We start from the raw sequence: 288,358 nt of genomic DNA, 5'->3' as shown, positions 1-288,358 counted from the left end.
CCCCAGAGTGTGAGCCCCCCCTCCTCCTCCCCCCCAGAGTGTGAGCCCCCCCTCCCTCCTCCCCCCCAGAGTGTGAGCCCCCCCTCCTCCTCCCCCCCTGTAGCGGAGAGCCGATCTTGCACAGCTATTCTCCACTAGAGATCCCAGTGAGGCTCAGGAACAAGGTGATGTTAAGTCCACAGGCAAGGTTTCCAGCAGGTAAAGTAATACAGCAGTATCCCCATCGCAATCCCAATAACTGGACGACACACAGTTTCAGGAGTAGTCTGACAAGCTTTATTCCACAGTTCCTTATAAAGCCCTCTCCCATGCAAGGGAGGAGGTTCTAACACTTAAGACATTATCCAATCTCTAAGTAGTAACCTCCCACAGATCTCCTCCCCTCCTCTAGCATCATAATCCCCTTATTGTGTACACAGTTTTCCCCGAGTTTTGGATGTACCCTAAATACTTGGGGTACATCCACAAATCCAACATCCCCAGATAGCTCTATTCTGGGGGACCAACATACTTAAAAATTAGCCCATTCGGATGAATGGTTCGTGAGATATGGGGTTCCAAAGATTTGACCGACCGCATGGGTAAAGTATCCGAAAACAGTTCCATGCATTTTGGCCCTGCGGTCGGTCACAAACAAGGGAATGAAAACAGGCGAATTGCCTGTGTTATAGAGCCTGGAGAGGGTTTGAATGAATTCCCTTGTTTATGGGGCTCTTTCTACCGAACGGCGGGTCATTCGGTAGTTTCCATACGAATTTCTGGAAGTATGGAGGTCTCAGCGGTGTTTGCCTAGTCAAGTGTCCGATTTTAGTTCCAGACACTCGACGGCAAAACACCGCTGTTCGGTAGTTTAAGATGGCCGCCGCCACGTGTTTGTTTCCCGAATGGCGGCCACCCAGAGGACAAAGACCACACTGCACTGATTGCCAATTACCTGTTTGCAACATTGTTGCAAACGGTAATTGGAGGCACACTCATTCCTGGGTGGTCTGGTTGTTCGGTAGTTTCATTCCCTTGTTTTATTTTGAATGATTCTACCGAACAACTAGAGGAATACAATTCTTTACATACATTTAACTGTCATTATACCCGGATACCATGCTTTCTATACATGTACATACACATTAAACCAGCCATATGACCAAATACACTTATTCTCATACATGTCGTGGGACAGCCCGGTACCAATCCGCTACACTGCTCCCCCTTGCCCACAAGCCGGCATACACAGTCTGATCCAACACGGATCGGCTTGGGGATGTCCGGGGGCTCACGGATCATTTCTCTAAGTCAGTTTGTCTTGACAACCCGTCAGCATTTCCATTCTGCTTACCCGGCCGGTACTGGATATTAAAGTCAAAAGGCTGTAGCGCCAAACTCCAGCGCAGCAGCCTGGCGTTGTCTCCAGCCACCCGGTTCAGCCAGACTAACGGGTTGTGATCCGTGAGCAAGGAAAAGGGCTGTCCATATAAATAGGGTTGTAGCTTCTTTAGGGCCCACACCACAGCCAGGCATTCCTTTTCGATGGCGGCGTAGCTTACTTCTCGAGGTAACAGTTTGCGACTGATGTAAGCCACTGGATGTTCCCCGCCATCGGCCCCGACTTGACTCAGTACTGCCCCCAATCCAAACATAGAAGCGTCTGTGTGAACAAGAAAACGTTTAGTTGGATTGGGAGCTGCCAAGACAGGGGCATTTATCAGTGCATTTTTCAATTGTTGGAATGCCTGCTCACACTCCGGGGTCCAGTTTACTTGGCGGGGAAGGTTCTTACGGGTCAGGTCAGTGAGGGGTTTGGCCAGGGCGCTATAATTGGGAACAAACTTCCGGTAATACCCTGCTGTCCCTAGAAACGCTAAAACCTGGGTCTTAGTCCTAGGGGTGGGCCACTGGGCTACAGCCTCTACTTTGGCGGGTTCGGGTTTTTGTTTACCGCACCCTACTCTATGTCCCAGGTATTGTACCTCAGCCATGCCGATACTACACTTGGCCGGCTTCAAGGTCAGACCTGCTTCCCTTATCCTATCTAGTACAGCTCCGATGTGAGCTAAGTGTTCCTGCCACGTATTGCTAAAAATAGCAATATCGTCCAGATAGGCACATGTATAGTCCTGGAATCCCTCTAGGAGTCGATCCACCATCCTTTGGAAGGTGGCTGGGGCGTTTTTCATCCCAAATGGCATGACCTTAAACTGGTACAAGCCAAATGGGGTGACAAAGGCCGACTTCGGGATGGCGTCTGGGGCCAGGGGGATTTGCCAATACCCTTTACACAAGTCAATAGTGGTGAGGTATTGGCCCCTGGCCATTCTGTCCAGTAACTCGTCTATCCGGGGCATCGGATAGGCGTCAGATACAGTCTTCTCGTTCAATCTCCTATAGTCCACGCAGAAGCGGGTCGTACCGTCTCGCTTTGGTACGAGGACTACAGGAGATGCCCAAGGACTGTCTGAGGGTTCAATCACCCCCAGTTGGAGCATTTCGTCGATCTCCTTACGCATGTTTGCCCGTACCGCTTCTGGAATGCGGTATGGCGTCTGGCGCATGGGTAGTTGCCCTGGGGTCTCGACCCGGTGAGTTGCCAGAGGCGTGTATCCAGGTACATTAGAGAACGTGTCGCGTTTCTCTTCCAATAGTTGCTGTACCTCGATCCGCTCCTGTGGGCTCAGCCGATCTCCCAGCGTAACCTCCCCTAAATCTCCGGACAGCTGCCCATCCCCCAGCAAATCGGGGAGGGGTAAGCTGTCAAACTCTTCCGTGTTAGGGGCACAGATGGCGGTTACCTCCTCAGTACGCTCGTGGTAGGGCTTCAGCATGTTCACATGGAGCATGCGTCGCCCCCCAGTCCCTGTGCAGGGGCCGATAATATAGGTGGTATCGCATCTTTGCTCCACCACCTTATATGGGCCCTGCCAGGCGGCCTGTAACTTATCATGTCGGACAGGTTTTAAAATTAGTACCTTCTGCCCGACCTGAAAGCTACGGTCCCTGGCTCCCCGATCATACCATGTACGCTGGCGGGTCTGGGCCTCCTGAAGGTTTTCCCGTACCGTCTTGGTCAACGCTTCTAGGCGGTCCCGAAAGGCCAACACATATGGTAGGATGGGAGTGCCATCTGTGCTCCGGTCTCCCTCCCAATGCTCTCTAATAAGATCCAATGGGCCTCGGACCCTCCTTCCAAACAATAATTCAAACGGGGAGAACCCTGTGGATTCCTGCGGCACCTCCCGGTATGCAAATAGGAGGTGCGGCAGGAATCGTTCCCAGTCCTTGTGGGTCTCTGCGAAGGTTCGGAGCATCTGCTTCAAGGTACCATTGAATCGTTCGCAGAGCCCGTTCGTCTGGGGGTGGTAAGGGGCGCTGATAATAGGCTTAATGCCACAGATCCTCCAGAGGTGTTGGGTGAATTCTGCGGTAAACTGGGTACCCTGATCCGAGATAATCTCCCTGGGTAATCCCATCCGGGAGAATATCCGCATGAGGGCATCCGCGACCGTCTCAGCGTGGATGTTGGTCAGAGCCACTGCTTCTGGATACCTGGTGGCATAATCTACGACCGTTAAAATATACCGTTTTCCTGACGGGCTAACTTTATTGAGGGGGCCTATCAGATCCACCGCTATTCGGCTAAAAGGTTCCTCTATTATGGGTAAGGGGTGAAGTTTAGCCTTCCTGCGATCCCCCCTTTTTCCCACTCTCTGGCAGGTATCGCAAGTCGTGCAATATCTGCGTACTTCCTGGCTAATCCCTGGCCAGAAGAAACTCTGGGTTAGTCTGTACCTGGTGCGACTAACCCCTAGATGTCCGGATAGCGGAATATCATGCGCTATCCGGAGTAATTCAGCCCGGTACCGCTGTGGTACCACTAATTGTCTCCTCGCTATCGGGTCTAACCCCGTAATCTGTTTGGTTGTTTCCCTGTATAAAAGTTGTTTATCCCAGATAAACTTCTCTCCCTCCGCCCCGGGGGAACCCGTGCCAACCTTGTCCCTATACACCTGAAGCGTGGGGTCTGTTGCGACTTCAGCTACAAATTCATTAGGTGGAGCCCAGGGGACACATTCTAGAGGGGGGGTAGGGTTGCTTACCTGGACCTCCGGCAGTGTGTTGTGGTCCTGGGTGCGGGCCTGTTGTCGGGTGACTACAGGGTTGACCTCTCCTGTGGTGGGTGACTGGGGCTCAAAAGCAGAAGTGAGCCTCCCCAGATCGTTCCCCAATAAAACCTCCGCCGGTAAATGTGGCATCAACCCCACCTCCACTTCCCCTGCCCCCGCTCCCCAATGTAAATGTACCCTTGCTGTAGGTAGCCGGTACACTGCTCCCCCAGCTACCCGGACGGCAACAGTTTTGTTCAGTTTTGCCTGATCTGAAATCAGGTGGCTCTGTACCAAAGTGATGGTGGCTCCCGAATCTCGTAATCCCCGGACTGCTGTACCATTCAGATATACCGTCTGTCGATGGTGCCGTAGATTATCCACATTGGCCTGGACCGGATCTGCCTCGTGCAGTACCTCCCATTGTTCCACAGTAGTAATGGGGACTGCGGAACCATATGGGGTGGTGACTAGGTCCTGGTAGTGGTGGGCTGCGGCCGCCCTGGGTGGAGGTGGGCCTGGACGAATCCAGGTGGAACGGTCCCGTAGCTGTGGGCATTCCCTTTTATAATGTCCCCACTTCTGGCAGTGATGACAGGGGCCAGCGGTGGGTTGTCGGAACCGGGGCTGTGCAGCGGGTGGTGGAGGTGGTGGTAGCGGTCTCGGTGGAGCTGGGGTGTAGTTGTTTCCCCCGAATGTTTTAAAGGTTGCTTTTGGAGCTGCAGGTTTTTGTGACCTGCGTGCATCCAGGTAGTCATCCGCTTTCCTAGCCGCCTCGGTAAGGGAAGTAGGGTTTCTGTCCCTTACCCATTCCTGGACCTCATTGGTTACTCCCTCATAGAACTGCTCCATCAGCAACATTTGTATTACATCCTCCATAGAACGTGCCTTGCTAGCTTGCACCCACCCGAGCGCTGCCCCCTGTAATCGGCATGCCCACTCTGCGTGCGAGTCCTTCTCTGTTTTCTTTAGATCCCGGAACCTCCGCCGGTATGCCTCGGGTGTTATAGCATACCTGGCGAGTATAATTTCTTTCACTTTACTGTAATTCCTTATTTCGTCATTAGGTACAGTCCGATATGCCTCTGCTGCCCTCCCGGTTAACCTTCCGGCCAAAATAGGTACCCAGTCCTCTGCGTTAATTTTATGCAGTGCGCACAGTCTTTCAAAGTCTTGCAGGAAAGCGTCTATATCTTCCTCTGCCTCCACATATGTTTTAAAAGCCTGGTATGGTATTTTAGGCTTACCTTCCTGTGGCACATTAATTGCAGAGCTTTGTTCTGGTGCCTGTGTCCTTAGGATGAATTCTTGTACCTCGGCCATTGTCCTGGTAACAATTTCTGTTGGGGGGTTTTCCCCATAAAAGGATAGCCTGAACTGAACCTGCCTCTGGAATTCCGATCCTTGTGGTGTTCCTCCCGGCTCCCTCTGTGCCGGAACTGAATCGCCCTCCATTCTGTACTCTGCCATGAGTTCTGTAACAAGTACTGCTTTCTTCTTATTGCTGGCTTGTATACCCCTTGCCTCTAGGAGGTCCTTTAGCGTGGAGCGTTTTAGCGCAGAAAAATCAATCTCCATCCGTACTCCATTTACGCTTGTTCCTCTGTGAGTTTGGATCCCAGCGCTGCCAACCAATGTAGCGGAGAGCCGATCTTGCACAGCTATTCTCCACTAGAGATCCCAGTGAGGCTCAGGAACAAGGTGATGTTAAGTCCACAGGCAAGGTTTCCAGCAGGTAAAGTAATACAGCAGTATCCCCATCGCAATCCCAATAACTGGACGACACACAGTTTCAGGAGTAGTCTGACAAGCTTTATTCCACAGTTCCTTATAAAGCCCTCTCCCATGCAAGGGAGGAGGTTCTAACACTTAAGACATTATCCAATCTCTAAGTAGTAACCTCCCACAGATCTCCTCCCCTCCTCTAGCATCATAATCCCCTTATTGTGTACACAGTTTTCCCCGAGTTTTGGATGTACCCTAAATACTTGGGGTACATCCACAAATCCAACATCCCCAGATAGCTCTATTCTGGGGGACCAACATACTTAAAAATTAGCCCATTCGGATGAATGGTTCGTGAGATATGGGGTTCCAAAGATTTGACCGACCGCATGGGTAAAGTATCCGAAAACAGTTCCATGCATTTTGGCCCTGCGGTCGGTCACAAACAAGGGAATGAAAACAGGCGAATTGCCTGTGTTATAGAGCCTGGAGAGGGTTTGAATGAATTCCCTTGTTTATGGGGCTCTTTCTACCGAACGGCGGGTCATTCGGTAGTTTCCATACGAATTTCTGGAAGTATGGAGGTCTCAGCGGTGTTTGCCTAGTCAAGTGTCCGATTTTAGTTCCAGACACTCGACGGCAAAACACCGCTGTTCGGTAGTTTAAGATGGCCGCCGCCACGTGTTTGTTTCCCGAATGGCGGCCACCCAGAGGACAAAGACCACACTGCACTGATTGCCAATTACCTGTTTGCAACATTGTTGCAAACGGTAATTGGAGGCACACTCATTCCTGGGTGGTCTGGTTGTTCGGTAGTTTCATTCCCTTGTTTTATTTTGAATGATTCTACCGAACAACTAGAGGAATACAATTCTTTACATACATTTAACTGTCATTATACCCGGATACCATGCTTTCTATACATGTACATACACATTAAACCAGCCATATGACCAAATACACTTATTCTCATACATGTCGTGGGACAGCCCGGTACCAATCCGCTACACCCCCAGAGTGTGAGCCCCCCCTCCTCCTCCCCCCCAGAGTGTGAGCCCCCCCTCCTCCTCCTCCCCAGAGTGTGAGCCCCCCCTCCTCCTCCTCCCCAGAGTGTGAGCCCCCCCTCCTCCTCCTCCCCAGAGTGTGAGCCCCCCCTCCTCCTCCTCCCCAGAGTGTGAGCCCCCCCTCCTCCTCCTCCCCAGAGTGTGAGCCCCCCCTCCTCCTCCTCCCCAGAGTGTGAGCCCCCCCTCCTCCTCCTCCCCAGAGTGTGAGCCCCCCCTCCTCCCCCTCCCCAGAGTGTGAGCCCCCCCTCCTCCTCCCCCTCCCCAGAGTGTGAGCCCCCTCCTCCTCCCCCTCCCCAGAGTGTGAGCCCCCTCCTCCTCCCCCTCCCCAGAGTGTGAGCCCCCTCCTCCTCCCCCTCCCCAGAGTGTGAGCCCCCTCCTCCTCCCCCTCCCCAGAGTGTGAGCCCCCTCCCTCCTCCCCCTCCCCAGAGTGTGAGCCCCCTCCCTCCTCCCCCTCCCCAGAGTGTGAGCCCCCTCCCTCCTCCCCCTCCCCAGAGTGTGAGCCCCCTCCCTCCTCCCCCTCCCCAGAGTGTGAGCCCCCTCCCTCCTCCCCCTCCCCAGAGTGTGAGCCCCCTCCCTCCTCCCCCTCCCCAGAGTGTGAGCCCCCTCCCTCCTCCCCCTCCCCAGAGTGTGAGCCCCCCCCTCCTCCCCCTCCCCAGAGTGTGAGCCCCCCCCCCTCCTCCCCCTCCCCAGAGTGTGAGCGCCCCCCCCCTCCTCCCCCTCCCCAGAGTGTGAGCCTCCCTCTCCTCCCCCTCCTCCCCCTCCTCCCCCTCCTCCCCCTCCTCCCCCTCCTCCCCCTCCTCCTCCCCCTCCCCCTCAGAGTGTGGGGCCCCCCTCCCCCTCCTCCTCCTCCTCCCCAGAGTGTGAGCCCCCCCCCTCCTCCTGCTCCTCCCCAGAGTGTGAGCCCCCCCTCCTCCTCCTCCTCCCCAGAGTGTGAGCCCCCCCTCCTCCTCCTCCCCAGAGTGTGGGCCCCCCCTTCTCCTCCCCCTCCTCCTCCCCCTCCCCCTCAGAGTGTGGGCCCCCCTTATCCTCCCCCTCCTCCTCCCCCTCAGAGTGTGGGCCCCCCCTCCTCCTCCCCCTCCCCCTCAGAGTGTGGGCCCCCCCTCCTCCTCCCCCTCCCCCTCAGAGTGTGGGCCCCCCCTCCTCCTCCCCCTCCCCCTCAGAGTGTGGGCCCCCCCTCCTCCTCCCCCTCCCCCTCCCCCTCAGAGTGTGGGCCCCCCCTCCTCCTCCCCCTCCCCCTCAGAGTGTGGGCTCCTCCTCCCCCTCCCCCTCAGAGTGTGGGCCCCCCCTCCTCCTCCCCCTCCCCCTCAGAGTGTGGGCCCCCCCTCCTCCTCCCCCTCCCCCTCAGAGTGTGGGCCCCCCCTCCTCCTCCCCCTCCCCCTCAGAGTGTGGGCCCTACCCTCCTCCTCCCCCTCAGAGTGTGGGCCCCCCCTCCTCCTCCCCCTCCCCCTCAGAGTGTGGGCCCCACCCTCCTCCTCCCCCTCCCCCTCAGAGTGTGGGCCCCACCCTCCCCCTCCCCCTCAGAGTGTGGGGCCCCCCTCCCCCTCCTCCTCCTCCTCCCCAGAGTGTGAGCCCCCCCCTCCTCCTCCTCCTCCCCAGAGTGTGAGCCCCCCCCTCCTCCTCCTCCTCCCCAGAGTGTGAGCCCCCCCTCCTCCTCCTCCTCCCCAGAGTGTGAGCCCCCCCTCCTCCTCCTCCTCCCCAGAGTGTGAGCCCCCCCTCCTCCTCCTCCTCCCCAGAGTGTGAGCCCCCCCTCCTCCTCCTCCTCCCCAGAGTGTGAGCCCCCCCTCCTCCTCCCCAGAGTGTGAGCCCCCCTCCTCCTCCTCCTCCCCAGAGTGTGAGCCCCCCCTCCTCCTCCTCCTCCCCAGAGTGTGAGCCCCCCCTCCTCCTCCTCCTCCCCAGAGTGTGAGCCCCCCCTCCTCCTCCTCCTCCCCAGAGTGTGAGCCCCCCCTCCTCCTCCTCCTCCCCAGAGTGTGAGCCCCCCCTCCTCCTCCTCCTCCTCAGAGTGTGAGCCCCCCTCCTCCTCCTCCTCCTCCTCCTCAGAGTGTGAGCCCCCCTCCCTCCTCCTCCCCCCCAGAGTGTGAGCCCCCCTCCCTCCCTGCACCCAGAGTGTGAGCCTCCTCCTCCCCCCCCTCCTCCTCGCTCCTCCCAGAGTGTGAGCCCATGATGTAGCTGTATAGCGGCGCTGTGTGTGCAGGTGATGGTAGCTGTATAGCGGCGCTGTGTGTGCAGGTGATGGTAGCTGTATAGCGGCGCTGTGTGTGCAGGTGATGGTAGCTGTATAGCGGTGCTGTGCGTTGTGTTTCCAAGCTGTGTACGTTACTAGCTATTAGCTCTGGATAAGCCTCTTACTGGATTCACAGAGTGTGTTTAGCCGTGTCCTGATTAACTCACTTTTTATCCTGCTCTACGCTGAGTAGAAACTTTCTTATTAAGGGTGGGATTATTACCGCTGTCTTAGGGGTGAGCGAGGTAAGTTGTAGAGCAATCATTTTATTATTTTTTGCCATGTTAGTATTGGTTTTGAGAACCATGTTCCCCTCTGTGTTAAATTACTCCTCCACTGTCTCCCCCCGAGTTAAATTAGCCCTGCACTGTTCCCAGTCTGTGATAAATTAGCCCTGCGCTGTCGTCCCCGTGATAATTTAGCCCTGCGCTGTCGTCCCCATAAAAAAATTAGCCCTGCGCTGTTCCCCGTCTGTGATAACTTAGCCCTGCGCTGTCCCACTCTGTGATAAATTAGCCCTGCGCTGTCCCACTCTGTGATAAATTAGCCCTGCGCTGTCCCACTCTGTGATAAATTAGCCCTGCGCTGTTCCCACTCTGTGATAAATTAGCCCTGCGCTGTCCCACTCTGTGATAAATTAGCCCTGCGCTGTTCCCCGTCTGTGATAAATTAGCCCTGCGCTGTTCCCCGTCTGTGATGAATTAGCCCTGCGCTGTCGCCAGTCTGTGATAAATTAGCCCTTCGCTGTCCCACTCAGTGATAAATTAGCCCTGCGCTGTTCCCACTCTGTGATAAATTAGCCCTGCGCTGTTCCCCGTCTGTGATAAATTAGCCCTGCGCTGTCCCACTCTGTGATAAATTAGCCCTGCGCTGTCCCACTCTGTGATAAATTAGCCCTGCGCTGTCCCACTCTGTGATAATTTAGCCCTGCGCTGTTCCCACTCTGTGATAAATTAGCCCTGCGCTGTTCCCCGTCTGTGATAAATTAGCCCTGCGCTGTTCCCACTCTGTGATAAATTAGCCCTGCGCTGTTCCCCGTCTGTGATAAATTAGCCCTGCGCGGTTCCCCGTCTGTGATAAATTAGCCCTTCGCTGTCCCACTCTGTGATAAATTAGCCCTGCGCTGTTCCCACTCCGTGGTAAATTAGCCCTGCGCTGTCCCCCGTCTGTGATAAATTAGCCCTGCGCTGTTTCCCGTCTGTGATAAATTAGCCCTGCACTGTTCCCCGTGTGTGATAAATTAGCCCTGCGCTGTCCCACTCTGTGATAAATTAGCCCTGCGCTGTTCCCACTCTGTGATAAATTAGCCCTGCGCTGTTCCCACTCTGTGATAAATTAGCCCTTCGCTGTCCCACTCTGTGATAAATTAGCCCTTCGCTGTCCCACTCTGTGATAAATTAGCCCTTCGCTGTCCCACTCTGTGATAAATTAGCCCTTCGCTGTTCCCACTCTGTGATAAATTAGCCCTTCGCTGTTCCCACTCTGTGATAAATTAGCCCTTCGCTGTCCCACTCTGTGATAAATTAGCCCTTCGCTGTCCCACTCTGTGATAAATTAGCCCTGCGCTGTCCCCCGTCTGTGATAAATTAGCCCTGCGCTGTCCCACTCTGTGATAAATTAGCCCTGCGCTGTCCCCGTCTGTGATAAATTAGCCCTGCGCTGTTCCCCGTCTGTGATAAATTAGCCCTGCGCTGTCCCACTCTGTGATAAATTAGCCCTGCGCTGTCCCACTCTGTGATAAATTAGCCCTGTGCTGTTCCCACTCTGTGATAAATTAGCCCTGCGCTGTTCCCACTCTGTGATAAATTAGCCCTGCGCTGTCCCACTCTGTGATAAATTAGCCCTGCGCTGTCCCACTCTGTGATAAATTAGCCCTGCGCTGTTCCCACTCTGTGATAAATTAGCCCTGCGCTGTTCCCACTCTGTGATAAATTAACCCTGTGCTGTCCCACTCTGTGATAAATTAGCCCTGCGCTGTTCCCACTCTGTGATAAATTAGCCCAGCGCTGTTCCCCGTCTGTGATAAATTAGCCCTGCGCTGTTCCCCGTCTGTGATAAATTAGCCCTGCGCTGTTCCCCGTCTGTGATAAATTAGCCCTGCGCTGTTCCCACTCTGTGATAAATTAGCCCTCTGCTGTTCCCCGTCTGTGATAAATTAGCCCTGCGCTGTTCCCCGTCTGTGATAAATTAGCCCTGCGCTGTCCCACTCTGTGATAAATTAGCCCTGCGCTGTTCCACTCTGTGATAAATTAGCCCTGCGCTGTTCCCCGTCTGTGATAAATTAGCCCTTCGCTGTTCCCCGTGTGTGATAAATTAGCCCTGCGCTGTCCCACTCTGTGATAAATTAGCCCTGCGCTGTTCCCACTCTGTGATAAATTAGCCCTGCGCTGTTCCCACTCTGTGATAAATTAGCCCTTCGCTGTCCCACTCTGTGATAAATTAGCCCTTCGCTGTCCCACTCTGTGATAAATTAGCCCTTCGCTGTCCCACTCTGTGATAAATTAGCCCTTCGCTGTTCCCACTCTGTGATAAATTAGCCCTTCGCTGTTCCCACTCTGTGATAAATTAGCCCTTCGCTGTCCCACTCTGTGATAAATTAGCCCTTCGCTGTCCCACTCTGTGATAAATTAGCCCTGCGCTGTCCCCCGTCTGTGATAAATTAGCCCTGCGCTGTCCCACTCTGTGATAAATTAGCCCTGCGCTGTCCCCCGTCTGTGATAAATTAGCCCTGCGCTGTTCCCCGTCTGTGATAAATTAGCCCTGCGCTGTCCCACTCTGTGATAAATTAGCCCTGCGCTGTTCCCACTCTGTGATAAATTAGCCCTGCGCTGTCCCACTCTGTGATAAATTAGCCCTGTGCTGTTCCCACTCTGTGATAAATTAGCCCTGCGCTGTTCCCACTCTGTGATAAATTAGCCCTGCGCTGTCCCACTCTGTGATAAATTAGCCCTGCGCTGTCCCACTCTGTGATAAATTAGCCCTGCGCTGTTCCCACTCTGTGATAAATTAGCCCTGCGCTGTTCCCACTCTGTGATAAATTAACCCTGTGCTGTCCCACTCTGTGATAAATTAGCCCTGCGCTGTTCCCACTCTGTGATAAATTAGCCCAGCGCTGTTCCCCGTCTGTGATAAATTAGCCCTGCGCTGTTCCCCGTCTGTGATAAATTAGCCCTGCGCTGTTCCCCGTCTGTGATAAATTAGCCCTGCGCTGTTCCCACTCTGTGATAAATTAGCCCTCTGCTGTTCCCCGTCTGTGATAAATTAGCCCTGCGCTGTTCCCCGTCTGTGATAAATTAGCCCTGCGCTGTCCCACTCTGTGATAAATTAGCCCTGCGCTGTTCCACTCTGTGATAAATTAGCCCTGCGCTGTTCCCCGTCTGTGATAAATTAGCCCTTCGCTGTTCCCCGTCTGTGATTTTTTAGCCCTGCGCTGTCCCACTCTGTGATAAATTAGCCCTGCGCTGTTCCACTCTGTGATAAATTAGCCCTGCGCTGTTCCACTCTGTGATAAATTAGCCCTGCGCTGTTCCACTCTGTGATAAATTAGCCCTGCGCTGTTCCACTCTGTGATAAATTAGCCCTGCGCTGTTCCCACTCTGTGATAAATTAGCCCTGCGCTGTTCCCCGTCTGTGATAAATTAGCCCTGTGCTGTTCCCCGTCTGTGATAAATTAGCCCTGCGCTGTTCCCACTCTGTGATAAATTAGCCCTGCGCTGTTCCCACTCTGTGATAAATTAGCCCTGCGCTGTTCCCCGTCTGTGATAAATTAGCCCTGCGCTGTTCCCCGTCTGTGATAAATTAGCCCTGCGCTGTCCCACTCTGTGATAAATTAGCCCTTCGCTGTTCCCACTCTGTGATAAATTAGCCCTTCGCTGTCCCACTCTGTGATAAATTAGCCCTTCGCTGTCCCACTCTGTGATAAATTAGCCCTGCGCTGTCCCCCGTCTGTGATAAATTAGCCCTGCGCTGTCCCACTCTGTGATAAATTAGCCCTGCGCTGTCCCCCGTCTGTGATAAATTAGCCCTGCGCTGTTCCCCGTCTGTGATAAATTAGCCCTGCGCTGTCCCACTCTGTGATAAATTAGCCCTGCGCTGTTCCCACTCTGTGATAAATTAGCCCTGCGCTGTCCCACTCTGTGATAAATTAGCCCTGTGCTGTTCCCACTCTGTGATAAATTAGCCCTGCGCTGTTCCCACTCTGTGATAAATTAGCCCTGCGCTGTCCCACTCTGTGATAAATTAGCCCTGCGCTGTCCCACTCTGTGATAAATTAGCCCTGCGCTGTTCCCACTCTGTGATAAATTAGCCCTGCGCTGTTCCCACTCTGTGATAAATTAACCCTGTGCTGTCCCACTCTGTGATAAATTAGCCCTGCGCTGTTCCCACTCTGTGATAAATTAGCCCAGCGCTGTTCCCCGTCTGTGATAAATTAGCCCTGCGCTGTTCCCCGTCTGTGATAAATTAGCCCTGCGCTGTTCCCCGTCTGTGATAAATTAGCCCTGCGCTGTTCCCACTCTGTGATAAATTAGCCCTCTGCTGTTCCCCGTCTGTGATAAATTAGCCCTGCGCTGTTCCCCGTCTGTGATAAATTAGCCCTGCGCTGTCCCACTCTGTGATAAATTAGCCCTGCGCTGTTCCACTCTGTGATAAATTAGCCCTGCGCTGTTCCCCGTCTGTGATAAATTAGCCCTTCGCTGTTCCCCGTCTGTGATAAATTAGCCCTGCGCTGTCCCACTCTGTGATAAATTAGCCCTGCGCTGTTCCACTCTGTGATAAATTAGCCCTGCGCTGTTCCACTCTGTGATAAATTAGCCCTGCGCTGTTCCACTCTGTGATAAATTAGCCCTGCGCTGTTCCACTCTGTGATAAATTAGCCCTGCGCTGTTCCCACTCTGTGATAAATTAGCCCTGCGCTGTTCCCCGTCTGTGATAAATTAGCCCTGTGCTGTTCCCCGTCTGTGATAAATTAGCCCTGCGCTGTTCCCACTATGTGATAAATTAGCCCTGCGCTGTTCCCACTCTGTGATAAATTAGCCCTGCGCTGTTCCCCGTCTGTGATAAATTAGCCCTCCGCTGTTCCCCGTCTGTGATAAATTAGCCCTGCGCTGTTCCCCGTCTTCGATAAATTAGCCCTGCGCTGTTCCCTGTCTGTGATAAATTAGCCCAGCGCTGTTCCACGTCTGTGATAAATTAGCCCTGCGCTGTTCCCCGTCTGTGATAAATTAGCCCTGCGCTGTCCCACTCTGTGATAAATTAGCCCTGCGCTGTCCCACTCTGTGATAAATTAGCCCTGCGCTGTTCCCACTCTGTGATAAATTAGCCCTGCGCTGTTCCCACTCTGTGATAAATTAGCCCTGCGCTGTTCCCACTCTGTGATAAATTAGCCCTGCGCTGTTCCCACTCTGTTATAAATTAGCCCTGCGCTGTTCCCACTCTGTTATAAATTAGCCCTGCGCTGTTCCCACTCTGTGATAAATTAGCCCTGCGCTGTTCCCCGTCTGTGATAAATTAGCCCTGCGCTGTTCCCACTATGTGATAAATTAGCCCTGTGCTGTTCCCCGTCTGTGATAAATTAGCCCTGCGCTGTCCCACTCTGTGATAAATTAGCCCTGCGCTGTTCCCCGTCTGTGATAAATTAGCCCTTTGCTGTCCCACTCTGTGATAAATTAGCCCTGCGCTGTTCCCACTCTGTGATAAATTAGCCCTGCGCTGTTCCCCGTCTGTGATAAATAAGCCCTGCGCTGTTCCCTGTCTGTGATAAATTAGCCCTGTGCTGTTCCCCGTCTGTGATAAATTAGCCCTGCGCTGTCCCACTCTGTGATAAATTAGCCCTGCGCTGTCCCACTCTGTGATAAATTAGCCCTGCGCTGTTCCCACTCTGTGATAAATTAGCCCTTCGCTGTCCCACTCTGTGATAAATTAGCCCTGCGCTGTTCCCACTCTGTGATAAATTAGCCCTGCGCTGTTCCCACTCTGTGATAAATTAGCCCTGCGCTGTTCCCACTCTGTGATAAATTAGTCCTGCGCTGTACCCCCGTGATAAATTAGCCCTGTGCTATCCCCCCGTGATTAATTAGCCCTGTGCTGTCCCCCCGTGATAAATTGGCCCTGTGCTGTCCCCCCGTGTTAAATTAGCCCTGTGCTGTCCCCTTGTGATAAATTAGCCCCGTGCTGTCTCCTTGTGATAAATTAGCCTTGCGCTGCCCCCCTCCTATGATAAATTAGCCTTGTGCTGTCCCCCCCTCCTATGATAAATTAGCCTTGCGCTGTCCCCCCTATAATTAGCCTTGCGCTGTCCCCCCCTCCTATGATAAATTAGCCTTGCGCTGTCCCACCCCCCTCCTATGATAAATTAGCCTTGCGCTGTCCCCCCTATAATAAATTAGCCTTGCGCTGTCCCACCCCCTCCTATGATAAAATAGCCTTGCGCTGCCAACCCTCCTATGATAAATTAGCCTTGCGCTGCCAACCCTCCTATGATAAATTAGCCTTGCGCTGCCCACCCTCCTATGATAAATTAGCCTTGCACTGCCCCCCCTCCTATGATAAATTAGCCTTGCGCTGCACCCCCTCCTATGATAAATTAGCCTTGCGCTGCCCCCCCCTCCTATGATAAATTAGCCTTGCGCTGCCTCCCCTCCTATGATAAATTAGCCTTGCGCTGTCCCCCTATAATTAGCCTTGCGCTGTCCCCCCTCCTATGATAAATTAGCCTTGCGCTGTCCCACCCCCCCTATGATAAATTGGCCTTGCGCTGTCCCCCCTATAATTAGCCTTGCGCTGTCCCCCTATAATTAATTAGCCTTGCGCTGTCCCCCCGTAATAAATTAGCTTTGCGCTGTCCCCCCCTCCTATGAAAAATTAGCCTTGCTTTGTCCCCCCTCCTATGATAAATTAGCCTTGCGCTGCCCCCTATAATAAATTAGCCTTGCGCTGCCCCCCTCCTATGATAAATTAGCCTTGCGCTGCCCCCCTCCTATGATAAATTAGCCTTACGCTGCCCCCCTACCTATGATAAATTAGCCTTGCGCTGCCCCTATGATAAATTAGCCTTGCGCTGCCCCCCCTCCTATGATAAATTAGCCTTGCGCTGTCCCCCCTCCTATGATAAATTAGCCTTGCGCTGTCCCCCCCCTCTCCTATGATAAATTAGCCTTGCGCTGTCCCCCCCCTCTCCTATGATAAATTAGCCTTGCGCTGTCCCCCCTCCTATGATAAATTAGCCTTGCACTGTCCCCCCCTCCTATGATAAATTAGCATTGCGCTTTAAAGCTCATCCAGTTAATCTTTATGCTAGACGTGGTAAACGCAGGTGTGGCTCTTAGTAATAAGATACCCCTTGCTTTATTAAACCTGTCCCCAGTCCTTGTATGCTACATTCCTGGCCTCTACTGCCACCTGCTGCAAGCAGTCATTTCCTGGATTACAGGCGGCCTTCCTGTCATTGTAAAACTCTGTGGCAGGTAAGGGGGGAAGTGGGGGTGCAGGGTGTAAATAGGGATCTGCTCTACTTACATTAATCTTTGGGTACACTGACAGCATTTATAGCGATCACTGACAGCCACTCACATTATTAAACCATGTATAGGGTACACTGACAGCCACTCACATTATTTAACCATTTATCGGGTACACTGACAGCCACTCACATTATTAAACCATGTATAGGGTACACTGAAAGCCATTCACATTATTTAACCATGTATAGGGTACACTGACAGCCACTCACATTATTAAACCATGTATAGGGTACACTGACAGCCACTCACATTATTAAACCATGTATAGGGTACACTGACAGCCATTCACATTATTAAACCATGTATAGGGTACACTGACAGCCATTCACATTATTAAACCATGTATAGGGTACACTGACAGCCATTCACATTATTTAACCATGTATAGGGTACACTGACAGCCATTCACATTATTAAACCATGTATAGGGTACACTGACAGCCATTCACATTATTAAACCATGTATAGGGTACACTGACAGCCATTCACATTTTTAAACCATGTATAGGGTACACTGACAGCCACTCACATTATTAAACCATTTATCGGGTACACTGACAGCCACTCACATTATTAAACCATGTATAGGGTACACTGACAGCCACTCACATTATTAAACCATGTATAGGGTACACTGACAGCCACTCACATTATTAAACCATGTATAGGGTACACTGACAGCCACTCACATTATTAAATCATGTATAGGGTACACTGACAGCCATTCACATTATTAAACCATTTATAGGGTACACTGACAGCCATTCACATTATTAAACCATGTATAGGGTACACTGACAGCCATTCACATTATTAAACCATTTATCGGGTACACTGACAGCCACTCACATTATTAAACCATTTATAGGGTACACTGACAGCCATTCACATTATTAAACCATTTATAGGGTACACTGACAGCCATTCACATTATTAAACCATGTATAGGGTACACTGACAGCCACTCACATTATTAAACCATGTATAGGGTACACTGACAGCCACTCACATTATTAAACCATGTATAGGGTACACTGACAGCCACTCACATTATTAAACCATGTATAGGGTACACTGACAGCCACTCACATTATTAAACCATGTATAGGGTACACTGACAGCCACTCACATTATTAAACCATGTATAGGGTACACTGACAGCCACTCACATTATTAAACCATGTATAGGGTACACTGACAGCCATTCACATTATTAAACCATGTATAGGGTACACTGACAGCCATTCACATTATTAAACCATGTATAGGGTACACTGACAGCCACTCACATTATTAAACCATGTATAGGGTACACTGACAGCCATTCACATTATTAAACCATGTATAAGGTACACTGACAGCCATTCACATTATTAAACCATGTATAGGGTACACTGACAGCCATTCACATTATTAAACCATGTATAGGGTACACTGACAGCCACTCACATTATTAAACCATGTATAGGGTACACTGACAGCCACTCACATTATTAAACCATGTATAGGGTACACTGACAGCCATTCACATTATTAAACCATGTATAGGGTACACTGACAGCCACTCACATTATTAAACCATGTATAGGGTACACTGACAGCCATTCACATTATTAAACCATGTATATGGTACACTGACAGCCATTCACATTATTAAACCATGTATAGGGTACACTGACAGCCATTCACATTATTAAACCATGTATAGGGTACACTGACAGTCATTCACATTATTAAACCATGTATAGGGTACACTGACAGCCACTCACATTATTAAACCATGTATAGGGTACACTGACAGCCATTCACATTATTAAACCATTTATCGGGTACACTGACAGCCACTTACATTATTAAACCATGTATAGGGTACACTGACAGCCATTCACATTATTAAACCATGTATAGGGTACACTGACAGCCATTCACATTATTAAACCATGTATAGGGTACACTGACAGCCATTCACATTATTAAACCATGTATAGGGTACACTGACAGTCATTCACATTATTAAACCATGTATATGGTACACTGACAGCCACTCACATTATTAAACCATGTATAGGGTACACTGACAGCCATTCACATTATTAAACCATGTATAGGGTACACTGACAGCCATTCACATTATTAAACCATGTATAGGGTACACTGACAGCCATTCACATTGTTAAACCATGTATAGGGTACACTGACAGCCATTCACATTATTAAACCATGTATAGGCTACACTGACAGCCATTCACATTATTAAACCATGTATAGGGTACACTGACAGCCACTCACATTATTAAACCATGTATAGGGTACACTGACAGCCATTCACATTATTAAACCATGTATAGGGTACACTGACAGCCACTCACATTATTAAAACATTTATAGGGTACACTGACAGCCATTCATATTATTAAACCATGTATAGGGTACACTGACAGCCACTCACATTATTAAACCATGTATAGGGTACACTGACAGCCATTCACATTATTAAACCATGTATAGGGTACACTGACAGCCATTCACATTATTAAACCATGTATAGGGTACACTGACAGCCATTCACATTATTAAACCATTTATAGGGTACACTGACAGCCATTCACATTATTAAACCATGTATAGGGTACACTGACAGCCACTCACATTATTAAACCATGTATAGGGTACACTGACAGCCATTCACATTATTAAACCATTTATAGGGTACACTGACAGCCACTCACATTATTAAACCATGTATAGGGTACACTGACAGCCATTCACATTATTAAACCATGTATAGGGTACACTGACAGCCATTCACATTATTAAACCATGTATAGGGTACACTGACAGCCATTCACATTATTAAACCATGTATAGGGTACGCTGACAGCCACTCACATTATTAAAACATTTATAGGGTACACTGACAGCCATTCATATTATTAAACCATGTATAGGGTACACTGACAGCCACTCACATTATTAAACCATGTATAGGGTACACTGACAGCCATTCACATTATTAAACCATGTATAGGGTACACTGACAGCCACTCACATTATTAAACCATGTATAGGGTACACTGACAGCCATTCACATTATTAAACCATTTATAGGGTACACTGACAGCCACTCACATTATTAAACCATGTATAGGGTACACTGACAGCCATTCACATTATTAAACCATGTATAGGGTACACTGACAGCCACTCACATTATTAAACCATGTATAGGGTACACTGACAGCCACTCACATTATTAAACCATTTATAGGGTACACTGACAGCCACTCACATTATTAAACCATGTATAGGGTACACTGACAGCCATTCACATTATTAAACCATGTATAGGGTACACTGACAGCCACTCACATTATTAAACCATGTATAGGGTACACTGACAGCCACTCACATTATTAAACCATGTATAGGGTACACTGACAGCCACTCACATTATTAAACCATGTATAGGGTACACTGACAGCCATTCACATTATTAAACCATGTATAGGGTACACTGACAGCCATTCAATTATTAAACCATTTATCGGGTACACTGACAGCCACTCACATTATTAAACCATTTATAGGGTACACTGACAGCCACTCACATTATTAAACCGTGTATAGGGTACACTGACAGCCATTCACATTATTTAACCATGTATAGGGTACGCTGACATAATTCTATCCCGGCCTCTGATTTACTGTGTGATCATTTTGTATGATGATGTTGTGCTCACAGTGAGCAGCTTTTAGTTCTCTTTAAATAAGGAATGACAAGTTACTGAGAATCCCAAGAGTGTAAATTCGATTAGAGCTGTAGGATAGGGCTAACAGGTTGCATAGTGTGGCTACCTTCTCCCACTGACTCTCTGTAAAGGCTATTGACCTTACTCTGGGTGGGTGGTTATTCCATAGGTGTAGCGCCTGTCGGTGGTGGGGCTGGCTTAGAGTGTTTTGTCTGAGTATGAGATCACATTCCAAATTCACTGTTTGTCATTCTTTCTCAGTTTTTCTTCATTTCCCTTCAGAGAACACAATGGCAGAGCCCAACAGACCTCAGAGGAAGATGTCCCGTACGGGACACTCTCTGTATCTTGTCCTCGGTCTGCAGAAAGGAGCCTCCCAGGACGACATTAAGAAAGCGTACAGGTACCATCTTGCTTTCCCGGCAATTCAGACAATCTGCTGCTTACGAAATAGAGCAAAAAACAAAAGAAAGGGTGCGCCTTTAATGCAAAAAAAATATATAAAATGTATACACAAAATAGTTAAATAACTAAAAACAAAGTCCAGGATAATAGTCCACAATAAATAAGGTAAATTCCTGTAGAGCAGCGGTGATTCGGCAAAGATGTAGACTTGTATTTTCAGTGAGCCATATGGGGATAGAAGCAGAGAAAAGGCAATCCAATGGTACAGCCGGTAAGTCTATATGGAAATATATAAAAAAGTAGGTAAAAGTATTACTCACAATTTCCAGAGCTAAAATCCAGCTCTGGTATGGAATGCGTCAAGTGGAATGATCCCTACTCAAGGAACTTGAAATTCAGTCGTCCAATCTGCTGCTTACGGCCTATAGAGCTACACCAAACAAAATCCTGGTATCATTTCAAATGTCAGTATAACTGTGATGGCAATGGCAAACTAGACAGGCATTCACGGGTCCAATCCCAATGCCAGGGCTTAAAATGCTGCGCCACCAGCTAGACCCCTAAATCATTTTATCTTGCTGAAAAGCTTTATGTGTGAAGAGTGTGTCCGATTTTTTTTTTCATTTAGCAAAAAGTGCAAATTTTATTAGAAATGTTCACTTTTGTAAATTAACCTGCCCCCCCCCCCCCCCCCACACACCCCCCCACACTTTGGCTTTTTAATCCTCTTACTTCTTGGTTTGGTTAGCTTATTTGTACTGAACTCAAGAGGCAGCAATTGCCCAGAGCACCTGCCTTGCAAAGACTTCTCATTGAACTGCATTGAGAAGGCTGTGATTGGACAGCCACAGAAAGTCTGGGCGGGGTTAGAAGGGGAGGGCTTGCAATGACTGCAGGCAAGAGAGCTGCAGTTGCAAGCTGTTTTTAGATATATAACAATAAAAAGGTATAAACAATATACCAGCAAGTGGAGCGCTATAATGAATATTAATATAAATAATGAGGGGGTATACTCACCCCTCCAACATAGTGATACAATGTGTCCAAATGTACATACAAAGTAAAACAACAAAAAGAGAGAATATAGTGCAGATGGTTTACAAAAATAAAAAATGAATAATAGTAGCAATTGGTTGAAACCACTCACGTGGGTTGGAGCCTATAAGCTATTGGCTCCGTAAGTGACTCCTTTTTGCTCTTGAGGCAGCAACACACCCCTTTATCCCAAACGATGTTCTCCCGAAGATATGGAACAAGCAGAGAGAGAGAACCTCATAGGTGGTATTGTACAGATAGTGTATACAAAATAGTGAGATAGTAATAGTTATGCTCACCTTAGACAGAGCCTTGAATTCCTGGCTCTGAGGTTTGTTGGCAATATGCAAATTTATTGGGATAGCATTCACCACATAGTGTTCCTGGAGGCTAGAAAGGACTATATGGACTGATATAAAAAAATATCGATTTATTGTAGAGATAAAAAATAATAAAAACAATATTAAGACTTCTCAAAAGCATATAAGCTAAATGGTAGAAAGTCCAAGTATAAAAGTCCAAAACTCCAGCTAAACGCGTTTCACTCTTGTATGAGCTTCCTCAGTACAATAAATCAATATTTTTTTATATCAGTCCATATAGTCCTTTCTAGCCTCCAGGAACACTATGTGGGGAATGCTACCCCAATAAATTAGCATATTGCCAACAAACCTCAGAGCCAGGAATTCAAGGCTCTGTCTAAGGTGAGCATAACAATTACTATCTCACTATTTTGTATACACTATCTGTACAATACCACCTATGAGGTTCTCTCTCTCTGCTTGTTCCATATCTTCGGGAGAACATCGTTTGGGATAAAGGGGTGTGTTGCTGCCTCAAGAGCAAAAAGGAGTCACTTACGGAGCCAATAGCTTATAGGCTCCAACCCACGTGAGTGGTTTCAACCAATTGCTACTATTATTCATTTTTTATTTTTGTAAACCATCTGCACTATATTCTCTCTTTTTGTTGTTTTACTTTGTATGTACATTTGGACACATTGTATCACTATGTTGGAGGGGTGAGTATACCCCCTCATTATTTATATTAATATTCATTATAGCGCTCCACTCGCTGGTATATTGTTTATACCTTTTTATTCTTATATTTTGCACTTTATTGTGGATTAAGGTATTCCACTTTTTGTGTTGAGCTGCTTTTATTCAGGCACTTTAGTATATCACTCACTATCTCAGTAAGGGATAGTTATTGTTTTCTCTGTGTGTTTTTAGATATACCCTCATTGAAAAAATACATAAACAAATGCATGTTTTCATTGAGGTTTATTGACTAAACCATGATTTTCATTTATTTTGTATTTGGACTGTGGAGGGTCCGTTAGGACTAGCTTCTTCTTAGCTAGTGGTGAATGGCATTTTTTGAGCCCTGCCATTCTATAACTTCGGAAGAGACGCTCGCATTTCAAGTGAAAGCATTTTTTTGTTAATAATCAAGTTGTTTGAGGCCCTGATGATTTTTAACCGTCCCATATGCGCGCACTGTTTATTGAATATTAATTCAGGTGTTCTCACATCACTAATTCAGACACCCAGAGAGTTGTGCCCAGGCTATCTTGATTTAGTTTTTAACCTCCAGATTCCAAACTGCGTCCTTTTCTTTTACCCTCTTTTAGAAAGCTGGCCTTGCGCTATCACCCAGACAAAAACCCGGACAATCCTGAGGCTGCAGAGAAATTCAAGGAGATAAACAGCGCTAATTCTACTCTGAGTGATGAGAACAAGCGCAGGATTTATGATGAATATGGCTCCATGGGCTTGTATGTGGCCGAGCAGTTTGGGGAAGAAAGTGTCAAGTACTATTTCCTGATGTCAAAGTGCTGGTTCAAGGTACGAGTAGCGATTTAAAAAATAAATAAAAAAATTGGTGTGTGTGTGTGTGTGTGTGTATATATATATATATATATATATATATATATATATATATATATATATATATATATATATATATATATATATATATATATATATACACACACACACACGTGATACTCGAAAAATTAGAATATTGTGCAAAAGTTCATTTATTTCAGTAATACAACGTAAAAGGGGAAACTAATATGAGATAGACGCATTACATGCAAAGCAAGATAGTTCAAGCCGTGATTTGTCATAAGTGCGATGATTATGGCTTACAGCTCATGAAAACCCCAAATCCACAATCTCAGTAAATTAGAATATTGTGAAAAGGTGCAATATTCTAGGCTCACAGTGTCCCACTCTAATCAGCTAAGTAAGCCATAACACCTGCAAAGGGTGTCTGAGCCTTTAAATGGTCTCTCAGTCTGGTTCAATAGGAATCATAATCATGGGGAAGACTGCTGACCTGACAGTTGTGCAGAAAACCATCATTGACACCCTCCAAAAGGAGGGAAAGCCTCAAAAGGAAAGTTGGATGTTCCCAATGTCCTGTATCGAAGCACATTAATAGAAAGTTATGTGTAAGGGAAAGTGTGGAAGAAAAATGTGCACAAGCAGCAGGGATGACCACAGCCTGGAGAGGATTGTCAGGAAAAGGCCATTCAAAAGTGTTGGGGACTTTCACAAGGAGTGGACTGAGGCTGGAGTCAGTGCATCAAGAGCCCCCACACCAGACGGATCCTGGACATGGGCTTCAGATGTCGTATTCCTCTTGTCAAGCCGCTCGTGAACAACAAACAACGTTAGAAGAGTCTTACCTGGGCTAAAGAAAAACAGACCTGGTCTGTTGCTCAGTGGTCCAAAGTCCTTTCTTTCTGATGAGAGCAACTTTTGCATCTCATTTGGAAACCAAGGACGCCGAGTCTGGAGGAAGAATGGAGAGGCACACACTGCAAGATGCTTGAAGTCCACTGTGAAGTTTCCACAGTCTGTGTTGATTTGGGGAGCCATGTTATCTGCTGTTGTTGGTCCACTGTGCTTCATTAAGTCCAGGGTCAACTAAGCCATATACCAGGAGATTTTGGAGCACATCATGCTTCTTTCCGCAGACGAACTTTATGGGGACGCTGACTTCATTTTCCAGCAGGACTCCCCCTGCCCACTCCCAAAAGCACCAAAGCCTGGTTCAATGACCGTGGGATTACTGTGCTTAATTGGCCAGCAAACTCGCCTGACCTGAACCCCATAGAGAATCTATGGGGCATTGCCAAGAGAAAGATGAGACATGAGAACGAACAATGCAGAAGAGCTATAGGCCGCTATTGAAGCATCCTCGTCTTCCATAACACCTCAGCAGTACCACAGGCTGATAGCTTCCATGCCATGCCACATTGAGGCAGTAATTGCTGCAAAAGGGGCCCAAACCAAGTACTGAGTCCATATGCATGCTTATACTTTTCAGAGGTCCGATATTGTTCTATGTACACTCCTTGTTTTATTGATTGCATGGAATATTCTAACTTACTGAGATTGTGGATTTGGGGTTTTCATGAGCTGTAAGCCGTAATCATCGCACGTATGACAAATCACGGCTTGAACTATCTTGCTTTGCATGTAATGCGTCTATCTAATAAATTAGTTTCCCCTTTTACAATGCATTACTGAAATAAATAAACTTTTGCACGGTATTCAAATTTTTCGAGTATCACCTGTGTGTGTATATATGTGTATGTATGTGTATATATATGTATATATGTGTGTATGTGTGTGTATATGTATGTATATATATATATATATATATATATATAATTGTGTTTTTTTTATTTAATTATTTTTATTTCTTCCAATGTGAGCTGTAGGTTTAGTGTGCCGGACCAGCTGTAGGTTAGGTGTGCCACGGTTGGACGAACTGTAGGTTGGATGTCCTGGAGCCTGGCAAACTGTAGGTTAGGTTTGCTGGCGCTGGGCGAGCTGTAGGCTAGGTTTGCCGGCGTCGGGCGAGCTGTAGGTTGGGTGTCCTGGAGGCTGGCGGGCTGTAAGTGAGATGTGGCGGGCAAGCTGTAGGTTAGGTGCGCCGCGGTCAGGCGAGCTGTAGGTTAGGTGTGCTGCAGTCAGACAAGCTGTAGGTTAGGTTGTTAGAGATGGCTGAGCTGTAGGTTAGGTTGTTAGAGATGGCTGAGCTTTAGGTTAGGTGCGACAGGCAAGCTGTAGGTTGAGTGTCCCGTGAGCCGGGCGAGCTGTAGGTTTGGTGTCCCGTGGGCCGGACGAGCTGTAGGTTGGGAGTCACGTGGGCCGGGCGAGCTGTAGGTTTGGTGTCCCGTGGGCCGGGCGAGCTGTAGGTTTGGTGTCCCGTGGGCCGGACGAGATGTAGGTTGGGTGTCCCGTGGGCCGGACGAGATGTAGGTTGGGTGTCCCGTGGGCCGGACGAGATGTAGGTTGGGTGTCACGTGGGCCGGACGAGATGTAGGTTGGGTGTCACGTGGGCCGGACGAGATGTAGGTTGGGTGTCACGTGGGCCGGGCGAGCTGTAGGTTGGGTGTTCCGTGGGCCGGACGAGATGTAGGTTGGGTGTGGCGAAGCCAACCTCGCCACCATGAACTGGAGAAGCCTGGTTGCCCGCCTGCTGCCTTTAGATTATGGACAGGCAGCTAAAGGGTTAATTTTGCTGTGCAGAAGGATTTATTTCTCCCTTTCTGCACAGCAGTTCGGTAGATTCCATCTACCGAACAAACAGCCGTTTACCAACCTCCCCAGAGCCATGGGAAGCCGGCCGGCGCCGTTAATTGGCCACCCAGAAGCTGGAGTGTGCCTCCAATTTAGCTCCCTGAAGCTGCGGTTAACCGCAGCTTAATTGCTTGTTAACTGGGTGGCCGCGGTTACACTTAGCGGCCGCTAGGTGGCGGTGTTCTGGAGCTCCCCGGGCAGCCAGCGCTTTTCTGCACGGCTTTCATGCACCAAAATCGGACACTTTTACGTGCAGGCACCGCTGAACCTCCAGCCCCTGGTTCTCATTCGTATGGATTTGGTGAATGCAGGGAAATTCGGTATTTTATGTTTTATGTGAATGTTTTAACCCAGATAGCTATGCCATGGAGCCTGTTCGTATAATTAAAGACTTTAGCTCCATGGCACTTAAACTGTATTCGGGTGGTCTGGGTGCCATTCACCTAATAATGTGCACCCAGACCTGAGCTATCTGGGGATATGTTACATGTCTGTGTTTTATGTATAAAATGAGTCTGTATGTATTTTAAAGTGATAGTCTGTTTCTGTGTCACCACGTGTATAATGTCTTGTGTATAAGAGTCTTGCCTCTGTCCTGGGAGATAATTTAATTACTTCATTAATTATCTCCAGGACAGAGAGGAGGAAACCAGGATGCACTGTGGGAAAGTATTGTGGCTGTGTGTACGAAAGGGATACATGTCTGTCTGCTGTTTCAGTCTTCCATGTGGTCCCTTAGGGGAGTGTCCACCAGGTGGGAGACCTGCATAAATACTGGGCAGGTAGCCCTCAGTTAAAACTGATTCCGCTTGACCCTCAAACCGATGTGTCGTCTCGTTTTTGGGGGAATTGGATTGTATGCTGACTGCCAGGCGTGTAAGCGGATTGTATGCTTTTCCTGTTCGGCTGATTCCAGGGTTCGTGTGTTTCCAGTTCGGGAGTTTCCAGACTTCGTACCGTTTGCAATTCGGGAGATTGGTGCTTGCAGTAGCTGCTGGTCTAGGAAAAAGGGGATTATCGCCTAAACGATTTTTATCCCCTTTTGAGCAAAACGGTCCGTTACATTGGGTGTCACGTGGGCCAGGCGAGCTGTAGGTTGGGTGTCATGTGGGCCGGGCGAGCTGTAGGTTGGGTGTCACGTGGGCCGGGCGAGCTGTAGGTTGGGTGTCACGTGGGCCGGGCGAGCTGTAGGTTGGGTGTCACGTGGGCCGGGCGAGCTGTAGGTTGGGTGTCACGTGGGCCGGGCGAGCTGTAGGTTGGGTGTCACGTGGGCCGGGCGAGCTGTAGGTTGGGTGTCACGTGGGCCGGGCGAGCTGTAGGTTGGGTGTCACGTGGGCCGGGCGAGCTGTAGGTTGGGTGTCACGTGGGATGGGCGAGCTGTAGGTTGGGTGTCACGTGGGCCGGGCGAGCCGTAGGTTGGGTGTTTAGAGATGGCTGAGGTGTTGGCATGCAGTGATGGTGCCGGAGTAATATAAACTGATCTCCGTTGTGTATTGCAGGCACTGTTGATTTGCTGCAGTCTCGTGACCTGCTGCTGTTGCTGCTGTTGCTGTGGGTTTTGCTGTGGCCGGTGTAAACCTCCCGAGGAGGACGATTCCTATAAGTCTGTGAATCCTGAAGACCTGGAAGCTCAGATCAGAGCAGAAGATGGTAAGTTTTTCATTATTTAAACATTCTGTTAATTCTGTAACTTGTGGCCTGTGGCTCTGAAAAGGATTACAGTGGATTCTGTATTTCTTAGTGGTTAGCGGACACTAACAGGATCAGGGCTGTTTTACTGACTCTGGTTTGTGTCCTCTCGTGGTTAGCGGCCACTAACTGGATTAGGGCTGTTTTACTGACTCTGATTTGTGTCATCTCGTGGTTAGCGGCCACTAACAGGATTAGGGCATTTTTACTGACTCTGGTTTGTGTCCTCTCGTGGTTAGTGGCCACTAACAGGATTAGGGCTGTTTTACTGACTCTGGTTTGTGTCCTCTCGTGGTTAGTGGCCACTAACAGGATTAGGGCTGTTTTACTGACTCTGGTTTGTGTTTTTTCGTGGTTAGCAGCCACTAACAGGATTAGGGCTGTTTTACTGACTCTGGTTTGTGTTTTTTCGTGGTTAGCGTCCACTAACAGGATTAGGGCTGTTTTGCTGACTCTGGTTTGTGTCCTCTCGTGGTTAGTGGCCACTAACAGGATTAGGGCTGTTTTGCTGACTCTGGTTTGTGTCCTCTCGTGGTTAGCAGCCACTAACAGGATTAGGAATGTTTTACTGACTCTGGTTTGTGTCCTCTCGTGGTTAGCGGACACTAACAGGATTAGGGCTGTTTTACTGACTCTGATTTGTGTCCTCTCGTGGTTAGCGGCCACTAACAGGATCAGGGCTTTTTTTTTTTTCCATATGTAATTTTTATTTTGAGAATGCATAAAGAAAGAATGGTGGGTGGTGGTAGGGGTACAGAAAGGAAAAAAAGGGTGGGGGGGTAGGAAGGGGAGGGGGAAATACGGTGTTACAAAGTGGGCTGTGCCCTCCGAACATGACATGTATATATTCTTAACATATGATTAACTATAGCATTTCAATATTCATCGTTGCATCGATAAGACTTATGACATAGTGTATGAGTGGTATGCGTCATGTCAGGGTCTTCTGCGTCTTGTCAGGGTCACTCCCTTATTAGGTAGTCATACGGATTTAGCATTCTGGTCATGTATAATCCTACAATAGTCTGCAGAGGTAGGTGCTCTGTGTACGGCTAAATGGTGTATGGTTAAGTAGTCGTGTGGTAGCCTCTAACCAAAAGGGTGCGTCAAAACATGGGGAAGTATGGGGAATCCCCCGACTCTGCTATGTGTGGTAGAGAACATATCTCTCTATTCTCTTGTATGTTATCTAGTTACGTTGACCTCTCCAGTTCTTATGGGGTCTGTCTTGTGTCTCCCGTTATGCCTATCTCCAGTCTTGTCATACCCCTTCGCGGTCTACCTCAACAATCAGTATGAGGAAGGGCCTAGGAGATGGGCATGTGCGCCACTAGGTGGAAAGTATAATTAATCATGAGTGGGTGTGTAAGTGGCCCATTCTCTAAGATCTGTCAGTGGGACGTGTTTTCAAAATCCCTGATTGGGTGGTTTACAGTCTAGTAGTCACTGTCGGCAAAGAGGAGTCATGGAGGTGTTTAGTGTGAGATTGTTTAAACCATAATGTCCAATGTGCCTCCATTTCTTTCCTTTTTTCCGATGAGTCCGAGGAGAAAACTTCGTACCGGTAGTATTGGTACGTTTTGTCAATCAAGTCTTTGCGGGTAGGGCAATATGTACTCTTCCAATGGAGAGCTAAAAGATTTCTGGCTGCTAATATGATGATTGTGGCCATCTGTTTGTTGGCTTTTGTCCATGTATCCGGGAAAAGCAGCATAAGGCCAATTAGCGGTGTGAAATCATGGGTCATCCCTGTTCCCTCCTTTATCTGTTCTCCTACTAGAGTCCATAGTGGTTTGACCCTTCTGCAGTTCCACCAAATGTGAGTCATATTTGATCAGGGCTTTTTTACTGACTCTAGTTTGTGCCCTCTCGTGGTTAGCGGCCACTAACAGGATCAGGGCTGTTTTACTGACTCTGGTTTGTGTCCTCTCGTGGTTAGCGGCCACTAACAGGATTAGGGCTGTTTTACTGACTCTGGTTTGTGTCCTCTCGTGGTTAGCGGCCACTAACTGGATTAGGGCTGTTTTGCTGACTCTGGTTTGTGTCCTCTCGTGGTTAGCGGCCACTAACAGGATTAGGGCTGTTTTACTGACTCTGGTTTGTGTTTTTTCGTGGTTAGCAGCCACTAACAGGATTAGGGCATTTTTACTGACTCTGGTTTGTGTTTTTTCGTGGTTAGCGTCCACTAACAGGATTAGGGCTGTTTTGCTGACTCTGGTTTGTGTCCTCTCGTGGTTAGCGGCCACTAACAGGATCAGGGCTATTTTACTGACTCTGGTTTGTGTCCTCTCGTGGTTAGCGGCCACTAACAGGATTAGGGCTGTTTTACTGACTCTGGTTTTGTGTCCTCTCGTGGTTAGCGGCCACTAACAGGATTAGGGCTGTTTTGCTGACTCTGGTTTGTGTCCTCTCGTGGTTAGCGGCCACTAACAGGATTAGGGCTGTTTTACTGACTCTGGTTTGTGTCCTCTCGTGGTTAGCGGCCACTAACAGGATTAGGGCTGTTTTACTGACTCTGGTTTGTGTCCTCTTGTGGTTAGCGGCCACGTGATTAGGGCTGTTTTACTGACTCTGGTTTGTGTCCTCTCGTGGTTAGCGTCCACTAACTGGATTAGGGCTGTTTTGCTGACTCTGGTTTGTGTCCTCTCGTGGTTAGTGGCCACTAACAGGATTAGGGCTGTTTTACTGACTCTGGTTTGTGTCCTCTCGTGGTTAGCGGCCACTAACAGGATTAGGGCTGTTTTACTGACTCTGGTTTGTGTTTTTTCGTGGTTAGCAGCCACTAACAGGATTAGGGCATTTTTACTGACTCTGGTTTGTGTTTTTTCGTGGTTAGCGTCCACTAACAGGATTAGGGCTGTTTTGCTGACTCTGGTTTGTGTCCTCTCGTGGTTAGCGGCTACTAACTGGATTAGGGCTGTTTTGCTTACTCTGGTTTGTGTCCTCTCGTGGTTACTGGCCACTAACAGGATTAGGGCTGTTTTGCTGACTCTGGTTTGTGTCCTCTCGTGGTTAGCGGCCACGAACAGGATTAGGGCTGTTTTGCTGACTCTGGTTTGTGTCCTCTCGTGGTTAGCAGCCACTAACAGGATTAGGGCTGTTTTACTGACTCTGGTTTGTGTCCTCTCGTGGTTAGCGGCCACTAACAGGATTAGGGCTGTTTTGCTGACTCTGGTTTGTGTCCTCTCGTGGTTAGCAGCCACTAACGGGATTAGGGCTGTTTTACTGACTCTGGTTTGTGTCCTCTCGTGGTTAGCAGCCACTAACAGGATTAGGGCTGTTTTACTGACTCTGGTTTGTGTCCTCTCGTGGTTAGCGGCCACTAACAGGATTAGGGCTGTTTTGCTGACTCTGATTTGTGTCCTCTCGTGGTTAGCGGCCACTAACAAGATTAGGGCTGTTTTACTGACTCTGATTTGTGTCATCTCGTGGTTAGCGGCCACTAACAGGATTAGGGCTGTTTTACTGACTCTGGTTTGTGTCCTCTCGTGGTTAGCGGCCACTAACAGGATTAGGGCTGTTTTACTGACTCTGGTTTTGTGTCCTCTCGTGGTTAGCGGCCACTAACAGGATTAGGGCTGTTTTACTGACTCTGGTTTGTGTCCTCTCGTGGTTAGCGGCCACTAACAGGATTAGGGCTGTTTTACTGACTCTGGTTTGTGTCCTCTCGTGGTTAGCGGCCACTAACAGGATTAGGGCTGTTTTACTAACTCTGGTTTGTGTCCTCTCGTGGTTAGCGGCCACTAACAGGATTAGGGCTGTTTTACTGACTCTGGTTTGTGTCCTCTCGTGGTTAGCGGCCACTAACAGGATCAGGGCTGTTTTACTGACTCTGGTTTGTGTCCTCTCGTGGTTAGCGGCCACTAACAGGATTAGATCTGATTTTTCTTTTTTGTTTATTCTCGGTACTCTTGTTGTCTGTGACTGATTGCAGGTTTAGAGCTGTTTGTATCATGTTTGGCTGTGGCTATTACTGCTGCTGTTTTGCTCTGTGTGTAAGCTGTTTGCTGGGGGTTATATTTTGTTTTTTCTGTGGCGTGAACTTTTTTTTTTTTTTTTTCTTCTTGGCAGATAATCCAATCAATGTCCAGCCTTCCCCGGGACCCCCGATTCATCCTGAGCCCCCACAGCAGAAATCCTAACCAGGTAAGTTCACTTCCCACTCGGGACTGGAATATAACAATGGATGATGTCTTTGGAAATGCGTCAATGGCGGCTTGCGTGAAACATATACTTTTTATAGGCTGTAATATATTTTATGTCCGTATCCCTTTAGTGTAAAAGATATTGGGGGGTTTGGTTAATTACCCCCCTCCAGTGTGAGCTGCTGGGTTCCCTGAGTATTCTACAGACAGCAGTTACATTGTAATGTCCGTATCCCTTTAGTGTAAAAGATATTGGGGGGTTTGGTTAATTGCCCCCTCCAGTGTGAGCTGCTGTGTTCCCTGAGTATTCTACAGACAGCAGTTACATTGTAATGTCCGTATCCCTTTAGTGTAAAAGATATTGGGGGTTTGGTTAATCGCCCCCTCCAGTGTGAGCTGCTGTGTTCCCTGAGTATTCTACAGACAGCAGTTACATTGTAATGTCCGTATCCCTTTAGTGTAAAAGATATTGGGGGGTTTGGTTAATTGCCCCCTCCAGTGTGAGCTGCTGTGTTCCCTGAGTATTCTACAGACAGCAGTTACATTGTAATGTCCGTATCCCTTTAGTGTAAAAGATATTGGGGGTTTGGTTAATCGCCCCCTCCAGTGTGAGCTGCTGTGTTCCCTGAGTATTCTACAGACAGCAGTTACATTGTAATGTCCGTATCCCTTTAGTGTAAAAGATATTGGGGGTTTGGTTAATCGCCCCCTCCAGTGTGAGCTGCTGTGTTCCCTGAGTATTATACAGACAGCAGTTACATTGTAATGTCCGTATCCCTTTAGTGTAAAAGATATTGGGGGGTTTGGTTAATTGCCCCCTCCAGTGTGAGCTGCTGGGATCCCCGAGTATTCTACAGACAGCAGTTACATTGTAATGTCCGTATCCCTTTAGTGTAAAAGATATTGGGGGGGTTTAGGTTAATCAGGGTGGTGCAGTAGACATTGCTTACCTAGATTTCAGTAAGGCTTTTGACACTGTTGCACATAGAAGGCTTATCAATAAACTGCAATCTTTGAGTTTGGATTCCAATATTGTTGAATGGGTAAGGCAGTGGCTGAGTGACAGGCAACAGAGGGTTGTAGTCAATGGAGTATATTCGAAGCTTGGGTTTGTCACCAGTGGGGTACCTCAGGGATCTGTACTTGGACCCATTCTCTTTAATATTTTTATTAGTGATATTGCAGAAGGTCTTGATGGTAAGGTGTGTCGTTTTGCTGATGATACTAAGATATGTAACAGGGTTGATGTTCCAGGAGGGATAAGCCAAATGGCTAATGATTTAGGTAAACCAGAAAAATGGTCAGAGTTGTGGCAACTGACATTTTTTTTTTTTAAATCTTTATTTGTTCACTGACAGGTGTTTCAGTAATATATTAACATTTTGGTAAATGACTTTCGCAGAAGCCTGATGTTCGTTGCCTGTCAGTTGTTTTTTGAAGTGTAACAAAAACAGGTAATCTTACATAGGTGTACAAGAATATATTCTAACAAGAAGCAAACCAGAAAATGTACAAGTGAGGTGTATTGCGAATGGCAGCTCTTTTGGCTGTAGGTATTGCGATCTAATTGTGGTAATCACACTCATTGTCTACGTGGCAAATTAGGAGCGTGACCTGTCGACTCCCCTATAGGTGAAGGAACCCGTCAGTTGCTTGGTACCGGAGGTAAGTATTTGCTCCCCGACTCCCCTCCCGCCCCTCCCTGTTTCTGGGTGGTGAGTCATTCTTCAAATTGTTCCCATAATGCCCATACCCGTTGGAAGGTAGCCATAGTGTTGCGGACCTGGGTTGTCATTTTATCCATCAAATAATTTTCTCTGATTTTGGACAACACCAGGGACAGTCGGGGCGTCTCTGGCTTTAACCATTGTTGGGCTAACGCTTGGCGAGCTGCCAGACAGAGCATATTTAGGAGCCTTTGTTCATATCTGTCTAGTCCGTCTGTGGGTCAGTAAGCAGACCCAGGGGTCAAGTGTGAGTTTTCTTTGTAGGAGTCGGGAGCCCATGTCTACCACTTCCCTCCAGTAGGTGTTCACTTTTGTGCATTGCCACCACATATGAATGTATGTGCCTTTTTCACCGTACAAACGCCAACAGGTGTCCATGGGGCTAATTTGCATGTGGCATTGTTTGACTGGGGTTGTGTACCACCTAAACAATGTTTTGTAGGCTTGTTCCTATAGGGAGGTGCAAATGGATGTTTTTGTGCATGATTCCCATATGTCCTGCCAGTCTGTCCCCTCTAATGTGTCTCCCAGGTCTGCCTCCCACCTGTCTGTGTACGTTATCGCTCCCCATGCTCCGGACTCAGTGCAAATGTGACTGTAGAGCAGTGATATTAATTTCGCCGGCATGGATTCTTTTAAGCAAATGTGTTCAAAAAAGGTTAATCTTTTGGCTGTCGCTGTCTTGACCGCAGCGGTTTGTGCGAAGTCCCTGAGCTGTATGTAACAGAAAAAGTCACTGGTTTTCAATGGGGCGAGGGATTTTAGGTGGTCATATGTTACTAACTGATTGTCAATGTAGAGGTGTAGTCCTGTGGCCTCTAGGCCTTTTAAATCTCTAGCTGATTGTCAATGTAGAGGCCTGTGGCCTCTAGGCCTTTTAAATCTCTAGCCCTTATTCCCGGCGGGAACGTTCTGTTCCGAAGTACCGGGGTCATTGGGGATAGGGCGTCCGTGAGTTTGTATTTCTGTGCTACTTGGTCCCATAGGCTGATGGAGTTGAGGACGGCCGGGCATGTGGTCCTGAGGATCACCCTGTGTTCCCTGGGAGTCCAGATAAAGAATTGTGGCAGGTCGGCTCCAGTCATTAGGGATTCTATGTCCACCCATCTGCGTTGGTCAATGGGGCAGTGCCAGTGTGCTATTTGTGCTGCAATAGAGGTGGGGTAGTCCAAGGCCTCCCCTCCATTTAGGGTTGTATAGTAAAGCTGGGGCTATTCGGGGTCGTTTTCTCTGCCATATGAACGCGTCTATGACCTTCTGTATGTCAGCTAGGTCTCCTCTAGTGACCCTTATTGGTAGTGCTTGGAATAGGAATAATAGTCTGGGCATTTTCACATTGAATGTTTACATTTTGAATGTAAACGGCCCAGCCATGCGATGGGCTTGTTTGTCCATTTGTCTAGGTTGTTTTTGAGTGTATTTAGCAGGGGTGTGTAGTTGTGTCTGAACAGTGCATTGGGGTCAGCTGTTAGTCGCACCCCCAGATACGTGAATTACTCATTGTTAGTTCTGATTTGGTGTGTCCGCCTAATGAGTGCTACATCTTGCTCCCTTAAGTGAAAAGGCATGGCTGTCGACTTGGTGAGATTGACTTTGTACCCGGAGATATCTCCATATTTCTGTAGAAGCGTTTCTAGTCAGGCCATGGACCGGATCGGGTCTGTGAGTGTTAGCAGTACGTCATTGGCATATGCCGCTACTTTGAATTGTTTAGTCCCTATTTGTATCCCATGTATATGTGGGTCCGTCCTAATGGATTGTAGCAGAGGTTCTAGAACGATTGTGAAGAGCAGTGGAGACAGGGGGCATCCCTGTCGTGTCCCGAATGGTTCTTATCTGCCGTCATGGGGGCTGAATGGTTCTTTAATAAACTGTAATGTAGTTTAAAAAAGACTCAAGTCAAGCTCATTGAACATTTAAAACTTATTTTTATGCTGCTGATCCAAAAGAAGGCAAAAACATGTCAATTATTCAACAAAAAGAACAAAGACAATCAGATTTCAACCAGTTTACATACATCTCAGTTATCCTTGAATATTCAAATTTTCTAAAAACATTAAATAATCGTGTATCCCAACTATCAGTGCCTTCCATGAAGACACATACAACTGTCAGTCCATTGGTTGTCACTGGATTTATTCTGGGAGTGACTTTCCTTTGGAGTCTGACAGTAGTGCTTATAATAATGTGTTGCCATGTTTGTATTGGAGTCACTATATTTTATATTACATTGAAGTTTGCGCCTTTTTAAAAATATACCTGTAGAATTTAATAAAACAATCTCTTCAGACAGAGAATTCCACATCTTTATTGTTCTTACTGTAAATAACCCTCTCCTCTGCTGTAAGTGAAAACTCATTTCTTCCACTCTCAATGGGTGATCTTCTGTGTGTTGTATATTCCTGCTAAGGAACAGGTTAAAGTTTTGACCCTGGTACTGCATATTGACAATATTTGCCAAAAAAATGAGCTGGAGACAGTACTTGTCCCATTGGTTTTAGTTCAATGCTTGTAATTTAATTCTGTCCATGTGTAGTTCTGTTTTTAAGTGTTCACTCAGTTCCTTCCAAATTTAAACAGCATCAGCAATAAAACAGCAATTTTTCTGTATTTTGTTTAAAGCTTCAGAGATGGGTTTCAGGATGCTCAGCATATGTTCAACATTTCTCTTAAGCCCAATGTTGAGGATTTTGGCTGTGACAGTGCCATCTATTTTATCTCGATTTTGTTCACAAACTGTCATCAGAATAGGCCAGTTCTTGATATACTGCTCCAAACAGCCCACCACAGAGTTCCATCTAACACCTTGTAGCGGAGTAGAGGTATTATCCAAGGTATCTCCGCTGGTAGACAGGAAAAGCAATCCAAACAGGTACAAGACAGGTAGCGTAGTTACAATCCCTTCCCTCCAAGAACTAGACGACACATAGCTTGGAGGTCAACTGAGGTTTTAATCACACACATCCAGTATTTATGGGATTTCCCATGCAAGGGGTTTCCCTACAGACAATTCAGGGGTTATACAATAGGGGACTACATAGGAAACTGAACAATCTGGATATTTCTCCCATAGTACACTGCTGCATGAGAGGGACACTCCCACTAGAATATACAGTTAAGTGGATTATCCCCTCGTGCAGCAGAACCAATATTTCACATAAAAATGCATAACTCTGATATTATTCGTCTAATTTAAACGAATGGACGTTCGGTAGATAGCTGGGGTCTGAGCGCACATTTCGTGAAAGTGCCGCTCAGATCCCAGCTTAAATAACCGAACGCCGCACGAAATACACATATTTTCTAAGTTCCCTTCAAACTACCGAATGACTCCATAGAAACACATTACCGAAGGACCGGTGCTCCCGAACGGCTTGGAAGTCCAGCGGTATTCGTGCCGTCGAGTAGCCGATTTTAGTTCCAGACGCTCGACGGCCAAATACCGCTGGGCTAACAAAGGATCCAAGATGGCCGACCGCGGCGTGGTCGGTAGCCGAACGACGGCCATCATGAATCCTCTTAATTTACCGATTGCAACAAAGTTGCAATCCTTAATGAGAGCCACACGACCTCCTAAGGGTGGTCTCCATTCGGCAGTTTTCACTGTTCGTGGAACGATTACATGAATGCCGACGGGTTTTTATGCCGCCCGCATGCGAACGCCATAGACCTGTAATACATTTTACACACGCATACCCTTGGTTCTTAAAGTGGTACATACATATTAACGAAAATACAGTTTTAAAGTGGCTGCTGCTGCCACACACCTTGTGGGAGCGTTAGCTTGGGTCCATCCATGCTTTCAGAGCTGCTGCAGCAAAATGATTGTTACGGACGTATTTAGCAATTTCAACAACTTTAGTCTTTATTTCTGGAACACTTAAGTCTTTGGCTAAGAGGTGCAGCAAATGAGCACTGCAACCATATGTTATAACCTTTGGATGGTAATATGTTTTCCTCAAAAAGCATTTTATTTAACAAAATCTGATTTAAATAAAAAAAAAATTGAATCAAATCCTATTTTTTTTTATTTTTTTTTAAATCATTGATTTTTATCCACCCTGGTTCCTTTAATAGTAACAGTGACTTCTAATGTCAAGTGTTGTGTTTTTTTTTTTTTATCGGTTTAGAGTCCCCACTGTGTCCTGAAAATAAAAGTTGCTTACCTCTGATCAGGAGACAACATAGTTTTCGTGCTGCAGTTCCTCTCCACCGCGGGAGATCATCCATGGTGACAATCTTGCCAATTCAATGCTTCTCTTATGACGTATTGAGACACAGGGTACATGCTCAAAATGCTGAAGTATTTTAGGGGTTTGAATTAAATGTTTCATGTTGCTTCCTCTTTTAATGGTGTTGACTTGCTATGTTAAGGTATGTTTTCATGCTTATGATAAATGATAAATGATTTGAGCATTTCCATGAAACGTGTTTTGTATGTTCACAGGTGGCACGCTGTGTGATCCGCTGCTCTGCAGCTCTGTTGGATGGGAGGCCTCTCTCATCGATCTGGAGACCCAAATTAGTGCTGAGAAGGAGAAGGAGAAGGAGAGTGCGACTCATCCCACCTCTCTGCCGATCCTCCGTCAGCTTCAGTGGCAGAAGACAATAAACTCATCCTCCAGTATGCCAGCGGTGCATCCCGCCGTTAGCATTTAATCAAGGAGCGGTTTATAACAGCTAATGACTTGAACTGAATGGGAGGCTAACCACTGTGTGGAGCTGAGATACAGCCCCTGCTTTCTGTATGACCAAAAACAACCCGATTGCCAAGTTTTTCCATAACCTCTGCCTATGTTCTCCCTGACTGATGCCCTCTGCCAATGTTCTCCCTGACTGATGCCCTCTGCCAATGTTCTCCGTGATTAATTCCATCTCCAAAGTTCTCCCTGACTGATGCCCTCAGCCAATGTTCTCCCTGACTGATGCCCTCTGCCAATGTTCTCCCTGACTGTTCCCCCTATGCCAGGTTTTCCTTGCCCTCTGTTGTTCTGTCTAATGCCCTCTGTCATGGTTCTCCCTGCTGTCCACAGCCTTTTTCCCTCTGCCAATGTTCTCCCTGACTGATGCCCTCTGCCAATGTTCTCCTTGACTGTTCCCCCTATGCCAGCTTTTCCTTGCCCTCTGTTTTTCTGTCTAATGCCCTCTGTCATGGTTCTCCCTCCCTTTTTCCCTCTGCTAAGGTTCCTCCTTTACTTTGCCATTGCCATCACTGTCCGTCTCCCTTTGCCAAGGTCCTCCCTCCCATTGCCATCTGTTATATTTACCAATACCTTTTGTTAACAAAGGTTTTAAAGTTCCCTTTTACTCCATTGGGCTAACGCCATCCGTTGCGTTAACAGACTCAGCTGTATATTGGTTGATAAAGAAATGTGTCTACGGAGGGCTCAGTGACGAATAACGGTTTCTATTTTCACACAAGACTTTATTATGCTGTCCAGTTTAAGATAATGTCATGTAATGCAAGCGACTGTGACTGGATGCAAGCGCTCCCTTCTCTCATGATGGATTGCATGCTGTGACTACATGGCTCCCGCAGACCTCATGGACTCTCTGTCTGATATCAACCAGCATCGTTCCGTGACTGAAAGCAATCCAATCTGAATGTGCGAAGATTTTTCTTTTTTTTATTTGGTAAAATGAGGACAGAAAGCACATACATATATCGCACCTTCTGAACTGATTTAATGAATTTATATTGAATGTTGCCCATGTGTTAATATAAGTTTTTGGGAAGAGGATACTTTTTTAGAATCATTTTTACTTCTCTTGTCCTGAAGATGTGTCCTCACTCTGATACTACTGCCACCCGTCCATTCCCCAACCCTAGGTAATAATCTATCTGTACCACTGCAGCACCCAAACACTTCAATATACCACCAAAGGGTAATAAACAGACCCAAATGGAGGGTGGGAAATACCCCCTGCCTCTAAGTTGGGTGTAATTTAATTTCTGTAATGTATAGTGTCTGTAGTCTATTGGTTTCTTTAAAAATATTTGGGAAGGTTTAAGCTGTTTTTTATTTTATCTCACAGTTGAATATAGGGATAGTTTTCTGAGCTGTGATTTGTGGTGTGATATACACGTTTGTATCGAAAATGTCAATCTTCCTGAGACATCGCCCGCTGACCTGATGTTTTTTTACCAGTTTTTATTAGCTGAGCATTGTCAATTCCCCTGAGATGACGCATGGCTCCCTGTCATCTACCCCAGCCCTTCTAGTGGTTCTTCGTATCGTGTACAAGGAGCAGCAAGTCTCATCCCCAGAACCAAGCCTTCGTTGAGCTACATTAAGGGTGGACTTCCCCTTTCCTGCTGATACCATTCTATTTCTGATTGGTAGTACACTCAGATACAGCCATAGAGTGAGTTTGGATTTTGCTGAATTGATGGCTTTAAGAATAACAATGTGCTCCTTGTTTAATAGAGACTGACCGGCACCTGACCATTGTTGCAAACGTAGTGAATTGTGACAATCTAAAATCTGAAAATCTGGGCCAAAATAACCGATTTGTATGAATTCTCCAATTTGGCTAATTTAGCGTTGTCTGAGCAGTTTGATTTTCAGTTTTGTACATACCACTGTTTAGTCAGTTTTTGGCACTGCAGCGCCCCATGCCTCTCCGGAGTGCCCGAAGAAGCACTTCCATTGTGTTGCCATTCTGGTTCTCTTACTAAGTGACCCCGTGTCTCGGTGACCCCTAGTCCTGGTGTCTGCGTAGGCTCACGTTATTCTGTTTAGTACTTGCTGTTATTGATGGCCTATTCTGGCACCTTGATCCCCTGCTTACAAATGGATTTCTCTGTGACCTCTCCTACTGAATGCATGACCATGAGGTTAAACACTATGTCTATTCCCTGGGTAACGTGGGGTTAAACACTATACCTAGTCTTCGTGTTACGGGGTCAGTCCCTGGGTAACGTGAGGTTAAACACTTTATACCTAGTCTTCGTGTTACGGGGTCAGTCCCTGGGTAACGTGAGGTTAAACACTTTATACCTAGTCTTTATGTTACGAGGTCAGTCCCTGGGTAAAGTGGGGTTAAACACTATACCTAGTCTTCATGTTACGGGGTCAGTCCCTGGGTAAAGTGGGGTTAAACACTATACCTAGTCTTCATGTTACGGGGTCAGTCCCTGGGTAACGTGGGGTTAAACACTATACCTAGTCTTCATGTTACGGGTCAGTCCCTGGGTAAAGTGGGTTTAAACACTATACCTAGTCTTCATGTTACGGGGTCAGTCCCTGGGTAACGTGGGGTTAAACACTATACCTAGTCTTTATGTTACGAGGTCAGTCCCTGGGTAAAGTGGGGTTAAACACTATACCTAGTCTTCATGTTACGGGCCAGTCCCTGGGTAAAGTGGGGTTAAACACTATACCTAGTCTTCATGTTACGGGGTCAGTCCCTGGGTAACGTGGGGTTAAACACTATACCTAGTCTTTATGTTACGAGGTCAGTCCCTGGGTAAAGTGGGGTTAAACACTATACCTAGTCTTCATGTTACGGGTCAGTCCCTGGGTAAAGTGGGGTTAAACACTATACCTAGTCTTCATGTTACGGGTCAGTCCCTGGGTAAAGTGGGGTTAAACACTATACCTAGTCTTCATGTTACGGGGTCAGTCCCTGGGGAACGTGGGGTTAAACTCTCTATACCTAGTCTTTATGTTACGTTAGTCTTCTCATACTGCTAGCCCAGCAATTGCAATCTCCCGGCCAGTTTAAGCCAGGCTATCTCAGCGGCCAGTTTAGGCCAGGCTATCATACTGTCTAGGACTGGCGATAATACTGCTAGCCCAGGGATTGCTGTCTCCCAGTATCTCAGCGGCCAGTCTGTGCCTGGCTATCATACTGCTAGCCCAGGGATTGCCGTCTCCCAGTAACTATCTCAGCGGCTAGTCTGTGCCTGGCTATCACACTGCTAGCCCAGGGATTGCCGTCTCCCAGTAACTATCTCAGCGGCCAGTCTATGCCTGGCTATCACTCTGCTAGCCCAGGAATTGCCGTCTCCCAGTAACTATCTCAGCGGCCAGTCTGTGCCTGGCTATCACACTGCTAGCCCAGGGATTGCCGTCTCCCAGTAACTATCTCAGCGGCCAGTCTGTGCCTGGCTATCATACTGCTAGCCCAGGGATTGCCGTCTCCCAGTAACTATCTCAGCTGCCAGTCTGTGCCTGGCTATCACACTGCCAGCCCAGGGATTGCAGTCTCCCAGTAACTATCTCAGCGGCGAGTCTGTGCCTGGCTATCACACTGCTAGCCCAGGGATTGCTGTCTCCCAGTAACTATCTCAGCGGCCAGTCTGTGCCTGGCTATCACACTGCCAGCCCAGGGATTGCCTGGCTATCACACTGCTAGCCCAGGGATTGCCGTCTCCCAGTAACTATCTCAGCGGCCAGTCTGTGCCTGGCTATCACACTGCCAGCCCAGGGATTGCCGTCTCCCAGTAACTATCTCAGCGGCGAGTCTGTGCCTGGCTATCACACTGCTAGCCCAGGGATTGCTGTCTCCCAATAACTATCTCAGCGGCCAGTCTGTGCCTGGCTATCACACTGCCAGCCCATGGATTGCCTGGCTATCACACTGCTAGCCCAGGGATTGCCGTCTCCCAGTAACTATCTCAGCGGCCAGTCTGTGCCTGGCTATCACACTGCCAGCCCAGGGATTGCCGTCTCCCAGGAACTATCTCAGCGGCCAGTCTGTGCCTGGCTATCACACTGCTAGCCCAGGGATTGCCGTCTCTCAGTAACTATCTCAGCGGCCAGTCTGTGCCTGGCTATCACACTGCCAGCCCAGGGATTGCCGTCTCCCAGTAACTATCTCAGCGGCCAGTCTGTGCCTGGCTATCATACTGCTAGCCCAGGGATTGCCGTCTCCCAGTAACTATCTCAGCGGCCAGTCTGTGCCTGGCTATCACACTGCCAGCCCAGGGATTGCCGTCTCCCAGTAACTATCTCAGCGGCCAGTCTGTGCCTGGCTATCACACTGCCAGCCCAGGGATTGTCGTCTCCCAGTCACTATCTCAGCGGCCAGTCTGTGTCTGGCTATCATACTGCCAGCCCAGGGATTGCCGTCTCCCAGTAACTATCTCAGCGGCCAGTCTGTGCCTGGCTATCATACTGCCAGCCCAGGGATTGCCGTCTCCCAGTAACTATCTCAGCGGCCAGTCTGTGCCTGGCTATCACACTGCTAGCCCAGGGATTGCCGTCTCCCAGTAACTATCTCAGCAGCCAGTCTGTGCCTGGCTATCACACTGCTAGCCCAGGGATTGCCGTCTCCCAGTAACTATCTCAGCGGCCAGTCTGAGCCTGGCTATCATACTGCTAGCCCAGGGATTGCCGTCTCCCATTAACTATCTCAGCGGCCAGTATGTGCCTGGCTATCACACTGCTAGCCCAGGGATTGCCGTCTCCCAGTAACTATCTCAGCGGCCAGTCTGTGCCTGGCTATCACACTGCCAGCCCAGGGATTGCCGTCTCCCAGTAACTATCTCAGCAGCCAGTCTGTGCCTGGCTATCACACTGCCAGCCCAGGCATTGCTGTCTCCCAGTAACTATCTCAGCAGCCAGTCTGTGCCTGGCTATCACACTGCCAGCCCAGGGATTGCCGTCTCCCAGTAACTATCTCAGCAGCCAGTCTGTGCCTGGCTATCACACTGCCAGCCCAGGGATTGCTGTCTCCCAGTAACTATCTCAGCGGCCAGTCTGTGCCTGGCTATCACACTGCTAGCCCAGGGATTGCCGTCTCCCAGTAACTATCTCAGCGGCCAGTCTGTGCCTGGCTATCACACTGCTAGCCCAGGGATTTCCGTCTCCCAGTAACTAGCTCAGCGGCCAGTCTGTGCCTGGCTATCACACTGCCAGCCCAGGGATTGCCGTCTCCCAGTAACTATCTCAGCGGCCAGTCTGTGCCTGGCTATCATACTGCTAGCCCAGGGATTGCCGTCTCCCAGTAACTATCTCAGCGGCCAGTCTGTGCCTGGCTATCACACTGCCAGCCCAGGGATTGCCGTCTCCCAGTAACTATCTCAGCGGCCAGTCTGTGTCTGGCTATCATACTGCCAGCCCAGGGATTGCCGTCTCCCAGTAACTATCTCAGCGGCCAGTCTGTGTCTGGCTATCATACTGCTAGCCCAGGGATTGCCGTCTCCCAGTATCTATCTCAGCGGCCAGTCTGTGCCTGGCTATCACACTGCCAGCCCAGGGATTGCTGTCTCCCAGTAACTATCTCAGCGGCCAGTCTGTGCCTGGGTATCATACTGCCTGCCCAGGGATTGCTGTCTCCCAGTATCTCAGCGGCCAGTCTGTGCCTGGCTATCATACTGCTAGCCCAGGGATTGCCGTCTCCCAGTAACTATCTCAGCGGCCAGTCTGTGCCTGGCTATCACACTGCTAGCCCAGGTATTGCTGTCTCCCAGTAACTATCTCAGCGGCCAGTCTGTGCCTGGCTATCATACTGCCAGCCCAGGGATTGCCGTCTCCCAGTAACTATCTCAGCGGCCAGTCTGTGCCTGGCTATCACACTGCTAGCCCAGGGATTGCCGTCTCCCAGTAACTATCTCAGCGGCCAGTCTGTGCCTGGCTATCACACTGCCAGCCCAGGGATTGCCGTCTCCCAGTAACTATCTCAGCGGCCAGTCTGTGCCTGGCTATCACACTGCTAGCCCAGGGATTGCCGTCTCCCAGTAACTATCTCAGCGGCCAGTCTGTGCCTGGCTATCATACTGCCAGCCCAGGGATTGCCGTCTCCCAGTAACTATCTCAGCGGCCAGTCTGTGCCTGGCTATCATACTGCCAGCCCAGGGATTGCCGTCTCCCAGTAACTATCTCAGCGGCCAGTCTGTGCCTGGCTATCACACTGCTAGCCCAGGGATTGCCGTCTCCCAGTAACTATCTCAGCAGCCAGTCTGTGCCTGGCTATCACACTGCTAGCCCAGGGATTGCCGTCTCCCAGTAACTATCTCAGCGGCCAGTCTGTGCCTGGCTATCACACTGCCAGCCCAGGGATTGCCGTCTCCCAGTAACTATCTCAGCGGCCAGTCTGTGCCTGGCTATCACACTGCTAGCCCAGGGATTGCCGTCTCCCAGTAACTATCTCAGCGGCCAGTCTGTGCCTGGCTATCACACTGCTAGCCCAGGGATTGCCGTCTCCCAGTAACTATCTCAGCGGCCAGTCTGTGCCTGGCTATCATACTGCTAGCCCAGGGATTGCCGTCTCCCAGTAACTAGCTCAGCGGCCAGTCTGTGCCTGGCTATCACACTGCTAGCCCAGGGATTGCCGTCTCCCAGTAACTATCTCAGCGGCCAGTCTGTGCCTGGAGAGCACTGGGATTGCAGGCATCACTCCATACACAACCTACACAGTCCCAGGCCAGCACAGTCCTCCCTACTGCCTCACATCCCAATGCACCTCTTGTTATTGTGAGCCCACAAGCCCTCTGTGTTGGTAATGCTGGGGAAAATGTCCTTTTGCCCTCCCTGCCTGTACTCTCCTACACTGAATGCTGCAGAAATGTTGCCATGTTTACCCATGTATTGCTGCCCTCTCCCTGTATAAGGAATGGGCCAGGACTGCAATCCCTGGGTACTTTCTATCTCCGTCAGCCATAGTGCAGTAGATAATCCCATTCCTGTAAAAGCCATATTCCTGTCTTACTTAAGGTGATTAGAATCGTGGGAAATGTAGTTCCTGGCAGTGATGGTTAAACACGGCCACTAGTGATGTCGCGAACATAAAATTTTCGGTTCGCGAATGCGAACTTCCGCAAATGTTCGCGAATGGGCGAAACGGGCGAACCACCATAGACTTCAATGGGCAGGCGAATTTTAAAACCCACAGGGACTCTTTCTGGCCACAATAGTGCTGGAAAAGTTGTTTCAAGGGGATTAACACCTGGACTGTGGCATGCCGGAGGGGGATCTATGGCAAAACTCCCATGGAAAATTACACAGTTGATGCAGAGTCTGGGTTTAATCCATAAAGGGCATAAATCACCTAACATTCCTAAATTGTTTGGAATAACGTGCTTTAAAACATCAGGTATGATGTTGTTTCGATCAGGTAGTGTAAGGGTTACGCCTGCTTCACTGTGACAGACCAAACTCCCCCTTTACACACCGCAAACAACCGCAAACAGTCCATTTGCACAACCGCAAACTCCCCATTTGCACAAGGTTGGATACCAAGCTAGCCATGTCCCGTTCCTTGTCCTCACCGATGTCATTGAAGGGCTCTTCCTCCACCCAGCCACGTACAACACCAAGGGTCCCCGAAAGGTGACAACAAGCCCCCTGGGACGCCTGCTGTGTTTGGTCTTCCACCTCCTCAAAGCCACCTTCCTCCTCTGACTCCTCTTCTTCAGACTCCTCTCTCTGCATTGCCTCTCTCTGCGTTATTATAAGGTGTGTTAAGTAGTACTATTCTTATCAGTTTAATCCCTGTCAGGGGCGGACTGACAGGTCGGGCAGATCGGACACTGACCGAGGGCCCGAGTCAGTCAGGGGCCCGGCAGCACAGCCATGCTCTGGCTGAGGAGATCAAAGATCAGAGATCTCCACAGCAGAAGGAAGTTAAAGAAAGTGCTGTAAGAAGGTTGCAGGGGCCCATAATGAGTCAAAGGGCCCCCCTGCAACCCATCAATCTGCTAATACCTCCCCCCCCCCCATCATTCAGTGAGAGACCTGGCAGCTTACCTCTCACTGTCACTCTGCCAGGTCTCCTCTATCTCTGCCTGCTCAGTGCTCCGTGTGAGGATGGGAGGGGGGCAGGACGTGACATCACCCGCTGCTTCCCTCTCACACGGAGCACTCACAGCATGGATGGAGGGTGAGAAGAGGAGCCTGGCCTGACAAGTGCTGCTTCAGGAGATGGAGGGAGAAAACATCAGATTGTACAGGTAAGCAGGCCCACACTGCCCCCCCATACACACACTGCCCCCCCCCCAATACACACAGCCCCCTCATACACACACTGCCCCCCCCCCATACACACACTGCCCCCCCCCATACACACACTGCCCCCCCATACACACACTGCCCCCCCATACACACACTGCCTCCCCATACACACACTGCCCCCCCATACACACACTGCCCCCCTATACACACACTGCCCCCCCCATACACACACTGCCCCCCCGCATACACACACTGCCCCCCCATACACACACTGCCCCCCCATACACACACTGCCCCCCATACACACACTGCCCCCCCCCCCCATACACACACTGCCCCCTCATACACACACTGCCCCCCCCCCATACACACACTGCCCCCCCATACACACACTGCCCCCCCCATACACACACTGCCCACCCATATACATACACTGCCCCCCCATACACACACTGCCCCCCCCCCATACACACACTGCCCCCTCATACACACACTGCCCCCCCCATACACACACTGCCCCCCCCATACACACACTGCCCCCCCATACACACACTGCCCCCCCCCATACACACACTGCCCCCCCCATACACACACTGCCCCCCCCATACACACACTGCCCACCCATATACATACACTGCCCACCCATATACATATATATATATATATACACACACACACACTGCCCACCCATATACACGCACACACTGCCCACCAATATATATATACACACACACACTGCAGACACTGCCCACCCATTGATATACACACACTACATACACTGCCCACCAATATATACACACACACACACACACTACATACACTGCCCACCGTTATATACACACCGACTGCATACGCTGCCCACACATATACACACCGACTGCATACACTACCCACCCATATATGCACACACACTGCATACACTGCCCACCCATATATACACACACATTGCCCACCCATATATACACACACACTGCCCACCCATATATACACATACACTGCCCACCCATATATACACACACACTGCCCACCCATATACATACACTGCCCACCCATATACATATATATATATATACACACTGCCCACCTATATATACATATATACACTGCCCACCCATATATATATATATATATATATATATACACACACACACACTGCCCACCCATATACACGCACACACTGCCCACCCATATATATACACACACACACACTGCAGACACTGCCCACCCATTGATATACACACACTACATACACTGCCCACCAATATATACACACACACACACACACTACATACACTGCCCACCGTTATATACACACCGACTGCATACGCTGCCCACACATATACACACCGACTGCATACACTACCCACCCATATATGCACACACACTGCATACACTGCCCACCCATATATACACACACATTGCCCACCCATATATACACATACACTGCCCACCCATATATACACATACACTGCCCACCCATATATACACATACACTGCCCACCCATATACACACACACACACTGCCCAAACATATATATACACACACACACACACACACACACACACTGCCCAACCATATACACACACACACCTATATATACACCATACACACACTGCCCCCACACACACACACTGCCCCCACACACACCATACACATACATACATTGCCCCCACACCATACACATTCACACACTGCCAAAACACACACACACCCTACACATTCACTCACTACACCCCCCCCCCCACACACACACACTGAACCTTTCACACACACTGCACCACTCACACACACCACTGCTCCTATGCCCTACTACAGCCTCATATCCCAGCAGACCCCAGGTAAGTTGTCAAACTGTTCTCAAACGGTTTGACTACTTACTTTAAAATTATTTTTAACATTTACTTAGTCCTTAAAGGACCACTATAGGCACCCAGACCACTTCAGCTCAATGAAGTGGTCTGGGTGCCAGGTTCCTCTAGTTTTAACCCTGCAGCTGAAAACATAGCAGTTTCAGAGAAACTGCTATGTTTCACCAAGGGTTAATCCAGCTTCTAGTGGCGGTCTCACTGACAGTTCGTTAGAGGCGCTTCCGCGATTCTCACTGTGAAAATCACAGCGAGAAGACAAGCTGGACGTCCATAGGAAAGCATTTAGTAATGCTTTCCTATGGGCGGTTTGAATGCGTGTGTGGCTCTTGCCGCGAATGCGCATTCAAATCTGACGTCGGCAGAGGAAGGAGAATTCCCCAGAGCCGAGGGAGCCCGGCTCTACTCTAATATTATAGTGCTACTTTAATATTTTGTCTTCGAAGGGCCCTGGACCTAATTTTGTCCGGGGGCCCAGAAGGCTGTCAGTCCACCCCTGATCCCTGTTACGTCCCCTATCAGGGGACGTGTATGTAAGGCATCGATTTTAGGAAGCGGGAGATGGAAAAACATGCTTGGTCAGTCCTCCTACTTTAAATTTGGGGCACTGCGCGTGCAATCTAATGTGCCACCAGATAGGAGTGGTGTGTTAAGTAGTCCCCCTCATCAGGCCTTTTTTAGTTTAATGTATCGCCCACTGTCAGTCCCTTCGGGATCCATCCCTCATTCATCTTAATAAAGGTGAGGTAATCTAGACTTTTTTGACCTAGGCGACTTCTCTTCTCAGTGACAATACCTCCTGCTGCACTGAAGGTCCTTTCTGACAGGACACTTGAAGCGGGGCAGGCCAGAAGTTCTATTGCAAATTGGGAAAACTCAGGCCACAGGTCAAGCCTGCACACCCAGTAGTCAAGGGGTTCATCGCTCCTCAGAGTGTCGATATCTGCAGTTAAGGCGAGGTAGTCTGCTACCTGTCGGTCGAGTCGCTCTCTGAGGGTGGATCCCGCAGGGCTGTGGCGATGCGTAGGACTTAAAAAGCTCCGCATGTCCTCCATCAACAACACGTCTGTAAAGCGTCCTGTCCTTGCCGGCGTGGTCATGGGAGGAGGAGGATTACTTTCACCTCTTCCCCTGTTAGATTCCCGTTGTGCTGTGACATCACCCTTATACGCTGTGTAAAGCATACTTTTTAATTGATTTTGGAACTGCTGCATCCTTTCCGACTTGCGGTAATTCGGTAACATTTCAGGCGCTTTCTGCTTATACCGGGGGTCTAGTAGCGTGGACACCCAGTACAGGTCGTTCTCCTTCAGCCTTTATATAGGAGTGTCCCTCAACAGGCACGACAGCATGAAAGACCCCATTTGAACAAGGTTGGATGCCGAGCTACTTATGTCCTGTTCCTCGTCCTCAGTGATCTCTCTGAAGGTATGTTCTTCCCCCCAGCCACGTACAACACCACGGGTACCAGATAGGTGACAACGAGCACCCTGGATTGCCTGTTGTGGTTGGTCTTCCTCCTCCTCCTCAAAGCCACATTCCTCCTCTGACTCCTCTTCCTCACAGTCCTCTTCCAGCGTTGCCGCAGGTCCAGCAAGCGATGCTGATAAGGCTGTTTCTGGTGGTGATGGTGACCACAACTCTTCCTCTTCACGCTCATCTATGGCCTGATCCAGCACTCTTCGCAGGGCACGCTCCAGGAAGAAAACATATGGTATGATGTCGCTGATGGTGCCTTCGGTGCGACTGACTAGGTTTGTCACCTCCTCAAAAGGACGCATGAGCCTACAGGCATTGCGCATGAGCGTCCAGTAACGTGGCAAAAAAATTCCCAGCTCCGCAGAGGCTGTCCTAGCACCCCGGTCATATACTCGTTAACGGCTTTTTCTTGTTGGAGCAGGCGGTCGAACATTAGGAGTGTTGAATTCCAACGTGTCGGGCTGTCGCAAATCAAGCGCCTCACTGGCATTGTTTCGCCGCTGGATATCGGAAAAGTGCGCCATGGCCGTGTAGGAACGCCTGAAATGGCCACACACCTTCCTGGCCTGCTTAAGGACGTCCTGTAAGCCTGGGTACTTATGCAAAAAGCGTTGTACGATCAGATTACACACATGTGCCATGCACGGCACATGTGTCAACTTGCCCAAATGCAATGCCGCCAACAAATTTCTTCCGTTGTCACAAACCACTTTGCCGATCTCCAGTTGGCGCGGAGTCAGCCACTGATCCACCTGTGCGTTCAGGGCGGACAGGAGTGCTGGTCCGGTGTGACTCTCTGCTTTCAGGCAAGTCAATCCCAAGACGGCGTGACACTGCCGTATCCGGGATGTGGAACAGTACCTGGGGAGCTGGGGGGGTGCCGTTGATGTGGAGCAAGACGCAGCAGCAGAAGAGGACTCAGCCGAGGAGGTTATGGAAGAGGATGGAGTAGGAGGAGTAGAGGAGGTGGCAGCAGGCCTGCCTGCAAGTCGTGGCGGTGTCACCAACTCCTCTGTAGAGCCACGCATTCCATGCTTGCCAGCCGTCAGCAGGTTTACCCAATGCGCAGTGTAGGTAATATACCTGCCCTGACCATGCTTTGCAGACCAGGTATCAGTGGTCAGATGGACCCTTGCCCCAACACTGTGTGCCAGACATGCTATTACTTCCTTTTGCACAATCGAGTACAGGTTGGGGATTGCCTTTTGTGCAAAGAAATTTCGTCCGGGTACCTTCCACTGCGGTGTCCCAATAGCTACAAATTTTTTGAATGCCTCAGACTCCACCAGCTTGTATGGTAAAAGCTGGCGGGCTAAGAGTTCAGTCAAGCCAGCTGTCAAACGCCGGGCAAGGGGGTGACTTTGTGACATTGGCTTCTTACGCTCAAACATGTCCTTGACAGACACCTGACTGTGGGCAGATGAGCAGGAACTGCTCAAGGCGAGAGACGGATGGGCGGATGGTTGAGAGGGGGCGGGGGCAAGGAGGACAGCAGTGGTTAACGTGGCTGAAGATGCTGGACCAGGAGGAGGATGGCGGCTTTGAGTTTGTGTGCTGCTTGTACTCATGTGTTGATCCCATAGGCGTTTGTGATGTGCGATCATGTGCCTTCGCAAAGCAGTTGTACCTAGGTGGGTGTTGGACTTCCCACGACTCAGTTTCTTTTGGCAAAGGTTGCAAATGGCATCGCTGTTGTCAGAGGCAGACACACAAAAAAATGCCACACTGCTGAGCTCTGCAATGACGGCATTCTGGTGGTGGCAACAGCATGCGTTGATTGGCGTGCTGTCTGACTGTGCCACTAGCTCCTTGCGACGACCTCCCCCTGCTTCCAACTCGTCTCCTCCTCCTCCTCTCTGTCTCCCCATCTGAACTTTCCCCCTGTTCTTCTTCTCTTCTAGCGGGTACCCACGTGACATCCACGGACGCATCGGCATCATCAACCGCTTCACTTGTATCTGACAACTCAGCAAAGAAAGCAGCAGTGGGTACAACATCATCATCATCACACCGTACGTGTGTAATGCTGCCTGACTAAGACATATCCCTGTTATCTACATCCTCTGGCAATAATGGTTGCGCATCACTCATTTCTTCCAACTGATGTGTAAATACCTCCTCTGACATACCAAGTGAAGCGGCTGTGGTGCTAGTGTTGGTGGTGGCGGCAGGCGGGCGAGTGGTAACTTGAGAGGTGCCCGAAGCTAAGCTGGAGGAGGATGGTGCGTCGAGGTTCCGAGCGGAAGCTGTAGAAGATTGGGTGTCCTGTGTTAGCCTTTTCAAGTTCAGGGTACGTGGCCTCTGAACACTGGGCATTATTCTAGGGCCAAAGGGAATCACCGCACCACGACCACGACGGCCCCTGCGGGGTGGCCTGCCTGTCTTAGTGGTACTATTCGTGCAAGCTACTGTGACAACAGATAGGAGTGGCACTGGTGTGACACTGTGCCCTGGCAGGCCCTGAACGCACACTCGTGAAGGAAACTGACTGCTATTATATTACAGTCCAAAAGTTTTTTTTTGTTAAATGCAAGCTATTGTGACACCAGATATGAGTGGTGGCACTGGGCAAGTGGGCACAGTATACGCTGCGAGCCTGACACACACGCTGGCAGACAACTAACTGCTATTCAATATATTAGTCAACATTTAATTTTTTTTTTTTTTTTAAATGTACACTACTGTTACACCAGATATGAGTTGCACTGGTGTTACACTGTGCCCTGGCAGACCCTGAAACGCACACTAGTGAAGGAAACTGACTGCTATTATATTACAGTCCAAAAAGTTTTTTTTTTGTTTAAATGCAAGCTATTGTGACACCAGTGAGTGAGTGGTGGCACTGGGCAGGCCCTGAAACGCACACTAGTGAAGGAAACTGACTGCTATTATATTATATTCCAAAAAGTTTTTTTTTGTTTAAATGCAAGCTATTGTGACACCAGTGAGTGAGTGGTGGCACTGGGCAAGTGGGCACAGTATATGCTGTGAGCCTGACACACAGGCTGGCTGGCAGGCAGCCAGTCAACTGCAATTACATTACACAGAAAAAAAGAAAAAAAAAAGCAGACTGATGTTCTGTCCTTACAGCAGAGATCAGATGAGACCTTCAGGACTGTAGTGGACACTGAATACACTAGCCTAGCTATCAATTTCCCTATCAAATAAGCAGCAGCTACCCTGTCTCTACTCTCACTAAGAATGCAGCTTCACAATGAATGTAAAATGGATGCTGTCCAGGAGGTGGGAGAGTCTGGGAGGGTCTGCTGCTGAATGGCTGGAATGTGTCTGCTGACTGTGAGGTAGAGGCCAGGGTCAAAGTTTACTCAATGATGACGAATAGGGGGCGGACCGAACAGCGCATGTGTTCACCGTCCGTGGCGAACGCGAACAAGCGATGTTCGCCGGGAACTATTCGCCAGCGAACAGTTCGGGACATCACTAGTGGCCACTAATTCCACGCAGGGGGTCTGGAAGGACTTACCCTCCACAATCTGTGGTTGTTCGATATTATACCACACTGCAGCCCTGAATTAATATTGTGGGAAGTTTACAATCAAAAGACAATAGACAAAGCCCATGGGAAGCTTCCAGTAAATATTATGTGGATACGTGGCATGATACCATATCTCTTCAGGTAGAATATATAGCTTTTCCGAGCTTTAGAACTCGATACACTCACAATTTTTTGAGCCCATTAAAGTTGGCTCTGGAATTATAGCGCATATATGTCTCCTTTATGGACATAAACAGCTTTTCTCCATAAGATGGGTCCCACAGTTGGTAGAAAGTTGAGATCAGGAGCATACAAATTAAAAAATGCTTGTTTTAAGTAATTTATTATTACTATATATATAAAAACCAAACACAAATGCACAACGAGTTTCAACCACAAAATATGGAAGACCATTTAAGTCCAGAGCCAACTTTAATGGTCTCAAAAAATTGGGTGTCTCTCAAGTTCTAAATCTCTTCTTACCTAATACTTATACAGATTACACTATGTTGTGTTTTGTTTGTATTTTTAAATAGGAAAATCATGATACCCTTTACCAAGTGTATTTAAGGTAATATTTATTTCATTTTGTGTGCACTCTCACCTTATATCCTTGGATTGTATCTTTTTATTAAGTATATAAAATGACAATATACTTGGGTGATTTAGCAGCACCATGCCTATATATTCCTAAGCGCCACCTATATCTTTTTTTCCTTACTATCTTTCCCTCTTCCAGTAGCCAGATATTAACAGAAATAATGAATCGCATCAAACGTCTCCCCGTTCCTATCTTCTTGTGGTGTTAGTAAGTTAGGCTAATAGTCACGTGGCTGTGAGTTGAGTGTGGCTTTTGTGATTATCAGTTACACAGTAATGTACAGTCTGCGTGGATGTTTATTGATATCCATGCGGGATGTCCTCCACAGAGACGTTACTCTGCTATTATTATTATTATTATTATTCTGTCACCCAATCTGTCTCCTCCATACTGCTCCATCATATATCTGGTGGCCGTGTGGTGGTCCGTCATGTCCCGGAGACTGCGTGGCAGTGTATTTGTGTCTGTTTTTGTGCGTTTCATTGTGTGACTCTGTGTCACCTGCTGTGAGCGTGACAGCTGCTTTCTCCCCCTCTTCCTCTCCTATGACTGTCCTTATCCCATAGCTAAAAATACAAGGTGGAATTCCTCAACCCCCCCTTCCAGTGACACAGTTTAACTCCCTGTAGGACGCGGGCCGGAGTAACCTTACCCAGCTGGGTTAGTGACGGGCAGTGCCTGGCACAGAAAGGGTGAGTGAGATCTCATCATCTCGGGGGCATGTGATAAGAAAACACCAAACATAGACAGAGGACTCATGGAGTGTGTCTGAGTGTGTACAGACATGATTGTGAATACACCAGGTGCCCTTCGTGTGTGTAGAGAGAGTTGTGTCGCTGTCACTCTTACCTCCCACTCCCTCAGCAAGATTGTATCGAGTTCAGTACAGTGAGTGTGAGTGCTGTGTATACAGAGTGAATTCAGGTCAGTGAGTGCTGTACATAGGGTCCAGCTCAGGGCTGTGCGTGTAGTGTTTACAGGGTTACATAGTGTTTAGCTCAGGGCAGTGAGTGTATAGTGCTTTCTTTCTGCTGCTCCGTTCCCATACTGTGAGGTGATGAATTTTGCTGTGGGATTTAAATCTTTGGCGGGTGATACACAGACCATGGACAACCTGGAGAAGCAGCTGATTTGCCCCATCTGCCTGGAGATGTTTACCAAGCCAGTGGTGATCCTCCCATGCCAGCATAACCTGTGCCGCAAGTGTGCCAACGACATCTTCCAGGTATGACCAGTATTGACGCATGAGTTTAGTTAGTTCATTGCATGTTCTAATTATTGTATGTACCATCTCCCGTACTGTAGATGTACATGAGTTATGATATCTGGTATTGTCTCCTGTACTGTTGGTGTACATGGGTTCTCATATCTATTGTCTCTCGTATTGTAGGTGTACATGTGTTATTATATCTACTGTCTCCCTTACTGTAGGTTAGCATGGGGTTTCATATCTACAGTCTCCCGTACTGTACGTGTAAATGGGTTTTCATATCTACCCTCTACCGTACTGTGGGTGTACGTGGGTTATTATATCTACCCTCTACCGTATTGTAGGTGTAAATGGGTTTTCATATCTACCGTCTCCCGTACTGTAGGTGCACATGGGTTTTCATGTTTACCGTCTCCCGTATTGCACGTATGCAGGAGTTATTATATCTACTGTCTCTCGTATTGAACGTGTACGTAGGTTATCATATCGGGTATTGTCTCCTGTGCTGTAGGTGTATATGGGTTATCATATTTGACACTGGCTTCTTTACCGTTACAATAAATGTCTTCTCATATGATCTACTGTCGCTAATACCTTATGTTACATGGGTTATTACATCTGCTACCGACTCCTTTACCGAGCCATCCCTATGGATGGTTGGAGGAATAATGAATTGTGTAACTCAGCTCGAGAAAATAACTACTACTGCAGTTTTGCAGAATCCTCTATAGACCTCAGTACTGTGCTCTTGGGCTTGCACCAGGAGCTGAAGAGGACTAACATGAAGACCATGGAGACCACCTCAAGGAGTGCATGGGTTTTCATATCTACCGTCTCCCGTACTGAACGTGTACATAGGTTTTCATTTCTACCGTCTCCCGTACTGAACATGTACATGGGTTTTCATATCTACTCTACCGTACTGTAGGTGTACATGGGTTTTCATATCTACTCTCTACCGTACTGTAGGTGTACATGGGTTTTCATATCTACCATCTCCCGTGCTGTAGGTGCACATGGGTTTTCATAACTTACCTTACATTGAACCCCGCAGCCACAGGACGAGCAGTGAAGTCACCATCAGGGGTCAGTTCAAACTATGAAAATACCCCAGAAAGTGATAGAGACGCTTAAATGTAAACTCTAAACCATTTTGACTTCCTTAAGATTTTTTGGTACTAGAGATCAAGGCGATGTCAAGTTATTATTTCTGGACTCTGTATGGAACACAGAACCTGTTCTAGAATCAGAGATTGCAGATAATCACTTAATATTGCAAATAGTTATATACTTGTTATTAGTACTGCACTATTCTGGGGATGGAGAGATTATTTTATGATTAGCTCCAGTTACTGGTTCTGTACGATGTATCTGCCGCCAGAGATTGATTAGATTAATTTACTAAACATTATATATTCCAGTGCCCAGGGCTCCGAAAGATTTAATATATTATTCTTCACCGTGGATGCTTCCTACAACATGTTCTGGTGTCAGAGAACGAAGAAATTGTTTTATTATTAGTGCTAGACCTATTCTTAGTCCTATGAGATATCCTGGTAATGATGATCAGAGAGAATCCTTTATGATTAGTCCTGGACCCACAATTGGAACCTGAGATGTTTTGGAGAAACACAAACAATCTAGAAAGTAAAAATAAAGTGAGCCGCATGCAAGATCAAGTAAAAAAATAAAAATACATATAAATATTAAAATGATAAGAAATAAAAGACATATGGTGAATATAGATTTCTAATATGCCGTAAAAGATTTTCCAAAAGATGTTTGGGAGAGCACATGATGTTTACAGACGTAAACATTTGGTTATTCTGGAAAAATATGTTTTGAGCGATTTGGGATTCATACACATGTTTTGGGAAATCAATACGGATGAAATAAAAGGTTGGGAAATGGGTCACTCCATCTAAATATTATGTGTGTGAATATATATGAGGGACTTTTTGGGAATTTTATATTTTGTATATATTTTCCTGTAACTGAGAGATAATTGATACAAAAAACACACTAATCACCCGTTAAAAATACAGAACAAGCACACAAACAGGTATAGAAAATACCTAACAGGTTCTAAACTGTAGAAAACAGGACTCCTCCCAGTCCTCGCAATACAATGTAAATAGAGAAGATCTACAGAACAGAAAAAATAAGACTCATAGAGTAGTATAGCCAGTATACATTGAATCACCAATTTTTAAGTTACACTCACAGACATAAATTGATAGTAGGCGTATCTCAATAGTGGGGAGATGATGTGAGATCCTCAGCATGGATTTATGGACATGTAGGAGAGAAATAAACCACAAATAAGTGTAGATGGTATATGCAATATAACCTGCACTACAATAGATTGCACTTACGAATTTGTAGTGATATATAAACATATCATCAGATATTGTCCACGGCCATCCTTCTCCAGTCGATGTAAAATAAGAAGGATACCGTATCTAAGTTATAGAAACTATTTATTGATGCAAAAAAATAAATACAAACAAAATTCTACAATAAAAGCCTCTTTACAACAGTCCAACCCTACGCGTTTCGTCCGTAACAAATCGGACTTCCTCAGGGGTAATTGTTTACAGGATCTCCTGTGCAGCGTCATCCTTCTCCTTTCGGCGTGGTTTTAAGTCACCCGGTAAGGCTCCCGCCATAATCCGCCTCCAACTCCGCAAACGTCTTGAAGGCGTTGTATGGGATTTTTGGCTCAGATTCAGGAGCTACTGAAACAACTGGGGATACGTCCAGTGCTCATCGTTGAGTAAGTTGTAGTTGGTTCTCCCAATCACCTTTCGCCAAAAGATATGTTTGTACCACAGATAGTGTTCAGGCCACGATCGCCTCCGACGGATTTCCTCCATAGTAGGCGAGATGAACCTGCATCTCATTTTGCTATTCCGTTTCGATGGCCATCAGCATTACAAGGTTTTTTCATCCAAAGGGTCCCTGCATCTGAGAAATAATTGAGTGAGAAAACTATAACTCAATTACCTCTCAGTTACAGGAAAATATATACAAAATATACAATCCCCCAAAAGTCCCCCATATAACCAGGAACCCCACGAAAGTTACATCCCCGGATAGCTCTGGTCTGAGGGTCCAACTTCACTCATATCCATTTGGCAGAATTGGATCTCCACCAGGGTAAAGATTTGACTGGCTGGCCACGAGGTGATGGCCCAAAACTGTTTCAGGGAAATAGTTGCCTCAGCTGGTCTCTGTTCGGGGGTTCCTGTGCGAACACCGTACAAGGGATTCTCCTGATTTCAGGGAGCGGATGCTTCCCCCAGTCGGTAGTTCCCATCTTCCGAACGTCATTTATATAGCTGGTTGGGAAGTAGGACGGGCAGCGGTATAATCTTTACCGGGGTTCGTGCGAGTGCCTAGCCAGAAAGAGTTCCAGGCACTCTACTAAGTAAAACTGCCCATGTTCGGGAGACAAAATGGCCATCATTCTTTTGTTGACCACGTGTATTTGGTTATGCAAAATGGCAGCCACCCAGGGGAAGCATTTATTAATTACTTCTCTTGCAGTTTCGCACTTAAGTTTCTGGTGTGAACATCCTAATAGGGTACAGGGGTGGTCCTCATTCAGGAGTCGAATGCAGCGTGTTCAGATACCATTACTCCTGAACGGATGCAAAATAAAAAACAACGAAATGAACGGTACGTTCCGCCACATACCATCCATCAGAGCTGCATGTGTCTTGCTGAGAACTGGCCAATCAGAGCATTGCCACGGGTTACCACAGCAATGCTCTGATTGGATCTTGTGCGATTTATGGTCCCGGAAGTAATGCCCAGCGTACCACCAGGGAGCCCACACTGGACCACCAGGGAATAAATCAAGGTATGTAGTCTCCCCATCAGAACCCCCTCCCTCACCATCAACATCCCCCCACTCACCATCAACCCCCCTCAGCATTACCCCCTCCCTCAACATCACCCCCCACTCCATCACCATCACCCCCCTCCCTCTCATCATCACCCAACTCTCCCACACACATCCTCCCCAGACACACTGTTAGCATCCCCACACTGTCACCCCTTCCTATACAGCCATCACCCCCCACACTGTCACCCCTTCCTATACAGCCATCACCCCCCACACTGTCACCCCTTCCTATACAGCCATCACCCCCCACACTGTCAGCCTCTAAATGCATCCACACTCACATTAACCACTCCTAATCCTGTTACTCACCTGCCCTCACTCTGCCACACTCCCCCTGTCACATTAACACCCCTTAATCCTGTCACAATCGTCCCTCCTACCATGCCACAATTGCCCTGACACACTTACCTCCACTCGCCCTGTCACACTTCCTCATCAAACCATGTCATACTCCCCGTCCCTCATTCTCTCTCACAATCCCCCCCACCCAACCCTCTCCCTTTAACCCTTTTCGCCATGTCACACTCTCCCTGACAGGGCGCCATGGAGCAGGGGGCGCCGTGCGGCCGCACAGCCGGCGGGATTAAAAAAATATATATATATATTTTTTTGTTTTTTTACATTTGCAGCGGGGGCGGAGCTTACCGTGCGGCGGGGGCGGAGCTAAAAGCGCCGGAAAACTGATGCAGGGGAAGCAGGAAGGAGTCCCTGCTTCCCCACCAAACAGTCACCAGGAGCTGCACTGCCTCCACAATGAGTGATTGTCAGGTGAGTGTGACTCTCTGCCTGTGTGTATTACTGTCTCTGTGTGTGTGTGTGTGTGTGTGTGTGTATATATATGACTGTCTGCCTTTGTGTGTGTGTGTGTGTGTATGACTGTCTGCCTGTGTGTGTGTGTGTGTGTGTATGGCCGTCTGACTCTGTGTGTGTGTGTGTGTGTGTCACATACAACCAATACACGCATATCACACACTGTTAATACACCCATTACAAATATCACACATAGCATACATATCACACACAGTCATCACACCTACTATCACATACACAGACAACACAAACATTACAGCATACATGGATGACGGGGGGGGGGGGGGGGGGCGCTGTGAAGATTTTTCGCACAGGGCGTCTAAATGCCTAAGGCCGGCCCTGCTCCCTGCCACTGGTACCCCTTTACTCACCTTGTCACAGTCATCAGCTGAAGACCTTCATCATACACACACAGTCAGGAAACATAGCTTTGCCATAAACACAATGCACAAAGGCTACAGGCAGACCCCCATATACACACAGTCAGGAAACATACACACAACACACATACACACAACACACATACACACAACACACTTCAAGCAGCTACCCCATACACATACGGTCCCAGATAAAAACGAAAACATGCTCACAGAGATATACATTCACACACACAAGGATACTCTCTGTCAGACACACTCTCAGGCACATACAAAGGTAAACAGTGCATCAACGTGACAGTGTGCATGTATTGCAACTCTATTTTTTTCACTTTTTTGTTAGTGGGGCCTCATGTTTGAGTTTCGCCTAAGGCCTCATAAAGTCTAGAGCCACCTCTGCTCTCCGCATTGGGGACCGGGATGACCCCCACCCCCCGGCCCAGAGGGGGGTAAACGGGACCGGCAAGCTTTTCAATAAGCCAGCGTGTTCTAGCCGGGAAAGGAGGCAGGGCGGCAGCCAGGGGAGGGCTGGCAGCCTTAGGCCTGGGGGGCAAAACCAGTCAAGTGGCCCATTGCGCCACCAAATCAGTTCACCATCCATGCCCACCTTTTTCTGGTTTTATAACGGATATTGATGTTATGCTAATCAGTAGCTCTTTGCCATACCCGCTCCTTCACGGCTCTGACTTTCAATGTTGTCAGAGCACAGGCTGAGAATCTCTGAGCCTGTGCTCTGACTCACTAACTGAGCGCCGGAACCACGAGGGAGAGGATATGATCTGACTGCACCTACTGCTGGTGCGCACCAGTGGACCACCAGCGAATCGTTTAAATTAAATATGCTGATGTACCCAACTTGTGAGCTGTGTTGGCCGCCGGGCGCCTCTGTTGTCATGGCACCCTGCGTGACCGCACAGCTTGCCCACCCCAACGGCTGGCCCTGCTGACACACACTGATGTTACTACTTAGACATCCCTCAATATTAATACAGAGATGAGAGTAAACACCAATAAACTGTGGAAACAGAGCTGATCCCCCCCAAATTTATAAAGGTTCGCTTAGAGGATTTATTCAAGATTAAATCATGCCTCCTCCTCTCTCCCCCATGCGCTGCTCTGTAGGCTGGGAGGAAGTGAAGAGTAATCACAGTCTCCCAGCACAACGCCACCTGTGGCTGCATGGGGAACAGCTGTTTAATGTAATGCTTGCAGGACGGCCAGCTGCTGCAGAACCTCTTTGTTTCCGTCTCTGCAAAGGGCTCCAGGCACTGCTTGTTGTGAGTGTGAGCCACTGTAAATTAGGGGCAGAGGGCACTTGCACTGCGGTCAAGACCGGTCTGGGCAGGAGGAGAGTGCAGTGCAATCAGTGCACTCCCCTCCTGTGGGTCACCAGTAGACTGGTGCACCTGCCCAGGATCAGAGCCGGTGCAAGGATTTTTGCCGCCCTAGACAAAATATAAATTTGCCGCCCCCCCCCCCATGTGACATCACAATGCCCCACCCATATGATCTGCCATATGAACTAACGCCAGTGCTGCACACAGTGTGTGTTTACATTAAAAAGCCTGCAAGGACCAGCTATAGACACCAAAACCACTTCATTAAGCTATAGTGTCCCTTTAATGTGAGGTAAATAATAGATTAGTGTCACTAATAATATACTAGATTGCCTACTTACAATTAGATGAGGATGATGATGGGCTGCAGTTTGGCTCCACTGGTCTGGTGTAGAACAGAACCTCTGGAGGCTGTTTGCAACTGTGGTCACAAAATTCAACGTTCTGGGAGAATTGGAAGCAGCTCCATTTTTGGGGGGCCTCTTACACAGCTCAAGGTCTGGGCCCCAGTGCCTGACGGTGAGTATGCCCATAAGGCCCACTCATAAGTCCACTTATATGTTCCACCCACCCATGAGCTCGCTCACAGGGAGTGGAGTGTGTAGGGGATGTGTTATGTGTTATCTAATATGTGTGCTTATGGTATGTAGTGTATAGGGATACCAGTTTGTGCAGGTGATGCAGTGTGTTTGTGTGTAGTGGAAGCAGTGTGTATTTGTGTATAAGGGATGTATTATGTGTTTCTGGTTGTGTGTGAGGGATGCATTGTGTGAATCTGTGTTTGTATGCATAAGGGATGCAAGGTGTGTGTCTGTATGTGTGTGCATTGAGTGTAAGAGATGCATTGTTTTTCTGTGTGTATGTAAGAAAAACAGTGTGTGTGTTTGCATGTGTGTGTAAGTGTTTGCATTGTATGTTTCTGTGTATGTGTGCAAATGATGCATTGTCTTTGTGTGTAAGGGTTGCATTGTGTGTTTGTGTAATGGATGCATTGTGTGTTTCTCTGTGTGTAAGGGAAGCATGTTCAGTTTCTGTGTATGTATAGGGATGCATTGTGTGTTTCTGTGTATGTATAGGGATGCATTGTGTGTTTCTGTGTATGTATAGGGATGCATTGTGTGTTTCTGTGTATGTATAGGGATGCATTGTGTGTTTCTGTGTATGTATAGGGATGCATTGTGTGTTTCTGTGTATGTATAGGGGTGCATTGTGTGTTTCTGTGTATGTATAGGGGTGCATTGTGTGTTTCTGTGTATGTATAGGGATGCATTGTGTGTGTGTGTGTGTGTGTGCGCGTAGTGTTAAAGAGCTCCCTGTCTTGCCCCCTGTCCTATAGAGCTGTCCCTTCTGTCCCTTAGAGCTCTCCCCTGCCCCTTAGTGCTCTCTCCTCTCCCCCACCCTCCCCTAGCGGTCTCTTCTCATCCCCCCTCCACCCTCCCTGTGTTCTTCTCACTCCTCCCTCTGTGTTCTCACCCTCCCTGTGTTCTTCTTACCCCCCCCTCCCTGTGTTCTTCTTACTCCCTTCTTCTTATTACCCCCTCCTTCTTCTTCTTCTTGCCCCCTCCTTCTTCTTGCCCCCTCCTTCTTCTTACCCCCTTCTTCTTACCCCCCTTCTTCTTACCCCCCTTCTTCTTACCCCCTTCTAATTACTCCCCACTCTTGTTCTTACTCTCCCCTCTTCTTACTCTCCCCTCTTCTTACTCTCCCCCCTCCCCTCTTCTTACTCTCCCCCCCTCCCCTCTTCTTACTCCCCCCTCCCCTCTTTTTACTCTCCCCCTCCCCCTCCACTCTTTTTACTCTCCCCCCTTCCCTCCACTCTTTTTACTCTCCCCCCTTCCCCTCTTTTTACTCTCCCCCCCTTCCCCTCTTTTTACTCTCCCCCCCTTTTTTTACTCTCCCCCCTTCCCCCCTCTTTTTACTCTCCCCCCTTCCCCTCTTTTTACTCTCCCCCCCCTTCCCCTCTTTTTACTCTCCCCCCCTTCCCCTCTTCTTACTCTCCCCCCCTTCCCCTCTTCTTACTCCCCCCCTTCCCCTCTTCTTACTCTCCCCCCCTCCCCTCTTCTTACTCCCCCCTCCCCTCTTTTTACTCCCCCCCTCCCCCCTCCACTCTTTTTACTCTCCCCCCCTTCCCTCCACTCTTTTTACTCTCCCCCCTTCCCCTCTTCTTACTCTCCCCCCCTTCCCCTCTTCTTACTCTCCCCCCCTTCCCCTCTTCTTACTCTCCCCCCCTTCCCCTCTTCTTACTCCCCCCCCTTCCCCTCTTCTTACTCTCCCCCCCCTTCCCCTCTTCTTACTCTCCCCCCCTTCCCCTCTTCTTACTCCCCCCCTTCCCCTCTTCTTACTCTCCCCCCCCTTCCCCTCTTCTTACTCTCCCCCCCCCTTCTTCTTACCCCCTCCCCCCCCTTCTTCTTACCCCCCCCCCTTCTTCTTACCTCCCCCTTCTTCTTACCCCCTCCCCCCCCCCTTCTGGCCGAGCTGCACTCCAGTCCGCGGTCCCGGCCGGAGTGATAGGAAGGTGCTCAGTGTGCACTTCCTGTCAGTCCGGCCGGGTACAGGAAACAGGAACTCCTGTTCCGCGCGGAACAGGAGTTTCTGTTTCCTGTACCCGGCCGGACTGACAGGAAGTGCACACTCAGTGTGCACCTTCCCATCACTCCGGCCGGGACCGCGGACCGGAGTGCAGCTCGGCCACCTACAGGGGAGGGGAGGGAAAAGTAGCTGCAGCCGTCTGAGCGCTCTATAAAGAGCGCTCGGCGGCTGCAGCATTTAAAGGGCCGGCCCGCCGCGGCCGGTCCTAAAATAATTTCGGGCGGCCTGGGGGGCAATTGCCTCCCTGCCCCCCGGCCCAGCCCGCCCCTGGCGGCAGCCGTCTATCCCTCCCGAGTAGGCTGCAGCCTCCGATGCTTTGTGCTTCCCACAGGGGGTCCAAAACTCCCAATCTCGGGGTCTGCCACCTCTTCCACAGTCGTGTGGGTATCTCGTGGGCACATTTTGAGTGCAAAACCTGATAATTGTAGCCTAAGAGGCCAGATTCCTCTGGAGCCTCTCCTGCATGCGACCGATCAGCATGGCGGTCCGGCCCAGCCCCCTGCAGTTTTTATTCTTCTATTTTCTATATTTCTCAGGTTTTTTTTCTTATATTTTTACTGACTTTTTATGTGTATTTTGTTATATATTTTGAATAAACTTACTTCACCATAGAAGCCCCCCTTTTCTGTTTTGTGCTTTTTAGGCTCATAAACGAAGCAGTGAACACACAAATTCTATCAGGACATTTCTTCTTTAAAGCGGTCACAGATTCTCTTTTGGGCTATACGTGTTTATGAAGATCCTTCATAGAATTCTATTCCCATTTGTTATTGGATTTTATTTGCTATACGCCTAGTAGTGCGGTCTTGGAGAGAGCATACTGGTGTTTATGGTGCCTTGGATAGCATCATTGTGCCAGTCTGTTCTCTATTTACATTCTGTGTTTCTCCTGGAATCAATTAGCTTTTTTTCATAAATCAACTTTTTGGCGCCACAGATGGAATTTGAATCAAACGAGACCGTCTCATACATTGTCCACTTAGTTTGTTTGTGATTTGTACATAGAGCTCTTCAGTGTTTGGGCATTCGGACGAAGGATCACATACAGAACTCTTCAGACAATTGCTAAACCAGCACCCCTCATCTCCAGAGTAATAAACGCTCGTATTTTATGGACGAATAGACCCTAGTCGCTCGCTCTAGAATGTACCTCCTCCCCTATACGTGGATGTTGAAGTCTATCCAGACCAAGAGAATGACTCCCCCAACAGTGACACCGAAATCTAGAGCTTCCTTCCAATAGCAAAGCCTCGACTGCTTCTTTAAAGATACAATATAGCTTTAAAGGGACATCATAGTCACCAGAACACCTACAGCTTATTGAATTTGTTCTGGTGAGTAGAATCATTACCGTCAGGCTTTTTGCTGTAAACACTGTCTTTTCAGAGAAAATGCAGTGTTTACATCACAGCCTAGTGATAACGTCACTGGCCACTCCTCAGATGGCTGTTAGAGATCCTTCCTGGGTCATGGCTGCCTAAAATGCATCCAAACATTCAGTATCTCCTCCCTCTGCATGCAGACACTGAACTTTCCTCATAGAGATTCATTGATTCAATTCCTCTCTATGAGGAGATGCTGATTGGCCAGGGCTGTGTTTGAATTGTGCTGGCTCTGCCCCTGATCTGCCTCTTTGTCAGTCTGTCAATCCTATGGGGAAGCACTGTGATTGGATCAGACCACCACTTCTGATGATGTCAGCCAAGCATACAAACTAGGACAAATGACACACAAGCCAACAGACAAGCCAACTTTCTGCCAAGCAACCCAAGAGCTTTGTCACAAATGTCCCTTAGCTACAGAGGTTTCTTGAAGGTTTGGTGTAATTTTCCCTCAGATGACACTCTGTTAATAATCTTAAAATAAAACTCTCCTCCTGTTTTTTTTTTAAATTACATAAAGAATAGACACCCTATTGTAAGTGCATTAAGCCCATTGAATTAAGGGGCATTGCACTGCTTGGTTCGGCTCTTTTTCCTGAAGAACTGAATAAATACCATTTGAGAAACTTCCACCCATGACATAAAGTTTGCTTACTTTCTATTTGCTGATGGTTCCTCTGGCTGCCGGCATTGAAAAACATAGAAACATAGAATGTGACGGCAGATAAGAACCATTCGGCCCATCTAGTCTGCCCAATTTTCTAAATACTTTCATTAGTCCCTGGCCTTATCTTATTGTTAGGATAGCCTTATGCCTATCCCACGCATGCTTAAACTCCTTTACTGTGTTAACCTCTACCACTTCAGCTGGAAGGCTATTCCATGAGTCCACTACCCTCTCAGTAAAGTAATACTTCCTGATATTATTTTTAAACCTTTGCCCCTCTAATTTAAGACTATGTCCTCTTGTTGTGGTAGTTTTTCTTCTTTTAAATATAGTCTCCTCCTTTACTGTGTTGATTCCCTTTATGTATTTAAATGTTTCTATCATATCCCCCCTGTCTCGTCTTTCCTCCAAGCTATACATGTTAAGATCCTTTAACCTTTCCTGGTAAGTTTTATCCTGCAATCCATGAACCAGTTTAGTAGCCCTTCTCTGAACTCTCTCTAAGGTATCAATATCCTTCTGAAGATAGGGTCTCCAGTACTGCGTACAATACTCCAAGTGAGGTCTTACCAGTGTTCAGTGTTCTGTGTTCATGGCATGAGCACTTCCCTCTTTCTACTGCTAATACCTCTCCCTATACAAACAAGCATTCTGCTAGCATTTCCTGCTGCTCTATTACATTGTCTGCCTACCTTTAAGATACAGGTTGGTTTGGTTCCACATCCTTACTGCCTGATCAGGGGCTTATTCCAATGTTGATGTCTTTTTTTTATTCTTAGATTATTTATTCATTAAACCACATGTTTTGCTGTCCGAAGTCAAATGTCTTCATTACAGGTTCAATCAATCTCTGGTTGCATCGTGTAAAACTCAATATCTTGTCAAATAAATCATAACTCGTAATGAAATCTGATCTTGTAAGACTTATGGCTGTACCTCCCACCACCATCCCGGGACGGATGCCAGTGAGGGCGATCAAATTACATTTACACGTCATCTTCACAATGTGCTGTATCATCCAGCCACATTTAAATAACCGGATCTCTTCTAGTGGCACCCCAATGGTCATTAGATTGTAAGCTCCCCTGCCACGTTAGGGGAGTCCCACACTAACAATTCACCTTGCTACCTTGAGCTAAATGAGTGAGCTCTGCAATAAGACATGTTTCGGTTTGTTTTATTTACACGTTGATTATTATAGCTACTATTACAGCTCTGGATTTCTGTCTGTCTATGAATTCCAGGGGTGGCCATATACTGTCTTAGATTTGTGGTGATTACTGTACAGTTAGTGCTACAGACCGCACAGGAGCCGCTCTGGTCAGCTTTGTAGAATATGATAGATCTCCTGTCGTATTGCATTCTCACAGATCAATATATTAACATCTTTACTGACAGGTTGCGCTGTAGCCTTGATTGTCTGTGACGGGGACATTTGTAAAGTTTTCTGTCTGCCATGGGCCGAACAAGTATAGCAATCACGGGGTTAAAATATTAAATATTAAAAGGTGAGCTTTGGGTACGCAGGGGCAGTGATTGTGCTTCCTCCCAGAGAGTCTCGGTGAGTGTGAGTGAGGGACATGGTGTACTGACTGCAGCTCATAGCCAGTCTCAGTGAGTGTGAGTGAGGGACACGGTGTACTGACTGCAGCTCATAGCCAGTCTCAGTGAGTGTGAGTGAGATACATGGTGTACTGACTGCAGCACATAGCCAGTCTCAGTGAGTGTGAGTGAGGGACATGGTGTACTGACTGCAGCACATAGCCAGTCTCAGTGAGTGTGAGTGAGGGACATGGTGTACTGACTGCAGCTCATAGCCAGTCTCAGTGAGTGTGAGTGAGGGACATGGTGTACTGACTGCAGCACATAGCCAGTCTCAGTGAGTGTGAGTGAGGGACATGGTGTACTGACTGCAGCTCATAGCCAGTCTCAGTGAGTGTGAGTGAGGGACATGGTGTACTGACTGCAGCACATAGCCAGTCTCAGTGAGTGTGAGTGAGGGACATGGTGTACTGACTGCAGCACATAGCCAGTCTCAGTGAGTGTGAGTGAGGGACATGGTGTACTGACTGCAGCTCATAGCCAGTCTCAGTGAGTGTGAGTGAGGGACATGGTGTACTGACTGCAGCACATAGCCAGTCTCAGTGAGTGTGAGTGAGGGACATGGTGTACTGACTGCAGCACATAGCCAGTCTCAGTGAGTGTGAGTGAGGGACACGGTGTACTGACTGCAGCACATAGCCAGTCTCAGTGAGTGTGAGTGAGGGACATGGTGTACTGACTGCAGCACATAGCCAGTCTCAGTGAGTGTGAGTGAGGGACATGGTGTACTGACTGCAGCTCATAGCCAGTCTCAGTGAGTGTGAGTGAGGGACATGGTGTACTGACTGCAGCACATAGCCAGTCTCAGTGAGTGTGAGTGAGGGACATGGTGTACTGACTGCAGCTCATAGCCAGTCTCAGTGAGTGTGAGTGAGGGACATGGTGTACTGACTGCAGCACATAGCCAGTCTCAGTGAGTGTGAGTGAGGGACATGGTGTACTGACTGCAGCACATAGCCAGTCTCAGTGAGTGTGAGTGAGGGACATGGTGTACTGACTGCAGCACATAGCCAGTCTCAGTGAGTGTGAGTGAGGGACATGGTGTACTGACTGCAGCACATAGCCAGTCTCAGTGAGTGTGAGTGAGGGACACGGTGTACTGACTGCAGCACATAGCCAGTCTCAGTGAGTGTGAGTGAGGGACATGGTGTACTGACTGCAGCACATAGCCAGTCTCAGTGAGTGTGAGTGAGGGACATGGTGTACTGACTGCAGCACATAGCCAGTCTCAGTGAGTGTGAGTGAGGGACATGGTGTACTGACTGCAGCTCATAGCCAGTCTCAGTGAGTGTGAGTGAGGGACATGGTGTACTGACTGCAGCTCATAGCCAGTCTCAGTGAGTGTGAGTGAGGGACATGGTGTACTGACTGCAGCTCATAGCCAGTCTCAGTGAGTGTGAGTGAGGGACATGGTGTACTGACTGCAGCTCATAGCCAGTCTCAGTGAGTGTGAGTGAGGGACATGGTGTACTGACTGCAGCTCATAGCCAGTCTCAGTGAGTGTGAGTGAGGGACATGGTGTACTGACTGCAGCACATAGCCAGTCTCAGTGAGTGTGAGTGAGGGACATGGTGTACTGACTGCAGCACATAGCCAGTCTCAGTGAGTGTGAGTGAGGGACATGGTGTACTGACTGCAGCACATAGCCAGTCTCAGTGAGTGTGAGTGAGGGACACGGTGTACTGACTGCAGCACATAGCCAGTCTCAGTGAGTGTGAGTGAGGGACATGGTGTACTGACTGCAGCACATAGCCAGTCTCAGTGAGTGTGAGTGAGGGACATGGTGTACTGACTGCAGCACATAGCCAGTCTCAGTGAGTGTGAGTGAGGGACATGGTGTACTGACTGCAGCACATAGCCAGTCTCAGTGAGTGTGAGTGAGGGACATGGTGTACTGACTGCAGCTCATAGCCAGTCTCAGTGAGTGTGAGTGAGGGACATGGTGTACTGACTGCAGCTCATAGCCAGTCTCAGTGAGTGTGAGTGAGGGACATGGTGTACTGACTGCAGCTCATAGCCAGTCTCAGTGAGTGTGAGTGAGGGACATGGTGTACTGACTGCAGCTCATAGCCAGTCTCAGTGAGTGTGAGTGAGGGACATGGTGTACTGACTGCAGCACATAGCCAGTCTCAGTGAGTGTGAGTGAGGGACATGGTGTACTGACTGCAGCTCATAGCCAGTCTCAGTGAGTGTGAGTGAGGGACATGGTGTACTGACTGCAGCTCATAGCCAGTCTCAGTGAGTGTGAGTGAGGGACATGGTGTACTGAATGCAGCTCATAGCCAGTCTCAGTGAGTGTGAGTGAGGGACATGGTGCACTGACTGCAGCTCATAGCCAGTCTCAGTGAGTGTGAGTGAGGGACACGGTGTACTGACTGCAGCTCATAGCCAGTCTCAGTGAGTGTGAGTGAGGGACACGGTGTACTGACTGCAGCTCATAGCCAGTCTCAGTGAGTGTGAGTGAGGGACATGGTGTACTGACTGCAGCTCATAGCCAGTCTCAGTGAGTGTGAGTGAGGGACACGGTGCACTGACTGCAGCTCATAGCCAGTCTCAGTGAGTGTGAGTGAGGGACATGGTGTACTGACTGCAGCTCATAGCCAGTCTCAGTGAGTGTGAGTGAGGGACACGGTGTACTGACTGCAGCTCATATCCAGTCTCAGTGAGTGTGAGTGAGGGACATGGTGTACTGACTGCAGCTCATAGCCAGTCTCAGTGAGTGTGAGTGAGGGACATGGTGTACTGACTGCAGCTCATAGCCAGTCTCAGTGAGTGTGAGTGAGGGACATGGTGTACTGAATGCAGCTCATAGCCAGTCTCAGTGAGTGTGAGTGAGGGACATGGTGCACTGACTGCAGCTCATAGCCAGTCTCAGTGAGTGTGAGTGAGGGACATGGTGCACTGACTGCAGCTCATAGCCAGTCTCAGTGAGTGTGAGTGAGGGACATGGTGTACTGAATGCAGCTCATAGCCAGTCTCAGTGAGTGTGAGTGAGGGACATGGTGCACTGACTGCAGCTCATAGCCAGTCTCAGTGAGTGTGAGTGAGGGACATGGTGTACTGACTGCAGCTCATAGCCAGTCTCAGTGAGTGTGAGTGAGGGACACGGTGTACTGACTGCAGCTCATAGCCAGTCTCAGTGAGTGTGAGTGAGGGACATGGTGTACTGAATGCAGCTCATAGCCAGTCTCAGTGAGTGTGAGTGAGGGACATGGTGTACTGACTGCAGCTCATAGCCAGTCTCAGTGAGTGTGAGTGAGGGACACGGTGTCCTGACTGCAGCTCATAGCCAGTCTCAGTGAGTGTGAGTGAGGGACATGGTGTACTGAATGCAGCTCATAGCCAGTCTCAGTGAGTGTGAGTGAGGGACATGGTGTACTGACTGCAGCTCATAGCCAGTCTCAGTGAGTGTGAGTGAGGGACATGGTGTACTGACTGCAGCTCATAGCCAGTCTCAGTGAGTGTGAGTGAGGGACATGGTGCACTGACTGCAGCTCATAGCCAGTCTCAGTGAGTGTGAGTGAGGGACATGGTGTACTGACTGCAGCTCATAGCCAGTCTCAGTGAGTGAGGGACATGGTGCACTGACTGCAGCTCATAGCCAGTCTCAGTGAGTGTGAGTGAGGGACACTGTGTACTGACTGCAGCTCACAGCCAGTCTCAGTGAGTGTGAGTGAGGGACATGGTGTACTGAATGCAGCTCATAGCCAGTCTCAGTGAGTGTGAGTGAGGGACACGGTGTACTGACTGCAGCTCATAGCCAGTCTCAGTGAGTGTGAGTGAGGGACATGGTGTACTGATTGCAGCTCATAGCCAGTCTCAGTGAGTGTGAGTGAGGGACACTGTGTACTGACTGCAGCTCATAGCCAGTCTCAGTGAGTGTGAGTGAGGGACATGGTGCACTGACTGCAGCTCATAGCCAGTCTCAGTGAGTGTGAGTGAGGGACACGGTGTACTGACTGCAGCTCATAGCCAGTCTCAGTGAGTGTGAGTGAGGGACATGGTGTACTGACTGCAGCTCATAGCCAGTCTCAGTGAGTGTGAGTGAGGGACACGGTGTACTGATGCAGCTCATAGCCAGTCTCAGTGAGTGTGATTGAGGGACATGGTGTACTGACTGCAGCTCATAGCCAGTCTCAGTGAGTGTGAGTGAGGGACATGGTGTACTGACTGCAGCTCATAGCCAGTCTCAGTGAGTGTGATTGAGGGACATGGTGTACTGACTGCAGCTCATAGCCAGTCTCAGTGAGTGTGAGTGAGGGACACGGTGTACTGATGCAGCTCATAGCCAGTCTCAGTGAGTGTGATTGAGGGACATGGTGTACTGACTGCAGCTCATAGCCAGTCTCAGTGAGTGTGAGTGAGGGACATGGTGTACTGACTGCAGCTCATAGCCAGTCTCAGTGAGTGTGATTGAGGGACATGGTGTACTGACTGCAGCTCATAGCCAGTCTCAGTGAGTGTGAGTGAGGGACACGGTGTACTGACTGCAGCTCATAGCCAGTCTCAGTGAGTGTGAGTGAGGGACATGGTGCACTGACTGCAGCTCATAGCCAGTCTCAGTGAGTGTGAGTGAGGGACACGGTGTACTGACTGCAGCTCATAGCCAGTCTCAGTGAGTGTGAGTGAGGGACATGGTGTACTGACTGCAGCTCATAGCCAGTCTCAGTGAGTGTGAGTGAGGGACACGGTGTACTGACTGCAGCTCATAGCCAGTCTCAGTGAGTGTGATTGAGGGACATGGTGTACTGACTGCAGCTCATAGCCAGTCTCAGTGAGTGTGAGTGAGGGACATGGTGTACTGACTGCAGCTCATAGCCAGTCTCAGTGAGTGTGAGTGAGGGACATGGTGTACTGACTGCAGCCAAGCCTCCAACACCAAACAATTCATAGTTAGTCAATGTTTATTGGACAAAATGTAAAGAAACGTCTTCATAGTAAGGCAGATATATTGTATGTCCCGCCGCCATATTATCTTATAACAAGACTAGAATGTGTTATCTTCTTATTTCTAAAAGATAAACAAGTGACTAAATAAAAATATAAATTAAATATAAACAAAATATAAACACCAAATGTAGGAAACATTAATAACGCTAATAGCAGGAGCATAGAACATTCTCGAGCGGCAGTGAAATTCTAGACTAGGATCACGCAATGCCATCCGAGTACCATTCTTAGTAAATACATGGAAACGAGGTATTCAACCATCTTTACCAAAAATGGTGTTTCTGACTCTGTGCTAGTTACTACCTCAAACTGCTAAAAATGCTTTATCCACGATTATTTCTCTCACAGGTCAACAAATTAATGAAAATTTACATATTAGCAGGCACCCCAACCGGGTGCCTCTGCCAATCGATGCTCACCGAGTACTCCAAGCACTCCACCAGGCACCATCAGCACTGTAGTCCCCACTTCCAGCGTTACAGCTTGGTTGGGGTCTCGCTGTCCTCCACCCACCCTGGACCCAAGACCAGGATTGATCTTACAGTGGGTAGACCCCTCCTCCAAGAGAGTGTAACAGGCTGCTCTTAAAAGAGCAAGTGATTATAATCCCAGGGGAGTATAGTGATATAGCAATCCCCAGAGCAGATACAGCCGTTTCCCCCACACATGAGATGTTGAGGGTAAGTAGGAACTTGTTTATTGGTAGCCACAACTGGCCTATTATGCAAGTCCCCATGCAAGGGGCACTTCCACTTGGAGCTGAGAGTAAACTACAGCAGAAAAAAAGACACGATTGCATTGGCTCTCAGATCCAGGACCCTCCCATACAAACTAGGTCAATCCCTCCTCTGTACCTGGGAGATAATTGAGTCAAGTACTGTATTAACTCAATTATCTCCAGACACAAACACACATTTTTTATAAAACCCCAAAAATACCTTTAAAACATACAAACCCCCCACAAAATTTACATCCCCTGATAGCCCTGATCGCCCTGATCTGGGTGACCAACATATCTAAAAATCACCCAATAAGTCATTTATTTGATCGGCCACCCACATGATCCCATGCCCAAAACAGTTCCATTGAATCAGGGCTTGCGGTCAGTCTAGTTTGGTAGAGTGAACAAACTACCGAACGGAATCCATAGTTCTACCCTGGAGCTTGTTCACCTTATTCAGACAAACGATTCCACCAAACAATGTCTTCCTAAGTGTTATAAAACCGAACACAGGCGATCATGGAAGTCTAGCGGTGTTCGGGAGTTTGTGTCCGAAAATAGTTCCATGAACTCGACCAAACACCGCTGCTTGCGTTCATGTGAACAAGATGGCCGCCACCTCATGGTCGTCCATAAGAATTGCGGCCTGTAAGAAAACCCAGCATTTCCCAGACTTTGTTCAAACAATGTGTCACGTTTTCCCAGTTTCGTTTATTTGTTCGATAGTTTCAAAACTACCAAACCACCCACCACCCCCTGGCTCATTATCACCAAAGGACACCATCAATTAAGCGCTCTCCCTGTGTGGCAGCCGTTTGTATAGTCGAACGCCACGTGCAATAGAAAACGGCGGCCATCTTGTTTGCACGAAAGGAGGCAGCGGGACTTGGTCTTTGAGTGTCTGGAACTAAAATCGGACACACTTACTTCCCGAACACCGGTCAAATTAGATGAACGCCTTCTTCCTTTTCCTGAACAGCTAGGAGAGCGCTGTTCAGTAGTTTGATTCCCACGAACCAGGGGAACAATCGCTACTATGAGCCAGGGGATTCCGTTCATACATTTTTACGGTTATGTAACTTGTCGAAATAGACCGACCACACAGCCTAAACTCATGGAACAGTTTCTGGGCAGGAGCCTTGTGTGCGGTTGGTCCAAATGGGACTTCCATAAAATTCAAAAACCCCTGAACTGATCTGGGTGATTTTTGGATATGTTGGTCACCCAGATCAGGGCTATCAGGGGATGCCATTTATTTTGGGGAATTTTCCAAGTTTTGTGAAAATAATGTTTTTTCTGCCTGGAGATAATTAATATACTACTTCTGACTCAATTATCTCCAGCCAGAGAGGAGGGAATTGCCTGTTTGTATTGGGAGTGTCACAGTTTGTTACTGCTTTATTATTGGCTGTACCTTTTGTGTCCCTGTCCCCCACAAGGTCCACAGGGGAGTGCACCTTGCATGGGGAATTGTATAAAAGCCAGTGTGGCACCAATAAAGCTTCAGTCTTGTTACACCCTTCATCAATTTTTGGGTGATGTTTGGGTACCTGTTTACTGCATTGGTTGAATTTTCTGAGATAGCTGTATCTGATCTGGAGAAAGAGACAAATGGATACCCGAAATCACTCATGCTCATAGCAGTTCGGGTGGAAACAGACGAACCGATAGCTACCACATCAAGGTTTGTTACATAGCCACCCAGACGAATACTTAGAACACTGAGGTGGAAATGTTATAAAGTAGCAATTAGGCTTAACAAGCTCCTGGGTGGTCTCCGGTTCATGTGGTTGTTCGGTTACCGAACCATATAATCCCAATTGCACGAATAGAGTCTTTGTATAGTATTTTAGCCAGGTCTGTTACAGGGGCCATAGTCCTGGGGCAGGAGGCTGGCAAGAAGGCCTCTTCAAAAGCCCGTGCCAAGGTTCTGTTCACCACATTAACATTTAATAATTTTTTTGTTAAATCTCAGCAGAAGCCTGGTCTTCCTACATTTCATTCAATTTAGGTATTCAGCAGCAAAACAACAAATTGTGTATAAGCCCACACTGCTAGAAAGAAATTATACAAAATAAATAACTTATCACGCTGATATGACAGCTACCTCTCGGGATGTTCCAGACCTTATCCTGGATAAATAGAATGTATATATAGATAGCAGAGCAGTATAGCCGATAATCTACAGAAAGAAAAATTACACAATAGTATAATACTGTAACTGAGCAATAAGACTGCGCCAATATCAATATAACTCACAAGATGTAGATGGTAAGACCACTTAGTTTGCCTCCCCTTAGATGTATCGGGGGGTATATCCAGAACTCCCTCCCAGCTGGTTGGTGTAGTAGCCACAAAATGGAAGTCCGGACTCAGGAAACTATTAAAAAAAATCTGCTTTATTGTATTTATTGTATGAGAATTAAGAATAAAAAACAGGGACTCAGCAATAAAAAACAAATTTGTAAATATAAAATATCCTAACAAGAGGACAAAATAGCAGTTTAACCCTGCCCTCTCCAGTCCTTCCTTATATGTGACAGTCATCTCTGTCCATTGGTGGTCCAAGGGCAGTCTTCCACGCTGTTCAGCTGTTTCAGAGGAGTTTTCAGTTGATTTTCGCGGGTACTATGCCCGGATGACGCCACTTCCTGGTTTGTACTTCCGGGTGACGTGTGCGTTCCAACTGGCGGCCATTATGCGTTCCACCTTTGGTGGTATATATTGTCATTCTTATGTGGTTGAATCTTTTTTTTTTTTTTTTTTTTTTTTTTTTATTAGAGAATTTTTTTCTTTACATATACAGCAATATACTGGTCTCATATTTTGTTTAGCAGACAAATACAGAATCACATAGCATTCTATTAAATTATATATCATCGAGATTTGTCTTGAGTTCAATTATAGGTCAGTATATATCACATACAAACATAGTCTACAATCACAAAAAAGGAACAAAAACAGAAACAATAAAAGCCCCACACCAAGTCTAGAGCACATGATCAATTAGTTTCAATACTCGCTTATATGTATTATATTATCACTTATCTATATTCATCGCTTTCCATATATCAACTGCTAAATTTCGAATAGTGGTATAATCAAGAAGGACTATTGGAGGAGCAAAATAATATCTTATATTTATACAGCCAATCCCCATACCATTGTTTTTTCTTCGAATTCTCATTGTTGATCATCTCGTGTTCCATAGATATTTGGAACAGGACCTGATCAATCAATAACCGTTTGGTATACGGCTTAGATGATTTCCATTGTCTCGCTATAATAATTTTAACAGCAACTAAACAATGAATAGCAAAACAAATGTCTTTTTTTGAATCAAATGACAAGTTTAGATGTAAAAGAGCAGAAGCAGCATTTTCCATAATTCTATTAGTAGTCACAGTTGTAAAAATATTAAAGGCCCAAGACCATAGATATTTGACAGCTGGGAAGGCCCACCAAATATGTATGTAAGTACCTGGATGAGTACCGCATCTCCAGCAAGTTGGATCGGAATTATGGAACATTCTCGCCAATCTTGCCGGAGTATAGTACCATCTATAGAGGACTTTAAAGTGGCATTCAGACAGGTTCAAACAGTGAATATATTTGTTCACCAGGCTCAAAGAGACATTCCAATCATCCAGAGAAATTTGCAGTTCTAGTTCTTGTTCCCACGTCTTAATCAAGCTGTGGGGAGACTCCTTAAGAGCTTCCAACATTGATGCTGCAGCAGACATAATCTTATTAATAGATTGGGAATTAAATATGACCTCTAACTTTTTAGCAAAAATGGAAGATGATTTAATCACGTTTTTGTGAATAAAGTTTTTTATGCGGAGATAAGTAAAAATTTCTCTGCGCGGAATATGCAGAGTGTCAATAATATTCTGGAAGGGTAGGATATTGTCTCCCTGCATAATTTCTGCAATTCTTATCCTATCCGCGCAGACCCAATTCTTTAACGAAAAGTCTTGTATAAGTAGTTGCAATATATCCAAGGGACATGTCTTAGGTATCATATTTATTAGGCCTAATTTTTTTTAATTAGTATCCACTCTTCTAATATTTGGGATAGTATCGCTGAATTATTTATAGGCGAATTTATTAAGTTTTTACTTGTAACTGTCCACATCAAATATTGTAATTTGTCTACATGGGCCACTTCAGCCTCCATAATGTACCATGGTTCCAAGACCTGTTTAGGGTCCTGAAGGAAATATATATGCCTAATAATGCTAACGTGATAACTATAAAGAATACTAGGGAAATGTAGACCTCCATTTGTCAATTTTTTGGTTAAGATCTTTTGGGCAATTCTTGTTTTTTTGTTATTCCAGATAAAATTGTTGAAGTATGTTTGGATCATCGCCAACCAAGGTCTGGAAACCCCAAGCGGAATCATGGAAAACAGATATAGCCATTTAGGCAAAATGTATGAATTAATGATGTTTATTTTTCCTTGCCAGGAGTTTTCTAAATTTCTCCATTTTCTAAGTTTGAGGTTCATATTTCTCATAAGAATCGAGATATTCCGCTCCATTATTTCTGACACTTTAGACGTTATAACTAATCCCAGATAGTTTATTTGTGAATCGGTCCATATAAATTTATAGCTTAGGGCTAAACTATTTACTATCTCATTATTCAAGTTCATAAACATTGCCGTAGATTTATTTATATTTAGCTTGAAATTTGAGATAGCAGAGTATCTGTCGATCTCAAACATTAAAAATTTTAAAGACGACTCAGGGGTAGACAACGTAATTAACGCGTCATCCGCATAGAGAGATATTTTAGCATTCAACGAATTGGTTTGTACACCTTTTATTAATGCATTGTTCCTAATGTTAATAGCCAATGGCTCAATAGACAAAATATACAACAGAGGAGAAAGAGGGCATCCCTGTCGCGTACCATTTTTAAGTGCAAACCACCCTGCTGTGATGTTCGGACCCACAGTTCTGGCGGAGGGAGAAGAGTAGAGAGCCATAATGGCATTGTGTATCCAGCCCATGAGTCCAAAAGCCTTAAGGGCTTCGCTAAGATAGCCCCACCCGACCCTGTCAAATGCTTTCTCAGCATCTAATGACAGGGTCAGGAGGGGAAACTCATTTCTGTTGGCCCAATCTATAATGTCGATTATTCTCCTGGTATTGTTGGATGCTAACCTGCCTGGGACAAATCCAATTTGATCAGGGTGAATCAGTGACGAAATAATTTTCTTAATTCTATCGGCAATTATTGCCGCGTATAGCTTCATGTCTGTATTGATTAACGCTATGGGTCTATAATTACCGGGATCAGAGCTTAATTTATTTTGTTTCAGTATTGGAATAATATTCGCCTGCAACAATTCAGATGGAAAAGATTTATTTAGGGCTATTTGATTGAACATTTCTGTTAAAGGATTACTTAATAGAGGCTGCATCTGTCTATAATACATATTCGTAAAGCCATCTGGTCCCGGAGTTTTGTTAATAGGAAGTCTATTTATTTGCAATTTGACTTCATCCACCGAAATGGGCCTATTTAAAATTATTAGATCTTGCGATGTAACTTTAGGAATCTGGGTACCAGCTAGATAATTTTGAATATCGTTTAAATTAGGAGACAGTTTGAGATTCTATAGATCCTCATAAAATTGATTAAATCTCTCCCCAATTGCAGAAGGTGTCGAATAGATCTTTTGTCCGTCTGTCAATTGTTCAACTCTATTTTTGGCATAATGATTTTGCAGTCTTTTTGTCAAGTTTTTATTTGCCCTGTTTCCCGTATAATAATTGTTTAATTTTAGTTTGTGAATATTTAATTTGATTTTTTGCTCAACCTTCAAATTGATCTGTTTTTTTAAAGTGTTTAGCTTGGTTTTTAATTCTATAGATGGCTTCTGTTTATTAAGTTTAGATATATTATAAAACTCGATGTATAAATCGGTCAGGGTCTTACCATTGAGGATCCTCATTTTATGGGCTAATTTAATTAAGTAACCACGCATAACGGCTTTGTGTGTACACCAATTATTTGCCGGTGTTGTATCAGAGGAACTATTTTCTAGCCAAAAATTATTTAATAATTGAATTAATTCCTTTTTATTGTCTGCATCATTAAGAAGAGCATCGTTTAGTCTCCATGTAGTACGGGCCATAGGGGGTTTATTTCCAAGATCCATTAATATGAGGCTATGGTCTGACCATAGACTCTCTCTGATTTCAATTGAATTGCACAGAGATATCGAATTTGCGTCAAGGAGACAGAAATCAATGCGTGCATACGTTCCATGCACACATGATTGATGAGAGTAATCTTTATCAGTGGGATGTAATAGTCTCCATATATCATGGATATTATATTGTTTAGAAATATTGTAAAGTCTTTTAGCCTGCTTAATAGTTTTTTTATCACAACATTTTTTAGAAATATGCGTCTTGTCCATTTTAGGATCCCATACGCAATTAAAATCCCCCGCTATAATTAAATGTCCCTTGGATACTTTATCGACTCGGTCCATTATGGTCGCAAATTTAGTCATAGGATCAACATTCGGAAGATAGACATTAACAAGAGTGTAGGTCACTTTATCAATAATGCAAACAATAATTATGGATCTAGCTTCTGGATCCAATTCAATATATTTAATTTCCAACTCTATATTACAATTAAACACAACTGCAACTCCTCTTTTTTTGTTATCTCTTAGTGAGGCGTGGACAATATTAGAGTATTTATGCCCTCCCCATCTTTGTTTGATATCTTTGAGCCAATGAGTTTCTTGTAAGAATGCCACCTGCACATTATGCTCATTAAGAGTATTAAATAGTCTTCTCCTTTTTTTATTAGTATTCATGCCCTGAACATTCAGTGATAAAAACCTAAGCATCTGGAGTTATCAAAAATTGCACATCTATTATACTATTCGAAGCCCCGATGTCTGGAGGCAAAAAAGCTTTAGTATCATTAGATAAAATATCTTTGTCAAGGGTATCGTATGCTCTAAAAAAAAAAGACAAGAAAAGAACACCCATAGAAAAACACAACAACAAACATATTGCGCCTAATCTCGCCGAATAAATTCGTAGTAGATTCAGCGTCAATACACAACATAAAACAAACTTAAAAAGAACGTAGTTCTTTTTTCTCTTTTTTAACCCGTAGATTTCTGATTGCAATAGAAATCAACGGAAACAGTGTAGTAGCACTACACCAAGAGGGGCAACCCATCGAGAGGCAAGGGGAAGGAAAAAAGGAAAAAAGCAGCCTCGTAGGATCATGCTATTTCTAATAGATAGAGAATAAAACAGTAACCTCTTCTAGTAACGAATAGACAAGATTCCAATTATTTCAATTAATTTCAAACGAAACAAACGCAATACGTTTCAGCCTTTATTGTATACCGCTATACATCCGGGTGGCATAGCATACGGACACCTGGTGCAGGATTGTCCGTTTGCCCCTGCCACTCGGAAGTGGTTAGGCCAAGCCTTACACTACTTAAACATAGTGAGTAGTGATGATAATAATAGTACAAGAAGGGGAAAAAAAAAAAAAAATTTTTATATCAAACCCCTATGTCCTTATATTGGATGATGTTATCTATGGATAGGCCAGATATCCTTAAATGGTTTATTCCCAAATTTAAGCCATAACCATAGATCAGATTATTCTATAATAGTGCTGTTAGATACACTATGTTATGATCATCACCACGGAACAGTATCCATTGATATAGATCTATAGGATCATAACATCTCATTGTGTAGTTATATTCTATTATATCAAAATATTTGTGGATAAGCCACATATCCTCGTCGAAAGCACAATCTATACATTGTGCGCCACCATCAATAAGTCGACCATAATAATTAAATTGTTCTATGGTGACACCATTACGCACAGTATATGATATTTAGCACCTTACAAAAATATAAACAATATACGTCCACAAAAAAAAAAAAAAAAAACAATTTTATCAAACCCGTGTGTCATTATATTACATTATGTTATCTGTGGATAAACCTAATATCCTCATCAAAACACAATATATACATTGTGTACCACCCTCGGTAAATCCCGCTTAATAATTAATTTGTTCTTTGGTAAAACCATTGCACATACTACATCATATTTAGGACCCTACAGAAATATCAAGCAATATACATAAAAAAAAAAAAAAAAAAAAAAAAAAAAAAAGTGGCATTTGTGTTACTTCGTGTCCGGATATATCCACACAAACCAGACCCAAATTCTTTATAATAGTGTTAAATTGACGTTATAGTCATTATATAGTGTCTCTCAGTTAACATCTATCTACCCTGCATCAAACCTATTACATACATTATTTATCACCTCATTTAAGTCATCCAAATTAGCTAAATTGTTCTGTATAAGTGCTATTACATATATTATCCAATACTCAACCCCATAGAAAAATATTGATTACAATACCTATAGTAATGAATCGTGCTATTATATTATTTCGACATATCTGTGCATAGACCTCAAAAAATATTTTTCCATATCATCTATAATAGTGTTATAGTGGTACAATTAAGCTAGTAGACATTATACAATGTCTAGCAATTAGTGTACAAAATTCCAAAACGTTGCAGCAAACAACCAATTTACTTTATATCTATTATTTACACCCTTACTTAGGCCGCAATAGTTGGTTAAATTATTCTGTAGTAGTGCTATTACTTTTTACGCTTATTATACCATTATCATCCCCGCATATCAGGAGACTGCGCATCCACCACCCCAAAAATCCTGTTGTCTAATCATATTAATAAACCTAACAAACCTAAGCCATGTGTAAAAAAAAAAAAAAAAACAGAACTAAGTCAGATGATTAAACGACTGCCCTATCTATTCATCATGCTGATTCACCCTCCCCCCCCCCCCCCTGACCCCACACAGCGTTCTGGGTCCGCTATAGTAATTTCTTGCCCCTCAACCATTCAAGTAAATCAGAATTTGAATCAAAAGTCTCTCTTTTTTGTTCATGTGTCAGAGACAGCTTTAGGGGATATAACCACCTATATCTTATGTTATGGGCTCTGAGAATTTGGGTTGCTGAGCTGAATAATTTCCTGTTTTGACGAGTTTCATACGATAGATCCCGAAAGACCTGAATGTTTTGGAAACGTCCAGAATTGCTTTGCCCAGTTATGACAGAGTTTAGAATTGATTCTTTGAATTCATAAGAAAAAAAACACGCAATAATGTCCCTTGGTAGATCTTTCTGCATAGATTGGGGTTTGAATATCCTGTGACACCTTTCTATTATTTGGTCATGTGGGTCGAACTGAATTCCCAATGTTGCAACAAAGTCCAGCAGAATTTGTTTGGTGTCTTCTTGTCTATCCTTCTCCGGTATATTCCTAAAACGTAAGTTCTTACGACGACTGCGATCTTCTAAATCAATTAATTTATTTTCAAGAGCCAAGATCTTGCTTTGGGCCTTCTTATTCTCGTCTGTAAGAGATTTAACTTGGAAGTCAATTGCTTTAAATTGGTCCTCCATCCTTTGGATATTGACCGAAAGGAGATTTATCTCTTGTTTAAATTCTGTTTTTATTTCTGCCGCAGTCACCGCCAATTCATTCTTTATTTCTTCCAAATGTGATCTTAAAGTAGTGCGTAATAAAGTAGGCGTAATTAGATCTGTTTCAATAGTAGTTAACCCCTCGGATTCACATGCCTCAAGAGTAGAGTCATTAACATTATCTTTCAACTTTGGATTTTTGTGATGTTGAGGGGAGAAATAGGTTGTGACGAAGTGCCCTTCGCCACTTTGTCCTGGAGAGGCCTGCTTGCCTGCCTCCTCCCCTGCGACTATGGTCCTGGACTATATTGCACTGTAAACCCTGTATTCAGGCATATGGACTTGTACTAGACTGTCTTTTTCCCTTTATCTATGCTGTAGGTTTGGACTGCTAATATAACCTAACAGCCAGGGGATTTAGGCGAATATATTGCATGAGAATGCCATTACTGGAGAATACAGCCGTTCGTATGATTTCATGCGAATTCTTTGTGCTCTGAATAGGTGGCCGCCATTTCGGGACTTTTCCACGTGTTCGCGGCCATCTTGCGTGCGAACAGCGGTGTTTGCCTGTGAACGCATGGAACTGAAATCGGAAGCGCAAACAGGCGAATACCGCTAAGACCTCCAGACATCCAGAACTACGCACGGAAACTACCGAACGACCGGCCGTTCGGTAGTTATACTTAACTTAGTATGGGGATTCTAGCGACCACAAAGATGCGAATGGATGGCAAGAATTTCGTCTATTTTACCGTGCGAACGGAGACCGACCGCAAGGCCAAAACTCATGGAACTATTTTCGGCTAGTTGGTCTGTGCGGTCGGTCAAAACTTTGGAGCCCTGTATCTCCCGAACCATCCATCCGAATGGGCTGATTTTTGGACAGACTGTTCCCCTGAACAAGGGCTATTTGGGGATACCAGATTTAAAGCTGTACCCCCTGTTTTTGGGGTACATCCAGAACTTGGGTAAAATAATGTATGTTTTAATTGGGTTATGTGTTTATCTGAGGGGAGGAGACGTGGGGGTGTTACCATGCATGTGATTGGTCAATTTCATCCTCCCCCTGGGAGTGTCCTGTATGTACCTGATCCTAATAAAAAGCAGGCTGGGTGTTCCAGTCCTCAGACCTCTTCTGACCCTCAATACGTAGCCGTGTCTCGTTATTGGAGGGAACTGCTATATCACACTGGGGATTGCTATGCGATGCATATTCCCCTGAGCTCTTAATCACTTAGCTCTTTTAAGAGCTTGTTCCGGATACGCTCTCCTGGAGGAGAGGTCTTCCCCACACGTTCCTGAATGCTGAAGGTTCATTCCAGGGTGGACGGAAGACGGCGCGGCTCCAGTTAAGCTACGGCGGTTGTGGAGCCTGCGGTGGTTGTGGTGTCGTCTGCAGTGCTTGGAGTCCTCTGAGAGCGCTAGGAGCATCCATCAACGGAGGGTACTCGGTCGGGGTACACGGAGCTCCGTTACATTGGTGGCAGCGGTGGGATGGCGTCCTAGTGCGAGGAGAAGCAGCTCAGAGACACTGGTAACGTTTGGAGTTACAATTGAGGGCAACGCTAGCCATTGGGCAGCGCCCCTGGCTACAACAGGATGGCTTCCCTAGTGCGAGGAACAGCATCCTGGGAACACCAAGCAAAACTGGACTATTGGTATAGTCACGTACAGTTTGACGCTATGCTGAAGCGGCGGTTGGCTATCTACGGGCCCCTTCTAACCGAGGAAATTGTACCAATAGTGAGGAGAGAACTGGCGGAGTATCTGCAGATGGAAGCAGAATATCGGGCAGTGAGGGCAAAGTATTCCGTCCCTGCGCCCCAACAACAGCGTGAGTTACAGGGGGCCGAAGGTGCCGTCCTTCCCCCCCAGCAGCAGTATGTCCTGCAGAGAGCAGAGACAGTTGGTCCCTCTCTACAGCAACAGGACCATGGTAAGGGAGTGGAGACAGGCGGTCTCCCTCTCCAGCGGCAGTGTGTACCCCAGGGGGCCGAAGGTGCCGTCCTTTCCCCCCAGCAGCAGTGTGTCCTACAGAGAGCAGAGACAGTTGGTCCCTCTCTACAGCAACAGGACAATGGTAAGGGAGCGGAGACAGGCGGTCTCCCTCCCCAGCGACAGTGTGTACCCCAGGGGGCCGAAGGTGCCGTCCTTCCCCCCCAGCAGCAGTGTGTCCTGCAGAGAGCCGAGACAGTTGGTCCCTCTCTACAGCAACAGGACAATGTTACGGGAGTGGAGACAGGCGGTCTCCCTCTCCAGCGGCAGCCTGTGTGTCCGGGAAAGGAGCACAGCACCCCCTCTCCCCAGCGGCAGCTTACCCTAACAAGGGGAGACACCAATCCTCCAGACGGCGCAGATGGGACCGTGGTCTCTGTGCCTGACCTACAGGGATGCTGGACAGCCTTTCCAGATCCCCAACTACCCTCACCGGGACACCCAGAGGAGGGGGTAAGTACAAATTCCCCTCCCCAGCTAACTCCTAGCGTGGCACCAGGGTTAACGGAGGCGATGCTAACCCCTCCTGACGTCCATGTTCCCTTGACTACTGAGCCGGACTATGGTCTCAGTACCCCAGCGGAAGAGCTGGCAGCTGGACAGAGCGCAGTCGGCCTCTGCCCTACCTTTGTCCCTGGTCCAGAGCCTGATGTCCTGCAGGCTACCCCAGCAGAAGAGCTGGCATCTGGGCAGAGTGCAGCTGGCCTCTGCCCTTCAAGTACCCTCGGCATGTGGCCTCATTACCACAGCCAACTACCCAGGTGCAGTGACTGTGTGTTGTGGGTGGGCTGTTCCTGTACTTTGATGTTGTGGGGGGGCTACTCGGACATCTGTTTATTGTGGGTTGGTGGATCGACTAACGGAGGCACTGACCGACAGAAGGTCAGATGCCTGGTTAGTCTTCCCCCCAAAGGGGAGATGTGTGACGAAGTGCCCTTCGCCACTTTGTCCTGGAGAGGCCTGCTTGCCTGCCTCCTCCCCTGCGACTATGGTCCTGGACTATATTGCACTGTAAACCCTGTATTCAGGCATATGGACTTGTACTAGACTGTCTTTTTCCCTTTATCTATGCTGTAGGTTTGGACTGCTAATATAACCTAACAGCCAGGGGATTTAGGCGAATATATTGCATGAGAATGCCATTACTGGAGAATACAGCCGTTCGTATGATTTCATGCGAATTCTTTGTGCTCTGAATAGGTGGCCGCCATTTCGGGACTTTTCCACGTGTTCGCGGCCATCTTGCGTGCGAACAGCGGTGTTTGCCTGTGAACGCATGGAACTGAAATCGGAAGCGCAAACAGGCGAATACCGCTAAGACCTCCAGACATCCAGAACTACGCACGGAAACTACCGAACGACCGGCCGTTCGGTAGTTATACTTAACTTAGTATGGGGATTCTAGCGACCACAAAGATGCGAATGGATGGCAAGAATTTCGTCTATTTTACCGTGCGAACGGAGACCGACCGCAAGGCCAAAACTCATGGAACTATTTTCGGCTAGTTGGTCTGTGCGGTCGGTCAAAACTTTGGAGCCCTGTATCTCCCGAACCATCCATCCGAATGGGCTGATTTTTGGACAGACTGTTCCCCTGAACAAGGGCTATTTGGGGATACCAGATTTAAAGCTGTACCCCCTGTTTTTGGGGTACATCCAGAACTTGGGTAAAATAATGTATGTTTTAATTGGGTTATGTGTTTATCTGAGGGGAGGAGACGTGGGGGTGTTACCATGCATGTGATTGGTCAATTTCATCCTCCCCCTGGGAGTGTCCTGTATGTACCTGATCCTAATAAAAAGCAGGCTGGGTGTTCCAGTCCTCAGATCTCTTCTGACCCTCAATACGTAGCCGTGTCTCGTTATTGGAGGGAACTGCTATATCACATTGGGGATTGCTATGCGCTGCATATTCCCCTGAGCTCTTAATCACTTAGCTCTTTTAAGAGCTTGTTCCGGATACGCTCTCCTGGAGGAGAGGTCTTCCCCGCACGGTCCTGGAGGACAGAAGCCGATCCAGGGTGGAAGGAAGACGGCGCGGCTCCAGTTAAGCTACGGCGGTTGTGGAGCCTGCGGTGGTTGTGGTGTCGTCTGCAGTGCTTGGAGTCCTCTGAGAGCGCTAGGAGCATCCATCAACGGAGGGTACTCGGTCGGGGTACACGGAGCTCCGTTACATAGGTATTTAATGACTTGTCCTGTGAGACCTCTCTCTTATCCTTTCTTGATGAGGATTTATTATCAGTGGATTTCTTTGAAGCCATATTCAGTTGTATTGTATTGCCACTTATATTATGTGATATATAGGCAGAGGATATATAGAATTGCAAAGTATAAAATTATAATGTGCGCCTCGAGGGTTTGACAGTGTTGAGAGCCCCAGCTGCGTTATTCAAAAAAGAAACATAAGTTCTCCCACCTGGTTAATATGAATGCTTGCAACCTTAAACAGCAATGATAAGCTGAAGACGTTTAGGAGAGCTCTCAACTTCTCGTTTGGACAAATTCTTAGGGTTAAGAAACCACAATCCCTGTCACTCTAAGAAGTAAACCAGGTCCTTGACAGAAAAAAAAAAAAAAAAAAACCTCATAAAACACAGGTGAGGAAGGTTAGATTAGGAAGGTTAAATTAGTTTAAACTGATTCTGCCAAATGTTCCAAACATCCAAAAAAAAAAAAAAAAAAGAGACTGGAATAAGAAAATCACAGTTAAAGTGATATATATCCAAATTTCTGTCTCAGGAAATGAGCAGGGTAATACCCATGTTGGTCCTTGGGGGCTAAACAACCCAGTTCATTCCAATAGTCTTTTTGTTATATCAGATTTGTGGCAAATTTATGGCAAAAAAAAAAGAAAGCGACCACGTAGGAAATCAAAAGTACCTTCACTTGAGAAGAGAGAAGTCTCACCCGAGGCAGAGCCACAGCAAAAGCGAACTGCCGTTATTATATGCTGAGTTATGGGCTAAGTTGAGGGGAGGGGGAGCGGTGTGTATGCCTCCTAGGATGAACCATCGAAGCTGACGCGAGGATGCCGGCAGGAGTGCAGACGCCTCATCCGAGAGCGGCCGCATCAAAGCCCGCCATCGCCCGCCATCCCCCTCGCCAGCGGATGCCCCTCCTCTTCCGTCACGACGATACCGCACGTGGGGACGTCAGCACGTCATAACGCTAGCTCCCTTATGTGGTTGAATCTTTAATGAGATTTAAGGAAGCTTGAAAGGCTCAACATTGATACATATAAACATACATCCAACGCACTTGCTAATTGAGATAATGGTATATTGTGAAAGATATAAACCAGAGACCAGAACGAAAAACAAAACAACAAAAGGCACAAAACCAGCAACCACGTGGTAGCACCTATCATGTGCACAAAGGGGGAAGAAAGCATTACAGAAAAACGTTAATGAAAAAATTTAATTAATAATCTCTTCTTTAAGAGGTAAAAAAATAAAAATGATTAAAAATATGGGAACTAATGAGAATCCCAATATATATACTTAAATGGTGTGTTTTGTTCTGATTTAATATTTTATTACACTAGGAGTGTAACAGATCACCTGGCACCCCGACTCGGCACCTCCACCAACAGATGCTTCCTAGCTTACACTGAGGACCATTAGCACCGCACCGGACACCACAAGCACCGCAAACTCCACAACCGCCGTAGCTTAGCTGGGATCTCTCGGTCTTCCTCCCACCCTGGACCAACCTCTGATATCCAGGACCGTGTGGGAAAGACCTCTCCTCCAGGAGAGTATAGCTCTTATAAGAGCTAGTGATATAGCAGTATAGCAGTTCCCCTCCAATCACGAGACGAGGCTACGTGTTGAGGGTTAAGCAGGACTCACTTTTAATGGTGCTATAGCTGGCCTTATATGTAAGTCCCCATGCAAGGGAACACCCACTGGACCTTGTGGGGAACAGGATGACAATTGTTACAAGCCAATGATAATGCAGTACACTCCTACACATTACACACAATCCCTCCCCTCAGTCTGAGAGATAATTGAGTCAAGTCCTGTATGTAACTCAATTATCTCCAGGCATAAAAACAAACATATTTTATAAAGTCCCATAAGTACCCCAAAACACAACATATCCCCATATCTAACATCCCCTGATAGCCCTGATCTGGGTGAACAACATATCCAAAAATCACCCCGATCAGAGCAGGGGTTCAGGAAATTCCTGAAAGTCTCTATTTGACTGACCACATGCATGGTTTCATGCCCAAAACAGTTCCAGAGAATCAGGCTGTGCGGTCGGTCTATTTTAAACAGTTGAAATACCATTCGAGTTACCGAACGTAGCCGTTCGTGAATGTAGTCAGTATAAATCCCTTGTTCGTGGGCTTCTGCCAACCGAGCGCCATTCGAATAGCCGAAGTTCCATGGAAGGTAACTGTTCAGGAGCGTTCTTGCCGTTGTGTGTTTGATTTGAGTTCCATGAACTCGATGACCAAACACCGCTGAACACGTTCGACTAAACAAGATGGCCACCGCCACGTGTTCGACTATACGAACTGCGACCACCCAGCCGTTCATCAATTTGGCTGCGGTTCACTACCAACCTGGGAGGTAAATAGGCTGCACACTCCACTTGCGTGTGGTCCGGCTGTTTGGTGGTTCGAAGTGGAACTTTGAACCACTTTAAAAGTTCAAAGAACCATTGTCCAAAGTCCCAATAGGCACAAATAGGGTCTCTCAACCACAATAAATTAAAGGGGCCATAGTCACAGGGTAAAAGGCTTGCAAGTAGTCCCCTCCAAAGTCAAGTGGCGAAGTGGCTTTCGTCAAGGAGGTATCACCACATGATTATCCTAATCAATATAAAGTATACAGATAAAGCATGTATGTCCTCAAAAATGAAACCCCTTAATATAAATAATATTTTTAAAGGAAACACACTATATCTATCCAGGGAGCCCAATTGATGGATCCAGAAGGTCTCCAGCCGTGTGAGTCTGTCCTCTCCAATGTGGTTGAATGTGTCCTATTCCAAAGAAGGAGAATTCATTACAACTAAACTGTGAATGTGAATTATAGTGCACAGGGACTGTGGTTAGTGCTCTTCTTCCAAGATGTTTTAGTTTTGCCCACGTATTGTTTGCCACACGGATTATGTGATATATTTATTGCAGTGTCTGTGTGGCAATCTATTTGGTGTTTATTTGTGTATTGTTTCCCTGTTACTGTGCTATTGATTTACACGTTTTATTACATGCTTTGCAGTGTCCTCAATATCTGAATCCTTTATCTAAAATATGATTATTTGTTTTGGCAATATGCTGAATAATATAACTTGGAGCTAATTTATTTTTAAGATTTTGATTCCTTTTAAAAATAATTGGAGGTTGTTCTGGCAACGAGGGACCGTGTATATTATCCTCTCGGATACTAGGCCAGTACTTCGATATTGCTCTTTTAATTCCAAAATTATCGGTGTTATACCTAGTGGTAAAGGCATGTTCACATTTCAGTGTCTGGTTTTTATTACTATATGCGTTGGTCTGTCTATCATTAATTTGGTTCTATCTATCTCTGCAATTCTTTTTCGATATGATGTTTTTTGTAACCTTTCATTACGAATTTATTTTTTATAACGGCAGCTGGTTGATAATAATCGTCTAGAGTGGTGCAGTTGTGTTTAACCCTTGTGAGCTGACTCTTGGCTATGCCTCTGATCCATGGCTCATAATGGCAACTTTGCCTATGAACATAACTGTTCCCGTCTGTTTTTTTTAAAATAACATTTGGAAACTGTCCATATCTACATTTGATAGTGTCACATCCAGGAAATTGATTTCACTGCAATGCCATTCAGAAGTAAATTTTAAATTATATTTGTTGGTGTTCATAAACTCAACTAAATTATAAAAAAGAGTGTTCTGATCCTCGCCAAATAATAAGAATGTCATCTATATACCTCTACCATAGGACCAGGTCTCGACCTCAGCCATGCCAGGTCCACACCGTTAGTTCCTCCCATCTTCTCATGTAGATATTGGTATAGCTGTGGGTGAACCTGGTTCCTATGCCGTTGTGGCAAAAGTGACCTCGCCACTGGTTTTTGGAGGGGCCTGTTTGCCAGCTTCCTGCCCTGTGTCTATGGCCCCTGTGGTGAACTTTGGGTTAAAGACTCTGGTTGTGCCTCTTGGACTTCTAACTAGAACAAATTCAAACTTTCAAAGGGGCACTTCAAACTCCTGAACAGTCGAAGTGAGTCAAAGTGGCCACACTGCATTCATACAAACACACACTGCATTCGTTATATACACCCACTACACAAACACACACTCTGCATTCATTATATACACACACTATACAAACACACACACACTGCATTCATTATATACACACACACTGCACAAACACACACACACACACACACACTCTGCATTAATTATATACACACACTGCACAAACACACACTCTGCATTACTTATATACACACTACACAAACACACATTGCATTCATTATATACACTCACTATCAGGGCCGGACTGGGAAAAAAATTAGGCCCGGGCATTTTTTCGAACAGAGCGGCCCCCTAAGAAGGGTGTGTTTTGTCATCACTAATGACAAGCACGCCCCCTCTCAAAGTGAGCAAGTTGGTTCAATGCGCAGAGCCCCGCTGAAGAGCTCTGGCATTAGAAAAAGGCCCTGTATTTGTTCTGCGCAGCGCAAGCAAATTTAATAACATGCTTGCGCTGTGTTTGCTTTTAAATTGTCTCTGGTGTCTCCACAAGTGGGATACCAGAGGACAAAAGGTCCTGGAAAGTGTATGGTGCATGTGTTTGGAGCCTGCTTGTGGGATTGCGTGTGTGTAGAGTGTGGTGTGGTATTGTGTAAATAGGTCAATTTAATTTGTGTTTGTGATGTAATATGTGTGGTATGGGGCTGTAGAGAGTGTGTGTGTAGCGGAACGCAGTAAGCCTGTCCTGCAAAATGCCTGTGTGACTATATTCGTTATAATTTTGCCTGTGTTGAATTGCTATTCGTCTATTTAAAGTGTGAATTGTGTGTTATTCGGTAGTTTCCATCCGTACTATATGCTTATGGAAACTACCGAATGGAGGGACCACCCCGGAGAGAAGTGTGCCAGCAATTAAGGTTCACATTCTTTCCAAACCGCAAGTTAACCGGCTCATTAACATTGTATCTGGGTGGCCGCCATTCGGCATGCGTACACGTGGCGGCGGCCATCTTACGCATGAAAATCTCAGCAGTGTTTGGTCGTCGAGTGTCTGGAACTCAAATCGGACACTCAAACAAAGAAACAACGCTGAGACCTCCAGAGCGCCGTAACTGCCGAACGGAGAGACCTAACGAATCCCCATTCGGTAGTAACAAAGTACCGAATGAGGGAATCACTATCTAGGTGAATTAAAGTATGGATGGCAATTATAAATGTCTGTTTTAACTGCCGAACGGAGACCGACCGCAGGGCCCATTCTCATGGAACCCTTTTCGGATACCAACTCGTGTGCGGTCGGTCAAACTTCACCTTCCTGTAACTACCGAACCACTGGTCCGATCTGGGTGAATTTTGGATATTATATTCACCCAGATCAGGGCTACCTAGCGGTACCCTAATATTAAGGATATGTGATGGTTTAGGGGTACATCCAAGTTTGGGGTAAAGTACTGTACAAGTTAAGGGGATTATGACTCACTCTGAGGGGAGGAGATGTGTGGGAGGTAACAAGCACTGTATTGGTTACTGTCATAATTACTGTAGTTCCCTCCCTTGCATGGGAGCAGGCTTTATAAGAAACCTTGGAATAAACGATTGTCAGTTCTACTCCTGAAACTGTGTGTCGTCCAGTTATTGGGAGTGCTGTGGGGATTTTGCTGTACCTTTTTACCTGCTGGAAACTCTGCTGTGGATTTACTAATGACTTGTTCCTGAGCCTTCCTTGGATCTAAAGTGGAGAATAGCTGCGAGAAATCAGCTCTCCGCTACATTGGTTGGCAGCGCTGGGATCCAGACTCACAGAGGAACAAGGATTAATGGAGATTGACCTTTCTACGCTAAAGAGAACCACATTGAAAGACCTTTTGGAAGCGAAAGGTGTTTCTGCCAGCAGCAAATCCAAAGCAACGCTTATCACCGAAGTAATGGCAGAGTACAGAGCAGAAGAGGTCCAGGCCACGGAACAAAGACCTGAAACAGAACAGGAGGAGTTCCAAAGGCATTTACAATTCAGACTGGCCTTTTATGGGGAAAACCCACCAACAGAGATCATCTCTAAAACAATGACAGAGGTGCAGGAGTTTGTGATGAGAAACAGGAGACCACAAACACCGGAAAGAAGTGCAGCAGGAGCTGTGACACAAGAGGGTAAGCCCAAAATTCCCTATCAAGCGTTTAAAATGTATGTAGAAGCAGAGGAGGATATAGATGCCTTCCTCCAAGACTTTGAGAGACTGTGTACGCTGCATAACATACCAAGGGAAGAGTGGGTACCCATATTAGCAGGACGGTTGTCAGGAAGGGCAGCTGAAGCCTACCGCACTGTACCAGATGTTGAAATTAGGAACTATAGCCGGGTAAAAGAGATTATCCTGGCCCGGTATGCAATAACACCAGAGGCATACCGGAGGCGCTTCAGGGAATTGAAAAAGGCGGACAAAGATTCGCACGCAGAGTGGGCTTGCCGACTTGAAAGGGCAGCTCTTGGGTGGATGCAGTCGAGTAAAGCGCGGTCCATGGAGGACTTGTTACAAATGCTGCTGTTGGAGCAGTTTTATGAGGGGATATCCTCAGAACTACAGGAATGGGTGAGGGATCGTAACCCCACCACCCTCACCGAGGCTGCCAAAAAGGCAGATGACTTTATGGATGCTCGCAGACAAACCAAGGCAGTGAGTACCAAACCGGCCATGCGGCCACTAGGGGGAAATTCCTTCTCTCCTAACCCTCAACCCCCACCAAGACAACTTCCTCCACCAGCACCAGCAGCAGCGCAGCAGAGATACCACACACCTGCTTCTGTGAAATGCCACCGATGCCAGAAGTGGGGACATTTCCAGCGAGAGTGTCCGCAGTCTAGAGACCGCAACACCTGGATCCGACCAGGACCTCCACCACCACCACCGAGAGCAGCAGCGCATCACTACCAGGACGAGGTACCACTTCCCTACAGCTCTGCCGTTCCAGTCACAACTGTGGAACAGTTGGAAGTGCTGCATGAGGCCAACCCCTTACAAGCACAGGCGGATAATCGACAGCACCATAGGCAGACCGTGTATCTGGAAGGGAAGCCTATGCAGGGGCTCAGAGACTCGGGAGCCACCATCACCCTGGTGCAAAGTCATTTGGTTTCTGACAAGGCCAAACTGAATAAGACTGTGGCTGTCAGGGTTGCAGGGGGAGCCGTGTATCGGCTAGACACAGCCAGGGTACACTTGCATTGGGGTGCGGGGTTCAGGAATGTGGAAGTGGGACTAATGCCGCAATTACCTGCTGAGGTGGTCCTGGGGAATGATCTGGGCAAACTCACCTCCGCATTTGAACCCCAAACTACTGAGGAAGCGCACCTAGTAGTCACCAGGCAACAGGCCCGCACCCAACACAACAACGCACTGCCGGAGGTCCAGGTAAGAGATTCCTCCCCTTCCCTAGACTGTATCCCTTGGGCCCCTCCTGACGAGTTTGTAGCCGAGGTGATCACTGACCCTACCTTACAAGTATACCGAGACAAGGTCACCTCTATCCAACCGGGGGCGGAGGGGGAAAGATTTGTATGGGACCGACAGTTATTATACCGGGAAACGAGTAAACAGATAGCTGGGTCAGACCCCATTGCTACAAGACAGCTGGTGGTACCTCAGAGGTACCGAACCGAATTACTCGCACGATATTCCGCTATCCAGACATTTGGGGGTCAGCCGTACCAGATATCGGCTGACCCAAAGTTTCTTCTGGCCAGGGATTAGCCAGGAGGTGCGCAGGTATTGTAATACCTGCGATACGTGCCAGAGGGTGGGAAAGAGGGGGGATAAGCGTAAGGCGAAGCTGCACCCCCTACCCATAATTGAGGAACCCTTTCATAGGGTTGCCGTAGATATTGTAGGCCCCTTCCGGAAGCCTAGCCCATCGGGCAAACGGTACATTTTGACCGTAGTGGACTACGCCACTCGCTACCCCGAGGCGGTAGCCTTAACTAATATACATGCAGAGACGGTGGCTGAGGCGCTGATGCAGATTTTCTCCCGGATGGGGTTACCCAGGGAGATCATCTCGGATCAGGGCACTCAGTTCACGGCAGAGGTCACCCAACAGCTCTGGAAGTTCTGTAAAATTAAGCCCATAATTAGTGCTCCGTACCACCCCCAGACTAATGGGCTCTGCGAACGGTTCAATGGCACCTTAAAACAGATGCTCCGAACCTTCGCAGAGACTCACCGAGACTGGGAAAAATTCCTGCCGCACTTACTGTTTGCTTACAGGGAGGTGCCGCAGGAATCTACGGGATTTTCCCCCTTTGAACTGCTATTCGGGAGGAGAGTAAGGGGACCCCTGGACTTGATTAGAGAACACTGGGAGGGAGACCGTAGCGCTGACGGCACCCCTATTGTACCCTATGTGTTGGCCCTCCGAGATCGCCTGGAAGCACTCACAAAGACGGTAAAGGAAAACCTACAGGCAGCTCAGACGCGTCAGCGCACCTGGTACGATAGAGGCGCCAGGGACCGCAGCTTTCAGGTCGGACAGAAAGTTTTAATTTTAAAACCTGTCCGACACGATAAGCTACAGGCCGCCTGGCAAGGCCCTTATAAAGTGGTAGAACAACGATGTGACACCACTTATATAATTGGCCACTGCGCAGGGAATGGGGGGCGACGCATGATCCATGTGAACATGCTGAAGCCTTACCAGGAACGTTCAGAGGAGGTGACAGCTATCTGCGCCCCCACCTCTGAAGAAGGCGACAGCCTACCCCTCCCCGATCTGTTAGAGGACGGACAGCTGGCTGGGGATTTAGGAGCAGTTGTATTGGGGGATCGGTTGAGCCCACAGGAGCGTATCGAGGTACAACAACTACTGCAAGAAAAGCAGGAGACCTTTTCTAATGTACCTGGATACACCCCTCTGGCTACCCACCGAGTAGAAACCCCTGGTCAACTTCCCATGCGCCAGACCCCGTACCGCATCCCTGAAGCGGTACGGGAGAATATGCGCAAAGAGATTGAGGAGATGATACAGTTAGGAGTAATTGAGCCCTCAGATAGCCCCTGGGCCTCTCCAGTGGTCCTCGTACCAAAGCGGGACGGCACGACCCGCTTTTGCGTGGACTACAGGAGATTGAATGAGAAGACCGTATCCGACGCATACCCGATGCCTAGGATAGATGAGTTACTGGACCGGATGGCCAGGGGTCAATACCTTACCACTATTGATTTGTGTAAAGGGTATTGGCAGATTCCCTTGGCCCCGGACGCCATCCCTAAGTCCGCCTTTGTCACCCCATTCGGCCTGTACCAATTTAAGGTCATGCCGTTTGGGATGAAAAACGCGCCGCCTACCTTCCAGCGGATGGTGGACCGCCTCCTAGATGGGTTCCAAGACTATACCTGCGCATATCTCGATGATATTGCCATATTTAGCGATACCTGGCAGGAACACTTGGCCCATGTAGGAGCGGTTCTAGACAGGATCAGGGAGGCTGGTTTGACCCTAAAACCAGCGAAATGTAGCATTGGGATGGCCGAGGTACAGTACCTGGGCCACAGAGTGGGCTGTGGTAAGCAAAAGCCGGAACCAGCCAAAGTAGAGGCGGTATCACAGTGGCCTACCCCGAAAACTAAAACCCAGGTGTTAGCCTTCCTAGGGACAGCAGGGTATTACCGGAAGTTTGTGCCCAATTATAGTGCCCTGGCCAAACCCCTCACTGACCTGACACGTAAAAACCTTCCCCGCCAAGTAACCTGGACCCCGGAGTGTGAGCAGGCATTCCAACACTTGAAAGATGCACTTGTTAATGCCCCTGTCTTGGCCGCTCCCAATCCAACTAAACGTTTTCTTGTTCACACAGACGCTTCTATGTTTGGATTGGGGGCAGTACTAAGCCAAGTCGGGGCCGATGGCGGAGAACATCCAGTGGCTTACATCAGTCGCAAACTTTTACCCCGGGAACTAAGCTACGCCGCCATCGAGAAGGAATGCCTGGCTGTGGTGTGGGCCTTGAAGAAATTGCAACCCTATTTGTATGGACAGGCTTTTTCTTTGCTCACGGATCACAACCTGTTAGTCTGGCTGAACCGGGTGGCTGGGGACAATGCCAGGCTGCTGCGCTGGAGTTTGGCGCTGCAGCCCTTTGACTTTAACATTCAATACCGCCCGGGTAAGCAAAATGGAAACGCCGACGGGTTGTCACGACAAACTGATCTGGAGAAATGATCCGTGAGCACCCCGGTCATCCCCAAGCCGATCCGTGTGGGATCAGACTGTGTATGCCGGCTTGTGGGCAAGGGGGAGCAGTGTAGCGGAACGCAGTAAGCCTGTCCTGCAAAATGCCTGTGTGACTATATTCGTTATAATTTTGCCTGTGTTGAATTGCTATTCGTCTATTTAAAGTGTGAATTGTGTGTTATTCGGTAGTTTCCATCCGTACTATATGCTTATGGAAACTACCGAATGGAGGGACCACCCCGGAGAGAAGTGTGCCAGCAATTAAGGTTCACATTCTTTCCAAACCGCAAGTTAACCGGCTCATTAACATTGTATCTGGGTGGCCGCCATTCGGCATGCGTACACGTGGCGGCGGCCATCTTACGCATGAAAATCTCAGCAGTGTTTGGTCGTCGAGTGTCTGGAACTCAAATCGGACACTCAAACAACCAAACACCGCTGAGACCTCCAGAGCTCCGTAACTGCCGAACGGAGAGACCTAACAAATCCCCATTCGGTAGTAACAAAGTACCGAATGAGGGAATCACTATCTAGGTGAATTAAAGTATGGATGGCAATTATAAATGTCTGTTTTAACTGCCGAACGGAGACCGACCGCAGGGCCCATTCTCATGGAACCCTTTTCGGATACCAACTCGTGTGCGGTCGGTCAAACTTCACCTTCCTGTAACTACCGAACCACTGGTCCGATCTGGGTGAATTTTGGATATTATATTCACCCAGATCAGGGCTACCTAGCGGTACCCTAATATTAAGGATATGTGATGGTTTAGGGGTACATCCAAGTTTGGGGTAAAGTACTGTACAAGTTAAGGGGATTATGACTCACTCTGAGGGGAGGAGATGTGTGGGAGGTAACAAGCACTGTATTGGTTACTGTCATAATTACTGTAGTTCCCTCCCTTGCATGGGAGCAGGCTTTATAAGAAACCTTGGAATAAACGATTGTCAGTTCTACTCCTGAAACTGTGTGTCGTCCAGTTATTGGGAGTGCTGTGGGGATTTTGCTGTACCTTTTTACCTGCTGGAAACTCTGCTGTGGATTTACTAATGACTTGTTCCTGAGCCTTCCTTGGATCTAAAGTGGAGAATAGCTGCGAGAAATCAGCTCTCCGCTACAGTGTGTATAGGGGGCATAGTGTTATAGGGGATGTAGCGAGTGTGTGCCTACGGGCTGTAGTGTGTGTGTGTATAGGTGACGTAGTGTGTGTAGGGGTTGTAGAGAGGGTGTGTAGGAGATCTAGTGTGTAAAGGACCCAGAGTGTGTATAGGAGATTGTGTGTGTGTGTGTGTGTGTGTGTATAGAGGATTAAGAGTGCATATAGGGTAAGGGATCTAGCGTGTATCTGGAGCGTAATGTGTGTAGTGGTGCAGTGTGAGGGGTGCTGTAGTGTGTGTGTGTGTATATATATATATATATATATATATTTGGACGTATTGTATGTGTGAGGGGCGCAGTGTGTGTGTATGTAAGAGGGGTGCTGTGTGTGAGGGTGTTTTTATCTGCCGTCACATTCTAGGTTTCTAATTTTCTTTGTCTGTTAACTCACTGAGGGTTATTTTATATATATATATATATATATATATATATATGTGTGTGTGTGTGTGTATATATATATATGTGTGTGTGTGTGTGTGTGAGCGAGGGTGCTGTCTGTCTGAGGGTGCTGTGTGTGAGTGAGGGTGCTGTGTGTGTCTGAAGGTGATGTGTGTCTGAGGGTGCTGTGTGTGTCTGGGTGCGTTGTGTGTCTGGGTGCGCTGTGAGTGTTTGGGTGCTGTGTGTGTCTGGGTGCGCTGTGTGTGTCTGGGTGCGCTGTGTGTGTCTGGGTGCGCTGTGTGTGTCTGGGTGCGCTGTGTGTGTCTGGGTGCGCTGTGAGTGTCTGGGTGCGCTGTGAGTGTCTGGGTGCGCTGTGAGTGTCTGGGTGCGCTGTGAGTGTCTGGGTGCGCTGTGAGTGTCTGGGTGCGCTGTGAGTGTCTGGGTGCGCTGTGAGTGTTTGGGTGCGCTGTGAGTGTTTGGGTGCGCTGTGAGTGTTTGGGGGCGCTGTGAGTGTCTGGGGGCGCTGTGTGTGCCTGGGGGCGCTGTGTGTGCTTGGGGGTGCTGTGTGTGCCTGGGGGCGCTGTGTGTGCCTGGGGGCGCTGTGTGTGTCTGGGGGCGCTGTGTGTGTCTGGGGGCGCTGTGTGTGTCTGAGGGCGCTGTGTGTGTCTGGGGGCGCTGTGTGTGTCTGGGGGCGCTGTGTGTGTCTGGGGGCGCTGTGTGTGTCTGGGGGCGCTGTGTGTGTCTGAGGGCGCTGTGTGTGTCTGGGTGTGCTGTGTGTGTCTGAGGGTGCTGTGTGTGTCTGAGGGTGCTGTGTGTGTCTGAGGGTGCTGTGTGTGTCTGAGGGTGCTGTGTGTGTCTGTGGGTGCTGTGTGTGTCTGGGTGCTGTGTGTGTCTTGGGGTGCTGTGTGTGTCTGGGTGCTGTGTGTGTCTGGGTGCTGTGTGTGACTGGGTGCTGTGTGTGACTGGGTGCTGTGTGTGACTGGATGCTATGTGTGTCTTGGGGTGCTGTGTGTGTGTGAGTGGGCTGTTAGTGTGATTCTTTATTTAAATTAAACATTTTTTTTATTAATAATTTAAAAAAAAAGTTATATCCCCCCCTCCCTTCTTACCTTTATCCTGGGAGGGGGGGGGGGCTGATCCGATCTATCTGTGCATGTGGGGTGCCATGCTGCCATGTAGGGTGCTGCCATCCTTCCCTGGTGGTCCAGTGGCGAGAGTGAACTCTAGCCCCTGCAGGCTAGAGTTCACTCTCGCGAGATCTGAGCGTTGCCGTGTGTGACGAGGTGCCCTTCGCCACTTTGTCCTGGAGAGGCCTGCTTGCCCGCCTCCTCCCCTGCGACTATGGTCCTGGACTATATTGCACTGCAAACCCTGTATTCAGGCATATGGACTTGTATTAGACTGTCTTTTTCCCTTTATCTATGCTGTAGGTTTGGACTGCTAATATAACCTAACAGCCAGGGGATTTAGGCGAATATAGTGCATGAGAATGCCATTACTGGAGAATACAGCCGTTCGTATGATTTCATGCGAATTCTTTGTGCTCTGAATAGGTGGCCGCCATTTCGGGACTTTTCCACGTGTTCGCGGCCATCTTGCGTGCGAACAGCGGTGTTTGCCTGTGAACGCATGGAACTGAAATCGGAAGCACAAACAGGCGAATACCGCTAAGACCTCCAGACATCCAGAATTACGCACGGAAACTACCGAACGACCGGCCGTTCGGTAGTTATACTTAACTTAGTATGGGGATTCTAGCGACCACAAAGATGCGAATGGATGGCAAGAATTTCGTCTATTTTACCGTGCGAACGGAGACCGACCGCAAGGCCAAAACTCATGGAACTATTTTCGGCTAGTTGGTCTGTGCGGTCGGTCAAAACTTTGGAGCCCTGTATCTCCCGAACCATCCATCCGAATGGGCTGATTTTTGGACAGACTGTTCCCCTGAACAAGGGCTATTTGGGGATACCAGATTTAAAGCTGTACCCCCTGTTTTTGGGGTACATCCAGAACTTGGGTAAAATAATGTATGTTTTAATTGGGTTATGTGTTTATCTGAGGGGAGGAGACGTGGGGGTGTTACCATGCATGTGATTGGTCAATTTCATCCTCCCCCTGGGAGTGTCCTGTATGTACCTGATCCTAATAAAAAGCAGGCTGGGTGTTCCAGTCCTCAGACCTCTTCTGACCCTCAATACGTAGCCTTGTCTCGTTATTGGAGGGAACTGCTATATCACACTGGGGATTGCTATGCTCTGCATATTCCCCTGAGCTCTTAATCACTTAGCTCTTTTAAGAGCTTGTTCCGGATACGCTCTCCAGGAGGAGAGATCTTCCCCACACGGTCCTGAATGCTGAAGGTTCATTCAAGGGTGGAAGGAAGACGGCGCGGCTCCAGTTAAGCTACGGCGGTTGTGGAGCCTGCGGTGGTTGTGGTGTCGTCTGCAGTGCTTGGAGTCCTCTGAGAGCGCTAGGAGCATCCATCAACGGAGGGTACTCGGTCGGGGTACACGGAGCTCCGTTACAGTGGTGGCAGCGGTGGGATGGCATCCTAGTGCGAGGAGAAGCAGCTCAGAGACACGGGTAACGTTTGGAGTTACAATTGAGGGCAACGCTAGCCATTGGGCAGCGCCCCTGGCTACAACAGGATGGCTTCCCTAGGGCGAGGAACAGCATCCTGGGAACACCCAGCCAAACTGGACTATTGGTATAGTCACGTACAGTTTGACGCTATGCTGAAGCGGCGGTTGGATATCTACGGGTCCCTTCTAACCGAGGAAATGGTACCAAGAATAAGGAGAGAACTGGCGGAGTATCTGCAGATGGAAGCCGAATATCGGGCAGTGAGGGCAAAGTATTCCGTCCCTGCGCCCCAACAACAGCGTGAGTTACAGGGGGCCGAAGGTGCCGTCCTTCCCCCCCAGCAGCAGTATGTCCTACAGAGAGCAGAGACAGTTGGTCCCTCTCTACAGCAACAGGACCATGGTAAGGGAGCGGAGACAGGCGGTCTCCCTCTCCAGCGGCAGTGTGTACCCCAGGGGGCCGAAGGTGCCGTTCTTCCCCCCCAGCAGCAGTGTGTCCTACAGAGAGCAGAGACAGTTGGTCCCTCTCTACAGCAACAGGACCATGGTAAGGGAGTGGAGACAGGCGGTCTCCCTCTCCAGCGGCAGCCTGTGTTTCCAGGAGAGGAGCACAGCACCCCCTCTCCCCAGCGGCAGCTTCCCCCAACAAGGGGAGACACCAATCCTCCAGACGGCGCAGATGGGACCGTGGTCTCTGTGCCTGACCTACAGGGATGCTGGACAGCCCTTCCAGATCCCCAACTACCCTCACCGGGACACCCAGAGGAGGGGGTAAGTACAAATTCCCCTCCCCAGCTAACCCCTAGCGTGGCACCAGGGTTAACGGAGGCGATGCTAACCCCTCCTGACGTCCATGTTCCCTCGACTACTGAGCCGGACTATGGTCTCAGTACCCCAGCGGAAGAGCTGGCAGCTGGACAGAGCGCAGTCGGCCTCTGCCCTACCCTTGTCCCTGGTCCAGAGCCTGATGTCCTGCAGGCTACCCCAGCGGAAGAGCTGGCAGCTGGACAGAGCGCAGTCGGCCTCTGCCCTACCTTTGTCCCTGATCCAGAGCCTGATGTCCTGCAGGCTACCCCAGTGGAAGAGCTGGCATCTGGGCAGAGTACAGTCGGCCTCTGCCCTACCTTTTTCCCTGGTCCAGAGCCTGATGTCTTGCAGGCTACCCCAGCAGAAGAGCTGGCAGCTGGGCAGAGTGCAGTCGGCCTCTGCCCTACCTTTGTCCCTGGTCCAGAGCCTGATGTCCTGCAGGCTACCCCAGCAGAAGAGCTGGCATCTGGGCAGAGTGCAGTTGGCCTCTGCCCTTCAAGTACCCTCGGCATGTGGCCTCATTACCACAGCCAAATACCCAGGTGCAGTAACTGTGTGTTGTGGGTAGGCTGTTCCTGTACTTTGATGTTGTGGGGGGGCCACTCGGACATCTGTTTATTGTGGGTTGGTGGATCGACTAACGGAGGCACTGACCGACAGAAGGTCAGGTGCCTGGTTAGTCTTACCCCCAAAGGGGAGATGTGTGACGAGGTGCCCTTCGCCACTTTGTCCTGGAGAGGCCTGCTTGCCCGCCTCCTCCCCTGCGACTATGGTCCTGGACTATATTGCACTGCAAACCCTGTATTCAGGCATATGGACTTGTATTAGACTGTCTTTTTCCCTTTATCTATGCTGTAGGTTTGGACTGCTAATATAACCTAACAGCCAGGGGATTTAGGCGAATATAGTGCATGAGAATGCCATTACTGGAGAATACAGCCGTTCGCATGATTTCATGCGAATTCTTTGTGCTCTGAATAGGTGGCCGCCATTTCGGGACTTTTCCACGTGTTCGCGGCCATCTTGCGTGCGAACAGCGGTGTTTGCCTGTGAACGCATGGAACTGAAATCGGAAGCACAAACAGGCGAATACCGCTAAGACCTCCAGACATCCAGAATTACGCACGGAAACTACCGAACGACCGGCCGTTCGGTAGTTATACTTAACTTAGTATGGGGATTCTAGCGACCACAAAGATGCGAATGGATGGCAAGAATTTCGTCTATTTTACCGTGCGAACGGAGACCGACCGCAAGGCCAAAACTCATGGAACTATTTTCGGCTAGTTGGTCTGTGCGGTCGGTCAAAACTTTGGAGCCCTGTATCTCCCGAACCATCCATCCGAATGGGCTGATTTTTGGACAGACTGTTCCCCTGAACAAGGGCTATTTGGGGATACCAGATTTAAAGCTGTACCCCCTGTTTTTGGGGTACATCCAGAACTTGGGTAAAATAATGTATGTTTTAATTGGGTTATGTGTTTATCTGAGGGGAGGAGACGTGGGGGTGTTACCATGCATGTGATTGGTCAATTTCATCCTCCCCCTGGGAGTGTCCTGTATGTACCTGATCCTAATAAAAAGCAGGCTGGGTGTTCCAGTCCTCAGACCTCTTCTGACCCTCAATACGTAGCCTTGTCTCGTTATTGGAGGGAACTGCTATATCACACTGGGGATTGCTATGCTCTGCATATTCCCCTGAGCTCTTAATCACTTAGCTCTTTTAAGAGCTTGTTCCGGATACGCTCTCCAGGAGGAGAGATCTTCCCCACACGGTCCTGAATGCTGAAGGTTCATTCCAGGGTGGAAGGAAGACGGCGCGGCTCCAGTTAAGCTACGGCGGTTGTGGAGCCTGCGGTGGTTGTGGTGTCGTCTGCAGTGCTTGGAGTCCTCTGAGAGCGCTAGGAGCATCCATCAACGGAGGGTACTCGGTCGGGGTACACGGAGCTCCGTTACACCGTGGTAACCGCGGCAACGCTCAGACCTCGCGAGAGGACCCGGCGGAGCTGCTGGATAGAACTCCGACGGTCCTCTCCTCCCTCCCTCACACCCTCTCCAGCTGGCGGCCGCCTGGAAGTGTCTCTGGGTCGGTAAAGGGAGATCTTTGATCTCCCCACCGGCCCATGGAGACACACAGCAGGGCTGGCGCTCGGGATCCTATGATCTCCCCTGCCGGTCTCGGCCCAACGGCCATCGCGGCCCACCGGGCATTTGCCCGGTGTGCCCGATGGCCAGTCCGGGCCTGCTCACTATACAAACACACACACACACACACACATTCTGCATTCATTATATACACACACTGCACAAACACTCTGCATTCATTATATACACACATTCTGCATTCATTATATATACACACTGCACAAACACTCTGCATTCATTATATACACACATTCTGCATTCATTATATACACACTGCACAAACTCACACACTGCATCCATTATATACACACACTGCACAATCACACACTGCATCCATTATATACACACACTGCACAAACACACACTGCATCCATTATATACACACACTGCACAAACACACACTGCATTCATTATATACACACACTACACAAACACACACTCTGCATTCATTATATACACACCCTGCATTCATTATATACACACACTGCACAAACACACACACTGCATCCATTATATACACACACTGCACAAACACACCCTGCATTCATTAAATACACACACACTGCACAAACACACACACTGCATTCATTATATACACACACTGCACAAACACACACAAACACACACACTCTGCATTAATTATATACACACACTGCACAAACACACACTATGCATTAATTATATACACACACTGCACAAACACACACACTGCATTCATTATATACACACACTATACAAACACACACACACACTGCATTCATTATATGCACACTGCACAAACACACACACACACACTCTGCATTAATTATATACACACTGCACAACCACACACTCTGCATTCATTATATACACACACTACACATACACACACAAACACACACTCTGCATTAATTATATACACACACTGCACAAACACACACTCTGCATTAATTATATACACACTACACAAACACACACACTGCATTCATTATATACACACACTGCACAAACACACACAAACACACACACTCTGCATTAATTATATACACACACTGCACAAACACACACTATGCATTAATTATATACACACACTGCACAAACACACACATTGCATTCATTATATACACACACTATACAAACACACACACACACTGCATTCATTATATGCACACTGCACAAACACACATACACAGACTCTGCATTAATTATATACACACTGCACAAACACACACTCTGCATTCATTATATACACTCACTACACATACACACACTCTGCATTCATTATATCCACACACTGCACAAACACACACACTGCATTCATTATATACACACACACACTCTGCATTAATTATTGTAACGGAACCTTCTGTTAATGGACGCTTCCTAGCTTGCGCCGAGGACCACAAGCACTGCACCGGACACCACAACCACCGCAAGCACCGTAGCTTGACTGAAGTCTCGCCGTCTTCCTTCCACTCTGGATCAGCTTCTGTGTGGGGAAGACCTCTCCTCCAAGGAGAGCACATCAGGAACAAGCTCTTAAAGCGGCACTGTCATGCCGAATTCCGTTTTTTTTTTAACCCCCGTCCCGCCTCAACTACATCCAATCGACCCCCTAGGCATCCCCAAATGCCCCTATGCCCCCCACATTACCTATTTTTTATTCTTTATTTTCTGCCCCGATCTATATTTAGGGCGCCGCCATCTTTGTGTGGGTAGGTGAAGTCCCTGTGGGACACGTCATCTGCCCACACTAGATAGCCCTGAGATTCCCGCACATGCCCAGTGAAACATCTGGACATGCGAACGGGAATTTCATCTATTCAGTCATTCATCAGACAGACGAATGAATGAATAGAAAAAATCAGACGAACAAACTAACACTGTGTATCAGTGTTCGTTTGTTTGTTTGGTTTATTACAAGGAGGGAGCTACCGGCGTGCAGCTCCCTCCTTGTAATATGTAACTATAGAAGCGGCAGGGAGCAGTGCTCCCCACCACTTCATAAGCCCCCCAGGTCCCCTCCTCACTCTATGGGGGTCAATATGACCCCCATAATAGCACAAGGGAGATTAAAATCTCCCCAATGCCCCTACTCGCTATATCGCGAGTAGGGGCATGTCCACTAAACAGTGAGCAGCTCACTGTAGAAAAAAAAAAAAGGGTCCTCCCCCGCCGGCCCCCACCCCTGGACGGCGGGTGGGGGCCATAATGGGAATGAGGGGGGACCTACTGTCCTCCCCTCAGGCCCCCACCCCTGGGCGGCGGGTGGGGGCCATAATAGTAATAAGGGGGGGGGGGACCTACTGTCCTCCACCCCCCGGCCCCCACCCCTGGGCGGCGGGTGGGGGCCATAATAGTAATAAGGGGGGGGGGGGACCTACTGTCCTCCACCCCCCGGCCCCCACCCCTGGGCGGCGGGTGGGGGCCATAATAGTAATAGGGGGGGGGACCTACTGTCCCCCCCCCCGGCCCCCACCCCTGGGCGGCGGGTGGGGGCCATAATAGTAATAGGGGGGGACCTACTGTCCTCCCCCCCCCGGCCCCCACCCCTGGGCGGCGGGTGGGGGCCATAATAGTAATAAGGGGGGGGACCTACTGTCCTCCAGCCCCCGGCCCCCACCCCTGGGCGGCGGGTGGGGGCCCTAATGGAAAAAAGGGGGGGGGACCTACTGTCCTCCCCCCCGGCCCCCACCCCTGGGCGGCGGGTGGGGGCCATAACGATAATGGGGGGGGACCTACTGTCCTCCCCCCGCCCCCACCCCTGGGCGGCGGGTGGGGGCACTAAGTAAATTCCCCCCCCCCCATCAAGGTGACTAGGGGTGCCCAAGCCCCTAGTCACCCACCCCCCACCCAAATAAAAAATGCCCCTACCTACCCCCCTCACCCTAAAAAATAGTGAGGGGGGAATAAAATTGCTAACCTGTAAAGTAAAATTAAACTTACCATTCAACGTCTTCTTTTTTCTAAAATCTTCATTTTTCAGCCCCAAAAAAGGCCAAATAAAAAACCATCATAGCCGTCGAACTAAAAATAAAATAAAAAACCCGAGCGCAAAAAAAAAAAACCTGACGAAAAAGAAAAAACCCGAGCGCACAAAAAAATAATCCATCTTCACCCATGGAGGGCTCCGCGCAGACTGAGCTCCGCAGGGCGGGGCAAGGCTTATAAAGCCTTGCCCCGCCCTGCAATTAGCCTAAGAACACTCTGATTGGTGGGTTTAAGCCAATCAGAGTGCTCTTTGTCATTTTACAAGCGTGGGGAAGTTCTTTGGAATTTTCCCACGCTTGTAAAATGACACAGAGCACTGTGATTGGATGGCTTGAAATCCATCCAATCACAGTGCTCTGTGTCATTTTACAAGTGTGGGAAAGTTCTTTGGAACTTTCCCACGCTTGTAAAATGACACAGAGCACTGTGATTGGATGGCTTGAAATCCATCCAATCACAGTGCTCTGTGTCATTTTACAAGCGTGGGAAAATTCCAAAGAACTTTCCCACGCTTGTAAAATGACACAGAGCACTGTGATTGGATGGATTTCAAGCCATCCAATCACAGTGCTCTGTGTCATTTTACAAGCGTGGGAAAATTCCAAAGAACTTTCCCACGCTTGTAAAATGACACAGAGCACTGTGATTGGATGGATTTCAAGCCATCCAATCACAGTGCTCTGTGACATTTTACAAGCGTGGGAAAATTCCAAAGAACTTTCCCACGCTTGTAAAATGACAAAGAGCACTCTGATTGGCTTAAACCCACCAATCAGAGTGTTCTTAGGCTAATTGCAGGGCGGGGCAAGGCTTTATAAGCCTTGCCCCGCCCTGCGGAGCTCAGTCTGCGCGGAGCCCTCCATGGGTGAAGATGGATTATTTTTTTGTGCGTTCGGGTTTTTTCTTTTTCGTCAGGTTTTTTTTTTTTGCGCTCGGGTTTTTTATTTTATTTTTAGTTCGACGGCTATGATGGTTTTTTATTTGGCCTTTTTTGGGGCTGAAAAATGAAGATTTTAGAAAAAAGAAGACGTCGAATGGTAAGTTTAATTTTACTTTACAGGTTAGCAATTTTATTCCCCCCTCACTATTTTTTAGGGTGAGGGGGGTAGGTAGGGGCATTTTTTATTTGGGTGGGGGTGGGTGACTAGGGGCTTGGGCACCCCTAGTCACCTTGATGGGGGGGGGGGGGATTTACTTAGTGCCCCCACCCGCCGCCCAGGGGTGGGGGCGGGGGGAGGACAGTAGGTCCCCCCCATTATCGTTATGGCCCCCACCCGCCGCCCAGGGGTGGGGGCCGGGGGGGAGGACAGTAGGTCCCCCCCCTTTTTTCCATTAGGGCCCCCACCCGCCGCCCAGGGGTGGGGGCCGGGGGCTGGAGGACAGTAGGTCCCCCCCCCTTATTACTATTATGGCCCCCACCCGCCGCCCAGGGGTGGGGGCCGGGGGGGGGAGGACAGTAGGTCCCCCCCCTACTACTATTATGGCCCCCACCCGCTGCCCAGGGGTGGGGGCCGGGGGGGAGGACAGTAGGTCCCCCCCCCTCATTATCTTTATGGCCCCCACCCACCGCTCAGGGCCGGGGGGGGGGGCAATAGGTCTCCCTCCCTTATTTTACTTTACGGCCCCCACCCGTCATTTAGGGGTGGGGGGCAATATTTTTTTTCTTTTTTTTCTACAGTGAGCAGCCACAGGCTGCTCACTGCTTACTAGACATGCCCCGACTCGCGGTATAGCGAGTAGGGGCATATTATTTACTAATACCAAGTCATTTTTACTTGGTGTTAGTAAATTTGGCTGAAAGACCAATTTAGGTCTTTCAGCCTTTTAGTAGATAGCTCCCTGATACCGTGGGAATTAGGGAGTTATCTACTTAGCGGCTGCAAGATGCAGCCACAGCAATGAATAGGATCGGAGTTTCATTCATTTGAATGAAATTCCGATCCGAACAAAGTACCGAATTGCATCCTAACACCAATGGAGAAACGGTGCTCATTCTGTTAGGATGCAATTCGGCAGTTTTGCCGGCGTTCTGTCTAAGTGACAGGACTTTCGGCAATACTGACAGGAAGCATTGTGGGAACAGGGAGGAAAGCTAGGGATCATGGGAAAATTGCTCTGACCAGCGGAAATGAAGCACACTTTGCTCCTCCGCTGGTCAGAGCTGGTCAAGCGGAGGAATCCTCCATAAGACAGAGTCCCTACTTTGTCTTATGATTTTAAAGAAAACTAAAAAAGACAGGAAGAAAAGAATAACAGATCCTGAGAGAGGGGGAGAAGAGGAAGAGATTAGGGAAAGGTAAGTTCGGCATGACAGTGCCGCTTTAAAAGAGCTAAGTGATTCAAGCTCAGGGGAGTATGCAGAGCATAGCAATCCCCAGTGTGATTATAACAGCTCCTTCCAATAACGAGACAAGGCTACATTTTGAGGGATCAAGAAAAACTGTCTAAAACTTTATTTTACTTGGGACTAGCCCATATGGTCATAACATTAACATTGCTGTGAAAACTCAATAAAATTACAAACAGTCAAATCATAGCAGGCAACATACAGTGACTTATTATAACATAATTACATATTTATAAATGGGTGGGGAAGACTATAATTAACACAAAATGTCTCTCCTGCATGCAGAATTAGCGATATGCAAATCTACCCAAATATGCAAATTACACGTTTTGCTATTCAGAAAGTGCATATTACTGTTGCTACCAACAGACGGCACTACACAAGCTCCATAGCCAAATCCACCTAGTTGGTAGCAAAGCTCAGCAGTACAGGAGAGCAGGCAATACATTTCACAGTACCCACACACACACTATAAACAATGACATTACACACACCCTGCACCTATAATGGGTACAGGGTGACTAAAACATAAGAGAAATAAAGCAACCTACATAAATAGTCTGTCTGAAGGTAGAATAGGGGCTTTAAAGCCAAATACATCAAACAATCATAGTCACAGGGGAGGAGGCTGGCAAGCAGGCCTCTCCAGGACCAAGTGGCGAAGGGCACTTCGTCACAATTATATACACACACTGCACAAACACACACTCTGCATTCATTATATACACACACTGCATTCATACAAACACACTGCATTCATTATATACACTCACTATACAAACACACACACACACACACACTGCATTCATTATATACACCAACTATACAAACACACACTGCATTCATTATATACACACACTGCACAAACACACACACACACTCATTATATACACACTACACAAACACACACTGCATTAATTATATACACACACTACACAAACACACACTCTGCATTAATTATACACACACTGCACAAACACACACACTGCATTCATTATATACACTCACTATACAGACACACACACACTGCATTCATTATATACAAACACTGCACAAACACACACTCTGCATTAATTATATACACACACTACACAAACACACACACACTCATTATATACACACTACACAAACACACTGCATTAATTATATACACACACTACACAAACACACACTCTGCATTAATTATATACACACACTACACAAACACACACACACACACATTATATACACACAGTACACAAACACACACTCTGCATTAATTAAATACACACACTACACAAACACACACACACACACTCATTATATACACACACTACACAAACACGCACACACTCATTATATATACACACTATACACAAACACACACTCTGCATTAATTAAATACACACACTACACAAACACACACACACTCATTATATACACACACTGTAAATAAATATTCAATTAATGTAATTTTATTGCAATCTAATTTTACCAGTAGCTGCTGCATTTCCCACCCTTGGCTTATACCTAAGTCAATAAGTTTTCGCAATTTTCTGTGGCAAAATTAGGGGCTTATATTCGGGTCGACTTATATTCGAGTATATACGGTATGTCTTTTAGACTGATTTTTTATATATACATATTATTCTTTATCATTTTCAATCTGCACTATACCACTTTATTTTTGTGGACCAGTGGCCATCAAATCATTATGAGTACTCTCCATCAATTTGATAATAATGGATCAGTTGAGGTTAATATAAATGTGTTTGAATCTTTGTCTGCACAATTCTATCTTAATGTCTAGAATCTGTATTAACTATTGCACATTGTCACTTTTTTCTTTCAACGCTCTAAAATTGAGCATAACACTTTAGTGTCCAGTAAATGAAAGACTACCGGCATTATGGACATATTACTGCCAATACTTTGCCCATAAGTAAAACGGAGAATTCAACTCCAATAGAGCAACTAACGGAACAGTCATTGAATATTCCACTACAAGAACATAAGACGAGAATCCCAGGCGGTTGAAGTGACGACAGGAGAGCCCGATCTACTGTGGAAAATTGAAAAGGACGAGAAGATAGTGGGACGAATATCGTCTCCCAGGTTCCCGAAGCGAAGTGACGTCACACGCACGATCATGCGTGTGCGTGTGCACGCGATGACGTCGCGGATATGGGATAGATTACCAGCAGCTGGGAAAGCACACTCCCCTCTACAGAAGCGCTCGTGATTGGCTATATCACGATCTCCTGTAACCTATCCAGACTAAAGTAGGCAAATATAATTGTAATGAAGCGGGATTGAAATTACCAATTGAGAAAGCCGAACGGAATCGGCGAAATGCGTTTTGGACGACCACACCAGCATTTTGTATGTATCAATTGATTTTAAATTTGTTACTGTAATAAATACAATTTTTTTATCGGATTACATCATCTGATGCATCATCTATCCTGCTTAAAGAGGGAGAGAGTCACCCCCAAAAGGACTCATACACCTATACACTCGGAGCCAGGTTACAGGCTCTTACCAAGGTGAGAAGCAACCCTTATTCTTAACACTATACTTCATTGTATTAAGGATTTCAACACCAGGGCGAGTTTCCCTGTCTCCCCTTTCTTTTTCTTTTTATCTCTGAGGAATATATTGAATTTGGATCCATAGGGTGTACACAACAGTGAAAGTGGATCCATAGGGTGTACACAACAGTCAAAGTGATTAGAGCCAATCCGTGTTAGGCTCTAAACCATGTGAGTGCTTCTAATTAAAGGGTTTATATCCCCATTTGGATATTGTAATACACTATATATTTCTCCATTTTTCCCACAGTTATCTACGTAGCCCCTAAATAGTCTTGGGGAGTAAGTGATTATTTCTTAGCGCTGCACACTCTCACTATTGGCATTTGGTTGTGTAATAGTGTTTTTTTTCTGAATTGTAATATAATAGGATTGGGGAGTTCCTATTTTTTGTGTGAGAGCTGCTATATTTAAGAGCACCCTTATTTTCACCTAAGCGCCTAAAAACACAGAATATCTTGTTGATTTGCCTAACTTTTTTTAGCTGGCTCCTAGATTCCAAACAAATTTGTCAAGCCCTGACTTAGACACACCCAGGTAATCCCTAAATCCTGGACAGTTAGGTGTGCCTTGAGGAGAGGGTTGAGGAGCAGTTTAAGAGAGAGCAAGAGACAGGTTTGTTCTATAAAATTTACTCTGGGAGACCATAAGCATTCCTAAAAAGATGGGTTTTGGGGGACTTCTAAAATGATTGAAGACTAGGGGATAGTCTGATGGGGGTAGGAAGGCTGTTCCAAAGGAAAGAAGACACCCATGAGGAGTTCTGCAATAGCAAATTAGCTGCAAGGGTGCAAGGTGCGGACAGAAGAAAGTCACCGGCAGAGCGGCGAAACCGAGAAGGATCAGTGGAGAAATGTAACTGGCTAATTTAGTGCTTTATCGAGAAAGGTTAGTATATTGAATAGACTCCTATAGGATTGACAGAGGGACGAGGTATGGGAGGAGCGACTAGAGAGGAAAATCAGTCTGGCGGCAGTATTAATTACAGACTGTAACGGGGCATCACGGCTTCTGGGAAGACCAATCAGGAGAGAGTTATAGCAATCCATGCGAGAGATTAAAGGGACTCTCCAGTGCCAGGAAAAAAATCTGTTTTCCTGGCACTGCAGGCCCCCTCTCCCATCCCAGGTTGCTGAGGGGGTTAAAACCTGGTCTATAGCGGGATCTGTCTATAAGAGCTGACAGTCTATAGCGGGATCTGTCTATAAGAGCTGACAGTCTATAGCGGGATCTGTCTATAAGAGCTGACAGTCTATAGCGGAATATGTCTATAAGAGCTGACAGTCTATAGTGATACCGGAGAAACTGACGGAAGCCAAGCACAGAGAGATGGACACAGGTTTCTTCAGGAAGGAAGAGATTCTTTATTCGGTTCACCGATCGGGACTCAGAGGGACTAATGTCACCAAAATACAACAAGTTCTGAGCCCCGGATAATAGTGCAGGCTCCTTAAATAGGCACATAACTCCTCCCATATTAAGCTCCACCCGCACATTCTCTTAACCAATCAAAACTAACAAGAATTAACTTCCTGCTTGACCGCATGGCTTGTCCAGCACAATGGAGGAGGGGAATACTATATCCGGTATTCTTGCACATGCTCCGTACACTACTGATCGTATCTTTGCCACGTGCAACCAACCGACCGATACGTCAGCATATGCACGTACACATGCCACGTGGTAATCTCGGCCTACTAAATTTATTTTTACCAAGATTCCACCACATTCCCCCCTTTCATGCCTCTGATATTTCACAATTACGGAGGCATCACTTAACCTTGGTTAAGTGATGCCTCAGGTTACCATGAACCAGACCAGACTTTTCTATGATGTGAATCCCTCAACACTCCTCTTCCTGCATTGGTTCTCCCTGATCTAGAGCCTTATATTTATAAATTGCCATTATCTGTGCAGCAGCCTTCCTCTCTGCTATATTTTCTATCAGGCTTTGCACAGACCTAACTACTAAAGGAATAAGACATGGCAGGAGTAGACACAACATTAAAATCAGTATGACTCCGCCTACCAATGCCTTAAGCCCTCCAAACTGCTCATACCAGTTACCAAACCAACTACTTGGATTATACCCTTTCCATACCTGAGTAGGCACATGCGCTAGTTTAACCATATGGCTAGTAAGCTCAGCTATTGCTTGCCCTTCGTCATCTATTTGAAGACAGCAATTGCTCAGGTTAAACTTCCCACATACACCTCCCTCTACTGCCAATAGGTAATCCAAAGCTAATCTATTTTGGTAAACTGCTGTCCTCATCCTGGTATTATGCTTCGCTAGAAGATTGAGCGCTTGTGAGGTCTCATTAGTAATTATCTCAACCACCGCCTGTAACCTTATAAAGCGGTTGAGCATATATATTGGGGTTCTATACCCGAAAGTACCATCCTCTGCCCAAGTGGCTGGCCCATAATAGTCTATAATACGCTGGGGAGGCCATTCATCATCTTCCCAGGCGCCTATCTCTATGGGTCCTCTTTTCTTCCTATGATTCACATCATACACTTTAACTCCCAAAGTCTCACCTGTTTCAATAGGCAACAAGAAGAAGGATGGTTTGAGCATACCTAACACACATGCCCCTTCCCAGTCCTGTGGTAACTCCGAATAGGCCTTCTTACCACAGATCCAGTACAAATTTGTTGGGGCTTTCCAACTAGATGTGATGGATAAGTCAAACCATACGTCCTTTAAATTGGCATATCTTGCAAACGGATTAGATGGTTCTGAGACATTTGAAGCCGACCACCAAGTTGTATTCTTTGTATCATCATCTTAAGCTTTTTGCCCTAGACAAGTTAATTCTCCTACAGAAGTATTAAACATCATTCATTTCCTTGCTATGCAAACATAACCTATGATGGAGGTTTTTAATCTCCACTCAGATTTACCTCTAACACTCATCTGATAATCGGCTTGTGTAGATATTAATTGTTCAACTGCCTCAGAACCGGACATTACCTCCTTTGCTTCCCAAGACCATTGGTCTCCCATGTTAGTACCTCCACACACATAGCAGTTGGTTACATTAAGACTACCAGCAATACTCTCAGCTAAATCTATAAACAGGTTTTTAGCGTTATGGGGAATCTTATTATTTACACTCATCTCTTCATAAAAAGAATGGAATACCTGATGAGTTTGGGATGATACAGTATCGGTCTCTATCCCTATAAACAATATTGTCCCAGGGTCTAAACCCGTCCCATATATTTGAAACCCAAATAAGTTACCATATCTGTCTAGGAATTGGTCAGGATTATTTATAAGAATATGGACTGGGTTGCATTCCATAGACTTACAATATGGGTTGGTAGGCAACTTAGTAACAATCATATCCTTGTCTGCTGTCTGTCCCCAAGTTGCCCACCCCACACAAGACCAATATGGGCAGAAATTATATTCCCTATCTGGGCATCTTGGACTTACATACTTGTTTTTACTACTGGGACAAATATATTTATCGTTAGACCCATACGTTCTCTCCCACTTAAGATCCCCACATACATTCCACGGCTTTCTACCACTTGATATCGCTTTACATGCATCAAATAGCAGAACACCCGAAGAATGTACGGTTTCTAACTCAGTTTTATTTATTAGGGTCCCCTGAGGATCTCCATTCCTGAGGGTCAACCAAATTGTACGGGGTTGATACTCTGGATTGAAGCACTTAGGTTCTCCTACTCCTAAATGGCATACACTATATTCTATACCTAGATATATACACCTAGACACATCACCTTTACACTCATATTGTGAATGCCAAATTAGGGTCTGGGAAATATGATTACCTGTCTTAGTAGTCTTAATGCAAACCTCACAGCTAGGAGTGTCGGTACCTCTACCTTCCTGAATATAAAAAGACATATAAATAAACATTATCATTAACACTTCTTTCGTCGGCTGCATCCTCAGTCTTCGTCCGTGCGATGGCACCTCAGCTTCCAGGAGGTAAGGGCTGCAGGGAATGGAGTTCTGCTCGTCTTCACAGGGGTCCCTTCGAGACTTCCCTGGCTTTTAATAATACGTTGGTGAGCGGACAGGTGTTATTATGGCCGTCTAAACACTCACTTACCAATCTCTGTAACAACAATAATTGTAATCCACAAGGTTTCCTCGTCACTCCGACTGAGTCGTGCGCTTTAACCGGATCTTGCAGGGATTCTCTGGATCTGTTGTAGCTTGCCAAGAATCTACTGCTGCTGGTTTAACCCTGGAGTGATGAATCCACGGAGTCACTTCGTCCACTTTTATTGCTGTAGGGGTAGACAAAAGAACAACATAAGGACCCCTCCACTTAGGCCCTAACGGTATATTATTCCACTCTTTAATCCACACTTGGTCTCCTGGATGGTAACTATGAACAGGGGGATAAATATTCACAGGTAATCTATCTTGTACCCATTTCTGTACCTCCTCCATAGTTTTACCCAACTCTACAACCTGCTGCCGGGTAATTCCTTCTCCCAACTGACTCAAATCCCCCCTTAAGTTACCAAGTACGGGAGGTGGTCGCCCATACATGATTTCAAAAGGAGAGAGACCCATCCTTCTGGTAGGTGTACTTCGAATACGCAACAGAGCTATAGGCAAAAGAACATTCCACTTGAGTTGGGTTTCCTGACACATTTTTGCCAACTGATTCATAATAGTTCTATTCATTCTTTCTACTTTACCAGAACTCTGAGGTCTATATGCTGTATGAAGTCTCCACTTAATACCAAGCATATGAGTCAGTTGTTGTAGGCACTGGTGAACAAAGGCTGGACCATTATCCGATCCTATAGAGCAGGGTAGTCCATATCGGGGTATTATTTCTCGTAGCAGGAATCGCACAACTTCTCCTGCTTTCTCTGTACGTGTAGGACATGCTTCTACCCAGCCTGAATAGGTACACACAACTACTAATAGGTAGCGATGTCCACCAGATTTAGGCATAACTGTATAGTCAATTTGTAGATCGGACATAGGGAGTCCCCCCATATACTGAACTCCTGGTGGCTTTACTGGTCCTTGCCTTGCATTATTTTTAGCACATATTACACATCTTCGTACAATGGCTTGAGTTAAGTTGGACAATCTTGGTATGTAGAAATGTTTTCTGAGAGATTCTTCTGTACTATCTCTCCCAGAATGTGTCCCATTGTGATAATTCTGGACAATTTCTACCGCTAGTGATGCTGGAATAACTATTCTCCCATCTTCTAACTGATACCATTTGTTCTCCAGGTACTTTCCAGGTTCAGTCTTTAACCACTCTTCTTCTTGAGCTGTATAAACTGGAGTCCATTGAGACAGTGGAGTCGGTATAAGAGCAGCTATATGTTCCACATATTCCTGTCTTCCTGATTCAGCAGCACGCTTAGCTGCATTATCTGCCATCCGATTTCCTTTGGTTACATCACCATCGCCTCTCAGATGCGCTCGACAATGTATAATACCAACTTCTTTTGGTTCCCATACTGCTTCCAATAGTTGTAGTATTTCAGCTGCGTACTTGATTTCTTTACCCTCTGAATTCAATAGTCCTCTTTCTTTATACAAAGCTCCGTGGGCATGAGTGGTTAAAAACGCATACTTGGAGTCCGTATAGATGTTCACTCTCAAACCTTCAGCCAATTGTAACGCTCGTGTTAGTGCTATCAATTCTGCCTTTTGTGCTGATGTTCCTTTTGACAGTGGCCGAGCTTCTATCACCTTGTCTATCGTTGTTACTGCATATCCTGCATAGCGAATCCCTTCTTTCACATAACTACTGCCGTCTGTATAATATTGGACATCAGGGTTCTGGATGGGAAAGTCACGAAGATCTGGTCTACTTGAAAATACTTCATCCATCACCTCCAAACATTCGTGTTGACTTTCAGTAGGTTGCGGCAAAAGGGTAGCTGGATTTAAGGTATTGACAGTCTCTAAATGCACTCTTGGGTTTTCACACAACATTGCTTGATACTTAGTCATACGGCTGTTACTGAACCAATGATTGCCTTTGTAATCTAGCAACGTCTGTACTGCGTGAGGGACTCGCACATAAAGTTCTTGACCCAGAGTGAGTTTATCGGCTTCAGCTACCAGCAGGGCGGCTGCAGCTACGGCTCTTAGACAAGGTGGAAGACCACTAGCCACTGCATCCAGTTGCTTAGACATATAGGCAACAGGTCTTTGCCATGATCCCAAGTACTGTGTCAATACTCCCACAGCCATTCTTCTTTGCTCGTGTACATATAGGTAGAATGGCCGTGTGTGATCAGGTAGACCTAATGCTGGGGCACTCATCAAAGCCTTCTTCACATCTTCAAATGCCTTTTGCTGTTCTGGGGTCCATAGGAAGGGGTCGTGTTCTGTACCCTTGATAGCTGCATACAGAGGTTTCGCCAATATCGCATAACTGGGAATCCATATCCTACAGAAGCCTGCTGCCCCCAAGAACTCTCGCACTTGTCTTCTATTCTTGGGTATTGGTATTTGGCACACAGCTTCTTTTCTCTCTGGCCCCATTATCCTCTGACCTTCAGAGATATGGAATCCCAGATATTTGACAGTTGGCAGACACAACTGAGCCTTCCTCCAAGACACCTTGTATCCTGCCTTCCAGAGAATGTGTAGTAGATCGTGTGTTGCTTGCTGACATATTTCCCTTGTAACTGCGGCTATCAACAAATCATCTACATATTGTAATAATACACACTCTCCTGGGATGGACTTGAAATCCAGTAAGTCTTGACTTAAAGCTGAACCAAATAGGGTAGGTGAATTTTTAAACCCTTGAGGCAGTCTTGTCCAAGTCATCTGGCGTTTCGAGCCCGTTACAGCATTTTCCCATTGGAATGCGAAGATACATTGGCTTTCCGCAGCAATTCGGAGACAAAAGAAGGCATCTTTGAGGTCTAAGACTGTAAAATAGGTAGCCCCGCCCGGAATTAAAGCAAGCAGGTTATATGGATTGGGCACAACTGGGTGTATACTTACAACCGCATCATTGACTGCTCTCAAGTCCTGCACAGGGCGATACTCATCTGTACCGGGCTTTTGAACAGGCAGCAATGGGGTGTTCCAGGGGGAAGTACAGAATTTTAGGATACCGTATGAACTTATCCAGATAAGATTGAATATTCTTCTTAGCCTTCTGCGGGATATGATATTGCCGTAGGCTCACTGGATAAACCCCAAGTTTTAGTTCAATTCGAATGGGTGGAATATTGCGGGCCAGTCCTGGTGGGTTGTTCTCTGCCCAAACTCCTGGTATGTTGAATAAGGATTCATCACTCTTAGGGTTTTGGCTAGTCAATGCTGTATAAAGTCGCCACTCTTCTTCCTTTGGTACTGATAATGTCATAATACCTGAAGGTCCATTAAACTTTAAGGATGTTGTTCCATTTGGTAGGAACGTTATCTGCGCTTGTAATTTTGATAGCAAATCACGTCCCAACAATTGGACTGGACATTCAGGCATATAAAGGAATTGATGTTTCACTACGTGGCCTCCCAATGTACATTGTCGATTTTTAAGAACCGGTTTTGCAGCACTCCTTCCAGTTGCTCCTATTACGGTGATAGTTCTTCCAGATGGAGGAGCAACTAGGTCAGTCACCACCGAATGTTCAGCACCAGTATCAATCATGAATGCACTCCTTTTTCCCCCTATTGATACTTCGACCATAGGCTCCGCTCGGCCAAGGGGGATGGAGCCCGGTCGGTATCAATAGTCATCCATGACCGTGTCAGCCAATCCTACAAAGTCCCTATCTTCTCTATCGCGGGATCTCTGCGCTGCGGGATAATATCTATCCTCCCTCACACTTCCTCTATTACCATTACTCCCTCCGGGACCTCCTCTACCTCTCGCTCTACCTCTATAGTTTCCATATCCTGCCCTGGGTTGGTCTCTCTCATACTGCTCCCTTTTTGGACACTCGCTTCTCCAATGCCCTTCTTCTCTACAGTATGCACACTGATTCCTACTCAGGGGTTCCCTATTCCACTTGCTGTCGCCTCTATCTGGTCCCTGTCTGTCTACGCCTGCGATTGCTACCGCTAGCATGTCCGCCTTTTTACGCATCTTGCGCTCTTCCTCTTTCTTATTCTCTGATTCCCTGTTCATGTAAACTTTATTAGCTACCTCCATTAGTTGGGTGATGGACATTCCTACAAACCCTTCTAACTTTTGTAGCTTGCGCTTAATATCTCCGTAGGCTTGGCTGACAAAGGCAGAGTTTACCATTCGGGAATTCTCAGGGGCTTCTGGATTAAAGGGGGTATACAAGCGGAATGCCTCCAATAATCGGTCATAAAAGACACTGGGCGGTTCATCACTTTTCTGTAACACCTCAGCCGTCTTAGACATATTTATAGCTTTCTTCCCTCAGGCTTTTATGCCAGCAATTATAGCGTCTCGGTAGGCTTTTAAATGAACCATATCTGCGCCATTAACATTCCACTCGGGATCAGTGTTCGGATAATGGGCTGTGGCCCATGCTGCTGGATTAGCTTGATTTAATGTACGGGCTTCTTCTTCCAGCGCTTTAATGGCCGCTTGGTTTATCCTAGTCCTCTCCTCGTTGTTAAATAATGTCATTAATAATTGCTGGCAATCAGCCCAAATTGGATTGTGCGTCTGGACTATCGAGGTGAACAGGTTGGTCATGGCTTGAGGTTTGTCAGTGTACGAGGAATTATGGGTTTTCCAATTTAAGAGATCGGTAGTTGTGAACGGGACATATACGAAGACTGGGTCAGCATATACTAATTGACCTTCATCATTAAGGTGTGCTGCGCCGGGAGCCAAACGAAGTGGCATTTGATAATGTTTAGGCTTTTGGGTACCGGTCAGTTGTCGGGTTAGTATAGGGCTTCGTTGAGGGGCGTCGGTTAGGGGTTCCAGTCGAGGGGTAGTAAGGCATGGGGATGGGGAAGCTTTATTGTGGGGAAGGCCGGTGAATAAAATATTCGGGGTCGGGCTAGAGGAAGCCTGACCGGAAGCTTGATATGGCGCCAAATCAGGATATGTAGGTTTAACAGGGGTTGGTACCGGAAGAGGAGGTTTAGTAATGAGGGGGATGGACTCTGAACTAGAGGAGGAAGTAGATGGGGACAACGGGGAAAGGGGTGTAGTGCTTCCTGTATCACTTCCTCTTCTTCTTCCTGTGGAGGAGGAGTAAGGGGGAGACATAGGGATCTCGGACTCAGGGGGCGTGTCCAAAATGGGCGTAACCATGGCCCTAGTGGACAAACGAGTCCTGGCCACTATGAGGCGACATTGCTCCTCGTGGCATACTCGGATCCATCTTGGCGAGTCGTTTACCGCCTGCCTCCAACAATCAATGTATGGAAACTGTCCGTAGAGTTCAGGCCTACCTGATACAGCCACGTGTACACGCTGTACCAGATTAGGATCTAAACTGCCACGTGGCGGCCATGCGGCAACCAAAGTAGGCCATTCCCTAGTACATAATGTAATCAAACGTACAGAAGACATTTTAACACCAAAATCACATTTTGTAAATCCCTTTTTAAAATTCTTTAACATGCATCCTAAGGGATCCAAAATCGTCGAGTCCGACGCGCCCATACTTAGCAATGGAGCGTCGTTTCCAACGAATACTATACACGCACTCTATTCAACGGTCACACCCGTTCCCTCGGCAACAGCACCACGTGGTACAGTTACTAAGTGAAACGCACACAATAAAAACACTCAAGGAATTCCCGTACACACACAGCTGTTACACCAGTCACTAAATAATAGATACTATGCCCTTTGGCGAAACTATACAGTCACCCACGCTATAATTCCCTATATATGAATTACCCGTCTATAACATACCCCAGTAACATCGTCTTTACAAACAGCAGTTACAGTACGGTTAGCATAGGTCAAAGTACAATTTAAGGTCACAGTACGATTAATAGTGGTTATGGTGTTAGACATGCAATAGACGACAATTATTAGTATTTATATACACTGTCAGTAAATATACAGGGTTATGGTACCGTGCACTATAATACAGCTACACACTATTAACACTCTCGCTAGACGGCAGAGCTCACGCTATCTAACAAGATATACACGCTACTAAACAATCTTTAACACATATACAATTCCCAACTAATCTATTTGCCAGTATCTTGATGGACTACCTAAAACTATCTACACCCGTTTTGGTTAGCCACACTGCCCAAGCACCACATATAGCGAACTAGAGGGCGGAATTTACAACAGAACCCTCTTAGTCTATCTACTCTATCAAAAGTCTAGTGGGTTCCAAATTTACACGCCTTCCCACTTAGCCAAGATAGGTTGAGAGCTAGCGGACCGAATTTACACAGACGCCGCTTAGTCTCCCGGTCCCTCCGACCTAGTGAACAAAATGTACACCCTAGAACGCTAGTCTAGACAAGACACCGGTGTCCGGCTAGGGCTATTTACACAGAACCCCGCCTGACTCCAAACCAAATTAAACGGTCTTACTAAAGAGCGTTCAATTGAGCGGTGCGCCTTCGCTCCTTCCCTCCACTGGAGGGGGCAGATTCCGTACACAATTCAAACCCCTTATGGGCCTACCGCACAATCGGTATACCCCTAGTGGGTCCGCCGTCTAAAACAGCGGTCGTCTTACCTCCTCGTTCCTGAACCTGAGTTCACACTCATCGACGGGGACACCCCAGCACTTACTATGTAGAGGCCGATGATCTCCTGGACAACAGACCAGTGGCGCCGAGACGAAGGGAGGTCCACGCAGAAGTTCAGAGGTGCAGCCGTAGAGAACGTGGGCAAAGATAGACCGTCTCACGCCTCTGCTTCTCAGCTACCGTTGAACGATGAGCTTCCCGGCCAATGCACCAAATGATACCGGAGAAACTGACGGAAGCCAAGCACAGAGAGATGGACACAGGTTTCTTCAGGAAGGAAGAGATTCTTTATTCGGTTCACCGATCGGGACTCAGAGGGACTAATGTCACCAAAATACAACAAGTTCTGAGCCCCGGATAATAGTGCAGGCTCCTTAAATAGGCACATAACTCCTCCCATATTAAGCTCCACCCGCACATTCTCTTAACCAATCAAAACGAACAAGAATTAACTTCCTGCTTGACCGCATGGCTTGTCCAGCACAATGGAGGAGGGGAATACTACACTGTGTGCAGAATTATTAGGCAAATTAGTATTTTGACCACATCATCCTCTTTATGCATGTTGTCTTACTCCAAGCTGTATAGGCTCGAAAGCCTACTACCAATTAAGCATATTAGGTGATGTGCATCTCTGTAATGAGAAGGGGTGTGGTCTAATGACATCAACACCCTATATCAGGTGTGCATAATTATTAGGCAACTTCCTTTTCTTTGGCAAAATGGGTCAAAAGAAGGACTTGACAGGCTCAGAAAAGTCAAAAATAGTGAGATATCTTGCAGAGGGATGCAGCACTCTTAAAATTGCAAAGCTTCTGAAGCGTGATCATCGAACAATCAAGCGTTTCATTCAAAATAGTCAACAGGGTCGCAAGAAGCGTGTGGAGAAACCAAGGCGCAAAATAACTGCCCATGAACTGAGAAAAGTCAAGCGTGCAGCTGCCAAGATGCCACTTGCCACCAGTTTGGCCATATTTCAGAGCTGCAACATCACTGGAGTGCCCGAAAGCACAAGGTGTGCAATACTCAGAGACACGGCCAAGGTAAGAAAGGCTGAAAGACGACCACCACTGAACAAGACACACAAGCTGAAACGTCAAGACTGGGCCAAGAAATATCTCAAGACTGATTTTTCTAAGGTTTTATGGACTGATGAAATGAGAGTGAGTCTTGATGGGCCAGATGGATGGATTGGTAAAGGGCAGAGAGCTCCAGTCCGACTCAGACGCCAGCAAGGTGGAGGTGGAGTACTGGTTTGGGCTGGTATCATCAAAGATGAGCTTGTGGGGCCTTTTCGGGTTGAGGATGGAGTCAAGCTCAACTCCCAGTTTCTGGAAGACACCTTCTTCAAGCAGTGGTACAGGAAGAAGTCTGCATCCTTCAAGAAAAACATGATTTTCATGCAGGACAATGCTCCATCACACGCGTCCAAGTACTCCACAGCGTGGCTGGCAAGAAAGGGTATAAAAGAAGAAAATCTAATGACATGGCCTCCTTGTTCACCTGATCTGAACCCCATTGAGAACCTGTGGTCCATCATCAAATGTGAGATTTACAAGGAGGGAAAACAGTACACCTCTCTGAACAGTGTCTGGAAGGCTGTGGTTGCTGCTGCACGCAATGTTGATGGTGAACAGATCAAAACACTGACAGAATCCATGGATGGCAGGCTTTTGAGTGTCCTTGCAAAGAAAGGTGGCTATATTGGTCACTGATTTGTTTTTGTTTTGTTTTTGAATGTCAGAAATGTATATTTGTGAATGTTGAGATGTTATATTGGTTTCACTGGTAAAAATAAATAATTGAAATGGGTATATATTTGTTTTTTGTTAAGTTGCCTAATAATTATGCACAGTAATAGTCACCTGCACACACAGATATCCCCCTAAAATAGCTATAACTAAAAACAAACTAAAAACTACTTCCAAAAATATTCAGCTTTGATATTAATGAGTTCTTTGGGTTCATTGAGAACATGGTTGTTGTTCAATAATAAAATTAATCCTCAAAAATACAACTTGCCTAATAATTCTGCACTCCCTGTATATCCGGTATTCTTGCACATGCTCCGTACACTACTGATCGTATCTTTGCAACGTGCAACCAACCGACCGATACGTCAGCATATGCACGTACACATGCCACGTGGTAATCTCGGCCTACTAAATTTATTTTTACCGAGATTCCACCACATTAGCGGGATCTGTCTATAAGAGCTGATGGTCTATATCGGGATCTGTCTATAAGAGCTGATGGTCTATAGCGGGATCTGTCTATAAGAGCTGACAGTCTATAGCGGGATATGTCTATAAGAGCTGATGGTCTATAGCGGGATCTGTCTATAAGAGCTGACAGTCTATAGCGGGATCTGTCTATAAGAGCTGACAGTCTATAGCGGGATCTGTCTATAAGAGTTGATGGTCTATAGCGGGATCTGTCTATAAGAGTTGATGGTCTATAGCGGGATCTGTTTATAAGGAGCTTTGTCTATAAGAGCTGACGGTCTATAGCGGGGTCTGTCTATAAAAGCTCAGATAATCTCCAGAGATTTATACAATACATCCTCATATTTTCCATTGTTCAGGCCTCCAACCCGTTGTGGCAGTCGCGCGGATCAAGCTCTGTGTCATCTGGGGGACGTTTCCGCTGCCCATCGTGTCGACATGAGGTGGTCCTGGACAGACATGGGGTGTACGGACTCCAGAGGAACTTACTGGTGGAAAACATAATAGACATTTATAAACAGGAATCATCCAGGTAAGAAAGGCGAGGAGTTAAAATTCCCAAATGGACTAGTTTGCATGATCAGTGGTGTGCGTCACATTTAAAGAGGTCATGATAGTACTTTAGAGAACCCCGGTAAGATCTCACCTAGAGTATTGTATTCCGTTCTATAGAGCAAATCCCAGGGAGACATAGAGAAGTAGTGATAGTACTTTAGACGTCCTGGTAAGATCTCACCTACAATATGGTGTTCAGTTCTATTGCGCAGGTACCAGGAGGGTACAGGGAGTGCTGTTCCATTGCAAAACCCCAGGTGGGTGTGACATAATAACCAAGCCTTATGTCACACCCACCTGGGGTTTTGTAGCGGTGACGGAACCCAATTGCAGCAGAACAGCACTCCCTTACAATCATGACCCTCAGGAGCACCTGGAAGTGGGTACAGGGTCCTGAAAGGTCTGTGGTGGTACAGAGGCCTTTAATGGGTAGAAGCTAAGCGAGGTATCCAAGAGGGAAAGAAGCAGGAGGCATAGTCTATCAATCCGGGATCAGGTCATGCAGCAGGCAAGAGTAGTAGATCAATCCAGGATCAGCAAGCAAGGGTAGACGATAACAGAACTAAGGATCAGGAACCAAGAAGACAAGTAGGGAATCAGGGCAATAAGCAGGTATACAAGAGCAAAGAAAATAACCAAGCACTGACTGGAAGGCGTGCTTGGGTTAAATAGGAAGCCAGGATCACATGACTGGCCACCTCCCACCAGCAGGTGGGGCACACAGGAGCTATAAAAGAAGGTCAGGGACTCAGCGCCATCTTGGCTTACCTCACAGTCCCTGACCTGCCTCCTCTTGTCAGGACTGCAACTCCTCCCCCCCGCCTAGAATGCTGGGTCGCATGGCGGCCGCTATCTTGCCACGACGGCGTGCTTGCCTCGGACCTCGGTAGTGAGAGTGGGAGAAGGAGATGGCACAGCCCCAGAAGAGGGGACTTGGAGAGCGGCGACCACCGCCATTCTGCCGCGGGTGCCCAGGAGCAGGTAAGTGACCGGCTCTGCCGTGACATTTATGGATCCCTGGTAAGAGCTTACTTAGAGTATTGTGTTCAGTTCTACTGAGCAGATCCCAGGAGGATATAGAGAGGTATTGATAGTACTTTATAGATCCCCGGTAAGATCTCACCTAGAGTATCGTGTTCAGTTCCATAGAGAAGATCCCAGGACATAGAGGTAGTGATAGTTTTTTTCATAGATCCCTGGTAAGATCATACCTAGAATATTGCGTTCAGTTCTATAGAGCAGATCCCAGGACATAGAGCGGTAGTGATAGTACTTTTTAGATCCCCGGTAAGATCTCACCTAGAGTATTGTGTTTTGTTCTATAGAGCAGATTCCAGGAGGACATAGAGTATCACCTAGTACTTTATAGATCCCTGGTAATATCTCACCTAGAGTATTGTGTTCTGTTCTATAGAGCAGATCCCAGGTGGACATAGAGAGGTAATGATAGCACTTTATAGATCCCGGTAAGATCTCACCAAGAGTATTGTGTTCAGTCCTATAGTGCAGATAACAGGAGGACATCAAGAAGCAATGATGGTGGTGTTGGAGGGTGGGATTGCATTCAAATTATTATCACCATTGCAGACCTGTCTCAATTGCCTAGGATAGATAAAACCGATGAATAACTATAAGTTTGACAGACCGTGTCCATGGCTTGTTCTTTTTTCCAGGCCCCTAAACACCAAATCTGAGCAACATCTGATGTGCGAGGAGCACGAGGATGAGAAAATCAACATATATTGCCTGACCTGCGAGACCCCCACGTGTTCTATGTGCAAAGTGTTTGGGGCTCATAAAGACTGTGAGGTGGCCCCACTAACTAGTATCTACAAGAGACAAAAGGTAACTCCAGTGGTATGCAGTCATTGATCATTACTTTGATCTACATAGCATGTCTCCATAGGGGCTATGTTCTAAGGCAGGATAGGGGGATTAGAATTCCTATCTGTATAGGCAATGATAATCCAGTGTATTTTGAAAAAACTACATTATAATTTTACACATCTCCCATGTACCCTCTGTTGGCACAATACCTGCCACACTCTACCATAACATGGACAACTAACAATATATGGCGTTTGGAGAGGGTTATTTACATATACTTTATCTGGAGTGTCTTGGGATCTGGTCAATCAGAAAGTCCCTTGCTCAGACATCAGAGATAGGATAATGTTGATCCAATGGGAGCCCCTGTCTGAGGAACGGTAACCAGCAACTGAATCATTGTCTATTTTTATCATTTGGATTTAATCTGTGAATAATTTTATTCACAAATGAATGCATAAACTAATAGGGTTTTTTCATTTCCAATGTGGGTGATCCATGGAAAACTATAAACAATAGCAAGTAGAGAGTGTATGTGCACTTGACCTTATAATTGATTATGATATAAGAATCAAAGTTTTCCTTAATCATTGGGTTCAGCTCATTATCATTGGAGTCTAACAAGTCTACTAGCATGAATAAAACTCCATCTCCTGGGTACATATAAAATTATATATTATATATGTATAATTATATTATTTGATTTCACCTTTTATATGCTCCATCCTTGCCATTGTTAATAGTTTTCCCATATGTCCCAAGTCGTCGTATTGTAGGAGAGGAAGAGTACAGTTTTAGGTGTTATCACAATAGGCACTATACATGGAATGCCCGGGGTTATCACTATAGGCTTTCTATAGGGTGATACATGGAATCCAAGGGTTATCACTATAGACTTTCTATAGGGTGATACATGGAATCCCCGGGGTTATCACTATAAGCTTTCTATAGGGTGATACATGGAATCCGAGGGTTATCACTATAGGCTTTCTATAGGGTGATACATGGAATCCGAGGGTTATCACTATAGGCTGTCTATAGGGTGACACATGGAATCCCGGGGATTATCACTATAAGCTTTCTATAGGGTGATACATGGAATCCGAGGGTTATCACTATAGACTTTCTATAGGGTGATACATGGAATCCGAGGGTTATCACTATAGGCTGTCTATAGGGTGATACATGGAATGCCCGGGGATTATCACTATAGGCTTTCTATAGGGTGATACATGGAATCCGAGGGTTATCACTATAGGCTTTCTATAGGGTGATACATGGAAGCCCGGGGATTATCACTATAGGCTTTCTATACATGGAATCCTTGGGGTTATCACTATAGGCTTTCTATAGGGTGACACATGGAATCTTAGGGGTTAACACTATAGGCTTTCTATAGGGTGAAACATGGAATCCCAGGGATTGTCTCTATAGGCTTTCTATAGGGTGATACATGGAATCCCAGGGATTGTCTCTATAGGCTTTCTATAGAGTGATACATGGAATCCCAGGGATTATCACAATAGGCTGATATCCCAGGGGTTCTATTGGGTGAATCCCAGGGGTTATCACTATAGGCTTTCTATAGGGTGATACATGGAATCCCCGGGGTTATCACTATATGCTTTCTATAGGGTGATACATGGAATCCCTGGGATTGTCTCTATAGGCTTTCTATAGGGTGATACATGGAATCCCAGGGATTGTCTCTATAGGCTTTCTATAGGGTGACACACGGAATACCAGGGATTATCACTATAGGCTTTCTATAGGGTGATACATGGAATCCCAGGGATTGTCTCTATAGGCTTTCTATAGGGTGACACACGGAATACCAGGGATTATCACTATAGGCTTTCTATAGGGTGACACATGGAATCCCAGGGATTGTCTCTATAGGCTTTCTATAGGGTGACACACGGAATACCAGGGATTATCACTATAGGCTTTCTATAGGGTGACACATGGAATCCCAGGGATTGTCTCTATAGGCTTTCTATAGGGTGACACATGGAATCCCAGGGATTGTCTCTATAGGCTATCTATAGGGTGATACATGGAATCCCCGGGATTATCACTATAGGCTCTCTATAGGGTGACACATGGAATCCCAGGGATTATCACTATAGGCTTTCTATAGGGTGATACATGGAATCCCAGGGATTGTCTCTATAGGCTTTCTATAGGGTGACACACGGAATACCAGGGATTATCACTATAGGCTTTCTATAGGGTGACACATGGAATCCCAGGGATTGTCTCTATAGGCTTTCTATAGGGTGACACACGGAATACCAGGGATTATCACTATAGGCTTTCTATAGGGTGACACATGGAATCCCAGGGATTGTCTCTATAGGCTTTCTATAGGGTGATACATGGAATCCCAGGGGTTATCACTATAGGCTATCTATAGGGTGATACATGGAATCCCCGGGATTATCACTATAGGCTCTCTATAGGGTGACACATGGAATCCCAGGGATTATCACTATAGGCTTTCTATAGGGTGATACATGGAATCCCAGGGATTGTCTCTATAGGCTTTCTATAGGGTGACACACGGAATACCAGGGATTATCACTATAGGCTTTCTATAGGGTGACACATGGAATCCCAGGGATTGTCTCTATAGGCTTTCTATAGGGTGATACATGGAATCCCCGGGATTATCACTATAGGCTTTCTATAGGGTGACACATGGAATCCCAGGGATTATCACTATAGGCTTTCTATAGGGTGATACATGGAATCCCCAGGACTATCACTATAGGCTTTCTATAGGGTGACACATGGAATCCCAGGGATTGTCTCTATGGGCTTTCTATAGGGTGACACATGGAATCCCAGGGATTGTCACTATAGGCTTTCTATAGGGTGACACATGGAATCCCAGGGATTGTCTCTATAGGCTTTCTATAGGGTGATACATGGAATCCCCGGGGTTATCACTATAGGCTTTCTTTAGGGTGACGCATGGAATCCCAGGGATTATCACTATAGGATTTCTATAGGGTGACACATGGAATCAAAGGGATTATCACTATAGGCTTTCTATAGGGTGATACATGGAATCCCAGGGATTGTCTCTATAGGCTTTCTATAGGGTGACACATGGAATCCCAGGGATTGTCTCTATAGGCTTTCTATAGGGTGATACATGGAATCCCCGAGGTTATCACTATAGGCTTTCTATAAGGTGATACATGGAATCCCAGGGATTGTCTCTATAGGCTTTCTATAGGGTGACACATGGAATCCCAGGGATTGTCACTATAGGCTTTCTATAGGGTGATACATGGAATCCCAGGGATTGTCTCTATAGGCTTTCTATAGGGTGACACATGGAATCCCCGGGGTTATCACTATAGGCTTTCTATAGGGTGACACATGGAATCCCAGGGATTATCACTATAGGCTTTCTATAGGGTGATACATGGAATCCCCGGGGTTATCAATATAGGCTTTCTATAGGGTGATACATGGAATCCCCGGGGTTATCAATATAGGCTTTCTATAGGGTGACACATGGAATCCCAGGGTTATCACTATAGGCTTTCTATAGGGTGACACATGGAATCCCAGGGATTATCACTATAGGCTTTCTATAGAATACATGGAATCCCCGGGGTTATCACTATAGGCTTTCTATAGGGTGACACATGGAATCCCAGGGATATCACTATAGGCTTTCTATAGGGTGGTACATGGAATCCCCGGGGTTATCAATATAGGCTTTCTATAGGGTGACACATGGAATCCCAGGGAATATCACTATAGGCTTTCTATAGGGTAATACATGGAATCCCAGGGATTGTCTCTATAGGCTTTCTATAGGGTGACACATGGAATCCCAGGGATTATCACAATAGGCTTTCTATAGGGTGATACATGGAATCCTAGGGATTGTCTCTATAGGCTTTCTATAGGCTGATACATGGAATCCCAGGGATTGTTACTATAGGCTTTCTATAGGGTGACACATGGAATCCCAGGATTATCACTATAGGCTTTCTATAGGGTGATACATGGAATCCCCGGGGTTATCACTATAGGCTTTCTATAGGGTGATACATGGAACCCCAGGGTTATCACTATAGGCTTTCTATATGGTGATACATGGAATCCAAGAGATTACCACTATAGGCTTTCTATAGGGTGATACATGGAATCCCAGGGATTTTCACTATAGGCTTTCTATAGGGTGATACATGGAATCCCAGGGATTATCACTATATACTTTCTATAGGTTGATACATGGAATCCCTGTGGCTATCACTATATACTTTCTATAGGTTTATAAATGGAATCCCAGGGATTGTCTCTATAGGCTTTCTATAGGGTGATACATGGAACCCCAGGGTTATCACTATAGGCTTTCTATATGGTGATACATGGAATCCAAGAGATTACCACTATAGGCTTTCTATAGGGTGATACATGGAATCCCAGGGATTTTCACTATAGGCTTTCTATAGGGTGATACATGGAATCCCAGGGATTATCACTATATACTTTCTATAGGTTGATACATGGAATCCCTGTGGCTATCACTATATACTTTCTATAGGGTGATACATGGAATCCCAGGTATTGTCTCTATAGGCTTTCTATAGGGTGATACATGGAATCCCATGGATTATTACTATAGGCTTTCTATAGGGTGACACATGGAATCCCAGGATTATCACTATAGGCTCTCTATAGGGTGATACATGGAATCCCAGGGATTGTCTCTATAGGCTTTCTATAGGGTGATACATGGAATCCCCGGGGTAATCACTATAAGCTTTCTATAGGGTGATACGATACATGGAATCCCGGGGTTATCACTATACGCTTTCTATATGGTGATACATGAAATCCAAGGGATTACCACTATAGGCTTTCTATAGGGTGATACATGGAATCCCCGGGGTTATCACCATAGGCTTTCTATAGGGTGATACATGGAATCCCCGGGGTTATCACTATAGGCTATCTATAGGGTGATACATGGAATCCCCGGGGTTATCACTATAGGCTTTCTATTGGGTGATACATGGAATCCCCGGGGTTATCACTATAGGCTTTCTATTGGGTGATACATGGAATCCCTGGGGTTATAACTATAGGCTTTCTATAGGGTGATACATGGAATCCCAGGGATTGTCTCTATAGGCTTTCTATAGGGTGATACATGGAATCCCCGGGGTTATCAATATAGGCTTTCTATAGGGTGACACATGGAATCCCAGGGAATATCACTATAGGCTTTCTATAGGGTGATACATGGAATCCCAGGGTTATCACTATAGGCTATCTATAGGGTGACACATGGAATCCCAGGGATTGTCTCTATAGGCTTTCTATAGGGTAATACATGGAATCCCAGGGATTGTCTCTATTGGCTATCTATAGGGTGATACATGGAATCCCCGGGGTTATCACTATAGGCTATCTATAGGGTGATACATGGAATCCCAGGGATTATCACTATAGGCTTTCTATAGGGTGACACATGGAATCCCAGGGATTATCACTATAGGCTTTCTATAGGGTGATACATGGAATCCCCGGGGTTATCACTATAGGCTATCTATAGGGTGATACATGGAATCCCCGGGGTTATCACTATAGGCTTTCTATTGGGTGATACATGGAATCCCCGGGGTTATCACTATAGGCTTTCTATAGTGTGATACATTGAATCCCAGGAATTGTCACTATAGGCTATCTATAGGGTGATACATGGAATCCCAGGGATTGTCTCTATAGGCTTTCTATAGGGTGACACATGGAATCCCAGGGATTGTCTCTATAGGCTTTCTATAGGGTGATACATGGAATCCCAGGGATTGTCTCTATAGGCTTTCTATAGTGTCATACATGGAATCCCCGGGGTTATTACTATAGGCTATCTATAGGGTGATACATGGAATCACTATAGGCTTTCTATAGGGTGATACATGGAATCCCCGGGGTTATCACTATAGGCTTTCTATAGGGTGATACATGGAATCCCCGGGGTTATCACTATAGGCTTTCTATAGTGTGATACATTGAATCCCAGGAATTGTCTCTATAGGCTATCTATAGGGTGAAACATGGAATCCCCGGGATTGTCTCTATAGGCTATCTATAGGGTGACACATGGAATCCCCGGGATTGTCTCGATAGGCTTTCTATAGGGTGATACATGGAATCCCCGGGGTTATCACTATAGGCTTTCTATAGTGTGATACATTGAATCCCAGGAATTGTCACTATAGGCTATCTATAGGGTGATACATGGAATTCCAGGGATTGTCTCTATAGGCTATCTATAGGGTGAAACATGGAATCCCCGGGATTGTCTCTATAGGCTATCTATAGGGTGACACATGGAATCCCCGGGATTGTCTCTATAGGCTATCTATAGGGTGATACATGGAATCCCCAGGATTGTCTCTATAGGCTTTCTATATGGAATCCCCGGGATTGTCTCGATAGGCTTTCTATAGGGTGATACATGGAATCCCCGGGGTTATCACTATAGGCTTTCTATAGTGTGATACATTGAATCCCAGGAATTGTCACTATAGGCTATCTATAGGGTGATACATGGAATTCCAGGGATTGTCTCTATAGGCTATCTATAGGGTGAAACATGGAATCCCCGGGATTGTCTCTATAGGCTATCTATAGGGTGACACATGGAATCCCCGGGATTGTCTCTATAGGCTATCTATAGGGTGATACATGGAATCCCCAGGATTGTCTCTATAGGCTTTCTATATGGAATCCCAGGGATTGTCTCGATAGGCTTTCTATAGGGTGATACATGGAATCCCCGGGGTTATCACTATAGGCTTTCTATAGTGTGATACATGGAATCCCAGGGATTATCACTATAGGCTCTCTATATGGTGATACATGGAATCCCAGGGATTATCGCTATAGGCTTTCTATATGGTGATACATGGAATCCCTGGGGTTATCACTATAGGCTTTCTATAGGGTGATACATGGAATCCTAGGGGTTATCACTATAGGCTCTCTATAGTGTGATACATGGAATCCCAGGGATTATCACTATAGGCTCTCTATATGGTGATACATGGAATCCCCAGGGTTATCACTATAGGCTTTCTATAGGGTGACACATGGAATCCCCGGGGTTATCACTATAGGCTCTCTATAGTGTGATACATGGAATCCCAGGGATTATCACTATAGGCTCTATATATGGTGATACATGGATACCCCAGGGTTATCACTATAGGCTTTCTATAGGGTGATACATGGAATCCCCGGGGTTATCACTATATGCTTTCTATAGGGTGATACATGGAATCCCAGGGATTATCACTATAGACTCTCTATATGGTGATACATGGAATCCCCAGGTTTATTACTATAGGCTATCTATAGGGTGATACACGGAATCCCAGGGATTATCACTATAGGCTCTCTATTCAGTGATACATGGAATCCCAGGGATTATCACTATAGGCTTTCTATAGGGTGATACATGGAATCCCCGGGGTTATCACTATAGGCTTTCTATAGGGTGATACATGGAATCCCGGGGTTATCACTATAGGCTTTCTATAGGGTGATACATGGAACCCCAGGGTTATCACTATAGGCTTTCTATAGGGTGATACATAGAATCCCAGGGATTATCAACATAGGCTTTCTATAGGGTGACACATGGAATCCCAGGGATTGTCTCTATAGGCTATCTATAGGGTGATACATGGAATCCCAGGGATTGTCTCTATAGGCTATCTATAGGGTGATACATGGAATCCCAGGGATTGTCTCTATAGGCTTTCTATAGGGTGATACATGGAACCCCAGGGTTATCACTATAGGCTTTCTATATGGTGATACATGGAATCCAAGGGATTACCACTATAGGCTTTCTATAGGGTGATACATAGAATCCCAGGGATTATCAACATAGGCTTTCTATAGGTTGATACATGGAATCCCTGGGGCTATCACTATATACTTTCTATAGGTTGATAAATGGAATCCCTGGGGTTATCACTATAGGCTTTCTATAGGGTGACACATGGAATCCCAGGGATTGTCTCTATAGGCTTTCTATAGGGTGATACATGGAATCCCCGGGGTTATCACTATAAGCTTTCTATAGGGTGATACGATACATAGAATCCCAGGGATTATCAACATAGGCTTTCTATAGGTTGATACATGGAATCCCTGGGGCTATCACTATAGGCTTTCTATAGGGTGACACATGGAATCCCAGGGATTGTCTCTATAGGCTTTCTATAGGGTGATACATAGAATCCCAGGGATTATCACCACAGGCTTTCTATAGGGTGACACATGGAATCCCAGGGATTGTATCTATAGGCTTTCTATAGGGTGATACATGGAATCCCCGGGGTTATCACTATAGGCTATCTATAGGGTGACACATGGAATCCCAGGGGTTATAACTATAGGCTTTCTATAGGGTGACACATGCAATCCCCGGGATTGTCTCTATAGGCTTGGAATCCCCAGGGTTATTACTATAGGCTATCTATAGGGTGATACATGGAATCCCAGGGATTGTCTCTATAGGCTATCTATAGGGTGACACATGGAATCCCAGGGGTTATCACTATAGGCTTTCTATTGGGTGATACATGGAATCCCCGGGATTGTCTCTAAAGGCTTTCTATAGGGTGATACATGGAATCCCCGGGGTTATCACTATAGGCTTTCTATTGGGTGATACATGGAATCCCCGTGGTTATCACTATAGGCTATCTATAGGGTGATACATGGAATCCCCGGGGTTATTACTATAGGCTATCTATAGGGTGATACATGGAATCCCCGGGGTTATTACTATAGGCTTTCTATAGGGTGATACATGGAATCCCCGGGATTGTCTCTATAGGCTTTCTATAGGGTGATACATGGAATCCCCGGGGTTATCACTATAGGCTTTCTATTGGGTGATACATGGAATCCCCGGGGTTATCACTATAGGCTTTCTATAGGGTGATACATGGAATCCCAGGGGTTATCACTATAGGCTTTCTATAGGGTGATACATGGAATCCCCGGGATTATCACTATAGTCTTTCTATTGGGTGACACATGGAATCCCAGGGATTATCACTATAGGCTTTATATAGGGTGATACATGGAATCCCGGGGGTTATCACTATAGGCTTTCTATAGGGTGATACATGGAATCCCCGGGATTGTCTCTATAGGCTTTCTATAGGGTGATACATGGAATCCCAGGGTTATCACTATAGGCTTTCTATTGGGTGATACATGGAATCCCAGGGGTTATCACTATAGGCTATCTATAGGGTGATACATGGAATCCCCGGGGTTATCACTATAGGCTTTCTATAGGGTGATACATGGAATCCCAGGGTTATCACTATAGGCTTTCTATAGGGTGATACATGGAATCCCAGGGATTATCACTATAGGCTTTCTAATGGGTGACACATGGAATACCAGGGATTATCACTATAGGCTTTCTATAGGGTGATACATGGAATCCCCGGGGATATCACTATAGGCTTTCTATAGGGTGATACATGGAATCCCAGGGTTATCACTATAGGCTTTCTATAGGGTGATACATGGAATCCCAGGGATTATCACTATAGGCTTTCTATTGGGTGACACATGGAATACCAGGGATTATCACTATAGGCTTTCTATAGGGTGATACATGGAATCACCGGGGTTATCACTATAGGCTTTCTATAGGGTGATACATGGAATCCCCGGGGTTATCACTATAGGCTTTCTATAGGGTGACACATGGAATCCCAGGGATTGACTCTATAGGGTAATACATGGAATCCCTGGGATTGTCTCTATAGGCTTTCTATAGGGTGATACATGGAATCCCCGGGGTTATCACTATAGGCTATCTATAGGGTGACACATGGAATCCCAGGGGTTATCACTATAGGCTTTCTATAGGGTGACACATGCAATCCCCGGGATTGTCTCTATAGGCTTGGAATCCCCGGGGTTATTACTATAGGCTATCTATAGGGTGATACATGGAATCCCAGGGATTGTCTCTATAGGCTATCTATAGGGTGACACATGGAATCCCAGGGGTTATCACTATAGGCTTTCTATAGGGTGATACATGGAACCCCCAGGATTGTCTCTATAGGCTTTCTATAGGGTGATACATGGAATCCCCGAAGTTATTACTATAGGCTATCTATAGGGTGATACCTGGAATCCCCGGGATTGTCTCTATAGGCTTTCTATAGGGTGATACATGGAATCCCCGGGGTTATTACTATAGGCTATCTATAGGGTGATACATGGAATCCCAGGGATTGTCTCTATAGGCTATCTATAGGGTGACACATGGAATCCCAGGGGTTATCACTATAGGCTATCTATAGGGTGACACATGGAATCCCAGGGGTTATCACTATAGGCTTTCTATTGGGTGATAAATGGAATCCCCGGGATTGTCTCTAAAGGCTTTCTATAGGGTGATACATGGAATCCCCGGGGTTATCACTATAGGCTTTCTATTGGGTGATACATGGAATCCCCGTGGTTATCACTATAGGCTATCTATAGGGTGATACATGGAATCCCCGGGGTTATTACTATAGGCTATCTATAGGGTGATACATGGAATCCCCGGGGTTATTACTATAGGCTTTCTATAGGGTGATACATGGAATCCCCGGGATTGTCTCTATAGGCTTTCTATAGGGTGATACATGGAATCCCCGTATCACCTATAGGGTGATACATGGAATCCCAGGGTTATCACTATAGGCTTTCTATAGGGTGATACATGGAATCCCAGGGATTATCACTATAGGCTTTCTATTGGGTGACACATGGAATACCAGGGATTATCACTATAGGCTTTCTATATGGTGATACATGGAATCCCCGGGGTTATCACTATAGGCTTTCTATTGGGTGATACATGGAATCCCCGGGGTTATCACTATAGGCTTTCTATAGGGTGACACATGGAATCCCAGGGATTGACTCTATAGGGTAATACATGGAATCCCTGGGATTGTCTCTATAGGCTTTCTATAGGGTGATACATGGAATCCCCGGGGTTATCACTATAGGCTATCTATAGGGTGACACATGGAATCCCAGGGGTTATCACTATAGGCTTTCTATAGGGTGACACATGCAATCCCCGGGATTGTCTCTATAGGCTTGGAATCCCCGGGGTTATTACTATAGGCTATCTATAGGGTGATACATGGAATCCCAGGGATTGTCTCTATAGGCTATCTATAGGGTGACACATGGAATCCCAGGGGTTATCACTATAGGCTTTCTATAGGGTGATACATGGAACCCCCAGGATTGTCTCTATAGGCTTTCTATAGGGTGATACATGGAATCCCCGAAGTTATTACTATAGGCTATCTATAGGGTGATACCTGGAATCCCCGGGATTGTCTCTATAGGCTTTCTATAGGGTGATACATGGAATCCCCGGGGTTATTACTATAGGCTATCTATAGGGTGATACATGGAATCCCAGGGATTATCACTATAGGCTTTCTATTGGGTGACACATGGAATACCAGGGATTATCACTATAGGCTTTCTATAGGGTGATACATGGAATCACCGGGGTTATCACTATAGGCTTTCTATAGGGTGATACATGGAATCCCCGGGGTTATCACTATAGGCTTTCTATAGGGTGACACATGGAATCCCAGGGATTGACTCTATAGGGTAATACATGGAATCCCTGGGATTGTCTCTATAGGCTTTCTATAGGGTGATACATGGAATCCCCGGGGTTATCACTATAGGCTATCTATAGGGTGACACATGGAATCCCAGGGGTTATCACTATAGGCTTTCTATAGGGTGACACATGCAATCCCCGGGATTGTCTCTATAGGCTTGGAATCCCCGGGGTTATTACTATAGGCTATCTATAGGGTGATACATGGAATCCCAGGGATTGTCTCTATAGGCTATCTATAGGGTGACACATGGAATCCCAGGGGTTATCACTATAGGCTTTCTATAGGGTGATACATGGAACCCCCAGGATTGTCTCTATAGGCTTTCTATAGGGTGATACATGGAATCCCCGAAGTTATTACTATAGGCTATCTATAGGGTGATACCTGGAATCCCCGGGATTGTCTCTATAGGCTTTCTATAGGGTGATACATGGAATCCCCGGGGTTATTACTATAGGCTATCTATAGGGTGATACATGGAATCCCAGGGATTGTCTCTATAGGCTATCTATAGGGTGACACATGGAATCCCAGGGGTTATCACTATAGGCTATCTATAGGGTGACACATGGAATCCCAGGGGTTATCACTATAGGCTTTCTATTGGGGGATAAATGGAATCCCCGGGATTGTCTCTAAAGGCTTTCTATAGGGTGATACATGGAATCCCCGGGGTTATCACTATAGGCTTTCTATTGGGTGATACATGGAATCCCCGTGGTTATCACTATAGGCTTTCTATTGGGTGATACATGGAATCCCCGTGGTTATCACTATAGGCTATCTATAGGGTGATACATGGAATCCCTGGGGTTATTACTATAGGCTATCTATAGGGTGATACATGGAATCCCCGGGGTTATTACTATAGGCTTTCTATAGGGTGATACATGGAATCCCCGGGATTGTCTCTATAGGCTTTCTATAGGGTGATACATGGAATCCCCGTATCACCTATAGGGTGATACATGGAATCCCAGGGTTATCACTATAGGCTTTCTATAGGGTGATATATGGAATCCCAGGGATTATCACTATAGGCTTTCTATTGGGTGACACATGGAATACCAGGGATTATCACTATAGGCTTTCTATAGGGTGATACATGGAATCCCCGGGGTTATCACTATAGGCTTTCTATTGGGTGATACATGGAATCCCCGGGGTTATCACTATAGGCTTTCTATAGGGTGACACATGGAATCCCAGGGATTGACTCTATAGGGTAATACATGGAATCCCTGGGATTGTCTCTATAGGCTTTCTATAGGGTGATACATGGAATCCCCGGGGTTATCACTATAGGCTATCTATAGGGTGACACATGGAATCCCAGGGGTTATCACTATAGGCTTTCTATAGGGTGACACATGCAATCCCCGGGATTGTCTCTATAGGCTTGGAATCCCCGGGGTTATTACTATAGGCTATCTATAGGGTGATACATGGAATCCCAGGGATTGTCTCTATAGGCTATCTATAGGGTGACACATGGAATCCCAGGGGTTATCACTATAGGCTTTCTATAGGGTGATACATGGAACCCCCAGGATTGTCTCTATAGGCTTTCTATAGGGTGATACATGGAATCCCCGAAGTTATTACTATAGGCTATCTATAGGGTGATACCTGGAATCCCCGGGATTGTCTCTATAGGCTTTCTATAGGGTGATACATGGAATCCCCGGGGTTATTACTATAGGCTATCTATAGGGTGATACATGGAATCCCAGGGATTGTCTCTATAGGCTATCTATAGGGTGACACATGGAATCCCAGGGGTTATCACTATAGGCTATCTATAGGGTGACACATGGAATCCCAGGGGTTATCACTATAGGCTTTCTATTGGGGGATAAATGGAATCCCCGGGATTGTCTCTAAAGGCTTTCTATAGGGTGATACATGGAATCCCCGGGGTTATCACTATAGGCTTTCTATTGGGTGATACATGGAATCCCCGTGGTTATCACTATAGGCTTTCTATTGGGTGATACATGGAATCCCTGGGGTTATTACTATAGGCTATCTATAGGGTGATACATGGAATCCCCGGGGTTATTACTATAGGCTTTCTATAGGGTGATACATGGAATCCCCGTATCACCTATAGGGTGATACATGGAATCCCAGGGTTATCACTATAGACTTTCTATAGGGTGATATATGGAATCCCAGGGATTATCACTATCGGCTTTCTATTGGGTGACACATGGAATACCAGGGATTATCACTATAGGCTTTCTATAGGGTGATACATGGAATCCCCGGGGTTATCACTATAGGCTTTCTATTGGGTGATACATGGAATCCCCGGGGTTATCACTATAGGCTTTCTATAGGGTGACACATGGAATCCCAGGGATTGACTCTATAGGGTAATACATGGAATCCCTGGGATTGTCTCTATAGGCTTTCTATAGGGTGATACATGGAATCCCCGGGGTTATCACTATAGGCTATCTATAGGGTGACACATGGAATCCCAGGGGTTATCACTATAGGCTTTCTATAGGGTGACACATGCAATCCCCGGGATTGTCTCTATAGGCTTGGAATCCCCGGGGTTATTACTATAGGCTATCTATAGGGTGATACATGGAATCCCAGGGATTGTCTCTATAGGCTATCTATAGGGTGACACATGGAATCCCAGGGGTTATCACTATAGGCTTTCTATAGGGTGATACATGGAACCCCCAGGATTGTCTCTATAGGCTTTCTATAGGGTGATACATGGAATCCCCGAAGTTATTACTATAGGCTATCTATAGGGTGATACCTGGAATCCCCGGGATTGTCTCTATAGGCTTTCTATAGGGTGATACATGGAATCCCCGGGGTTATTACTATAGGCTATCTATAGGGTGATACATGGAATCCCAGGGATTGTCTCTATAGGCTATCTATAGGGTGACACATGGAATCCCAGGGGTTATCACTATAGGCTATCTATAGGGTGATACATGGAATCCCCGGGATTGTCTCTATAGGCTTTCTATTGGGTGATACATGGAATCCCCGTGGTTATCACTATAGGCTATCTATAGGGTGATACATGGAATCCCCGGGGTTATTACTATAGGCTATCTATAGGGTGATACATGGAATCCCCGGGGTTATTACTATAGGCTTTCTATAGGGTGATACATGGAATCCCAGGGGTTATCACTATAGGCTATCTATAGGGTGATACATGGAATCCCCGGGATTATCACTATAGGCTTTCTATTGGGTGACACATGGAATCCCAGGGATTATCACTATAGGCTTTATATAGGGTGATACATGGAATCCCGGGGGTTATCACTATAGGCTTTCTATAGGGTGATACATGGAATCCCAGGGGTTATCACTATAGGCTTTCTATAGGGTGATACATGGAATCCCCGTGGTTATCACTATAGGCTTTCTATTGGGTGATACATGGAATCCCCGTGGTTATCACTATAGGCTATCTATAGGGTGATACATGGAATCCCTGGGGTTATTACTATAGGCTATCTATAGGGTGATACATGGAATCCCCGGGGTTATTACTATAGGCTTTCTATAGGGTGATACATGGAATCCCCGGGATTGTCTCTATAGGCTTTCTATAGGGTGATACATGGAATCCCCGTATCACCTATAGGGTGATACATGGAATCCCAGGGTTATCACTATAGGCTTTCTATAGGGTGATATATGGAATCCCAGGGATTATCACTATAGGCTTTCTATTGGGTGACACATGGAATACCAGGGATTATCACTATAGGCTTTCTATAGGGTGATACATGGAATCCCCGGGGTTATCACTATAGGCTTTCTATTGGGTGATACATGGAATCCCCGGGGTTATCACTATAGGCTTTCTATAGGGTGACACATGGAATCCCAGGGATTGACTCTATAGGGTAATACATGGAATCCCTGGGATTGTCTCTATAGGCTTTCTATAGGGTGATACATGGAATCCCCGGGGTTATCACTATAGGCTATCTATAGGGTGACACATGGAATCCCAGGGGTTATCACTATAGGCTTTCTATAGGGTGACACATGCAATCCCCGGGATTGTCTCTATAGGCTTGGAATCCCCGGGGTTATTACTATAGGCTATCTATAGGGTGATACATGGAATCCCAGGGATTGTCTCTATAGGCTATCTATAGGGTGACACATGGAATCCCAGGGGTTATCACTATAGGCTTTCTATAGGGTGATACATGGAACCCCCAGGATTGTCTCTATAGGCTTTCTATAGGGTGATACATGGAATCCCCGAAGTTATTACTATAGGCTATCTATAGGGTGATACCTGGAATCCCCGGGATTGTCTCTATAGGCTTTCTATAGGGTGATACATGGAATCCCCGGGGTTATTACTATAGGCTATCTATAGGGTGATACATGGAATCCCCGGGATTGTCTCTATAGGCTATCTATAGGGTGATACATGGAATCCCAGGGGTTATCACTATAGGCTATCTATAGGGTGACACATGGAATCCCAGGGGTTATCACTATAGGCTATCTATAGGGTGACACATGGAATCCCAGGGGTTATCACTATAGGCTTTCTATTGGGGGATAAATGGAATCCCCGGGATTGTCTCTAAAGGCTTTCTATAGGGTGATACATGGAATCCCCGGGGTTATCACTATAGGCTTTCTATTGGGTGATACATGGAATCCCCGTGGTTATCACTATAGGCTTTCTATTGGGTGATACATGGAATCCCCGTGGTTATCACTATAGGCTATCTATAGGGTGATACATGGAATCCCTGGGGTTATTACTATAGGCTATCTATAGGGTGATACATGGAATCCCCGGGGTTATTACTATAGGCTTTCTATAGGGTGATACATGGAATCCCCGGGATTGTCTCTATAGGCTTTCTATAGGGTGATACATGGAATCCCCGTATCACCTATAGGGTGATACATGGAATCCCAGGGTTATCACTATAGGCTTTCTATAGGGTGATATATGGAATCCCAGGGATTATCACTATAGGCTTTCTATTGGGTGACACATGGAATACCAGGGATTATCACTATAGGCTTTCTATAGGGTGATACATGGAATCCCCGGGGTTATCACTATAGGCTTTCTATTGGGTGATACATGGAATCCCCGGGGTTATCACTATAGGCTTTCTATAGGGTGACACATGGAATCCCAGGGATTGACTCTATAGGGTAATACATGGAATCCCTGGGATTGTCTCTATAGGCTTTCTATAGGGTGATACATGGAATCCCCGGGGTTATCACTATAGGCTATCTATAGGGTGACACATGGAATCCCAGGGGTTATCACTATAGGCTTTCTATAGGGTGACACATGCAATCCCCGGGATTGTCTCTATAGGCTTGGAATCCCCGGGGTTATTACTATAGGCTATCTATAGGGTGATACATGGAATCCCAGGGATTGTCTCTATAGGCTATCTATAGGGTGACACATGGAATCCCAGGGGTTATCACTATAGGCTTTCTATAGGGTGATACATGGAACCCCCAGGATTGTCTCTATAGGCTTTCTATAGGGTGATACATGGAATCCCCGAAGTTATTACTATAGGCTATCTATAGGGTGATACCTGGAATCCCCGGGATTGTCTCTATAGGCTTTCTATAGGGTGATACATGGAATCCCCGGGGTTATTACTATAGGCTATCTATAGGGTGATACATGGAATCCCAGGGATTGTCTCTATAGGCTATCTATAGGGTGACACATGGAATCCCAGGGGTTATCACTATAGGCTATCTATAGGGTGATACATGGAATCCCCGGGATTGTCTCTATAGGCTTTCTATTGGGTGATACATGGAATCCCCGTGGTTATCACTATAGGCTATCTATAGGGTGATACATGGAATCCCCGGGGTTATTACTATAGGCTATCTATAGGGTGATACATGGAATCCCCGGGGTTATTACTATAGGCTTTCTATAGGGTGATACATGGAATCCCAGGGGTTATCACTATAGGCTATCTATAGGGTGATACATGGAATCCCCGGGATTATCACTATAGGCTTTCTATTGGGTGACACATGGAATCCCAGGGATTATCACTATAGGCTTTATATAGGGTGATACATGGAATCCCGGGGGTTATCACTATAGGCTTTCTATAGGGTGATACATGGAATCCCAGGGGTTATCACTATAGGCTTTCTATAGGGTGATACATGGAATCCCCGGGGTTATCACTATAGGCTTTCTATTGGGTGATACATGGAATCCCAGCTCCCTGTTTTTGTATTTGCATAAACGTCTCATAAAGGCAAAGCATCTACAATTATTATAAATTATATACATATATATGATATTTTTTTGATTATCCAGAGAGGGCAGCGGGATTGTGATCGGGATGGAGGGGGGGGGGGGTTCCATGGTGACTGCATTTAGTAATATCACTGGATTATTACTCACTTTCTACAGAGTGAACTCAGCGATGGGATAGCAATGCTGGTTGCCGGTAATGATCGTATTCAGGCAATTATTACTCAGATGGAAGAAATCTGCAAAAGTGTAGAGGTGAGGTGAGCTGGAACGTGGAGAGCAATAATCCTGCAGTGCTCAGTGTGTACACATGTGTACACTCAGTATATCCTGCATGCAGTGCTATAATCCTACAGTGCTCAGTATATCCTGCATGCAGTGCTATAATCCTTCAGTGCTCAGTATATCCTGCATGCAGTGCTATAATCCTACAGTGCTCAGTATATCCTGCATGCAGTGCTATAATCCTACAGTGCTCAGTATATCCTGCATGCAGTGCTATAATCCTTCAGTGCTCAGTATATCCTGCATGCAGTGCTATAATCCTACAGTGCTCAGTATATCCTGCATGCAGTGCTATAATCCTACAGTGCTCAGTATATCCTGCATGCAGTGCTATAATCCTTCAGTGCTCAGTATATCCTGCGTGCAGTGCTATAATCCTACAGTGCTCAGTATATCCTGCATGCAGTGCTATAATCCTACAGTGCTCAGTATATCCTGCATGCAGTGCTATAATCCTACAGTGCTCAGTATATCCTGCGTGCAGTGCTATAATCCTACAGTGCTCAGCATATCCTGCATGCAGTGCTATAATCCTACAGTGCTCAGTATATCCTGCATGCAGTGCTATAATCCTACAGTGCTCAGTATATCCTGCATGCAGTGCTATAATCCTACAGTGCTCAGTATATCCTGCATGCAGTGCTATAATCCTTCAGTGCTCAGTATATCCTGCGTGCAGTGCTATAATCCTTCAGTGCTCAGTATATCCTGCATGCAGTGCTATAATACTACAGTGCTCAGTATATCCTGCATGCAGTGCTATAATCCTACAGTGCTCAGTGTATCCTGCATGCAGTGCTATAATCCTACAGTGCTCAGTGTATCCTGCATGCAGTGCTATATTCCTACAGTGCTCAGTATATCCTGCATGCAGTGCTATAATCCTACAGTGCTCAGTATATCCTGCATGCAGTGCTATAATCCTACAGTGGTCAGTATATCCTGCGTGCAGTGCTATAATCCTACAGTGCTCAGTATATCCTGCATGCAGTGCTATAATCCTACAGTGGTCAGTATATCCTGCGTGCAGTGCTATAATCCTACAGTGCTCGGTATATCCTGCATGCAGTGCTATATTCCTACAGTGCTCGGTATATCCTGCACGCAGTGCTCTAACCCTACTGTAACAGATCCTTACAAGTCTCTGGTGGCTGTGAAGCAAGCAAGGGAATTACAGTTTAATCCTCTATTCGTTCCATTTTCCTCTGTTGACATGGTTTAAGTGAATTCACGGTGTACAGCATAGGGGGATTCGGAAGTAAAAACCGTTTGTATGATTCCGTACGAATTCCGTGTATAAAATATAGGTGGCCGCCATTTCGGGACTTTACACGTGTTCGCGGCCATCTTGCGCACGAACAGCGGTGTTTGCCTGTAACCGCATGGAACTAAAAACGGATACGCAAACAGGCGAACACCGCTGAGTCCTCCAGACCTCCATAAATTCGTACGGAAACTACCGAACGTCCCACCGTTCGGTAGTTCTCCTTAATCGTCTAGGGGGATTTCAGCGAATCCCGAGATTCGAATGGATGGCAAGATTTTCGTATCTTTTTACCGTGCGAACAGAGACCGACCGCAAGGCCAAAACTTATGGAACTATTTTCGGCTAGTTGGTCTGTGCGGTCGGTCAAATCTTTGGAACTCTATATCTCCCGAACCATTCATCCGAATGAGCTGATTTTTGGACATGTTACCCTCCGGAATGAGAGCTATAAAGGTGTACCCCTTGGTTTTGGGGTACATCCAGACAGGGCCGGCCTTAGGCATTTGGGCGCCCTGTGCAAAAAATCTTCACAGCGCCCCCCTCCCCCCACTCCTTACCCCTTCCCACACACCCTGTCACACACACACACACAGGCAGGCAGACAGCCATACACACACACACACACACAAACACACTCAGGCAGTCATACACAGACAGCCACACACAAACACACACACAGACATAGAATGTGACGGCAGATAAGAACCATTCGGCCCATCTAGTCTGCCCAGACAGTCACACATAGGCAGTCACACACAAACACACACACACACACCGGCAGACAGCCACACACACACACCGGCAGACAGCCACACACAGCCACACACAAACACACAGGCAGACAGCCAAACACACAGAGGCAAACAGCCACACACACACACACACACACACACAGTCACACACACACAGACAAACACACACAGACAAACACACACAGACAAACAGTCACACACAGACAGACAGACACACACACACACAGACAGACAGACACACACACACACTGGCAGACAGTCACACACACACGCAGACAGTCACACACACACACATGCAGACAGTCACACACACACACACACGCGCAGACAGTCACACACACACACACGCGCAGACAGACACACACACACACGCAGACAGTCACACACACGCGCAGACAGTCTCACACACACACACACATAGGCAAACAGCCACACACACACAGTCAGACACACTAACAGACACAGACACACACTAACAGACACACATACACACACACTAACAGACACAGACACACACTAACAGACACACACACTCACCCACATTAACACATTTTTTAAAATTTATTTAGACACCCCCCCCCCAGCCTGCTTACCTTTGGGAATGCTGGGGGGGTCTCTTCCTCCCTGGTGGTCCAGTGGCTGCTGGGCTGGGCGGGCGGCTGGCGAGGGAGCTCTTCCTCTGAGCTGTTTGCTCAGCTCCCTCGCGCGCCGCAGAGTGAGGCTGGGAGCCGGAATATGACGTCATATTCCGGCTCCGCCTCCCAGCCTCACTCTGCGGCCGGCGAGGGAGCTGAGCAAACAGCTCAGAGGAAGAGCTCCCTTGCCAGCCGCCCGACCGCCCAGCATGTCTGTTAGCATTGCGGCTAACAGACATGCCGTGTGAGCTATGGATCCGCAGGGCGCCCCCTGCACCATGGCGCCCTGTGCGGCCGCACAGCTCGCACACCCCTAAGGCCGGCCCTGCATCCAGAACTTGAGTAAAAATGTGGACATTATAATTATGTTATATGTTTATCTGAGGGGAGGAGACGTGGGGGTGTTACCATATGTATGATTGGTTATTTTCATCCTCCCCCTGGGAGTGTCCTGTGTGAACCTTATCCTAATAAAAAGCAGGCTGGGTGTTCCAGTCCCCAGTTCATCTTGACCCTTCAAAACGTAGCCTCGTCTCGTTCTTGGAAGGGGATTATTTGGGAATGTTATTCTGCTCCTGTTACAGCTGAACCTGATTCTCGCTCTGGATATCGTGGATGGGATTACACCAGCTTTACTTCTCCCCAGCAGCTTGCAAGGAAAAGGACGTCTCCAACGGCACGGGACCATCTCCATGCGGCCCAGGGTCGACAGAAACGTTGGTATGATCGGGGCGCCCGACAGAGAACATTCCAGGTGGGTCAGAAAGTGCTGGTACTTAGACCGGTAAAGGGAAATAAACTCCAGACGTCCTGGCAGGGCCCTTACAAAGTAGTAGCGCAGGTCTGCGACACTACTTATGTGATTGCCAGCAATAAAGATGAGAGAATCCAGAAAACCTTTCATGTAAATTTACTAAAAGAATACCAAGAGCGGCCAGAGGATATTGCCGCTATATGCATTTCTGCTACCTAGGACCCCGACAGTCTACCTATCCCAGACCTGTTAGCACCCAGAAAATCCCCTAGCTTACTGGACACCATCCAACTAGGGGAGCGGCTAACCGCAGCCGAAAAGGGCCAACTTAGACAGCTGATAATGGAAAAGAAATTAACGTTCGCTCAGGAACCGGGATACACCACGCTAGCGACCCACTATGTAGAGACCCCAGGACAAGTGCCCCTTAGGCAGACCCCGTACAGAATCCCTGAGGGAGTCAGGGAAGAAATGAAAAAGGAAGTACAAGAGATGTTGAGATTAGGAGTCATAGAGCCGTCTGACAGCCCCTGGGCTTCGCCAGTAATCCTAGTGCCCAAAAAGGACGGAGCTACTAGATTTTGTGTAGACTATAGACGACTCAATGACCGTACCGTGACAGATGCGTACCCGATGCCCCGAGTGGACGAACTATTAGATCGCATTGCCAGGGGGAGGTATCTGACCACCATTGATTTATGCAAGGGATACTGGCAGATCCCCCTGGCCAAGGAGGCTATCCTCAAGTCAGCGTTCGTCACCCCGTTTGGCTTGTACCAATTTAAGGTCATGCCATTTGGGATGAAGAACGCCCCAGCTACCTTTCAGCGCTTGGTAGATAGACTTCTTGATGGCTTCCAGGACTTCGCCTGCGCGTACCTGGATGACATAGCGATCTATAGTGAAACATGGGGGGAACACTTGCGACACGTAGAGGCTGTACTGGATCAGATTCGGGCCGCAGGCCTGACTCTGAAACCAGAAAAGTGTAACTTCGGCATGGCCGAAGTCCAATACCTGGGACACAGGGTAGGATGTGGGAAACAACGCCCGGAACCCGCTAAGGTTGAGGCGGTAGCTAACTGGCCCACACCCCACACCAAGACGCAGGTATTGGCATTCTTAGGGACAGCAGGATACTACAGGAAATTTGTCCCGGACTATAGTGCTATCGCTAAACCCCTGACAGACTTAACTAAAAAGAATTTGCCTAGGGTAGTCCTGTGGTCTCCGGCCTGTGAAACAGCCTTTCAGGTCTTGAAAAATGCTCTGATCAATGCACCTGTTCTATCTGCCCCCGTCCCTAACAAAAGATTTGTCGTCCATACAGATGCATCCATGTATGGACTGGGGGCAGTTCTAAGCCAGATCGGAGAGGATGGGGGAGAACACCCTGTCGCGTACCTTAGCAGAAAACTGTTGCCCAGAGAAGTGAGTTACGCGGCAGTGGAAAAAGAATGTTTAGCCCTAGTTTGGGCCCTAAAGAAACTTACACCCTACCTATATGGGCAGGAATTTACTCTGATCACCGATCATAACCCCCTGGTATGGCTGAACCGAGTAGCTGGAGACAATGGACGCTTACTAAGATGGAGCTTAGCACTACAGCCATATAATTTCTGCATTCAGTATCGCCCTGGCCGGTTCAATGGAAACGCTGATGGACTATCCAGGCAAACGGAACTTCTACCGTAGCAGCAGACCGGACAGCCCCAAGTTGACCCGAAAAGGATCAATCCGGGTCTGCCGGAGTGTTCCACAAAAGGGGAGCAGTGTAACAGATCCTTACAAGTCTCTGGTGGCTGTGAAGCAAGCAAGGGAATTACAGTTTAATCCTCTATTCGTTCCATTTTCCTCTGTTCACATGGTTTAAGTGAATTCACGGTGTACAGCATAGGGGGATTCGGTAGTAAAAAGCGTTCGTATGATTCCGTACGAATTCCGTGTATAAAATATAGGTGGCCGCCATTTCGGGACTTTACACGTGTTCGCGGCCATCTTGCGCACGAACAGCGGTGTTTGCCTGTAACCGCATGGAACTAAAAACGGATACGCAAACAGGCGAACACCGCTGAGTCCTCCAGACCTCCATAAATTCGTACGGAAACTACCGAACGTCCCACCGTTCGGTAGTTCTCCTTAATCGTCTAGGGGGATTTCAGCGAATCCCGAGATTCGAATGGATGGCAAGATTTTCGTATCTTTTTACCCTGCGAACAGAGACCGTCAAATCTTTGGAACTCTATATCTCCAGAACCATTCATCCGAATGAGCTGATTTTTGGACATGTTACCCTCCGGAATGAGAGCTATCCAGCGGTGCCGGATTTAAAGGTGTACCCCTTGGTTTTGGGGTACATCCAGAACTTGAGTAAAAATGTGAACATTATAATTATGTTATATGTTTATCTGAGGGGAGGAGACGTGGGGGTGTTACCATATGTATGATTGGTTATTTTCATCCTCCCCCTGGGAGTGTCCTGTGTGTACCTTATCCTAATAAAAAGCAGGCTGGGTGTTCCAGTCCTCAGTTCATCTTGACCCTTCAAAACGTAGCCTCGTCTCGTTCTTGGAAGGGGATTATTTGGGAATGTTATTCTGCTCCTGTTACAGCTGAACCTGATTCTCGCTCTGGATATCGTGGATGGGATTACACCAGCTTTACTTCTCCCCAGCAGCTTGCAAGGAAAAGGACGTCTCCAACGGCAGATACCCTCTCTCTACCTGGGTAGCCGTTACACCTACAGTGCTCAGTAAATCCTGCATGCAGTGCTAATGATGCCGGAGAAACTGACGGAAGCCAAGCACAGAGAGATGGACACAGGTTTCTTCAGGAAGGAAGAGATTCTTTATTCGGTTCACCGAACGGGACTCAGAGGGACTAATGTCACCAAAATACAACAAGATCTGAGCCCCGGACAATAGTGTAGGCTCCTTATATAGGCATGTAACTCCTCCCATAATAAGCTCCACCCACACATACTCTTACCCAATCAATCGAACAAGAACTAACTAACTGTTTGACCGCATGGCTTGCCCAGCACAATGGAGGAGGGGAATACTACATCCGGTATTCTCGCACATGCTCCGTACACTACTGATCGTATCTTTGCCACGTGCAACCAACCGACCGATACACCAGTATATGCACGTACACATGCCACGTGGTAATCTCGGCCTACTAAATTTATTTTTACCGAGATTCCACCACATTCCCCCCTTTGATGCCTCTGATATTTTCACATTTACGGAGGCATCACTTAACCTTAGTTTGCATATACCTCAGGTTGCCATGAACCAGACCAGACTTTGCGACTAATGACATGAATCCCTCAACATTCTTCTTCCTGCACTGGTTCTCCCTGATTTAAAGCCTCATATTTATATATGGCCATTATCTGTGCAGCGGCCTTTCTTTCTGCCATATTTTCTATAATGCCCTGCACAGACCTAACTACCAAAGGAACAAGACATGGTAGGAGAAGACACAGCATTAAGATTAGCATGACTCCACCTACCAATGCCTTAAGTCCTCCAAACTGCTCATACCAATTACCAAACCAACTACTTGGATTATACCCTTTCCATACCTGAGTAGGCACATGCGCTAGTTTAACCATATGGCTAGTAAGCTCAGCTATTGCTTGCCCTTCATCATCTATTTGAAGACAGCAATTGCTTAGGTTAAACTTCCCACATACACCTCCCTCTTCTGCCAATAGGTAATCCAAAGCTAATCTATTTTAGTAAACGGCTGTCCTCATCCTAGTATTATGCTTCGCTAGGAGATTGAGCGCTTGCGATGTCTCATTGGTAATTATCTCAACCACTGCCTGTAACCTTATAATATGGTTGAGCATATATATTGGGGTTCTATAACCAAAAGTACCATCCTCTGCCCATGTAGCTGGCCCATAATAATCTATAATACGCTGGGGAGGCCATTCATTATCTTCCCAGGTACCTATCTCTAGGGGTCCCCTTTTCTTCCTATGATTCACATCATATACTTTAACTCCCAAAGTCTCTCCTGTTTCAATAGGCAACAAGAAGAAGGATGGTTTGAGCATACCTAACACACATGCCCCTTCCCAGTCCTGTGGTAACTCCGAATAGGCCTTCTTACCAAAATCCAGTACAAATTTGCCGGGGCTTTCCAACTAGATGTGATAGATAGATCAAACCACACGTCCTTTAAATTGGCATAACTTGCAAACGGGTTAGGTGGTTCTGAGACATTTGAAGCCGACCACCATATTCTTTGTATTATCATCATAAGCTTTTTGCCCTAGACAAATTAATTCTCCTACAGATGTATTAAACATTATTCCTTTCCTTGCTATGCAAACATAACCTATGATGGAGGTCTTTAATCGCCACTCAGATTTACCTCTAACACTCATTTGATAATCGGCTTGAGAAGATATTATTTGTTCAATTGTCTCAGAACCAGAATACATTACCTCCTTTGCTTCCCAGGGCCATTGGTCTCCCATGTTAGTACCTCCACACACATAGCAGTTGGTCACATTAAGACTACCAGCAATACTTTCAGCTAAATCTATAAACAGGTTCTTAGCATTATGGGGGATCTTATTGTCTACACTCATCTCTTCATAAAAAGAATGGAAAACCTGATGAGTTTGGGATGCTACGGTATCGGTCTCTATCCCTATAAATAATATTGTCCCAGGATCCAAACCCGTCCCATATATCTGGAACCCAAATAAGTTTCCGAACCTATCTATGAATTGTTCAGGATTATTGATAAGTATATGGACTGGGTTACACTCCATAGACTTACAATATGGTTTGGTAGGCAACTTAGTAACAATCATATCCCTATCTACTGTCTGTCCCCAAGTTGCCCACCCCACACAAGACCAATATGGGCAATAATTATAATCCTTATCTGGGCATTTTGGACTTACATACTTGTTTTTACTACTGGGACAAATATACTTATCGTTAGACCCATACGTTCTCTCCCACTTAAGATCCCCGCATACATTCCACGGTTTTCTACCACTTGATATCGCCTTACATGCATCAAATAGCAGAACACCCGAAGAATGTACGGTTTCTAATACGGTTTTGTTTATTAGGGTCCCCTGTGGGTCTCCATTCCGGAGGGTCATCCAAATTGTACGGGGTTGATACTCTGGATTGAAGCACTTAGGGTCTCCTACTCCTAAATGGCATACACTATACTCTATACCTAATTATCTACACCTGGATACATATCCTTTACACTCATATTGTGAATGCCAAATAAGGGTCTGGGAAATATGATTACCTGTTATAGTAGTCTTAATGCAAACCTCACAGCTAGGTGTGTCGGTACCTCTACCTTCCTGAATAAAAAAAAACATAAAAATACACATTATCAAGAGCACTTCTTTCGACGTCTTCATCCTCAGTCTTCGTCCGTGCGATGGCACCTCAGCTTCCAGGATGTAAGGGCTGCAAGGAATGGAGTTCTGCAGGTCCTCTCTTCCCTTCACAGAGGTCCCTTCAAGACACCCTGGCTATGACACGTGGGTAAGTGGTCAGGCTTTATTATGGCCGTCAAAACACTCACTTGCTGATCTCTTTAAACACACTTGTAATCCCGATATCTCCTCGTCACTCCGACTGAGTCGTGCGCTTTAACCGGATCTTGCAGGGATTCTCTGGATCTGGTGTAGCTTGCCAAGAATCTACTGCTGCTGGTTTAACCCTGGAGTGATGAATCCACAGAGTCACTTCAGCCACCTTTATTGCTGTAGGGGTAGACAAAAGAACAACATAAGGACCCCTCCACTTAGGCCTTAACGGTATACTGTTCCACTCTTTAATCCACACTTGGTTCTCCTGGATGATAGCTATGAACAGGGGGATAAATATTCACAGGTAATCTATCTTGCACCCATTTCTGTACCTCCTCCATAGTTTTACCCAACTCTACAACCTGCTGCCGGGTAATTCCTTCTCCCAACTGACTCAAATCCCCCCTTAAGTTACCAAGTACGGGTGGTGGACGCCCATACATGATTTCAAAAGGTGAGAGACCCATCCTTCGGGTAGGTGTACTACGAATACGCAACAGAGCTATGGGCAAAAGAACATTCCACTTAAGCTGAGTCTCTTGACACATCTTTGCCAATTGGTTCTTAATAGTTCTGTTCATCCTTTCTACTTTACCAGAGCTCTGAGGTCTATATGCCGTATGAAGCTTCCACTTAATACCAAGCATATGAGTCAGTTGTTGTAGGCACTGGTGAACAAAGGCTGGATCATTATCCGATCCTATAGAGCATGGTAGTCCATATCGGGGTATTATTTCTCGCAACAGGAATCGTACAACTTCTCCTGCTTTCTCTGTACGAGTAGGACATGCTTCTACCCAACCTGAATAGGTACACACAACTACTAGTAGGTAGCGATGTCCACCGGATTTAGGCATTACAGTATAGTCTATTTGAAGATCGGACATAGGGAGTCCCCCCATATACTGGACTCCTGGTGGTTTCACTGGTCCTTGCCTTGCATTATTCTTAGCACATATTACACATCTTCGTACAATGGCTTGAGTCAAGTTGGACAATCTTGGTATATAGAAATGTATCCTGAGAGATTCTTCCATACTATCTCTTCCAGAATGTGTCCCGTTGTGATAGTTCTGGACAATTTCTACAGCTAGTGATGCTGGAATAACTATTCTTCCATCTTCTAACTGATACCATTTGTTCTCCAGGTATTTCCCAGTTTCAGTCTTTAACCACTCTTCTTCTTGAGCTGTATAAACTGGAGTCCATTGAGACAGTGGAGTCGGTATAAGAGCAGCTATATGTTCCACATATTCCTGTCTTCCTGATTCAGCGGCACGCTTAGCTGCATTATCTGCCATCCGATTTCCTTTGGTTACATCACCATCACCTTTCAGATGCGCCCGACAATGTATGATACCAACTTCTTTCGGTTCCCATACGGCTTCCAGTAGTTGCAATATTTCAGCTGCGTACTTGATTTCTTTACCCTCTGAGTTCAATAATCCTCTTTCTTTATACAGAGCTCCGTGGGCATGAGTGGTTAAAAACGCATACTTGGAGTCCGTGTAGATGTTCACTCTTAAACCTTCAGCCAATTGTAACGCTCGTGTGAGTGCAATTAGTTCTGTCTTCTGTGCCGATGTTCCTTTTGACAATGGCCGAGCTTCTATCACCTTGTCTATGGTTGTTACTGCATATCCTGCATAGCAAATCCCTTCTTTCACATAACGACTGTCGTCCGTATAGTACTGGACATCAGGGTTCTGGATGGGAAAGTCACGAAGGTCTGGTCTACTTGAGAACACTTCATCCATCACCTCCAGGCAATCATGTTGACTCTCAGTAGGTTGTGGCAAAAATGGAACTGGATTTAAGGTGTTAACAGTCTCTAAATGCACTCTTGGGTTTTCACACAACATAGCTTGATACTTAGTCATGCGGCTGTTACTAAACCAATGATTGCCTTTATAGTCTAGCAACGTTTGTACTGTGTGCGGGACTCGCACATAGAGTTCTTGACCCAGAGTGAGTTTATCAGCTTCGGCTACCAGCAGGGCAGCGGCAGCTACGGCTCTTAGACAAGGTGGAAGACCACTGGCCACTGCATCCAGTTGTTTTGACATATATGCAACAGGTCGTTGCCATGATCCCAAGTACTGTGTCAATACTCCCACAGCCATTCTTCTTTGCTCATGTACATATAAGTAGAATGGGCGTGTATGATCAGGTAGACCTAATGCTGGGGCACTCATCAAAGCCTTCTTTACATCTTCAAATGCCTTTTGTTGTTCAGGGGTCCATAGGAAGGGATCGTGTTCTGTACCTTTTATAGCTGCGTAAAGAGGTTTCGCCAATATCGCATAACTGGGAATCCATATCCTACAGAAGCCTGCTGCCCCCAAGAATTCCCGCACTTGTCTTCTATTCTTGGGTATTGGTATTTGGCATACAGCTTCTTTTCTCTCTGGCCCTATTATTCTTTGACCTTCAGAGATATGGAATCCCAGATACTTGACAGTTGGCTGACACAACTGAGCTTTCTTCCTGGACACCTTGAATCCTGCCTTCCAGAGAATGTGTAGTAGATCATGTGTTGCTTGCTGACATATTTCTCTTGTAACTGCCGCTATCAACAAATCATCTACATATTGCAGTAGTACACACTCTCCTGGGATGGACTTGAAATCCAGTAAGTCTTGACTTAAAGCTGATCCAAATAGGGTAGGTGAATTTTTAAACCCTTGGGGCAGTCTTGTCCAAGTCATCTGGCGTTTCGAGCCCGTTACAGCATTTTCCCATTGGAATGCGAAGATACACTGGCTTTCCGCAGCAATTCGAAGGCAAAAGAAGGCATCTTTGAGATCTAAGACAGTGAAATAGGTAGCCCCGCCCGGAATTAAAGCAAGCAGGTTATATGGGTTGGGCACAACTGGGTGTATACTTACGACCGCATCATTGACTGCTCTCAAGTCCTGCACAGGGCGATACTCATCTGTACCGGGCTTTTGAACAGGCAGCAATGGGGTGTTCCAGGGGGAAGTACAGAATTTTAGGATACCATACCGTATGAACTTATCCAAATATGATTGTATGTTCTTCTTGGCCTTTTGTGGGATGTGGTATTGTCTTAAGCTCACTGGATAAACCCCCAGTTTCAGTTCGATTCGAATTGGTGGAATATTGCGAGCAAGTCCTGGTGGGTTGTTCTCTGCCCACACTCCTGGTATATTGAACAAGGATTCATCACTCTTAGGGTTTTGGCTAGTCAACACTGTATAAAGTCGCCACTCTTCTTCCTTTGGTACAGATAGTGTCATTATACCTGAAGGTCCATTGAACTTTAAAGATGTTGTTCCATTAGGTAGAAACGTTATCTGTGCTTGTAATTTTGACAACAAATCACGTCCTAGCAGTTGGACTGGACATTCAGGCATATAAAGGAATTGATGTTTCACTACGTGGACTCCCAATGTACAGAGTCGATTTTTAAGAACCGGTTTAGCAGCACTCCTTCCAGTTGCTCCTATTACGGTGATAGTTCTTCAAGATGGAGGAGAAACTAGGTCAGTCACCACCGAATGTTCAGCACCAGTATCGATCATGAACACACTCCTTTTTCCCCCTATTGCTACATCGACCATAGGCTCCGCACGGCCAAGGGGGATGGAGCCCGGTCGGTATCAATAGTCCTCCATGACCGTGTCAGCCAAACCTACAAAGTCCCTATCTTCTCTATCGCGGGATCTCTGCGCTGCTGGATAGTACCTATCTTCTCTAACATTTCCTCTATTGCTACCATTATTCCCTCCAGGACCTCCTCTACCTCTCGCTCTGCCTCTATAATTACCATATCCTGCCCTAGGTCTCTCTCTCTCATACTGTTCCCTTTGTGGACACTCACTTCTCCAATGCCCTTCTTCCCTACAGTACGCGCATTGATTCCTACTCAGGGGTTCCCTATTCCATTTACTATTGCCTTTATCCATTCCCCTATACACTTCCTTTTCCCTTCTATCTACTCCTGCGATCGCTACCGCTAGCATATCTGCCTTTCTACGCATCTTGCGCTCTTCCTCTTTCTTTGTCTCTGTTTCCCTGTTCATATATACTTTATTCGCTACCTCCATTAGTTGGGTAATGGACATCCCTACAAACCCTTCTAACTTCTGTAGCTTGCGCTTTATATCTCCGTAGGCTTGGCTGACAAAGGCAGAGTTAACCATCCGGGAATTCTCAGGAGCCTCCGGATTAAAGGTGGTATACAAACGGTATGCCTCCAATAATCGGTCATAAAAGACACTGGGTGATTCATCACATTTCTGTAATACCTCAGCCGTCTTAGACATGTTAATCGCCTTCTTTCCTCCAGCTTTCATGCCCGCAATAATAGCATCCCTGTAAGCTTTTAAATGGACCATGTCTGCGCCATTGACATTCCAATTTGGATCGGTGTTTGGATAATGGGCTGCGGCCCATGCTGCTGGGTTGGCCTGATTTTGTGTACGGGCCTCTTCTTCCAGCGCTTTAATTGCCGCTTGATTTATCCTAGTCCTTTCCTCGTTATTAAACAATGTCATTAATAATTGCTGGCAATCAGCCCAAGTGGGATTGTGTGTCTGAACTATTGAGGTAAACAAATCCGTCATGGCTTGAGGCTTTTCAGTGTAAGAGGAGTTATGGGTCTTCCAATTAAAGAGATCGGTGGTTGTGAAAGGGACATAGACGTAGACTGGATCAGCATATTGTATCTGGCCGTCATCGTTAATATGTGTCGGGCCAGGAGTCAATCGAAAAGGCATTTGATCATGTCGGGGTTGGAGGGTACCGGTCAGTTGTCGGGTTAGTATGGGGCTTCGTAGAGATGCGTCCGTTAGGGGTTCCGGTCGAGGGGTAGTAAGACAAGGGGATGGGGAAGCTTTACTAAGGGGAAGGTTGGTGAGTAGAATATTCCGGGCCGGGCTAGGAAGAGCCTGACCGGAAACTAGATATGGCGCCAAATCTGGGTATGTGGAGTTAACGGAGGTAGGTACCGGAAGGGGAGGGTTTGAAACAAGGGGGCTGGACTCTGAGCTAGAGGAGGGAGTAGGTGGGGACAACGGGGCAAGGGGAGGAGCGTTTCCAACAGCACCTCCTCTTCCTCTTCCGGTGGAGGAGGAGTAAGGGGGCGGCATGGGGATCTCAGACTCAGGAGGCATGTCCAAAATGGGCTTGATTACGGCCTTAGTGGACAAGCGAGTCCTGGCCACCATGAGGCGACATTACTCCTCGTGGCATACTCGGATCCATTTTGGCGAGTCATTTACGGCCTGCCTCCAACAATCAATATATGGAAACTGGCCGTAAAGTTCAGGCCTACCTGATACAGCCACGTATACACGCTGTACCAGATTAGGATCCAAACTGCCACGTGGTGGCCATGCAGCCAAAGTAGGCCATTCCCTACTACACAATGTAATCAGGCGTGCTGGAGACATCTTTACCCCCAAATCACATACTGTATATCCCTTTTTAAAGTTTTTTTTATCATACATCCTAAGGGATCCAAAATCGTCGAATCTGACGTGCCCATACTTAACAATGGAGCGTCGTTTCCAACAGAAACTATACAAACACTCTACCAACGGTCACACCCGTTCCCTCGGCAACAGCACCACGTGGTACAGTTACTAAGTGAAACGCACACAACAAAACACTCAGGGAATTCCCGTACACACACAGCTGTTACACCAGTCACTAAGTAACTAATACTGTGCCCTTTGGCGAAACTATACGGTCACCTACGCTATAATTCCTTATATCTAAATTACCCGTCTATAACATACCCCAGTAACATCGTCTTTATAAACAGTAGTTACAGTACGGTTAGCATAGGTTAGAATACAAGTTAAAGTCACAGTACAATTAGTAGTGATTATGGTGTTAAAACATGCAACATAGACGACAATTATTAGTACTTATTTACAGTGTCAGTAATTATACATGGTTATGGTACCGTGCGCTATAATACAGTTACACACTATTCACACTCTCGCTAGATGGCAGAGCTCACGCTATCTAGCAAGATATACACGCTACTACAACAATCTTTAGCACATTTACAATTCCCAACTAATCTATTGGCCAGTACCTTGATGGACTACCTAAAACTATCTACATACGTTTTGGTTAGCCACACTGCCCAAGCACCACATATAGCGAACTGGAGGGCGGAATTTACAACAGTACCCTCTTAGTCTATCTACTCTATCAATAGTCTAGTGGGTTCCAAATTTACACGCCTTCCTACTTAGCCAAGATAGGTTGAGATCTAGCGAACCGAATTTACACAGGCGCCGCTTAGTCTGCCGGTCCCTCCGACCTAGCGAACAAAATATACACCCTAGAACGCTAGTCTAGACAAGACACCGGTGTCCGGCTAGGGCTATTTACACCAGAACCCCGCCTGACTCCAAACCAAAATTAAACGGGCTGACTACAGAGCGTTTAATTGAGCGGTGCGCCTTCGCTCCTTCCCTCCACTCGAGGGGGCAGATTCCAAATAACCCCTTATGGGCCTACCGCACAATCGGTATCCAATACCGTCTAAAACAGCGGTCGTCTTACCTCCTCGTTCCTGAACCTGAGTTCACACTCATCGACGGGGACACCCCAGCACTTACTACGTAGAGGCCGATGATCTCCTGGACAACAGACCAGTGGCGCCGAGACGAAGGGAGGTCCACGCAGAAGTTCAGGGGTGCAGCCGTAGAGAACGTGGACCGTCTCACGCCTCTGCTTCTCAGCTACCGTTGAACGATGAGCTTCCCGGCCAATGCACCAAATGATACCGGAGAAACTGACGGAAGCCAAGCACAGAGAGATGGACACAGGTTTCTTCAGGAAGGAAGAGATTCTTTATTCGGTTCACCGAACGGGACTCAGAGGGACTAATGTCACCAAAATACAACAAGATCTGAGCCCCGGACAATAGTGTAGGCTCCTTATATAGGCATGTAACTCCTCCCATAATAAGCTCCACCCACACATACTCTTACCCAATCAATTGAACAAGAACTAACTTCCTGTTTGACCGCATGACTTGCCCAGCACAATGGAGGAGGGGAATACTACATCCGGTATTCTCGCACATGCTCCGTACACTACTGATCGTATCTTTGCCACGTGCAACCAACCGACCGATTCACCAGTATATGCACGTACACATGCCACGTGGTAATCTCGGCCTACTAAATTTATTTTTACCGAGATTCCACCACACTATAATCCTACAGTGCTCAGTATATCTTTCATGCAGTGCTATAATCCTACAGTGCTCGGTATATCCTGCATACATGCTATAATCCTACAGTGCTCAGTATAACACTGCACTCAGTGTATTCGGTATGCAGCGCTATGATCTCACTGCACTCAGTGTATTCGGTATGCAGCGCTATGATCTCACTGCACTAAGTGTTTAGAGCATGCAGTGCTATGATCTCACAGTGTATTCGGCACACAGCGCTATAATCTCACTACACTCAGTGTATTTGGCCGCAGCGCTATGATCTCACTGCACTCAGTGTATTCGGCACGCAGCGCTATAATCTCACTGCACTCAATGTATTCGGCACGCAGCGCTATGATCACACTGCACTCAGTGTATTCGGTATGCAGCGCTATGATCTCACTGCACTAAGTGTTTAGAGCATGCAGTGCTATGATCTCACTGCCCTCAGTGTATTCGGCACACAGCGCTATAATCTCACTGCACTCAGTGTATTCGGCCGCAGCGCTATGATCTCACTGCACTCAGTGTATTCGGCACGCAGCGCTATAATCTCACTGCACTCAGTGTATTCGGCACGCAGCGCTATAATCTCACTGCATTCAGTGTATTCCGCATGCAGCGCTGTGATCTCCCTGCACTCAGTGTATTCGGCACGCAGCGCTATGATCTCACTGCACTCAGTGTATTCGGCACGCAGCGCTATAATCTCACTGCACTCAGTGTATTTGGCACGCAGCGCTATGATCTCACTACACTCAGTGTATTCGGCACGCAGCGCTATGATCTCACTGCACTCAGTGTATTCGGCACGCAGCGCTATGATCTCACTGCACTCAGTGTATTCAGCACGCAGTGCTATGATCTCACTGCCATCAGTGTATTCGGCACGCAGTGCTATGATCTCACTGCACTAAGTGTTTAGAGCATGCAGTGCTATGATCTCACTGCCCTCAGTGTATTCGGCACACAGCGCTATAATCTCACTGCACTCAGTGTATTCGGCCGCAGCACTATGATCTCACTGCACTCAGTGTATTCGGCACGCAGCGCTATAATCTCACTGCACTAAGTGTTTAGAGCATGCAGTGCTATGATCTCACTGCCCTCAGTGTATTCGGCACGCAGCGCTATAATCTCACTGCACTAAGTGTTTAGAGCATGCAGTGCTATGATCTCACTGCCCTCAGTGTATTCGGCACACAGCGCTATAATCTCACTGCAATCAGTGTATTCGGCCGCAGCGCTATGATCTCGCTGCACTCAGTGTATTCGGCACGCAGCGCTATAATCTCACTGCACTCAGTGTATTCGGCACGCAGCGCTATAATCTCACTGCACTCAGTGTATTCTGCATGCAGCGCTGTGATCTCCCTGCACTCAGTGTATTCGGCACGCAGCACTATAATCTCACTGCACTCAGTGTATTTGGCACGCAGCGCTATGATCTCACTACACTCAGTGTATTCGGCACGCAGCGCTATGATCTCACTGCACTCAGTGTATTCGGCACGCAGCGCTATGATCTCACTGCACTCAGTGTATTCAGCACGCAGTGCTATGATCTCACTGCCATCAGTGTATTCGGCACGCAGTGCTATGATCTCACTGCACTCAGTGTATTCGGCACGCAGTGCTATGATCTCACTGCAATCAGTGTATTCAGCACGCAGTGCTATGGTCTCACTGCACTCAGTGTATTCGGCACGCAGTGCTATGATCTCACTGCACTCAGTGTATTCGGCACGCAGCGCTATGATCTCACTGCACTCAGTGTATTCGGCACACAGTGCTATAATCTCACTGCACTCAGTGTATTCTGCACGCAGCGCTATGATTAATGATGTACCGAACAGTTCGCTGGTGAATAGTTCCCGGCGAACATAGCGTGTTTGCGTTCGCCACGGGGGCGAACATATGCGCGGTTCGATCCGCCCCCTATTTGTCATCATTGAGTAAACTTTGACCCTGTGCCTCACAGTCAGCAGACACATTCCAGCCAATCAGCAGCAGACCCTCCCTTCCAGACCCTACCACCTCCTGTACAAGATCCATTTTAGATTCATTCTGAAGCTGCATTCTTAGTGAGAGGAGGGAAAGTGTAGCTGCTGCTGATTTGATAGGGAAATGGATAGCTAGGCTAGTGTATTCAGTGTCCACTACAGTCCTGAAGGACTCATCTGATCTCTGCTGTAAGGACAGCACCCTTAAAAGCCCTTTTTAGGGCTAGAACATCAGTCTGCTTTTTTCCCCTGTGTAATCTAATTGCAGTTGCCTGCCTGCCAGCTTCTGTGTCAGGCTCACGGTGGATAATGTGCCCACTTGCCCAGTGCCACCACTCATATCTGGTGTCACAATAGGTTGCATTTAAAAACAATTTTTTTTCTTCACTGTAATAGATTGAATAGCAGTTAGTTGTCTGCAAGCGTCTGTGTGTCAGGCCTACAGCGTGTACTCTGCCAACCTCTGCCAGTGCACAGTGCCACTCATATCTGGTGTCACAATAGCGTGCATTTAAAAAAAAATATTTTTTCACTGTTATAGATTGAATAGCAGTTAGTTGTCTTCAAGCGGGTGTGTCAGGCCTACAGCGTCTACTCTGCCAACCTCTGCCAGTGCACAGTGCCACTCATATCTGGTGTCACAATAGCGTGCATTTAAAAACAAAAAACGTTTTTGACTGTAATCTAATAGCAGTCAGTGTCCTTCAAGCAGGTGTCAGGCCTACAGTGTGTACTCTGCCAACCTCTGCCAGTGCACAGTGCCACTCATATCTGGTGTCACAATAGCTTGCATTTAAAAAAAAAAGTTTTTGACTGTAATATAATAGCAGTCAGTGTCCTTCAAGCAGGTGTCAGGCCTACAGTGTGTACTCTGCCAACCTCTGCCAGTGCACAGTGCCACTCATATCTGGTGTCACAATAGCTTGCATTTAAAAAAAAAAGTTTTTGACTGTAATATAATAGCAGTCAGTGTCCTTCATAAGTGTGTGTCAGGCCTACAGCGTGTACTCTGCCAACCTCTGCCAGTGCACAGTGCCACTCATATCTGGTGTCACAATAGCGTGCATTTAAAAACAAAAAAACATTTTGACTGTAATATAATAGCAGTCAGTGTCCTTCATAAGTGTGTGTCAGACCTACAGCGTGTACTCTACCAACCTCTGCCAGTGCACAGTGCCACTCATATCTGGTGTCACAATAGCGTGCATTTAAAAACAAAAAAACGTTTTTGACTGTAATCTAATAGCAGTCAGTGTCCTTCAAGCGGGTGTCAGGCCTACAGCGTGTACTCTGCCAACCTCTGCCAGTGCACAGTGCTACTCATATCTGGTGTCACAATAGCTTGCATTTAAAAACAAAAAAAAGGTTTTTGACTGTAATATAATAGCAGTCAGTGTCCCTCATAAGTGTGTTTCAGGCCTACAGCGTGTACTCTGCCAACCTCTGCCAGTGCACATTGCCACTCATATCTGGTGTCACAATAGCTTGCATTTAAAAGCAAAAAAACATTTTGACTGTAATATAATAGCAGTCAGTGTCCTTCATTAGTGTGTGTCAGGCCTACAGCGTGTACTCTGCCAACCTCTGCCAGTGCACAGTGCCACTCATATCTGGTGTCACAATAGCTTGCATTTAAAAACAAAAAAACATTTTTGACTATAATATAATAGCAGTCAGTGTCCTTCAAGCGGGTGTCAGGCCTAGAGCATGTACTCTGCCAACCTCTGCCAGTGCACATTGCCACTCATATCTGGTCTCACAATAGCGTGCATTTAAAAACAACAAAACTTTTTTCACTGTTATAGATTGAATAGCAGTTAGTTGTCTTCAAGCGGGTGTGTCAGGCCTACAGCGTGTACTCTGCCAACCTCTGCCAGTGCACATTGCCACTCAAATCTGGTGTCACAATACCGTGCATTTAAAACCAAAATTTATTTTTCACTGTTATAGATTGAATAGCAGCTAGATGTCTTCAAGCGGGTGTGTCAGGCCTAAAGCGTGTACTCTGCCAACCTCTGCCACTGCACAGTGCCACTCATATCTGGTCTCACAGTAGCTTGCACGCATAGTACAACTAATCCAAAAAACAATGACAGGCAGAGGCAGGCCACCCCGCAGGGGCCGTCGTGGTCATGGTGCTGTGATTCCCTTTTGCCCTTGAATAATGCCCAGTTTTCAGAGGCCATGTACCCTGAACTTGAAAGGTTCTGAGGACATAGTTGACTGGCTAACACAGGACACACAATCTTCTACAGCTTCCGCTCGGAACCTTGACGCACCATCCTCCTGCAGCTTAGCTTCGGGCACCTCTCAAGATACCACTCACCCGCCTGCCGCCACCACCAACACTAGCACCACAGCCGCTTCACTTTATCTGTCAGAGGAGTTATTTACACATCCATTTGAAGAAATGAGTGATGCACAACCATTATTGCCAGAGGATGTAAATAACAGGGATATGTCTCAGTCAGGCAGCATTACACACATGGACGTACGGTGTGATGATGATGATGTTGTACCCGCTGCTGCTTCCTTTGCTGAGTTGTCAGATACAAGTGAAGCGGTTGATGATGACGATGCGTCCATGGATGTCACGTGGGTGCCCGCTCGGCAAGAAGAAGAACAGGGTGAAAGTTCAGATGGGGAAACAGAGAGGAGGAGACGAGTTGGAAGCAGGGGGGGTCATCGCAAGGAGCTAGTGGCACAGTCAGACAGCATGCATCGGCACCCTGGGTCAGCCCGACAGCACGCCATTCAACGCATGCTGTGTCCACCACCAGAATGCCATCATTGCAGAGCTCAGCAATGTGGATTTTTTTTGTGTGTCTGCCTCTGACAACAACGATGCCATTTGCAACCTGTGCCAAAAGAAACTGAGTCGTGGAAAGTCCAACACCCACCTAGGTACAACTGCTTTGCGTAGGCACATGATCGCTGTAACAGATCCTTACAAATCTCTGGTGGATGTGAAGCAAACAAGGGAATTACAACTTAATCATCTATTCGTTTCATTCCTCTGTTCGTCTGATTCCGTACGAATTTCGTATGTAAAATATAGGTGGCCGCCATTTCGGGACTTTACACGTGTTCGCGGCCATCTTGTGTACGAACAGCGGTGTTTGCCTGTAACCGCATGGAACTAAAAACGGATACGCAAACAGGCGAACACCGCTGAATCCTCCAGACCTCCATAAGTTCGTACGGAAACTACCGAACGTCCCACCATTCGGTAGTTATACTCAATCATCTATGGGGATTCCAGCGAACCCCGCGATTCGAATGGATGGCAAGATTTTCGTACCTTTTTACCGTGCGAACGGAGACCGACCGCAAGGCCAAAACTCATGGAACTAATTTCGGCTAGTTGGTCTGTGCGGTCGGTCAAAACTTTGGAACGTTGTATCTCCCGAACTATACATCCGAATGGGCTGATTTTTGGATATATTGTTCCCCTGAAGGAGAGCTATCCTTTTTAAAGCTGTACCCCCTGTTTTTGGGGTACATCCAGAACTTGTGTAAAAATGTGGACATTTTAATTATGTTATGTAGTTATCTGAGGGGAGGAGACGTGGGGGTGTTACCATCTGTATTATTGGTTGTTTTCATCCTCCCCCTGGGAGTGTCCTGTATGTATCTGTTTCTAATAAAAAGCAGGCTGGGTGTTCCAGTCCTCAGTTCATCTTGACCCTTCAAAACGTAGCCTCGTCTCGTTCTTGGAAGGGGATTATTTGGGAATATTACTCTGCTCCTGTTTACAGCTGAACCTGCCTCTCTCTCTGGATATCGTGGATGGGATTACACCAGCTCTACTTCTGAACGGCAGCTTGCAGGAAAAAGGACGTCTCCAACGGCTGATACCCTTTCTCTATCTGGGTAGCCGTTACATTGGTTGGCAGCGGTGGGATGGTCCTTTTATCCAAGGAGCAAGTGCTGAATGGAGTCTCAGTATGCCAAGCTGAAAAGACCCACACTGAAAGATCTATTGGAGAATCGTGGTAGGAGTGCCAGTAACAGACCAAGGAGAGAGCTGATAGCTGACCTACTGGAGCTGGACGAAATGGATAGGTCCATGGAGGTAACTGAACCTATTGCACCGGTCAGCGAGGACGATGTACTCACTGCTATTGTACAGCGGAGATTAGCATTATATCCAGAAAAGACCACGGAGCTAATAGACAGACTGTTCAAGAACGCAAAAGAGGAGATCGAGACTAAGAGGAGACAAGAAACGGAACATGTATTAGCTCAACAAGCCAGTACACATATAATTCCTACTCCTCCTCCCGCTGCTGCAGGGAAGAAAATACCATTTACTGCATTTAAAGCTTTTGCAGAAAATGAGGAAGAAATTGATGGATATTTGGCAGATTTTGAGCGGCAGTGCTCACTGCACCAGGTACCCCCAGACCAATGGGTTACTATTCTGGCTGGAAAACTTTCCGGAAAAGCAAATGAGGCTTTTCGGGCACTCACGGCCGAAGATATAACATAGTATCAACGGGTGAAAGCCGCACTACTCACCCGATACGCTGTCACCCCAGAGGCGTATCGCCGTCGCTTCCGGGAGTCCAAAAAGAAGGCAGTGGACTCCCACATGGAATGGGCAAACAAGCTACAAAGGGTGGCATCACATTGGATGCAAGGGTGCAATGCTAACACCGGAGAAGAAGTGCTACAGTTGTTCTTGATGGAACATTTCTTCCAAGATTTGGCTGCGGATACACAGGATTGGGTGAAAGATCGCCGCCCAGCCAACTTAACTGAGGCAGCACGACTAGCGGACGAATATGTGGAAACCAGAAAAGGGAGCCAAGGTACTACACGACCAGCACCTAGAACAGAGGCCCGCACCCCAACCTACGCTGCACGCACAGAATTCCGGGCCCCAGTACCCCCAGGGCCTCCACGTCCTCAGGGGTCTAACAACCAGCCCCGGGAATCCTACAAAGTGACGTGTCATCGCTGCGGCAACCTGGGACATATTGCCCGTGTTTGCCCGTTGGGATCAGCCAATAATAACTGGAGGCGCACATCTAACACCGAAAGCCCGTCCTCACGCCCCGCTGCTGCTCACTGCCTGGAAATTGAAGGGAGCCCTGAGGAATGCCTGGGAATATTATATGAGGCCAACCCCATACAAGCGGCTTCCCCAGATAATCGCCAGCACCACCGTCAGGAGGTGCGTGTAAATGGACAGATAGCACAAGGCCTAAGGGACACTGGCGCTACCATCACTTTAATACAGAAACATCTTGTGAAACCAGAACTTGTGTCTAATCGTACTGTTGCTGTTCGTGTCGCAGGGGGGGCTGTCTTTCGCTTACCCACCGCCCGGGTACACTTGGATTGGGGAGTCGGGTCAGGAAAGACCACGGTGGGCATTATGGACAATCTACCTGCTGAGGTCGTGTTGGGCAACGATATTGGCCCTCTAGCCTCAGCCTTTTTACCCACTACTGCTGCTGCTTGCCCCGTGACCACCCGCTCACAGACCCGTATCGAGGACGATCTTCCAACAGGTCGGAAGACCCAGGTAAGCCACAGACAGACACCTAGCAATAACACTACAGAGAGACCTCTAGCTTGGGACACCCCAGAAGAGTTTGGGAGGGAAACTAGACAGGACCCCACCCTCCGAAAGTACCGAGAACTAGCGGACAGTAGAGGAGATGAGCGGGAACGTTTTATATGGGAGGGGGACAGATTATACAGATTAACCGAAGGCAGGAGGAGAGGCTGTGCTCCTTCGCAGAAGCGCCAATTAGTGGTACCCAGAAAGTACCGGTTGGAGCTTCTCCGAATTGGCCACGACATTCCGTTAGCAGGACATCTAGGGGGTAACTGCACAACCTACAGGATCACTCAGACCTTCTTTTGGCCAGGGATCTCGAAGGACGTGCGCCGTTACTGCAGCACTTGTGATGTATGCCAAAGGGTGGGAAAGAGAGGGGATCATCCGAAAGCTCGACTGTCCCCTATGCCTGTGATCGAGGAACCATTTAGCAGGGTTGCAGTCGACCTAGTAGGACCCCTACCTAACCCCAGTCCCTCTGGTAAGAAATACATTCTTACAGTTGTGGACTATGCCACCCGCTACCCAGAAGCCGTCGCTCTGACGAATATCCAGGCTGACACTGTCGCCAGTGCTCTAGTCGGGATATTCACCAGAGTAGGATTTCCCCAGGAAATCTTGTCGGACAGAGGGACCCAGTTTACCGCAGACCTAACCCAGCAGTTGTGGAAGGTCTGTGGTATTAAGCCCCTGCTTAGTTCACCGTACCACCCTCAGACTAACGGTCTCTGTGAACGCTTTAATGGTACCCTAAAGCAATTGCTGCGGACCTTTACGGCGGAATACAGAGACTGGGAGCGATTTTTGCCACACCTCCTGTTTGCTTATCGGGAGGTACCGCAGGAATCCACCGGGTTCTCTCCCTTTGAACTGCTCTATGGACGGAGGGTACGAGGCCCTCTCGACCTCATCCGAGAGCACTGGGAGGGAGAGACAGAACACGAAGGTGTCCCCATCGTACCATATGTGCTAGAAATGCGGGACCGTATGGAACAGTTAGCCCGGATGGCACGGGATCATCTCCATGCGGCCCAGGGTCGGCAGAAACATTGGTACGATCGGAACGCTAGGCTGAGAACATTCCAGGTAGGACAGAAAGTTCTAGTACTTAAACCCGTTCGAGGAAATAAATTACAGACCTCCTGGCAAGGCCCCTACAAAGTAGTAGCACAGGTCTGTGACACCACCTATGTAATTGCCAGTAGCAAGGACGAAAAGATACAGAAGTCCTTTCATATAAACCTATTAAAGGAATACCAAGAACGGCCCGAAGACATAGCAGCCATATGCATCCCCGCCACTGAGGACCCTGACAGTCTCCCCATCCCTGATCTGTTGGCCAACCCCGAGTCCAAAACTCTGCTTAATACAGTACAGCTAGGGGAGCGATTAACTCCCACAGAACGAGAACAACTCCAGCAAATACTAGTTGAAAAGAGATTGACCTTTTCCCAGGAGCCAGGTTACACACCTGTAGCGACACATTACGTAGAAACCCCAGGACAAGCCCCGCTCCGACAAACTCCCTATAGAATCCCCGAGGCTGTAAAAGAAGAGATGAGGAAGGAGATTCAGGAGATGTTAAAACTAGGAGTTATAGAGCCATCCGACAGTCCCTGGGCATCTCCCGTCGTCCTAGTCCCCAAAAAGGACGGAACGACCCGGTTCTGTGTCGATTACCGACGCCTCAACGACCGAACCGTGACAGACGCATACCCCATGCCCCGAGTAGACGAGCTATTGGATCGCATTGCCAGGGGACGCTATCTGACCACCATTGACTTGTGCAAGGGGTACTGGCAGATTCCCCTGGCCAAGGACGCTATCCCTAAGTCGGCGTTTGTCACCCCGTTTGGCCTGTACCAGTTTAAGGTCATGCCCTTCGGGATGAAAAACGCCCCAGCTACTTTTCAGCGCTTAGTGGACCGCCTCCTTGATGGCTTCCAGGACTTCGCTTGCGCATACCTGGATGACATTGCGATCTATAGTGAGACTTGGGGGGAACACCTACAACACGTAGAGACTGTGTTGGATCAGATTAGGGCCGCCGGCCTAACTCTGAAGCCGGAGAAATGTAACTTTGGCATGGCTGAAGTCCAGTATTTGGGACACAGGGTGGGGTGTGGGAAACAACGACCCGAACCCGCTAAAGTAGAGGCCGTAGCCAATTGGCCCACACCCCACACTAAGACACAAGTGTTAGCATTCCTAGGGACAGCAGGGTACTACAGGAGATTTGTCCCTGACTACAGCGCCATCGCCAAACCCCTGACAGATTTAACAAAGAAAAATTTACCTAGGGTAGTCCTGTGGTCTCCCGCCTGTGAAACAGCATTCCAAACCCTGAAACAAGCCTTGATCAATGCACCTGTTTTATCTGCCCCCGTCCCTAACAAAAGATTTGTCGTCCACACAGATGCGTCCATGTACGGACTGGGGGCAGTGCTAAGCCAGGTCGGTGAAGATGGGGGCGAACACCCTGTCGCGTATCTCAGCAGAAAACTGTTACCTAGAGAAGTGAGTTACGCGGCAGTGGAAAAAGAGTGCTTAGCCCTGGTCTGGGCCCTAAAGAAATTGACCCCATATCTGTATGGTCAAGAATTCACCTTAATTACCGATCATAATCCCCTTGTATGGCTGAACAGAGTAGCTGGAGATAATGGACGCTTACTGAGATGGAGTCTCGCACTACAGCCATACAATTTCTCCATCCAATACCGTCCTGGCAAGTTTAATGGGAATGCAGATGGTCTGTCCAGGCAAACAGAACTATTGCCCTAACAAGGGACCGGACAGCCCCAAGTTGACCCGAAAAGGATCAATCCGGGTCTGCCGGAGTGTTCCACAAAAGGGGAGCAGTGTAACAGATCCTTACAAATCTCTGGTGGATGTGAAGCAAACAAGGGAATTACAACTTAATCATCTATTCGTTTCATTCCTCTGTTCGTCTGATTACGTACGAATTTCGTATGTAAAATATAGGTGGCCGCCATTTCGGGACTTTACACGTGTTCGCGGCCATCTTGTGTACGAACAGCGGTGTTTGCCTGTAACCGCATGGAACTAAAAACGGATACGCAAACAGGCGAACACCGCTGAATCCTCCAGACCTCCATAAGTTCGTACGGAAACTACCGAACGTCCCACCATTCGGTAGTTATACTCAATCATCTATGGGGATTCCAGCGAACCCCGCGATTCGAATGGATGGCAAGATTTTCGTACCTTTTTACCGTGCGAACGGAGACCGACCGCAAGGCCAAAACTCATGGAACTAATTTCGGCTAGTTGGTCTGTGCGGTCGGTCAAAACTTTGGAACGTTGTATCTCCCGAACTATACATCCGAATGGGCTGATTTTTGGATATATTGTTCCCCTGAAGGAGAGATTTAAAGCTGTACCCCCTGTTTTTGGGGTACATCCAGAACTTGTGTAAAAATGTGGACATTTTAATTATGTTATGTAGTTATCTGAGGGGAGGAGACGTGGGGGTGTTACCATCTGTATTATTGGTTGTTTTCATCCTCCCCCTGGGAGTGTCCTGTATGTATCTGTTTCTAATAAAAAGCAGGCTGGGTGTTCCAGTCCTCAGTTCATCTTGACCCTTCAAAACGTAGCCTCGTCTCGTTCTTGGAAGGGGATTATTTGGGAATATTACTCTGCTCCTGTTTACAGCTGAACCTGCCTCTCTCTCTGGATATCGTGGATGGGATTACACCAGCTCTACTTCTCCACGGCAGCTTGCAGGAAAAAGGACGTCTCCAACGGCTGATACCCTTTCTCTATCTGGGTAGCCGTTACAATCGCACATCACAAACGCCTATGGGATCAACACATGAGTACAAGCAGCACACAAACTCAAAGCCGCCATCCTCCTCCTGGTCCAGCATCTTCAGCCACATCAACCACTGCTGTCCTCCTTGCCCCCTCTCAACCATCCGCCACTCCGTCTCTCGCCTTGAGCAGTTCCCGCTCATCTGCCCACAGTCAGGTGTCTGTCAAGGACATGTTTGAGCGTAAGAAGCCAATGTCAGAAAGTCACCACCTTTCCCAGGTTTAGACAACTGGCTTGTCTGAACTATTAGACCGCCAGCTTTTACCATACAAGCTGGTGGAGTCTGAGGCGTTCAAAAAATTTGTAGCTATTGGGACACCGCAGTGGAAGGTACCCGGACGAAATTTCTTTTCACAAAAGGCAATCCCCAACCTGTACTCGATTGTGCAAAAGGAAGTAATGGCATGTCTGGCACACAGTGTTGGGGCAAGGGTCCATCTGACCACTGATACCTGGTCTGCAAAGCATGGTCAGGGCAGGTATATCACCTACACTGCACATTGGGTAAACCTGCTGACGGCTGCCAAGCATGGAATGGGTGGCTCTGCAGAGGAGTTGGTGACACTGCCTGCTGCCACCTCCTCTACTCCTCCTACTCCGTCCTCTTCTACTGCTGCGTCTTGCTCCACATCAACGGCACCCCCCTAGCTCCCCAGGTACTATTCCACATCCCGGATACGGCAGTGTCACGCCGTCTTGGGTTTGACTTGCTTTAAAGCAGAGAGTCACACCGGACAAGCACTCCTGTCCGCCTTGAATGCACAGGTGGGAAAGTGGCTGACTCCGCAGCAACTGGAGATCGGCAAAGTGGTTTGTGACAACGGAACTAATTTGTTGGAGGCATTGAATTGTGGCAAGTTGACCGTACAACGCTTTGTGCATATGTACACAGGCTTACAGGATGTCCTGAAGCAGGCCAGGAAGGTGTGTGGCCATTTCAGGCGTTCCTACACGGCCATGGCGCACTTTGCAGATATCCAGCGGCGAAACAACATGCCAGTGAGGCACTTGATTTGCGACAGCCCGACACGTTGGAATTCAACACTCCTAATGTTCGACCGCCTGCTCCAACAAGAAAAAGCCATTAATGAATATTTCTATGACCGGGGTGCTAGGACAGCCTCTGGGGAGCTGGGAATTTTTTTGCCACGTTACTGGACGCTCATGCGCAATGCCTGTAGGCTCATGCGTCCTTTTGAGGAGGTGACAAACCTAGTCAGTCGCACCGAAGGCACCATCAGCGACATCATACCATTTGTTTTCTTCCTGGAGCGTGCCCTGCGAAGAGTGCTGGATGAGGCCGTAGATGAGCGTGAATAGGAAGAGGAAGAGTTGTGGTCACCATCACCACCAGAAACAGCCTTATCAGCATCGCTTGCTGGACCTGCGGCAACGCTGGAAGAGGATTGTGAGGAAGAGGAGTCAGAGGAGGAATGTGGTTTGAGGAGGAGGAGGAAGACCAACCACAACAGGCATCCCAGGGTGCTCGTTGTCACCTATCTGGTACCCGTGGTGTTGTACGTGGCTGGGGGGAAGAACATACCTTCAGTGAGATCACTGAGGAGGAGGAACGGGAAATGAGTAGCTCGGCATCCAGCCTTGTGCAAATGGGGTCTTTCATGCTGTCGTGCCTGTTGAGGGACCCTCGTATAAAAAGGTTGAAGGAGAACGACCTGTACTTTGTGTCCACGCTACTAGACCCCCGGTATAATCAGAAAGTGGCTGAAATGTTACCAAATTACAACAAGTCGGAAAGGATGCAGCATTTGCAAATTAAATTAAAAAGTATGCTTTACACAGCGTACAAGGGTGATGTCACAGCACAACGGGAATCTAACAGGGGGAGAGGTGAAAGTAATCCTTCTCCTCCCACGACCACGCCGGCAAGGACAGGACGCTTTACAGACGTGTTGTTGATGGAGGACATGAGGAGCTTTTTAAGTCCTACGCATCGCCACAGCCCTTCGGGATCCACCCTCAGAGAACGACTCGACCGACAGGTAGCAGACTACCTCGCCTTAACCTCAGATATCGACACTCTGAGGAGCGATGAACCCCTTCACTACTGGGTGTGCAGGCTTGACCTGTGGCCTGAGCTATCCCAATTTGCGATAGAACTTCTGGCCTGCCCCGCTTCAAGTGTCCTGTCAGAAAGGACCTTCAGTGCAGCAGGAGGTATTGTCACTGAGAAGAGAAGTCGCCTAGGTAAAAAAAGTCTGTATTACCTCACCTTTATTAAGATGAATGAGGGATGGATCCCGAAGGGACTGACAGTGGGCGATACATTCGACTAAAAAAGGCCTGATGAGATGAGCTGCCTTGGGCTAAAAATGGTCCACACGCTGCTGTATTTTAGCTCTGAATGCCAGTTGACTTGCGTGACTTATCCGCCACCAACTAGGGTTCAAGCCGCAATGTTTCAGGGCACTTTCTGCCTGAGAAACAAACATCAATTTTTCTGGCCGCTGCTACAGAAGCGGCTGCAACAATACCTAATTTTTCAGGCACGTGTACATGCCTAATTTTTCGGGCCTCTGGTGCTGCACTGTGGCTTCAAAAGCCAAACCAAAAAAAAGGCACATAACCGCGATTAAACTGATAGGAATAGTACTACTTAACACACCACTCCTATCTGGTGGCACATTAGATTGCACGCGCAGTGCCCCAAATTTGAAGTAGGAGGACCGACCAAGCATCTTTTTCCATCTCCCGGTTCCTAAAATCGATGCCATATACACGTCCCCTGATAGGGCGCCAGCTCGTTATTCTCTTGGGCGCCTGCTCGTTATTCTCTTTTTCACTTCACTAGGGACACTTTACTGCACTATGGGCACTTAGATCCACTCTTTGTCTTGCACAGTGTTATTCCTAGCCAGCATCTGTGATGGGAAATCAGGCAGTCATCTAAACGTTTAGATTGAGCTTTAGCTTAGAACACCCTTGAAGGTGTTTAAGGAGATTAGGGCTACTTTAGAGGATTCTTCTTAAACCTCTCTGAGTCATTATAGCCCTTCTACCTATCCAGCATTTCTGGAAACTAGCTAAGAGAAAGGGTGGCTGTGTGTCTGTGATACATTTAACTTTATATCACCTTATTGACACTTTATCACTCCGGTCTCCATACTCTCTGCGTATACCCATCTATTTAGAGGGAATTTCCTTGTCCCTTGCAATATTATATAATAGGTAATAGTATTACCATTATTACACAATTAGCCACTATAGGGGAATGAGTATAGAATCCCTTTGTTATTTATAAATGATACAATAAAGACTTTTGTCCATTACTCAATTTACTTTAACAAAGGGTACTAACCACGGTATTAGGAAGCATTACTCTGCTTTCCCTTTCTCCCTCTATTATACACCTATGCTCACTAGGATTTGTAGGTATCACTTTATTATAGTTGTCTAACCTTTTCCTATGCCAGTTTTAGATCTCCTTCTTGGGAGATTTTTTCTTTTTTCAGTTTATTAGCATACCTGGTGTAACGGAGCTCCGTGTACCCCGACCGAGTACCCTCCGTTGATGGATGCTCCTAGCGCTCTCAGAGGACTCCAAGCACTGCAGACGACACCACAACCACCGCAGGCTCCACAACCGCCGTAGCTTAACTGGAGCCGCGCCGTCTTCCTTCCACCCTGGATCGGCTTCTGTCCTCCAGGACCGTGTGGGGAAGACCTCTCCTCCAGGAGAGCGTAACAGGAACAAGCTCTTACAAGAGCTAAGTGATTAAGAGCTCAGGGGAATATGCAGCGCATAGCAGTCCCCAGTGAGATATAGCAGTTCCCTCCAATAACGAGACACGGCTACGTATTGAGGGTCAGAAGAGGTCTGAGGACTGGAACACCCAGCCTGCTTTTTATTAGGATAAGGTACACACAGGACACTCCCAGGGGGAGGATGAAATTAACCAATAACAGCATAGTACAGCCCACAGGTTCCCTCCCCTCAGATAAACAGTTAAACCAATTATTACATACAATAAAAATACAGTTTTTACACACACACTGTAACTTTAAAACCATACATCCAATCAATAAAAGTTGCATATTCAGACTCAGCATACATCAAACATAAACACTTCCAAAAATCAGCCAAATCCCTCCAGTGGATCAAAAGTTAGCTGGAGGTCCCTTTATGACCGACCGCAAGCACAATTTCCTGCCCAAAACAGTTCCATAGATTTGGGCTGTGCGGTCGGTCAATTTCATGCGAAAAAACGACTAAGTCCCATTTCGAACGGGACTTAGTCTCTGGAGCTGCAAGTTCCGTATGGGAGAAGGTAAGGGTCAGCGGTGTTCGGCAGAATGTGTAGCCGATTTTGGTTCCACAGAATCGTTAGCATACACCGCTGACCGCATTCGAGGAAACCAAGATGGCCGCCGCCACGTGCAATTAACCGGCAGTAACCTCACAGCCTGGGAGGTAAATTGCCTGCACACTTTAACTTCTGGGTGGTCTGCCTGTGTGGTACTTGGTTCAGTAAGCCCTATTTACTGAACCAAGTGGGAGAAAGCCAGGAATAAGTTATTTTACCGGTCTGGGGACATAGTCTTAAAGGGGCATTGTTCAGCAAAGTCACAATATGTCCCCAGACGGTTCTTAAAGGGCCATACACACCCAATTAAAGTTAATACATTTTCAGGGGCACAATCTTCCAGGGGCCATAGTCATGAGGCAGGAGGCTGGCAAACATGCTTCTCCACAATCCAGGGAAGCAGGGCACTTTCTCATTTAAAGGGCCAGTTACAAATAGCGATTTGTAACACATCTCCCCTTTGGGGGGAAGACTAACCAGGCACCTGACCTTCTGTCGGTCAGTGCCTCCGTTAGTCGATCCACCAACCCACAATAACCAAATGCCAGAGTAGCCCACCCACAACAAACAGGTACAAGGGTGACCCACCCACAAGACACAATTACTGCACCTGGGTATTTTGCTGTGGTGATGTGGTAACATGCTGTGGGGACTTGTGGGAGGGCAGAGGCCAGCGGCGCTCTGCCCTGATGCCAGCTCTTCTGCTGGGGTAGCCTGCAGGACATCAGGCTCTGGACCAGGGACAAAGGTAGGGCAGAGGCCGACTGCACTCTGCCCAGATGCCAGCTCTTCTGCTGGGGTAGCCTGCAGGACATCAGGCTCTGGACCAGGGACAAAGGTAGGGCAGAGGCCGACTGCACTCTGCCCAGTTGCCAGCTCTTCCACTGGGGTAGCCTGCAGGACATCAGGCTCTGGATCAGGGACAAAGGTAGGGCAGAGGCCGACTGCACTCTGCCCAGCTGCCAGCTCGTCTGCTGGGGTACTGAGACCATAGTCCGGCTCAGTAGCCAAGGGAACATGGACGTCAGTAGGGGTTAACATCGCCTCTGTTAACCCTGGTGCCACGCTAGGAGTTAGCGGGGGAGGGGAATTTGTACTTACCCCCTCCTCTGGGTGTCCCGGTGAGGGTAGTTGGGGATCTGGAAAGGCTGTCCAGCATCCCTGTAGGTCAGGCACAGAGACCACGGTCCCATCTGCGCCGTCTGGAGGATTGGTGTCTCCCCTTGTTAGGGGAAGCTGCCGCTGGGGAGAGGGGGTGCTGTGCTCCTTTCCCGGAAACACGGGCTGCCGCTGGAGAGGGAGACCGCCTGTCTCCACTCCCTTACCATTGTCCTGTTGCTGTAGAGAGGGACCAACTGTCTCTGCTCTCTGTAGGACACACTGCTGCTGGGGGGGAAGGACGGCACCTTCGGCCCCCTGGGGTACACACTGCCGCTGGAGAGGGAGACCGCCTGTCTCCACTCCCTTACTATGGTCCTGTTGCTGTAGAGAGGGACCAACTGTCTCTGCTCTCTGTAGGACACACTGCTGCTGGGGGGGAAGGACGGCACCTTCGGCCCCCTGTAACTCACGCTGTTGTTGGGGCGCAGGGACGGAATACTTTGCCCTCACTGCCCGATATTCTGCTTCCATCTGCAGATACTCCGCCAGTTCTCTCCTCACTCTTGGTACAATTTCCTCTGTTAGGAGGGGCCCGTAGACAGCCAACCGCCGCTTCAGCATAGCGTCAAACTGTACGTGACTATACCAATAGTCCAGTTTTGCTGGGTGTTCCCAGGATGCTGTTCCTCGCACTAGGGAAGCCATCCTGTTGTAGCCAGGGGCGCTGCCCAATGGCTAGCGTTGCCCTCAATTGTAACTCCAAACGTTACCAGTGTCTCTGAGCTGCTTCTCCTCGCACTAGGACGCCATCCCACCGCTGCCACCACTGTAACGGAGCTCCGTGTACCCCGACCGAGTACCCTCCGTTGATGGATGCTCCTAGCGCTCTCAGAGGACTCCAAGCACTGCAGACGACACCACAACCACCGCAGGCTCCACAACCGCCGTAGCTTAACTGGAGCCGCGCCGTCTTCCTTCCACCCTGGATCGGCTTCTGTCCTCCAGGACCGTGTGGGGAAGACCTCTCCTCCAGGAGAGCGTAACAGGAACAAGCTCTTAAAAGAGCTAAGTGATTAAGAGCTCAGGGGAATATGCAGCGCATAGCAATCCCCAGTGTGATATAGCAGTTCCCTCCAATAACGAGACGAGGCTACGTATTGAGGGTCAGAAGAGGTCTGAGGACTGGAACACCCAGCCTGCTTTTTATTAGGATAAGGTACACACAGGACACTCCCAGGGGGAGGATGAAATTAACCAATAACAGCATAGTACAGCCCACAGGTTCCCTCCCCTCAGATAAACAGTTAAACCAATTATTACATACAATAAAAATACAGTTTTCACATACACACTGTAACTTTAAAACCATACATTCAATTTCAATAAAAGTTACATATTCAGACTCAGCATACATCAAACATAAATCCTTCCAAAAATCAGCCAAATCCCTCCAGTGGATCAAAAGTTAGCTGGAAGTCCTTTATGACCGACCGCAAGCACAATTTCCTGCCCAAAACAGTTCCATAGATTTGGCCTGTGCGGTCGGTCAATTTCATGCGAAAAAACGTCCCATTTCGAACGGGACTTAGTCTCTGGAGCTGCAAGTTCCATATGGGAGAAGGTAAGGGTCAGCGGTGTTCGGCAAAATGTGTAGCCGATTTTGGTTCCACAGAATCGTTAGCATACACCGCTGACCGCATTCGAGGAAACCAAGATGGCCGCCGCCACGTGCAATTGACCGGCAGTAACCTCACAGCCTGGGAGGTAAATTGCCTGCACACTTTAACTTCTGGGTGGTCCGCCTGTGTGGTACTTGGTTCAGTAAGCCCTATTTACTGAACCAAGTGGGGGAAAGCCAGGAACAAGTTATTTTACCGGTCTGGGGACATAGTCTTAAAGGGGCATTGTTCAGCAAAGTCACAATATGTCCCCAGACGGTTCTTAAAGGGCCATACACACACAATTAAAGTTAATACATTTTCAGGGGCACAATCTTCCAGGGGCCATAGTCATGAGGCAGGAGGCTGGCAAACATGCTTCTCCACAATCCAGGGAAGCAGGGCACTTTCTCATTTAAAGGGCCAGTTACAAATAGCGATTTGTAACACCTGGGTACAAGCCCTCGGTGGGGCTGGCACCACCACCTGACCACATTTCCTCGTTTCTTCCACTCATACCGCTTTTTCCATCTTTGAAGGGGTTTGGCGAAACAAGGAAATAGTCGTAACTCGTAACAGGGATTAAACTGATAAGAATAGTACTACTTAACACACCGTATAATAACGCAGAGAGAGGAGTCTGAAGAAGAGGAGTCAGAGGAGGAAGATGGCTTTGAGGACGTGGAAGACCAAACACAGCAGGCGTCCCAGGGGGCTTGTTGTCACCTTTCGGGGACCCTTGGTGTTGTACGTGGCTGGGTGGAGGAAGAGACCTTCAATGACATCAGTGAGGACAAGGAACAGGACATGGCTAGCTTGGTATCCAACCTTGTGCAAATGGGGAGTTTGCGGTTGTGCAAATGGACTGTTTGCGGTTGTTTGCGGTGCGTTAAACGGGGAGTTTGGTCTGTCACTGTGAAGCGGGCGTTACCCTTACACTACCTGATCGATACAACATCATACAGTAGGTCCCCCCCCTCATTATTTTTATGGCCCCCACCCACCGCTCACGGGTGGGGGCGGGCGGGAGGACAATAGGTCCCCCCCATTGTGATTTATGGCCCCCACCCACCGGGCAGGGGTGGGGGCCGGGGGGAGGACAGTAGGTGTCCCCCCTTTCCTTATTTACTGAATATTCCCCTGTATAACAATGTTTCTGCTCTGTGTCAGTGTTTATCAGGGTCTCTGAGGGCAGGTGTCAATCCATATCTGCCAAGTGACCCTATGTAGGAGGAACAGTCCCTATTCTGCTCTGTGTCAGTGTGTATCAGGGTCCCTGAGGACAGGTGTCAATCCATATCTGCCAAGTGACCCTATGTAGGGGGAACAGTCCCTATTCTGCTCTGTGTCAGTGTGTATCAGGGTCTCTGAGGACAGGTGTCAATACATATCTGCCAAGTGACCCCATGTAGGGGGAACAGTCCCTATTCTGCTCTGTGTCAGTGTGTATCAGGGTCCCTGAGGACAGGTGTAAATCCATATCTGCCAAGTGACCCTATGTAGGGGGAACAGTCCCTACTCTGCTCTGTGTCAGTGTGTATCAGGGTCCCTGAGGACAGGTGTCAATCCATATCTGCCAAGTGACCCTATGTAGGGGGAACAGTCCCTACTCTGCTCTGTGTCAGTGTGTATCAGGGTCTCTGAGGACAGGTGTCAATACATATCTGCCAAGTGACCCTATGTAGGGGGAACAGCCCCTATTCTGCTCTGTGTCAGTGTGTATCAGGGTCTCTGAGGACAGGTGTCAATCCATATCTGCCAAGTGACCCTATGTAGGGGGAACAGTCCCTATTCTGCTCTGTGTCAGTGTGTATCAGGGTCTCTGAGGACAGGTGTCAATCCATATGTAGAGGTGTCAATATGTCATATGTCAGGTGTCAATCCATATCCATTGTGATTTAGGAATGTTAGGTGATTTATGCCCTTTATGGATTAAAACCAGTCTCTCCATCAACTGTGTAATTTTCCATGGGAGTTTTGAAATGGATCCCCCTCCGGCATGCCACAGTCCAGGTGTTAGTCCCCTTGAAACAACTTTTCCATCACTATTGTGGCCAGAAAGAGTCCCTGTGGGTTTTAAAATTCGCCTGCCCATTGAAGTCTATGCCGGTTCGCGAACATTTGTGGAAGTTCGCGTTCGCCGTTCGCGAACCGAAAATTTTATGTTCGCGACATCACTAGCTATGATCTCACTGCACTCAGTGTATTCGGCACGCAGCGCTATGATCTCCCTGCACTCAGTGTATTCGGCACGCAGCGCTATAATCTCACTACCTTCAGTGTATTCGGCATGCAGCGCTATGATCTCACTGCACTCAGTGTATTCGGCATGCAGCGCTATGATCTCACTGCACTCAGTGTATTCGACACGCAGCGCTATAATCTCACTGCACTCTGTGTATTCGGCACACAGCGCTATGATCTCACTGCATTCTGTGTATTCGGCACGCAGTGCTATAATCTCACGGCCCTCAGTGTATTCGACACGCAGCGCTATAATCTCACGGCCCTCAGTGTATTCGACACGCAGCGCTTTAATCTCACTGCACTCAGTGTATTCGACACGCAGCGCTATAATCTCACGGCCCTCAGTGTATTCGACACGCAGCGCTTTAACCCCTTAAGGACACGTGACATGTCATGATTCCCTTTTATTCCAGAAGTTTGGTCCTTAAGGGGTTAATCTCACTGCACTCAGTGTATTCGGCACGCAGCCCTTTAATCTCACTGCTCTCAGTGTATTCGGCACGTAGAGCTATGATCTCACTGCATTGTGTGTATTCAGCTCGCAGTGCTATGATCTCACTGCACTCAATGTATTCGGCACGCAGCGCTATAATCTCACTTCTCTCTCTCTCTATCTCAGGATAATAGCCGCAGACAGAAGCAGCTGTTGAGCCAGCGGTTTGATTCTCTGTACAATATCTTGGAGGAGCGTAAGAAGGAGTTATTACTGAGCATTACTCGGCAGCAGGATGAGAAGCTGCAGTATGTGCGGGGACTGATCCGCCAACATGGCGACCACCTTGAGGTCACCTCGAAGCTGGTGGAATCATCCATCCAATCCATGGACGAGCCTCAGATGGCAGCATTCTTGCAGGTGTGAAAACGCCCACTGCGCCACAGTACCACAACTTCACCCCAGCCAAACCCCAATCCCTGATCGTATACTCTGCCATAGAAAGGGGCGTGGCTCAGACAGTATACTCTCCTATATAAAGGGGCGTAACTCAGAAAGTATACTCCCATATATAAAGGGGCGTAGCTCAGACAGTATACTCTCCTATATAAAGGGGTGTGGCTCAGACAGTATACTCTCCTATATAAAGGGGCGTAGCTCAGAAAGTATACTCCCATATATAAAGGGGCGTAGCTCAGACAGTATACTCTCCTATATAAAGGGGTGTGGCTCAGACAGTATACTCTCCTATATAAAGGGGCGTGGCTCAGACAGTATACTCTCCTATATAAAGGGGCGTGGCTCAGACAGTATACTCTCCTATATAAAGGGGCGTGGCTCAGACAGTATACTCTCCTATATAAAGGGGCGTGGCTCAGACAGTATACTCTCCTATATAAAGGGGCGTGGCTCAGACAGTATACTCTCCTATATAAAAGGGGCGTAGCTCAGACAGTATAATCTCCTATGTAAAGGGGGCGTAGCTCAGACAGTATACTCTCCTTTAAAAAGGGGGCGTAGCTCAGTCAGTATACTCTCCTATATAAAGGGGCGTGGCTCAGACAGTATAATCTCTTATATAAAGGGGCGTGGCTCAGACAGTATACTCTCCTATATAAAGGGGGCGTAGCTCAGACAGTATAATCTCCTATGTAAAGGGGGCATAGCTCAGACAGTATACTCTCCTATATAAAAGGGGCGTAGCTCAGACAGTATACTCTCCTAAATAAAGGGGGCATGGCTCAGACAGTATATTCTCCTATATAAAGGGGCGTGGCTCAGACAGTATACTCTCCTATGTAAAGGGGGCGTGGCTCAGACAGTATACTCTCCTATATAAAGGGGCGTGGCTCAGACAGTATAATCTCCTATATAAATGGGGCGTAGCTCAGAAAGTATACTCTCCTATATAAAAGAGGCGTGGCTCAGACAGTATACTCTCCTATATAAAGGGGCATGACTCAGACAGTATACTCTCCTATATAAAGGGGCGTAGCTCAGAAAGTATACTCCCATATATAAAGGGACGTAGCTCAGACAGTATACTCTCCTATATAAAGGGGCGTGGCTCAGACAGTATACTCTCCTATATAAAGGTGCGTAGCTCAGACAGTATACTCTCCTATATAAAGGGGCGTGGCTCAGACAGTATACTCTCCTATATAAAGGGGCGTGGCTCAGACAGTATACTCTCCTATATAAAGGGGCGTGGCTCAGACAGTATACTCTCCTATATAAAGGGGCGTGGCTCAGACAGTATACTCTCCTATATAAAAGGGGCATAGCTCAGACAGTATAATCTCCTATGTAAAGGGGGCGTAGCTCAGACAGTATACAATCCTATATAAAGGTGCGTGGCTCAGACAGTATACTCTCCTTTATAAAGGGGGCGTAGCTCAGTCAGTATACTCTCCTATATAAAGGGGCGTGGCTCAGACAGTATAATCTCTTATATAAAGGGGCGTGGCTCAGACAGTATACTCTCCTATATAAAAGGGGCGTAGCTCAGACAGTATAATCTCCTATGTAAAGGGGGCGTAGCTCAGACAGTATACTCTCCTATATAAAAGGGGCGTAGCTCAGACAGTATACTCTCCTAAATAAAGGGGGCATGGCTCAGACAGTATATTCTCCTATATAAAGGGGCGTGGCTCAGACAGTATACTCTCCTATGTAAAGGGGGCGTGGCTCAGACAGTATACTCTCCTATATAAAGGGGCGTGGCTCAGACAGTATAATCTCCTATATGAATGGGGCGTAGCTCAGAAAGTATACTCTCCTATATAAAAGAGGCGTGGCTCAGACAGTATACTCTCCCATATAAAGGGGCATGACTCAGACAGTATACTCTCCTATATAAAGGGGCGTGGCTCAGACAGTATACTCTCCTATATAAAGTAGGCTTGGCTCAGACAGTATACTCTCCTATATAAAGGGACGTGGCTCAGACAGTATAATCTCCTATATAAAGGGGGCGTGGCTCAGACAGTATACTCTCCTATATAAAGGGGGCGTGGCTCAGACAGTATAATCTCCTATATAAAGGGGCGTGGCTCAGACAGTATACTCTCCTATATAAAGGGGGCGTGGCTCAGACAGTATACTCTCCTATTTAAAGTGGGCACGGCTCAGACAGTATAATCTCCTATATAAAGGGGCGTGGCTCAGACAGTATAATCTCCTATATAAAGGGGCGTGGCTCAGACAGAATAATCTCCTATATAAAGGGGGCGTGGCTCAGACAGTATAATCTCCTATATAAAGGGGCGTGGCTAAGACAGAATAATCTCCTATATAAAGGGGGCGTAGCTCAGACAGTATACTCTCCTATATAAAGGGGTGTGGCTCAGACAGTATAATCTCCTATATAAAGGGGGCGTAGCTCAGACAGTATACTCTCCTATATAAAGGGGTCTGGCTCAGACAGTATACTCTCCTATATAAAGGGGGCGTAGCTCAGACAGTATACTCTCCTATATAAAGGGGATTGGCTCAGACAGTATACTCTCCTATATAAAGGGGCGTGGCTCAGACAGTATACTCTCCTATATAAAGGGGCGTGGCTCAGACAGTATACTCTCCTATATAAAGGGGGCGTGGCTCAGACAGTATACTCTCCTATATAAAGGGGGCGTGGCTCAGACAGTATACTCTCCTATATAAAGTAGGCTTGGCTCAGACAGTATACTCTCCTATATAAAGGGACGTGGCTCAGACAGTATAATCTCCTATATAAAGGGGGCGTAGCTCAGACAGTATACTCTCCTATGTAAAGGGGGCGTGGCTCAGACAGTATACTCTCCTATATAAAGGGGGCGTGGCTCAGACAGTATAATCTCCTATATAAAGGGGCGTGGCTCAGACAGTATACTCTCCTATATAAAGGGGGCGTGGCTCAGACAGTATACTCTCCTATATAAAGGGGGCATGGCTCAGACAGTATAATCTCCTATATAAAGGGGCGTGGCTCAGACAGTATAATCTCCTATATAAAGGGGCGTGGCTCAGACAGAATAATCTCCAATATAAAGGGGGCGTAGCTCAGACAGTATACTCTCCTATATAAAGGGGTGTGGCTCAGACAGTATTATCTCCTATATAAAGGGGGCGTGGCTCAGACAGTATACTCTCCTATATAAAGGGGTGTGGCTCAGACAGTATACTCTCCTATATAAAGGGGGCGTAGCTCAGACAGTATACTCTCCTATATAAAGGGGTGTGGCTCAGACAGTATACTCTCCTATATAAAGGGGCGTGGCTCAGACAGTATACTCTCCTATATAAAGGGGCGTGGCTCAGACAGTATACTCTCCTATGTAAAGGGGGCGTGGCTCAGACAGTATACTCTCCTATATAAAGGGGGCGTGGCTCAGACAGTATAATCTCCTATATAAAGGGGCGTGGCTCAGACAGTATAATCTCCTATATAAAGGGGCGTGGCTCAGACAGTATAATCTCCTATATAAAGGGGCGTGGCTCAGACAGTATAATCTCCTATATAAAGGGGGCGTAGCTCAGACAGTATACTCTCCTATATAAAGGGGTGTGGCTCAGACAGTATAATCTCCTATATAAGGGGGCGTAGCTCAGACAGTATACTCTCCTATATAAAGGGGTGTGGCTCAGACAGTATACTCTCCTATATAAAGGGGGCGTAGCTCAGACAGTATACTCTCCTATATAAAGGGGTGTGGCTCAGACAGTATACTCTCCTATATAAAGGGGCGTGGCTCAGACAGTATACTCTCCTATATAAAGGGGCGTGGCTCAGACAGTATACTCTCCTATATAAAGGGGGCGTGGCTCAGACAGTATACTCTCCTATATAAAGGGGGCGTGGCTCAGACAGTATAATCTCCTATATAAAGGGGCGTGGCTCAGACAGTATAATCTATATAAATGGGCGTGGCTCAGACAGTATACTATCCTATATAAAGGGGCGTGACTCAGACAGTATAATCTCCTATATAAAGGGGGCGTAGCTCAGATAGTATACTCTCCTATATAAAAGAGGCGTGGCTTAGACAGTATACTCTCCTATATAAAGGGGCGTGACTCAGACAGTATACTCTCCTATATAAAGGGGCGTGGCTCAGACAGTATAATCTCCTATATAAAGGGGGCGTAGCTCAGACAGTATACTCCTATATAAAGGTGTGTGGCTCAGACAGTATACTCTCCTATATAAAGGGGCGTGGCTCAGACAGTATAATCTCCTATATAAAGGGGCGTGGCTCAGACAGTATACTATCCTATATAAAGGGGCGTGGCTTAGACAGTATAATCTCCTATATAAAGGGGGCGTAGCTCAGACAGTATACTCTCCTATATAAAAGAGGCGTGGCTCAGACAGTATACTCTCCTAAATAAAGGGGACATGGCTCAGACAGTATATTCTCCTATATAAAGGGGCGTGGCTCAGACAGTATACTCTCCTATGTAAAGGGGGCGTGGCTCAGACAGTATACTCTCTTATATAAAGGAGCGTGGCTCAGACAGTATAATCTCCTATATAAATGGGGCGTAGCTCAGACAGTATACTCTCCTATATAAAAGAGGCGTGGCTCAGACAGTATACTCTCCTATATAAAGGGGCATGACTCAGACAGTATACTCTCCTATATAAAGGGGCGTGGCTCAGACAGTATACTCTCCTTTATAAAGGGGGCGTAGCTCAGTCAGTATACTCTCCTATATAAAGGGGCGTGGCTCAGACAGTATACTCTCCTATATAAAGTAGGCTTGGCTCAGACAGTATACTCTCCTATATAAAGGGACGTGGCTCAGACAGTATAATCTCCTATATAAAGGGGGCGTAGCTCAGACAGTATACTCTCCTATGTAAAGGGGGCGTGGCTCAAACAGTATACTCTCCTATATAAAGGGGGCGTGGCTCAGACAGTATAATCTCCTATATAAAGGGTCGTGGCTCAGACAGTATACTCTCCTATATAAAGGGGGCGTGGCTCAGACAGTATACTCTCCTATATAAAGGGGGCATGGCTCAGACAGTATAATCTCCTATATAAAGGGGCGTGGCTCAGACAGTATAATCTCCTATATAAAGGGGTATGGCTCAGACAGTATAATCTCCTATATAAAGGGGGCGTAGCTCAGACAGTATACTCTCCTATATAAAGGGGTGTGGCTCAGACAGTATACTCTCCTATATAAAGGGGGCGTAGCTCAGACAGTATACTCTCCTATATAAAGGGGCGTGGCTCAGACAGTATACTCTCCTATATAAAGGGGCGTGGCTCAGACAGTATACTCTCCTATATAAAGGGGGCGTGGCTCAGACAGTATAATCTCCTATATAAAGGGGGCGTAGCTCAGACAGTATACTCCTATATAAAGGGGCGTGGCTCAGACAGTATAATCTCCTATATAAAGGGGCGTGGCTCAGACAGTATACTATCCTATATAAAGGGGCGTGGCTCAGACAGTATAATCTCCTATATAAAGGGGGCGTAGCTCAGACAGTATACTCTCCTATATAAAAGAGGCGTGGCTCAGACAGTATACTCTCCTATATAAAGGGGGCGTGGCTCAGGCAGTATACTCTCCTATATAAAGGGGCGTGGCTCAGACAGTATAATCTCCTATATAAAGGGGCGTGGCTCAGACAGTATAATCTCCTATATAAAGGGGCGTGGCTCAGACAGTATAATCTCCTATATAAAGGGGCGTGGCTCCGTCAGTATACTCTCCTATATAAAGGGGCGTCGCTCAGACAGTATAATCTCCTATATAAAGGGGGCGTAGCTCAGACAGTATACTCTCCTAGATAAAGGGGCGTAACTCAGACAGTAAAATCTCCTATATAAAGGGGCGTGGCTCAGTCAGTATACTCTCCTATATAAAGGGGCGTGGCTCAGACAGTATACTCTCCTATAGAAAGGGCGTGGCTCAGACAGTATACTCTCCTATATAAAAGGGGCGTGGCTCAGTCAGTATACTCTCCTATATAAAGGGGGCGTGGCTCAGACAGTATACTCTCCTATATAAAAGGGGCGTGGCCCTGATATTGCACATTGTTTGTACATCAGTACTAAGTATATTTTTCTCTTACAGCATGCCAAGGAGCTAATAAAGAAGTAAGTGTGACCCTGGGTGGATCCAGACATGGTCCACGTGTTGTGAGTCTAGGGTGTGTGGATTAGGCGGGATGTTACGTCGGCCATTACTGGACATAATCTTTTTAAAATTTAATTCTGACAATATTGGGGAAAAACTGAATTGGAATGAACGAAATTAGCAAACGTTTCCTCCTGTCTGCAAATTATCCAGACTGGACCTTTCGTGTAACGGTTTGCTTATGGTAGTTAGCGCCATAGCTAAATATATATCGATCGGTGATGCAGAATTCACATTAAACACAAATTATGGTGAGTAGAAATCTGCATAGCAAAACTGAGACAAAAATAGTGGGTTTGGTAAAATTCCGAACTATGGTCCCAGCCTGTCTGATTTAGCCGGGATTTTCTGATAATATAATTAGTCAAATTATCTTTATAAACAAACAAACATGAAAGCCATCATACAGGACCATCGCCTGGTCTCGCCAAACCGTACAGATAGACAGATTTATAATCTTTAAACATAGAAACATAGAATGTGACGGCAGATAAGAACCATTCGGCCCATCTAGTCTGCCCAGTTTTCTAAATACTTTCATTAGTCCCTGGCCTTATCTTATAGTTAGGATAGCCTTATGCCTATCCCACGCATGCTTAAACTCCTTTACTGTGTTAACCTCTACCACTTCAGCTGGAAGGCTATTCCATGCATCCACTACCCTCTCAGTAAAGTAATACTTCCTGATATTATTTTTAAACCTTTGTCCCTCTAATTTAAGACTATGTCCTCTTGTTGTGGTAGTTTTTCTTCTTTTAAATATAGTCTCCTCCTTTACTGTGTTGATTCCCTTTATGTATTTAAATGTTTCTATCATATCCCCCCTGTCTCGTCTTTCCTCCAAGCTATACATGTTAAGATCCTTTAACCTTTCCTGGTAAGTTTTATCCTGCAATCCATGAACCAGTTTAGTAGCCCTTCTCTGAACTCTCTCTAAGGTATCAATATCCTTCTGAAGATAGGGTCTCCAGTACTGTGTACAGTACTCCAAGTGAGGTCTCACCAGTGTTCTGTACAATGGCATGAGCACTTCCCTCTTTCTACTGCTAATACCTCTCCCTATACAACCAAGCATTCTGCTAGCATTTCCTGCTGCTCTATTACATTGTCTGCCTACCTTTAAGTCATCAGAAATAATCACCCCTAAATCCCTTTCCTCAGTTGTTGAGGTTAGGACTCTATCAAATATTCTGTACTCTGCCCTTGGGTTTTTACGTCCAAGATGCATTATGTTGCACTTATCCACATTAAATGTCAGTTGCCACAACTCTGACCATTTTTCTAGTTTATCTAAATCATTTGCCATTTGGCATTTGCCATTTGACTTATCCTTCATGGAACATCAACCCTTAGTATCATCAGCAAAAAGACACACCTTACCATCAAGACCTTCTGCAATATCACTAATAAAAATATTAAAGAGAATGAGTCCAAGTACAGATCCCGGAGGTACCCCACTGGTGACAAGCCCAAGCTTCGATTATACTCCATTGACTACAACCCTCTGTTGCCTGTCACTCAGCCACTGCCTTACCCATTCAACAATATTGGAATCCAAACTCAAATATTGCAGTTTATTGATAAGCCTTCTATGTGCAACAGTGTCAAAAGCCTTACTGAAATCTAGGTAAGCAATGTCTACTGCACCACCCTGATCTATAATTTTAGTTACCCAATCAAAAAAATCAATAAGATTAGTTTGGCATGATCTCCCTGAAGTAAACCCATGTTGTCTCTGATCTTGAAATCCATGTGTTTTTAGATGTTCAACAATCCTATCCTTTAACATGGTTTCCATCACTTTCCCCACTACTGAAGTAAGGCTTACTGGCCTATAGTTGGCCAACTCCTCCCTATTACCTTTCTTGTGAATGGGCACAACATTCGCTAACTTCCAATCTTCTGGGACTACTCCTGTTATCAATGATTGGTTAAATAAATCTGTTAATGGTTTTGCTAGTACACCACTAAGCTCTTTTAATAGCTTTGGGTGTATTCCATCAGGTCCCATTGACTTATTTGTCTTTACTTTTGAGAGTTGAAATAGAACCTCTTCCTCTGTAAACCCACGTGTAATAAATGACTCATTTGTCCTTTTTCCCAACTGAGGCCCCTCTCCTTCATTTTCATCTGTAAATACCGAACAAAAATATTCATTGAGGCAGTCAGCAAGACCTTTATCCTCTTCCTTCTTTTGCTTTTAATCTAACTAATCCTTGTTTTACTTTCCTTTTCTCATTTTAATTTTAATGTAATACTTTATAATCCGGTCTCACTAATGCTGATCTGCGCTCTGGTATATGTGTCTGCAGGATAACAGACATGTCCAAAGTGTCCACAATAGACCGACCAGACCCCGGCTACGAGAACATGGACCACTTCAGTGTGAATGTGGACTACGTGTCTGAGATGCTGAGGACTATCGATTTTCATTCAGGTGAGATTTCAAACTGAATGCGATCTAAGATCTCTCCCCAAACAAAATCTGATTGTATAACAGCCCGGTCCCAGCTCATACAGTCCCCTATAGCTGAGACGGCGTGTGTAGGTTTAATACTCAAACTGAGTGTTTCTCCATTTTATTTAGTTCTGCGACTTCCTGCAGTGTAACCACGCCTCCTGCAGTGTAACCTCGCCTCCTGTCAATTTCCATATTAGACAATCTCTGAGTACATGCTCAGCCAATGAGAAATCTGTGTGAGCTGAGCTGCTGACATCACTCGGCCCACAGCCAATCACTGGTCTTTATTATTTAGCCCCCTCTCCCCCGGCACTTGGAATACTTTGAAATACTGTACAGGTGCTGGGAGGACAGTGATTGGCTATGGGGTGGAGCTTCTAATCAGGAAGGGGAATGAAGGGGCGGAAGGGGTGTGAAGGGGCGTGTCTAAGTGGGCGGGGTTATGCTACAGAAAGCAAAATGAAAGATATTTAAAGGAAAACTGGGGATTGAGCAGTGTTTCTCTGATTTGAAGTGGTTGTGGTGATTGAGCAGTGTTTCTCTGATTTGAAGTGGTTGTGGTGATTGAAGTCTGCATGTGCAGTGTTTCACTGATTTGAAGTGGTTGTGGTGATTGAACAGTATTTCTCTGATTTGAAGTGGTTGTGGTGATTGGAGCCTGCATGTGCAGTGTTTCTCTGATTTGAAGTGGTTGTGGTGATTGAGCAGTGTTTCTCTGATTTGAAGTGGTTGTGGTGATTGGAGTCTGTGAGATACCCCAGCTCTGTCGTTCCGTAGACATTCTGCACAATGCATTCTTACACCCTGACTGTGGCCATCTCTGTAACAGTGGCATCCGGTGAAGAAGAGGAGGATTTGCTGGACACCGAGGAAGGAGAAGCCGTACTAGAAGAGGAGAAATCAGAACCCACCGATGGTGAGTCATGGAAAGGATCCGGGACAGAGGAGGACACAGCATAGACAATAAATCTAGTGCAGAAGAGGCTGGGCCGACAGCTAGGGGAGGCTGGACAGATAGTTAGGGGAGGCTGGACCGACAGCAGGGGGAGGCTGGACCGACAGCTAGGGGAGCATACACAGTGAAGGAGGCTGGACAGACAGCGGGTATAAACTGGACCGACAGCTAGGGGAGGCTGGATCAACAGCTGGGGAGGCTGGACCGACTGCGGGGGGAGGCTGAACCGACAGCTATGGGGAGGCTGGACCGACAGCGAGGGGAGGCTGGACCGACAGCTAGGGGAGGATACACAGTGAAGGAGGCTGGAAGACAGCGGGGGGAAAACTGGACCGACAGTTAGGGGAGGCTGGACCGACTGCGGGGGGAGGCTGGACCGACAGCGAGGGGAGGCTGGACAGATAGTTAGGGGAGGATACACAGTGAAGGAGGCTGGACAGACAGCGGGGGAAAACTGGACCGACAGTTAGGGGAGGCTGGACCGACAGCTGGGGGAGGCTGGACCGACAGCTGGGGGAGGCTGGACCGACTGCGGGGGGAGGCTAGACCGACAGCTAGGGGAGGATACACAGTGAAGGAGGCTGGACAGACAGCGGGGGAAAACTAGACCGACAGTTAGGGGAGGCTGGACCGACAGCTGGGGGAGGCTGGACCGACTGCGGGGGGAGGCTGGACCGACAGCTAGGGGAGGATACACAGTGAAGGAGGCTGAACAGACAGCGGGGGAAAACTGGACCGACAGTTAGGGGAGGCTGGACCGACAGCTGGGGGAGGCTGGACCGACTGCGGGGGGAGGCTGGACCGACAGCTAGGGGATGATACACAGTGAAGGAGGCTGGACAGACAGCGGGGGAAAACTAGACCGACAGTTAGGGGAGGCTGGACCGACTGCGGGGGAGGCTGGACCGACTGCGGGGGGAGGCTGGACCGACAGCTAGGGGAGGATACACAGTGAAGGAGGCTGGACAGACAGCAGGGGAAAACTGGACCGACAGCTAGGGGAGGCTGGATCAACAGCTGGGGGAGGCTGGACCGACTGCGGGGGGAGGCTGGACCGACTGCGGGGGGAGGCTGGACCGACAGCTATGGGGAGGCTGGACCGACAGCGAGGGGAGGCTGGACAGATAGTTAGGGGAGTCTGGACCGACAGCTAGGTGAGGCTGGACCGACAGCGGGGGGAGGCTGGACCGACAGCGAGGGGAGGCTGGACAGACAGCGAGGGGAGGCTGGACAGACAGCGAGGGGAGGCTGGACAGATAGTTAGGGGAGGCTGGACCGACAGCAAGGGGAGGCTGGACCGACAGCAGGGGGAGGCTGGACCGACAGCAGGGGGAGGCTGGACCGACAGCAGGGGGAGGCTGGACCGACAGTTAGAGGAGGCAGGACAGACAGCGAGGGGAGGCTGGACAGATAGTTAGGGGAGGCTGGACAGACAGTTAGGGAAGGTGGACAGACAGCGAGGGGAGGCTGGACCAACAGCAGGGGAGGCTGGACTGACAGCTAGCGGAGGCTGGACTGACAGCTAGGGGAGGCTGGACCAACAGCTGGCGGAGGCTGGACCGACAGCGGGGGGAGGCTGGACTGACAGGGGAGGCTGGACCGACAGCGAGGGGAGGCTGGACAGATAGTTAGGGGAGGCTGGACCGACAACAGGGGGAGGCTGTACCAACAGTTAGGGGAGGCAGGACAGACAGCGAGGGGAGGCTGGACAGACAGTTAGGGAAGCTGGACAGACAGCTAGGGGAGGATACACAGTGAAGGAGGCTGGCCAGATAGTTAGGGGAGACTGGACCGACAGTTAGGGGTGGCTGGACCGACAGCGAGGGGAGGCTGGCCAGATAGGGGAGACTGGACCGACAGTTAGGGGAGGCTGGACCGACAGGGAAGGCTGGACCGACAGCAAGGGGAGGCTGGACAGACAGGTAGGGGAGGATACACAGTGAAGGAGGCTGGACAGACAGCTAGGGGTGGCTGGACCGACAGTGAGGGGAGGCTGGACAGATAGTTAGGGGAGGCTGGACCGACAGCGGGGGAGGTTGGACCCACAGCAGGGGGAGGCTGGACCGACAGTTGGGGGAGGCTGGACCGACAGTTAGGGGAGGCTGGACCGACAGCTAGGGGAGGCAGGACAGACAGCTAGGGGAGGCAGGACAGACAGTTAGGGGAGGCTGGACAGATAGTTAGGGAAGCAGGACAGAGAGCTCGGGGAGGCTGGACAGACAGTTAGGGGAGGCTGGACAGACAGTTAGGGGAGGCTGGACAGACAGTTAGGGGAGGCTGGACAGACAGTTAGGGGAGGCTGGACAGACAGTTAGGGGAGGATACACAGTGAAGGAGACTGGACAGACAGCTAGGGGAGGCAGGACAGACAGTTAGGGGAGGCAGGACAGACAGTTAGGGGAGGCTGGACGACAGCGAGGGGAGGCTGGACAGATAGTTAGGGAAGCTGGACAGAGAGCTCGAGTAGGCTGGACAGACAGTTAGGGGAGGCTGGACAGACAGTTAGGGGAGGCAGGACTGACAGCTAGGGGAGGCAGGACAGACAGCTAGGGGAGGCAGGACAGACAGCTAGGGGAGGCAGGACTGACAGCTAGGGGAGGCAGGACAGACAGCTAGGGGAGGCAGGACAGACAGCTAGGGGAGGCAGGACAGACAGTTAGGGGAGGCTGGACGACAGCGAGGGGAGGCTGGACAGATAGTTAGGGAAGCTGGACAGAGAGCTCGGGTAGGCTGGACAGACAGTTAGGGGAGGCTGGACAGACAGTTAGGGGAGGATACACACAGTGAAGGAGACTGGACAGACAGCTAGGGGAGGCAGGACAGATAGTTAGGGGAGGCTGGACCGACAGCAGGGGGAGGCTGGACCAACAGTTAGGGGAGGCAGGACAGACAGCGAGGGGAGGCTGGACAGATAGTTAGGGGAGGCTGGACAGACAGTTAGGGAAGCTGGACAGACAGCTAGGGGAGGATACACAGTGAAGGAGGCTGGACAGACAGCGGGGGGCAACTGGACAGACAGCTAGGGGTGGCTGGACCGACAGCAAGGGGTGGCTGGACCGACAGCGAGGGGTGGCTGGACCGACAGCGAGGGGTGGCTGGACCGACAGCGAGGGGAGGCTGGCCAGATAGTTAGGGGAGACTGGACCGACAGTTAGGGGAGGCTGGACCGACAGGGAAGGCTGGACCGACAGCAAGGGTAGGCTGGACAGACAGGTAGGGGAGGATACACAGTGAAGGAGGCTTGACAGACAGCGGGGGGCAACTGGACAGACAGCTAGGGGTGGCTGGACTGACAGCGAGGGGAGGCTGGACAGATAGGTGGTGGAGGCTGGACCGACAGCGGGGGAGGTTGGACCCACAGCAGGGGGAGGCTGGCCCGACAGTTGGGGAGGCTGGACCGACAGTTAGGGGAGGCTGGACCGACAGCTAGGGGAGGCAGGACAGACAGCTAGGGGAGGCAGGACAGACAGTTAGGGGAGGCTGGACTACAGTGAGGGGAGGCTGGACAGATAGTTAGGGAAGCTGGACAGAGAGCTCGGGGAGGCTGGACAGACAGTTAGGGGAGGCTGGACAGACAGTTAGGGGAGGCTGGACAGACAGTTAGGGGAGGCTGGACAGACAGTTAGGGAAGGCTGGACTGACAGCGAGGGGAGGCTGGACAGACAGGGAAGCTGGACAGAGAGCTCGGGTAGGCTGGACAGACAGTTAGGGGAGGCTGGACAGACAGTTAGGGGAGGCAGGACTGACAGCTAGGGGAGGCAGGACAGACAGCTAGGGGAGGCAGGACAGACAGCTAGGGGAGGCAGGACTGACAGCTAGGGGAGGCAGGACAGACAGCTAGGGGAGGCAGGACAGACAGCTAGGGGAGGCAGGACAGACAGCTAGGGGAGGCAGGACAGACAGTTAGGGGAGGCAGGACAGACAGTTAGGGGAGGCTGGACGACAGCGAGGGGAGGCTGGACAGATAGTTAGGGAAGCTGGACAGAGAGCTCGGGTAGGCTGGACAGACAGTTAGGGGAGGCTGGACAGACAGTTAGGGGAGGCTGGACAGACAGTTAGGGGAGGATACACACAGTGAAGGAGACTGGACAGACAGCTAGGGGAGGCAGGACAGATAGTTAGTGGAGGCTGGACCGACAGCAGGGGGAGGCTGGACCAACAGTTAGGGGAGGCAGGACAGACAGCGAGGGGAGGCTGGACAGATAGTTAGGGGAGGCTGGACAGACAGTTAGGGAAGCTGGACAGACAGCTAGGGGAGGATACACAGTGAAGGAGGCTGGACAGACAGCGGGGGGCAGCTGGACAGACAGCTAGGGGTGGCTGGACCGACAGCGAGGGGTGGCTGGACCGACAGCGAGGGGTGGCTGGACCGACAGCGAGGGGAGGCTGGCCAGATAGTTAGGGGAGACTGGACCGACAGTTAGGGGAGGCTGGACCGACAGGGAAGGCTGGACCGACAGCAAGGGTAGGCTGGACAGACAGGTAGGGGAGGATACACAGTGAAGGAGGCTGGACAGACAGCGGGGGGCAACTGGACAGACAGCTAGGGGTGGCTGGACTGACAGCGAGGGGAGGCTGGACAGATAGGTGGTGGAGGCTGGACCGACAGCGGGGGAGGTTGGACCCACAGCAGGGGGAGGCTGGACCGACAGTTGGGGGAGGCTGGACCGACAGTTAGGGGAGGCTGGACCGACAGCTAGGGGAGGCAGGACAGACAGCTAGGGGAGGCAGGACAGACAGCTAGGGGAGGCAGGACAGACAGTTAGGGGAGGCTGGACTACAGTGAGGGGAGGCTGGACAGATAGTTAGGGAAGCTGGACAGAGAGCTCGGGGAGGCTGGACAGACAGTTAGGGGAGGCTGGACAGACAGTTAGAGGAGGCTGGACAGACAGTTAGGGAAGGCTGGACTGACAGCGAGGGGAGGCTGGACAGACAGTTAGGGGAGGCTGGACAGACAGTGAGGGGAGGCTGGACAGACAGTTAGGGGAGGCTGGACAGACAGTTAGGGGAGGATACACAGTGAAGGAGACTGGACAGACAGCTAGGGGAGGCAGGACCGACAGCTAGGGGAGGCAGGACAGACAGCTAGGGGAGGCAGGACAGACAGTTAGGGGAGGCAGGACAGACAGTTAGGGGAGGCTGGACGACAGCGAGGGGAGGCTGGACAGATAGTTAGGGAAGCTGGACAGAGAGCTCGGGGAGGCTGGACAGACAGTTAGGGGAGGCTGGACAGACAGTTAGGGGAGGCTGGACAGACAGTTAGGGAAGGCTGGACCGACAGCGAGGGGAGGCTGGACAGACAGTTAGGGGAGGCTGGACAGACAGTTAGGGGAGGCTGGACAGACAGTTAGGGGAGGCTGGACAGACAGTTAGGGGAGGCTAGACAGACAGTTAGGGGAGGATACACAGTGAAGGAGACTGGACAGACAGCTAGGGAGGCAGGACCGACAGCTAGGGGAGGCAGGACAGACAGCTAGGGGAGGCAGGACAGACAGCTAGGGGAGGCAGGACAGACAGTAAGGGGAGGCTGGACGACAGCGAGGGGAGGCTGGACAGATAGTTAGGGAAGCTGGACAGAGAGCTCGGATAGGCTGGACAGACAGGGGAGGCTGGACAGACAGTTAGGGGAGGCTGGACAGACAGTTAGGGGAGGATACACAGTGAAGGAGACTGGACCGACCGCGAGGGGAGGCTGGACAGACAGTTAGGGGAGGCTGGACAGACAGTTATGGGAGGCTGGACAGACAGTTAGGGGAGGATACACAGTGAAGGAGACTGGACAGACAGCTAGGGGAGGCAGGACCGACAGCTAGGGGAGGCAGGACCGACAGCTAGGGGAGGCAGGACCGACAGCTAGGGGAGGCAGGACAGACAGCTAGGGGAGGCAGGACAGACAGCTAGGGGAGGCAGGACAGACATCTAGGGGAGGCAGGACAGACAGGGGAGGCAGGACAGACAGGGGAGGCTGGACAGACAGTTAGGGGAGGCAGGACCGACAGCTAGGGGAGGCAGGACCGACAGCTAGGGGAGGCAGGACCGACAGCTAGGGGAGGCAGGACCGACAGCTAGGGGAGGCAGGACAGACAGTTAGGGGAGGCTGGACCGACAGGTGAGGATACACAGTGAAGGAGGCTGGCCGGGCAAGGGGAGGAGTCTGGATAGACAGCGAGGGGAGGCTGGACGGGCAGCGGGGGGAGGCTGAAGTTTTGCCCTTCTTCTTCTCTTCTCCAAAGTGAATCTCAAATTTTAGACCAAAATAAGTGAACTTGGACATTTTTTTGCCTTCAGCTATTTTGTCTTCAATTTGAATTTCACTTTCAATTTCTGGTAATTCTCACTTAAGTAAATAAGAGAGTGAAGGGATAGCAGAAGACATAAAATGTTCGCTAAAGCCATGTTTATGCAGATATACACAGCCTCACATTTATTTTCTAGACACCCTCGCCCCACCCAACATGGTGAGATTTGGGATGTGCCCCTAATTTGGTAAATCTATACAGTACATTCCATGGATAGAGAGCCAGGCTCCCCGGAAATCTATACAGTACATTCCAGGGATAGAGAGCCAGGCTCCCCGGAAATCTATACAGTACATTCCATGGATAGAGAGCCGGGCTCCCCCGGAAATCTATACAGTACATTCCATGGATAGAGAGCCGAGCTCCCCGGAAATCTGTACAGTACATTCCATGGATAGAGAGCCGGGCTCCCCGAAAATCTATACAGTACATTCCATGGATAGAGAGCCGGGCTCCCCGGAAATCTATACAGCACATTCCATGGATAGAGAGTCGGGCTCCCCGGAAATCTATACAGTACATTCCATGGATAGAGAGTCGGGCTCCCCGGAAATCTATGCAGTACATTCCACGGATAGAGAGCCGGGCTCCCCGGAAATCTATACAGTACATTCCTTGGATAGAGAGTCAGGATCCCCGGAAATCTGTACAGTACATTCCATGGATAGAGAGCCGAACTCCCTGGAAATCTATACAGTACATTCTATGGATAGAGTGCCGGGCTCCCCGGAAATCTATACAGTACATTCCATGGATAGAGCGCCGGGCTCCCCGGAAATCTATACAGTACATTCCATGGATAGAGAGCCGGGCTCCCCGGAAATCTATACAGTACATTCCATGGATAGAGCGCCGGGCTCCCTGGAAATCTATACAGTACATTCCATGGATAGAGCGCCGGGCTCCCCGGAAATCTATACAGTACATTCCACGGATAGAGAGCCGGGCTCCCCGGAAATCTATACAGTACATTCCAGGGATAGAGAGCCGGGCTCCCCGGAAATCTATACAGTACATTCCAGGGATAGAGAGCCGGGCTCCCCGGAAATCTATACAGTACATTCCACGGATAGAGAGCCGGGCTCCCTGGAAATCTATGCAGTACATTCCACGGATAGTGAGCCAGGCTCCCCGGAAATCTATACAGTACATTCCTTGGCTAGAGAGTCAGGATCCCCGGAAATCTGTACAGTACATTCCATGGATAGAGAACCGAACTCCCTGGAAATCTATACAGTACATTCTATGGATAGAGTGCCGGGCTCCCCGGAAATCTATACAGTACATTCCATGGATAGAGCGCCGGGCTCCCTGGAAATCTATACAGTACATTCCATGGATAGAGCGCCGGGCTCCCTGGAAATCTAGACAGTACATTCCATGGATAGAGAGCCGGGCTCCCCGGAAATCTATACAGTACATTCCATGGATAGAGAGCCGGGCTCCCCGGAAATCTATACAGTACATTCCTTGGATAGAGCGCCAGGATCCCTGGAAATCTATACAGTACATTCCTTGGATAGAGCGCCATGCTCCCTGGAAATCTATACAGTATATTCCTTGTACATCCGCGATTCCCTGAATAGCCCGGATCTGAGCACCCAAGTTTTTCAAATAGCGCTCAGATTCATTTGGAGTAATGGAATCTCCATTTGGGTAACATTCTGACTGGCCTGCCACAAGGTGTGCACCCAAAATAGTTCCAGGGAGAAAGAGGCAGCGCTCGGTCAACTTTCGAGAGTTTCTGTACGAACACAAACTAATGCTCCCCCTGGCTCTTAGGGAGCTAATGCTCCTCTCAGACAAACAAGTATTTTCCCCAAAATGCGCTCTCCAGGCTTGTGAGCGGAGCTGGCAACGGTACAGGCTCCCCATTGACCACAAGCTGGCATACACAGTCTGATCCTAACGTATATTCATGGGGATGTCCGGGGAGTACTCACAAATAACTTTTCTAACTCAGTTTGTCGTAAAAACTCGTCGGCATTGCCATTCTGTTTCCTGGGGTGGTAAAATCATAGGGTTGTAGTGCCAAGTTCCAGCGCAACAATCGGGCATTGTCCCCCGCCACTCGGGTTAGCCACACCAACAGGTTGTGATCTGTGAGTAAGGTGAACTGCTGCCACTACGAATATGGGTGAAGTTTCTTTAAAGCCCACACCACTGCCAGGCATTCCTTTTCGATAGTGGCATAGCTCACCTCCCTTGGTAGCTGTTTCCTGCTTCCTGCCAGGTAAGCTACTAGGTGTTTTCTGCCATCCTCCCCGACCTGGTTCAGTACTGCTCCCAAACCAGTGTCTATGTAGACAAGAAATCGTTTAGATGGATTGGGAGCAGCCAAGACAGGGGACAGGGGCCTGTTTTAGTTGTTGGAATGCCTGCTTACACTTACATACCGATAGTAGCCTGCAGTTCCTAGGAAAGCCATAACCTGGGTTTTGGTTCAGGGGGCTGGGCCACTGAGCTACTGCTTTGACCTTAGCGGGTTTGGGCTTCTGCTTTCCACACCCTACTTTGTGTCCTAAGTACTGAACCTCAGCCATCCCGATGTGGCATTTGCTCAGTTTGAGGGTCAGGCCGGCTTCTCTAATCCTGTCTAGTACAGCTCCTATGTGAACTAGATGCTCTTCCCAAGTTTTACTGAAGATCGCAATGTCAACCAAGTATGCACAGGCATAGTCTAAGAGGCCATCTAAGAGCCTGTCCACCATTCGTTGAAATGTGGCCGGAGCCTTTTCCATCCTGGACGGCATGACCTTGAACTGATACTGGCCGAATGGGGTGAAAAGGCCGATTTCAGAATGGCATCCTCGGCTAGTGGGATCTGCCAGTAAACTTTGCACAAATCGATTATGGTAAGGTACTGGCCTCAAGCCATCCTATCAAGGATCCGGGGCATGTCGTAGGCATCTGATACTGTCTTGTCTTTGAGCCTCCGGTAGTCTACAAGTAGTGGGTAGTTCCATCCCGCTTCAGTACTAGCATCACCGGAGCCCAAGGACTGTCAGATGTCTCTATAACACCTAGGCGGAGCATCTCCTGCCTCATAGTTTCCTAAACAGCCTCTGGATTTCGGTATGGGGGTTGCCGAAGGGGTAGCTGTTCAGGGATTTCTACCCGGGGGGTTGCCATAACAGTGTATCCATGTATGTTCGAGAAGGTTGCTTCTTTCATGGCTAGTAACTGTCGTACTTTGATACATTCTTGGGCACCCAGCCTTTCTCCTAACTGGACCTCCTCTAGGGACCCTGTCACAAATCGCTATTTGTAACTGGCTCTTTAAATTATAAATTGCCCTGCTTCCCTGGATTGTGGAGAAGCCTATTTGCCAGCCTCCTTCCTCATGACTATGGCCCCTGGAAGATTGTGTCCCTGAAAACTTATTAACTTTTATTGGGTGTGTATGACCCTTTAAGAACCGTCTGGGGACATATTGTGACTTTGCTGAACAATGCCCCTTTAAGACTATGTCCCCAGACCTGCAAAATAACTTGTTCCTGGCTTTCTCCCACTTGGTTCAGTAAATGGGGCTTACTGAACCAAGTACCACACAGGCAGACCACCCAGAAGTTAAAGTGTGCAGGCAATTTACCTCCCAGGCTGTGAGGTTACTGCCGGTTTATTGCCGAGCGCTGGGTGGCCGCCATTCGACAGCCGAACACGTGGCGGCGGCCATCTTAGTTCATTCAAACGCGGTCAGCGGTGTATGCTAAAGATTCTGTGGAACTAAAATCGGATGCGCAAATACACGAACACCGCTGACCCTTACCTTCTTCCATACTGAACTTGCAGCTCCAGAGACTAAGTCCCGTTCGAAGATGGGACTTAGTAGTTTTTCTGCATGAAATTGACCGACCGCACAGCCCAAATCTATGGAACTGTTTTGGGCAGGAAATTGTGCTCGGTCTTGTAACTTGCAGCCTTGACTCATGTTTGTAGGGGACAGCTATAATCACTACAGGGATTGCTATGCTCTTCATACTCCCTTAGCTACTGAGCTCTTGTAAGAGCTCTTGTTCCTGATCCTGCTTCGCTCTACAGAAGGAAGAGGTTCACCTACTGGAGCCTGGTCGTAGGTCCAGGGCGCAGAGCAGATGGCGAGATACCAGCCCAGCAGCGGTGGTTCGTAGAGTCTGCAGTATTTATGGTGGCTACGCAGTAGTTATGGTGTCTACGGTGCTGATGATCCTTTGGTGAGTGCCAGGAGCATCCTTTCTACGGTCCAACTTCCAGCCAGCCTGGAGGCAACCGTAACAGACCCTGTCTTACTGTCTTCCCCCAGGAGGTTAGGTAAGGGAAGATTTTCAAAATCCAGGTAAGGGGCGTTATGGATGGGGAAGATGGACCTACCTGAGCCTCAGAGAGTCAACAGTTATCAGCGATGCAAGCCTGTCGGGTAGTCACAGGATATGTTTCTCAGGTCATCGGTTGGGGTAGAAATGCAGAACTTAATGGACCGAGGTCATTCCCCAGTAATACGTCCACGGGGAGTTCTTCCATAAGTCCCACATTGGTCATCCCTGATCCAGCACCTCAACTTAAAAGTACTCTTGCGATGTACTTAACGAGGGTTAATATGGCCCCCGTGTCTCGGAGCTCTTGCGCTGGCTTTCCGTGAAGTTGGACGGACTAGCAATGGTGTTGCCTGTTGTCTGTGGCTACCTGGACTGGGTTGGCCTTGTGTAGTGTTACAGAGATCCCCTCTGTCGGATACCTACAGATAGTTTTGTTTCACTTTGATATTTTGTCTTATACGAACCCATTTTTTATATTTTGTTGTATACGAAACCACCGAAAGAACCGACGAACAGCGGGCCACTCTACCCCAGGAGTGTGCCGAAAATGAACCTCCCGGGAGCTGTAGTTTGTGGTTAACCGCAGCCTAATTGGCTGGCATCAGGGTGGCCACCATTCGTATCCAAGTAACCGAACAAAGTACCGAACCACCACACAAAAGAACTGTCAAACGACGACCACCTAGATACTGGCGTGTGTCCTCAATTAAGTTGTGGTTTTTGCGGTTAACCGCACTCTAAGTACCTATTCCAAGGTGGTCGCCGTTCGGATGTCGAACACAGGCTAAAACTCCTGATCCTATAATCGGCTACTGATTTATACGAATCCCGCTGAAGTGCCGGTTATCCCATCCATTCGTTCAAAAACCATACGAACAGACTTTACTTTCGTGACTTTTGCACACCATTCGTGAGATCTGAGCGCCATTCGTATATTTTGTTCGTTCAGATCTGAGCTATCCAGGGAATGGTTGAATGGGATATTTTAATGTTTAAATGTAAAAGTTATATATTTTTATGCTGTTTTAGTGTGTATAATAAAACGTGGTATTTTCATGTCCTTGGAGATAATTAGGTTAATGTAACTGTTGGGATCAATTATCTCCAAGGTAGGGGGGAGTGTTTCAAAGAATGCACTTTGTTCTTATTGGTTGGGACATTGCATTGTCCAGTGTTCCATCAGGTCCAGATGGGGCTGTCCTCTGGCCTGGTAACTGTATAAATTGCCATGCATGAGTGTCATTAAATCAGTTTGTTTTACCCTCAACTCGCATCCTTGACTCGTGTTGTAGGGAAAGGTGTATCCTAGCTCTGCTATAGCTAGTGGGATGTTCTACATTTCCAGGAATTTCTACTGTATGCTGATTTGAGCGGATCTCCCTCTCTCAAGTTCGGGAACCAGGATACCCAAGCGGTCCAACTTCCAGCCAGCCTGGAGGCAACCGTAACATGTAGTATACCACACTGCTTTTCAGTGCTTTCGGGCCTTGGTACTCATAGGACTGCCTCAGCATGGTAGTAGGGGACAGCTGCTCTGGTTGGTGGGGGCAGTCCTGGATTCACTGTGCTTGGCTTCATCCTTGGGTACAGTCTCTTTGGTAGTGGCCAAATTGCCAACACTGGTGACATTTTACCCCACTGTGTGGTTGGAACCGGAGTACTTGATGGTTCGATGTACCTCCGCCTCGCTGTTGGACTGGTGGTCCGGGATTTGGGATCGGAGGTCGGGGAAGGGTCTCGAGCTTGGTTTGAGTGTATCAATATCGGAGACCCCTCAAGGGATTGTTGTTCAGCTAGCCGAAGTTGATTTTCTCGGTCAGCTGTAGCCATGATGTAGGCATTTATCTCTGAGAGGTGCTTTACCTCCCCCCTCGAACTCACAGTAGAACTCTGTCTGGAGTGGACATGGATAAATCGCTGCAGGACCGATTGCCCTCTATTAGTTCCATGGTTCATTGAAAGACTCAGTTTTCTGGTGAGCCACTGCTTCCTTCTGCTGCGAGGCTTGCATCCCACGGCTGCCACCACTTGTAGTCGAGTTTCAATACCCCGACTAGTTACCTCTGCTGAATCCTCCTCAAAGCTAGAAGAAGCGATGCTCAGTGATTATAACTCTTCCCCCAGTAACTAGACAACATATAGTTCTGGGAGTACAACTGATTTTTATTGTGCCAAACTCTGCTTTTTATGCACAGACCCCTGCATGGGTCTCCATACAAAATAACACAAACCCCTCACAGGCGTCCATGTGTCTGGGAGATAATTGCATCAAAGACCGGTAACACAATTATCTCTCAGTTACAGGGAACCATACAAAAAATGCACAAAACAGATCAGATCTGAGCTCCTAAGTTGTCCAAATAGCGCTCAGATCCATTTGGCAAATGGAATCGCCATTCGGGTAAAGTTCTGACCAAAAATGGTTCCAAGGAGAAGAAGGCAGTGGCCGGTCAACTATCGGGAGTTCCTGTATGAACACAAACAAATGCTCCTCCCGGCTCTTAGGGAGCTAATGCTCCCCTCAGACGAACGGGTCTTTTCCCTGAAAAGCGCTCTCCTGGCTTGTCTGTAAGCGGAGCAGACAGCGGTACAGTTTTTCCGGGGTTCGCAAGCTATGGTATCCAAAATTAGTTCCAGGCACTCGAAGACCAGGTACCGCTGCATGTGTTCAGAGACAAAATGGCCGCCATTCCATTAAGCACATGCGTTCGATCATACGAATGGCAGCCATCCCAAGAAGGCACTTGAGATAATTGGCTTCTTTGAAGTTAATGAGCCAGGGGTTGGTCGTTGTTGGGTGGGTATAAAAAGGGGGAATGAGTCTTCGTTTGGGAAACGCACAAGGTGGTTCGGGCAAACAAGTGGACAGAAGACCCAGTCTGCTACAGAGTACTTGCAGGAGTTTTGTTATTTTGGATAAGTTCAGACATTGTCGTGAAGTTTTCTCACACAGAACAGAATCAAAGTTTTTTGCTTTTCATTTTATTGTCTGTCAAATTTAGAGGCTGTTGAGCTTGAAAATCACTGAAGATCGGGGTTATTGAGATGATTAAACCACAACACCCAACACAGAATATCACACCTCATCCAACACCGAATATCACAGCGCATCCAACTCGGAATATCACAGCGCATCCAACATGGAATATCTCAGCGCATCCAACACCGAATATCACAGCGCATCCAACTCGGAATATCCCAGCGCATCAAACACCGAATATCACAGCGCATCCAACTCGGAATATCACAGCGCATCCAACACCGAATATCTCAGCGCATCCAACACCGAATATCACAGCGCATCCAACATTGAATATCTCAGCGCATCCAACACGGAATATTACAGCGCATCCAACTCGGAATATCCCAGGGCATCCAACACCGAATATCCCAGCGCACCAACACCGAATATCACAGCGCATCCAACTCGGAATATCACAGCGCATCCAACATCGAATATCTCAGCGCATCCAACATCGAATATCTCAGCGCATCCAACATCGAATAACTCAGCGCATCCAACACCGAATATCACAGCTCATCCAACACCGAATATCTCAGCGCATCTGTTATTGCCTCCAGTCTAGCAGGAGGTTGGATCGCTTGGATGTCCTGGTTCCCGAAGTCAGAGAGGCGAACGATGCTCCAGTCGGTAGAAACCTGCAAGTGTAGAATCTCCCACTAGCTATAGCAAAGCTAGGATTCCCGGATCCCTACAACACGAGTCGAGGCTACGAGTTGAGGGTAAAAACGAACTAACTTTACTGGCACGTAAGCATGGCAATTTATGCAAGTCCCCAGGTCAAGGACAGCCCCTGTGGACCTGGTGGGATACAGGTACAATACAACAAGGTAACCAATCACAAGACACTGTATCATTTGAACTTGTTACCGCCCAGCTTGGAGATAATGAATCCAACGGTTTCAGTAATACAATTATCTCCAAGCGCCCAAAACCCACGTTTATTTTACATACAGAAAACAGACTAAAAATACATAACTCCAACAGTTTAATAACCATTTCGGTACTTTCACCACTCATTTTATAGCTCCAGTTCGTGTGTATTAGTTCAACGAATAGCGACTCAAACTCACAAACCCGCTGCTGTATTTCGTCGAGGGAAAGTCTGTTCGTGTGTTTGGGGTCGCAAGCTGAAAATGGCGGCCATATTTTCAGGGGCAACAATAGGCAGCGGGACCTCGGCATCAACTCGTGGAACTAATAACGGCCAGAGTTGTGCCCGAATTCCCGCTCTCTGGCTGGATGTCGTCGCCGTTCGAGATACGAATTTAGCTCGCTGTGAAGGGGCACTTAACCTGCGGTTAACCGCAACATTCCACATTCTAATTGAGGCCACACGCCAGATTGGAGGTGGTCCCCATTCGTGCCTCTTTCTGTAGTTTAACCATCGGTATGTAAGTCACAAACAAATATATACTGGGGCCGTCAATTAGCCTGCGGTTAACCGCAAACCGCAACCCCTGGGGGATCAATTAGTGGCACACGCTCTCAGCCAGGTGGTCGGCTGTTCGGTAATTCGAGAGGTGACCGGGGTTAAGTGGCGGCATACACCAGGAGCCGGGTGGTCGGTTGTTCGTTTGACGAACTGGGGTATATATATTCCATTCGGGAGAGGGTGCAGCATTCAAGTACCGAAGTCATAAGATACAAAATAGTCAATATAATCCTGGTTGGTAACAGTCTTGTAACAGCATCCAACACTGAATATCACAGCGCATCTGTGACGAAGTGCCCTTCGACACTTTGTCCTGGAGAGGCCTGCTTGCCTGCCTCCTCCCCTGTGACTATGACCCCTGTGAGATTGTACCCTCTTAAACCAGCATTTGGGCTTATGGACTTTTATTGGACTGTGTATGGCCCTTTAAGAACCGTCTGTGGGCACATTGTGACTTTGGTGAACAATGCCCCTTTAAGACTATGGCCCCTGGAAGATATTGCCTGTTAAAGACTATTTTAGCAGATTGGATTTTAAAAGACTCTTGCTGCCCCTTTAACCCCTTAAGGACACATGACATGTGTGACATGTCATGATTCCCTTTTATTCCAGAAGTTTGGTCCTTAAGGGGTTAAATTGTATTGGAGCAGTTCTGCAGCTTTAAATTGGCACTTCGGATGCAGCCGAAGTGCCGAAGTAGTCGAAGTGGCCGCCATACGACAAACGAACACATGGCGGCGGCCATCTTTGTGCATTCGAACGAGGTCAGCGGTATGTGTAGCCAAATCCATGGAACTGAAATCGGCTACACATTTCAACGAACACCGCTGACCCTTATCTTCTCCTACACTCCGTTTTCAGCTGCAGAGACTAAGTCCCATTCGGCAGTTTGAACTCACTGCTATACTAAGCTAAATGCACGAATGGCCCCGTGCATTTAGCTTAGTATAGCAGTGAGTTCAAACTGCCGAACGGGACTCAGTCTCTGCAGCTGAAAACGGAGTGTAGGAGAAGATAAGGGTCAGCGGTGTTCGTTGAAATGTGTAGCCGATTTCAGTTCCATGGATTTGGCTACACATACTGCTGACCTCGTTCGAATGCACAAAGATGGCCACCACCACGTGTTCGTTTGTCGTATGGCGGCCACTTCAACTACTTCGACTACCGTGCATTCGAATGGGTCATTTTTCTGTGTAAAATAGACCGACCGCACAGTCCAAATCTATGGAACTGTTTTGGGCTTGAAAATGTGCCTGCGGTCGGTCATAAAGGACACCCAGCTACCTTTTGATCTACTGGATGGATCTGTCTGATTTTTGAGAGTGTTTATGTTTAAAGTGTGCTGATTCTGAATATGGACGTATATTTTTTAAGTTACAGTACATGTATAAAAACTGTATTTTTCCTGGGAGTGTTTTCTGTAATGTACGTGTGTTATTGTTTGCTCTGTAAAAATATATATAGCGCATCCAACACCGAATATCACAGCGCATCCAACACCGAATATCACAGCGCATCCAACACCGAATATCACAGCGCATCCAACACCGAATATCTCAGCGCATTCAACACCGAATATCTCAGCGCATCCAACATCGAATATTACAGCGCATCCAACACCGAATATCTCAGCGCATCCAACATCGAATATTACAGCGCATCCATTGATATAGCACCAACATACTCTGCAGTGCAGTATAGTAGATAAACAAGACAAACATTTCATTATAACAAAATAACTATGCCATATGGTAGGATTAGATGAAGAGAGCCCTGCTGTAAGAGCTTACACTCTATTTGAAGCGCATCCTTTTAGCACTGATCCATAATTGTGCACACATACGTTATGGAGGTGTCATGAAAGTCGGTAACTACTTGCACGATGTGAGTTCTGGCTCAGATCCTGATACATACAGCTTTTTTGGTAACACTGTAACAGCCCTGTAGTATCCAGTATTTAAGGAGTTATGTGAGCTATGTGATTGGCTGTTTGGATATTAGCCATGTGATTGGCTGTTTGGATATTAGCCAGTAGGAAACTTGATGAAGTGTTTTATATGTGTGTAGTAGGTATACATGTATAATAAATAAGTTGTGTACATGTTTTGTATCTCTCCAGGTCACTGACAGCACCACTGAACCAACATCTCTTGCCTGGCTTCCCCCAGAAAGTGACCTCAACGGATCTCCGCAAATTAACAGACCCCTGCTATCCCCTGCCCTCCTTTATTTAATGTATGTTATTCTGTGTACTGCACCACGGCGTGCCTCTGATAATAAATGGTAATAGGTAAAAACATTATGAAACATTAAATCTTTTGGCTACAAATAAATGTGCAGTGATTGAAAATAGTCCATCGTCTGCCTCTGTGCTTTGGGTACACTCTAAGAAACTGGGAAGAGGTATAGTGCATGCACATTAACCATCACTGCCAGCCCCAGGAAGACACATCACTCACAGCCAAGAGAAACATATTGCATTCACACTGCGGTCGGTGGGTGGACAAATACAATGGCTATCACTGCACTCTGTATCCAACCACGGGGTCCACGACGATGCAGGTAAAAGTAAAAAAGGATCTAGTAAAGGACAAGCAGCCAGCCCCAAATCTCCAGCCATTCGGTTTAGAAAGCCCACCCAGCCAATAAGGTGCTCCTCGATACATAACGGTAAGAAGGAACCAGGAAGGCCTCAGATCCTGTGTCACCCTGCAGTGGGAGGGACAGACTCCGTGTCCCATAGCTCCTTCTGTCTGTGTCACCCTGCAATGGGAGGGACAGTGTGTACCATAGCTCCATTCTGTCTGTGTCACCCTGCAGTGGGAGGGACTGACTCTGTGTCCCATAGCTCCTTCTGTCTGTGTCACCCTGCAGTGAGAGGGACACTGTGTCCCATAGCTCCCTTCTGTCTGTGTCACCCTGCAGTGGGAGGGACTGACTCTGTGTCCCATAGCTCCCTTCCGTCTGTGTCACCCTGCAGTGGGAGGGACAGACTCCGTGTCCCATAGCTCCTTCTGTCTGTGTCACCCTGCAGTGGGAGGGACAGACTCTGTGTCCCATAGCGTCCTTCTGTCTGTGTCATCCTGCAGTGGGAGGGACAGACTCCGTGTCCCATAGCTCCTTCTGTCTGTGTCACCCTGCAGTGGGAGGGACAGACTCAGTGTCCCATAGCTCCCTTCTGTCTGTGTCACCCTGCAGTGGGAGGGACAGACTCCGTGTCCCATAGCTCCTTCTGTCTCTGTCACCCTGCAGTGGGAGGGACAGACTCAGTGTCCCATAGCTCCTTCTATCTGTGTCACCCTGCAATGGGAGGGAACTCCGTGTCCCATAGCTCCCTTCTGTCTGTGTCACCCTGCAGTGGGAGGGACAGACTCCGTGTCCCATAGCTCCTTCTGTCTGTGTCACCCTGCAATGGGAGGGGCAGACTCCGTGCCCCATAGCTCCTTCTGTCTGTGTCACCCTGCAGTGGGAGGGACAGACTCCGTGTCCCATAGCTCCTTCTGTCTGTCACCCTGCAGTGGGAGGGACATACTCCTTGTCCCATAGCTCCTTCTGTCTGTGTCACCCTGCAGTGGGAGGGACAGACTCTGTGTCCCATAGCTCCTTCTATCTGTGTCACCCTGCAGTGGGAGGGACAGACTCCGTGTCCCATAGCTCCTTCTGTCTGTGTCACCCTGCAGTGGGAGGGACAGACTCCGTGTCCCATAGCTCCTTCTGTCTGTGTCACCCTGCAGTGGGAGGGACAGACTCCGTGTCCCATAGCTCCTTCTGTCTGTGTCACCCTGCAATGGGAGGGACAGACTCCGTGTCCCATAGCTCCTTCTGTCTGTGTCACCCTGCAGTGGGAGGGACAGACTCCGTGTCCCATAGCTCCTTCTGTCTGTGTCATCCTGCAGTGGGAGAGACAGACTCCGTGTCCCATAGCTCCCTTCTGTCTGTGTCACCCTGCAGTGGGAGGGACAGACTCCGTGTCCCATAGCTCCTTCTGTCTGTGTCACCCTGCAGTGGGAGGGACAGACTCCGTGTCCCATAGCGTCCTTCTGTCTGTGTCACCCTGCAGTGGGAGGGACAGACTCCGTGTCCCATAGCTCCTTCTGTCTGTGTCACCCTGCAGTGGGAGGGACAGACTCCTTGTCCCATAGCTCCTTCTGTCTGTGTCACCCTGCAGTAGGAGGGACAGAGTCCGTGTCCCATAGCTCCTTCTGTCTGTGTCACCCTGCAGTGGGAGGGACAGACTCCATGTCCCATAGCTCCTTCTGTCTGTGTCACCCTGCAGTGGGAGGGACAGACTCCGTGTCCCATAGCTCCTTCTGTCTGTGTCATCCTGCAGTGGGAGGGACAGACTCTGTGTCCCATAGCTACTTCTGTCTGTGTCACACTGCAGTGGGAGAGACAGACTCCGTGTCCCATAGCTCCTTCTGTCTGTGTCACCCTGCAGTGGGAGGGACAGACTCCGTGTCCCATAGCTCCTTCTGTCTGTGTCACCGTGCAGTGGGAGGGACAGACTCCGTGTCCCATAGCTCCTTCTGTCTGTGTCACCCTGCAGTAGGAGGGACAGACTCAGTGTCCCATAGCTACTTCTGTCTGTGTCACCCTGCAGTGGGAGGGACAGACTCCGTGTCCCATAGCTCCTTCTGTCTGTGTCACCCTGCAGTGGGAGGGACAGACTCCATGTCCCATAGCTCCTTCTGTCTGTGTCACCCTGCAGTGGGAGGGACAGACTCCGTGTCCCATAGCTCCTTCTGTCTGTGTCATCCTGCAGTGGGAGAGACAGACTCCGTGTCCCATAGCTCCCTTCTGTCTGTGTCACCCTGCAGTGGGAGGGACAGACTCCGTGTCCCATAGCTCCTTCTGTCTGTGTCACCCTGCAGTGGGAGGGACAGACTCCTTGTCCCATAGCTCCTTCTGTCTGTGTCACCCTGCAGTAGGAGGGACAGACTCCGTGTCCCATAGCTCCTTCTGTCTGTGTCACCCTGCAGTGGGAGGGACAGTCTCCGTGTCCCATAGCTCCTTCTGTCTGTGTCACCCTGCAGTGGGAGGGACAGACTCAGTGTCCCATAGCTCCTTCTGTCTGTGTCACCCTGCAGTGGGAGAGACAGACTCCGTGTCCCATAGCTCCTTCTGTCTGTGTCACCCTGCAGTGGGAGGGACAGACTCCATGTCCCATAGCTCCTTCTGTCTGTGTCACCCTGCAGTGGGAGGGACAGACTCCATGTCCCATAGCTCCTTCTGTCTGTGTCACCCTGCAGTGGGAGGGACAGACTCCGTGTCCCATAGCTCCTTCTGTCTGTGTCATCCTGCAGTGGGAGGGACAGACTCCGTGTCCCATAGCTCCTTCTGTCTGTGTCACCCTGCAGTGGGAGGGACAGACTCCGTGTCCCATAGCTCCTTCTGTCTGTGTCATCCTGCAGTGGGAGGGACAGACTCCGTGTCCCATAGCTCCTTCTGTCTGTGTCACCCTGCTGTGGGAGGGACAGACTCCGTGTCACATAGCTCCTTCTGTCTGTGTCACCCTGCAGTGGGAGGGACAGACTCCGTGTCCCATAGCTCCTTCTGTCTGTGTCACACTGCAGTGGGAGAGACAGACTCCGTGTCCCATAGCTCCTTCTGTCTGTCACCCTGCAGTGGGAGGGACAGACTCCGTGTCCCATAGCTCCTTCTGTCTGTGTCATCCTGCAGTGGGAGGGACAGACTCTGTGTCCCATAGCTCCTTCTGTCTGTGTCACACTGCAGTGGGAGGGACAGACTCCGTGTCCCATAGCTCCTTCTGTCTGTGTCACCCTGCAGTGGGAGGGACAGACTCCATGTCCCATAGCTCCTTCTGTCTGTGTCACCCTGCAGTGGGAGGGACAGACTCTGTGTCCCATAGTTCCTTCTGTCTGTGTCACCCTGCAGTGGGAGAGACAGACTCCGTGTCCCATAGCTCCTTCTGTCTGTCACCCTGCAGTGGGAGGGACAGACTCCGTGTCCCATAGCTCCTTCTGTCTGTGTCACACTGCAGTGGGAGAGACAGACTCCGTGTCCCATAGCTCCCTTTTGTCTCTGTCACCCTGCAGTGGGAGGGACAGACTCCGTATCCCATAGCTCCTTCTGTCTGTGTCACCCTGCAGTGGGAGGGACAGACTCCGTGTCCCATAGCTCCTTCTGTCTGTGTCACCCTGCAGTGGGAGGGACAGACTCCGTATCCCATAGCTCCTTCTGTCTGTGTCACCCTGCAGTGGGAGGGACAGACTCCGTGTCCCGTAGCTCCTTCTGTCTGTGTCACCCTGCAGTGGGAGGGACAGACTCCGTGTCCCATAGCTCCTTCTGTCTGTGTCACCCTGCAGTGGGAGGGACAGACTCCGTGTCCCATAGCTCCCTCTGTCTGTGTCACCCTGCAGTGGGAGGGACAGACTCCGTATCCCATAGCTCCTTCTGTCTGTGTCACCCTACAGTGGGAGGGACATACTCCATGTCCCATAGCTCCTTCTGTCTGTGTCACACTGCAGTGGGAGGGACAGACTCCGTGTCCCATAGCTCATTCTGTCTGTGTCACCCTGCAGTGGGAGGGACAGACTCCGTGTCCCATAGCTCCTTCTGTCTGTCACCCTGCAGTGGGAGGGACAGTTTCCGTGTCCCATAGCTCCTTCTGTCTGTTTCACCCTGCAGTGGGAGGGACAGACTCTGTGTCCCATAGCTCCTTCTGTCTGTGTCACCCTGCAGTGGGAGGGACAGACTCAGTGTCCCATAGCTCCTTCTGTCTGTGTCACCCTGCAGTGGGAGGGACAGACTCCGTGTCCCATAGCTCCTTCTGTCTGTGTCACCCTGCAGTGGGAGGGACAGACTCAGTGTCCCATAGCTCCCTTCTGTCTGTGTCACCCTGCAGTGGGAGGGACAGACTCCGTGTCCCATAGCTCCTTCTGTCTGTGTCACCCTGCAGTGGGAGGGACAGACTCTGTGTCCCATAGCTCCTTCTGTCTGTGTCACCCTGCAGTGGGAGGGACAGACTCAGTGTCCCATAGCTCCTTCTGTCTGTGTCACCCTGCAGTGGGAGGGACAGACTCCGTGTCCCATAGCTCCTTCTGTCTGTGACACCCTGCAGTGGGAGGGACACTGTGTCCCATAGCTCCCTTCTGTCTGTGTCACCCTGCAGTGGGAGGGACTGACTCTGTGTCCCATAGCTCCCTTCCGTCTGTGTCACCCTGCAGTGGGAGGGACAGACTCCGTGTCCCATAGCTCCTTCTGTCTGTGTCACCCTGCAGTGGGAGGGACAGACTCTGTGTCCCATAGCGTCCTTCTGTCTGTGTCATCCTGCAGTGGGAGGGACAGACTCCGTGTCCCATAGCTCCTTCTGTCTGTGTCACCCTGCAGTGGGAGGGACAGACTCAGTGTCCCATAGCTCCCTTCTGTCTGTGTCACCCTGCAGTGGGAGGGACAGACTCCGTGTCCCATAGCTCCTTCTGTCTGTGTCACCCTGCAGTGGGAGGGACAGACTCAGTGTCCCATAGCTCCTTCTGTCTGTGTCACCCTGCAGTAGGAGGGACAGACTCCGTGTCCCATAGCTCCTTCTATCTGTGTCACCCTGCAATGGTAGGGACAGACTCCGTGTCCCATAGCTCCCTTCTGTCTGTGTCACCCTGCAGTGGGAGGGACAGACTCCGTGTCCCATAGCTCCTTCTGTCTGTGTCACCCTGCAGTGGGAGGGACAGACTCCGTGTCCCATAGCTCCTTCTGTCTGTGACACCCTGCAGTGGGAGGGACAGACTCCATGTCCCATAGCTCCTTCTGTCTGTGTCACCCTGCAGTGGGAGGGACAGACTCCGTGTCCCATAGCTCCTTCTGTCTGTGTCACCCTGCAGTGGGAGGGACAGACTCCGTGTCCCATAGCTCCTTCTGTCTGTGTCACCCTGCAGTAGGAGGGACAGACTCCGTGTCCCATAGCTCCTTCTGTCTGTGTCACCCTGCAGTGGGAGGGACAGACTCCATGTCCCATAGCTCCTTCTGTCTGTGTCACCCTGCAGTGGGAGGGACAGACTCCGTGTCCCATAGCTCCTTCTGTCTGTGTCATCCTGCAGTGGGAGGGACAGACTCTGTGTCCCATAGCTCCTTCTGTCTGTGTCACCCTGCAGTGGGAGGGACTGACTCTGTGTCCCATAGCTCCTTCTGTCTGTGTCACCCTGCAGTGGGAAGGACAGACTCCATGTCCCATAGCTCCTTCTGTCTGTGTCATCCTGCAGTGGGAGGGACAGACTCCGTGTCCCATAGCTCCTTCTGTCTGTGTCACCCTGCAGTGGGAGGGACAGACTCTGTGTCCAATAGCTCCCTTCTGTCTGTGTCACCCCGCAGTGGGAGGGACAGACTCTGTGTCCCATAGCTCCTTCTGTCTGTTTCACCCTGCAGTGGGAGGGACAGACTCCATGTCCCATAGCTCCTTCTGTCTGTGTCACCCTGCAGTGGGAGGGACAGACTCCGTGTCCCATAGCTCCTTCTGTCTGTGTCACCCTGCAGTGGGAGGGACAGACTCTGTGTCCCATAGCTCCTTCTGTCTGTGTCACACTGCAGTGGGAGAGACAGACTCCGTGTCCCATAGCTCCTTCTGTCTGTGTCACCCTGCAGTGGGAGGGACAGACTCCGTGTCCCATAGCTCCTTCTGTCTGTCACCCTGCAGTGGGAGGGACAGGCTCCGTGTCCCATAGCTCCTTCTGTCTGTGTCACCCTGCAGTGGGAGGGACAGACTCCATGTCCCATAGCTCCTTCTGTCTGTGTCACCCTGCAGTGGGAGGGACAGACTCCATGTCCCATAGCTCCTTCTGTCTGTGTCACACTGCAGCGGGAGAGACAGACTCCATGTCCCATAGCTCCTTCTGTCTGTCACCCTGCAGTGGGAGGGACAGACTCCGTGTCCCATAGCTCCTTCTGTCTGTGTCACACTGCAGCGGGAGAGACAGACTCCGTGTCCCATAGCTCCTTCTGTCTGTCACCCTGCAGTGGGAGGGACAGACTCCGTGTCCCATAGCTCCTTCTGTCTGTGTCACCCTGCAGTGGGAGGGACAGACTCCGTGTCCCATAGCTCCTTCTGTCTGTGTCACCCTGCAGTGGGAGGGACAGACTCCGTGTCCCGTAGCTCCTTCTGTCTGTGTCACCCTGCAGTGGGAGGGACAGACTCCGTGTCCCATAGCTCCTTCTGTCTGTGTCACCCTGCAGTGGGAGGGACAGACTCCGTGTCCCATAGCTCCCTCTGTCTGTGTCACCCTGCAGTGGGAGGGACAGACTCCGTATCCCATAGCTCCTTTTGTCTGTGTCACACTACAGTGGGAGGGACAGACTCCGTGTCCCATAGCTCCTTCTGTCTGTGTCGCCCTGCAGTGGGAGGGACAGACTCCGTGTCCCATAGCTCCTTCTGTCTGTCACCCTGCAGTGGGAGGGACAGACTCCGTATCCCATAGCTCCTTCTGTCTGTGTCACCCTGCAGTGGGAGGGACAGGCTCCGTGTCCCATAGCTCCTTCTGTCTGTGTCACCCTGCAGTGGGAGGGACAGACTCCATGTCCCATAGCTCCTTCTGTCTGTGTCACCCTGCAGTGGGAGGGACAGACTCCGTGTCCCATAGCTCCTTCTGTCTGTGTCATCCTGCAGTGGGAGGGACAGACTCTGTGTCCCATAGCTCCTTCTGTCTGTGTCACCCTGCAGTGGGAGAGACAGACTCCGTGTCCCATAGCTCCTTCTGTCTGTCACCCTGCAGTGGGAGGGACAGACTCCGTGTCCCATAGCTCCTTCTGTGTGTGTCACACTGCAGTGGGAGAGACAGACTCCGTGTCCCATAGCTCCTTCTGTCTGTGTCACCCTGCAGTGGGAGGGACAGACTCCGTATCCCATAGCTCCTTCTGTCTGTGTCACCCTGCAGTGGGAGGGACAGACTCCGTGTCCCGTAGCTCCTTCTGTCTGTGTCACCCTGCAGTGGGAGGGACAGACTCCGTGTCCCATAGCTCCTTCTGTCTGTGTCACCCTGCAGTGGGAGGGACAGACTCCGTGTCCCATAGCTCCCTCTGTCTGTGTCACCCTGCAGTGGGAGGGACAGACTCCGTGTCCCATAGCTCCTTCTGTCTGTGTCACCCTGCAGTGGGATGGACAGACTCCGTGTCCCATAGCTCCTTCTGTCTGTGTCACCCTACAGTGGGAGGGACATACTCCATGTCCCATAGCTCCTTCTGTCTGTGTCACCCTGCAGTGGGAGGGACAGACTCTGTGTCCCATAGCTCCTTCTATCTGTGTCACCCTGCAGTGGGAGGGACAGACTCCGTGTCCCATAGCTCCTTCTGTCTGTGTCACCCTGCAGTGGGAGGGACAGACTCCGTGTCCCATAGCTCCTTCTGTCTGTGTCACCCTGCAGTGGGAGGGACAGACTCCGTGTCCCATAGCTCCTTCTGTCTGTGTCACCCTGCAGTGGGAGGGACAGACTCCGTATCCCATAGCTCCTTCTGTCTGTGTCACCCTGCAGTGGGAGGGAGAGACTCCGTGTCCCATAGCTCCTTCTGTCTGTGTCACCCTGCAGTGGGAGGGACAGACTCCGTATCCCATATCTCCTTCTGTCTGTGTCACCCTGCAGTGGGAGGGACAGACTCCGTGTCCCATAGCCCCTTCTGTCTGTCACCCTGCAGTGGGAGGGACAGACTGTGTGTCCCATAGCTCCTTCTGTCTGTGTCACCCTGCAGTGGGAGGGACAGACTCCGTGTCCCATAGCCCCTTCTGTCTGTCACCCTGCAGTGGGAGGGACAGACTCCGTTTCCCATAGCTCCTTCTGTCTGTGTCACACTGCAGTGGGAGAGACAGACTCCGTGTCCCATAGCTCCTTCTGTCTGTGTCACCCTGCAGTGGGAGGGACAGACTCCGTGTCCCATAGCTCCTTCTGTCTGTGTCACCGTGCAGTGGGAGGGACAGACTCCGTGTCCCATAGCTCCTTCTGTCTGTGTCACCCTGCAGTAGGAGGGACAGACTCCGTGTCCCATAGCTCCTTCTGTCTGTGTCACCGTGCAGTGGGAGGGACAGACTCCGTGTCCCATAGCTCCTTCTGTCTGTTTAACCCTGCAGTAGGAGGGACAGACTCCGTGTCCCATAGCTCCTTCTGTCTGTGTCACCCTGCAGTGGGAGGTACAGACTCCGTGTCCCATAGCAGGGTCTGTGTCACCGTGCAGTGGGAGAGACAGACTCCGTGTCCCATAGCTCCTTCTGTCTGTGTCACCCTGCAGTGGGAGGGACAGACTCCGTGTCCCATAGCTCCTTCTGTCTGTGTCACCCTGCAGTGGGAGGGACAGACTCAGTGTCCCATAGCTCCTTCTGTCTGTGTCACCCTGCAGTGGGAGGGACAGACTCCGTGTCCCATAGCCCCTTCTGTCTGTCACCCTGCAGTGGGAGGGACAGACTCCGTTTCCCATAGCTCATTCTGTCTGTGTCACACTGCAGTGGGAGAGACAGACTCCGTGTCCCATAGCTCCTTCTGTCTGTGTCACCCTGCAGTGGGAGGGACAGACTCTGTGTCCCATAGCCCCTTCTGTCTGTCACCCTGCAGTGGGAGGGACAGACTCCGTTTCCCATAGCTCCTTCTGTCTGTGTCACACTGCAGTGGGAGAGACAGACTCCGTGTCCCATAGCTCCTTCTGTCTGTGTCACCCTGCAGTGGGAGGGACAGACTCCGTGTCCCATAGCTCCTTCTGTCTGTGTCACCGTGCAGTGGGAGGGACAGACTCCGTGTCCCATAGCTCCTTCTGTCTGTGTCACCCTGCAGTAGGAGGGACAGACTCCGTGTCCCATAGCTCCTTCTGTCTGTGTCACCGTGCAGTGGGAGGGACAGACTCCGTGTCCCATAGCTCCTTCTGTCTGTTTAACCCTGCAGTAGGAGGGACAGACTCCGTGTCCCATAGCTCCTTCTGTCTGTGTCACCCTGCAGTGGGAGGTACAGACTCCGTGTCCCATAGCAGGGTCTGTGTCACCGTGCAGTGGGAGAGACAGACTCCGTGTCCCATAGCTCCTTCTGTCTGTGTCACCCTGCAGTGGGAGGGACAGACTCCGTGTCCCATAGCTCCTTCTGTCTGTGTCACCCTGCAGTGGGAGGGACAGACTCAGTGTCCCATAGCTCCTTCTGTCTGTGTCACCCTGCAGTGGGAGGGACAGACTCCGTGTCCCATAGCCCCTTCTGTCTGTCACCCTGCAGTGGGAGGGACAGACTCCGTTTCCCATAGCTCATTCTGTCTGTGTCACACTGCAGTGGGAGAGACAGACTCCGTGTCCCATAGCTCCTTCTGTCTGTGTCACCCTGCAGTGGGAGGGACAGACTCCGTGTCCCATAGCTCCTTCTGTCTGTGTCACCCTGCAGTAGGAGGGACAGACTCCGTGTCCCATAGCTCCTTCTGTCTGTGTCACCCTGCAGTGGGAGGGACAGACTCCGTGTCCCATAGCTCCTTCTGTCTGTGTCACCCTGCAGTGGGAGGGACAGACTCCGTGTCCCATAGCTCCTTCTGTCTGTGTCACCCTGCAGTGGGAGGGACAGACTCCGTGTCCCATAGCTCCTTCTGTTTGTGTCACCCTGCAGTAGGAGGGACAGACTCTGTGTCCCATAGCTCCTTCTGTCTGTGTCACTCTGCAGTGGGAGGGACAGACTCCGTGTCCCATAGCTCCTTCTGTCTGTGTCACCCTGCAGTGGGAGGGACAGACTTCGTGTCCCATAGCAGGGTCTGTGTCACCCTGCAGTAGGAGGGACAGACTCCGTGTCCCATAGCTCCTTCTGTCTGTGTCACCCTGCAGTGGGAGGGACAGACTCCGTATCCCATAGCTCCTTCTGTCTGTGTCACCCTGCAGTGGGAGGGACAGACTCCGTGTCCCATAGCTCCTTCTGTCTGTGTCACCCTGCAGTGGGAGGGACAGACTCTGTGTCCCATAGCTCCTTCTGTCTGTGTCACCCTGCAGTGGGAGGGACAGACTCCGTGTCCCATAGCTCCTTCTGTCTGTGTCACCCTGCAGTGGGAGGGACAGACTCTGTGTCCCATAGCTCCTTCTGTCTGTCACCCTGCAGTGGGAGGGACAGACTCCGTGTCCCATAGCTCCTTCTGTCTGTGTCACCCTGCAGTGGGATGGACAGACTGTGTGTCCCATAGCTCCTTCTGTCTGTGTCACCCTGCAGTGGGAGGGACAGACTCCGTGTCCCATAGCTCCTTCTGTCTGTGTCACCCTGCAGTGGGAGGGACAGACTCCGTGTCCATAGCTTCTTCTGTCTGTGTCACCCTGCGGTGGGAGGGACAGACTCCGTGTCCCATAGCTCCTTCTGTCTGTGTCACCCTGCAGTGGGAAGGACAGACTCCGTGTCCCATAGCTCCTTCTGTCTGTGTCACCCTGCAGTGGGAGGGACAGACTCCGTGTCCCATAGCTCCTTCTGTCTGTCACCCTGCAGTGGGAGGGACAGACTCCGTGTCCCATAGCTCCTTCTGTCTGTGTCACCCTGCAGTGGGAGGGACAGAATCCATGTCCCATAGCTCCTTCTGTCTGTGTCACCCTGCAGTGGGAGGGACAGACTCCATGTCCCATAGCTCCTTCTGTCTGTGTCACCCTGCAGTGGGAGGGACAGACTCCGTGTCCCATAGCTCCCTTCTGTCTGTGTCACCCTGCAGTGGGAGGGACAGACTCCGTGTCCCATAGCTCCTTCTGTCTGTGTCACCCTGCAGTGGGAGGGACAGACTCCATGTTCCATAGCTCCTTCTGTCTGTGTCACCCTGCAGTGGGAGGGACAGACTCCGTGTCCCATAGCTCCTTCTGTCTGTGTCACCCTGCAGTGGGAGGGACAGACTCCGTGTCCCATAGCTCCTTCTGTCTGTGTCACCCTGCAGTGGGAGGGACAGACTCAGTGTTCATAGCTCCTTCTGTCTGTGTCACCCTGCAGTGGGAGGGACAGACTCCGTGTCCCATAGCTCCTTCTGTCTGTGTCACCCTGCAGTGGGAGGGACAGACTCCGTGTCCCATAGCTCCTTCTGTCTGTGTCACCCTGCAGTGGGAGGGACAGTGTGTCCCATAGCTCCGTCAGTCTGTGTCACCCTGCAGTGGGAGGGACAGACTCCGTGTCCCATAGCTCCTTCTGTCTGTGTCACCCTGCAGTGGGAGGGACAGACTCTGTGTCCCATAGCTCCTTCTGTCTGTGTCACACTGCAGTGGGAGGGACAGACTCCGTGTCCCGTAGCTCCTTCTGTCTGTGTCACCCTGCAGTGGGAGGGACAGTCTCCGTGTCCCATAGCTCCTTCTGTCTGTGTCATCCTGCAGTGGGAGGGACAGACTCCGTGTCCCATAGCTCCTTCTGTCTGTGTCACCCTGCAGTGGGAGGGACAGACTCCGTGCCCCATAGCTCCTTCTGTCTGTGTCACCCTGCAGTGGGAGGGACAGACTCCGTGTCCCATAGCTCCTTCTGTCTGTGTCACCCTTCAGTGGGAGGGACAGACTCCGTGTCCCATAGCTCCTTCTGTCTGTGTCACCCTGCAGTGGGAGGGACAGTGTGTCCCATAGCTCCTTCTGTCTGTTTCACCCTGCGGTGGGAGGGACAGACTCCTTGTCCCATAGCTCCTTCTGTCTGTGTCACCCTGCAGTGGGAGGGACAGACTCCGTGTCCCGTAGCTCCTTCTGTCTGTGTCACCCTGCAGTGGGAGGGACAGACTCCGTGTCCCATAGCTCCTTCTGTCTGTGTCATCCTGCAGTGGGAGGGACAGACTCCGTGTCCCATAGCTCCTTCTGTCTGTGTCACCCTGTGGTGGGAGGGGCAGTCTCAGTGTCCCATAGCTCCCTTCCGTCTGTGTCACCCTGCAGTGGGAGGGACAGACTCCGTGTCCCATAGCTCCTTCTGTCTGTGTCACCCTGCAGTGGGAGGGACAGACTGTGTCCCATAGCTCCTTCTGTCTGTTTCACCCTGCAGTGGGAGGGACAGACTCCGTGTCCCATAGCTCCTTCTGTCTGTTTCACCCTGCAGTGGGAGGAACAGACTCCGTTTCCCATAGCTCCCTTCTGTCTGTGTCACCCTGCGGTGGGAGGGACAGACTCAGTTTCCCATAGTTCATTCTGTCTATGTTTCTGTGTATTCACAATGAGATGTTTTGATAAATTAATCAATATTCAGGTCTTGTGTCAGGAAAATGAGAATATTAGTGTTTGCAATGCAGTTTTTAGCTCAGAATGAATGAGGAGTAATCAATCTCTGTCACATTGAGTCACTTTATGTAATGTCTAACAGCGAGTGCCGCATCCATGCACGGCCAAACCTGCGTCACGGAATAATCACTTTATCCTAAAACTAGCCAAATGTTTCACCTCACTGTCCCATGGACTGTGTGAGCCGTCCCAATGGGGCATTAACCCCCGAGTGTAACTACCCTTCTGCTGCCCTGGGGGTACTAAGAGGGCATTACCCCTGAGTGTAACTACCCATCCGCTGCCCTGGGGGTACTAAGAGGGCATTAACCCCTGAGTGTAACTACCCTTCTACTGCCCTGGGTACCAATAGGGTGTAACGGCCACCCTGGTTGTTAGAGGGGTGTATGAAGTTGGAGATGTCCTTTTTCCGTCGAGAGGCTGTGCTGCCGTGTATTCCCGATATCCCATCCACTGGATCAGTGTAGAGAGGGAGGCAGAGCTCTTACAAGAGCTAGTAATTAAGCTGGAAGCAGGTTCCCTTCAATAACGAGACGAGGCTACGTATTGAGGGTTAAGCAGAACTGATTTAATGGGCACATAAGCATTTTTTTATACACATTTTCCTACAAGGTTACCACCCACGTGGACCTTGTTGGGCACTGAAAACACAAACTCGACAACCAATCATTTACAGTTACACAGTTAAACACTCCCATTCATTACTGTACATTCCTCCCCTTTGCTTGGGAGATAATTGAGTTAATTGCTGTATCAGCTCAATTATCTCCAAGCGAAAAATATACTTTTTACTTAATTTTTATAACTTCAAAATTATACATTCAATTCACATGAAAATTACATTTTCAATACAAGCATAGCTATGGGAACAACATGTGAAAAAATCTTAAGAATCGGTTCAGTGGTTCGGGAGATAGCTGGAAGTCACATTTGACCGACCGCACGCGTGGCTTTCATGCCCACAGATTTCCACAGTTCCACAGATTCTGGCTGTGCGGCCGGTCTCTTCTCCTTCAGAATAGGTACAAATTAGATGAACGGATCCGTTCGTGCATACTGTCATTGCAAGCATCCCGTTCGTGAGTTTCTTCCCTTAGAATAGCGCTCCGTTCGTATGGATTTAGCCAAACGCACGGAAGGTAGAAGTCTCAGCGGTCAGCTAAACAAAATGGCCGCCGCCATGTGTTCGTTCATGCGAACGCCGACCACCCAGCCGTTTGTCAATTAAGCTGCGGTTAACCACAGCTCCTGGGAGGTCAACGAGCAGCAAACTCCACTTGTGGGTGGTCTCTGGTTCAGCAGTTTGTTCGTTAATACGAATGGGTTAGCAGTGTCAATCGTTTTCCCATTCATATGTTAAATATAACAATGGTAACAAATCCAGGGGTTATAATATTTCAAGTCTGTTGGCCAGGAAATAACAGGGGTTCTGTTACATAGCTCCCCTTTTGTGGAACACCATGGCAGACCCGGTTTGATCCTTTTCGGGTCAACTTGGATTATTACTAGCCCGGAAGTCTGCTGGGGCATAAGTTCCATTTGCCTGGACAACCTGTCGGCGTTGCCGTTGTGCTTGCCGGGCCGGTACTGGATAGAAAAATTGTAAGGTTGTAGGGCCAAGCTCCATCGCAATAGCCGGCCGTTGTCCCCTGCAACTCGGTTCAGCCAGACAAGGGGATTGTGGTCGGTGATGAGGGTAAATTCCCGGCCATGTAAATAGGGAGTTAGTTCCTTTAGAGCCCAAACCAGGGCCAGGCATTCTTTTTCCACTGCCGCGTAGCTCACCTCCCGAGGTAACTATTTCCGGCTAATGTACGCGATAGGGTGCTCCCCTCCATCTTCAGTCCGTACATGAAAGCATCTGTGTGAACAACAAAGCGTTTGTTAGGGACTGGGTCAGCTAACACAGGAGCGTGGATCAAAGCGTTCTTTAGGGCTTGGAAGGCTGCTTCACAGGAGGCAAACCACAGGACCAGTCTGGGTAGATTTTTCTTGGACAAGTCTGTCAGGGGTTTAGCAATAGTGCTATAGTCTGGTACGAATTTTCTATAGTACCCGCTGTCCCTAAGAAGGCCAGTACTTGAGTCTTGGTGCGGGGTGTGGGCCAATTGGCTACTGCCTCAATTTTGGCCGGTTTGGGACGCTGCTTCCCACATCCTACCCGGTGTCCCAAATACTGGACTTCGGCCATGCCCAGGTGGCACTTATCAGGTTTCAGGATCAGGCCTGCAGCCCGAATCTGATCTAATATGGCCCCTACATGCTTTAAGTGTTCTCCCCATGACTCACTATATATCGCTATGTCATCCAGGTACGCACAAGCGAAGTCCTGGAAGCCATCAAGGAGCCTATCCACCAAGCGCTGAAACGAGGCTGGGGCATTCTTCATCCAGAATGGCATAACCTTAAACTGGTATAGGCCAAACGGGGTGACAAAGGCCGACTTGGGGATAGCCTCCTTGGCCAGGGGAATCTGCCAATAGCCTTTGCACAGATCGATGGTGGTCAGATAAGGTCCCCTGGCGATACAATCTAGGAGTTCATCTAACTGGGGTAGGCATCAGTCATTGTCCGGTCATTAAGGCTGTTATGACACTCACCGCCAGGGGAATGAAGCCGCCGTTTAGTGAATAATCCCCTTTATCCAGAAATGCAGTTTTAATCCAGCCGATCGTCAAACTCGAACGGAGCATACGAACGCGGCAACTCCCGATCAGCAATTCAGTCGAAATCCTTCCACAACTAGAAATACCGAAAAGTACTGTCCCAATAATAAATCCCTCCACAAACGAGACCATGCTCCGTCTTGAAGGTCAAACAGGAATGTGTTAAATGGGGGCTACCTGCCCGGTATTTATGCGGGTCTCCACAAGGTGGACACTCCCCTAGGGGACCTTGTGGAAGACTGTACAATATATTGGACAGTAGCCAATCGCAGTGGCTTCAATATAAGCCCTTCCCATTTTACCCATAAATCCTTCTTCTCTATCCCGGAGATAATTAGGAAGAAACCTAATTATCTCCCAGGAAAGAGACAAACGCCATTTTAAAACATAATAAGAAAAATACAATAAAATACATAATTTCAGAAATACTGAATGCATATGGTTTGTGTAACGTATCCCCAGATAGCCTGGATCTGAGTGCATATTTCTACCGAATAGCGCTCAGATCCGATGTACCTAGTTCAATCGCCATGGAGTCAAAGTCTTTCACAAGTCCTTCGGTATACGAATGACTCCATGGGACGGCTACCTGGGTAAAGTCCATACGAATGATAGAAACTCCTGAACTGACCGGTGTTCGTACGCCTCGACGAAATAGAAGGCGGGCGGCAGCTTCCAGTGGTGTTCGGCAGATAAAGTATCCGTTTTTAGTTCCATAGGATTTGCACCGAACACCGCTTATTCTCCTCGTGTCCCAAGATGGCCGCCGCCTCGTGGTCGGCATACAAACGACGACCACCCATAAGAATGGAATGGAGAGGTGTCTGCGGTTAACCGCAACGTTCTAATTGAGGCCAATAGGTTAACTAGCAGCACACTCCTCTCCTGGGTGGCCGTCCATTCGGTAGTTTCAATCGGTACGTGGGGAAACACACGAACAGGGGCATACGGACAGGAAATCCAGCAAAATGAAGGCAAACAGACGAACCAACAATATAAGTCTATACAGATGGATCTGTCACAAAGGCGTCTATAATCCATGCAAAATCCCGCGTGGTCCCATCCTTTTTGGGTACTAGTACTACGGGGGAAGCCCAGGGACTGTCTGAGGGCTCTATAACCCCTAGCTTAAGCATTTCCTGGATTTCTTTTCTCATCCCCTCTTTAACTGCCTCAGGGATTCGGTAGGGGGGTTATCCAGGGGTTTCTACGTGGTGGGTCGCCTAGGTAGTGTACCCGGGCTCTTGGGAAAAGGTCAATTCCTTCTCAGTGAGCAACTATCGGAGTTGGCCCTTTTCTGCGAGGTTTAGTCACTCCCCTAGCTGTATAGTACTAATAAGGCTGCCTGGGGAAGGGTTGGCTAGTAAATCTGGCATGGGTATACTGTCGGGATCTTCAGTAGCGGGAATGCATATAGCTGCTACGTCCTCAGGTGTTTCACGATATTCCTTTAGCAGATTTACATGAAAGGATTTGCGTACCCTTTCGTCCTCGCTACTGGCAATGACATAGGTGGTATCGCAGATCTGCGCTACCACCTTGTAGGGGCCCTGCCAGGATGCTAGGAGTTTATTCCCTTTTACTGGCCTAATCACCAGGACTTTTTGTCCCACCTGGAATGACCTCTGTCGGGCGCCCCAATCGTACTACAGTTTCTGTCTGCCCTGGGCTGCATGGAGATGGTCCCTTGCCATCCAGGCCAACTGCTCCATGCGATCCCTAAGTTCCAGAACATTTGGCACGATAGGGACCCCCTCACGTTCTGTTTTCCCCTCCTAGTGCTCGCAAATGAGATCGAGGGGTCCTCGCACCCTCCTCCCATAGAGCAGTTCAAAGGGGGAAAACCCAGTAGATTCCTGGGGCACCTCTCGATATGCGAATAAGAGGTGTGGTAGGAATTGCTCCTAGTCTCTGTACTCGTCTGTAAAGGTCCGTAGTAACTGTTTCAGGGTACCATTGAAACTCTCACAGAGACCGTTAGTCTGGGGGTGTTATGGGGAGCTGAGTAGGCCTCCAAATAACTGCTGGGTGAGGTATGCGGTAAACTGAGTTCCCCTATCACATAGGATTTCGTTCGGAAACCCCACTCTGGTGAAAATCCCAACCAAGGCACTGACAACAGTGTCGGCCTGGATATTCAACAGAGCGATGGCTTCCGTCCGGGTAGCGGGTAGCGTAGTCCACCACGGTAAGTATGTATTTCTTACCGGATGGACTGGGGTTAGGTAGGGGCCCTACTAGATCAAAGGCCACCCTGCTGAAAGGTTCATCAATGATGGGCATGGGTAGTAGTCGGGCTTTAGGGTGATCCCCCCTTTTTCCAAAAGAATGTGTGGGTGATCCTGTAGGTCGTGCGGTTACCACCTAGAAGTCCTGCCAAAGGGATGTCATACCCGATTCGGAGAAGCTCCAACCGGTACTTCCTAGGTACTACCAGTTGGCGCTTCTGGGATGGGGCGCATCCTCTCTTTCTACATTCAGTTAACCGCTATAGTCTATCCTTGTCCCAGATAAACCCGCTCATCCCCCCAGTCTCAGCTTTCTCTTTGTATTTCTGCAGGGATGGGTCCTCTCTGGTTTCCCTCCCAAACTCCTTTGGGGTCAGGGTAGGGGTCGGTGGGGTGCTTACCTGGGTCTCTTGTCCTGGTGAAGCATTGTCTGCGAGGCAAGCCTGGGAACAAATGGTCACAGGGCAAGCTGTAATGGCTGGAGTAGGCTGAAGCTAAGGGCCCAATGTTGTTGCCCAAAAGAACTTCAGCCAGTAGGTTGTCCATTACTCCCGGCTCCCCAATCCAGGTGTACCCAGCAGTAGGGAGACAAAAGACAGCTCCTCCGGTGACTCATACAGCCACAGTGTGCTTGGACAAATTTTCTAGTTTGATCAGATGACGTTGTACCAGAGTCCGCAGTCCTTGAGCTACTTGTCCGTTCACTCGTACTTCTTGACGGTGCTGCTGTCGGTTGTCCGGGGAGGCAGCTTGGACGGGGTCTGCCTCATACAAGATCCCCAGGCATTCCTCTGTACCAAGACTCTCCAGCAAGTCTTTTAAAGTTGGTTGTTTCAGTTTTGCATACTGGTTCTCCATTCGGTCAGCACTTGCTCTTCGGATAAAAGGACCATCCCGCCGCTGCCACCAATGTAATGGCCACCCTGTGTGTCAGAGGGGTGTATGCCGTTGGAGATGTCATTTTCCCTGGGTAGAGGCTGTGCTGCAGTGTGTTCCAAATGTTCAAAAAAAAAAAAACCAGAGTGAGGAAGACAGAATGATCTATAAGATTAGGCAGAACGAGGCTAAGCAAGTTATCAAATCACACACAGAAGAGAAAATAGCACAGTCAGTAAAAAAAGGGGACAAAACATTTTTTAGATACATAAATGAGAAAAGGAAAGTAAAACAAGGATTAGTTAGATTAAAAACAAAAGAAGGAAGGTATGTAGAAGAGGATAAAGGTATAGCTGACTGCCTCAATGAATATTTTTGTTCAGTATTTACAGATGAAAATGAAGGAAAGGCACCTCAGTTGGGAAAAAGGACAAATGAGTCATTTATTACATGTGAGTTTACAGAGGAAGAAGTTCTATTTCAACTGTCAAAGTAAAGACAAACAAGTCAATGGGACCTGAAGGAATACACCCAAAGTTATTAAAAGAACTTACACCCTGTTCCAAATTATTATGCAAATTCTATTTAAGTGTCACAAAGATTAAATATTTTGTTTTTCAGTTTAACTCATGGATGGCATTGTGTCTCAGGGCTCTTTTGATCACTGAAAACAATCTCGGACACCTGTGATAATTAGATTGCCAGGTGAACTATTAAGTAGGGTGTTCCACATTATTAAGCAGAGCACCATTTTCGTGCAGTACGGGGAAGAAAAGGGATCTCTCTGCTGCCGAAAGAGTGAAATAGTTCAATACCTTGGACGAGGTATGAAAACATTAGATATTTCACGAAAACTTAAGCGTGATCATCGCACTGTTAAGAGATTTGAGGCTGATTCAGAGCACAGATGGGTTCGTGCAGATAAAGGCACAGATCCATGCACAGATCCATGCAGATAAAGGCCAGATCCATGCATCGGATCAAGAGAGCAGCTGCTAAAATACCATTACATAGCAGCAAACAGATATTTGTAGCTGCTGGTGCCTCTGGAGTCCCACGGACATCAAGGTGTAGAGTCCTCCAGAGTCTTGCATCTGTGCATAAACCTTCTATTCGGCCACCACTAACCAATGCTCACAAGCAGAAACGGCTGCATTGGGCAGAAAAATACATGAAGACTAATCTTCAAACAGTCCTGTTCACTGATGAGTGCTGTGCAACCCTGGATAGTCCAGATGGATTGTGTAGTGGATGGTTGGTGGACGGCCACCCTGTTCCAACAAGGCTGCGACGTCAGCAAGGCAGTGGTGGAGTCATGTTTTTGGCCTGTGTAACGGCTACCCAGGTAGTGAGAGGGTATCAGCCGTTGGAGACGTCCTTTTTCCCGGCAAGTTGCTGTACAGTAGTGGAGTTACTTATTCCCATCCATGAGATCCAAGAGAAGAGTCAGGTGGTTATGCAGTAAATCCCCTTCCAAGAACGAGACGAGGCTAAGTTTTGAAGGGTCAAGAAGAACTAAACTTTAATGACAAGGATTCTCCTTATATGTGATTCTGCTCATGCAAGGAAGACACCTACATAATTAACACAGTAACCAATAACAGACAGGGTACAACCCACACATCTCCTCCCCTTAGATAAACATTTAACATAATTAACAAGCACATATTTTTACCTTAGTTTTGGATGTACCCCAAATACTTGGGGTACATTCATAAATCCAGTATCCCCAGATAGCCCTAACTTGGGGGCGCAACATATTGAAAAATCATCCCATTCGGTTAAGGGGTTCGGGAGTTATGGAGCTTTAAAGTTTTGACCGACCGCACAGGCACACTAGCCGAAAATAGTTCCATAAGTTTTGGCCTTGCGGTCGGTCCTCGTTCGTGCGGTAAACAGTCACGAAAAGCTTGCCATCCGTGAATATCTTGATGGTCGCTAGAATCCCTGTATGTTGTATAGTCTTTCTACCGAACGGCAGGACGGTCGGTAGTTTCAGCACGAATTTACGGTGTTATGGAGGTCTCAGCGGTGTTCGCCTACTCGAGTGTCCGATTTTAGTTCCAGACACTCGACGGCAAATCACCGTTGTTCTTGGAGTTAAGATTGCTGCGAACACGTGTAAAAGTCCCGAAATGGCGGCCACCCAGGAACTGTAACAAAGATGTAACGGCTACCCAGGTAGGGAGAGGGTATCAGCCGTTGGACGTCCTTTTCCTTGCAAGCTGCTGTATCAAAGTAAAGCTGGTATAATCCCATCCACGATATCCAGAGAGAGAGTCAGGTTCAGCTGTAAAAAGAGCAGAGTAATATTCCCAAATAATCCCCTTCCAAGAATGAGAAGAGGCTACGTTTTGAAGGGTAAAGAAGAACTGAGGACTGGAATACCCAGCCTGCTTTTTATTACAGTTACAGACAAGAAGAACACACCCAGGGGAGGCATTAAATCACCAATCAGATACAGGGTACAACCCACACATCCCCTCCCCTCAGATAAACAGTTAACATAATTAACGTGTACAGTAATTTACCCAAGTTCTGGATGTACCCCAAAAACAGGGGGTACAGCTTTAAGTCCGGTATCCCCAGATAGCCCTCGTCCAGGGGAACAATATATCCAAAAATCAGTCTATTCGGACAAATGGTTCGGGAGTTATAGGGTTCCAAAGTTTTGACCGACCACACAGACCAACTAGCCAAAAATAGTTCCATAAGTTTTGGCCTTGCGGTCGGTCCCCGTTCGTATGGTGAAAAGGTATGAAATTCGTGCCATCCAGTCGAATCTCGGTGGTCGCTATAATCCCCATAGTCTGTTAAGTCTTTCTACCGAACAGCCGGGCGTTCGGTAGCTTTGGCACGAATCCCCGGTGTTATGGAGGTCTCAGCGGTGTTCGCCTGTTTGCGTAGCCATTTTTAGTTCCAGACGGTGGCTGGCAAACACCGCTGTTCGTGCGCAAGATGGCCGTGTGTGTGTGTGTGAGACTGTCTGCGCGTGTGTGTGTGTGACTGTCTGCGCGTGTGTGTGTGTGAGACTGTCTGCGTGTGTGTGTGACTGTCTGCGTGTGTGTGTGACTGTCTGCGCGTGTGTGTGTGTGTGACTGTCTGCCAGTGTGTGTGTGTGTCTGTCTGTGTGTGACTGTGTGTGTGTGGCTGTCTGACAGTGTGTGTTTGACTGTTTGTCTGTGTGTGTGTGACTGTGTGTGTGTGTGTGACTGTGTGTGTGTGGCTGTTTGCCTCTGTGTGTTTGGCTGTCTGCCTGTGTGTTTGTGTGTGGCTGTGTGTGTGGCTGTCTGCCTGTGTGTGTGTTTGTGTGTGACTGCCTATGTGTGACTGTCTGGGCAGACTAGATGGGCCGACTGGTTCTTATCTGCCGTCACATTCTATGTCTGTGTGTGTGTTTGTGTGTGGCTGTCTGTGTATGACTGCCTGAGTGTGTTTGTGTGTGTGTGTGTGTATGGCTGTCTGCCTGCCTGTGTGTGTGTGACAGGGTGTGTGGGAAGGGGTAAGGAGTGGGGGAGGGAGGGGCGCTGTGAAGATTTTTTGCACAGGGCGCCCAAATGCCTAAGGCCGGCCCTGCATCCAAAACTCGGGTAAAAATGTGTGTATACTAATTGTGTTAACTGTTTATCTGAGGGAAGGGAATGTGTGGGTTGTACTGTTATTTGATTGGTTACTTTATACCTCCCCGTGGGTGTGTTGTGTATATGCAAGACCATAATAAAAACCAGGCTGGGTGTGCCAGCACTCAGTTCTTCTTGACCCTTCAAAATGTAGCCTCGTCTCGTTCTTGGAAGGGGATTTTTACTGCATTATTACTTTACTTTTTAACAGCTGAACCTGACTCTCCTCTTGGATCTTGTGGATGGGACTAACCAACTTCATTACTATACAGCAGCTTGCCGGGAAAAAGGACGTCTCCAGCGGCTGATACCCTCTCACTACCTGGGTAGCCGTTACATAGTGCATCCTTGACCCGCTGATACTGTAATATATCCTCTGGGGTGAGAGCCCGAAAGGCCTCGTTCGCTTTGCCGGACAGCTTTCCAGACAAGATAGTGACCCATTGCTCTGGAGGTAAATCTGCTAAATATCCATCCTTCTTCGTTCTCCACAAACGCTTTAACCCCTTAAGGACACATGACGTGTGTGACAGGCTGTCCAGCATCCCGGTAGGTCAGGCACAGAAACCACGGTCCCATCTGTGCCGTCTGGGAGATTGGTGTCTCCCCTTGTTAGGGTAATCTGCCACTGGGGAGAGAGGGTGCTGCACTCCTCTCCCTGAAACACAGACTGCCGCTGGGGAGGGAGACCGCCTGTCTCCACTCCCATAACATTGTCCTGCTGCTGGGGAGGGAGACCAACTGTCTCTGCTCCCTGTAGGACACACTGCTGCTGGGGGGGAAGGACAACACCTTCGGCCCCCTGCACTTCACACCGCCGCTGGGGGGGGAAGGACGACACCTTCGGCCCCCTGGGGTACACACTGCCGCTGGGGAGGAAGGATGGCACCTTCTACTCCCTGGGGTACACACTGCCGCTGGGGAGGAAGGACGACACCTTCAGCTCCCTGGGGTACACACTGCCACTGGGGGGGGAAGGACGACACCTTTGGCTCCTGGGGTACACACTGCCGCTGGGGAGGAAGGACAGCACCTTCTGCTCCCTGGGGTACACACTGCCGCTAGGGAGGAAGCACGGCACCTTCAGCTCCCTTGGGTTCACACTGCCGCTGTGGGGGGAAGAACGACACCTTCGGCCCCCTGGGGTACACACTGCCGCTGGGGAGGAAGGACGACACCTTCAGCTCCCTGGGGTACACACTGCCGCTGGGGAAGAAGGACGACACCTTCAGCTACCTGGGGTTCACACTGCTGCTGGGGGGGAAGGACGACACCTTCGGCCCCCTGGGGTACACACTGCCGCTGGGGAGGGTGGACGACACCTTCAGCTCCCTGGGGTACACACTGCCACTGGGGAGGAAGGACGACACCTTCAGCTCCCTGGGGTTCACACTGCCGCTGGGGGGGAAGGACGACACCTTCGGCCCCTGGGGTACACACTGCTGCTGGGGGGGAAGGACAACACCTTCGGCCCCCTGGGGTACACACTGTTGCTGGAGACTGGGTGTCCATATCCTCACCCTCCACAGTTGTTTCTCAAATGCCCTTGCCTCACGGTTCTCAGCATCCAACTGGCACATTACTTGAGAGACCACCTCGTTTGAAAGGTCTGGGCCATAGCAGACCAACCGCCTCTTTACCTCCTCAAAGTAAGCGTCATCCTCGTAGCGACGTATCCTTTTGAGGTGTTCTTCGCAGGGCTCTATCCATGCCTGCTCCATGCTGCTGTAACTCTATTCAGCACTTGCTTTGTGGATGAAAAGGACCATCCCACCGCTGCCACCAATGTAACGGCTACCCAGGTAGTGAGAGGGTATCAGCCGTTGGAGACGTCCTTTTCCCTGGCAAGCTGCTGCATAAAAGTAAAGCTGGTATAATCCCATCCACGAGATCCAGAGGGAGAGTCAGGTTCAGCAGTAAAAAGAGCAGAGTAATAATCCAATATAATTCCCTTTCAAGAACGAGACGAGGCTACGTTTTGAAGGGTCAAGAAGAAGTGAGTGCTGGAACACCCATCCTGGTTTTTATTACAGTAGAGTACAAACAGAACACACCCAGGGGGAGGTATAAAATAACCAATCACATACATGGTACAACCCCCACGTCTCCTCCCCTCAGATAAACATGTAACACAATTAAAACATACACAATTTTACTCAAGTTCTGGATGTACCCCAAAAACAGGGGGTACACCTTTAAATCCAGCACTTTGATAGCTCTCATTCAGGGGAACAACATATCCAAATTCCAGCTCATTCGGTTGAGGGGTTCGGGAGTTATGGGTCTTTTAAGTTTTGACCGACCGCACAGATTCTCTAGCCAAAAAGAGTTCCATAAGTTTTGGCCCTGCGGTCGGTCTCTGTTCGTGCATTAAAACCCCACGAACCCCTTGGCATCCATAGTATTCCTGGTGTTCGGTGGAATCCCTATGTAAGCTTAAGTATAACTACCGAACGGCCGGTTGTTCGGTAGTTCCAGGACGAAGTTATGGGCTCATGGAGGTCTCAACGGTGTTCGCCTGGTTGCGTATCTGTTTTTAGTTCCACGCGATTGATGACAAAACACCGCTGTTCGTGTGCAAGATGGCCAAAGTCCCGAAATGGCGGCCACCCAAACACTGAGACAAAGTGAATGTTTCAAAAGGCACGAACGGTTTTAATACCGAATCCCAGAGAAGCAGTTAAACATATTCCAGGTGTCTATAGTCTCTGTACAGCACAGTTAAAGGGCCAGAGTCAGCATAATAAAAATCTATTATGCACAAATATAGTTCTTAAAGGGCAATGTGTCCCGGGGCCATAGTCGCAGGGCAGGAGGTTAGCGATAAGTCCTCTCCAATGCCCAGTGGCAAATGGCAGTTTGTCACAGGCTGTTGTGCTCTTACCAGTTCGATTTCGTGTCCCCTCTTCTCCCGAATCTCTGCTTTCACATCGAGAAACAGCCGCTCAATCAGCTCTAATGATGTCGTTGGGTGCAGGGCTAGTCTCCTCTGCACAATGCGGGTGGTTTCGTCCTCCTCTCTGATCGGAGCAAGTGGTTTGGGGACTTCCATGGACCAATCCATTTCATCCAGCTCCAGCAGGTTGGCTATCAGCTCTCTCCGTGGTCTGTTACTGGCACTCCTTCCACGACTCTCCAGTAGATCCTTCAGTGTGGGTCTCTTCAGTCTGGTGTGCTGAGACTCCATTCAGCACTTGCTCTGTGGATGAAAGGACCATCCCACCGCTGCCACCAATGTAACGGCTACCGTTGGAGACGTCCTTTATTCCGGCAAGTCGCTGTGTAGTAGTGGAGTTGCTTATTCCCATTCACGAGATCCAAGTGAAGAGTCAGGCAGAGCTATTAAAAGAGCAAGGTGGTTATGCTGTAAATCCCCTTCCAAGAATGAGACAAGGCTACGTTTTAAAGGGTCAAGAAGAACTTATTTTTAATGGAATGCATTTTCCTTTTATGTGATGCTGCCCATGCAAGGGAGACACCTACATAATTAACATAGTAACCAATAACATATAAGGTACAACCCACACATCTCCTCCCCTCAGATAAACGTTTAACATAATTAACAAGGGTACAATTTTACCCTAGTTTTGGATGCCTAGCCCTGATCTGGGGGAGCAACATATGTAAAAATCATCCCATTCGGTTAGAAGGTTCGGGAGTTATGGAGCTTTAAAGTTTTGACCGACCGCACAGGCACACTAGCCGAAAATAGTTCCATGAGTTTTGGCCTTGCGGTCGGTCATCATTCGTGCAAAGTCACAAAAAGCTTGCCATCCGTGGGTGTCTTGATGGTCGTCAGAATCCCTATATGCTGCGTAGTCTTTCTACCGAACGGCAGGGTGGTCGGTAGTTTTGGCACGAATTTACGGTGCTATGGAGGTGTTCGCCTACTCGAGTGTCCGATTTTAGTTCCAGACACTCAACGGCAAAACACCGCTGTTCGGGAGTTATGATGGCCTCGACCACGTGTAAAAGTCCCGAAATGGCGGCCACCCAGGAACTGAAACAAAGTGTTCGTGCGTTTCCCATAAGAGCTGGATGTGCCGATCAGGGAGGTAAATTACCACATAATTAGGTAGCAGGGTGATCCGGTGTTTGGTAGTTTGCATTCGTACGATGAATGCTGGGTCCATAACGTCTGGGTCGCACAAGTAAGCGAATGCTTTAAAAGTCCCAAACTGTTTTAAAGAATAATCCCCACGAAACAGGTAAGCACATTCAATTATATCCAGTTTGATGTATTTTGCTGGATAAACAATATGTCTTTATAATCCGAGGTCTCTGTTCCTGTATATGTGCTGTATATGTGCCCGGCTAGCTCTTAAAGGGCCGGTAGCAGTAAATATTCCCAGGCATAAGGTAGGGTTTTGCTACACATACCTCAACCTGTGCTAGAAATGAGGTCAGCCTTGTCATCTTGAAGTATATGCCTTGTAGTATGTTTCTAGTATTGAATAAATATTTATTTGGCAAGACACTATTTTTGCCCACCTTATTACCGGCCTACCACATACGTCAGTTTCGGCACACTTCAACCGACTTATTCTTATCTATATGACACGATACATCAAACAATATACACGCTAACGTTACAACAATAGCACCGAACACAAATGCAATAAATGAAACCCTGTTTGAAGCACCTTCAATTTTGCAACAAACTAGGAAAAATTATCTTTCTTGACCTCACAAATAGACGTCAGATTTATCCTTGGATCAAGAAGCTTTTACCCGTTGAAAAATTATAACATTGAATATTATGTTTATGCAAGTATGCATCAAGTTTCTGTTTCAACATCTCTACAGACTCTGATAAAACCAGCTTGAAAATGTTCCATTAGTGACAACTCTCTGTACTCTGTATTTTTTTTAAATTCTTTATTTTTCTTGTGCATGTAAAGACATTTAACATTTTGTTTTGCGATGCCACAACAGCATTAGCAAGCCGATTAAGAACAGTAGGTTTAACACGGCATGCGATTTGACAGCACATTTTTATATTAATATCAGGCTAGAGCCGGACCAGTTATGTCAAAATAAGAGGTACAATTTTAAACTAAAGGTTGTGATATTTCAAGCGTAGTCTCACGTATGGTTAATTATAAGCATTTGCATCAAATTTATAAAACAAGCTAAATACCAGCTAAGTAATGGCGTCTATTGTACTGGTTCTCGTCGTGGTTTGTAGACTTAAAATACAGAACATACATTGCTCCTCAGGGGTATAAGAGTGAATAAAGGTGTCCCCATAGGTTGTCAACATTACATCTTGTCAAGAGTGAGTGAGAGTAAACGAAGGTAAAGACAAAGAGTTAGGTCAAAATAAAGGAAACAATTTTAAACTAAAGGGTCAGAGAGTGTCAGCATAGTCAAACATACGGTTAATCATAAGCTTTTACATCAGTCGCTTTGGGTCATTAAAAGATCGAGCTTGATCAAGACATGCTACGCTAATCACAACAGCATTGTATGTACCAGCGACAGGCTTAACCTGTTATTGCACAGCTTAGTGTAGATGTTGTAGTGAGGCTTATAATGTGCATGGATAGTCTCTTTGCTGGGTTTGCATTTGTGAGATGCAGTCCAGGTGATGCGATGTATGGCTTAGGAGACTGAATGCAAAGCGAAATCAATGTGAGGTAAACGCAGGAAGGAGCTTGCTTGATGCCAGTAGTGATGCCTGCTTAATGTGTAAAGAGGACATCTTCGCTTGTAGGAATGTTAAAGGACAGGCGCCATCCCTGCCGTCCGCGGCCCAGTTCCCTGGGGTCATCCCCAGGATGTACAGGTTCATCCGATCTCCGACCTGCTAAGCTTTTGGTGTGGTAGTAGTGAGTCCAGCCGAATATGCGAGCTTGAGTCCTGCTTATTGCGTGGTAAGAGGGGTGAGTATGCTCTCTTAGTACAGTCTCTTACCGCCACCCGTTTGGCCCCTGGGAGTAGCTGGGGTGTGGGGGTGTCTGACATGGCGGCAGGGCGGGCGGTGGTGCGTGGTGGGGGTCGTGAAGCAGGTACCTGCTGTGTGTCAATGCTGGATCCGGGGTTTCCGCCTGTTTGCCGATTAGTATGAAGGTATGTAGCAGTGTTGGGGAACCCCTCTGCCACTCCGCCGTCCCTGCATCCCCCAGGGTGCTAGTCTGCTGTGCCCTGTTGGTTCCGGGCTTTGAAGCCCCAGTAGTTTCGCCCGCCATGATCGCCACTTTGGCTGCAGAGGGTCTCCCTCGCTCCGGGTTCCTCGGGCCGTGGGAACAGTCTCCTGGGACTGGGATGACCCCCGCCGGTCCAAAGAGGGGGGAACGGGGCCCCTACCGTGTGGCTTCAGAGGTCCGAGTGAGTACCGCTGGGCAGGATAGAGAGGCGGCGGCCGTCCACCTCACTCACCGCCCGAGTAGGCCTCAGTGGTTGTGCCCTTTCCGAGGTCCGATCGCTTGTGGTCAGATTGGCCTCAGCACCAGCATCTCCTCGCCCGCAGGACCGCTTCCACCAGACTGCAGATGAGTAATTTTTGCTTTTTTCGGGCCTTATGGACGTTTTTCTGCAGGAGCTCGCTTTGTGTGCGACCTCTCGGCATGGCGGTCCGGCCCCGCCCCCTGTACTCTGTATTTTTAAGCCAATGTTCTACCCTAGAACAAGAATGCCTGGTCTTTAGAGGACTCAGAACCCATGGCATCAGTGGAAAGTGGAGCGTCATGACCCGTCACCTCTGGGGGGTCCTTGTACTAGCATTTTGGAAATGGCCTTCTCCACTGAGGGCACCAGCTTGGGCCCTCAAAAAACTAAAGGCAAAGCCCTGCTGAAACAAAGCTGTCAAGTGGAGATACAGGATCTGACTTCCCCGTCCATTGCCGTCATTAGATGAGGAAGGCTCTCTCCCTCCACCCTCCCTAGCGGTGGTTAACGAATGGAGAGCCACAAGTATCAAACCAAAGTCTGAGCCTTATAGTGAAAAATTGGACAGGGTGGGGAAAGAAAATGGCCTAACCCAAAATAGACTCAATCAGAAAATAGAGGAAATTTGAGATTTGAGATTAATAATCATACGCTAATAATTCACAGGTTACAATATCACTGGTATCGCATTATAACCCACACGTGAGCCAAAGCTTAATGCTGGGACAAGACTTGTGTTATGGAAAACATTCAATTTATACAGTGCAGAAACTCCTCCTCTGACAGGTCAGAGAGATAATTGAGTCTGAGAAAATACTAAACTCAATTATCTTCTGGTCAGAAAAAGTTAAAATTTTCACATCATCCCAAAAGTACCCCCAAAAATACATGGGAACCCCACAAGTCACATCCCTGGGTAGCCTGGATATGTGGGAACAATATATCCGAAAATCAGCCAGATCCGTTTGGTAGTTCACGATCGGCACCGCAGAGAAGATTTGACCGGTTTGGCACAAGGTTGAAGCCCAGAATAGTTCCATGAAAAATGTAGCAAGAGCTGGTCTCCTTTCTTAGGGTTTTTCACGAAAACCACAGAAGATAAATTCAAGCTGGTTCGTGGCGAATGCACCCTGTGTTTGTTATTCTGAAACTCCCGAACGCCGTTCGTCTAAGTGAATGGGAAGAAGAACGTAGAGTGGATCCATAAAGACCTGTGTTTGTGAGAGTGCCTGGCCGAAAATAGTTCCAGGCACTCGACGACCAAGTCCCGCTGGCAGCGTACGGGAGACAAGATGGCTGCCATCCATTGTTCCAACCACGTGTATTCGTATGCACGAAATGGAGGCCACCCAGGGGAGCTTTCTATTAATCTGTGGTTTTCAAACAAAATGGAACAGGATAATAAAACAAACGTAAGTAGCCGAATAGTGAGGGGGCATCTCTTTACATAGTGTTTTATAATTTGTGTTTAAATACACCACGAAAGACATGTATATACAACAATTGAGTCAATACATTTATTTTGAAAAACTTGAAAAAACAATTGTGAAGTGAAGAAATAGTTAAGATTATAATTTCTTATCAATCGTGAGTGCGTCTGGATAATGATTGTAACCCTTCTAATTTGTAACAGTCTCTATTTGAGAAAAATTGTTATATCAAATGTATCCACTTGTATCTCTATATGTATATATCTAGAGCAGGGGTTCCCAATTAATTTTTCCACATACACACACCTTGACACACAAATACACACACTGACACACTCAGACACACATTCTCTTTGACAGACACACATAGACTCTCACTGACAAACAAACATATTCTTTTACAGACACACATACAAACATGTCAATAATCAGCATGGTTTTATGAAACATAGGTCATGTCAAACTAACCTAATTGCATTTGTTACGGACCGCTTTGCACACAAGAGGTTAAAAAGCGTTTAGGCGATATTCCCCTTTCAGATGCACAGGCAGCTACTGCAAGCACCAATCATACGAACTGCAAACTACACGAATCCTCCAACTCCTGAACAGGAAACACACGAACACTGGAAACAGCAGAACAGGAAAAGCATACAATCAGCTTACACTCCTGGCAATCAGCATACAATCCAATCCAAGCAGAACTGTTTTACTGGGGCTACCTGCCCAGCTTTTATGCAGGTCTCCCACCTGGTGGACACTCCCCTAGGGGACCAGATGGAAGACTGGGAAACATATTGGACATTGACCAATCACAGACATACACCTTCAAACACTCCCACAATTACATCACAATCCCTCCTCTCTATCCTGGAGATAATTGGGAAGTAATCCAATTATCTCCCAGGACAGAGGCAAAACTCTATTAAGCACATGTTAGTAAAAAGACACAAAAATACCCAATGTTGCAAATAATGAATAAAACACATACATTCTACATATCCCCAGATAGCTTAGATCTGAGTGCACATTATTACCGAATGGCGCTCAGATTACATACATACAGTTCAATCCCCATGGAGCCAAAGTCTTTCCCATAGTCTTTCATTACACAAATAGGCTCCATGGCATGGTTATCTGGGGTGATGCTGTTCATACGATTAAACTACCGAATGAACAGGCATTTGGTTACACTACCGAATGCAGAGGTAAGGAGGCTGGCGGCTCAGCGGTGTTCGCGCAAATAAGTGTCCGTTTCCAGTTCCATAGTTTGGGTGCTGAACACCGCTGGCCGTTCGGGAGTTAAAATGGCCGCTGCCACGTATTCGTCAAACGAACAAAGGCCACCCAGCGTTCGTCAATTAAGCTGCGGTGAACCGCAGCTTCTGGGCGGCCAATTGACGGCACACTCCAGTTAACAGGTGATCAATTGAATCTACCGAACACCCCGGCAGAAAGGCATGAATAAGCCTTTCTGCAGGGAAAATAAAAGGTTTTAAATGCAAATGTCTTGTTAGCCTGGCGGCTAACTAAAAATCCGGTCGGTCAGGCGAGCGCGCTAGCGAGGGAGCCCTTTCCCCTGAGCTCTCTGCTCAGCTCCCTCGCACGCCGGGAGCTGGAATATGACGTCAATCAGTGCTCCCTCGCCAGCACCCACCCAGCAGCCCCACTGGACCCCAGGGAAAGGGAGAACCTCCCCCCACCAGCATTCCCAAAGGTGAGTTTTGTCATGCCTAGGGCAGCACAAAACCAGGATACACCACTGACAACGAGTTGTCATTAATGGTAAATTTTCACGCTGGACAAAAGTGGTAAGTGGTGTCCCTCAGGGTTCTGCTTTGGGACCGCTTCTATTTAACATATTTATAAATGATCTTGAAATGGGCATTGAAAGCCATGTATCAGTGTTTGCAGATGACACAAAACTTTGTAAAGTAATAAAATGTGAGCAGGATATTGCCTTGCTGCAGAGGGATTTGGATAGATTGGGGGACTGGGCACTAAAATGGCAGATGAAATTTAACGAAGAGAAATGCAAAGTTATGCACTTCGGGGTTAAGAATGCACAAGCAATTTACACCCTAAATGGTAGTGAACTAGGGATAACCACACACGAGAAGGATTTGGGAATTGTTATAGACAACAAATTAGGTAGCAATATGCAATGTCAATCTGTCGTTGCTAAGGCCAGTAAGGTTTTGTCATGTATAAATAGGGGCATAAATTCTCGAGATGAAAATATAATTTTGCCTCTTTATAAATCACTGGTAAGACCACACCGTGAATATGCTGTGCAATTTTGGGCACCTGTTCTAAAGAAGGATATCATGGCACTAGAAAAAGTGCAGAGACGAGCTACAAAACTGATAAAAGGAATGGAGCATTTTAGTTATGAAGAAAGGTTAAAAAATTTAAATCTCTTTAGTTTGTAAAAACGGCGCCTGAGAGGGGATATGATAACATTATACAAATATATTCGGGGCCAGTACAAACCTTTATCTGGAAATCTATTCATAAACAGGGCTATACATAGGACACGAGGTCACACATTTAGGCTGAAAGAAAGGAGATTTCATCTAAGGCAAAGAAAAGGTTTTTATACAGTAAGAGCAATAAGGATATGGAATTCTTTGCCAGAAGAGGTGATTTTATCAGAGACCATACAGATGTTTAAACTGCAATTGGATAAATACTTGCAAAAACATAACATACAGGGATATCATTTCTAATTAGTGGGGTAATAGCTGCTTGATCCGAGGAGACATCTGACTGCTATTTTGGGGTCAAGAAGGAATTTTTTCCTAGTTTGTTGCAAAATTGGAAGCGCTTCAGATTGGGTTTTTTGCCTTCTTTTGTATCAACAGCAAAAACATATGTGAGGAAGGCTGAACTTGATCGACGCAAGTCTCTTTTCAGCTATGAAACTATGTAACTATGTAACATTTACACTCTCACTGACAAGCACACATACACTCTCACTGACAAGCACACATATACTCTGTGGCGGAACCAGCCCCGCCACTTGTGCCTGGAGAGGACTGCTTGCCAGCCTCTTGCCCTGCGACTATGGCCCTGGGATGTATTTCCCTTCTAGGAACTGATTTGAGCATGTTGTATTGTATTATCACTGCCCACTGCTCTCTGGCCGCCCGCGGCCATTTAAAAAAATGTTTTTTGGGCAGAACCCCAATTGTGTTCGCCAATTGGGAAACGCTGATCTAGAGAGTATTGTAGATTATGCTAACGTGGTGTACCTATAATCTTAATTTTAATAATGACAGGAGGCGAGTATTTTGCATAACTTTCTTTACGTATGCCTCCAGCAGCACAAGTCAATCAGAAAACTTAAACCAATCAGAAACAAGTAACACTATAGCGGAATGGGCTTTGCCACAGACGCTCTTTGAACTAGGGGCTGTCCATACCCCTTGTGTGCCTTTATTTTTTTATGTTGCCACTGTTCGTTACTTGGGGAAACAAGTAACAAATTATTACATTGTGTCTTTCGTCTGGTTGTTCGGTATTATCAGCTTCAGCTGACTTTCCCTATATAATTCAACAAACGAACTAAGTACCAAACCACCAGGCCACCCAGGAGAGGAGCGTGGCGCCAGCTGACCTTCCTAACCCTGTTCACACTCTCTTAATCATAAACACACAAATCAACTGGGTGATCCCCTGGGTGGCCGCCGTTCGTATATGCGAACACGTAGCGACAGCCATTTTAGAATATGAACTGCACCAGCGGGGTTTGGTCATCGAGTGTCTGGAACTCAAATCGGACACTCGATGGCATGAAGACCACAGAGACTTCCATCCTCATGTAAGTTTGTGTAAACTCTGGGGAACAGAGCGGCATTCGGTGAAAAGAGCCACACGAACGAGAGGATTCCAACGAACTAAGGCACAAACCAGTTTTATAGGCAATTTTTTGTAATTCAAACTCTCGAATGTAGACCAACCGCACAGCCCAGACGCATGGAACTATTTTTGGTATACACCTCGTGTGCCGTCAGTAAAACTAAGACCTCCATGGAATTGTCGAACCTCTGAACCGTTCTGGGTGATTTTTCAGTATGTTGTGTCAGGTTATTTATATCGGCAGACATTTTGTGCTAAAATAGAAATTAAAAGTGTATATTGTCAGAGTCACTCAGAACAGAGCACACTCCATTTTGCTTTCTACAGGCAAGACAAAGACACATAATTTCTATCCTTTCTGTAACTAACCACTGAGCCTGAGCTAAGGAATGCATTATATAAACAAGCCAAGTGATAAGCAATGAAGCAGGGGGATAGAATGCTCTGTCTAAATGTTAATGGAATATAAATAATTCTAAACACAGACATTAGTGACAGAGAAGATTAAGTAATTACCGTATATACTCGAGTATAAGCCGAGTTTTTCAGCACATTTTTTGTGCTGAAAAACCGGAACTCGGCTTATACTCGAGTCAATAGTCTGTATTATGGCAATTTACATTGCCATAATACAGACTGAGGGAGAGGGGGCTGGCAGAGATCTTACTTACCCGTCCTGCAGCTCCTGTCAGCTCCCTCCTCCTCCGCCGGTCCGTTCAGCACCCCGGTCAGCTCCCAGTGTAAGTCTCGCGAGAGCCGCGGCTCTCGCGAGACTTACACTGTGAGCTGACAGAAGAGCTGAACGGACCGGCGGAGGAGGAGAGAGCTGACAGGAGCTGCAGGACGGGTAAGTAAGATCTCTGCCAGCCCCCTCTCCCCCCCCCCCCCCACTGAACTGCCAATGCTGGACCACTAGGGAAGGAGCCCCCCTCCCTGCCATGTATCAAGCAGGGAGGGGGGACGAAAAAAAAATAATAATTTAAATAAAAAATAATAAGGAAAAAAATATATTAAAATAATACAAAATAATAATAAATAAAATAATAAAATTGCCCACCCCCCCACCACTGCAACACACACACACACACTGCACACATACATACACACACTGCACACATACACACACACTGCACTCATACACACACACACTGCATTCATACACACACACACTGCATTCATACACACACACACTGCATTCATACACACACACACTGCACTCATACACACACTGCACACATACACACACACTGCACACATACACACACACTGCACACATACACACACACTGCACTCATACACACACACTGCACACATACACACACTGCACACATGCACACATACACTGCACTCATACACACACTGCATTCATACACACACACTGCACTCATACACACACACTGCACACATACACTGCACACATACACTGTACACATACACTGCACACATACACTGCACACATACACACACTGCATTCATACACACACACACTGCACACATACACACACACACACTGCACTTATACACACACTGCACACATACACACACACTCATACACACGCTGCACTCATACACACACGCTGCACTCGTACACACACGCTGCACTCATAGACACACGCTGCACTCATACACACACGCTGCACTCATACACACATGCTGCATTCATACACACACACTGCATTCATACACACACACTGCATTCATTATACACACACTGCATTCATTATACACACACTGTAAATAAATATTCAATTCATATATTTTTTTTAGGATCTAATTTTATTTAGAAATTTACCAGTAGCTGCTGCATTTCCCACCCTAGTCTTATACTCGAGTCAATAAGTTTTCCCAGTTTTTTGGGGTAAAATTAGGGGCCTCGGCTTATATTCGGGTCGGCTTATACTCGAGTATATACGGTAATTTTACTTTCTAAATTTTACAAGGTCCCATTGTAACTAAGGGGTGAAATTGAGTTTACAACTGTCAATTTTAGAAATTACAATCAAAATTGTAGATTATGCTAACGTAGTGTACCTATAATCTTAATTTTAATAATGACAGGAGGCGAGTATTTTGCATAACTTTCTTTACTTTATGCCCCCAGCAGCACAAGTCAATCAGAAAACTTTAAACCAATCAGTAACAGGCATCACATCCATATATAAAGCCCTGACAGTCACATGACTTCCTCTTTCTTTGATGCGAAAACAGTCCATTATAACATCAGGGAATTCAAATAACAGTCTTGAGTAACGTGTAGAACATAACTTGGAACACGACTTGAAAAACCTTCCAGCTTTATCTTGATCTTTATCTTTATGATGGTTACTCTGAAAAGAACAGAAATACGTGAAAGGTGATGGAACCCAACTGATGTCCACATTAAATCCAGTACTATATGTATCTATATTTATATTGCGTTAATATACTGAAACATTAAACAACCTTAGTATACTTAATAATCGCCACGGCTGTAACACCTGTCAACCAGATAAGCATCCCATAAATATACTGAAATACCCAAAATCTTATAATTAGACTGTGAAAATGACAACCAGAAAATTTGAATTTCCCAGAGTATAGGGAGGGAAACAGGGAGGGAAAATACTCGCCTCCTGTCATTATTAAAATTAAGATTATAGGTACACTACGTTAGCATAATCTACAATTTTATCACATGAAAGGAGGCTTCATATTTTGCATTTTTAAAGCTGTGGTATGAGCGAAAAGGATGCGTGTGTGGTTTGACGAAAATAAATATACGGAAGTTGTCTCGCCGTGTCCAATTCGCCGCCCGTAAAATATAGAGGCCCCACATGAAGGCCTGAGAAGCCGCCGCGCCTCGTACCGAATGAGTACCCAAAGCACGTCTCCACCCCCGTTAACGATAACAACCAGTGAACCCATCTAAAGTGTTCATGGTAACTGGCTTGTATGGTTGGTATAAGCCCAGCAGATGTCCTTAATGTGACAATCTAAGGGTTGTCGGGATCTCCATATAACAAAACACCGCTATAACTGCACAAAGACTGGTAAACCGTCGGGAACCGGGTAAAGTACGGACGCGAATAGGATTTAGTTCTACGAGACACCGTAGAGATCCTTCCTTCTGGTGATACCGAAAAAAACATCTACGTCGAACTCCAGTATATCTGATACCCGACGAAAAATCTAAAGTAACGTGACTATGGCTGACGGTTGACAGAGGGATAGGTTCGTGTTATCTGACTAGTTCCAAAAGACCCCAATCAAAGTCCCACAACAGTGATACTTTGATTCATGGTTCTGGACCGTTTGCTACCCCGCAGAAAGCGGCCTATCAAAGGCTCTTGATCGACCGGAGTGTTGTGAATCGTACTATGCGCCGTCGAAATAGCGAAACGTATCCCGTTAATGGAACGGTCGGATCCTTCCAAACGGTCCGTAGTGAAAATTATGATAAAGATTCAACATCGAGGTAGATAGGGGTAATAAAAGGATCGCAGTCCCTTTCCATACCCCAGCGAACTCCAAGTGTTCCATGCGGATAAGTTATTTCGGGGAATACCTGTTGTCCGTGAGTCCCATAATAGGTCTCTAGTTGGTTGCGATAGTCCCTTGACATACCAGTCTCCCTTGGAAGACACCAATCCACCAACTCTAGCCGCTCCTGCATTATCAATAGATGATGTTCTCCTTTTGGATCTGCCCGAAGGCAAGTTAAAACTGAAGAAGCAGAGGATGATCCCAATTAACAACAATCATTCTAGGTGCCACGCTTGGCTCCTTTACCTCGGTAATGAGTACTTTCGAAGTCCTTGCCATTCTGATCCCAATTTCATAGGTGTGCCCGGATCTCAGGCAGTGAGCTTTCAGCCGATGTCTGGCCCGGTAGTGAATTGGTCCTGGGAAATAGTCAAGGGATTATGGAGCCTTTCCGCCGTACCCGTTGGATTTCCTTACGAAAAATCGCTATCGCTGATGTGGGAAGGTGTAATCCGCCCAAGGTGGAATCTATTCCGAAGTAGAGGTACGTAGTTACTCGGAACTGGGATCGAACCAACTCCTCTCTGTTCACTATAAATCCCAACAATTCCCGAAACAGTAACGTTAATCTCGTTTGTAGACGTAGTCAGGAATTGGACTTGCAAAAGGTCAGCAAGTCATCTAGGTATGCTACAGCGGATACCCTTTGCTCTTCAGTGCGCCATGGCCAGCTTCCAAAACTTCTTGAGGCACCATGTGAACCAGTAGGCAAGTGTCCTTCAAATCCAATCTTGCAAACCCCTTTCGAGGAGTAGGTCTCCTAATAGATGTATACCTTCCTTCTTGAGTTGTCGGTACGCCCCAAAACCATTGGGTTGGCCTAGATTGATAACTGGGCGATAGTCTCCTGTCTTCTTCCTTACTACCAAAACAATAGTACGTCCGCTTGAGGTCCTTGTTCTTTCGTCCCTAACTTCAAAGGTGTAAAATCCATCTTTAATTGGGCTGTTTTGCGCCGTTCTGCGCCACTGTCTGCCTTGCGTTCCCCCAACCTACATATTGCCATTTGCACCCATTCCTTCACATCGTGAGTTTCTAGAGGTGAGTCTTGGGTGGGGTCAGTTCCTCAAAGTATAGAATTTTTACTCGGGGCTGATCATGTCCAGTAATTCATCCTAACTGGTTTTGAGTCCTTCTCTTACACCTTTACGTGGACCCCGGCCTGATCGGGACATAGATATCCCCGCAGTGACACCGAGCTCCCTGGTGAGGACTATCTTGTTCGTTCATAGAGGGTATGGGCATTCCACCCTGAGCTTGTTTCGGACTTCTTTTCCCCGAAGCCGGAAGTTGGCAAAGTGTGCCCGGTGCTCCGGTAAACCCCTCTCGGATGACCCTGAGTGTCGGGTGGTACGTGAGTCAAACCAGATTGTCCAGTGTGCCTAAGGAAACGTTTCTTGCTAGGCGGATTCTGTCACTTTATCTCTTCCGATGGAGACTCTCCATTCTCTTATGATCTCCAGAGAAGGGGGAGGGATGAAGTCCTCGACCCCTGATGATGGAGCCTGAGATGTTTAATGGACAGGACGTTCTGAGGGGCAGTTCCGCTAAGTCGGGGTGTTCTCTTTCCCATTTGGGGAAGCCGTGTTGGGCCCTTCCAATGGTGTTTAGGTGGTAAGGTGTCCGACTTGTTAGTCAGTATCTTGGAGAGGACTTCTTCCTCCGGAGCTGCCCTGGCAGCTTTAATCCTCTCCTGAAAATCGGTCCGGGGAATTGAGGGAAGTCCGACCTGTTGGTTCACGCCTTTTCGGTCTGTGGAGCCAGGATCGTACAACAGTACGCTTATTGCCACTCAGTGTGCCTCTGTGTACAACTGTGGTCACCCAGAATTTTGATCAATAGGTACCACTTACTCAGGATCTGGGTAGTGGTCTGAGAATGAGGACACCCTCAGTAGGATCGGGATGAGCGGTCTGCAATGTCGGGGCGTAGCCCGAGTATGGGAGACGTGAAAGCCTCCCTATGTATAATCCAAGGGTTCATCCTTATATGTCCTAGAATTGTGGAGTTTGGCAGTATTGTGAGTTCTCCTTCTCGGTTAAGGGAAGGGTGTGCAGATCCTCCATTTGAAGCATAGAGGTGTCGGAACACATGCATCTTGTGTGCCCTGGTCTGTGCATACAATGACAGAGCGTACTCTGAAGGTAGAAGCCCTAGAAAAGGGCGTGGGGGGTCACCCCTTCGTACCTATGCCACTAGCACCGTAGTAAGACTAGCCTGGGGGTCATCCAGCGTAGGGGGGTCACCCCTGTATGTATGTCTCTTATGGCATGTTGGGACACTCTTTCGGTTTGTGGGGTACCGAACCGGTGTCAGGTACGGCAGTACACTTGTTGCCACTAGTGGGCCTCCACGTACAACTGGGGGTCACCCAGAATTGTTTCAATCAGTACCACTTAGAGATTTCCTGGGAGTGGTCTGAGGAGGGGGTCACCCTCAATAAGACCGGGATGAGCGGTCAGTAATGTCGGGACGTAAGCCCGTGTATGGAGAGGTATGGTAGCCTCCAAATTATCCAAGGGGTCACCCTTATTGGATATAGTACTGTGGAGATTTGGCAGCACCGTGAGCTCTCCTTCCTGGTTCTGTCGACATACATGTATCCATTGTGTTCCGGTCTGTGCATACGGTAACAGATCGTACTCCGTGGTTATCAGCCCGTCCTAGGGCGTGGGGGTTAAACCCCAGTATATATATGTCCCTAGTACTGGAATAGGATTCGCTTGGGATTCGCCCAGCGTAGGTGGTTCACCCCAGTCTGTGTATGTCAGTAGGACAGGGACCAGATTCGCTTGGGGGTCACCCAGCGTAGGGGGTTCAACCCGGTATAAGTATGTCAGTAGGACAGGAACCAGATTCGCTTGGGGATCACCCACCGTAGGGGTTTCACCCCAGTATAGGTATGTCACTAGGACAGGGACCAGATTCGCTTGGGGGTCACCCAGCGTAGGGGGTTAACCCCAGTATAGGTATGTCACTAGGACAGGGACCAGATTCGCTTGGGGTTCATCCAGTGTAAGGGGGGTCACCCCTGAACCACAATGTCACTTTGGAGAGGTGTCTGCCATGCTTGGGGTTCACCCAGCATAAGGGGGGTCACCCCTGTTAATCACTCCGTTATGTGCCTCCACTACTGTGTCCTGTATCCCTGTGGGGATGGAGTATATCCAGTGGTTGTGAGGTCAGCTCTGTGAGTAAGTTATCAGCTCTATTTAATTTCCCTGCCAGCAGATAGAGTAAAGCATCACAGCAGGGAAAAGTCCAGTCTTAATCCTCCAGATTTACAAGAAAACTTTTATTCCACATGACATTTGTATGTAACATTATAGAGCAAACTGCCAGCAGACCTGAGTACTGCATCCAGTATATGCACACAGCAGTCCTACATAAGTGGACACTCCATGCATAATCCTGTCAACTTTATGCCACCTGCCAGTGTTGTGTAACAGGATTGATATTAGCAGTGAATATTTAATACATAATCTCCCAGAAAAAGACTTGGAGAACTTCATTTCACAGGAACTTTATTTTTGACAATGTAGAGCAGACTGCCAGTTTGTGGGAATCACGAACTGGCTAAAACCGAATGGCCGACGTGAATCTCGCAAGAGCCGCGAGATTCAAGATGGCCGCCGTTCGCGCGCAAATGCGCCGTGCGGTCCGCGATCGCCAAAGCGATCGCAGCCCGCCGGTGCAGTACTGAGTCCACCCGGTACCCCCAACCCCCAGAGACCTGCCCTGAAGTCCTGGCACCAGAGCAAACAAAACGCGATCACAGTAAAATGCTGCGATCCGCGCAAGATTAAATCAGAGAAAGTGAAACAACAAAGTGCCAGCAGAGACAAGTCCAATAGAAAAACGTAAAATCAACAGCAAAAAAATCAGGATAGAAGGACCAATGTAATCCCCACAAAGCAAAAGGGAATTAGCAAATTATCATATTAACCCCTTAAGGACACATGACATGTGTGACATGTCATGATTCCCTTTTATTCCAGAAGTTTGGTCCTTAAGGGGTTCAAGAGACAAAGCTAATACCAACTGAAAAGGCAACTAGCAAATTATCAGGGAAGAAAAGCAAGTCTAATACCAAAATGTAAAAGCAATTTAGCAGATAATCCGAGTAGAGAAGGGAGAGGGTAGCAGGGGACAAATACCACAACATAAACATTCAAATATAATGATAAATGTAATACAAATGAAAACTGTTTGGAGCAAAATACTCTGACCTGTGCCTTGGCTGGTAAGCAGCAAAGAAAGAGGAGGTCATGTGTCTGTCAGGGCTTTATATATGGATGTGATGCCTGTTACTGATTGGTTTAAAGTTTATTGATTGACTTGTGCTGCTGGAGGCATAAAGTAAAGAAAGTTATGCAAAATATGAAGCCTCCTGTCATGTGATAAAATTGTAGCCACAAAGACTGAGGCAAACACTTTGAACTGACAAGTAAATTTAAGTTATGGTAGTCATATAGATAAGCCAAATTATGTCAAAATCGTCATCAGGAAAAGTTAACTCTTTCCTGGATAGGAAGGTTTAGTGAGGCGAGACTGCCCTATATGGACCAAATACCCAAATTACAATCTGCAGGTTGACCACACCTTCAGTTTCCTATTGGCCTTATCAACTAATGACGTACAGAGAGTCTGGTCCTTTAAAAGTTAGGACAAAGGGAAGAGAGAGGTTAGTTGAAGTTGGAGTTTGGGCTTTCAGATTCGGACATGCAGAGAGATCCATGACAGATATTCACTCTTGGACCAACTCAAGAAACACTTCTTGACACTTAGCTACCTAAGAGCATCTGATGAGAATATCTACTTAACTGGTAATTATGCTGGTTTTATTTAATTAATCTAAATTAATTAAAAATCTAATAGCATGATATATGACTGGATAAATCACGGTCAGATTTCAATATTTAGAAATCTTAGTTAACTAAAGAATATATAGTTATAAACATTCCATTCTGCAGGTGGAATTAAGAATAATTATATATATCAGTGTGATATTATCACGTGTTAGCATACCGTTGTTTTTATCCAGGTGTATTGATTTGCTCTAAATAAGATAAGATATCTTTTTAGGCAAATTAAAATTCGGCTTATAGAATCTGGTAGATTATTCTTATTGGATGGTTCCAGGAAATAATTAATGAGCTGGTTTAAATGTTATTTTAATTTAAAATTACATGAGAATAGGATATTATATGCCTAGGAGGATCTAGCCAGCATTGAAAGGGTTACTCAGTTAACTGTTAGCCAAGGTTTTATGGCTTTTCGCTGGACTGTGTGAAGTTTTACTTTCTGTGTGTGAAATACCCTCATAAATCTAAAGTCTTGACAGTTGATGCTGTAGATTTTGCTGTGAGCCATTGGAACGTGTTTTAACATTGCCATTGTATTGCATACTTATGTTATACTAAACATTCACTGATTATTATCGTGCATGCTGCCTAATATTATTATTATATTATTTGTCACAATAAATTATATCTATTTTTATAACAAATTGTGATGTTATTGGTATGGAATACATTTCACTTACATGATAACGAGCTCTAAGATCTAAGAGAATTGAAATAGTGGGCAATTCTCAACTGTTTAATATTATCATCCCATAAATATCCCCACAGTTGACATCAGAAGATGTCAGAATTGTGGGAGTAGGATAGGTTTTTAGGGTACTTCTGAAAATGTATAAAAATTAAAAAAAAATTCATTTGGAGATAATTGAGTTTATACATTAATTTAACAGAAGGAAGGGATTGTGTGGAATGTATGGGAGTTACTCATTACCTGACTCTGTGTGTATTGGTTGTTTTCTGTTTTTACCTGTGCCCAACAAGGTCCACCTTTTGGGCAAAACTTGCATAAAAGGCCAGCCTGGCCATTAAAAGTTCAGTTCTGCCCCTAATACTGAGTGTCATCCAGTTATTGGGAAGGGTGATGGGATATTCGTGGATTATTATTATTAGCTGATGCCTGCCTTCTTGAATTATCCTATTTGTTCCTGTGTAGCTGTTGGAATAACCAGCGGAGAAGAAGCCCTGCTATAACCAGCTCTCTGCTACATTGGTTGGCAGCGTCAGGATCCAGAGCTCACAAAGGAACAAGCACCAGAAGATTCAAAGACCTTAAGAAAGTGTAGAATGGGCCTGCAGGCTGCACAGAGCTTAGCTAGGATGGGTACAGGCACTCAAAGCCCGCACACTAGAAGATTTGCTACAACTAGTCCTGTTGGAGCAATTTTTCAATGGGCTGTCACCAGACATCCAAGAGTGGGTCAGAGACCATAATCCTACTTCCCTCACAGAGGCAGCCAGAAGGGCCGATGAATATTTGAATACCCGCCGTTTGCAGAAACCTTCTCAACCGCGAACTTTGGTCTGCCCCCCTCACAGGACCAATAGGTTCAGCAGCTCCAAAGAGGCAGCTTCAACCACCTAATGCCCCACAACCAAGGTTCCAGCCATCAAGCTCCATACAGTGCCACAACTGTAAAAAGTGGGGTCATTACAAGCGAGACTGTCCCCAGAGCAGACACTGAGCGACATGGATCTGGCTGGGTCCACCACCAACACCGCGAGCAGCCACTCATTATTACCAGGCAGAAACACCAGCACAGTATGCCAAACCAGCTCCAGTTACAGTATCAGCGGTCGAACAGTTAGAAGTCCTGCACGAAGCAGATCCTCTCCAAGCATATGCAGATAATCGCCAGCACCATCGGTAAACAGCATACCTGCAGGGGAAGGAGGTACAAGGACTTTGTGACTCGGGAGCCACACTAACCCTGGTAAAAAGCCTCCTGGTATCCAGTAATGCCAGGACCATGAACACTGTAGCCGTACGGGTAGCCGGGGGAGCAGTATACCGGCTACCCACAGCTTCGGATTGGGGAGCGGGGTTTGGGATGGTGGAGGTGGGGTTGATGCCAAACTTACCAGACTACACCAGGAGAAGCATATCCGGTTGTTACCAGGCAGCAGGCCCGCACCCAGGACCACAGCTCACACCTGGAGACTCAGGTAAGAGACCAAACCCCATCCCTAGAGTGTTCTCCCAGGGCTGCACCCACCGAGTTTTAAGCAGAGGTGATCACAGACCCCACGTTGTAGATTTACCTCTGACCAGCCTGGAGTAGAGGGGGAAAGATTTGTGTGGGACAAGAAGTTGCTATAAGGGGAATCAGAGAGGCTAGTAGCTCGATCCGACCCGATCCCAACTAGACAGCTAGTAGTACCACAGAGGTATAGACAGGAGTTACTCCGGAAAGCGCACGATATTCCGCTATCCAGACATTTAGGGGTAAGTCGCACCCGGTACCGGCTTACCCAAAATTTATTTTGTCCTGGGATCAGTCAAGAAGTCAGGAGATATTGCCAGACATGCGATACATGCCAGAGAGTAGATCGCTGGAAGGCTAAACTTCATCCCCTACCCATAATTGAAGAACCGTTCAGCCGAATAGCGCTGGATATAGTGGGGCCATAAGCTAAGCCTAGCCCCTCCGGCAAGAAATATATCTTGACGGTGGTGGACTACGCTACCAGGTATCCAGAGGCGGTGGCACTAATGAATATCAATGCTGAAACCATCGCCGAGGACCTCATGCGAATTTTCTCCCGAATGGGGTTACCCCGGAAGATCATTTCGGATCGGGGTACTCAATTCACAGCAGATATTAACCACCACCTCTCTGTGGCATTAAGCCAATAGTGAGCACCCCATATCACCCCCAGACCAATGGGCTCTGTGAACGCTTTAATGGAACATTGAAACAGATGCTCCGGACGTTCGCAGAGACCCATCGGGACTGGGAACAGTTCCTGCCACATCTCCTGTTTGCGTGTCGAGACTCGGGAGTTGCCTCAGGAATCCATGGGGTTCTCCCGTTTTGAGTTACTGTTTCAGGTAGGACAGAAAGTTTTAGTTTTAAAACCTGTCCGACGTGATAAGCTACAGACTGCCTGGCAGGGCTTATACAAAGTGTTGGAGCAAATATGCAACACCACTTATGTGATCAGCCCCTGCTCTGGGTCGGGGGGGGGGGAGGCGACGCATAATCCATGTGAACATGCTGAAGCCCTACTGTTACGGTTGCCTCCAGGCTGGCTGGAAGTTGGACTGTAGAAAAGGATGCTCCTAGCGCTCACCAAAGGACCATCAGCACCGTAGACACCATAACTACTGCGTAGCCACCACAAGTGCTGCAGACTCCACGAACCACCGCTGCTGGGCTGGTATCTCGCCGTCTGCTCTGCGCCCTGGACCTACGACCAGGTTCCAGTAGGTGAACCTCTTCCTTCTGTGGAGCAAAGCAGGATCAGGAACAAGAGCTCTTACAAGAGCTCAGTAGCTAAGGGAGTATGAAGAGCATAGCAATCCTTGTAGTGATTATAGCTGTCCCCTACAAACATGAGTCAAGGCTGCAAGTTAGAGGGTCAGAAGAGGTCTGAGGTCCTGGCACACCCAGCCTGGTTTTTATTACGGTTGTGCACATACAGAACACACCCAGGGGGAGGCATAAAATAAAAAATCAAATAACAGTACAACCCACACATCCCCTCCCCTCAGATAAGCAGTTAACATAATTATTACAGACAGTAAAAATACAGTTTTTACACATACACTGTAACTTTAAAACCATACATTCAATCTACATATTTAGACTCAGCATACATCAAACATAAACACTTCCAAAAATCACACAAATCCCTCCAGCAGATCAAAAGTTAAGTGGAAGTCCTTTATGACCGACCGCAAGCACAATTTCCTGCCCTAAACAGTTCCATAGATTTGGGCTGTGCGGTCGGTCAATTTCATGCAGAAAAACGACTAAGTCCCATCTTCGAACGGGACTTAGTCTCTGGAGCTGCAAGTTCAGTATGGAAGAAGGTAAGGGTCAGCGGTGTTCGTGTATTTGCGCATCCGATTTTAGTTCCACAGAATCTTTAGCATACACCGCTGACCGCGTTCGAATGAACAAAGATGGCCGCCGCCACGTGTTCGACTGTCGAATGGCGGCCACCCAGCGGTCAGCAATTAACCTGCAGTAACCTCACAGCCTGGGAGGTAAATTGCCTGCACACTTTAACTTCTGGGTGGTCCGTCTGTGTGGTACTTGGTTCAGTAAGCCCCATTTACTGAACCAAGTGGGAGAAAGCCAGGAATAAGTTATTTTACAGGTCTGGGGACATAGTCTTAAAGGGGCATTGTTCACCAAAGTCACAATATGTCCCCAGACGGTTCTTAAAGGGTCATACACACCCAATAAAAGTTAATAAGTTTTCAGGGGCACAATCTTCCAGGGGCCATAGTCATGAGGAAGGAGGCTGGCAAATAGGCTTCTCCACAATCCAGGGAAGCAGGGCAATTTTCCATTTAAAGGGCCAGTTACAAATAGCAGTTTGTAACACCTACCATGATCACTCAGAGGAGGTGGCAGCACTTTGTGCCCATGCCTCTGAAGACTTTGACAACCTTCCCCTACCAGACCTCTTAGGGGATGGGAGCCAATCCAGTGAGATAGAAGAGGTCAAGTTGGGAGATCGGTTGAGCCCACAGGAGCGGATCGAGGTACAGCAACTGTTAAGGGAGAAGAAGGACACCTTCTCCAATGTACGTGGATACACCCCTTTGGCAACTCACCGGGTAGAGACACCAGGTCAGCTCCCTATGCGCCAGACCCCATACCAAATCCCTGAGTCGGTGCGGGAGAACATGCACAAGGAGATACAAGAGATGTTCCAACTGGGGGTTATTGAGCCCTCTGACAGCCCCTGGGCCTCCCCTGTAGTCCTCGTACTCAAACTGGAAGGTACAGCTCGGTTCTGCGTGGACTACCGGAGGTTGAATGATAAGACAGTGTCAGATGCATATCCCATGCCTAGGATAGATGAGTTGTTAGACAGGGTGGCTAGGGGCCAATACCTCACTGATCTTTGTAAGGGATATTGGCAGATCCCCCTAGCCCCTGAAGCCATTCCTAAGTCAGCCTTTGTCACCCCATTCGGCTTATACCAATTTAAAGTAATGCCGTTTGGGATGAAAAACGCTGCGGTTACCTTCCAAAGAATAGTGGACCGCCTCCTGGATAGGTTCCAAGACTACACCTGCGCATATTTAGACGATATTGCCATTTTTTTTTTTAATTCTTTATTTTTTAACGTCGTTAAGTGCGTAGTATTAGTGGGACTTAGAGTAGGACAGTGGCCAGGAGGTTTCTATGAAGGCTCTAGTTCCACCTGGTTGGTGGCGTTGTCTAAGGCGGTGGTGCCGCGGTGAGTGCTATACGCTGAGTGAGCCTTGTCAATAACCGCTATCAGAGAGTGTGTTATCTTAAGGTAGGGAGGGAAGTACCCATGTTAGGTCGGGTGTGTGGGCCGTACTGTCGGAGGGGTCGATATGCTGGGATTTGAGAGAGGCCGTGACCTGGCCTAGTCCAACATAGGTACTTAGTCAGGGGCATAGTGTCTAGGACGGCGTCTAGTACAACTCCTCGTCGTAGAGCTAAAGCCTGCCGTGTGCTGTTTGGAGTTGGGGGGGGGGGGGTGGGTGAAGTATTGGAGCCAGCTTTCCGGGCAATCCCGGTATTAGTATTGTTAAAAATAAGAATGAAAAACTAAGAAACATAAACATAATAAGCAAAACATATTAAACTTGAGAGTCTTTTCAAACTGGCGGTGGTGGTTCGCGGACTTTCCTTCCTCTGTGTGCCCCCTGAGCTGGAACGAACGGAACGATGTTGGCTGGGTCCCAGGTTGTTGAGGCTGGAGGGGGGTTGTGGAGGCCCAGTTTCGCCATCACAGTGTCCATCTCTGTTATGGCGTTGACTCTGTATTCAGCGTCCTTGTGTTGTACTATAAGTACATGGGCAGGTCCCCAGCGGTATGTCGTCCCTCTGGCCGCCAGTGCAGTCGTCAGTGGTCGAAGGGATTTCCACCATTGCAGAGTGGTGCGGGATAGGTCCGCATAAAATGTGATGTCCATTCCCTCGAAGCTATAGGGATTTTTTCCTTTAATGGCGCCCATGAGCGCAGCTTTGTCTTGCCCGTTCAGTAGTTTGACCAGGAGGTCCCCGGTAGCGGTGCCAGTGAGTTGTGGTGGCTTGGGTAACCGAAACATGCCCTCCAGCTGTATCCCTTTTGCTTGCTTGGCGGGTAGCAGGGTTGCAAACAGCCTGCGTAGAAAGTGAGGTAGCTCTGCCTGGGTCAGTGAGTCAGCTATGCCTCGGATTTTAATGTGTTTCCATCTGCATTTGTCCTCCATGGCAGCTAGTTGGTGGGACAGTGCTGTGTGGGCTGTGGTAAGTTCCCTCACCTGTGTCTGGAGGTCTGCCACCTGGGTTGTGTGAGCTTGGGTGAGTTGTTCAACGGTTGTTAAACGGGCTGTGAACTCTCTGACGTCCTCTCTCACTTGTGAGATTTCTGCCGATAGTGACTGGCGCAAGCCTGAGAGGAGCGAGGTGAGAATCTCCGTGGTCACCGGGTGTACCCCTGCCGGCTGGCTTGGCTTTGCCGGCTCTCGGTATTCTAGAGCCTCTGTGCAGTGTAGCGGGAAATCGTCCGTGCTGTCGGAGTATTCATCCATGTCGGCCGCCATCTTGGGCCCCACTGCTCCATGCGGCCGTCGGAAAAGTTCACTGATATCCGCGGATTGCCGCGGCCGATCCGGTCGCAGTTTTTTGTTTTCTTCCCCATTGGTGTTGGGGTGCTGTAGTGCTGCTTGCAAAGCAGTAGGCAGCTAGTTTGGTCGGTTTTTTGGGGTGTTTAGTCGTCCGATTGTCGGAGCACTGCGGGCATGCGACTGATCGGGCTGAGTGCTGGCTCCGCCCCCAAATCGATATTGCCATTTTTAGCGATACCTATCAGGAGCACCTGACCCATATAGGAGCAGTCCTAGTTAGAATTAGGGAAGCAGGCTTAACCCTGTGAGGATATTTATGGGGTGATAAATATTAAAAATAATATTTTCTTAAAAATTATGACAAATGAATTTAATAATTTTTATTATATCAAACATTTATATCTTGGCACTGTTTCCCCGATTAATTATTTAAATCTGAGAATTACCCACTATTTAAATTCTCTTAGATCCTAGAGGAAGTTTCACCAGAAGATTTAACTTCACACATTAATCACAAATTGATTATAAAAATATAATTTATTGTGACAATAATTATAAAAATAATATATGTAACATACGTGACAATAATCAGTGAATATTTAGGTATAATATAAGTATACAATATGGCAGTGGTTTAACGCAATATAGACAGCTAAAAGCAATATTTATATATGCAACAGCTGCCATCAAGATTTACGATAGGACACTGCTTAGAAATCAACAGAACACAGAACACACAGCAGTGCAGCGTAAAACTTTTGTCTGACAGTCAAATTGCACTGAATTAACTCTTTCACTGCTAGCTACAATTCTCATATGCAAGATATCCTATTATATTGCAATTTTACAACTACAATCTCACATACTATATCATTGATCATTCCTATGGCCATCCAATAAGAATAATCCTAACCAGATTTTACGTTTGCAGACTTTTAACTTTCCTAATTAAGATTCACTATTTCTAAATCACATAAGCTAATATATTTGGATAATTGCCTGGTATTCTATTTTTAAAGTTAAAAGTAATATAGAGTTCATTGGTCCACCTGCAGGAATGGAATTCCGAATTCTATATATTATTAACGAATCATGACTCCTTAATGTTTGGAATCACTAGTAAAATCAATTAATTTCATTTTATTCAGATAAATAATTACCAGTTATGTTGTAGAAATTCTTATCAGGTGTGTAGATATGTCCCAGGAATTTTGAATGCAAGTATGATGAGAGAATTGTATGAAAATATATAAAAGTTTTCAGTTTTGAAGTTGTGTTAGTTGGAAAAGATACAAAGAATTAGGCGAGTCCAGCTTTGGATCCAGATGCCAGTGTCCAATAGAGTGTTTGAGAGTCTGGAAGTGGGAGCCTTGAGTCCAGTCCAAGAGTCAGAATGTGTAAGTCCGAGAGAGTGTTTCACTTTGTCCTTACTTTTTAAAGCAGAAATACGTCACTAGTTAATAGTAACCAATAGCGAACTGTAGGTGTGTCTTCCCTACAGACTATCTTCTAGTTTTTGGTCAGTAGATGGTGCAATTACATCACCAACATTTCTTGTCAGGGGGTCCATTTACCTTTTTGTATAATGGGTTAACTGAATTTTGTGATGCGTTTGTCGTCATCTGGTTATCTGTTTATGGCTACTATTTGTCAAAGAAGCTGTCATCTTCAAAGGGTTTGGCATATACCTTTAAATTCAGCTTTTTGACATGTTTTAAAGTCCTTTTCACCTCTTTCTTACAATGGAACTAGTAATATTCCATTAAAAAAAATTTTTTTAGAAAGCCAAATTCATTGCTTAGTGTTATCTGTCATTTGGTGTCTGGTTTTCTTGTGTGAAACTGTAGTTAAGATTACACATATATGTCTATTACACATATTCCACTAACGTTAGTAATAATAAGACATTTCTTAATTGATATTATATCCATGAATATTATATATTATTAACATAGTACTAATTATATATGATTAATATAATACAGGCATGTATGTAAAACGAAAATGTACTTAAAGTGAAGCATTACCTTATTTCACTTCCCAATACATGTACCGCATTGCAATAGTAATTTACAGGCAGAACTGATACGGCAACTGCAGATTGCCAGTGATTTTATTTCCAGTGATTTTATTTCCAGTGATTGATTTAGTGATTTCCAGTGGGATTTTATTCAGTTAAAACAAACAGTAAAAAGAAAAATCTCATTCCAGAGTGTGCCATTTATCTTTAATGTTTTACTCATCTGACAACCTTAAACTGGGAGATAAAGTAAAATAAGCCTGCCCACTGGGCCATTTTCTGCCAATCCAGTGCCAATTTGTGTTTGGTAGCAGCTTATTCCCACACTTTGTTTGGAAACTCCTCTTCATCACTTTAAGCATTTATGGTTTAACTTTGAATCCTCCGAGTTGTGGCCAATGCAGCTAAGTCATAGTTATAGAAAATGGCAGGGTAAACCCTTTCACTGGATGGCAGCCGATTGCAGAATATGGACAATGTAGGGGCAGAAACATATATATGTTCAGCTAGGAGTAGGCATTAGAATGTGAGATGATTAACCTGTGCCATGTCAGAAGGTGTGAAAAGTTCCTGCCCCAAAGACACTGAACTGAGCTGCTCCGGGCGAGAATAGAACCTTCCATTTCCTGTTCACTTGCGGACAAAAGAGGCGCGGGAATGTCTGTACTCGCGAGTGTATGTAAAGTGGGGTATTCCTGTAATAGCAAATTATATGTGGATAGTCTGTACGTGTATATATATGTGACAAAACCATCCGGTTGTCTGTTATATTGGATTCGTCTGTTTTTCTGTCCGTATATGTAATGACTGTTTCCCATTGCCCATCCGTATGAACTACTATTTCGACCGAACAAAGCTGCCGTAGTTCGTATGTCGACCACGAGGCAGCGGCCATTTTAAAACACACGAAAGCCCAGCGGTGTTCGACCCGGAGTTCCTGGAACTAAAAACGAACACTCGTACTGCCGAACACCGCTGAACCAACGGGTCGCTTAGCTGTCTCGACGAGCCTGTACGAACACTAGCTATTCGGTAGTTCTACCACATACGAAAGTATTGTACCCAGGTAGCCTTCCCATGGAGTCCACTGCATACCGAAAGACCGTACGAACTTTGACTCCATGGCGATTGGACTATACGCATAGGATCTGAGCGCTATTCGTCAATAATATGCCCTCAGATCCCGGCTATCTGGGGATATGTGACACGAATGTAGAATGTTCGGTTATATTAAAGTTATATATTTTTATGTACTTTCAGTATGCATGTTTAAAATGGCGATGTGTCCTTGTCCTGGAGATAATTGCATTACTTCCTCATTATCTCCAGGGCCGAGAGGCGGGAAACGTAATGCATTATGGGGGAGGTCTGTCTGAACTGTACTTTTGTCGTACTGTAATTACAGTCTTCCATTTGGTCCCCTAGGGGAGTGTCCACCAAGTGGAAGACCCGCATAAATACGGGCGGGTAGCCCACAGTAAAGCCAGATCTTGTTTGACCCTCAATACGGAGCTTCTGTCTCGTTTGTGGGGAAGGGGATGACTATTGGAACAGCGCTTTCGTTATTTATAGCTGTGAAAGGATTTCGGATGGACTGCTGATCAGGAGTTGCCGTGTTCGTATGCTCCGTTCGGGAGTTCGGATGATCGGCTGGACTGAAACGGCATTATTGGAGAAGGGGGATTATCCGTTAAGCGGCAGCTTCACTCTCCTGGCGGTGAGTGTCGTAACAATATATATATGTACATATATATATATTTATACATTTGTCTCTGGGTTGGTTTTCAACCCCGTCCTGCTGTTAGACATCATGCCTTATCTCAGGTTTTATCTCTAATGTTTACATTAAGTTGCATTCCTTAGCTCAGATGAGAATGAATAGTTATAGAAAGAGAAGTAAAAATTTGTCTGTCTCTGTATTCTGTTACAAAATGGTGTCTGTTCTTAGGGTGACTTACAGTATACACTTTTAATTTCTGTCTTAACACAAAATGTCTGCAGATATAAATATACTGACAACCCTGAAGCCTGCTAAGTGTAACATAGGCATGGCCGAGGTGCAGTACCTCGGGCACACAGTGGGATCCGGGCAGCAGAAGCTGGAGCCCGCTAAGGTGGAAGCAGTGGCCCAGTGGCCAACCCCCAGAACTAAGACGCAGGTATTAGCCTGGAGCCGGAATATGACGACACTCCGGCTCCCAGCATCACTAAGCGGCGCACAAGGGAGCTGAGCAGGAAAATCAGAGCTCCTTCACCACCTACTCAGCCTGTCCGCCCCCTGCCTGCCCGCCCAGCAGCCCCACTGGACCACAGGTAAGCAATCCAGCTCTCCCAGGGAGGCTGTGTGGTTTTAAATAAAAAAGTGTTGTGGGAAATGTGTGTGTGTTTGTGTGTGTGTGAGTGTCTTTAAGTGTGTGAGTCTAAGTGAATGTGTGTGTCTAAGTGAGTGTGTGTGTGTGTAAGTGTGTGTGTCTAAGTGAATGTGTGTGTGTCTAAGTGTGTGTGTCTGTCAGTGAGTGTGTATGTGTCGGTCAGTGAGTGCATGCGTCTGTCAGTGAGTGCATGTGTCTGTCAGTGCGTGCGTCTGTCAGAGTGTGTGTCTGTCAGTGAGTGTGAGTCTGTCAGTGTGTGTCTGAGTAATAGTGTGTCTGTCGACCAGTGTGTCAAATCAGTGAGTGTGTATGTATGTCATTGTTTGTCAGTGTATATGAGATTGTGTGTCTGTCAGTGAGTGAGCGTCTGTCAGTCAAAGTGCGGCCTTCACAGGAAGGGGCGGGGAAAATTTAAATTAGGGGGGGTGCCCGAGCCTAGGGCAGCACAAATCCAAAATACACCACTGAGTGCATCACAAGCTCCACAAGAAATAAACTGTCAGTAATGTGCAGTGTGTATAAATGTATCAAAGAGCTCCACAGCAATACAACACACAGTAATGTGCAGTGTGTATGATTGAGTCACAGAGCTCCACAGCAATACAACACACAGGAATATGCAGTGTGTATGAGTGTATCACAGAGCTCCACAGTAATAAAACTCACAGTAATATGCAGTGTGTATGATTGAGTCACAGAGCTCCACAGCAATAAAACTCACAGTAATATGCAGTGTGTATGAGTGTATCACAGAGCTCCACAGCAATAATACTCCCAGTAATGTACAGTGTGCATGAGTGCATCACAGAGCTCCACAGCAATAAAACTCACAGGAATGTGCAGTGTGTATGAGAGTATCACAGAGCTCCACAGTAATAAAACTCACAGTAATATGCAGTGTGTATGAGTGTATCACAGAGCTCCGCAGCAATAAAACTCACAGTAATGTACAGTGTGTATGAGTGTATCACATAGCTCCACAGTAGTAAAACTCACAGTAATGTGCAGTGTGTATGAGTATATCACAGAGCTCCACAGCAATAAAACTCACAGTAATGTGCAGTGTGTATGAGTGTATCTCAGAGCTCCACAGCAATACAACATACACTAATGTGCAGTGTGTATGAGTGTATCACAGAGCTCCACAGTAATACAACTCACAGTAATGTGCAGTGTGTATGAGTGTATCACAGAGCTCCACAGCAATAAAACTCACAGTAATGTACAGTGTGTATGAGTGTATCACAGAGCTCCACAGCAATAAAACTCACAGTAATATGCAGTGTGTATGAGTCTATCACAGAGCTCCACAGAAATAAAACTCACAGTAATATGCAGTGTGTATGAGGGTATCACAGAGCTCCACAGCAATAAAACTCACAGGAATGTGCAGTGTGTATGAGTGTATCACAGAGCTCCACGACAATAAAACTCACAGTAATATGCAGTGTGTATGAGTGTATCACAGAGCTCCGCAGCAATAAAACTCACAGTAATGTGCAGTGTGTATTAGTGTATCACAGAGCTCCATGGCAGTAAAACTCACAGTAGCGCTAATCTTATAGCTCCTATGAGTATGCAGGAATGTGCAGTGTGTATGAGCAGTGGTGTATACTGGTTTTGTGCTGCCCTAGGCAGGACAAAACTCAGACGCCCCCCTCCCGCCCGCCCGCGCCACCCCCACCCAAACCTTCCCCCGCCCCGCCTTCTAAACACACACACACACACACATTCACTGACAGAAACACTCACTAACAGACACTCACTAGCAGATACATACACACTCACACTAACAGACACACACACAGTCAGACACACATACAGACACACACACACTGACACATAGACACACACACACACACACTAACAGACACACACTAACAGACATACACACTAACACATAAACACACACTAAAAGACATACAGACACAATAACAGACATACACACACACACTAACAGACACACACTAACATACATACACACACACTAACAGACATACACACACACACACTAACAGACATACACTAACAGACATACACTAACAGACATACACACACTCTTACAGACATACACATACACACAATAACACACACACACACAATAACAGACACACACTAACAGACATACACACACACTCACTTTTTTATTTTTTTTATTTAACCCGCCCCAGCCTCCTTACCTTTGGGAATGCTGGGGGGGGGGTTCCCTCTCTCCCTGGTGGTCCAGTGGCTGCTGGGTGGCACTGGCGGGCGGCTGGCGAGGGAGCACTTCCTCTGAGCTGTCTGCTCAGCTCCCTCGCGCGCCGCAGAGTGAGGCTGGGAGCCGGAATATAACGTCATCTTCCGGCTCCCAGCCTCACTCTGCGGCGCGCGAGGGAGCTGAGCAGACAGCTCAGAGGAAGTGATCCCTCGCCAGCCGCCCGCCAGCGCCGCCCAGCAGATCGCCCGCCCAGATGGCTTGTCAGTTAGCCGCAAGGCTAACAAGACATTTGCCTTGGGCATTTGGGGGCGGCGTTTTTTGCCGCCCCCTGGAAAATGCCGCCCAAGGCCAATGCCTCATTTGCCTCGCGGCTAATACGCCCCTGTGTATGAGTGTATCACAGAGCTCCACAGCAATAATACTCTCAGTAATGTGCAGTGTGTATGAGTGTATCACAGAGCTCCACGACAATAAAACTCACAGTAATATGCAGTGTGTATGAGTGTATCACAGAGCTCCGCAGCAATAAAACTCACAGTAATGTACAGTGTGTATTAGTGTATCACAGAGCTCCATGGCAGTAAAACTCACAGTAGCGCTAATCTTATAGCTCCTATGACATCATGCAATGAATAAACACACAGCACAGCAATATCAAACCATCTCTATGGGATTTTATTGTACACTTCTTACAAATATGCAGCAAAAGAAGGGATTTTACTGAATACTGACAGGTGTCTATACAGTGTGTTAAGGGATGTCTGCGGCGCCATACTACATAAACCCTGGGGCACAGTGTCTCGTGATGATGTCACTTGGCCATGGCAGAGTGCTATATTATGATGTCACTTGGCCATCGGAAGGCGCTGTATTATGATGTCACTTGGCTGTCGGAAGGTGCTGTATTATGATGTCACTCGGCCATCGGAAGGTGCTGTATTATGATGTCACTGGGCTGTCGGAAGGTACTATATTATGATGTCATTTGGCCATCACAGAGTTCTATATTTTGATGTCACTTGGCCATCACATGGTGCTATATTATGATGTCACTCGACCATACCAGGGTGCTGTATTATGATGTCACTCGGCAATGGCAGAGTGCTATATTATAATGTCACTCGGTCATCGCAGAGTGCTATATTATGATGTCACTCGGCCATCGCAGAGTGCTATAATATAATGTCACTTGGTAATCACAGAGTGCTATATTATGATGTCAATCATAAATCGCAGGGTGCTACATTATGATGTCACTAGTCCATTGCAGAGTTCTATATTATGATGACCTACGGATGGCCAAGAAGATAGTGATAGCGGACATAAGTACACTTCTTCTCTGCTCTTATTCCTCGATCATTTACATTCCAAAAACATAGAGGTTGTGGCACACGATGCCAATATCTAAAACACCTGGATGTGGGATTTAGGTGATCTCTACATATTGAATCCAGACTAGAGATTGGGAGGAAAGGCCAGTGACATAGGACGGAAGGGGATGAAAGGGCCAGTCTCAGACAGGAAGTGCCCCACCTCACACGTTCTGCTTGTGGTGCAAGAAGCTGACAGTCTGCATGATGTGCCAGAAGCTGACAGTCTGCTTGACTGAAATCTCATCTTGCCATGTTCATACTTCTTATTCAAAAAAACGTACTATGTGCCCCGCTAGGTACGAGCCCCAGAATACCTGCCCTTTGCCTGGATTTAATAAGAAAGAAAACTCAGGATGGGACAAATAAAAGCAGGAGTCATCCCTGAATGGATAGTGTAATTTGGGACACATACAAAGAGACACCAACACCCTCTTAGACCCTCCTTGATGTCACGATGAGTCTATAAGGTGTCAGAACACACTCTACATTGTCACACGCTGTGTAGGGCAATGGATCATCAAGCCATTGGTTGAACAGTAAGAAAGATTGTTTCGGCTCAAGCAACAATGTCCTCTGTTCTTTTAACTGTCATTTCCCCACTGAATCAAAGATTATACGGTTCTGTTCAGCCTGTTGCTTTTGGTTCTGCACTTTGGCAATCTCTATCATTTGCCTAAGGATGTGGTATGTCAGGTCAATGGAGATTGGAGGATCTTCTCTCTTTAGGCGATCAGAGAATACCTCCAGGAGGGTCTTTGGGGACTGGTTGATGGACTCTCGGAAGAGAGTCTGTATAATGCTGAAGATTTGTCCCAGTTCCTGGGTCGATATCTGTTGATTTGAGGAGAGGGAACCTTTGCTCAATCTCAGCTGAAAATGGGGGTCTTCATCCAACTCTTGTTGGAACTTCTCCCTCAAAAAGTACAACAAAGCCTGGACACTCTCATCAGTCAGGTCCCTATTCAGACTGAGCTGAGCACCTCCAAAGATACCCATGTCTAGAGGTCGAGCACCACCTTTGGCCGTGAAGATCAAGTAGCAGGTTAGCAGTAGGAGAGGTGCTGTCTTCATGATGTCCAAATTCAGAGAGACCTGGATTGAGGAACATATAGTAAGGCTCTGAGAATATTGGAAACATATTAAGTAACACAACAAACAAGTGTGTGTATAGACAAAGCTAGAATCAGGAATATAACTTACATATAGCATTTTATCCTGTAGCAACCAGTAAGCCTCTCACCCACCATTTCTGCTCTCACCTTCTCTCTCTGTTTGTTTTTTTCTCTCTCTCTCTCTCTCTCTCTTTCTCCATTGCTTTCTCATGCAGTATAGGTGGGTAAGTAGACTTAATGAGGAATACATGCAGTTCAGGAAGGTAAATGTCTACCCTGATAGAAGATAAGACAATATCATCGCTGTGATATGTTTTACTGTTTTGAAACACTAATATTTGTGTTCAGCGAAGTCTCCCGAGTAAAACAGTACCCCCATGTACAGGTTTTAGGGTGTCATAGAAAGTTACAGGGTTAAACACAGTGCTAGCAAATTAAATTATCTGGACTTTCGGCCTGGGTTGGCAGGCAGGTCCCTCAAATTGCAATCATTAAAATTACTTAATTAGGTAAAAATATTACATAAATACACATGTAGAATTTTAATATATATACATATTTATATATTTGACGTCTACGTGTATATTTATGAAATTATTTATGTAATTATGTATATGGACATATGTATATTTCGTATTGTTTTTATTTATTTATTTATACATAGATATATATATATCATTACATTCTAAGTATATTTTGATATAAATATATATATATATATATCAATATAAAAATACTGTTAGAATAAAATTGCATATATAAATATTTTTTTATAATTATTAAAAATTATTTTTATTTTTTGTTATTTATTTTTATTAACATATTATTTGTATTTTATAATATATATATATACCATATATATAGCAATTATATATATTGTATATATTCGTGTGTAATTTAAATATAAGTGTATTTTTATATTAATATGCGTATATATAAATATAAAAATACACTTACTATGACATTATATATATGATACATATACATATATTATATATAGATATAATACATGTATATATATCATATATATATTTATACACACATATTATTATTATTTTTTACACTGATTTTACACTGTTTTTTTTTTTACTTTATTTTTTTGATTTTTTACTTGCAGGGAGACTGCCTGTCAGCACAGACAGTCCCCCTGCAGGCAGATACACAGACACCTATTGCGGTCATGTGATCGAGTGATCACATGGCCGTAGGGTCCTGATCTGCCGAGGGGGGACTGCCCTGGACCGGGTGGAGCACTGATCGCCGCCGTGGGACCGACGGCGATCAGGTAAGTAGCCCCAGACCGTTATGACGGTTCAGGACCGTCAGCGGTTCAAACGCACGTTTTACCGCTGACGGTCCTGAACCGTCAGCGGTCCTGAAAGGGTTAAAGAGCAGTTGAGGGAGAGACTGAGGCAGGCTATGGGACTTCTGGCTGTATCGCCAGTCACCTGGACCATGATCCACATGGGGTCGACACCCCTCACATCGATCACAACCTGGGAAAACACATGGAGAAAGTTCCAGGGTCGCGGGATATGGCTGGAGCTGTCTAGTGGCATTGATGGAAGGGCGATCTGGGGCTTGTGAAAGGAATTGGTAGGGACTTTGGGACTTGTCCCTCACCTCTATGGTGTACCCCATAGGGTTGGTGTTGGCTGACCCACCACTTTAGAGGAGGCTACAAGGCTTATTTTAGTGATCTGTTTGATGGCTCTCTCTATTCGTGAGAACCTAGTGGTTTCCTTTTCCAATCTTATTTTTCCTGATTCCAGCAGTATATGTTATATATCCTGTTATCATATACTTACACTTTGTCGTATATTCTATAATCTTGCAGATATGTCATTATAAGCTTCGCTATTTATCACTGCATTACAAGATAAAGACATAGCAGAGGGAGACTCAAAAGGTGAGGGGAGAGAGAACTGACGGATACAGGATTGGTCTTCCAGGAGGGTCATTGCATTGTGGCACACATATATTTTAGGAAGGTGCATGCACTAAAAGATTGTATAATATGGTAAGTGCACTGTGTGAGTTGGAATATTAGGGTGATGGAAAGGGGATTTTTTATCCTGATCTACCCATTGGAGCCTCCAGAGGACCATGTAGCCTTGACACAAGCTTTGTCATTGGGTAGCGGGCAGCGTTGTATGCCCCTAGCTGTGCTATTAGCTTGCAGTCCCTCTCTGGGGTTTGATACAGCAAGACAGGGTAACCCACTGTACCACAAGGGCAATCTCCTGCATTAAGTGATAAATCAGACCACGAGTAATTAGTAAAATCTCTTTAAAAACCTTCATTTGCTGAAAAAACAATAACATTTTATACATACATATAAAAAAAACCTATAATAATCAACACAAAAACATCTTTGCTCTTTGAATATTTCCTCTACAAACCCTCTTCTAACTGACTCAAACATTGCCCAATCTGAGCAGGGAGAACTTCCTACCTAACCCTCGCTTCATCCACAACTAACCCCTTATGTATTCACTAACTAGCCTGACTAACCCCCCCTGTATCCACTAACTAACCTAACTTATCTAAATAACCTCACCTCCTTAACTAACCATCCCTGTATCCATTAACCTAACCTCTCTAACTAACCTCACCTCCTTAACTAACCCTCCCTGTATCCACTAACCTCAACTCCTTAACTAACCGTTCCTGTATGCACTAACTATTCAACTCTTCCTGATTACCATCACTAACCTGACCTCACTAACTAACCCTTCAAGTATCTGCTAACTTACCAAACCTGACTTGCTCTACCTATATCTGCTTACTAACTCTGTGAACCACTGGAATTAAACTGTTCTGGTGCGAGAAGGTCCTGAGAGCTGGTCCTGCGAGAAGGTCCTGAGAGCTTACAAAGCGTTTAACTCAAAAGTTAGCACCTTGGCATACGATCGGACTGCCCCTTCACTTCCATTGTAGTCTGGGAATTCCATCAAAAAATGGAGCAAAAAAGGTATCTTTTATATTTAGATATGGTGTGAAAGCCCCCAACTCTAGAAACTCTAGAAAAGCCCCGTCCTATCATACTATATAACTAGATATGGTGTGAAAGCCCCGTCCTATCATACTATATAGCTAGATATGGTGTGGACGCCTCGTCCTATCATACTATATAACTAGATATGGTGTGAAAGCCCCGTCCTATCATACTATATACCTATATATGGTGTGGAAGCCCCGTCCTATCATACTATATAACTAGATATGGTGTAAAAGCCCAGTCCTATCATACTATATAACTAGATATGGTGTAAAAGCCCAGTCCTATCATATTATATAACTAGATATGGTGTGAAAGCCCCGTCCTATCATACTATATACCTAGATATGGTGTGAAAGCCCCGTCCTATCATACTATATACCTAGATAGCCCCGTCCTATCATACTATATACCTAGATATGGTGTGGACGCCCCATCCTATCAAAAAATGGAGCAAAAAAGGTATCTTTTATATTTAGATATGGTGTGAAAGCCCCCAACTCTAGAAACTCTAGAAAAGCCCCGTCCTATCATACTATATAACTAGATATGGTGTGAAAGCCCCGTCCTATCATACTATATAGCTAGATATGGTGTGGACGCCTCGTCCTATCATACTATATAACTAGATATGGTGTGAAAGCCCCGTCCTATCATACTATATACCTATATATGGTGTGGAAGCCCCGTCCTATCATACTATATAACTAGATATGGTGTAAAAGCCCAGTCCTATCATATTATATAACTAGATATGGTGTGAAAGCCCCGTCCTATCATACTATATACCTAGATATGGTGTGAAAGCCCCGTCCTATCATACTATATACCTAGATATGGTGTGAAAGCCCCGTCCTATCATACTATATACCTAGATATGGTGTGAAAGCCCCATCCTATCATACTATATAACTAGATATGGTGTAAAAGCCCAGTCCTATCATATTATATAACTAGATATGGTGTGAAAGCCCCATCCTATCATACTATATAACTAGATATGGTGTAAAAGCCCAGTCCTATCATATTATATAACTAGATATGGTGTGAAAGCCCCGTCCTATCATACTATATACCTATATATGGTGTGAAAGCCCCGTCCTATCATACTATATACCTATATATGGTGTGGAAGCCCCGTCCTATCATACTATATAACTAGATATGGTGTAAAAGCCCAGTCCTATCATATTATATAACTAGATATGGTGTGAAAGCCCCGTCCTATCATACTATATACCTAGATATGGTGTGAAAGCCCCGTCCTATCATACTATATACCTAGATAGCCCCGTCCTATCATACTATATACCTAGATATGGTGTGAAAGCCCCGTCCTATCATACTATATACCTAGATATGGTGTGAAAGCCCCATCCTATCATACTATATACCTAGATATGGTGTGAAAGCCCCGTCCTATCATACTATATACCTAGATATGGTGTGAAAGCCCCGTCCTATCATACTATATACCTAGATATGGTGTGAAAGCCCCGTCCTATCATACTATATACCTAGATATGGTGTGGACGCCCCATCCTATCATATTATATAACTAGATATGGTGTGGACGCCCCATCCTATCATACTATATACCTAGATATGGTGTGGAAGCCCCGTCCTATCATACTATATACCTAGATATGGTGTGAAAGCCCCGTCCTATATACCTAGATATGGTGTGAAAGCCCCGTCCTATCATACTATATACCTAGATATGGTGTGAAAGCCCCATCCTATCATACTATATACCTAGATATGGTGTGAAAGCCCCATCCTATCATACTATATACCTAGATATGGTGTGAAAGCCCCGTCCTATCATACTATATACCTAGATATGGTGTGAAAGCCCCGTCCTATCATACTATATACCTAGATATGGTGTGAAAGCCCCGTCCTATCATACTATATACCTAGATATGGTGTGAAAGCCCCATCCTATCATACTATATACCTAGATATGGTGTGAAAGCCCCGTCCTATCATACTATATACCTAGATATGGTGTGAAAGCCCCGTCCTATCATACTATATAACTAGATATGGTGTGGACGCCCCGTCCTATCATACTATATACCTAGATATGGTGTGAAAGCCCCGTCCTATCATACTATATACCTAGATATGGTGTGGACGCCCCATCCTATCATACTATATAACTAGATATGGTGTAGACGCCTCACTCGGAATCTTGAATTAGTCGATCTTGTTTTTTCTGGTTTCCTGTATGATTTACAGTGAGGATAGACACCACGTTTTAACTGCCACACCATGTACCCATAGGCAGAGACAGACAAGGCTGCAATTTCTTGTTCTGAGCATTTAGAGAACTGGTTAAACTGAAGGCTCCTGTAAACTTAATTTTCTTAATATTGTAAATGTACATTTTGGAAAACTGCCCCACGGATTGTCACTCTCTCACAGACACTGTCACCAGCCAAAAAAATTACCATAATAATGGTGCAACGCAGCCCTGAGCTGTAGAGATGCTTTCACCCTTCTACCAGTGAAGGGTTAACTGTGAATTACTCTGAGATAACTCCAGCAGGAAAGGAGTTAACTCATTCAGCTCTGAGATAACTCCAGCAGGAAAGGAGTTAACTCATTCAGCTTCGCAGAAGATAAGTTATGTGAAGCCATAATAAAGCTAAGATTGTGACCCCATCCCCTTTGTGTAATTTCGAATAAATCATTACAGGATCAGTTCTTGCAGCTAGAATATTAACTTTTACACAGTACCGGAAGTGTAAAGTTCCTCTTATAATAAAAACACCATGTAAAATGGGTCACAGAGAGGAGACAGGACACGACAAACTGTGCCTGGACATTAAGCACACACACACACAATCTGCACTGACAGCATACTTAGACTGTGCTTTTACCTTTAGCCAGAGTCCAGCTCACCACAGGTCAGTGTCTGTCTCAATGTCTCCCGTTACTGGTGGGTCTCTCTGATGCTCAGGATGGAGGGTTTCTTGGAAGTTCTCCTGATCTTGTGGATAGAGATTTTCAGAGGTGCTGAGGATGGCGTTTCGGACAGATGGTCTCTCAGGTGCTGAAGATGGAGGGACGAACAGATGGTCTCCCAGGTGCTGAGGATTGCGGTTCGGACAGATGGTCTCTCAGGTGCTGAAGATGGAGGGACGGACAGATGGTCTCTCAGGTGCTGAAGATGGAGGGACGGACAGATGGTCTCCCAGGTGTTGAGGACAGAGGATCGGATGGAGGGTCTCCCAGGTGCTGAGAATGGAAAGTCAGACAGAATGTCTCCCAGGTACTGAAGACAGAAGGTTGGTTGGAGGAAATCCCAGGTGCTGAAAACGGAGGATCTCTCCCAGGTGCTGAAGAAGGAGGATCTCTCCCAGGTGCTGAAGACTGTGTCTCTCCCAGGTGAAGAAATTGGAGGGTCTCTTCCAGGTGCTAAAGACTGTGTCTCTCCCAGTTGATGAAGATGGAGGGTCTTTCCCAGATTCTGAAGACGGAGGGTCTCTACCAGGTTCTGAAGACTGGTGGTGCTGTAGTTATACAGTTTCCTTGGTTTTGAGGGTGGGGAGTTTTTCTGGAACTCAGAATGTTCGTTCTCCCTGTGTGGACTGTAATTTCCTTGGTTTATATATTCCTAGGAAACCTCAAATGATGTCAGAGCTATGGGTGACTTAGCATGGAGGGTGTTTAGATAGCAGCCAAGAATTGGGGATGTGATGATGTCACCATGTATAAGTGTGACCTCAGGGTCTAAAAGCACAGGATTTAAGGAATGACAAAGCCTCTGTCCGCCCTAATAAAGGGCCATAACTAGCATTGAGTTTAGGTGAAGGTGACAGGGTAAGGGGGAATAATCTTCAAGTAATAGGAATTACAGATTGGACACTGTGTGTTTTACACCCACCCTCTGCTTCTCTCTAATGTATGTAATAAATGAATTTGTTTCAGCCGCTGCCAAGACACAGCACTTTGATGGAATCACAGGAAAATAGAAATACACACTCGCTCTCTCTCTACATTTATATTCACTGTATGGGGTCTGTCTCTTTATCACAGCCTCTGTCTGTGTCTTTACCTGTCTGTTTGTTGATAGACAGACAGATCGATAGATAGATCAATAGACAGACAGATTTATAGACAGACAGACATATCGATAGACAGACAGACAGACAGATTGATAGACAGAAAGACAGATAAATAGACAGACAGGTTGATAGACAGACAGACATATCAATAAACAGACAGACATATCGAAAGACAGACAGATCGATAGATAGAAAGACAGATCAATAGACAGACAGACATATTGATAGATAGACAGATCAATAGACAGACAGATTGATAGACAGAAAGACAAATAAACAGATAGACAGACAGGTTGATAGACATACAGACAGATACATAGACAGACAGATATATTGATAGATAGATAGACAGACAAATTGATAGACAGACAGATATATTGATAGATAGACAGACAAATTGATAGACAGACAGACATATCAATAGACAGACAGACAGACAGATTTATAGACAGATCGATAGACAGAAAGATAAATAGATAGAAAGAAACACAGATAAATAGACAGACAGATTGATAGACAGACAAACATAACGATAGATAGACAGATTGATAGACAGACAGACATATCGATAGATAGACAGACAGATTGATAGACAGACAGACATAACAATAGATAGACAGACAGACAGATTGATAGACAGACAGACATAACGATAGATAGACAGATCGATAGACAGACAGACAGATTGATAGTCAGACAAACAGATTGACAGTCAGACAAACAGATTGATAGACCGACAGAAAGATTGATAGACAGACAGACAAATTGATGGACAGATAAATAGATAGAAAGATAAATAAACAGGCAGACAGATTGAGAGACAGACAATTTGCATCAGTTTCAAATCAGTCCTGAGTTTAGTGAATATCCCAGACAGACACCCTCACATCCACATTCAAGTCCACTCCGGCACTTCTTATCATCACTCGCACTCGTACATATACACTAATCAGCCCCAAACGTCACATTGCCAGGGTTAGTTACTAAAGTGAATGTCTGAAGTAAAGTCAGAGTAGCTGCACTGGAAACATAGCAGACTTAGAGAATGTTTGCAGTTCACCGCTATTTCCCTCTGAATTTCCACTTTACTGAATATTCCTGAGTGAAAACACAAAGCCGCTAAAACATATTAAAATAGTAAAACAGATATAAAGTCAATTATATCCACAGACTCAAAAACCAGAAAAGCCTTATGCAGAGCGCTAGTAACACAGAGCAGGACAAGCACCATCACCACTGCAGCACACTGGACTTATTAAGATGCCACCAGCAATCAAAGCTTAACTTTCCCACTGCTGCCCATATAATGAGAAACTTTATTTCATCATTATTCAAAAAACCCATCCAGACTTGGAAGGCAATGGCTGTCAGTGACTTCTGGGAGTTGATAAAGGTTCAATTTGAGAAAAACATGAAATATTCCTTGAGCACTATTAAAGATACGCCTATAGTATTAGGAATACAAAGATATACCTAGCGCTACAGTGCTGCAGTCACCATTACCATGACTCCGCCTCCATTGTCAGCTTAGCTTGCATCTTGCGACACGCTGCTCTTCCCGTGGCTGGCCCTGCCTCCTTGACTGAGATCATCCAATCCAATGCTTTCCCATAGGAACACGGACTGGGCAACTGGTCAAGATTGAGGGACTGCTAGATAATGCCAAGAATATAAACACTGGGAAACTTGTTTCAATGTGTGCGATCTGAGACCAGCGAGGGGTTCACCCTCCCAAAATAAGAAGCAGATAAGGCATTAGTACATAGGTGTAAAGCGAGGACATTGCACATGTCTGGAGACTTGACATGTGTAACGGATCGCCTGGCACCCCGACTGGGTACCTGCATTGAAGGATGCTCTTAGCGCTTCCTGAGGGCTCCAAGCACTTCAGCAGACACCATAACCACTGTAGACTCCTCCAGTTCCTCTCCCTTACCCACTTTCTGTCACTGGGGAGAGGGGGTGACAAGCTCCTCTCCCTGACTCTCTCTCTGCTGGTGGAGGGGGGGACAGACTGTCTCCCCTTTCAATATATTGTCCTGCTGCTGGGGGGCGAGACCGACTGCCTCATCTGCCCCATCTGGGAGAATAGGGTCTCCCTTTTGTGAACTAAGCTGCCGCTGGGAAGAGGTGGTTACCTCTCCCTGGAACACTTTCAGCCGCTGGGGAGAGGGGGTAGCAGGTTCCTCTCCCTGACACTCTCTCTGCTGGTGGAGGTGCGAGACCGATGGTCTCTGCTCCCTGCAGGACACTGCCGCTGGGGAGGAAGGAAGGTACCTTCAGCTCCCTGTAACTCACACTGCCGCTGGGGAGGACGGACGACACCTTCGGCTCCCTGAGACTCACACTGCCGCTGAGGAGGAAGGACGACACCTTTGGATCCCTGTAACTCGCTCTGCCGCTGGGGAGGACGGACGACACCTTCGGCTCCCTGGGACTCACACTGCCGCTGAGGAGGAAGGACGACACCTTTGGATCCCTGTAACTCGCTCTGCCGCTGGGGAGGAAGGACGAAAACTTTGTCTCCCTGTAACTCACTCTGCCACTGAGGAAGAAGGACGGCACCTTTGTCTCACTGTAACTTGCATCCCTGTAGAGCCGGCAGATACCTTGGTCCCATCTCTACCTGCTGGCTGGGGTTCCTCCCAGTAAACCTTTACAATATCCTTCCATCTGAAGGGCTCTAGACCTGGTTCTGCTACCCAGTTCTCTAGCTCTGCTTGCAGGGTAGACTGGGGCTGAATGGCGCAGAGCAGGCGTTGGTAGGCCTGCTCCAGTTCCCACTCCATGGTTGCCAGGTGCATCATGTCTGGTTTCACCGCATAGTCGACAGGCCAATCGTGCAAGCCCATCCTGTAGTCAAGGATGTTACCGGTGTCTATGAGCTGCTTCTCCTCGCACTAGGACACCATCCCACCGCTGCCAATGTAATGGATCGCCTGGCACCCTGACTGGGTTATTGGATGCTCTGAGCACTTCCTGAGGGCTCCAAGCACTCCAGCCAACACCATAACCACCATAGACTCCTTCCGAGAGCAAGACAAGAACAAACTCTTAAAAGAGCTTAGAAGTGATTATCCAAGGGAGCATACAGAGCATAGCAATCCCTTGTAGTAATATGGCAATTCCCCCAGTAAGAGACAGGACTCTAGATTGAGGGTGAAGAAGAATGTCTAATACTTTATTTTCCTTGGGACTAGCCCATATGGTCATTACATTAACATTGCTGTGAAAACTCAATAAAATTACAAACAGTCTAATCATAGCAGGCAACATACAGTGATTTATTATAACACAATGGCATATTTTTAAATAGGTGGGGGAGACAATTAACAGAAAATATCTCACATGCCTGCAGAATTAGCAATATGCAAATCTACCTGAATATGCAAATGAACCAGTCTTGCTATTCAGGTAGTGCATATTGCTGTCGCTACCAACAGAGGGCACTAGACAAGCTCCATAGCCAAATCCACCTAGTTGGTAGCAATCCTCAGCAAGAGTTGTGCTAAGAGTTTTCTTTTTTACTGTTACAGGTAAGATTCATCTGTAGGAAAAGGTTACTGATTGCACAAGGTTTGATTTCCTGTTGGTAATTATAAGGCATTTGATTTGATTAGGTAGCTACTTGCTATTGATTGCTGTTTAAATTAGCTATTGTTTGCTAATAAGCAGAGGCCTACCCAGGTGTTAAACATTCCTAGTGGGAGGGGATTTTAGGAGTATATAAGGGTAGTTGTCATTAGCTTGGCTATTATAGCTTGGTTGTTGCTTCTAAGTGTGTGTGGTTGGAGATATTCTGGAGAGTGTTGCTTCTAAGTGTGTGTGTGTGTGGTTGGAGATATTCTGGAGATAAGCTGGAGGTAATCTGAGGTATTCAGGAGGATAAATAAAAAGTTAAGATTTGTTTGATTTAAATTATTCACCTCATTGGAATGGCAGACTTAGTTCAGTGTAATAGTTGCTATGCATTTGTTTCGCGTTCCACTTTTTGGAGGTTTGGTTGTTGTCTAATCTGTAGACAGTTCGCTATTTTGCGGCAGGAGATTGTATTTTTGAAGTCTGAGATTTGTAAATTATCTGGTAAACAAACTCAGGCTGGAACTGCTGCAAAGCCACTGCCGCAGAGACATACTAGGAATGGCAGATGGATTACTGTAGGATCTGGTAGACTTGGAGTTGTGGATAAAAGGCATATTGCACAGTCTGTTGCTCTACATAATTCATTTTCTGCACTTTCAGAGTGTAGTGGTGTCCTGGAGACAGGCACTGAGGCTAGTGGTGTTGTGCAGAGAGGCACTGAGGCTAGTGTTGTTGTGCAGAGAGGCACTGAGGCTAGTGGTGTTGTGCAGAGAGGCACTGAGGCTAGTGGTGTTGTGCAGAGAGGCACTGAGGCTAGTGGTGTTGTGCAGAGAGGCACTGAGGCTAGTGGTGTTGTGCAGAGAGGCACTGAGGCTAGTGGTGTTGTGCAGAGAGGCGCTGAGGCTAGTGGTGTTGTGCAGAGAGGCGCTGAGGCTAGTGGTGTTGTGCAGAGAGGCGCTGAGGCTAGTGGTGTTGTGCAGAGAGGCGCTGAGGCTAGTGGTGTTGTGCAGAGAGGCACTGATGCTAGTGGTGTTGTGCAGAGAGGCACTGAGGCTAGTGGTGTTGTGCAGAGAGGCACTGAGGCTAGTGGTGTTGTGAAGAGAGGCCTTAAGGCTAGTGGTGTTGTGGAGAGAGGCACTGAGGCTAGTGGTGTTGTGAAGAGAGGCCTTAAGGCTAGTGGTGTTGTGGAGAGAGGCACTGAGGCTAGTGGTGTCGTGCAGAGAGGCGCTGAGGCTAGTGGTGTCGTGCAGAGAGGCGCTAAGGCTAGTGGTGTTGTGCAGAGAGGCACTGAGGCTAGTGGTGTTGTGGAGAGAGGCACTGAGGCTAGTGGTGTTGTGGAGAGAGGCACTGAGGCTAGTGGTGTTGTGGAGAGAGGCACTGAGGCTAGTGGTGTTGTGGAGAGAGGCACTGAGGCTAGTGGTGTTGTGGAGAGAGGCACTGAGGCTAATGGTGTTGTGGAGAGAGGCACTGATGCTGGTGGTGTTGTGCAGAGAGGCACTGAGGCTGGTGGTGTTGTGCAGAGAGGCACTGAGGCTGGTGGTGTTGTGCAGAGAGGCACTGAGGCTAGTGGTGTTGTGCAGAGAGGCACTGAGGCTAGTGGTGTTGTGCAGAGAGGCACTGAGGCTAGTGGTGTTGTGCAGAGAGGCACTGAGGCTAGTGGTGTTGTGCAGAGAGGCACTGAGGCTAGTGGTGTTGTGCAGAGAGGCACTGAGGCTAGTGGTGTTGTGCAGAGAGGCACTGAGGCTAGTGGTGTTGTGCAGAGAGGCACTGAGGCTAGTGGTGTTGTGCAGAGAGGCACTGAGGCTAGTGGTGTTGTGCAGAGAGGCACTGAGGCTAGTGGTGTTGTGCAGAGAGGCACTGAGGCTAGAGGTGTTGTGCAGAGAGGCTTGAAGACTATGGTGAGGCCTAATAGAAAGCAGTTGTTGTTGGGGGCTTCCATCATAAGAGGTGTGGAGATGGACAATGGTGGTCTTGTGAGGTGTCTTCCCGGAGCTACTGCTCACAGAGACAGGAGACGTATCTGTAATATTGTTAAGCAAGCAAAGCAGGAAGGGGAATTGGATGTACTTGTCCATTTAGGGACAAATGACTTGGCTTGCAATGAGGTTTCAGAGGTTAAGGAAGTTTTTAGTGTTTTTGGCAATGATATACGGCAGGTTGCTTCCACACTGTCATTCTCTGAAGTTCTGCCTGTGCATAACACTCAGAACAACAGGCGGATGCGTATTAGGGACTTTAACTTGTGGCTTGGTGAATGGTGTCGGGAGCAAGGATTTGGCTTTATTGCTCATGGTAGCTCTGTTTGGAATGGAAATAAACTGTACAAAAAAGATGGTTTGCATCTTTCTCAAAAGGGAACAAATGTTCTCAGTGAGCAGTTCAGAGGTTTTGCTAGGATGTTTTTAAACTAGGAGGGGGGGGGGGCAAAAGGGTGATAAAACATCAATCCAATTGTCCCCCAAAACAAGGACAGAAGGTGCCTGTAGCAAGTGTGTTAAAAAATGATAAGCTTAGAGTCATGTCTACAAATGCTCGCAGTTTAGGGAATAAGATCCATGAACTTGTGGCAATAATGGCAACTGATAGTGTAGATTTAGTCGCTGTTACTGAGACATGGTATAATGAGAAAAATGACTGGGACATAGCAATACCAGGGTACTCTTTATATAGAAAAGACAGGGAAGGCAAGAAAGGGGGAGGGGTGGCCCTGTATGTAAAGGATAGCATAAAATCTAGCCTAATAAAGGTTAGTGAGGCGAACATAGAGTCCGTTTGGGTTACGTTAAAATTTGGTAATCACACAGTAACTCGTGTAGGTGTGATTTATAGGCCCCAGGACAAATTGAAGAGTTAGATAATCTACTAGTTGAAGAAATAGCTAAAATGACAATGAAGGGGGAAGTTATCATCATGGGTGACTTTAATCTTCCTGATGTGAATTGGAAAACAAAAATAGCTACTTGTGCCAGGAGCACACATATTCTAAACTCCCTACTGGGATTGTCTCTAAAACAAGTCGTAAAGAGGCCATACTAGATTTAGTGTTAACAAATGGAGATTTGGTATCAGATATTACTGTAGGTGAAAGTTTAAGATCCAGTGATCATCAGTCAGTGTGGTTTAATATAAGAACAGTGACTGAGTCACACCACACAAAAACAAAAGTTTTAGACTTTAGAAAAACAGACTTTTCTAAAATTAGAATATGTGTAAATGAGTCATTATCAGACTGGAGCAATTTAAATGGAGTCCAAAAGAAATGGGATTATTTAAAAGTTGCACTACTGAAGGCAACAGAAAATTGCATTAGGCTTGTCAGTAAAAGCAAAAAATTCAAGAAACCACTGTGGTACTCCGCAGATGTGGCCAAAATAGTAAAAAACAAAAAGTTAGTGTGGCGAAACCAACCGGTTCGGACAGATGGTCTCTCAGGTGCTGAAGATGGAGGGACGAACAGATGGTCTCCCAGGTGCTGAGGATTGCGGTTCGGACAGATGGTCTCTCAGGTGCTGAAGATGGAGGGACGGACAGATGGTCTCTCAGGTGCTGAAGATGGAGGGACGGACAGATGGTCTCCCAGGTGTTGAGGACAGAGGATCGGATGGAGGGTCTCCCAGGTGCTGAGAATGGAAAGTCAGACAGAATGTCTCCCAGGTACTGAAGACAGAAGGTTGGTTGGAGGAAATCCCAGGTGCTGAAAACGGAGGATCTCTCCCAGGTGCTGAAGAAGGAGGATCTCTCCCAGGTGCTGAAGACTGTGTCTCTCCCAGGTGAAGAAATTGGAGGGTCTCTTCCAGGTGCTAAAGACTGTGTCTCTCCCAGTTGATGAAGATGGAGGGTCTTTCCCAGATTCTGAAGACGGAGGGTCTCTACCAGGTTCTGAAGACTGGTGGTGCTGTAGTTATACAGTTTCCTTGGTTTTGAGGGTGGGGAGTTTTTCTGGAACTCAGAATGTTCGTTCTCCCTGTGTGGACTGTAATTTCCTTGGTTTATATATTCCTAGGAAACCTCAAATGATGTCAGAGCTATGGGTGACTTAGCATGGAGGGTGTTTAGATAGCAGCCAAGAATTGGGGATGTGATGATGTCACCATGTATAAGTGTGACCTCAGGGTCTAAAAGCACAGGATTTAAGGAATGACAAAGCCTCTGTCCGCCCTAATAAAGGGCCATAACTAGCATTGAGTTTAGGTGAAGGTGACAGGGTAAGGGGGAATAATCTTCAAGTAATAGGAATTACAGATTGGACACTGTGTGTTTTACACCCACCCTCTGCTTCTCTCTAATGTATGTAATAAATGAATTTGTTTCAGCCGCTGCCAAGACACAGCACTTTGATGGAATCACAGGAAAATAGAAATACACACTCGCTCTCTCTCTACATTTATATTCACTGTATGGGGTCTGTCTCTTTATCACAGCCTCTGTCTGTGTCTTTACCTGTCTGTTTGTAAAGAGATAGACAGGAGGATAGATAGACATATCGATAGACAGAAAGACAGATAAATAGATAGACAGACAGACATATCGATAGATTGAAAGAAAGATAAATAGCTAAATAGATAGACAGACAGACAGACCAATAGTCAGAAAGAAAGATATATAGATAGACAGACAGACAGAAAGACAGATCGATAGGCAGATAAATAGATAGACAGAAATATCGATAGATAGACAGATAAATAGATAGACAGAAAGACAAATAAATAGATAGACAGACAGACACGTTGATAGACAGACAGATCGATAGATAGATCAATAGACAGACAGATTTATAGACAGACAGACATATCGATAGACAGACAGACAGACAGATTGATAGACAGAAAGACAGATAAATAGACAGACAGGTTGATAGACAGACAGACATATCAATAAACAGACAGACATATCGAAAGACAGACAGATCGATAGATAGAAAGACAGATCAATAGACAGACAGACATATTGATAGACAGATCAATAGACAGACAGATTGATAGACAGAAAGACAAATAAACAGATAGACAGACAGGTTGATAGACATACAGACAGATACATAGACAGACAGATATATTGATAGATAGATAGACAGACAAATTGATAGACAGACATATTGATAGATAGACAGACAAATTGATAGACAGACAGACATATCAATAGACAGACAGACAGACAGATTTATAGACAGATCGATAGACAGAAAGATAAATAGATAGAAAGAAACACAGATAAATAGACAGACAGATTGATAGACAGACAAACATAACGATAGATAGACAGATTGATAGACAGACAGACATATCGATAGATAGACAGACAGATTGATAGACAGACAGACATAACAATAGATAGACAGACAGACAGATTGATAGACAGACAGACATAACGATAGATAGACAGATCGATAGACAGACAGACAGATTGATAGTCAGACAAACAGATTGACAGTCAGACAAACAGATTGATAGACCGACAGAAAGATTGATAGACAGACAGACAAATTGATGGACAGATAAATAGATAGAAAGATAAATAAACAGGCAGACAGATTGAGAGACAGACAATTTGCATCAGTTTCAAATCAGTCCTGAGTTTAGTGAATATCCCAGACAGACACCCTCACATCCACATTCAAGTCCACTCCGGCACTTCTTATCATCACTCGCACTCGTACATATACACTAATCAGCCCCAAACGTCACATTGCCAGGGTTAGTTACTAAAGTGAATGTCTGAAGTAAAGTCAGAGTAGCTGCACTGGAAACATAGCAGACTTAGAGAATGTTTGCAGTTCACCGCTATTTCCCTCTGAATTTCCACTTTACTGAATATTCCTGAGTGAAAACACAAAGCCGCTAAAACATATTAAAATAGTAAAACAGATATAAAGTCAATTATATCCACAGACTCAAAAACCAGAAAAGCCTTATGCAGAGCGCTAGTAACACAGAGCAGGACAAGCACCATCACCACTGCAGCACACTGGACTTATTATGATGCCACCAGCAATCAAAGCTTAACTTTCCCACTGCTGCCCATATAATGAGAAACTTTATTTCATCATTATTCAAAAAACCCATCCAGACTTGGAAGGCAATGGCTGTCAGTGACTTCTGGGAGTTGATAAAGGTTCAATTTGAGAAAAACATGAAATATTCCTTGAGCACTATTAAAGATACGCCTATAGTATTAGGAATACAAAGATATACCTAGCGCTACAGTGCTGCAGTCACCATTACCATGACTCCGCCTCCATTGTCAGCTTAGCTTGCATCTTGCGACACGCTGCTCTTCCCGTGGCTGGCCCTGCCTCCTTGACTGAGATCATCCAATCCAATGCTTTCCCATAGGAACACGGACTGGGCAACTGGTCAAGATTGAGGGACTGCTAGATAATGCCAAGAATATAAACACTGGGAAACTTGTTTCAATGTGTGCGATCTGAGACCAGCGAGGGGTTCACCCTCCCAAAATAAGAAGCAGATAAGGCATTAGTACATAGGTGTAAAGCGAGGACATTGCACATGTCTGGAGACTTGACATGTGTAACGGATCGCCTGGCACCCCGACTGGGTACCTGCATTGAAGGATGCTCTTAGCGCTTCCTGAGGGCTCCAAGCACTTCAGCAGACACCATAACCACTGTAGACTCCTCCAGTTCCTCTCCCTTACCCACTTTCTGTCACTGGGGAGAGGGGGTGACAAGCTCCTCTCCCTGACTCTCTCTCTGCTGGTGGAGGGGGGGACAGACTGTCTCCCCTTTCAATATATTGTCCTGCTGCTGGGGGGCGAGACCGACTGCCTCATCTGCCCCATCTGGGAGAATAGGGTCTCCCTTTTGTGAACTAAGCTGCCGCTGGGAAGAGGTGGTTACCTCTCCCTGGAACACTTTCAGCCGCTGGGGAGAGGGGGTAGCAGGTTCCTCTCCCTGACACTCTCTCTGCTGGTGGAGGTGCGAGACCGATGGTCTCTGCTCCCTGCAGGACACTGCCGCTGGGGAGGAAGGAAGGTACCTTCAGCTCCCTGTAACTCACACTGCCGCTGGGGAGGACGGACGACACCTTCGGCTCCCTGAGACTCACACTGCCGCTGAGGAGGAAGGACGACACCTTTGGATCCCTGTAACTCGCTCTGCCGCTGGGGAGGACGGACGACACCTTCGGCTCCCTGGGACTCACACTGCCGCTGAGGAGGAAGGACGACACCTTTGGATCCCTGTAACTCGCTCTGCCGCTGGGGAGGAAGGACGAAAACTTTGTCTCCCTGTAACTCACTCTGCCACTGAGGAAGAAGGACGGCACCTTTGTCTCACTGTAACTTGCATCCCTGTAGAGCCGGCAGATACCTTGGTCCCATCTCTACCTGCTGGCTGGGGTTCCTCCCAGTAAACCTTTACAATATCCTTCCATCTGAAGGGCTCTAGACCTGGTTCTGCTACCCAGTTCTCTAGCTCTGCTTGCAGGGTAGACTGGGGCTGAATGGCGCAGAGCAGGCGTTGGTAGGCCTGCTCCAGTTCCCACTCCATGGTTGCCAGGTGCATCATGTCTGGTTTCACCGCATAGTCGACAGGCCAATCGTGCAAGCCCATCCTGTAGTCAAGGATGTTACCGGTGTCTACGAGCTGCTTCTCCTCGCACTAGGACACCATCCCACCGCTGCCAATGTAATGGATCGCCTGGCACCCTGACTGGGTTATTGGATGCTCTGAGCACTTCCTGAGGGCTCCAAGCACTCCAGCCAACACCATAACCACCATAGACTCCTTCCGAGAGCAAGACAAGAACAAACTCTTAAAAGAGCTTAGAAGTGATTATCCAAGGGAGCATACAGAGCATAGCAATCCCTTGTAGTAATATGGCAATTCCCCCAGTAAGAGACAGGACTCTAGATTGAGGGTGAAGAAGAATGTCTAATACTTTATTTTCCTTGGGACTAGCCCATATGGTCATTACATTAACATTGCTGTGAAAACTCAATAAAATTACAAACAGTCTAATCATAGCAGGCAACATACAGTGATTTATTATAACACAATGGCATATTTTTAAATAGGTGGGGGAGACAATTAACAGAAAATATCTCACATGCCTGCAGAATTAGCAATATGCAAATCTACCTGAATATGCAAATGAACCAGTCTTGCTATTCAGGTAGTGCATATTGCTGTCGCTACCAACAGAGGGCACTAGACAAGCTCCATAGCCAAATCCACCTAGTTGGTAGCAATCCTCAGCAAGAGTTGTGCTAAGAGTTTTCTTTTTTACTGTTACAGGTAAGATTCATCTGTAGGAAAAGGTTACTGATTGCACAAGGTTTGATTTCCTGTTGGTAATTATAAGGCATTTGATTTGATTAGGTAGCTACTTGCTATTGATTGCTGTTTAAATTAGCTATTGTTTGCTAATAAGCAGAGGCCTACCCAGGTGTTAAACA

At 47.4% G+C, this 288,358-nt stretch overlaps 3 protein-coding genes across 5 annotated transcripts; 2 read left to right on the top strand and 1 right to left on the bottom strand.

Annotated features, from left to right (window-relative positions):
• Positions 1 to 9,289: 9,289 nt before the first annotated feature.
• Positions 9,290 to 39,716, top strand: DNAJC5G (DnaJ heat shock protein family (Hsp40) member C5 gamma). 2 transcript variants are annotated; one of them, XM_063441870.1, is made up of 6 exons: positions 9,290 to 9,349; positions 20,656 to 20,776; positions 23,447 to 23,660; positions 27,914 to 28,064; positions 32,175 to 32,249; positions 38,423 to 39,147. In XM_063441870.1, the coding sequence occupies exons 2-5, from the start codon at positions 20,664 to 20,666 to the stop codon at positions 32,243 to 32,245; spliced, it is 549 nt and encodes a 182-aa protein (XP_063297940.1). In that variant the 5' UTR covers positions 9,290 to 9,349; positions 20,656 to 20,663; the 3' UTR covers positions 32,246 to 32,249; positions 38,423 to 39,147. The 2 variants fall into 2 exon arrangements, 1 of the variants encoding a protein (XP_063297940.1); XR_010086570.1 differs by lacking the exon at positions 9,290 to 9,349 and adding an exon at positions 39,159 to 39,716 and having other exon boundaries at positions 20,637 to 20,776; positions 38,423 to 39,027.
• A 14,755-nt stretch (positions 39,717 to 54,471) lies between these two features.
• Positions 54,472 to 211,184, top strand: TRIM54 (tripartite motif containing 54). 2 transcript variants are annotated; one of them, XM_063441877.1, is made up of 10 exons: positions 54,472 to 55,008; positions 55,419 to 55,541; positions 126,034 to 126,206; positions 127,903 to 128,074; positions 146,231 to 146,326; positions 183,916 to 184,149; positions 190,303 to 190,325; positions 192,678 to 192,802; positions 193,656 to 193,742; positions 210,952 to 211,184. In XM_063441877.1, the coding sequence occupies exons 2-10, from the start codon at positions 55,422 to 55,424 to the stop codon at positions 210,957 to 210,959; spliced, it is 1,038 nt and encodes a 345-aa protein (XP_063297947.1). In that variant the 5' UTR covers positions 54,472 to 55,008; positions 55,419 to 55,421; the 3' UTR covers positions 210,960 to 211,184. The 2 variants fall into 2 exon arrangements, with proteins under 2 accessions (XP_063297947.1, XP_063297946.1); XM_063441876.1 differs by lacking the exon at positions 54,472 to 55,008 and having other exon boundaries at positions 55,016 to 55,541.
• A 56,303-nt stretch (positions 211,185 to 267,487) lies between these two features.
• On the bottom strand, positions 267,488 to 275,288 carry UCN (urocortin). Its single transcript, XM_063440765.1, has 2 exons — positions 275,174 to 275,288; positions 267,488 to 269,264 (listed from the first exon to the last, which is right to left on the bottom strand). Exon 2 carries the CDS (start codon positions 269,241 to 269,243, stop codon positions 268,761 to 268,763), a length of 483 nt encoding a protein of 160 aa, XP_063296835.1. The 5' UTR covers positions 269,244 to 269,264; positions 275,174 to 275,288; the 3' UTR covers positions 267,488 to 268,760.
• Between the last annotated feature and the right edge of the window lie 13,070 nt (positions 275,289 to 288,358).

This window comes from Pelobates fuscus, chromosome 2 (genome assembly GCF_036172605.1).
Source record: "Pelobates fuscus isolate aPelFus1 chromosome 2, aPelFus1.pri, whole genome shotgun sequence".
Classification (NCBI taxonomy): Eukaryota; Metazoa; Chordata; class Amphibia; order Anura; family Pelobatidae; genus Pelobates; species Pelobates fuscus.
The sequence above is the reverse complement of the archived record's forward strand: the minus strand, read 5'-3'. Positions and strand labels throughout refer to the sequence as shown.

What these genes read in the sequence shown, in the direction of transcription:
- UCN (XM_063440765.1), bottom strand. Translation starts at nt 269,243, where the DNA reads ATGAAGACAGCACCTCTCCTACTGCTAACCTGCTACTTGATCTTCACG.
- DNAJC5G (XM_063441870.1), top strand. Translation starts at nt 20,664, where the DNA reads ATGGCAGAGCCCAACAGACCTCAGAGGAAGATGTCCCGTACGGGACAC. An exon ending in GACATTAAGAAAGCGTACAG is followed by an intron (nt 20,777 to 23,446) that starts GTACCATCTTGC and finishes ACCCTCTTTTAG; the next exon opens with AAAGCTGGCCTTGCGCTATC. An exon ending in TCAGATCAGAGCAGAAGATG is followed by an intron (nt 28,065 to 32,174) that starts GTAAGTTTTTCA and finishes TCTTCTTGGCAG; the next exon opens with ATAATCCAATCAATGTCCAG.
- TRIM54 (XM_063441876.1), top strand. Translation starts at nt 55,374, where the DNA reads ATGAATTTTGCTGTGGGATTTAAATCTTTGGCGGGTGATACACAGACC. An exon ending in AAATCTGCAAAAGTGTAGAG is followed by an intron (nt 146,327 to 183,915) that starts GTGAGGTGAGCT and finishes TCTCTATCTCAG; the next exon opens with GATAATAGCCGCAGACAGAA. An exon ending in GCCAAGGAGCTAATAAAGAA is followed by an intron (nt 190,326 to 192,677) that starts GTAAGTGTGACC and finishes ATGTGTCTGCAG; the next exon opens with GATAACAGACATGTCCAAAG.